The sequence below is a fragment of the Phoenix dactylifera genome, chromosome 11, assembly GCF_051530095.1.
Source record: "Phoenix dactylifera cultivar Ajwa chromosome 11, Ajwa_hap1_PhDact_Kaust_v1.1, whole genome shotgun sequence".
NCBI classification, from domain to species: Eukaryota; Viridiplantae; Streptophyta; class Magnoliopsida; order Arecales; family Arecaceae; genus Phoenix; species Phoenix dactylifera.
This window is the reverse complement of record NC_143200.1, coordinates 2628787-2848759: the sequence shown is the minus strand read 5'-3', so window position 1 is coordinate 2848759 and position 219973 is coordinate 2628787. Positions and strand designations below refer to the sequence as shown.

Sequence of the window (219973 nt, the reverse complement as noted above, 5' to 3'; positions counted from 1 at the left end):
CCCCTAATGGCTGTGAGGTGCTAGATTGGCCCTTAGTATCAGGAATCTTCTACTTAGAATGGTGCACCCATGTCAAAAACTCCTTCGAAACTCGTTCTAACTCACTTCACAAGTGTTTCTTTCTTTTTTTTATGAGAGCCACTTACTCGTACTTGCACTTTTGCACTCACATCCACACCTGCTTTTTGTACTAAAGGTTGATAACTTGCTGCATCTTGTGCCTTAGGTGTGCCTTTAATACTGTTTTGGAGGTTACCTAATAACATGGTAGAACGACTGGCCAAGTATGGCTCATTTTAGTACATTAGTTACGGCAGTTGAAAGCTTTGTTGATTGAATATGCATCTTCAAGTCACACTACCAATAGAATTGTTTCATGATAACTGGGCTATGGTTTATGAACTTGTGTTTCATAGGAGAAGCAAGCATGCACACCTAGCAATCAAGAATGAGTTTGTGCGGGCGTGCGACGCCTCCCAGAGGAGGTGGTGAGATCACTAACTCTGTATATAAGCTGTAGAACCTTTAAGATATAGGGGGCACCAATTTGCTCGCTTATACAAGACAGACCTTGACTGCCGCAAATCAAGTCTTATACGCCCTGCCCTATAGATTAGTTTGTCTTACTTGAGATAATTTTGAAATTATAGAAGTCTGCGCATGTGATATAGTATCTTTGAATCAAGTGGCTGACCTTTTCACTGCTTGGACCAGTGAAGTTCTTAAAATTATTCAAGAGACTGAAACACTTTGGTTTGGTATCTAAGTTTTTACTTGTGGTGGAATGTTGTAGGTTGAAACTGCACCCTCGTCGTCACAAGACTAGAGGGTGGCCTCTAGACCACCCTTAGACAAGTTACAAGGAGAATACAAGTGGCACTTCACTCACAAGTGTCCAAAGGACTTAACATTTTGTAAAATTAGATCAAGTTGCAGTGTTAGGTGCAATCCTATGCACATCAGTCTGAAAAATAACTTCATCCCATTCAGCATAGATTGAATTCTAAGATCAAATCATATTGAGTTAGCTTTCTAATGCATCTCGAATCACCTTAATCGGAGCTCAAACGAGAAAGTTATGGCTATTTTGTTGAAGCCTATCATGCAGGCACATTGCCAACAAAGTTCTATATAATTACAGAAATGCCGTTCCATGGTTTATTAAATTAAGGATGATTTTCTAATATTTTTAATCATTTTTTCCTGTTTCTTTCTTTTCTCAACATTTGTTAGAATCCTAGTTGATGCCCTTTAAACAAGATTTATTCTAGAAGGCTTTCTTCATAAGTTAGTCGAGTTTGAATTGAGTTTTGAAGGACCTCAACTTACACTCAATCATGTTTTGCAATCTCGACACCAGACCCTATGCCGGTGCCCAACCATTACACCACGTATCGAGTGCTAGTACGATATATACCTTGTTAATGCTCGACAAGAGAAGCATACCAAGTCTTGGTATCTTGTTGGTATGGTATGGTACGCCCATATCGGGCTGTACGATCCGAAGTTGCAAACCTTGCCTTCATGCAAGGGCTCTAGAACCTACAATATACCCCATTATGTACTCAGTTTTACTAATAAAATTTACTTTCTTTTGAGTACACATTAGTTTGTGGTTGCCGTCCATATCCTTTTGCACAATAAATTCTACACGAGCTCTAGTAGATTTGAGAATCGGCGAGCACTTCAAAGGTATAAGTCAGGGATTCTTTGGCGACGACACAGGTCTCTTGGTAGCAAGGCAGTAAAGCTACTAGTTATCCTTCCTAATTACTTAGCTTCTAGTTACCTTTGCCTTAGATTTTAAACTCATAATTACATTCAAAATTCTAGGTTTAGTTTACTTTTATTTGGATAGCTCTAAAGCTCGTGCTAGGCCTTCTAGCTTGCTTCATGGAGAGTTGATGATGAGATGGTCAGATCATTGATTGTGGTGGTTCGCTCATTTATAAAGATGCCCAAAGTTGAAAATTTGGTTATCGGGCATTATTTGGGCCCACAGTCTGACCCAAGTAAATAAGGACTTATAATTAATTAGCCACCTTCTCTCTCTCTAAAAAAAAACAGCCACCATAGGGGCCAATATGATAAATTGATGCCCAAATAGTGGTTTCCCTACTCAGTAGGAGCTGTAGAACGATGACTAGCCAGTCTTAGCAAGCTCCTCTTCACCCTCTCCCTAACCTCATTGCTCCTTCCTCCTTCCTTTTGTGTTGTGTTTTCAGACTTCGCAACAAGAAGTATTAATAGTATGTACTCCTTTTCTAAGATGTTGGAAGATTCGATTTTGAAAGCTCATGCAGGAATATTGGATCCAAGAAGCTGGCCATTGAAGTTTGGGGATTTAAGAAGGTGACAGATCTCCTTGGAAATTGACATAGACCTTTTAAAAACTAAGAGATACCACTGATGTTGCTGGCATTTTCTCTAATGCTCTGGATTCCATTGAGCTGGAGGACTACATTGCTGTGGAATAGTTGGCATGGTTGTCTTTTTTTGATTGGAAGCTTTTGTTCATTCTGAGGCATAATATCTTATTATACTTAGTAACCGATTATGTATTTTTTCTTTCCTTTTTTTCCCTATTTTCAGGGAGAAGTTTCTTCGCTTGTATAAAATATGCATCTAGATACGCCTCTTTGGATTGTTATTGCAAAGTGGTCACATACATGATGCAAAATGGAGTACGGCTGAGTTACTGTTGCTCTTTTGCAGAAGATGGCAACAGAGCAACAGTGAATACTCTGCAAATTTCCTTGTGCTGTCACAGTATCCTCCTGGAGTCAATCTAGTTGTAATTATATATGGTTGTTTAACATTATTATGACATACACAATACTGGAAATGTAGTCCCACTTTTATTTTGTTCCTCAACAAGCTTCTCCCATCAAAATAATACACTTATAGGTAGTAAATGCTGCTTTTGGAGACTCATTAGGCTGCGGCTGTTTCATGTACATTGGCTCTTTCTTCCCTACAGTGGTCCAAGAACGATTTCTATTGTGAATTCTTCTTCAGATGGCCTGGGAGGAGCACATATGGTTGCTACAGCTGTAGTTCCTGATGAAGTAGATAAAATCAGGGATGTGCTACAAAAATGGAGTGATCTTGATAAAGTTGACATCATTCTAACTTTAGGTGACGTAATACTTCTAAAGTTGAAATAAATGTCTGTCCTTATTCATGCTTTTCATTTTGCATGGTTGCCTTTTATTATATTTTTGTCTAACAGGTGGAACTGTCTTTTCACGAAGAGATGTTATGGCTGAAGCTACAAAGGCTCCAATAGAGACAGGAACATTTGGTCTTGTGCTTGTGATGCTCCAAGAGAGTCTCAAGGTATGATCATCTTTCATGATAATTTTGTCAGTGGAAGTCTCAAAAGAGCATATTCTGCAATGCATTCATGCTCCCTAAATTCCAATAATAAAATACTACTACTATTCCCAAACATTTGATTTTTCGCCCAATCAATTTCAACTTAATAAAAAAAGAGTCACAGTTGACAAATGATGATTTTTGTGATATTTTCTTTTTTTTTTCTCTCACAAATTATATTGAAACGTTTCCAATGTTGGGAATATTTAATCTGTTCCTTTTATTTGCTTGCGTAATCTAAATGGTTCCAAATTTTTGCAGAATCACATATATCTGCAAATGATGCATGACCTCTTATGCTGAATTTGTTACTCTGTTTTATATAATATTTTACATGCATACATACTTGGTGAATGCGCATGTTCTTGGTTACCATAGAAAAATATGTATGGCCGATGATGGAACACAAAACTAAATTGCAGCTTTTTGTACACATTCACTTTGGAGAAGTTTTTAGGATTCATGCTTCTCTTGTATTGTTTGCCTGCAATCACATAATTTTTTTTTTTAAATGAATGAATGTTGAGGACCATAGGTAGTTGACTATAAAAATCTTGAATTTGTTGATTAAAGTCAAAGTTTGACGTACCAAGCCATACTTGTCCATACTGGGCATAGCATATTGTACTGGTATGGTGAAAGGGCTTGATGGGGTATTTCATGAAAAAGTGGTGCCGTACCATATCGTGCCGTATTGTACCAGCAAGGTACCAATGCGAGACCCAGTGTTTGGATGTAAAACCTTGATTAGAAATATATAGAAGATGCATATTTTCATTCTTTGCATCATCCCTTTATTTTGCTAAGTTTATAATCTGATCACTGATCCAAGCGAAAATGCATTGATTTCTGTGAGAACAGGTAACACCATCTGCAATGCTCTCTCGGGCTGCAACTGGGATCAGAGGATCGACATTTGTGATGACATTTATCTGATCCTCATAATTATTCTTCCATTTGCACTTTTTTCCATTTCTATCGCTTTCTAGGCCCAGTTTTTTTTTTAACTGTTGCAACTACCATCTTAAGACTCAGTTTTCTTTGCAATAGTCAGATCATCAACATGCCTGGTAATCCAAATACTGTTGCTGAGTGCATGGAGGCCTTGATGCCGGCATGTAAACATGCTTCGAGGCAGATAAAAAGGGGATGAAGGAGAGAAGCATCCTCGCCATTTTCTGCATGCTGAAGCACAGCCAGTGGACCAATGGGAATGTAGCTTGAAGATCGCGGCTGCTCGTTCAGAATGCTCATGCTCTCAAAGACACTTACAAGCAGATGGACTGCATAGAATTTTGCCATTTCATGTTGAAGGCTGCTGTAGAAGAGGTAAATCAAGGATGATTGTTCACTTGGAGCAAAACGTTGATGGAATGGATTGCAACTACCATCTTAATTACTATTTGCACAGAGCGTTGATGTGTAGGCCCTGTAATCACTATTTGCACAGAGGCATGTACAAAGGACGTGTACTTGTGACATTTTTTGGAGGACCACTCGTTGTCGTTAATGGAATGGAAAATGATTTCTTGTTGGTTGACCCTTCCGGGGGGGCTTTCCTGTTGTTTGATCTCTTGTATGCTGGGCAATTTATTCAAATTTTTACGGTCATTTTTCATTTTTTTCTTTGTTGCCTCTCCTTTCCTGCTTGCTCTTCTGAATAATGGAATAACTAGGTCTTTTAGGGCCTGTTTTTCCATGGATATGTTGGTTTTTTTTTTTTTTTTTGGGGGGGGGGGGAGCCGGGAAGAAGCAAGTAGGAAGACAACATGGGAGAGAGGATGTTTTTCCAATCTGGGAAAATTTGGTCCGGAGAGTACCCAAAAAAATTAACATACTGGAAATCACTTTGCAGAGAATTATTTTTCAAGATTTTGTGGTCAGTGAATTTTTGACATATAGTTGCTAAAGTACAGGAAAAATATGACTCGGATGCATGTCACTCATCGGGGGCGATATTTAGTTGGAGAAGATTATGACTCTGGAATGGGAATGTGAATGTGTGACTCTCGATCCAGCCATTTGGTTGGAGGAGGTTCTATTCGCATTCTGATTCAGAGGAGAATGGAAATGTCCCAATTCCCCAAAATTCAATATCAATTCCTTTCTAGTATTCAATTTGTATTATGATTTTGGTCATGAACCAAATGTGTCGGAGGATATAACTATTCCGATTTTTATTTCAATCCATTTCGATTGCAATTATGAACCAAGCATGCCTTAAATGTTTTATTACTCGAATGTAGGATACAATTATAAGGTGTTGGCTTGGCGTTGTAACCAACCTCACCTCACAACAATCGGGTTTAACCAACTTAGATTCAGACCTGGAAAGAAAAAAGAGCATTCTAAGCTGTGAAAGGGTTCGTGGAGAAGCAAACAAGGGATTGAGAGCCATGATACTGGATCTATTGGCATCACCCATTGGTTGACATATAGCACCAAATTTGTGGGCTCTCTCTTTAATAGACGAGCAAAACCAAAATGTGAAGAAACTATTTTTTGCACTGTGTGCACTACATGGCCGTGCACGCCGCCAATCATTTCATTCTGCTCATAAGACTAATCTCCATGGCAGCCTCTTTGATGATAACTTCTAATCTAGTAATCCAACTGGGATTGTGTCTCCTAATTGGAAGCATTCCACGACTCTCCAACATAAAAGGAATGTACCAAGATGAGGCAAAATTTTTTTGATCTTGGTTCCATGTAATTTATGCCATTAAAAGAATAATCCTACCTTTTCCTGTAGTGTGCAAAAAATTGTATAATTGTTTTCATTTAACACCTCTTGATATTTCTATGACGAATATTAATTTCTTTATTTCTATGTGTCTCACATACTATTTTATAAGTATATATGAAAAAAAGGGAGAAAAGCCAAGAAGATGGATCACTTTAAGAAGATCCAGACATCTTAAGTTTCACCTCTAGAGTTAGCATCTTCCTTTTTATTGATCTCTTGACCCATAGAAATTGCTACAATATATGAATTCATAGATTCTTAAATGATTTCTAATAAAACAAGTCGCGGCATCCAACGTGGCGTCCGGCAAATCCCCATCCTGCTCTTGGAACGAAGGGAAGTGCTCCTTCAACAAATTCCCAAACAACTCATCGAAAGAGAAATCCCCATGCATAAAAACAAATCAGAAAAGAAGAAGAAGAAATGCAAAATTTGTCCATTTCACATTAAATCGAAGCAAGTGAGAAAATGTGGATCGGATTACCTTAAAATCATCGATATCCAGAATGAGAGGAGTAGCCATAACCGTGAGATTAGAACTCAGAGCAGTGTATGGAATTAAAAATGGTTTTTTGCCCCCTTCTTTTGACTCTAGATGGAAGAGATTTTTTCTCTAGGTTTTTAGGAATAGGAAGCAATGTTTTTTTGTTGTCTTTTGTTTTGTGGTTGGTTGGTTGGCGGGAGAAGCGGGGAAGTCGTTTCCGGCGAATGAGGTCCGGCTGCCGAAACTTTGGGTGAAACGTGGGTGCAAATTGCCGAGTGGCGTTATCGGGAGTCTCTTTCCGGGCCGGTTCGACCTGGACCGAAGGAGGCCCATTTCTATGTACCATAAATCCATAATCGATCAGGCCAGCCGCTGGAGATCGCATCATATAACCACGAAGGTTGCTCTATTAGTTCTTTGAGAAGGTGGCATCCAAGTTATGTGCATAAAACTTGGCTTCAGGACTATTTAATGGGGACAAGCAAAAAGAGCTTATATTATGCGCATGATGGTGGAAAAGGGAAAAAAAAAATCAAAATGAAGAGATGGCAACGGAGGCAGCAAAGGTGGCAGGTGTCATAGCCCCACATTAACTGATAAAAGATACTATATTGGTTTATTAGCTTGGGGCATTCCTCATCCTAACTGTTTAAGTTTTTGAGTTATAAGATCATGACAAGTGATATCAAAACCTAGTCCATTATATGTCACAATTTTTATGAGCCTTTACTGGTTATATAAATCCCTCACCGGAGATACAAGGGTAAGTCGAAATTGAGCCACAGGTCGATCCCCTCTCTTGAGTAGGATAGGAGAGATTGTCATAATCCCACGTTGACTAAAAAAGATGCCATATAAGTTTATTAGCCCGGACAGGTTCTCTTTCCAACATCTTGAACTTTTGAGCTATAAGTCCATAGAAATAGGGTCACAAATTACGACCTGCACTCCAATTGGACCAAATATGAATCTCACTGCATTAGATCTCCAATTTGAGTTAACAAAAACTAATTCAAAAAGGTTAATCTAGCCACATGGAGAAACCTAAATCCAACCAGTGGAAAGCTAGATTTCACTGGTTTGGGTCACGGTGGAATTCGCTTGCAGCCCACAAGCTGCTTGATCTCAGTGAGACCTGAGAGCTAGCACCCAGAAGACAAAGCAACGACTGAGAAGAATCTATTTATCATTGTAAAGAAATTGTAAATGACCATAAAGCTTCTTTGAGACAAAGTAGCTAATCCACAAAACTGAACTAGGTGCTATGTTTTCTGTTTTTGAATGAATATGACCTAGGCCACAGGCTAAAGAATATAGGTTTTTTATTTGTTGGTAAAAATATAGCCCAGTTCATTACCACAAACCTCTCCCATCCTGATAACAGAATCGAATCAAAAACCTGGATGTCAGGCACAACAATAAAGAGATTTCATCACCAGGGGAAGATGGCACCTTAAGGTGCTGATATTCACCTGCCATGAAGTTGCACTAAATGCTAGCTTCTCTCCCGGATTTGTACTGATTTTTATTTGTTTTTTTTTTGCATGTGGAAAAAAAGTCTTCCCACATATATCTACAGGTCACTCAGAGAAGTGGAAAAACAATCTCCACAAATTAAAATTCCGAAATGTGGGCAGTTATGAACAATGGCATGTCTTGCACATTTTCCTAAAAAGCAGTCATATTAACACGAACTAAATACGATAACGGAGTTACATATGTTACATATTATTACATGAAAAATTTGGGAAATACTAGTAGTTGACTTATACATTTATACAGGGACAAAAAGATGAACCCCTGAAACAATGAACAAGCTACAGATAGAAAACTAACTAAAGCTCCCAGAAACTTGATTTGGATCTCAATTAATGAATGGATTATAATCTTAGTTTAGTTCTCCACATGCATCCAACAACCTTCTTCGGAGATGGATCCTCTGGTCCCCTATCGCGCTGTCCAGATGTAAAATATAGCCATCCATCCCAGAAACCAACCAACGTGGTCTTGATGCGGAAAGGCATCCGCCCAATCACCGACCAAGTCTGCACAAATAAAGGAGCAGCATCTAAGTGGATTGGAATAAAAGTGATAATCACAGTTATTAGTGTCAGAACTCTTTACAATAAAATGGATTTTTTAACAGATATTAGAAGTTGTCATTTTGAATTGAACAACTGGCAATTACTGTAAGCTCAAAGAGAATTAGCAGAATTGCCATCATGCTGCATGTTACAGGACAAGAAGGATTATTTAACCAAATGACAATTCCTTGTTCCTGAGGTCAGAGCTTCTAAAACCAAATGACGAAATGAAGGTGTGGACGAGCTAAATATATGACCAAAATATGGCCATTCCTTACTAAGCAATTTATCAGGTGCCAACATCTGGTTGAGAGTTGACCATAAAAATTCTCAATTTTTTTGCCAGATCACACGTTCAATCCCCTATCTTGAACCTGTACACAGGATAACCTTTGCAATCGAGGCAACAGATGGGTTCAGGACACTTGAGGCCAAGGAGCACTAAAAACAGTGCTAGAAACGAGTACTTCATGTCTGTAGGTTATTGTTTAATGCTTTAAAATTCAGTTCTAAGAAACTGGTTTCCCACTGTTATCAAGTAACAACAAACATTAACACATACAATTACAATGGGACCTAATTACACCAACTTTGAGTGATATGGATCCTATTTAGCAATAGGTTCCTCTAAGAGGCTAATTGCCAGATAGAAAGTTCAGTCTCTGGTTCCTTATTATGAACACCAGTAGATTTGTAAAGAATAACTAAATGCAATTATTCTTCTTTATCCAGTGCAATATTAAACCCAAACTCCTGATTGCCCCTCTATCTACTAGTCTCCGCATTATATATAACTATAACCACTCCCATCTTGTGTAAACATACCACCACTTAGCTCAGTTCTTACTTTGAGGGAGAGAAACGAGAGAAACAAGAGAACCGCACCTCCCCAAACTGTTTACCAACTTAAATGAATAATTTTATAAAAAATATAATACTGGGATACCACAGCCATCCATACTACCACTGGGATACCACTGCATATAACACAAAAGACAAATAAAAATTTTGTGAGGCAATTCCTATGATAGAAATCGAAGTGCCTTTGAAAAAGTCTATTCACTATTTTTAGCCTGTCTTCTAGTATTTGAGCCTTTTGATTGCACTCAGAATTCTACTAAGCTTATGCACAAAACCAAAAGAATGAAACTTGTAGATCCAAAACAAAATTGACTAGGGATAAGGAAGCAATATTGGCCAACCAGACCAGAAATCATTGAAAGGGTGCTTTCCAATTGAAACCAGCTTGACCGGGCAGTTTGGATTGTATAACCAGATATAATCATGAGCACAGCTCTGCATTTCTTAAACTTGTTTCTAGTAGCATGGTGGTTAAATCTATTTTCTTCATGTAGGATAACTAGGTTTATATCCTAGATCTTTAACACAATAAATCTATCTAACTATTTATTAACATAACAATGGCTAGCATGTCACAAATTCATGCCAATTCTACCAGTTATTTTCTTGTTTTATACATTGTTTGATAGCACAACCAATAGGTTCAGATTGTTTTAATGGCAATCCAGAAAAAGTTTGGCTAAACCAGGATTTTTCCTGGATTTGATTGTAACTGGCTCAAGCCGCTCAACCATCATGTCTAGTCTACTCTTTAAAACACTAATATTAAAGCAACACAGCTATAAAAAAAATCAGTTAATTAATTAATAGCAAATAATTAAGCTATAGCAAGTAGATATAGATAAAATGATTCATACCAAGGTATCTAAATGAAATTGGAAGACTTCACCAACCAACACCATCTTTTTGGTTATAGGGTGTTTCTCTGTCGTGCCTCCAACGATAATAATGGAATTGTTAAGTATAACCCATGCAAATTCTATATGGGAATCTGGTTTAGGCATTGGAGTCAATTGCTTCCATTGTATTCCATCATCTAGCATGTAAACATCACCGTACACAACCTGGACAGAGATAAAATTGTAAATGTGAATAACAAAATCTGAGAATTCAATACACGAATGACATGTAAACCACAAAAGGTAAAAAGGAAAGGAAAACTTGACATTCCATTCGCATACAAGATCATAGTCAATATGAAACCCAAGAGACAGAAAACAGTTTCACAATTTTATTCTCTATGCATGCAAATATCCATATAGGAGTCCTATGAAGGTTGCAATGGAGAATGCTATCTTGTGGATACATGCTAAGAAACTTCTATGAAGCTCTAAATCCATCTTGTCTGCCTTGTTTAGTACCAAGAAAAGCTGACACCCAGACATGACACCATACATGGGCAAATGGGGTGTGTTTGACAAATAACATAGATGATAATTACAGAAACCATGGCAATTAACCAAGTTGGAGGTCAATCAGACCAAGGAGTGCTATAAGGGTTTGAATAATGAATGCTATCTTGTGGATACATGTATAAAAGCTTCCATGAAGCTCTAGAGCCATTTTGTCATCTTGTGTTTAGGAACTGTTTGGAGTCCCATAAGTGGCGGCCCATGCAGCTCAAGTTGCAGATGCAGGCCGGTTCACTTGTTTGGATACTTGCAACTCCAATTGCACAATAAATTGAGTTGCTCGCTTGGTTGCAACTTCGAGCTATCTTGTGGTAAGTTAGTTTGCAGTCAAAATGATTGGGGGATGAGTCGCAGTTGCTCGAGTAAGATCCTAATTAAAAGAAAAAAAAATTCTCTCCACCTCCTCTCTTCCCCAGCCCCGCTCTTAAGTTCCTCCTTGTCGCCGCCTTCAATGCCATTACTGGCACCATCACCTCTAGGAGGCCAATGGCCTCCTCCACCTCGGACTTCACCAATAATAGGCCTCTCCTCCCCTACCTTCACTTCTCTCCTCTCCTACCTTGCTCTTGCATCCCTCCTCGCTGCCACCAGCCCCCATCACCCTTGGGAGGCCAATGGCCACCACCTCCGCCTTGGGCTTTACTGCACCACCCTCCTCCATTGCACCTCCTCCTCTATCGCCAACGACCCCCTCCCACCCTCCTTCACCCACTTTGCTCTCCTTAAGGCCCACACTGCCACCCACTCCCTCCCTATGGCGCCCAAGTCCATGCCCAAGTCTTCACCATCAACAGCTTCAATGCCGACTTCTTCATCCAGAACACCCTCATCTCCATATATGTCGAGAGCTCCGATCGAGCATCCGCTAGCAAGGTGTTTGATGGAATGTTTGTTAGAGATGCCACTCTTTTCCTAATTTCTCTTCCAAACATAAAAAATGGCTTTCTTGTAAGTTAAATACTACAACTTAAGTTGTAATGCAACTTCAATTGTAGTGCAATTTCAACTATAGATCTCCAAATAGCTCCTTATCATACATGCCAACCAAACATTGGCAGATGGATGTGATTGACGGATAATACAACCGATAACTATGGAGCCAAGTAAGGAATGCCAAACCGTGTTGAACCATTTAGCTTGGGGCATACCAAACCAAACCAAATAGGGACCGCCATGGTTTGGGCTATATATTCGGTTCGCTCCCTTCTCCGACTCAGAAACATCGAGAGAGCATAAGAAAGCACCCCCCCCCCCTCTCCAAACTTAGAAAAATCAAGAGAGCACGAGCACCATGCCCCCTACTCGTGAACACCACCCCCTCTCTCCTGATGGTCTGCCCTCCCGCTGACAATCGGTTCCTCCCTTCCTCTCGCACACGCTTCGGGTTAGGGTTTGCCAAGGTGGTCACCCCCCTTCCTCCCTCTCTCTCTCTCTCTTTCATGCATGCACTCGGCTTAGGGTTAGGTTTTGCCATGGCAGTCCTTCCTCCCTCTCTCTCCCCTCTTCCTCTCTCCTTTTCTCCGTCTCCCCCTCCTCCCTCTTTCCGAGAAAGGGAACGAACAAATCCTTAGTTTTTTGTTTTATTTTCGAATTTTGAATTGAAGTTGGCAAACCATATATCGACTTCAATTCAAAATTTGGAAAAAAAAAAATCTCATACAGGCCAAAATGGTACAGTATGGACCGTGCCATACCATCTCGCCCACTCACCGGTACTAGTTCCGTGGACCTTGGTAACCAAAGGCATTCAAATAAGGTGGAGACTCGTAATGCCAAATAGTAAATAAAATAGATTTTTTTATGTGAATAATGAGATCATAGTCCATGACTGCTGGTCAAGAATGTGTTGGGCCGTTGGCCAAGTAGTACATGTGAGATATCATAAATTTGAATTAGTTATCCAACATCTGCTAGTGAGTAATGAGGAAATAAGCCATACCCATATGGCATAAAAATGTGCCTATGCAGCTACTAAGTGGACAAACAAATCTAAATCTGGGTGTAATGTGAATCAGCTCCTAAGATGACTCTCCCAGCTTTTACAAGTGAGATGTCATTGCAACTAAATATGCCATATATTTGATGTGGCCAATCAAAGCAAACTCAAGATGCCATATATTTTAATAGTTCATTTTTCAAACCTCTTTCAATATGAACACAAAAATACAAATTTTTTTTTTGCCAGAAACAGTTTTATTTCATCATAGAAATAAACTGAGGGTTTGCTTAATCCATTTCACTTCTCCATCTAGGAAGTGATCCCCTTTTCAATGCCAAGAAAAAAGGCAATGTATTTGGGCAATAAAATATTGGCAAATTATTGACCTAATGTTTAAGCGATATTCCTCTTTAATTTCACTGTCCAAGTTGAAGAGGCATTACTTTGATTGAGTAACAAGATCTTAACAAGGAAAAGATGCATTAGAAGGTTGATCTTCAACAAGGATATAATATCTTAGACTCATTGTCTGACGTCTTTTTTTTTGTGTGTGTGTGTTTTGGGGGAGAGGGGGGGGGGGGGGAGGTCCATTAGTTTAGATGCACTTAAATCACCTAGATTTTCTTGAAAGGCCATGGTTGTAATGTTTGATATACTAGAGAAACACTAGACCAAGCCATGTGAATTGAACATAACCTACTAGGTTCAAAAGGGGCAAGTATGCGAAGGATAAAACCAGCCACTAAAGAGGGAGGTATAGTTCATGCATTTATTGGTGGACATGGAGGGTTTACCCAATCTAAACTCTACAGTCTACCCCATTGCTATTCACACAAAAAATGCTAGCTTTTCTATCAAATGATACTAGCATGACAAGCAAAACTTCATTCCTTAAACTGATCCAAAACACAATGTTTGAACACCATAAGTTTTAAAAGTACTACAGTCACAATCTTCATTGATTACGGTAATTTTGATGAGAAATTCTAAATACTTTCATGCACCAGACTATTAAAACTACTATTGTAAGTTATCTTTTCTGTATTGGGCTATGTTATTTAATTATCTATAAATATTATTATCTCCAACACTTGTAATTACTTGATAGCAGAAGTTGGCAATCCAATACAGAATATAATAGAGAAAAAGAAATAATCGATGCATAAAGTTCATAATAGATAATCATGGCACAAAAAGGAATGAGATCCAAAATTAGTTTATTTAAATAGTGAAGTGAAAAAGAATTTGTGATAGACTCCAGATAAATCAATATGAAAACGAATTCATTCAATTAGCATAATGACTGCATTTAAGAACAAAAGTAGTAAGTATGAATACCTCATGTCTTCGAGAACACTTAAAAATTGGTGATCCTGGTTTAGCCATAAAATCACCCTCTTGACCACCAATAACATATAGCTTGTCATTAGCAACAACACATGCCCTGGCAGAAAAATTATATTTTGACATGAGGAACAAAACAATATTAGATGTGCACTAAAAGAAGAAATATGAGAAAATATGCTTCCTTCCACCAATGGTTCTTTAGTTGCTCTTAAACACAATTACATAATTCTACATTCCTTTGTAAATAGTAATGGTGGCATGATATAATAGGTTAAACAAATAGAGTGTAATGACCTATTAACCTCCACGATCATGGGTGTCAGAAGTTGGCAAGAATAGAGAGGGAATCAAACAAATTGTATGCAAGATCTTTTTTCTTTGTGGGCTCAGCCATGCATTTAGTTATCAATCCACGCATAATATCAAAGATGTCATCATGCTGTAGGAGATAGTATTAGAAATTGTAAATGTAGGGTAATTAAAGTCTACGTGGTCAATCATTAAAATGAGGATCGTGTGATTTCTTAAATCTAGCATAACACTTAGCTTGTGGTCCAACTTTCAAGATAAGGAGAGGATACAATGAAATTTGCATGTACTTGTTATATTACCAAAAATCACCATCTTGTCCACTTAGGACAAAAGACAAAGGGCCAATTTAATCATTCAATCGCATCATTGGTGTCAAAAGAAACATTGGTTGTTTTAGTGCTTGTGCTTGAATAATCAAGATAATCTCTAGGTCAATATTGCATCCAAGTAAGAATCTTGGTTTGCATCCATGAATAAACATATGTAGGTTTGCTTAACCTAGTTATATATGAGGTTAGACCTACAAGACGGCATTAAACAAGGAATAGAAACAGATTATATAAGTTAAAAGATTTGTTGAATTCATGACAGAGCAAATCCTACCCTCGATTCTAAAAGTTATTTTATTGGCAAAATGATGACACATCATGCATAAAAGGAAAAAGAATGAGACTTTGTTAATCTCAGCTCAATCTAGCAGAAAAACTAATTTTCTGTTTATACATGGAAACAAGTTGATATGTTTGCCAATGAACTAGCGACCATAGAAGTACATTGACACATACATACTTGCCCAGATTTGACAAACAATGAGACCCCCCAGCCCCCAGGGGGGAAGATGTGGCGGAATCTCATACTGTATCTTACCTGGGCAGTCCCTTCTACAAGACTTTCATCCTCTACACACTAATTGTGCGCCCCTTCTTCATATCAAAGATCCAAGTTTGTGTCACCCTCTACTCCATATCAAGCAATCAAGTGAACTTTTATTTGTACATGGCATTATGTTGCCCCCCATCTCCAAAAAGCAAACCTCTGATCCTAGTTCCACCATTTCACAGGCATTCCAACTACTAAACCACCTATCCATAAGAACCAAACCTCAACCAAGTAATAATACACAAACAATCACTGAAGGATTTAATGCATGTGGAACAAGGCAATCCCAGTTATTCCTGTTGAACGAGGCATGCCGCATCCCGACATGATGGATGTGCCTTCCCATCCTAATCCCTGTGCTACCCATGCCATCCTGGCACTCAGGATGGTGCCCCATCTAGACACTCGGGACAAAGGGACACCCTACTTTCCCACCAGGACTTAAATCCTTGCAATCCAAAAATAATAAAGATGTAAACAATGTAGCAATTGTAAAAGGAACACTAACCTTTAAATTTAAAAAAGATAAACTAATTCTATGCTCCATCTTATTATTAATCACATCAAATAGCTTTTGTCACAATTATCTCTACATCCACTAATATTTTATTCCTGCTGTACGATCCTATAGGTTGTCTCATGACATGTCCAAAAGACTGCAGCTTCAGAGGCTACCTTATGGTTAACCTGATAATCCTTTGATGAATCAAGATAATGGCTATATATCATATCATTGATGAAAAAATTAGTGGACAAGCGAGATATTATCAGGATTTTTGATCCTTTAGCTTCCTGAACAGTAAGACAAATAAATTATCATTTGCATGGCTCCGTTGCAAAGAATCAACCATCAACTCTTCAACTATCAATCTCTAATTAGTCATCTGTAATGAATTAAAAGGTTTTCCATTAGATCAAATGCATCTTCCAGTAGAAAATTAGTTTACCGCTTTGTCTTGCTACATGTCATCTCTCTTCAGTCCACCATAGATCTCAGTCCACCACCTTTTCTTTAATAAAAGCCAAGCAGAAGGTCAAAGTTTTGGATTGCAAGCTGAGTTCAAGAACAGAATTGAGTTGATTTAGCAAAATGACATTAAGTTGAGCTGCTCATGTCTAACTTTCAACAATCCTAACATTCCCTTTTGTACATATTGAACCTTTGAAGAAAGTCTAACAACCACAAAACCATTTTTCATTAGAGCAATCAAGGTACCAGAAATCCAGAAAGAGTGCATCACAAAACAAAGCTACAAGGGCCCATGAGTGTACATGAGAATGCAGACAAAAATAAGTATATAAAGAAAAGAAAAAAGAAAAAAAAACTATGGATAATTTTATTTATACCACTTTCATAATTCTAGTTATACCACTTTTGATGGGTCCAAATTATTGTACAACTTTCTGCTGATTTATAGGTAAACTTGACTGAAAATAACATGAAAATAAAAAGAATTGCAACCAATCTCCATTGATAAAAAATCCCATGATTTTTAAGATAACAAAAAAGAGAAAGCTGCCTTCTCCATAGTAGTACAGGCAAATGCTTGAATGGACAAGCAAACTATGCCAAAGCAGCAACCAGGGCCAAATTACTTTTGCATGCAACATTAGAACAATAAACATAATCATTTAAAAAAAAAAAAGAATGAGTAGATGCCAATACTTTGAACAAATTTGTCATCTGATAGTTTTCTTACTCGGAAAAGTTTATATACTTCACCAAAACTAAGTTGTAGGACAACATTAGAGGTGAGACTTCTCCGCCTCCTTCCTTGTTAAGCATCATGGAACTTAAAAAAATTGAGGAAAGACGAGCCAACACTGAGACTGTGCCCATTCATTACTTTCCATGAGAAATATTAATCAACATATTCTTGTTATCAATAAAACGAAAAAACACAGCATTAGTATTTATTAAAAACATATTAGTCGGACTTTGTATTTCAAACAATTAAAGAGTTACAAAAAACATGATATTACAAGGCAAAAATTAAACAGTAAGATAAATGGAAACCACATGTTCCCACATCTTAAAAAGTCTTATATTTTGGGGTCAATGATCATGTAATTATATGAAGGAAAACTAGAGGGCAAATCAATACAAATGCCATGACAAGAATCATTTTATATTATAATTCTCAAAGTATCATTTTATATTACGAGATAACAAAGGTACACAAACCTGTGAGGTCCACCACGTGGTATTGGAATCTCATTTCGCCATTCTTTCTCTAATGCTTTTCCATCTTTCACTGCAAGGCTCCAGTGCTCCAAACCAGGCTCATGGCGGTCTTCCTTGCTGCCACCCATAACATGGAGTCTGCCCCTCCAAAGTTGTGTTGCTGGAGCATACCTGAAAATAATTGCATTAATATGTTTAACTTTCCCTCTTGGAATGGGAAAGAAAAATCACAGATATTGAATTTGTGTGGAGGATGCAGAATAGAGGAAGGTCTAAAGAAATTGAGCTGGAATTTGTGGGGAAAAACTTGGTTACAATAGGGTAAAGAGGAAAATGAGCCAATGAACTAAAGAATAAATATATGTTAAATTATACATACCTAGGAACAGGTAAGGGAGGCAATTCATGCCACACTTTTGTCTCTGTATCCAGCACAAAATTGCGATTTGTAGGACCTCTACATTGTGGGCCATACTGTCCAGTGACAGCATAAATGTATCTTCCATCTGTTGCCATTCCTAAATGTGAATTCGCCATTTCTTTTGGCATATCAAACCTTCCACCCCATGTATTGTCAGAGAAATTATAGATATCCACATGAGAATGCACCTAAAACATGAAAAAAGGCACAGAACAAAGCAAATAAGATCATGAAGAATCATGATGATAAGTACCAATCCTACAGTTAGACATAAAAATGGTAAAATCTGACACTTGTTTGTCAGAAAACCGAACAACTATTACCAACATTTTTTTATCTAATTGGGGTCAAATATGTGGGTGGCTCATTGGATCTTCATCATATGTTCCTCCCAAGGACCAAACCTCGGTAACAAAACTGACATCCAAACTATACATCAAAATCGTTTCTTGGAGCAGATTAGTACTTACATTTATTGTATTGACCTCAAAATCAGCAAACTAGAGATACTTAATGGAACATATTGCTAAGCCACCAGCATACTGTTTATTAAGAAGTCGCATGAATATGAATTAATCCGAGGTTTGTGGTTGGCAGTAACATATGTGTGAGGATCCGTGCGGGCGTGTGTTTAGTCCCACATCGATTATTCGCTGGGTAGATCTTGGGTACTTATACAGGATCAATGAAGCCAAATAATACCTTCCGGCTAGCCATTTTGGGTGAGGTCCTGGGTTGTTACACATGGCATCAGAGCGAACCCAGCTCATAACCTATGTGGACTAGGGGACACTGCAGCACAGATCCATTGGGACTGACCACGGGCCAATCGTGATGTTTGTTATTAGATTTGAATAGATTTGAACCCTTAGCCTGACGAGGACGTCAGGGCTTGAACAGGGGGAGTATGTAAGGATCCGTGCGGGCGTGTATTTAGTCCCACATCAGTTATTCGCTGGATAGATCTTGGGTACTTATACAGGATCAATGAACCCAAATAATACCTTCCGGCTAGCCATTTTGGGTGAGTCCTGGGTTGTAACAATATGTATTACACATTTAATGTTTCTTTTATTATAGAGAAATGCTTAAATGTTAGGAAGTTTTACCATTAATTATCTCATTAAGTATGTTAAGATTCAGGGTTCACCAATGATAATCAGAAGCATTATACACCTTTCATCATGTATCTAAAACTTTATTCTGCAGATACATGATTTTTCAACCAACACACTCCCTGTTTATGAATCATCTCTGACATGGTTGCTCCAGTTGGTGTCAAGAGTTAGCTATCATAAATTGATTTGACCACAGGCATATAAGCGCTGGAGGCAAAAAAATCTCAGCATTTCTTTTTCTACATTGATCAAAAGAAAGTCACCAGAAAGTTAAAAAAAAAACAAAAAAAAAAACAGTAGCTAGTCGTCTTAAAGCTCAGTCAAGAACCCCATATTGTTTGTGAAATGTGAATTAAAAAAAACATTCAAATAAGAAGTCAAGGACCAATGAAGACCTGACAAGGCAATCTAATATAATCTACTAGAAGGCATAAAAAATAGTTCTTAATTTTATTAAGGCCCCTTACATAATCAATGGTGCCATATCCAGCGATCACATATAAAAGATTCTTAATCTGTATAGCAGCACCATCTAGACGAGGTACAGGTGCCGCAGCCATCTCCTCCCACTCTAATTGAGGAGCTGGTAAATCCGCGAAAGTTGCATTCAGATATTTGGAAACTTTTGCTTTGTCACCTTTCAATTTTCCTTTGGTCTGCAGAGAAAAAATGAAAGTTGATTATTATTTCATCTAACTACCGAACAAGTACCAAAACAGGGAACACTAAACATGCTTGATAAAAAAACTTTCCTGTCCAAGATGCAAAGCTTGTAGATCTAATTAAAAAAGGCACACTAATAATTATGAGAATAATTTAAAACACAAAGCCTAGCTGGTACTGTAAATGAATACTGAAGACTAGGTGCTCTGGGAAGAAATTAACCCAATACTCAGCAAGTAAAACATGAAGGTATAGCTCTTTGAGTTCATTACTAGAGAAAACTCCTCGTACACATGCTACCTATTGCTAAATAACTGAAGAATCCAAAATTCACAAAAAATGACCCAAGTAAATGTAGTGAAAACTTCAATTATTCTTTTCAGAGTTTTATACATGATGCTTTTACGTTAGTTACTAGAATCTTGCAACATATCAAAGTAACAAAATGTTCTGACCTCTCTTCTTTATATAATTGGAATGCAGCCTAGAATGTTTGATTTTATTTTCTTTTTTCATTGAAAAAAAGAAATATAACAAATGCAAATAGGCACCCCTTAAAGTTGAAGGGCAAGATAACCTAGTTGCAATCACTCCTATTCATAGTGAACAGAGAGACAAATTATATTTAATAGAGTTAAAAGTGAGGTTAGTTAAGAGGAGAAGTGCTTATGAGGCATTACCAGATCAAAGTATACCTTACATTAAATGAAGATTCCATATGATGGCACTTTGACCAAAGTGTTTAATAAAATGCTATTAAGCAATATCAATATTAGAAGCGCATGAAATTATTGTCACGGAAATAAGAATCCTGATAATATTGCCAAACATAGAGGAGTTGCAACAAAATTAAAGATAATGTGGGAGAAGACACATGACATGGTGTAGGCATGTAGAACAAAGATCTGCAAATGCCACAAAAGGAGTAATGATCAACATTTCTGTCATAAGGATGAAGGAATAGTTGAAAACCCACAATAACACAGATGGAAGCTGTGAACAAATATGTTTGCTAATTAGATACCTACAGAGGGTTTAGCATCTAATAGCAATGAACAGTAAAAAAGTACATTGAAAGCTGATACGCTGAATTACTTAGATTCTCGTTTATTATATGAAGGTAACAATTTGAAAGATAATATTTTGGACCCCTTGCAGATGCAACCATCGGAAAATCACATCCAATGTCATTATTGCATACCAATACTTAATTGAATAGGGAACATTTTTGCGTTTAGTCTCTACATAAGTAACATAACACATTAGCCTTAAAAACTATCCAGTAGTTCGTATTTTGTCTTTGATGAAGCATAACTACCATCCACATTCACAAGAAATTGACTAAAAACGCGCGCGCGCACAAAAAAACAAAAAACAAAAAAACCTTTTCATCGCATAGAAAATAAAGAAAAATAAGAGAAACGTTTGCACCAAGCAAAGAGTAATCATACAACAAGATTTCGACTCGGCAAGAAAGGTACCGCATACCAACTAACCCAATATTTCTTCCCACATTGGTACCAACAACCTAAATATGATTCAGTTCTTCAAGAATCTAATTTCCGCAGCAGATTCCAGCAAAGAAAGTGATAAAGAATCAAGATCCAACTCACCTGTTCACCCTTTGCCGAGTCCAGACCGATGACGCTATCGAGCGAGCGATCCGAGGTGGTGGACCAGTAGCGCGAAAAGGAGGACGAGGACGAGGACGAAGAGGCCCAGAGGAAGTCCGCGACAAGGACAACCCCGAGAAGGATGACGACGGAGAAGAGGAAGACGTACTTCCTCGGCGTATGCTTCCCTCCGAACCTTGCCATGGATCGCAGGAGAAACCCTACAAACGAGAAGAAGCGAGTCGAGAAGAGGGGAAGAAGAAGAAAAAGGAGGATGAGGTGAAGGGGGGAGGAAGGGGGCGCGAAGAGGCTTCGATAAGAGGAGAGGAGAAGGCATGGGGAAGCGAGAGAAATACAGCGGGCGGGGTTTGATGGTTTCACGTGCACAGGTTTTTGTTTTCGGTGACCTGCCGCCGGAGATGCGCGCGGTGGCGGTGCACGTGCGATGGGTCGGGCCGGAACGGACCAGGGGCCTACTGGAATTTAACCCACGGTCCTGGATGTCCGTCTCGCGTCCGCCCGATTAGACGCGGTCAAATCCATGTTCGAAGATTCATGGATTTGGTTGGGTTCAAAACTTAGGCCCGATCTAATTTTCACATCGGTCTCAGATTTTTTATTTTTCAACCTCATCATGTAAGTCTAAGTTGAGTTCAACAAATATCCAAATTCCATAAATTTCTTCACCTTTGCTCTAAGTATTTCTCCCAATTAATTAAATAAATTCTCATTTAAACTAATTTCTCGATTTCATCTCAACAACTATATTTCTTTTTATCTATTTTCATTTGAATTATTTTTAAATATTCACATTTATTTAAACTATTAAAAAAAGCCAGTTTTTAAATACCTTCTTTATACTATCAGGAGATGTGGAGAAAACATTTCTACAACCATAGGGTAAACTTTTTTAATTCAACCAATTGACCCATGGGCTAATGATTTTTATTTGATTTGGTAATTTTGTAATCCTATATCACGATAATTTGGTGGCAAGGTATCATACTAAGTAAATTATAGCATCATAAAGATTATGATGTCTTGCATAAATTTTTTTATGGACAAGGTCGACTCTTAGCTTTTTAATTACAACATGCAAATAAAATCCTCTCTTTTGTCCTGCAAAAACTGATACCACGATACATAATTATTTTTGCATCATACGCAGCTCATATCTAAGCTCCAAGAAGTTTTCTGCTCAAGGATATGATATCATTCTCATCTTCTACTCTTAAAACTAAGAACACTAGTTGATGATTTTCGAGTGCATAAACTAGTATATATTATGATTACATTGAAAGAGTTTCTTAAGAGAATATCTTTTCATTGAAAAAAAAGTTAAAAAGTGGTGCTGAATCACACAAAATTTTTTGATACTCCAACCTACCTACTTGGCAACTTTTAGTACAATCAGATCCTATGTTTCACACAATTTTCTTGTGATGCATGATAGCAGGAAATTTTTGCATGACCAAGTGCATGCAGTTGCTATTTCTATTAGCTACTAGTTAATTTTCACTTTGCCTTCGCTGGTTTCACCTTTGAGGACATGTTATGTCCACATTACACGTGTTAAATGCTACCTTTTATAGCCAGGATTTCATGAGAGATACAAGACAAAGAGGCAAATTATTTTTTATTGATCAAATCCACCTGTGATCTTGGATGACCTCCTTTCGCTATCCATGACCGTTGATTTGTCAGGGATCCAACGAAGAAGACACCACTACGAATCGCAGCCGTTCGATGAACCCAAAACTGGCAGAACAAGTACAGCGCTATCCGTTGGACTAACGGAAACGGACGGCCACGATCGGGGGGCAACCGGGCGAGCGGGCCGGGCCACGAGGGGCGACCACACGCCGCTTCAAGCGTTCGCCTTTGTCCGAACTCCGTGAGGGGCTGCTTCGCGTTCTCTCACTCTCGAAGCTCAGGAGGCGGAGAGAAAGCGAGAGAGAGAGAGAGGGGGGTCGGAGGAGAAGTGGGGAGAAAGAGGGGTCTCTGTTCTAGAGATTCTCTTCGGCGCAGGATTGGCTTCTCTGCTCGGTATCCAGGTTTCATATTGGATTTTGGAAGCATTTCCCGTGTTTTTTTTGGTTTTTCCGACCTTGCGGCCTTCAATTCGTTCTCCGCTTCTCTCTTTCTCGTTCTCTCGGTCTAGGGGTGGGTTTTTGGGGTTAGGGTTTTGATTTCTGTGGGATTTTACTGCTCGTAGCTTTAGGTTTGGTGCAAAGGCTTGTTAGTGGAGGAGAGCTACGTTTAGGGTTTTTTTTATGAGAATCGGGAGAAGAGGTTTGTGTTTTCCTGACGTTGATTTAGGTTTTGGGGTTTCGGGTGGAAGCTAGGTTTTTGCTGCTCAATTTTGGGTTTTCTCGGTAAAGAGCAAAACCCTGTCGTAGACTTCCGATTGAAGGTGGGCGTGTTGATTGGTCTATGCTGAAGCAGAAAGACAGAGACCAGGCAACTTATTTTGGAGGGAAATTCGAATCGAGTACCATCAAGGTCCAGAATTTGTATAAATCCACCGACAAGTTTTGGAATTTATACTGTACAGAGATAAGTTATTGTAGTTTGGAAGAAGGGATTATGTGGCATGTGGACTTGTAAAAATTTGATGTTTTAACCCTAGGAGGAAAAATGTTATTTTAGAGTGCGTGACTGTAAAGAATTGAAGAAATAGCTCTGATGATTTTTTGCACGCCATGATGGGGAAAACGCAGAAGTTCTCAAAGGGATACGCTTCAGGTTTTGTCCCAGACTACCGGCATGCAGTTGAGACAATTGATGAGTCAGAAGGGTTTGGTAGCCCAGGCCATGTTGACTCGGAGGACTCCTGTGCTCCAAAAAGGAAGTGTATAAGCTTAAACATGGAAAGACATGATAGTTTCAATGTCCCATTGCAAGTCATTTCTCGGTCAAAGTTGTCTGTTCCAGAGAGGAAGGAGTTAGAAATTAGATTGAGAGGAGAGCTTGAACAGGTTCAATTATGCCAGAAGAAAATACTCTCTAAGAGCATGGCAGGTGCTAATGGGGTTGCCTTCTCATCTTCCAGTGATGGGCGTGTGGAGAAACGGGATCTTGTGGGTCAGAATGCTTCGCAAGTGAAGTGTGGGAACTCGGGAAAGTTTGAATCTGCCAAGTGGGGTCCACCTCCTCTTATTAGCAACTCCTATGCCATGTTGATGAAACAGTGTGAGGCACTTCTGAAGCGCTTGATGGCACACCAGTATGCATGGGTGTTTAATACTCCTGTTGATGTGGTGAAGTTGAATATCCCAGATTATTTCCATGTTATTAAGCATCCAATGGATTTGGGAACAATTAAGAGTAGGATAGCTTCAGGTGCTTATTCTAGCCTGTGGGGTTTTGTCTCAGATGTGAGGCTTACTTTCACCAATGCCATGACCTATAATCCACCTGGTAATGATGTACATATCATGGCAGATATCATGAGCAAATTTTTTGAAACAAGATGGAAACCTATTGAAAAGAAACTGGCTGCAGCTGATGCAGCTGTTAAAAGAGAAACAGAAGGTGCCAAGTCGGTGTTGCAGCCAAAGAAGAGGAAAGCATCTCCTATTAATCACAATATTGTTATGCCTGAGACCGTCAAGCCAATGATGACAGAGGAGGAGAAGCAGAATCTGGGCAGGCGCTTGGAAACTTTAGGCAAGCTTCCAGTGCACATCCTTGATTTTTTGACGAGGCATACCGGCAATGCAAATGAAACTAACGAGGAGGAGATAGAGATTGATATCGATTCTCTTGGTGATGATAATCTGTTTCAATTACAGAAGCTTCTGGATGATCATTTGCTAAAGAAACAGTCAGGGCAGAAAGCAAAAGCTGAGCCTTGTGAAATGGAGGTGGAAATTGATTTTTTAGACTTTATAAATAAGGTATTTACCCCATGTATGTACCTAACTCTGCACTAACTTCTCTTGCAGATTTTAAATGAATCCGGACTTAGCAATTCCTCCAGGCATCCTTGCAAAGGTTAACTTCTTGTTCCACTCCAATGATTTTCTCAACTCCACACACAGTTGTGAGTTAGATACTTCATCTTACAATTGCATCATTCTTTCTTGTTTATGTGCAGGCAATGAGCCAGCTGATGAAGATGTGGATATTGGTGGCAATGACCCTCCTATTTCAAGCTATCCTCCAGTGGTTATAGAGAAAGATACAGCACTTAGAAGCAGCAAATGTAGTAGTTCAAACAGTTCTAGTAGTGATTCAGGATCATCTTCCAGTGGTCTGTGCCTGTTTTTAAGTCTTCTTCTTTCCTGCTTTGTATCTTACTATATTATTCTGTTGCTTAACTCATTACTGTATGGTTTGATTCAGCAGTGTCATTTTGAAATTTTATTTATTTATTTTTTTGTGGCATTCATGCAATATTGATTATTGTGCATTGATTTATATCTGCATTGTTAATGTTCTATTCTCCATATTTTAAATGGTTATTTGTATTTGATGAAGCTCTACATTATCTTCATTTTCTAGGTTGTTTTGTGCAGTTCCTTTGAATATGTCATTTAATTTCCTTCCAAATGTGTTTCTGTGGGGTTGCGAGTCACTTTGGATGGTATATTCATGCTGACAACTCATCTAATACTTCTTGGTAGTTTAGGAAATAATATCTATCATAGCACCTGTCACTTTTTATGAAAATTTTCTCCGTCCAGATGTATATGCTTTAAGCTAATGCTGATGCTTCTACTAAATTATGGCTTTGTAGTTGCTCACACTACAAATCCAAGATTTTATTTAGTTGCTTGTCCAGAGCTTGTGCTTGGGCAAACCTACATCATGAAATCTGACATGTTTAAAGAGGTTCATTAAACTCCTTATGTGAAACTGTCTTCATGACACTTTAAAGCTGAAATAGATCAATCAAACAAAGCTGAAATAAATGAGAAGATTAACTGATTTGATACTTTCATATTTTTTGGTAGTCTTAATGTCCTTACTAGCCAGCCTTCTCAAGGTACAACAATTTTGTATAGAGATGACCGATTAAATTGGTATTGGGTATGTATGACCTGAGATGGGGAAGTAAGGGGTGGAGGAGGCTGGATGGCTTTGATGATATGCACCTGATATTATATGAGATCAAGCTAGGCAGCCTTAGTGGATGATTGTTGTGCATCACATCAAAATTGTAATAGATGAGGACAATTTAACTTATATGTAAATTCACAAAGAGAACCAATAAGTTGCGCATCATGCATTTAGGTTGATGGGTGCCTTGGATTGATGAGACTTATCAAGGGATACATTGCCTGTGTAAGTTTGGATTGATTTCAGCAGCTTATGGCTGATTCTACTTTAGATTTGATCTCGAATTGCTCATGGGGATAAATTGCTGCAACAATCCTCTAGGTTAGAGTAAAAAGAAAGCAGAAGTCGGGCATTTTAATAAATTTAGTGGGAAAGTGGGAAAGGTAGCTTCCATTTTGCTATAGAGAAGAAGAAACTTGGGACATTTTTTTGGTGTTGCTTTTGCATTCTAAAGAAGATTGTTTTTGAAGCAAATCTGTGAAAGTACTCTTAAGAGAATATTTTCTTGACTTGTTTAGTGTTTGATAACACAATATGAAAGCACTTATTGAGCCTTTTTGATTCCCAATGAAGTTTGATTTGACTCTATTAATTCCAACTTTGTTGAGATTAAGGTTTAGATTATAGACTTTGAGATGATCCCACAAGCTCATGCCTTTTGGTCCGGGTTGGTCTAACTTAACTTTTCGTAATCCATTTGTGCATGTAATATGGCTACTCGCAAGAGATGCAACTTATTATTTTATGAAGAAGGTAGGTGATTTATATAAGCATAAGCCATAAACTAATTTTTCTAGTTAGCAACAAAAGCAGCTTTTAGACTTCCACCTATGTGAGAAGCATGCTTCATTGAGCTTCACCAAACGTCTTTCTCGGAATACATGCTTTTCTTAGCTTAAAAAGTTGTGAAAGTGTATTTTTAAGCCATGTTAAATGCGACGTAATTTTAGTTTCAGTCCAATTATCCTTGTAGAAATACCATAGTGATGCCCCTTGTGGACCTTCCTTTTTTATATTCCTTATCTGGAACTTATTGAATTACTTGTGTATGTAAGTTGTAGTTAGATGAGTGCTCATATATGCTTCTTAGATTTTAGAAATTTTCACCATACAATTGAAAAACACTAAAAATGAAAAATAAAAGATTGAGGAACTGGAACTAAGTTCTAACTTCTGTGAAGTAAATCTTCAATAGTTCACATGCATTAGCCACTTCAGCCACTTGTTGGCCTACCCTGAAGCTTGATGGCTTGGCTATGTTGGCTTATAACTAGTATATGGTCTGAATCTACAATCACCATTAGTCCACACCATTTTTTGTGCAGGTTCGACCACTTGGTCTAAGCTGGTGATGATTCTGTCTTCATTAGGTGCACGATTGGTCCATTGCAGTGGTAAAGGAGCATGTGTTGTTGTAGGCATCGTGTTTGACTTTATTCTTGTTAGAGTCAAGGGTGTCCAATGGGATGTGCGATCTGCACATCCCATGCACATTGCATTCCTTAGAATCTTGACATGTAAAGAAGTGGCTAGGTATTGATGCTTGACAATGACTTGCTCATAGTTCATCTAGGCTAGTTGTGCACAATGTGTTCCATAGAATCTTGATCTGTAAACATTCCACTAGGCATTGATGCTTGAGAATGACTTGCTCATAGTTCATCTAGGCTAGTATTATAGGAGGTTCTTGCTGCTCCATCTATAGGTTCAGCTTCTCATCAAGCTCAGATGGCACTACATATTGCATGTTTCCTCCATAGATGGTTGATCCACATAGTTCACCTTGGCAAGTGACACAAGCTTTGAAAGGGTTGTTCCTTATCCAATGTTTACATCTTCTCCCAATTATAGATTACACTGTGCCTAGATCTTCTATTGGGCTTTTACAATCAGCTCCACCACATATTTGTGGTGCTTTTTGATTTGGCTACAACTGTTGTACTATACATTCCCTTGCATAAAGAGTCAGTACAACTGGTAATTCTATGGAGGAAGCCTGTTAGGTTCATGATGCAATGGAATTTTGATCCTTAATTCATCCCTTTTGCCTGCTGTGATCATCTCTTATGGTTATTACGTGCAAGGAGTATCTTAAGTTGTGCCTGTTCTGGTCATGGGCTGGCATCATATATAACATGTCATGCGATGTTAATCATGTGTTCAGTCATGTGCCATGGTTCGGAACAATTAAATGAGTTTTATCAGTGGTATTTGAGTGTGTGGTGCATGCCATGCACCAGTGAAGACAAACACATAATACGAAGATACATGCCTCGTTATCATGCATGTGTTTGTTTAACACAGTTATACAATACCTTAATTCCTGATCATATGGATCGACCTCCACCAATTGTTGTCCCCTGGTGTCAGAAACTATGTGTTGATGTGATATGCCTGTAGGACTCATATTTGGTGGGGGACATGAAATATCTTTCTTGCTACCCAAGGACTTTGTAAGCAACATATAATTGATATTTGGCTAAGAAACCGCATACAACTATTTCTAATCAACATGTTTGTCATGACATTTTGTGCATTGTATTTGTGTGTTTCATCAGAGGATGATGGCAAATTTGATTTACTACATTTTGATCCTTGAAGGATGCAAGGACTTGCTTACCTCCAGTTTGCTGAGTTGCTATTTCACACTTAATTGTTTTTTTATGCTTCAGATCTGCCCACCAGCGATTGTATATGTGACTTAAATGATTTACCGAGATATTTATTAGAGGATGATGGTGAATCTTGCTATCACTTTTAGGTCCTTGAAGGCTTCAAAAACTTCTTGCTTCTCCATCATAAGCATTTCCAGTTAGCTAAGTCTCTATTCCACTCCTAGTTGTTCTTCGTGCTTTGGAGCTGCTCATCATGCATTGTCTTCATATCCTGATTGATTGATTGTTGAACAAAGTGCCTTTGCTTTAGGATTAGGTGCTTTGGTACCACCTAATAGTTCTCCTTTGTAGAATAGGACTAGAGGAATGAAAGTAGAAGAGGGGAAAGTTGGGAAGATGCAGAATGTTTATGTTGTAGAGGCAAGCAAGGGAAAGAATGTTCCTGACAAGGATTACTATGTGGGAACTAGAGCCCGACGGCACGGGTCGGTACAGCTCCGTGCTGGGCCCATACCGACACAGTAGAGGAGGCAGAGGAGAGGAGAATGAGAAAGGAAGAGGAGAGAGAGAATAGGGAGAGAGGGCGGAGGCCGACAAGCCGTGTGGAGGGGCGAAGGAGGGGCTCCGCCTCTGGTTCTCCTGTTTTATTCGAAATAGAGGTCCCAGAGGGGGTCTCTTTTTATTTTCGCGATTTTTAAGTGAAGTCGGCTCCTCCTCTGCACGGCTCTTTGGCCCTCTGTTGGCCGGCCCTCCTCCTCCGCACGGCTCTTCGACCCTCTACCAGCCCGCCTCCACCTTCCTCTCCCTCCCCCTCTCCCGCTCTCTCTCTCTTTTTCTCTCTTTTCATTCTCCTTCTTCCCCTTTGTCGCCGATTTTTCGTTTTGGTTGTCGGAACCGTCCTGGTCCGCCGCTAGTACGGCTCGGCACGCTCCGAACCGGGCGCTTCGGGACGGTTCCGCCAATCATGTTTCCTAATTTTACAAAAAAGAGGAAAAATTAAATTTGAAGTTATTGATTCTCTTCGTCTAGCATCGTAGCACATGGCTTAAGTTGTGGCTACATGATCCATCTTTCACCACATTAGCATACAATAAGAAAGCATTAAAATATTAAAAAAAGACTAAAAAACTGAAATAATAAGACAACTTAAGAGCTAGCTACATAATTGGTAGTAGGGATATTGAATGGATTATTTTGATATAATTGGTATTCCTAAGAAGTGATATTGAATTTAATTTGCTAGAATTTCTAGTGAGTGTCATGAATTAGTTGAAGTGCTAGCTACATAATAACAATTGTGTCTACCCTTCTTTTTCAAGTGAATTGCCACTTCTTGCACATCGGCTTAGATGATTGAAGTCAATCTTGTCATTGAATTTAGTTTTACGGATCTCTTATAATGTTCAACTACTTTCATGACCTTTGATTGCTTTGAGCTCAAACCATGGAAGGTTGGTTGAAATATTCAAGGGGGAGATCTGCGACAAAGTCCTTTTCTTAGCTAGAGTAGACATTCACGGTCCATTTTGGCTCCAGAAGATCTTGTTGGTGCGATAAAGATCTTCCACGTGAGAGGTCCATCTTAAAAGCATGTTGGAGGTCGGGAGGTTAAGAGAGAGTGGGCAGCCAGCAACACAACGAATCCTTGTTTTTAAGGGATAAGATGGATCACTTTGGAAAAGGGATAGGTTATCCTAGCAAAGGGAGTAGTTGTGCTACCAGCTGCCCCGATTTCTTTTCACCAATCCACTTCCAGCAAATTTTAAAGCAGAATATTTGCAGGGAATCTTATTGGACCGGCAAACAGAGCCTTAAGAGGAAAAACTAGCGAGTACTATCCCTTGCATGGATTTAACTTAGACTCAATCGTCATTAGGGTGCAAGTTGAATGGCCAGCCACAACATGACTCACATTGGCTATGCTTGACCAGAATTAGTTGGTTAGTGTCTATTTGGACCCAAAATTGACCACATGGTGAAGGTATTCAGGTTATGGTGGATCAGTTTCTGTTTATGCTTTATGTAGCTTTGGTGTTTGTGGATCAGACTCTATGTTTTGAAATATTCTTTGGTGAGTAGAGTCTACTGCGGTTGGTCCAGTTCTTAGGCGACCTTTGTAGAATGCAATTGAATAAAATCTTCAAGACGTGAAACAGACTGAGAAGTTTGGGTCATGGGCTTTGGTTGTTTAAAAATTAATTCAACTTCATGCCGGATATGGATTTTGCTGCTTGCTTGTCCCCTTAATTACAAATTGATAACCACCAAATTTAAGACCTGAAACAGACTGACAAGTTTGGCCATTGGCTTTAGTTGGCTCAAAATTGATTCATCTTCATGCTGGCTAAGGATTTTGTTGCCTACTAGATTCGGTAATGACAAATTGATAACACACCAAAATATCTTGCATTGTACCTTTCTTGGCTCGGGACTGGTGTGGTACATTTATTATGTTATACATTGCCAACAGTAAGCATTGGCATGTAAAGTCACACTAGCTTGTCACAAGATACACAAACTTCTTTATTAAATTCTTGTTTGAACCTTAGAACAATAAAGGCTTCTTTATTATGATATATAAATATGTTTTGAACAACTAAAGGTAATTTCTTAGGATCACATATTATTGTAAAACTATAAAACATCCTAAATGTTTGGGATGATTATTATGTATTACATAGTTTAAAACTTTGAAGCAATCTATCATACAGATTGACGTTAAATAACTACTATACTCCATGTTAACTGTTCTTACAAGCTTAAAGTCTATGGCTGTGGTATATTTGTTGTGGGCATAACTCTGTTTACACATTAGCTTGCATATCATTATTGTTGTGCACCTAGTGATATACTTATGATACCAGTCTTGGTGCTGGCTTGTGTAGTCGATATACCTTTTTGGTATCATCGTGGGCATAAACTATCATTATTACTGCCACAAGTACAGCAATTCCTACTGCATGTGTCTGGTCTGGAGAGAGGTAGCCATAACATGGGTAGTAGGCTACAGGATATATACCTGGCATCTGCTAGTCATGGCATGCTTTGATAATGAGATATGGAGGATGATGAACCACATGTGGAATAAATCGTGAATTTTTCCATAAGTGAAAAATACACCAATCCTTTTAACTTGCAACTGGTTGTCTTTTATGGATTTCATCCCAGACATCTAAAGGCTTCTCTTATAGGCCTTCTACCCCTAAGATGTCTCCTAGAGGATTAAAGATCCTAGCCACATGCTGTCTCTTATGGTTTCTTTGACTCCTGGTGGTATGGCTATTGGGGATTATAAAACATGCTTTTAAAATAGGAAAGTAGGATTCAGGTCTTCACCTCTGTGTCTTGGCCTATGATGTGTAAAGAATACACGTAGGCAGTGGTTGCTATGCAGCAATATGGGCTAGGGTGGATACTACAGCTGTACAGACCCATGTACCTTGGCAATAACAGCATATTTTCAGTTGGTGTGGTAGGACTGGCACTTCAAACTATAGATTTAAGTTAAACTCGTAAAACTGGGGAACACCAACTACCCTTTATGAGAATTTTGTTTCAAATATTTAGAACTTCATATTATACAGGTTAAGCTGAAAGGGCATGAGATTTGCTGGGTGAGGCTATAGGTTGTTGAGGAAATTGAAGGTTTTAACTTTTTCGAGCTATTGATTTGTTTTTTCTATCTGTTACTCCTTAGATAGAGGAAGCTTTAACTTTTTCGAGCTATTGATTTGTTTTTTCTTTTATCTATCTGTATTATTGAACCATGGTGATTGATGGGATAGCCTCTTTTTTGTTTCAAATAATTTAGAGATATATCCTTTGACAAAAGGTTCTACCCTGTCGAGTACAAATTCCCAATTTAACTACATTAAGTCTGCATCGCTGTTAAATAGCACACTCCATATCCTACTTTCTGTTGCATAACAGAGGTCTTTTTCTCATTTTATTTTGTCATAAGATTGGTGCCTTGTATGTATAGATGCTTAATGCTTGTTCTTGCAAATATACTTTGTGATTCTACTCTTTTGATCCTTCTGCAGATTCAGACTCTGGTAGTTCCTCAGGAAGTGAGTCAGACGAGAAAGTTGCTAGTTCTCCAATGGTTATCAAGGTATTTTAGCTTTTGAAATTGCTGCATGAGCTGTTGCTTGAGACTGCCAGCAATTTTCTAGCCTTGTCATTCCATTTCTATTCAATATTATTATCAATATGAATCATATCTTGTTAAATCTCTTTCTGTTTGTATACTTCAGAAATTTTATCATCCTTTAGAAATTATAGTCTGTCATGTTTGTCCATGCAGGAAAATGTACGATCTAGGGCAGCTTTGGAGCAAGAAAAAAGTGATGTTTTAAACCCGCTCGATGCAAACAGTAAGTTATTGAGCTACACCTTTAATCCATGGAAATTGGTATGCTTGTAGATTTTCTTGTTTCTGGAGATCAATACTGTCTCCTTCTTTCATCATTTTATTGTCTAAATGCTTGTATTATTAGCAACTTACAGGATCTTCTAATGGGTTAGATCAACCAGAACAGGATGCTGATCCTATACCTGCATCTGTCGAGGCAAATAGCCACCAAAAGGGTAAGCATGAATTTCCAAGAAGAATACTGTGAAACTCCAAGGATCTTAAGCACATATTATGCACGGACCCCCTCACCTTTGCATTATGAAAAATTTAGGGGGGAATACTCCATCTGAGAGGCCCGTCTCCCCCAAAAAGCTCTATCGTGCAGCTTTATTGAGAAATCGCTTTGCTGACACAATCCTCAAAGCTCGTGAGAAGACGCTTGACCAGGTTGGTTAGAAGTGTGATCACTTTTGCTGTCACTTCTGATCATGTGGTATACTGCCCAAGGATTGTACCATGTACATGATCTGTGTAATCATTTTTCTGAGACTAGGGTGAAAAGAGGGATCCAGAGAAACTTCAGCTTGAGAAGGGGGAGCTTGAGAGGAAAAAAAGGGAAGGTAAGAAGCAACGAGGCAATTGTTAATACTTTTTGATTGTTTTTTTTTTTTCATTTCATGTTGTGAATGATGTACCTATAATCATATGAACAGAGAAAGCTCGGTTGCAAGCAGAAGCCAAGGCTGCTGAAGAAGCTCGAAAGCAAGCTGAAGCAGAAGCTGCAGCAGAAGCTAAGCACAAACGTGAACTCGAGAGAGAAGCAGCACGTCAGGCCTTGCTTCAGGCATGTAAACTTTTGTTTTCAGGCACATCATAATGGCTTTCTTTTGTTATTTTGATCTTTTATTTGATGGTGGATATTCTATGCATTATGTAGATGGAGAAGACTGCGGAGATCGAGAGCAGTCAATTTTTAAAAGATCTAGAGTTGCTTAGAGCTGTTCCAGCTGAACATGCACCTAGTTCTGTTGGCGAGACAAGCCCTGCTGACTTACAGGAGGGTATTGACTGTTTTAAATTTGGGGGCAGTAACCCTTTAGAACAGCTTGGGTTGTACATGAAAGCCGATGACGAAGAGGAGGAAGATGGTGAGCCAAGCACTGTTCTTGCAAATGATGTTGAGGAAGGAGAAATTGATTGACCATCTTCAGCTCTTCCTGCTACATACACGCCCATGGGCTGTGGTCTCCACGGTGTAGTCTGTTGGGTAGCAGACTGGGCCCAAATGCGTCCCCAGTACCAAGTGTGTTTGTCTGGCCTAAGCCAACCACAGTCAAGATCGTCATGATTAATGTTGCCAAGGGTACTGCTGATGTTGTGCTATGCTGGTTTCTGTTTTGGTTTCTGGCTTGTATTCAAGTGGCCATCAGTTTTGGTGTTAGAGAAGCAGGTTGATCCCGTTGGGAAGCTTGTGTACTCTATACGAGCGTTGGACTGCAATATGGACTGGTTAAGAGGAAATTGGTGAGTCTGACACTTGTGCTGCAGACTCAAAATAGGTGATATTTATAAGCTGATTGAGGCATCAGATTGCATTCCATGTCATCTATTACAATGTGGGAGCTGTAGGAGGTTTTGGAGATTGCTGTTGATAATTTACTTTTTTTTTTTCGTATGTGCTCCCCATAACTGTACAAAGACAGCTGATAGATGAAAACAAAGTTCCTTCATTCTTAGTGCAGTTATGTTCTGCTGATGCATGCTAGGTTTGTTTGTAGATGCCTTTCTAGCTAAAATTTCTGTTCAATTGCGTTCATTGTAGTTTGGCTTCTGCTCCTGCTTTCCTCTGTTGCTCAGGTTGCTGGAAGGTGAGAACTTGCTGATATGCGGAAATGGAAAATGCTCAAATTCGAGCAATAGGAAATAATGAGTGCGAATAACTCAATTGGCAGAACTCTTTAACAAACAACTAAAGGAATCATGAGCAATTTGTGGATAAAATGATGACACCACGATGTAATTTGGTTAAACAGAGAGAGAAAGAGATGCAAACAGGCAGGAGATGCTGATCTGCTAACAGAAATCTTACGAATAGCTATCTCTGATATTCTCTCAGATTTTTTCTCTTCTTGCTCAGCAAGACGTGATGAGATGCGTGCTTGTACTTGTTTGCAACTGAGTCATGTTTTTCCTCAGCAATAACATATTTTGCCATCATTATCTTGCTCAGCATGTTCTAGCAATGACTGATGTTATGGCTTTATGGCGATGTGCCCCTCCATGAAGTTACAGGGAAGCTTGGTCCTTCTTAATCCTGGAGTAACAACTCTTCTACTACTTTTACAATCACAAAAGTTACAGTTCCATTCCTAGGCACTCTATAGTAGTTGTACGCTATACCACTGACTCGCCCTGGGAAGTCTCCGGAGATCTTTCAAGTTGGCCATCGGCCACAAAGCCATATCACGCATTGCAGGGCATCATGACACAGGTGATTTTTTTTTTGGTAACAATGTGGTATAGGACAAATAGTAGCTTCAGCAATAAAGGGGCTCATCAGCATCTTGACTCAGATATTGCCAACCGATACTACTATACAAACAAACATGTTATCATGAACTAATTCTCAAACATGCCTTCATCTGACATACTAGGCAACTCGGTACCATTGACAAGTGGCTTGTTTGTTGAATAAGAATTAGAACTGCTAAATATGCTGTAGTCAAAATCTATGTCGTCATCTTCATCTTCATCTTCACTTTCCTCTGTTTCTTCTGGGGTCGCCTTCATCTGGGCTTCACGATGCATCCTCTGTTTGATGGCCTCTTCATACGACATTTCATACCAAACGGTACCTCTTCCAACAATCGATCGATTATGGTCTTCCGTCATTCTCTCCTGTTTGCTCTTCTCTGAGTTTTTGGGCTCTCCCCAGTAATCATAACGGTATAGAGGATCCGAGGGGTCATAGCGGTCCCCTCCCCAAACTCTCTTATCATCAGTGTATCTCCCCGGCTCCTCCAGAGGAAGACCAAGAGCTTTCCGGCTGCCAAAATAAAACATATTTATCTCCAGTTTTTAATGCACTGCTGGATTGAAATATATGTCACATTGCAGAAAAAAGTTCATACATGCAAAAAAAATTCTGTTCCAGGAAAACTAAGTTTATCTTATCTTCAAGATCATGTTACTCTTGTAGCAGTTGCAAACATTGTCTTCTGCCATGCCATTTGTACCCAGTGTTGGGCATGTGCCATTCATGTGAGAGGAAGTTTAATGGCTGTGATAACAATGGACACTCCTAGAGGTGAGAGGACTGGATAAAGGAGGATGAGTTCTACATTTTCGGTTACCTCAATATCTCAATTAAAAAATAACTTTCATGATGTTCGATGCTGTGCATTGCCAGACTCAACCCTTTGCAGATAAATATAATACAGGCAAATGAAAAAGAGACAAAAATAGAAAATATTGGATTTTAATCATCGTGTGACAACACTGTTAGAGGTATTCGTTCTGCAACATTTTGATTTTTCCCTTTGGTATTTTTAGTAGAACAAAGTGAAAAATTTCAATAAATATCAATAATGGAGAAATGCTTTCAAGAAATCTGATCTGTCAAAACATTACCAAGGGAAAAAAAAGGTTAGTTGTTAAAAGGCTGCACTTGATGGGACTACTTGTGCTGTAGAAGTAACAACAATATTGATGCAGGCACTTTTGCCATCTACAGATATTAATATTGGAAAAATGCTATAAAGAAGTCCAATTTGCTCAAACAAGATAGGAAAACGTCTAGTTCACTAGGGCCCTGTTTGGGGGAGCTGTTAGTAGTAGAGCTTTTGAAAGTAGAGCTGTCTGAAGTAGAGCGTTTATAAAAAGTTGTTTGCTGTTTAGCAACTACATTTCTAAAGTGCTGTGACACTTTAACATGTGTTTGGTAAACAAACTGAGAAAATACTTGTGTGACAAAATGACCATAAAGAACATTACCAGTATTATACAACAGAGCATAATAAAATATAATATGTATTAATACATAATATACGATATAGTATAATATTAATGTAATATAATATAATATTATTATAATATACTACTATAACATTATATATTATAGAATAATAATTTAATATAATATTAAATTATTTAACATAACATATCAATGTATTAAGTTATAATGTAATATAATATTATATTTATAGTATAATACAATAATAAATATATAAAATATTATAATTATTAGTGTAAATTAATTTTCATCCTTCTAATGACCATTTATCTCTCTAACAAATTTTCTAGCTAGATGATAAAATTGGTTAAATAATTACTAATATTTTTATTTATTTATTTATTTATTTAGATCAGATTATTTGCCACTCATTCATTATTTTTCTTTTTATTTATTTTATTTAGTTATTTATTATTTTATTTCATTGAAATATAGAAGGGTCGCCGGCCATGGGTGGTGGCCGACATGGTGGCTGCCACCGTGGGCAGCCACGAGCTCCTAAAACAAAAAAAACAAGAAAAAAAAAGAAGAGGAAGAAGGAACAGAGGCGGCGGCGTTGAGAGGAAGAAGAAGATAGAGAGGGAGAGGGAGGGGATGGGTGAGAGAGGAAGAGGTGGGATGAGGATTTTGGGAGAAAAAAGTGAGATTTAAATGGGGGTATTTTGGTCCAAAAAACAGCTTCCCGACAAAGCTGAAAATAGCGTTTTCGGAAAGCTCCAAATTGGAGCTTCTCCCCAAAAGCTGTTTTCAGCTTCCCGTAAAAGCTGAAACAGCTTTCTGAAAATTTTACCAAACACCATTTTTTATCTAAAAGTACTTTTGGAGGGCCAGAAAGTGCTTTTTGGCCCTCCAAAAGCTCCCCCAAACAAGGCCTGAAATAGATGGCCTATTTCAATGACAGCATGGGATTATTTATCCAAGAGTAACAAGGTAATGACGTTGATGCAGGCATTATCGTCATCTAATAAAAAATCAATAACAACATGGACAATGGTATCATAATGGATATGTATTTTTTCCTTTCAACATACTGATTTCAATAATCTTTTAAAAAATAGGTTTCTTAGAAATTCTGTGCGACATAAACTAATGGCTTTTTAAGAAGCAAAATTGAAAGACCCAAATCTCAACTAGTATTTTTTAATCAAGTACAATTGTTTGAGGGTATAGAGAGTTCAAGCATGATTTGTAGATCTCATCAGCATAAGAGAACCTAAATATTTTTGATAAATTTTTGTGTAAAATTTAGATGCACAGGTTCCAGTTCCTATAAAGTCCATGTGTATACGAACAAATATAACGCCCCACCATCCAAAATTATGGTATGACAATTCGCATGCAGTTGTAGATGTAGCTGTTTTTAGATATGAGTAAACACAGGAGCGAGAAAAGATCCAGAATGCATGGCTAACCAAAAAGTTAAAAACGTACCAACTGATATCTCTGATTAGAGCTTCTCTTTCTTCTAAAGAACGTCGCCAATGCATCAGGTCATACTCATCCATCTCTATGTTACGTCTCAACTTTGGAATTTTATACTCCTCTCCTCTTTCTTTTGCTTCCTTCTTTAATCTGTTGTGCAGCTGCATCAGACAACACCATTCTAATAAAAATGCATGCAGATACACACATGGAAAGAGAGAGTGCAAGCACGAACGCATGTGCATGCGTGCGATAGAGAGAGAGAGAGAGAGGAGCTTAAACGATAATCAACCTGTTAAAGTAAACCTCAAATAAGATAACAATTTTTTCATCATAAAATGTTTATATTAAGGACTCTGTCTTGGGTATAGGGTTTGTACATTATTTGGAGTTTAATTAAGCTGACTTTAAGCGAGCTAAGGATAGCTCTAGATTGCTCAGTTGCTAATCTTGCAAATGGCTCACTTGTTTGACAGCCTTACAAGATGGTAGGGCATATACCATCATTTGAATCCTTGCTTCTCAAACAAACCGTTGACTCAGGTATCCAAGTCCTAACCTTTTTGCTGTCATTTTCTTAAAGGCCTAAAACCCAATACTAAAATAGTTGACAGTTGCTTTCTAGAGGTTTAGCGATTGATAATCTGAAACTATTCTATCATTGCAGATGAGATTATAAGGTTCCTATTTCTTGTGCTAAGGTTTTGTGTTTGAAGTTCAATAGCCCTTTAAGGATCTGTATAGATTCTTTAATATTAATTACAATGCCTTATTTGACTCCTGAACTACAAAATCTTTTAAAATATGTCAATATAAAGTCTTCAGAGATTCTGCAATCCAAAAGAGGACCTTTTGAAATATGTCAATAATTACACATGTTGATTGTGCCATTCATACTGCAGGCACATCTTTTCCCCCTTTTTCTGAGATTCGTCAGTGCATTATTTTCTCATATCTGGTTTTGGCTACCAGGGCTGGTATTCCCTCCATTTCATGGTATTCCCTCTATTTCAGAAATTCATGTTGGACACTTGTGATGTTTGTAAGAGGAAGTATTGATGGCTCTAATAGAAGCAGAGACCAAATGATGAGACGATGGAGTCCATGAGAAAGCTCATGGATGGGGAAATGGTAGCTAAGATGCATCCCACTCAAAGATGGCAGAATGATATTGGATTCATATACTGCTAGGATTTTTTCACTATTTTATTATGATTCACAAACCAGTATCGAAGATAGAAAGAATGAACGAAAGGACTCATGACGAAGGCTCACATTAGAGAATTGAAGGCTCAGAGCCTTTTGGATTGGGAAGTTATTTGCCCCCAGTTTTGAGGAAAGTTTTTTTTTTTTTTACTTTTCTTTATAATAAAATAAGGAAAAACTTGAAGACAGTTAAAAGTTGATGCGCATATGCAACAAATGAAACATATAGACCACCATATATCTTTTTCAGTATGCCAAATATATACTATACCTGCAAGTACAATCATATTAATGCATGAACAAGTTTTTAGCAAAACAATTTATGGATGTCTCTGTATAGATATAAATTTTGGCAAAGATATAACTGCATAGATCAAATTCTGTGCAAATGATGTCATGGCACATTAGATCACCTGACGCTCAGCACGAGCAGCATCCATGTCAAGTTCTTTAACATTTGTATTCTGACAAATATTCATTAAAGAGAATCAGTAAATTAGTTCCATGCACAATCTGCTAGAAGCAGTCTTTGAGTAAATTGTCCAGTCAAGGTAAAATTATGTATAACTACTCACCAGAATAACCTTTGGTAGCAAAGCTTTCTTATAGTAATCTTGTGTATATTCAACACTATTTTCTTCAACAAAAGTTGCATCAATAGTTGATTCATATTTCTTGTCCTTATACTTATCAGGGTTTTCCTCCTCATGATCCAGAATCATTTGCTCTGCATTATGTAGCTGCCATAACTGCACAGTGCACACCAAGCAAACAGACTCCAATTGAACAGTGTAAACAAAGAATATGAATACATAACTAGTTACAGATTTATTACATAGTTAGTACAATTATCAGGAATTATAGCCAGAGTGAACAATAAAAGAAGATAATCTGTAGACACTGTGTGAAGAGTTGAAAGAAGAAAGAAATGAGCAATAAGCAAAAGAACTGGGTAGAGAGGTTAATTCAGAAAATGCCTTATCAACATATGGGTGATCGGATAACAGTGATTGCTCTTCCATTTTGACTTCAGGCCTTTTTCTAGGAATGGGTGGTCTTCCAGTTTCCCGCTGTAAAAGAAACCATGACAAAATATGAATAATCCATATCCTAAATGCTGAAATAACTGACGAGAAAAACAGAATGACAGTACATGTGATCTAGTTAAAAAATCATAAAAGTCCAAATATGAGCAAATATGTGCACAAGACTTCTCTATTACCTACTTTTCATTACATCATTGACAATTACAGTATTAGACCCTTTAACAAATTATCATGCAGAAAGATGGAAGATGATAAAAGAAAGCAAATATCCTACCAACAAGTCCCATAGTGAGTCAACAAATGCTGAAGTTCTAAACCTCTGCGCCACTAGATTTCCAACATTAATGTAATTAAGGAATGTGATCTGCCAGTCAAAAGCTTCCACAAAGACAAATATTTCTAGCACAGAATCTACCAGCTAGTCTCATTCTGAGCCAACAATACAGATATAATTTCACTCACAATCATCTGAATGAGAAATGAATTTGGGACATACAAGAAAAGAGAAGTGGGGAATGCAAAAGATAAAAGTGAAGATGTAATTTCAAAGGAGAACTCAACCCAAAGCTTCTGTTTGGAATACCATGTTGTCATGCCAAGTAGTAATTGTACCTTTTTTATTTATATTTGGATGCTGATTGTTGATAACAAATGCTGTTTGGACATTATTAAGAGATAAGTGGATGAAAAAGGGAACACTTCAATTATTTATATAAGGAACTAGTGAAGAAAAAGAGAGGAAATGAAAAAGAAAGAAGTGGAAGCCAAGTAACTGGCAAAGTAGAATTGGTGGTGTGAAGCTTTTGTATCCGAAATACACATGAATGTAAGTTTCCTCACATAGTGGCATCCAACTATTTCCTCACAATTAGTTCTAAAGCCTTGGCTCCTATTTGAGTTTGAATCGTCTTATTGATCTAAATTTTGGCAATTTATTTTGCTGTACCAAAACTAGATTATGTTTATCCTTGTGATTAAGAAGTTTGATGTTTTATGGATTGAATTAAAACATCTGGTCAGACAGTGAACCCTGACCAACAGGTACAATCAAAGATCGCCGAACCGATACCGGTAAATGTACAGGTCGGCCACCGGACCGGTTCGAACCGGTACCGAACGGTTGCCATAACACAGCGCGCCGCTGTGGTCCCGGAGTCGGTGTGAACCAGTTCGCACCAGTTTCCAGCCATACTGGATGGAATTGTCCAGTTCCATCCGGTATGGATCTAGTACTAGTCAGTTCCAGCCCGGTACCGCTGGGTTCTAGCCCCATAGAGATTGGAACCGTTTTTTAACGTCAAATCAGACTGGTCAGAGATTGGACTAGTTCGGTACGGGCTGAATCGGCCGGTACCGGCCAGTTCAACATTCTTTGGGTATAATAGTTGGTGCACCGACGAACTTTGACTAACAAGTACAATAGTTGGTTACCTGCCCCTTGGTATCAATTTGATTCTACAAAGTGATTACAAGTGTTTTGCAGTATTTTCAAAATAAAACACCTTCGTAAATGTACCTATTCTTATTTTCATTTTTTTCGGAATGAGCCATCTGGAAAAATGTATCTACTTTAATAGCTCCCTGGAAATCTCACTTTGTAACTATCTGAGTGACATTAAGCACCAAGTTTTATTACTTTTATTGTTTTAATATGCTTGACCCTATCTTGTTCACTATGTTTGGCTACTTACTGGGCTGTAGCTCACCTATTCATTTATTATATTTCAGATTAAGTAGTCTATTGACACAAGCTACTCAAAGATTTGAAGTACTTTTGTACAAATATTGGAGCCACTACCTCAAAAGGAGAGCTATATCTGTATTGTAAGAAAATGGTAATAAGTGGATCTTGCTCCATTCGGGTGTATGAGATGTAAAGTTTAATTTGGATGATACTTTAGTTTGTTCTGTCACTTCTGTGTGATCAGATGGCTGATGTTTCATAAATAAATGATTTTGGGACAAATTTTATGACTTTTTAGCTTCCACAACCAATGATTGATCTAGGCTGTTGATTGACCAAGATTGTAGTAAGACCTAAGACTTGGTTGACCCAAGTTCTGGGTCATGACCAGTATATTACTAGAAATTCAGAAATTTTAGTCAAAAAACTAGAGAAAATAAATAGGAAAGCCAGGATCAAAGCATGTTGGATGCTGTCCTAAGAGAAATACTTGTCCCCTTGGGTGCACAGGGTTTCGGCGATCTTCTCTGAAATGAAGACCAAGCCTTGCCTATACTTTTCCTATATGAATGGCATGAAGAAGCCTTTGAACCAATCTTCTTGCTGAAAGGATGGACATAAGAAAAGAATAACATGATCAACCTATCTCTAACTTGCCTAGTAGTGGAATGAAAAAGAACTTAGGAGTGGATGGGAAGAGAACAATGGGGGAATGGGGTTTTTCAGAAAAGAGAGGTTCTTAGATGTGTCTGGGAAAAGCGGAAACTAGCAATTAAAATATGGAGGTTTTTTATAGAATGTGCACAAGGAAATGTGGGTTATTTCCCACTAACTTTAGCAATTGCAGCCATTACCCATCAAATCTTATCACATTCTCTCACTCGCTTGAGGAGAGAGAAGGACTAGGTCAAGCATTCAAAAATAAGAATCTGCTCAAAAATAATAAAATAGAGAAAATAAAGAAAACAAAAGAAAATTTCAGTAAAGTAAAACCCTTTTTTTTATGAAAGAACTGCACAAATATAAACACTATCTAACATCACCAAGTAGCCAATATGCTTTCTCAATATTCCAAGACTAACGATATTGAAGACACGTGCATCAGTTCTGACTGAAGATGAATAAGAGCAACCACTTTGGTCCTAAGTAAATTTAAGTAAATTATAGATACATACATTGATACATTCTGATAACACAAAGTAGTCAATGTGTTTTCGTATCATTTTGCTACAAACAATGATGAAGAGACGTGCATCAATTCTTCTAACCCAAGTTCTACATGTGCATCCAATGCTTTTGTCGGAGTTGTTCCAGTGCTGCCCTATTTTTTTTTATTTCAGATTTCTGTGCAAGGGTAAAGATTATTCTGTGCTAATTTTTCTGTTTTATACTTTAATTTCAATTCTATTGATTGGTTAGTACCTGCTAGAATGAGAGTTAACCCTCTACATTGCTGGTTTCTTATTTATTCTAGTCGTATCATAAATTTGGATATGGTGCTTCCTGAATTTAAAACTCTGATTTAGCTTTTGTACTTCTAAGCTAACCAGAATTAGCAATAGAACTTTTCAAAAACCTAGAGAACATCAAATTTTAGATGGCGTGTTGGATTGGAAGTTCCAAAAAGAGGTGCATCACCAAATATGTATTCTGGCCCACAAGTTGAATTACAATTTCATCTCTACTATTATATGGAAACTCGGGGTTTTTGATGCCACCCTTGAGTTCGACTCCACATATAAGCTTTTAATTTTTTTTCCTCAGACATGTGCGACTCTGACAGAGCCTACCAAGTGTGCATGACTCGACAGTGGAGCTGCACCACATCGCACAAGTATCCACGACATGGTGCATCCTCATACAGTAACCTCTTTCCTTGAGACTCCACTTTTATATGCTGATCCACTGTGAATCTCAAACACAGAACAAGTTCAGCTCCACTATTTTTTTCAAACTTTTTTATTCTTTTCCTACTGCATCACGAGTTCGGCAGTTCCATATATCTATCCCTCATGCCCCACATGCATGGCACGTACAAAATGCTAGTACCAATAATTAAACAAAGGATTTCTAGATTCTTGTTTCTAAAATCATAGTCATAAATCATAACTAATTAGCTCTAAGCCCATCTACAAGCAATTGACAAATGCACAACCATTGCAAAACATAACAGAAAGGTACTTCAAATGCAGCAGAATCATCCTGAATATAGCATAGTTGAAAGTCAATTCTCACCCACAATTGTTCTGGATTTGTATCCTCCTCACGATGAAATATTGGTGGAAAGTCAAATCTATTGAATCTGCAGATGTAAAGGCAATTTGATGGGGTTAGAACAAAATGGTAACCATCAACATATGGATTAACTTATCTAAAGTTTTACATAATAATTACTTAGTCATGAGACGTTTATTAGCAAGATGAAGTAGTATCTGAAGTGGAAAAAATCTTAAATTAATTGGTGGGATGTGTTACAAATATTAAAAGGCGGGCAAAATAAAGCAAGAATGTACACACATAAGGTGATCTATGTTAGGGTATAAGAAGCGCATTTCGATAGGAAAACGAAAACGATATGGATCTCGTTTTGCCTGCAAAACAACACAGATGAAAGCTTTAGACCAAACACAATGGAGAAGAATAAAAACATATAAATATGATACATGAGAAAATGAAAACTGCATTACAATATATATTGGCTGACAACGAGCAAACATAGACAGAAACACCCAGATTTCTGATTGTCTGTCAGTTGAAAAGGAATGCAACAATAATTCCATACATGCATAGACATAACAATATTCTACAGGCAACTAACAAGATAACTCAAATGCAAATGTAAGCACACAAGCACGTACCACATTCAGTACAAAATACTTTCAAGCTTCAGCAATGATAAAATGATTAGGTCAGAGCCAGAATAATTTGTTACTTACCAGAATTTCAACAAATACATGCATGCCAACTTTTATGTGATGACGGATCCAATACCAATCATTTCCTTTTATGGGGACCCACCTAAGAGATAATAGCAGATAAATGTGAGCAGGGGATAGAATCATGAAATTTTGATAATACACATAGTTCATATCAATTATAAGAGATGCTCAAAGTTTTTTACTTCATATGCAAGCAAGGCTTTCAATTTTCAATTTAAAGTTGTTAAAGTTGTTCAGTCATGATAACAACTTCAAATCAACCAGATTGCAAGTTGAGTGCTCGACATAGGTAGTACTGAGTGTATTAGAAATAAAACAACTTATACAAGAACTTCAGCAGTCAAAATATCTACATATATATATAAAAACAGTCACAGTAATAGAATAGTTCAATACACAAGTTGTCCAAGTTGACGAGAGTAAACCCATTATAAGCCCTTGAAATAGTGATAATCATAAACAAGTGTGTGTGAGAGAGAAGGGAAAAACCAACAACCTGGGACAGGTTTTCTCTTTTATGATATATTCAATCTTATTCACTTATAATAAAATAGCACAGCTAGATATCTGGAAGATGGCAAAGAAATAGCAGCTTCCAAAGTATAAAGGAATCACCCATCGTAGACGCATCCAATGTCGACAAAGGCTCCTTGGTGAAGGTGTAGAGTCACCACTTTCCCTCGACATATCTGTGATTCAAATAGAAGGCTTGCCGAATAGTGTAATAAAAAGAACTGGAACCTCAGTTATCGATTATCTGTTTGGACAGATTTAACACCACATATTGAAGGCATGTAACCTTTCTGAAATTAAAGGAGAAGCATACCTGTCCAGGATATATAAATGGGAGCTCGAGCTGCAAGAACAATCACTATTGATAATTAATCAACAAATGAGTCAATGTCCCAAAGATTTAGTATGGGAGTCCAAGAGCTAGTCCAAATACCATGTCATCTTTGTAGTCCTTGCCTCGTTTTCTCCTACCAGGATAGTAATCTTGGTCAAACTGCATATGCAAAGGATATGGTGGGGATTGATGAGAACCGGAAGGTGTGCACATTATATGAAATTTATGGATAAAATACAAGTGTTTGTAGGTGCAGAGGATTTAAATAATAACTGGACCAAAACATGGTACATAGAATAACACGTTAGTGTGAATAGAAATGGAGTCCAGGATGCAAATATTAAGAGGCCAGACATTCTCCAAGTACACTTCTGCTCCAGACTTCATTTCATGATACAAAGTAATGAAGTGAGAAACACGGATTTTGAAGTAAATAAGTTCTTCCAATTGTTACGTAATTAACATATGCCATTTAAATTCGAAAGTAAAATCTATAAAACAATGATACAATCAGCTTCAGAAATGGATCAGGATCTGGACATATTAATTAGACCAAAACATATTCCCCAGAGTACTACTTTAGCGAGAATATGGTGGAGTTGAGGAAACAATTAGCAAGAGGGAACAAGAGGTTCCCCAATTAGATTTTTAATCCTGATTTCTTTTTTATCATACAAAATAATTAAGTGAAAAACATTGATTTCGAGTCCATGCCATGCTTTTTCTCCGTTATTATCACAACTTCAAGCGCTCACCTTGTAAGACTCCTCCTCCAACTTCTCCCGGTTCGCGGCGACCCATTCCTTGTACTGCTTCAAGAACACCTGGTACCTCTCCAAGAACATGTTATCCACATCGGTCCTCACCTCCTCGTCGAGATCCACCCGCTCCGCCTGTAGCTTATGGGCCTCCCGGATGAACTCCAGCTCGGCGGCGTCAACTTGCCAGTCACGCGGTGGCCAGTCCCTCGGCGGAACCATCCTAACGGCGACGGGGCCGGCCCAGGAGGTCTCAAGCGGGTCGGGGATCTCGCCCTTGATGGCGAATTGTTTCGCGAGGTACTCCTCCTCGGAGAGGCCGCTCTCCTCCATCTTCTTGCGACGGTAGGAGGGGCGGAGCATCTTGAAGGCCTCGATGGCCTCGGGGGACTGGAGAGGGACCTCGACGCCCTCGTTAAGGCTCTTGCGGGCGAAGTCGGCCTCGGGGGTGAGGATCTCCTCCCAGGGGGCCCAGCCGCGCTCGATCCAGTTGCGGCGGCGGGCCTCGTCCTCGGACTCCTTCTCCCGGGGACGGAATCTCTCGAGGTATGCGGCGTCGTCATCGTCGTTGGCGGGGAGCTCGTCGGGGGCGTAGGGTGAGGAAGAGCGAGGGAGAAAGGGAAGAGGGGAGCGGCGCCATGAAGGGAGGAGGAGGAGCGAGATTCTAGGGTTCCGGGGAGGGGGAGGAATTAGGGTTTTGGGGCGGCGGAGGGGGCGGGGAGGAGGAAGGCGGACGGAAGGGAGGAGGTGGTGGCCGCGGTGGTGAAGCTGGAAGCAGTGCATTTTTTTTCCGTTAGCTTTTGGCTTGCAGGGTTTTGGGTTTAACGATTTTGAATGGATAAGGGGTGAAGTGTACGGACATTCAAGGTGTGGTTACCCACTTTGTACGGAAGTTAGGGAAGAAGGGTTAAACTAGCGGCCTTGCAACCTTGCAGCGGTTATTATATCGTGACTTCTGCTCTAATCTATTCTTGCATGACAAAAATAGCATCCCTATTTAATATTTTTATTATTTATATAATTAAAAAATAATTTTATATTCAAAATGAACAAAGAGACGGAAACAAAGAATTGTTTTTCAATTTAATTTGCCTTTTATATACCTTAATTTTATTGTTAGTTTTTTCAAAATGTATTGTTTGTTATGTCCTTAACACTTAAGATATTTGTAAAGATCGGCAGGACTGAAGTTGCAAGTTTATCTAATGTTAAAACTTTCTTTTTTGTTATATATGTAATGCAATGTATTCTGTTTTTTTAATATGCTCATCTAAATAAAAATGTTTTATTATATGATTTTTGTTTTTAATATAGAACATGATTTTATTTGGTACCTAATGCAAAATTTTAGCTCAGTCACTACTTGCAGACTTTAAGACAATAGCTTGAACTATAATCATTAGTTTGTATTAGAAATTCTATTGCAAGACATGATCTTTGATAAATTGGTTTATACAAGAAATTTAGATATACTTGGAATTTTGAAAATATTTTTTATTTTAATGGACTATTTGAGCCATTTAATATATAACATCATGATATTAGTTTTCAAATGCTAATTGCTTTTTGGACCCTCTTTGTTCATATTACAAGGGCTCTTGTCAAAAACTATATGCAAGCTATACTAAAAAATAGGCGTTACGATGATCTAATCTTTTTTGAGAAAATTACCACAACTATTCTCATTTGAAAATTAAGATGGAGTTTAAAAATTTATTTCTAAAATCCTATGAAAAACCTTAGTTTTTATATACTTCAAGAAAATGTTCTTTTATAAAGAATCTCAACAAATCATGCAAGACCAACACTTTTATGGGTCATCTAAAGGTTGACCAAGGAGTTAAGTACTCTAGGGAAAAAAATGTGAGTTGTTATTCTTTGAAGAAGGTATTCCATTCTTCTTGGGGTCCTTGGAAGCTATGAAAGTTAGAGAAAAAAAGGCAAAAGGTGGAAATAGCTATAAGAAAAGACAATAGCAATAGTTTCTTCTCCATAATAGGTGGTTGGAGCTTTGGGCTAAGCTTAGCTTATATGGGGTGTAGTAACCTTCTTTTTGTATATGGGGTGAGGCACATAGTTAAGATGCATGGTATTGTGCCTACGATTGTTTCTTTTAGTTTATAGAGATTAGTAAGTCTAGTAGGATGAGGCATGAGTGTGTTTATGGGATGTTGAAAAATAAGAGAGATAGTACACGTTATATATGATACTCCCATTTTTAACAGCAAAAAAAAAAAAGGGGGATGATCATAGCAATAAAAGGGTTTGATCTTGGCACCTTATCTATGTAATGGTATATTTGGATAGCGTTAAAACTTGCTATAGCCTCGCCTATAACAATAGTAGTGTGGTATGAATTGGGCTTACATGGAGAGTATGGTGTTGTGATCTTTTAATTCTGTAGTTAGTAGTTAGATACGGATTCAATTTGGTTTTTGTTTTTTATTTTTTTTTGTGTGTTAAGTATTCTTGTTTTTCATATAGAGATAAATTTTTCTGGTAGATAAGACAGTTACAGACTTTTTGTATTGTATTAATTTGAACTGGTAGTGGTATTTATATAGGTTGAAACTTTTGCTATCTTGTGATGCTAGTTTAGGGTGCAAAAATATGTTTGCAGTATTTTCAATGATTTCACTTATCATAAATTGTCAACAGACTAGGCAAGGTCATCTTTAGGGTTTGGTGCTCATATGCATGTGTGGGCTCGTTGAGAGAAGATTGTATTAAATACAAACAAGAAGAGAAGCATATGATACTAAATATAAACATGGAGCAATGGTGACCCTATGTGCTGTTATTAATCGTCATAGCTTAAGGACTTATAAGAATTTAATAGTCAATCATCGAGTAGAAGTAATTTTCACTTTATATACTTGTTCTATTGTATACCGACTCTTTTCATATGTCCATATATCTGTTTGTTTTTTATCCTACCTCTTTTTATCCCCAGTTTAACTATGAGCTCGGATCTTCCATTGTTGTTTATTATTTATTTATACAATTATTATTTTTGAGCATCATGCGGCATTAAAGTTCTATATAGATTGGAGTTAGTAAAGAGGAGGAATGGTTTTTGTGGACGGTGTGCAGCTAGTTACAAAGGAACTGAAAAATAAGATTTTGATAATAGGAGGTTCTATAAATAAGTTTTACTCGACGGTTATTGGAGGTCCTATAAATATGCGGGGACTATAAACTAATTTTCCCTTAGCAGGAAATCACGCCCACGTAAGCTGCCCTGCGTGGGCCATTTAATGCCACAAAGTGGCATTAAAGCATTTAACGCATCCGCGCGCAGACGTTGTTTTTTTTTTCGCGTCCACGGAGCTCTGTTGGCCAGTTCGGTAGCAGTTCCAACCGGTATTGAATTGGTACCATACCGGCATTAGTGTCCGTTGGTACAGTCGGTACAGTAAATCTTGGATTGTACCTTGCTTATATATTTAATATTTTACAAATTGAATTAACTTGAAGTTGATCTAATTGATACGATTGATTCATGCAAATTTATTCTTTTATATTTTACCGATTTAATATTTATTCATATTAAATATTTTATATATTTATTATTTTACAAATTTATTTAATGTAAATCTACATATTAGTCTGATTACTGCTTTATTCTTTTTCAATTGTCTAGTACTCCTCTCTCTCTCTCTCTCTCTCTCTCTCTCTGTGACTGTATCAACTTGGCCCATTGGCACCTTCCAAAACTAAAGTTCTCACCTTTTTGTCTTAGGTCATGATTGTCCTGATATAAATTATAGTGATCTGACTAAGTCTTCCCCCACTTATGGGTCTCATTTTAGTTGACAGACTGCTGATACAATTGATACAATTAATTCATGCACATAGATTAATACAATTGACTGCTGATTCAAACTTAAACACTTGATGCAATCTACATATGTAATATTTTACCAATTGCATTGACTTGAACCATTGATCCAAGTGATATCATTGATTCATACAAATTGAAATGGTTGTTTGATTCAACTGAGATCATTTTTATACAATTGATTGATAGAAGTTGCTACTTTGAAGCTCAATAATAGCTTGATACATTTCCAGAAATAAATTAAGTTGTGAATAGAAACATGTCAAATCTTCACCTCCTCTTTCTCTCTCTCTCTCTCTCTCTCTCTCTCTCTCTTGCAGTGTTTCTGCGTGTGAGAGAGAGATTCAGTTCCACTCATATAACCAAATAGAATCCACCATATACATACCTCACACAAACATGTAGAGATAAAATCTTGCTCGCTGAGAATTCTAAAATTAAAGGTATAACTGCATTCAGTTCACAGTTCGTTCCACCTTTGGTTCTTCACTAGAAGAATCCAACATATTTTATGCAGCTCTAGTCAAAATTATTTCCTTACCTTTGGTTTCTAATGAGATATATACCCCTTTTAAAACATTCTTTTATATGAAGATGTTAATGTAAAGCAACGCAATCCTCAGTTGCACAGGTTAAATGATGTGCATAATGCATAATATTGTTGCATGAGAGTAATAAGTACTAGGATAAAAAATTTTCTAGTTTATTTGACTCATTTACATTTCTTAACATAGAAAATAAGAGATTATTGTGCAACATTATTATTCCAAGATGAGAATGTGATATCATTTACCATTAAGAAGAGACTAATTGGTATTAATTGTTAGAAAATACCTAGTTTGCAATAGACATAAGTGACCTTTTTTAGACCAATTGGAGTTGATTATGGATAGTAGAAGCATTTTGCAATTTGCACCAAAGAGAACGAAGCCATATAAGATTCTAGTACATCTTATTTCTTCCCGAAAGAAGAGATCAAAAAGAAAAAAAAGATGGTGAAGAAAAAATTATCTGGCAACACTCTTTTCATTCCCCTTTCCATTGGAAGACAAACGACCTCATTATCAGCCCACTAGTAAGCCTTGGTGGTCTTTTGGAGAGTGGTGAGGAGCTTTGGTGACCTTCTCAGAGATATTCTTCGCAGGAGTTTGTGATGATCACTGATATGAGAGAACCATAATGCTACCGAGAGGATGGAACTACTAAGGATAAGAGAGCACTTAAGAATAAGTGGGTATTCAGGTTGAATACTGAAGAGAAGAACTCATAGCCAAGGTACAAAACACGGTTGGTTGTGGAAGGATTTGATTAGAAAAAAGGATATTGACTTTGAAGAAATTTTCTCACCTATGGTCAAGATGTCTTCAATCTGAATTATTCTTGGTTTAGCTACAAACATGAATTTGGAGATTGAATAACTTGATGTGAAAACTACCTTCCTCTATGGTGACTTAGAGGAGAAAAATTATGTGGAGCAGACAGAGGGATTTATAGTTAAAGGCAAAGAGCATCTTGTGTGCAGATTAAAAATGCTTGTATGGGCTTAAGCAGGCACCTCGGCAATGGTATAAAATGTTTAATTTCTTTATGATGGACCATGGGTATAGCAAAACCACTTCTGATCATTGTATGTTTGTAAAGAGATTCTTTGATGGAGATTTCATTATTCTCTTGCTTTATGTGGATAACGTTGATTATTGGTTATGATGCTAAGAAGACTGAAAGCTTGAAAGGAGAGTTAAGCAAGTCTTTTGCCATGAAGGACTTGGGGCTGGCTAAACAAAATCCTCGACATCAGAATTACTTGTGATAGGAAGAATGGAATGCTTTGGTTATCTCAAGAGAGATATATTGAAAAGGTGCTAGAAAGGTTCAATATAAGCAAGTCCAAACTAGTTTGTTCTCCACGTACAAGTCACTTCAAGTTAAGTTCCAAGCAATATCCTACAAGTGAGAAAAAGATGAAGAAATAAAGAAGATTCCTTATGCATCCACAGTTGGCACTTTGATATACGCCATGGTCTGCACATGACTAGATATTGCTCATGCAGTTAGTGTTGTATATTTGTTTCTCCTTAATCCTAGTAAAGAATATTGGGCAATTGTTAAATGGATCCTCAGATATCTCAGAGGCACTTCTAGAGTCTGTCTATGTTTTGGTAATGGCAAACCTATGTTGGATTGTAACTAGTGATATAGATTCTAGAAGTCCACATCGGCGTACTTGATGACTTCTTTAGGGGGAGTAGTGTCATGGTAATCTAAGTTACAAAAATATGTTGCTTTGTCCGCTTGCAAAGAACTTGTGGATGAAGAGTTTTCTATAAGAGTTAAGCCAAGAATAAGAAAAATATATATTTTATTATGACAGTCGAAGTACTATCCATCTCTCAAAGAATCCAACATTTTGAGATCCAAGCATATTGATGTGAGATATTATTGAGTTCGGGATGCTTTAGAGATGAAGTTGCCTATACTAATGACAATAGATCGGGTATGATGACTAAAACCTTGCTAGAGAAAAATTTATTGCTTGTAGAGAGAGCGGGCTTGGTGGTCGGGGGGGGGGGGGGGGAGGGGGGGAGAGGTGTGCTGTAACAAGATGGTGGAAAAAGCAGAAATAAGGAAAGGATGTTACTTGTTAATTTTATCCAGATTTTGCTGAAATTTCAATATGCTATTTTCGGTACTATAGATTAAACGGTTTGGATCTTTGAAAAGCCTTCTTATTTCAAGCATCTTGTTGATTCAATCTTGATGATGATGTTTATGCAGCCTCTAGTTGAACTAGAAAAAACCTATTGTCATTCTAAATAGTAGATCCCGTGATTTTTTTTTTGTGGGTTGCTTGTGTAGACTGTGGATTATTGTTGCTTGGTGAATTGTAGTGATATCCCATTTAATTGCAGAAGAAAGGAAAATGAGTTTGTGGTATTATTGTTTCTTGATTGCATTTTCCCAACAAGATTCTAATGGAGCCACATTGCATTATGTTCCATTGCATTTAATAGTGCGCATGAAGGACAACAAAAGATAGTAATATTTAAATAGCAGAAGGATGCATCTTTTGAGATATGGTTCTCCACCTATTTTTATTTTGACACTGATTTTTATCAAACAAATCAAACCAGCCAAATCAATCCTCAGACAAATGACTTTCGTTAACATGAAGGCACTGTTTTGGCATGCGGAACCTGTCATCATTTCCATCATCTGACTTCAACTGGTTCCATTTACTCCATTCCTTTATATTCTTGACTGGCAGCTTATGAGTAAAATTTGTAAGTCTTTGCTTCGAGTATGATTTGCCTTAATCCACCAATGGGTGCTAAAATCATCAATAGGACCCCGAGTATGATGCAGATCTGAAGACCAAGAAGACAAAATAAGCTCATCTTGATGTCCCTAAAGCAGGGGGAAATGAAACTGACTGAAGTTAGCTAGCTTACCCAATTAGCGATCCAAGATAAGCTACCCACTTTAGGCTTGTAGATGAGAAGCCATATGATGCAGGGGAGCTGTGTAAAAAGATTACAGGTCAGAATAAGCAATTCTTTTGTGATAGTGGAACTTTAAAAACTTATTGAAATTTCTGCATCTAAAACACTCCTTGTTCTACTTTACTGCTTCAATGGTTCATAAAAGAGTTATGTTCTGTTTTATGAGAAATATTCTACTACTGCACAGGGTTTTAGGGGCTTACATAGTATGAAGTTGGGGCATATGCCAATCCTCCAAAGAATGAAAGTAGTGCTCCAAAGAAAGGGAAGGTTATACCAATGAACATTGTCAACGCTGCGCATGATGTATCATAATAAAAAATCAGCAAACATCTATCACAGAAGAAAAAAAAGATGTTGCAAGTGTGAGTAACCTAAAGGAAAAAGGGTCATTACCGACATATACAGATCGAGCAATTAAGCGAAGCATAAGACCCGGAGGAAAATGAAGCTTCTTCACCAGCACAGTTTCCATCATGTCAAAGACAGGCATGGCATAAATCTGCATGATTAGTTCAAAAAATTAGTCAGCCTACAAACCATTGCAGGCGATTATAAAAAAGTAGGAGAGAATCAGCAAAATATATTTTTGGAAACCATGTTCAAGATGAATGATAAAACATCAACAACAAAGACTCAGTCGTAATCACCGATCAAAATGGCAACCATTTACAGTTGGAGGTGACATACTAATACTTCTTTTTCAAATACAGTGATTTTTATCATGTTGACATTGAAATGCGTTAGATCACTTTCCTTTTAATTCTTTCATTTTTTCCTTCTTTGTGAAATGTATGAATTGCACAATTGTTTCTCAAGTTTTAGTAAGATGTCACTCATTTGATTCTCTTATAAAGACATCTGAAATTCCTCCTTCTTGAAGTTTAATGTGAATCAAGTCTTTTGAATATCAATTGCAGGCAGTCATACCTGATAGCTCCCAATGACATGGATGACAACCATCATGTTGGCCGCGGCAATCAGCCACCTTGGCTTGTCCAGGCTAAGGAGGATGTTGTCCTGGACCCCATTGCCAAAGGCCCAGTAACCAACGAGGGCAACCGGGAAGTAGCAAAGAGCAACAACGATGTAGGCAACAATGACACCCTTCCACATAGCCTTCTTTGATGGCTTCTGAGGGGTGGAAGGAATAGTTGCCTGGATCTCCAAGACCACATTGTGACCGGCATATGCGAAAGCAACGTTTCCCAGTGCACTGAGGAAGCCGAAGACCGTTCCTGCTGTGCTTGAAGATTTGTATCCATATTCAACATTTTCTTGCTTACCTTTGTCCACAGAAGCTCCCCAAGCAATGGTGGAGTAGCTGATAAACAATTAGATGAATCAGTTATAAAGATAGTAATGCAATTGCAGATATTAATCTCTATCAAAGCTTTGCAAAAGCTAAAATTTTACTCATTCATGCTATATTCATTCTAAGTTGATGCTTTCTAAGTTAATGCTACAGAGCAGGCAGCAATATAGAGAAGAATGTGCACCTGAGAGACATGACGGCAGCGGCCAAAGAGACGCCTGAAATGGAGTTGAAGTTGGGCAGCTGGGAGAGCACGAAGTGCACCGAGGCAAAGATCATGATGAAGTAGGTTTGTTTGATGTTTTTGCAGCCAGGGCAGACAAGATCATGGAACTTCTTCAGAGATTGCCCTCCTGTGACCATGTACACGATGTCGACGCTCACCTCCACCACAAGCTGCTGAGGCACCACAATCCAAAGACCAAGCTTGTCTCCAAAGGCATGCTGCCCCAGTTCGTGGTAGCGATCGAATCGCTTCCCAGGTACCATCTCATGCATCTCCACCATTTGCCACAGAGTATATAAGGTGATGATCCATGATAGAATTAGGATTACAATGCCTGGCCCCCTGTTCAATTGCATGCAAGGTAATAGATCTTAAGCCATGAAGCTTTTGCAATAAACAAATCTGCAGTTTTGTAATTACATCGATCTACGGAGTTAAGAACATAGGCAAGGAGGAGGCAAATAATTGAAACAATCATAGAGAGGCTGCAGAGCTTTTCAGCACATCTAAAGTTAACTCTTCCCTCTATTAAAGAAAATATTAGCAAACAGATTTAGCAGATTAGGTTGCTAGCAAAATATGCAAAAATTCTAAGCCAAGAAATAGATTCTACTGAAAAATTGCTTTGTTTTATATTCTATAATATAAAGGAAAAGTTTGAACACATCTTTCAGCAAGACATGGTCCATTGGCTTGAACACTAATACTATCTCTCAACTGTAAGCCAATACAGCTGAGTTCTTCAAATCGAATAGCATGCAGACTTTTATCCTTTGTGTATGGAAGATATAAATCTCCTTTGCAAGAGATATTAGCTGTATGGTAAATCATAACAGGAAGTTACGATGCTTGAAAATTACAAGAATCACAAAATTAAGAGGAAAAAAAAAGAGACACAGGAAAAGAAGACCACAATATTGGTACTACAAGAGAGAAATAATAACATAAAGCTACTGGCGTAGAATCATAATCCTAATGTCTAAACAAAATTATTAGTTCCAGAAAATTATCAAAATATTATATAATCACCAATAGTATGACCCTGTTCAGTATCCACAACCAAAGGAAATGAACCGTTTTTTATTGCAAGAGTTGGTATTATGATCATCCATTTGGAAAATCTCTGAAACAACCAATAGGTACTGGTTTGAGGACACCAATCTATTATCCAAAATAACAGCGGAAGGACAATAATGTAACAAAATTAAAACATGAGAACTCCAGAATAACAATCAAACATCAGAACTTTAACGCTATGATTTCAATATAGAGTTCTTCTCACCATCCAAGTTCAGACATAGCATATGGCAAGCTGAGGACACCGGCTCCGACCATGGCCGTGACATTGTGGAATGCTGAGTACCACCACTTGGCATCCCGGGATGACGTGATCGGAAGCCAATCATCGACCGACTTCTCCTTCTGGGACTGAAGGTTCATCATGCCAAATTAATTCAACAACAGAATCAGAAACCAGAGGCCAGAGAATTAGAGATACTCAAATAAGAAAACACAATACGTAAACCAAGCAACCCTTCCCCTTCCTTCCTTATGTTATTATTACTGTCCTTCCTTTATGTCTGCATTCATACTTACGCATAAAAATCTTATCAAAAACTATGTTACGAAGAATAGTTTTCATTTACTTTCAGTTACTGTTATATATATATATATATATATTCAATGGTTAGCTTTTTTTTTTGGCAAAGTTTTATTAGCTTTAATGTGAAGATTTAGTAGGAGATCTATATGGAGAGAATCTTTGGTGCGGATCTAACTGAATTGGAGGAGGATATATATATAGATGATTCTATGAATCTTAGAAGATTAAGTGAATCTGCTACAGTGCCTTGCTGCATAAAGGCAGTTGCACCCAAGAGGTTAATTGCACCAGAGAACCGAAAGATTAGTTGTGGAATCCCACAATGTAATGTCAAAGGTTTCAAGTGCAAGAACCAGGTCATCTTGGCGGGTGAGGGTGACTAATACCGGGATGAATGTGATCTCATATTATCTCGGTTTATCTTGGCTCACATTGAAAATGTAAATATATTTAGAAGAAAATAATGATAATATGTCAAATATTTTTTTAATTATTTGATATGTCGTAACTTTGGTGTCAAAATAACAATCATAAAATAAAATTAAGAATAAAATGACTAATAAATTGATATTGTATCAGCTAGTATCTTATAGATTAAAGAGCTTTCAGATACATTATATGGTTATATGAGGACGTTTAGTCCCACGTTGGTTATTCCGAGGAGATTTGGATATTTATATAGCACTAAGGAATTCAAAAAATATCTTCCACTAGTCTTTTTTGGGTGATGTTCTAGATTGTTACAAAAAAATATTTCGCTTAAGGATATAAGTCTAAAACCTGGGTTAAAAACCTTAGCTATGATTACAAGTGTTATTTTTATATTTTAATAATAAATATATATTTGGTAATAGAAAAAAAAATGATAGTGCTACAATTTAAAGAATACATAAAAAAGAAAATTATGAAAAAGGAAAATAACAATCTATCTCATTAGAATGACTAATAATAACATGCTTTCTTTTTTACATACAAATTTTGACGTGTAGTCTTTGGATACTTGTCTTAGAGAGAGAAGGCCAGTAGAATTCATTCTTTGTCATTTTTAAAATTTATATGCCATTCTTTTTTTCTAAGAAATTACTTATTCTTCCATTACATAAATTCATATTTATAATTTTATTGTCCCCCTTGTGCATTTACACTATACTAGCTGCAAAATAATGATATGTTTTATAACAAGCATTTCAAGCTATTATTTGATTACAGTAGCTGTTATATAATGGAATTAACAGCTACCATTTTATCTTTTCATAACTTATTTGATGAAGGTTTTAACGATGAAGTCGATAAAGTTTCTATTTCTTACTTTCTTACTAAAAAAATCCTTAGACTGCTATCTGCAAATACAACTCTTCCATGCAAGTTAGATAACTTATCGAATTTTCCTCTCAATTCGGTAAAATTTTTAACCAGTTAATAGGAAAAAAACTTTGATCCAATTCCTGCCTTTGTCTAAATTTGAATCGTCTCTTGTCTAAATTTGAATCGCCTCCCAGTTTTATATAATATTTATTTATTTTTTCTTCGTGAAGGCCACTACGTAGACATGGAATCAATGCGGCCACGAAGTCAAGTTGTGGACCGCAGCATCCCACCGGATCTTGACTTTTCAAGTCAACAATGACGGCATCTTGCAAGATATTTATTAATTATTTATTAAAAAAAAACAATAACTCATAATCCACTTTAAAAAAAATTCAGAAAAGTCTAAATTTTCTCCTCTCATGCCAACATCAACTTGGACTAAGTTACCAAAGAGCTAGACCCAGTTTTCTTCTTTCTTCTTTCAGAAAAGAGCAAAAGAAAAAAAAGAAAAAATCACTGCTGTCAAGCATATTATATGCACATATGCCATCCATGCAAACAACTTAGGCTGAGTAAATAAAGAGTTAAAATCTTTTTTTTATAATCACAATTAAATTAATGATTATGATTCGATATTAGATTTCTCATCTATAATCGAACAAAAACTAATATATCTCTCTAATTCTTATGCCACATCTTTGAATTTCTTTACCGAACTTAATTAGTTAATATGCATATTATATGTACATCTACTATCTATGCAATGAATTATGAAACAATTTAGCAATGCAACTTAGGATCATACCGAGTTTTCGATAAAAGGCGAATAATAGGACCCATTTACTACCATTATTTACTATTATGAAAAAAATAAAAAGTACAATTTGTTAAAATATACTTGTGTTGAGAATATCTGGAAAAAAAATAATTATAAATTAATACTAGTATTATTTGCTGAAGTCACTATTTGCTAAACAAAGATAATAAAATTATTTTATCTTATTTTTTTGTTGAGATAAGCTAAAGATATTAAATAGCAGCCAGTTTAGTCAAACATGGCATCATCATGACTATTAGTTTAAATTTGGAGCCCAATTAACTACTAATTGCAAGTGCACATCTTCTACAATTAGCTAATTATTTGAATAACAAATTGCTGAAACTAAGAGCATAGATCCAACTCTCGGTTGACTGGCACGTGTCCACAGCGTAAATGGAGGACCCCAATACTTGGCTCCCTTCAATTGAAGCCCCGTCCGGTTGGTAATCTACTGTCTCTCTCCCTCTCTCTCTCTCTCTCTCTATCTCTATCTCTATCTCTATCTCTCTGTCTCGTTTTTGTGAAGATAGATAGGCCTCTTTGCAGCAGTAAAGAGAGAAACCAAATTCAGAGAAGAATAAAAAAACTGAAGCACAAGATCTCAAGACAGAGCTAAATGAGTCCTAAACTCCTACTTGTAGGAGGGTGACTTCTATTCTTCCCAAGAACCAAGAGAGAGAGAGAGAGAGAGAGAAGAGAAAAGGATTATGGGATTGTACATACCTTGCTGCTTATATCATATGATTCCGGGGGAGTAGAAGGAGCTTGTGTTCCCATGGCTGCAAACAATAATATCTATCTGCAAGTCACGGTGGCCCAAAGAACTGGGACTAAACTGGGAGGGGAAAAGGTTGGGAGGAGCAGTGAAGGAGTGTTGGGAAAAGAGGATGGAGAGGAGACTGGATATATAGAAAAGACGAGAGGGTGGAGGGGAGAATGGATATATAGAGAAAGAAGGGAAGGAAGGACGAAGTTGCCGTTCGAACGCACCGCGTTTTCCTATACGGATGCGAAGTTTTGGTTGACTCCAGGACTCCCAAACAGAAAAAAACTCCTCCTCATATTATATATAATATCACACCCTTTTCGTGAACCATAATTCCCTTGTTTCCATGTTTTTTAAGTGTCCTCATCTTTTGGGATTAGTTTGTTCAGTAGATCAAGTCAGTCGTTATGAGGATTAATCTTTTGGGATTAGTTTGTTCATTTCTAATTTATTCTTGCATCATAAAAAAAAAAATATCATCATCTTTTATCTTTATTTAGTTGATAAAGTTTATCTTTATCTAATTAATGAAGATTAACTTCATCTAATGGAGTGTATCTTTTTAGATGTTTATCGTTTAGGGCCTGCTGGATCCTGCTGTATTTCCTGAATTATATGGTTTATTCAAATAAGGCCCATATCAATACAATTCATCCAAAAAAATTTATTATTCTAAAGACTAACCTAGACCTTTATATATATAAAAAAAAAAGGTTGGGTAAATTAACAAGCCCGATTTCTATAGAAAATTCACTTCTCTTCGATTTTCCAAATACCCTTAGTTGATCTCACCACTAATAAAATAAATGCTATAAATATGGGTGATTCTCATGTGGGCCTGCATGACCAAACTTAATAAAAGTTTTCTTTTAATTTATCCTTCTCCGTTATGTATTTGTAAGTTTGCGCTTTATAGAGTTTTTTATATATGAAATTAGAAGTTAAAACAAGTTGTGAAAGCAGTGTCCACGTACATATGGAGCCAAATTTTTGGGCGATATTTTTTTTGTCTTTAGCCAATAGCAAGATATAGGAGATGCCGACTAGGATAGTATAATTGTGCTCATGTGTACTTTGGGTGGGGGAAATTTGGAGACATTAAAAAAGAAAGCATGAAAGTGATGTTGAAACTAAAGAAGTTTGGACCTTGGAATTCACGGGAGTAGCCATGGTTTGTGGCAAGAATTATAAAGCATTGGCTAAAAAAGGTGGCGAGTGCAAGGCTGGAGATTCAGGGAATCCCAATTACCGAGCTTCTCAGCTGGGATTCCCAGCCTTTATTCATGGCAGTATCACACATATAAAGGAGATCACAGAAAAGGAACTCGGGTCACGCCTGCTTATTTATACTCATATCATTAAATAAGAAAGAAGCATGTCATAAATGTTCCAACTATCAAAATTATTATCCATATTATCCTTTTATTTTAGTTAAAAAGAAAAAACTAATATGTAGGTCAAATTATTAAAAAATATTTATGTTTCTTTCTCTATCTAATTATGTTTCTCTTTCTTCAATCCTATGTATTCTCACACCAACTCAGAACACTTTGTTTCCCTTCGCATCTCTCCTCTCTACCATTCCCCATACACACTTTCATCTATAAAATTCTCATATATAATTTTACTTTTATATACCTTTTATATATATATATATATATATATATATATATATATATATATATATATATATATATATATATATATATATAATCTTTTTATTTATTTCATGTTTTATATTTTTCATATGTTTATATTTAATTTTTTTCTCATTTTGCATTTTTATATTTTATTTTAATATATATTTGGTAATAATTTTTCATTATATGTCAATTATGTTTATATCATTTCATTTCTTATATTTGTTGTTACTTTTCCATCTTATCATATTTCTATTTTATGAATTTATTTGTTTTTAAATAGATTGTTTCTTATATTCTCGCTTGATCATTATCTTTTTATTATTTCTTTTGTTCATCTATTTTATTCTTCATATTGTATTTCTTTCTTTTACTAGAAATTTTTGTTGCACATATTTTTATATAATTTTATTTATTCTATTTTGTAAGAACTTATATTTTATATCTGTTATTTTTGTCATTTTTTTTTTATAAAACAAGGTTTGCTCATGCAAAAATAAAAAAATATCAAGTTGGATTATTTATTATAGCCCATGAAACTAGTAGGCCAGCCTAGGAAATGAGGCATGTGCTCCAGGTTTGATGAAAGAATAGATTTTTCTTTTCTTTTTTTCTTCTTTTCAGAACACCTAAAACATCCAATTTCTATCCTAAGCACAATAGAACAACAGTGACCATATATAGCATGCACATTCATATAGAAATTTCTGTAGAGTTGCATGAGAGAGATAGGTAAAAAAATCATCAAGTAGGTCACTGTAGCTTTCATACAATAAAAAAAGTTGTCAAGTTGTCAACATCATAAATTGAACTAAATTTATTTTTGAATGTATACACTCCTAAATATATGAAATTATAGAAGTACCTTCATAAAATTACTATTTACATATATACCCTCAAAAATACCTGATAAGACGATCTTGCTTAAACGAAATCTCAAAAATACCGACAGAGCATCAACAGGTCTCAAGGTATCTCAAAGATGTTTTCTTAACTATTTTCTTGAGAAGAACTTTCATCTAAATATTTTAACTTATCCAAAACCACCACCATGCTTTGGGATGGAGGAAATTTTTCAATCATAGCTGAAAGACTTCTAAAAATGATCAAGATTACACTAGTCAATGTCCAAAACAAATTTGAACCTTTCATATGCTGGCCATTGAACTTTCTAATACTATATTTTCCTCCAAATCAAAGCATATGAAAGCAGCAGCATTGCAATCAGCATTGATTTTTCCTGTTCCCATGCAATACTCTTTTCTGCTCGAGATCGCCCTAATCCCTCTACCTTCTTTGAAAATTTTTCAATCTCTCTAGATCCCTTTCTTTCACTCCTCCCATCCGGAATCAAAACCATTCTCTCGACTCTTTTCTCCACCATTGACAGCCCGTCTCCCTCTCTTCTCTTCGTCGGAATTCTCGCCGCCGAAATCCGAGCCGCTTTCATTGCTGCCGGAGTTCTCCCATCATTATATTTTTTTTACATTGAAATAGTTACGTCTTGCCATTAGCTTTATAGATTATTTAAAGAAAAGCATTATGAGAGATTTGCAAAATTTATCTTTCAGTATGTGAGATTTAAAATGTTTATCATTTAGAGCTGAAAAGCTTCTTGTGTGTAAGTAGATGGTTAATTTAGAATCGTTGTGACAAGTTCCGTCCCATACACTAGTTCTTTTCTTCTTTTAAAAAATCAGAATTTCAAAAAAAGTGGCTTAAGGTACCCAACACAAAATATGGCCATCTACTATATGAGCACAGAGATTGTTAGTGAGTCTAAAGAGTTCTAAAATGGTTTTGTACGAGGATGATAGATGTTGTTCTTCTACCCATGAGCACAGCAGTAGCAAGAAAACTCGATCATTGCAACCTATCATGTATGCTTTTAAAAGTTCTAATCTCTTTATATATTCTGATCCATGCTCTCGTATATGCATCTATAACAATAGATATTACAAGTTGTTTTAATTTTGATCTCCTCCTCGTTGTAATTGTGACCTAAATTCCTTCTTTTGCCCCATAATCTCAATCTCTCAAAAATACCTGAAAAGACGACCTTGCTTAAACGAAATCGCAAAAATACCTACTAAAACATCAACAAGTCTCAAGGTATCTCAAAGATGTTTTCTTAACTATTTTCTTGAGAAGAACTTTCATCTAAATATTTTAACTTATCCAAAACCACCACCATGCTTTGGGATGGAGGAAATTTTTCAATCATAGCTGAAAGACTTCAAAAAATGATCAAAGACTACACTAGTCAATGTCCAAAACAAATTTGAACATTTCGTGTGCTGGCCATTGAACTTTCTAATATTATCTTTTCCTCCAAATCAAAGTATATGAAAGCAGCAGCATTGCTGCGTAATTGCGGCAGCAGTGTCTGAACTCTGAACCCTCCGCAAGCAGCACTTTTGGCGCATTGTTTGACCCACGATTCCCGCGTGCGCACTCACCTCGTTGCGCGTGGACCGGAACCCAAGCCTCTAAGCTAATCAAACCAGTGGGTCAACTCCCAAATCAAATACATCTATTTTCCATTCCCAAATATAATTAAACAATAATCTATTGGTGTCTTAGTAATCCCATTTACTGGGAGTGGGAGAATCATCATTATAATTGCCTGCTTTTCATCTACAACCTTCAGTTTAAGAAAATAAAAAAATAGAAAGATATTTAGATTTTTGTAAAGGGTGTATTTTTTTTGAAAATATTAAAAAAAGGCATAAAGGGCAAAAAATAAACCATATTCAGAATTTTTGCTAGAAAAGATCAAATATTCTAAGCGATCGTGCTTGTTCCGATCGTATCTCCCCTAAGTACTTAGATAAAAGGGTGAAAGATTTGAATCCAATCGGAGTCCATCATTGAAAGATGGGGTGAGGATAAGAAAGAAGATGAGAATTAGGCCCTTCTAATTATTAAAAAAATAAAATAAAATAAAATAAAGATAAAATCACTTAAAACAAGCTGCTGGTCGAAGTTGTTTTTCTAGGTTTATATCATTGTTCTCATATTCGACCCTCAGAGTCCAACTAATCCACCTACTTTCTTCGCCCAAAAGCTTTACTAGAATAGGATTCACATATTTAATTGAAAAAAATTTTATGAACATAAGAATGTTATTTTTTCATCGGTTGAAAATTGAAAGTTTTTTTTCAAAAATATTTTTAAGCCATGAAAATTCATAGATAAAATTTTTTTCATTATTAAGAATATAATAGATATTTAATACAACTTTTTCAGAAAAGTATGTGTTTAACCAAACATAAGCCGCTCTCAAATTTCCAACTTTTTTATGATCAATTAAAATTATTTTTTTAAATATTATATTTTTAAAAATTATCTTTCTAAAAAAATATTCTCGTACCAAACGGGTCTTTATTGGATCAAAGCCACGTTCCCTCCTTCGAACAGGGTAGCTTGACCTACCACCAACCCTAATTGACACCTGTGCCTTGGAATCCACATTAAACTCGTCAAACCCAACTTTTTCTATTGGCCTAGGAAGCGTGCGAGCTAATCATGAACTCGGTTTCTTCTTCGAAAACTCGTCGCAAATTCCTCCACGATATGACAAAGTCAAATCTCGATAAACAGTAATCCTGCTCTTGGAGAATAATTTTAAAATCTATATTGATTATTTTTTTATTCTGAAAGACGTATTTAGTGGGACCCAGGCTTGACTTTAGGCGAAGGTTGATGGCAACTCATTGTACTTTTCTCAATTAGTTACGCCACAATTCTACTTAAAATTTGAAGTATGAGGAGACGATTTAACATCCTTGAAAAGGACTGCAATCCAAAAAAATTAGTTTAGAAAAAAATTAATGGACGGACTAGATTCACCATAAATCTAAAATAAAATGAATGACTTAATAATTACCGTGAAATAAATTCACCTAGGATGATTTCACTCTAAATCTATGATAATAATTTCTTATAGTTTAGGTCCACGATGAAGTAAAAACTAAAGTTTGTAACTTTTTGAGTCAGCCTTCTATATCCATGGCAAACTCTAAAGGCAAGTGCAAAATGAAAACTTGCAGCCAACCTAATCTGCATCCTAATTGCCTTGTTTAAATGGAAAATAAGTAGGGATATCCCGCTAAATACGGATGTAATCTATCAAACAAAAAAAAGGGAGGGTGGGGGTTGTATAAGAGAGCTCTATTGCACCAATTTGGTGGAATGCACCAGTTAGATGGAATATAGTGGTACCATAAATAAGAAAAACTTATTCCATCCAATTACCTTTTTTTCTCTATCTATTATGTGTGTGTGTGTGTGTGTGTGTGTGTGAGAGAGAGAGAGAGAGAGAGTGAGTGAGGATAATTTCATCTTTGTGAGAAAATTTAAATTATCATAAAATTTAATGACCCCAATTATCTCCTGCATTTATTTCGCTAATCCGATGTCAAAAATCCTTTTGTTTTACTATATAAATTCTATTTCTTCAAACTTGTTCGGATAAGCCTTCAACAAGGGGAAATATATGTTTTAATGGACCATGGAGTTATCTGGGTGTCCCTATCATTAGGAGGAGGTTGCGGGTTTCTGATTACTAGGATGTGATACTTCATGTGCAACAGAGGTTGGAGGGTTGAAGGGCAGCTTCACTTTCCATGATGGATAGTGTGATCCTAGTTAGGTCGGTGCTTTTTTTTATGCTAGTTTACCTGATGTCTGACACCGTAGTTTCGAAGTCGGTGCTGAGGAGGATTGAGAAGCTAGCTCGGAGTTTCATTTGGGGGACACAGGGTGGTGGCCGTGGGGTGCATTTGGTGGACTGGGAGTCAGTGTGTCGACCGACTAGGGCAGGGGGACTGGTATCCAGTCCCTGCTGACTAGAAGGGAGGCATTGATTGCTCGGCATGCTGTCAGGGTTATTCTGGAGCCGCAGTGTTTCTGGAGTCTGATTATAACCGCCCAGTATGGTCTTGTTGGCAGTAGAGTGGATCCTATAGGGGGTCGGAGGGCATCATCGATTTGGCATGAGATTCGTAGGTATATGCCCATGGTCATGGCGAGATGCAGGTGGCTGATAGGAGATGGCCAGAGTGTGGACGTGGTGGAGGATGCCTGGGTGGATGAGCTCCCCATGGGGCGGTGGCCGACCTTTGTTAGTGTTGAGATTGGGGAGGGATTACGGGTATGTGACTTGCTTCTCCCTGGTGGTGGGATGTGGGATACCCATTTGATCAGTCAGTTGTTCAGCGAGCCACTCGCAGAGCGGATTCAGTCTGTTTCAGTTTCGGCGCATGCGAATGTCAGGATTTGGAGCACCTCCTGCAGTTCTACCATCATAGTGGCCGATGTCTACCACGTAGTGCAAGGTGCGAGTTGCGAGCAGTGGACCTTAGGTGGATCTGGTAGTTTGGGTTGCACCCTAGAGTGGCCTTATTCTTTTGGAAGGTTGCATGGGGTCACCTACCGACGAGGCTTCTACTGTTCGAGAGGGACATGGGCATCCACTCTCAATACTCGAAGTGCCAATTAGATGAGTCGTTGGATCATGCTATCTTCCAGTGCTGTCGGGCTAGGAGGATCTGGAGGCAAACATGATTCCCTGCGGAGGTTTGGTGTCATGCGGCGTCCTTTTTGCATGTTTTGGGTCATCTAGCAGGGGCCATACAGTCTAGACCGGAGGCGATGCGGGCGACCTACACCGCTTACCAGATATGGCTTGCGCGGAATGGTGGACTTTTGGAGAGTCGAGCCCACCTCCAGGGGTGGTGGTGGAGAGGGCTAGGATGCTTGCAGTGGAGGTTTCTCAGGCGGACCACTCGAATAGACCTTTGATAACTCGGAACACCTTAGGCTCTACATCTGCTCATAGAGCGCCCCATTTAGTGTATTTCACCTAGGAACCCCCACCTTCAAGTTTTCTCAAGGTCAATTTCGATGGTTGCATCCTGCAAAGCAGCGTGAGGGGAGGTGCGGACTTTATGGTGAGGGGCCCAGACTCTAAAGTGGTTGCTGTCGAGGGTTGCAAGCTATTCGACACCTCGGTGCTCGGGGCTGAGTTGAGAGCGGCTTGGGCTGGACTATGTTATGTGCGACATATTTTGCAGGCCAGGATGGTCCTCTTGGAGGGTGATTCTGTGACGGTCATTGGGTGGATACGATGGGCGACGGGGAGGGGGGGTCAGCGATTACCACCCGCTGCTGAGAGATATTCGGGCTATAACTCAGGATGGACTAGTCATTTAGGCCAAGCATGTCTTCCGGAAGGCCAAAAGGGCCACTGACTGAGTGGCTTTTTTTGTTGCCTATCACTCGGGTATACACCTTCGGGTGGGCGAAGCGAAATTGCGTAGTGCTCTCCGAGATGTATTACTTTTTAACTTTTTTGATTGTATCCGTACACGCATGGTATAATACTTTTGTTTTAGCAAAAAAAAAAATAAATAAAGCAATCCTATGACAAACATATTTTGTGAAAACCAAAACGTTCTCGTGCCGCATGGTGTAAGTAAATTGGTTTAAATTCCAAGAATTACTATACTAATTAAACAAAAGATAGTTGAATGTTAAGTTGCCAAGCCAACATAAATGGACCCAAGAAATTTTCGAAGTTCACATCAAGGGCACTCATATCATTTATTAATAATATAGCATCGCAATATATTTGGCCCTAGAAATTGATGTCTATACTGTGATTTGATTGGCTATTAGTTTGCATATATTCTCTAGCTTGATCCCTAGGCATTGGATTAGGAATACATATTTATTGGCTTCCACATTCCCAATTTATTCGTATTATTTGGATAAATTTAAGAATCGAATGCCCGATTTCAGGCACAAATGAAGCATTAGCTTTGCAAAGAAGTAGTTTATATTTGACTGCCTAACTTCATTTGCACGCACGCTTTGATTAAGAAATTGAAGTTAAGAGAGACCAAACAAATGATATTATGAGCAATACCGGTCGCACCATAGAAAATGTATATAGAATATTTGTGGTCCTACAAATTGATGCCTATAATGTGAATGGGTTGCTAAAAGTCCTTTGTGGGTTCTTAAGCATGATCTATGGACATTGGATCAAGAAATATCTCTATGGCTTTGTGTTTCGGCATATTGTCACCTTTGCTTATATTATTTGGATCAATTCAAAACAGAATTGGATGCCTATTTTCAATGGCATTAAGTAGCTCGGTTAAATAACCATTTGTGTCGATAATCTAAAGCCCTTTTTTCTCATTTAGAGTAATGGTGGAGTTTTGAATTTTTTCTAAAAAAAAACAAACAAAAATAGGGTTATGTATGCCAAACACTTGGCAATACAACTCCTCCCACAGCATAAGGGTGCAATGCTTTAGCCTTGTTATTAATGGCTTAATCCCATATAGATGCATTTGTAATAGGAATTGAAGCCAGGATAGATGAACCTAATAGCAACATTATGAGCACTAAGCAAGGGGACAACTTTTATAGGTTGACTTTACTTTTAATAATCTTGTAGGCCATAAACTGCACTAAGATCTTAAACTCTCCAACTGGACAGGATTCACAATTCCAGCTTAATGGAGATTATGACGATCGTTATCATGCAATGAGCTTATAATGTTATATCATCAAAAAGTTTATTATTTGTCACAAAAAAAAAGAATGAAGAATACGATTTAGTTGACCTAATGAATAAAAAGATAGCTAGTAGAACTTAAGTTAGATAACGTATATCAATAGATAACTGGTGGAGTTTATGTAAGCTAGATCACAAGTATCAACATAGAAGTCCTTAATTTTTTTTACATTTTTTTGTTTCCCTCAAAGTAGTGCCTGTACAAACTTAGACTTGCACTGGTGTTACAACCTCTACTTGGCAATCAGGAGTTCTAGATTCAATTCTTAGATGGTGGTGGACCTCCTTCCCTCTGGAAAAAAGAGTAGTTTTTTTTATGAGCCGATTGGTTGGTCGCCTAATTCCTCTTGTAAAAGATTATAAAATTCTCAAGCAGTGCACAACACCTTCTCACTTTTGGTTCAAATATAGATTATCTAAATTATGTTAATAATCGGTATAAGGACTAAGAACCGAGGATAGGTTTATATTTTGAAGTGGATAAGGTGTTGGAAGTAAATCTCAAAAATCGAAAAAACGAGAGAATCAGAATGACCATATCTTCCAATGCATTTGATTCATATCCAAAATCAAAATTGGAATAGGATTTGAATATTAGAAAAGAGTAGGGACTGATTTTTTGGGAATTGGTGCATTTCTATTTTCTTCTGCGGCCAGAATAGAAATTGGACTCCTCCTAACCAAACAACTAAAACGAGAGTCACTCATTCCTATTCTCATTTTAGATTCCAACTCCCACAACCAAACATATCCTTATAATGTATATAGTTTGTAACTAAAATCAAAATTGAAATAGATTGGAATGAGAATCAGAATGGCCATATTGCCCTTTCACCTGATTTGTTTGGTTTGTAATTAGAATCGGAGTCGGAATCAAAAAGAAATTTGCATATTAAGGGAGAGTCCGCATTGGATTTTGAGGAATTGGGGCATTTCCGATTTCAGCCAGAAATCAGAATAGAACTTCTCCAACCAAATAGCTAAAAGGAAAGTCACACATTTTCATTCTCATTCTAAAGCCCAATGAAATATGCCTTTAATGTACTTGGAAAAGATAATACTGAATGTGAGAAAGGATAAGATGGAATAAATGGAGAGCATTAGGAAACAGATAGAGAGACGGGGAGGAAGGGAGGAGGTCGCCGTAGGGGTGTTGGCATCAATGAAAGGGTCACATTTTGACGTGGAGACTGGCTAAAGCACCACGGCTACCTTATTTCCCATTGAAGACCCTCCAGATTTTCTTTGAATTTCCCTTCCTAATGATGTGTGAGATTCTTTGCCAAACTCGTCAGCTTCATCCCTTTTGGCATTCCTTCCATGTCATTTACATACATAAGGATACGCAAGAATGGTCATCAAACATCTGCTCTTACTTCATTGCGAGGAGATGTCACAGGTGATGCAAGATGGTATGACGCGGTTGGTGTCTTTCCTCAAGTATGAGCATGAGCTTTGAAACATGGGAGAGATGTTGTTTTAGCAGCCAACAAAATTTCGTGTTGGATGGCCCATGGTTCAAGTTTACATCTATGTACTATTATGACAAATCTTATCACAATTCAAGAAGGTATAGGTCATTTAGATCAAGCGACTGAGTCAAGATTCCTTAATGGAGGAGATAGCAACAATTATTTCATCAGACATTCATATTTTTTATTGTAGCACATTGTTCCATGGAGTCAAGGTCCATAATATAAAACAAACACGACTTTACCACCTGGCCATCCAAGAATTCTAACCATCAAGTTATTCCTTAAGCTATCGGTGGCGCCGATGGAGACGAGGGGAGACAAGGCTGGCATAGTCGTCCCAGTGAAGTGTCGGCAACCATGTGGATGAGGAGAAAAGGGCCACTAAGAAGAAGCTCAGGGTTTCGATAATAGCTGGCATGACGAAGACCAGGAGCGGCCCAATACATTTGGGAGCTTAAGACGAATCCAATGAATAAGGCTTCTTTTTTTTTAATAATAATTTTTTATACTAAGTATAAAATACTTAAAAAAATAATATGAAAATAGATAGCTATCACGTGCACTATTTCAACAAAGATAAATAAATCTAACAAAGATAGACAAGAAGCCTTTTCAATTTAATATAATTTTTGAATGGAAGCACAGAAAAGTAATTACCCTAAAAGAAGGGCCACCATCTAATTAATAAAAGTCCCATCCCACCATCTTCCCTTCAAGTGAGTACCCAAGCAACAACTGCAACATCGCAGCACAGCAGCCATTCAACCCCCTCCCTCCTTTTCTCTCTCAGCCAACCAAATCCCTCTCTCTCTCTCTCTCTCTCTCTCCACCCAAAACAAAACTACTATCCCTAACTTTCCAAATTGCCCCTCTGCAGGCCAGGAAACTCTCCACCTCCCTTCCATCAAGGGGGAAGACTCGTAGCCAGCTCCCGTTCCCGTTTTATATTGGGCCTTTGCTTCCTTTTGGTCACCGTCAGACGCAAAAAACCTCCCTATCTTTCTCTCTCTCTCAATCTCTTTGCTCCCTTCGGCCTTCGCCTTCCAGAGGCTTTCACTGGCCCGAGGCCTTAGGCGACCGAGTCTCTCTTTCTCTCTCAATCTCTTTGCTCCCTTCGCCTCCCGAAGGCCTTCCATTGGCCCGAGGCTTTGGCGACCGAGGCGGTCGCCTAAGCCTTGGGCCGGCCCTGATGAAGACCTCACTCTTCTCGCTCTTTCTTTTTATTTTGGATATCAAAGATATTTTAGAAATACTTACATATTTTAAAATTCATATGAAGGTTGCATCCGCGATAACAATTTCAAGAAGTTGGACGGGCTTACCATATCTGGTTATTTAAGATTTTAAGTAACTTGAAAGATCTGATTAAAATTTTTAAGGTGCAGAAGGTGCGTACGGACAAAATATCGAGATCAAAAAATAAAATTTTTGAGAGTTTTTGTTTTATAAACTACAGCTCGTGTTAGGAATAGTCAAGAGCAAGTTGAGTGCAGCCATCTACAACGAAAACGATGGTGTACTCTTCCATCACCCTGCTAATTGCCCAGAAATTTGGGAGGTCAAAGTCAAGTTCGGTTGCTTCTCCGGCTGTAGCATTCAAGGTTGCCGTGCTTGCTCGCCCACTCCTTTAAACGAAGGAGACACCTCTGCCGGCTTGCAACTTCTGACCTCAAACCAAATCCATACAATTCCAGCCAATGACTACCATGCGTGAACTATAATATCTTTAGCTTTGGCACAAGCGTACGTACTACCACTACAAGAAAACTGGGCATTAGCGATGCATTTTTTTGGCCTTTAGCAACGCTTTTAAGCGTCAGTAAAAATCATCCCGACGCTTGGTAAGGTGCCGCCAATGCTACAGTGGAGAAAATAATTTCCGACGCTTCGGAAAGCGTCGGAAATTGGCGAACGCTTTTATGCAACGTCGGCAATATAGAGTTGCCAAAACCCTTTATTGTTGTAGTGTACGTAAATTAACCCAGGAGAATTATGAGGAGATTGTTGAGGTATACTTAGACTATATGTATAATCCCACATCGACCGGCCATTCCATGCCACCATGATACTATTCTTCATGGATTCACACGCCTTTCTCTGACTTATATATATATATAGAGAGAGAGAGAGAGAGAGAGAGAGAGAGAGAGAGAGAGAGAGAGAGATTGACTTAGACTTTGGTAGTAGCACTTGTCTTATATATAGTGGATGGAACAAAGGATGATAGCTCCATGAAATGAATGTTATGGATGGTGGGATTCATGTTGTAGTGTGGAAATTGCACGCGGATTCCCAGGGACAAAACTCCGAGAATCTTATACAGAGTGATATTTTTAATTTTTTTTATCACTGTAAAATATTATTTTCTGCAGTAGACTCCACTAGTATCATGTTGCTGGTAGCAGTTTTTAATGCTAGATGACCTTAGATACGATAATGGAAGATAAACTCTAAATTAGTACTCTTCTCAAAAAACAAAAGGGAAAAAATAGTCATCAATGTGACATCAAGTAGGCCAAAGAAATATAGTAATGTATGTATGCACATGGATGTACAAGATGCACGCACATGTATGTGAGATATATTAGACTCTTCTGCGAGAGGAGAGGATACCTTCTCAGCTCCTAAGGTAATAATACCATCCAAATCAAAGATCCACATGGTCCATCATGATTTATGCTACTAAAAGTATTGATATATAAAAGTATGTAATAAAATATTTAAATTGAGAATTCATCTTATTAATCATAATTTATAGTTGTTCTAAATTGAAAATTAATAGATTTTAATGCTTTGATCGTAACAAAAATATGGTTCATGTCATTTTAATTATTTATTTTTGCAGCCACATGATGTGTAAATCATAGAGCGTGAAGATATATGATTTTTGGTTTTTAGGATTTTTAATAGTATAAATCATAATCAATATTGTGGGCCTTTGATTTTGATGCCTCTTTTGTTTTTGATGAAAAGGGTGGCTTAGCCACCCATTTTGTTTTTATTGTGGAGTTATCTTACAAGTTAGCCGCTAGGAAAAGAGGAAAAAGGAGTGGAAGATGGGCTTTGGGAGAAAGTCCCACCAATCAACTACACAAAATAAGCTTCATAACACTTATTGAACGTTACTATATATCAGGCTTCGTACATCTACCAAAAAGCGAATGGGGCGGCCGACTAGGTTGCCTCCTATGCAACGCACCACTCAGGAAGCCTCACTTGGGTAGACCATGGACAGGTGCCAGAGTTACTATGTAGCATTTTGCTTTCTGATTTTGTTGGCCGCATCCACATACGTTACATGAGAGTCGTCGTCGTACCAAAAAAAAAAAGAAAAACATTACTATATATCATGGTTCTCTATTTCTATGATTTCTCACGTCTGCAATAGCTGGTTTGATGTTTTTCAAAAGATCTGAAATACCTTCTTTCGGAGAGAATGGAAGTCCAACTCTCTAGAAGGAAAACACTTTGCTGGAGAACTTTGCCATGGGAGTTTGGCTTTGAATTGAAAGAACCTACCATTCCTCTCTTTGATTTGGAAACTTCAATATTGATGTCGGATCAAGAGAAAAAGATACCCTAGCTATCAATAGAAGCATAAGTATATATAGACGTGACAATAATGCTTCTATAAAGAAATAAAAACATTGCATGCATTAGGGGAAAAATAAACATTTTGGATTACATGCCAAATAACCAACTGATAAAAAAGCTAGAAGGCAAGTTATAGCTTTCAAATTAGTGGCTTCAGCTTCGAATATCTTAATTTACTCATATAACATAACACTGATAGCTTTGGAGCGAAGTATTTATAAGCTGGCATTGGTCACTCGCTTCACACTTCAATTGAACTCATCCAACACAAACTAGGGGGCTGCATCTCTCCTTCATTTGGGCGGAGGTTTTCTCTTTTTAATGAATCTAATTGTGGGTTCTCCCACACTATCATCCAAGATATTGAGTATGTCAACTCACCCAACTACTTGTTGCTATCTATTACCTTGTTTTCATTATTATTCTTTAGTTTATTATGTACAATTCTTTTTATCTTTGTTATTTTCTGGTCGTTATGTTGGAGTTTTGAGGTGTTATATTGGTGGTCTTTTGGTGTCGGAGTAGTTTATCTTTTGTGGTGAACATGGGTGGGTAGGTAGGTTACATGATGTCGAGGTCTTATGACGTATTCTATGGATGCTGATATGTTGGAAGAAAAAACATAGCAAAGTATTAACCCATTCTTGAAATTAGGAGGTTGGCTCGCTCAAAACAGCCAAGATGATGATCTTTTTCTTCCTCTCTAATTCTTCAGTCACATAACACAACCTCCCACACTGTTACTCTCCATAGCCTAGATAGCATTCCAGCACCATAAAACCAAATGCTGAGCTTACTGCACTTGTGTGGAGCCAAGAGTGGCTGGGAGGGGCGATTAGCATGCAGACTAGACCTGCTTATGGGCTGGGCTCCAGAGGTCATTTCTTAGGCTTCGAACTTTAGGCCAGAGCTCGGACTTCATACCTTATTTTGTTAAAAAAAATTTGAAGATATTGTTTAAAAATATTTTTTAATTTAAAAAAAAGGTAAATATGAATACTTAAATATTAACTTACAACATGTTTATCATCTTAATAAATTTATATATCAATAATAACCGTCAATTAAGTTGGGTCGCGCCAGGTTCAGGCCAGGCTTTAATCTCCAAGCTCAAGCCGGTCCCTTTATCAAAAGGGGCTAATTTTCTAAGTCTAGCCTGGTCCGGCAGCCTAAAAGTTTTGGGTCAAGCCCATCCAAAAAGCTCCGAGTTGGAGCAGGCCGGGCCGGCCGTTCGGCTTGTGAACAAGTCTAATGCATGCATTTATACAATTCCAGGCCACTTTAGCCGGTTAGTCAGCACTAATCTTGAAGGGGCGCCCTGCCAAGCTGCTTAGGCAACCTTATAGTATCCAGCCTAATACATTGAAGACCTAGCCAACCAATAACCAGGAACGGAATTAATATCATTTGCAAGAGATATCTTACCAAGGAAGGATAGATATTCATGCCTTGTAATTTGATGATTAGTTTGTTTCGATAGGGTTGAGAAGCTGGTTTTGGAGAAGAATTGACATTCTAAGCTTGACATGTTTATGAAATGGTTCAAAAATTGAAATGTGTACATGATCTATTTGATTAACAAGTTGCACAATCTGACGCACTTTTTTTTTATTTTAAGAAAAAAGGGATCATGTTAAATTGGTCCGTGATAATATGTTAACCTGATTTGACATGGATAAATGGGCGGTAAATGGATCATAAATGGATTCTAAACAAGTTCATCCAATTTAATCCAATTATTAAGTAAATTAAATGAATCATAACTCTGAAAAGGTGAATTTGATCCGGTTAGTTACGGGTTTGCTAAAATGATGTATTTATCATCTAAGGTTGTTTATGTGAAACCTGAATCTATTTTAATGAATTTAATTTGTTTATATTGGATTCCTACCCATCCATATTATATTAGACGTAAATTCCTTCTTACAAAAAAAAAAGAGAAAATTATAGAGACACCTTCTCAACTTAGGTCTCGTCCTAGAAGTACCTCTCGATTTTAAAAAGTTCCAAACGGGTCATTCAAGTTTCCAAATTATTCTAAGTTTGTCTTGGCCTTCATCTCTGTTAATAGAATGATGTTATGTGACAATCACATAATAGCATAAATTGTATTATGACCAACATACCCTTTATATCAATTGTTTATAGGGTGAAGTTCTAGCACTGATCTTAAAAAACTCATAGCATATGACCCATAGTTTAAGGATCACCTCCACATAGATCTCAAAGCACTCTGAACACTTTGATCCACCTACACAGATCTCAAAGCATCCTTAATATATAGTCCACAGTTAAGGTTCACCCATGCACAGATCTCGAAGTACTCCGAACATCTTCATTTATCCGTCTGCATAGATCTCAAAGCATCCTTAGTATATGACCTATAGTTAAGAATCACCTATCGTGCCGATCTCAAAACACTCCAAACCTCTTCATTTATTCTTAAAGCACTCTTAATATATGGCCTATAGTAAAAGATCATCTATCATACAGATCTCAAAGCACTCCAAACTCCTTCGTCCATCTACCTGCATATATCTCAAAGCACCCTTATCATATGGCATATAGTTAAGAAGCACCCATCGCACAAATGTCAAAGCATTTCGAACACCTTCATTCATCCGCCTGCATATATCTCAAAACATCCTTAATATATGATCCATAGTTAAAGATCGCCTACCGTGTAAATCTCAAATCACACCGAACTCCTTTATTGATCCACCTGCATATATCTCAAAAAAAACTCTTAGTATATGGTTCATAATTAAGGATTACCCATTACATAGATCTCAAAGCGCTATGAACTTATTCATCCATATGCTTGCTCAGATCTCAAAGCATCCTTAAGACATGGCCTATAATTAAAGATCACCGACGGCATAGATGCCAAAACACTCCAAATTCCTTCATTCATCTGCACTCTAAAGAGGGTGAGGGTATCTTGGTCATATGCAATTGCAAGCTAACGTCGTCCGTTGGTCGAAAAGCTAGAGGAACAATTTGGAATAGTTTAGAAACCTGAAGAATAGGTTCGGAACTTTTTAAAGTCGAGCAGGTGTCTCTGGGACAGGCTCTAAATTGAGGGGGTGCCCGATGCCCCTATAATTTTCCTTTCCTCTCTAATTTTATAGTTATCCTATACTTTTCTAGTTTCCATAATTTTTTATACTTTTTATTTTATTTATAATATATAATATTTATATTTAAATGTTTTTTTGCTAAGCATATCTCATTTTATTTTATCTGAATAACTCATCTAAGCAACCAAATGACCATTTGAGGATTTTTCATTGCAATCCATTTGAACTATCAGAAGTGGGTGCTCCCCAGCTCCCCGTTTAGGTGGCCGTCCAACTAGGGGATGGATCGCTGGTCATTTACTTCACCTAAGACATTCTTTTGGTACAAATTTTTCATATTTTTGGGGTAATACATCACCTGAGATATTCGGGTAGTAGCGTATCGGTCATCTTAACTGGCTTCTCAGCCTTCGCATCAAATACTGGAGAACTCTGTCAAGATTCACTTCTACACGAGTCATATGATTTAAGACAATTGTATGGTTTAAACAGAAAATGTAATAAATTAGAATTTGTTTTAGAACAAGAAAAAACCATAGCATATAAGTGTCTGTTAAGCAACAATATTATTGCTTGTACTTTATAGAAAAAATGATAAAATAACAAACTTGTCTCCCAGTCAGAAAGAAACGGGGGGTTCAACACCTACTAAGGCATGCATGGTTAAAGATGGGCCCAAAGAAGTAGGTAGCTGGTCCTATATGGCCATCAATGTCAGAGTTGAACCTGTCGCAAGGCTGTTTGCCAGTGTAGGAACGGTTCTGGCCCACAAACTTGCATGCAAATGAACAGTCTAAGGACTCGTTTGGTTTCCGAGCTTAGGTATCTGACCCTATAGCGACCCGTTTAGTAGCCATTTTTAACAATTAATTTTAAACCATTCAAAATATATATTTAAAAGCCGTTTTCACCAAAAAAAAAAATATATATATATTTAAAAAATTATTACAATATAAAATAATTATGGTAATCTTAATATAAAAATATATTAATAACTATTTAAAATTAATCACAATATAAAAAAAAGTTGTTTAACTATTAACTAAAAACTCAACCCAATAAATAGTTTTAATAGCTATTTTAAATATTTAAAAATATTTTTAAATATTTTTAGATTGAAAAATATTTAAACATGGCTATAAAAATATATTATGAAGTGTTGTAATTTTAATAATTAGATAAGTATCCAAATATATTATAAATTGTAATAATTTTATTAGTTAAAAATAATTAAAAATAGCTATTTAAAATATATTCTGATTTTTTTATATTGAATTTTTAAAATCTCCAAATCTTAATATTCGAAATATCCGATTCTCAAAATTATACATGTTATACTTTCTCTTTGTAGTTTCGGTAGAACATAACACATATTTTATATAATTTTTTTATAAAATAAATACTCAACCAAATATAAATTATTCTAAAAAATATATTTTATATATTATTTTTTTGTGATCAATCAAATATATATAAAAAAAAATAAGACATCAACTACCCAAACGGATACTACAAGAATCATTCACAAATTTTACTTCATGGAACTAGGCGTGCTACTCACCTACTGAGACGCCTTCCAATTCCTCAAACCAATCAACCGGAAGAAACTGGGTTCCTGAAACTAATCCTGCCTGCATGCCTAAACCAACGAACAAGATTGATAAATTGCTTAACGGAGCACGTTCCACCAGACCCAAGCTCCCAACCGTCGCGCCCATATACCTCAAGAATACCCCATTCCACCACCCTAGTACTCACAATAACCACACAAGCGGGAACGAGCGTCCGGCCGGAGCCGGCTCGGGCCTCTCCGCCGGAAAAGGATTTGATTCAGGAATTAAAATCACTTCAGACCAAAGAAGAGGCTAACACCAAACAGGCTCCTGTAGTCGGCCGGAATTCAAGATAGAGACGACAATCCAATTTCACATTAACTGCAACTCATCACCTTCCACTTAGTCGGCCACTGAATCAAGCTCATAAGCACCTTAAAGTAGCAACCATTGAGGGTGAATACACCACCATCTCGCAGTGTAAGAATATTCACGGTACTGGAACCTTCAGTCGAGAAACCACAAATAACAAAAGCTTAAGAGCAGCTTGAGCCACGCTGCAAAAGCAGAGCCGATGAGAATGCCAAAGCAAAATTTTAATAAAATTTAAACATAGTTTTCCGCTTCAAATTAAGCTGAGTTTTAACACATCTCAAGCAAAATGGGGGCACACCTGACGCCCAAGTACGGTACTAGAGAAAGACTGAAAGAGAGAAACTCTTACAACACGCCACCAAACATTTATTCTTAAGACACATCACCGAACACCTACAGACCACCAACATCAACACATCAACGCCAGGGCAAGCATTCTACTTCTTGCTGTCCATTGTCCGGATCAGGTCAACAACACGGGAGCTGGAAAGGGGGAAAAAATTGACATATGTCTCAACATATTGGAAGTGAAAGAGAAAGTTAAATGCAAAATCCAAGACAGTCACTGAGAGATCAAGGTCCTGTCATTGGTCCATTGGTCCGGTACCGCGTAATGCATAAGTATAGACGACATTACCTGTAGCCCCATTCATTGTCGTACCAAGCCACCAACTTGACGAAGTGATCATTCAGAGCGATTCCAGCCTTTGCATCGAAAATGCTTGACCTGCATCATTTGCAACAACGCAATTAAAATAACATTTTTCAAATGCTGTGATCCATTCATCAATCGGAATGCAAGCAATTAGATCAACTACACCAATTGTTTCCGAACAAGATTTGAAGAATGGTAATACCTGTTGTCGCCAATGAAGTCGGTGGACACCAAGTCCTCTTCAGTATAGCCCATGATACCCTTGAGCCTTCCCTCAGACTCTTCCCTGTGGTGCACAAAATGAAACAAATAAATACAATCGCCCTCTGCTTTGGCTTTGGTTAGAGGATGCCAACAAGAAACCCGGGTATCAGCCAGAAGAAGAAGAAGAATATAGCACAAACAGATTCCTGGCATATGGCAGCAACAGAACAAATATAGCCTCTAATGCAACGGGGCGAATTAAAGCATATACCACTTTACTTCAACATATAAATTGCATCAACCAGAATGGGCAGGACATTAGCATCAAGCAGCCAATGAACTTAGAGAGGTTGTAGATTTTCTCAAGTAGACCAACAAATAATCTTGTCAAAATTTATTGGCTATAAAGACTTACTTGATAGCAGCCTTAATGTCCGCATACGTGGCTGACTTCTCGATCCTGACAGTGAGATCCACGACAGACACATCCACGGTTGGAACACGAAAAGCCATGCCGGTCAACTTTCCATTCAAGGCAGGAAGCACTTTGCCAACAGCCTGCGGGAACAACAACGAAACAGCAATATTGGAATTGTATTTGAAAGACAATTATATTCAGATTCAACATAATTTTACTTGTGGTGTATCAGAATGATCGTGTGAGGATATAAGGCTCGCATGAGCCTCCAATTAAAAAACATGCCTAATATTCTATTGAATGTATTCTCTCCCACCAAATAAACATCACTGCTCGCTCGGTCAAGAGGTGAAGGGAAACAATAATGCATCCTTCAATTCAACATGACAAAAATTCTACAAGCCAAAGTTTTCTTCAGTTACAAAGGCTTACAGGTGATCAACCCACGATCAAACAAACAAGGCAACCTGAATGAATTCATGGTCAGCCCAAGTAAAAACATCCAATTATACAGCCAAATTAACTATAGCAAAATAAAAATACATAATCTAAGGGGGGAAAAGGAAACCAACTTAACTAATAAAAACTATGGTGATCGAGAAAATTAAGTCATACCCAGCTTTATTACTTCCAAAATATTTGCTTTAGAAACCCAAAATTTCATGATTGTAAATGAAAGAAAAGAATAGATCAACTAAATCTGAACATTGGTATGCACTGATATTCCCCACATCCCAGGTATGTCCATCATCCCTAAATGAGAAAGCTGAAATAAAAAAGCAAATCTCCTCCAGGAGAAAATACAAAATGCATGAAGCTACACGCAGTTATTGATCAAAAGAAGTGATAGAATATATCAATGTTAGTAAAAAAATACCTTGGCAGCACCAGTGCTGCTAGGAATGATGTTGAAGCTGGCAGCTCGTCCACCCCTCCAGTCCTTGCTGGATGGCCCATCAACGGTCTTCTGAGTAGCTGAAGCACAGAAGAAGAAATCTTATCAAATTACAGCCATTGAAATAATTGCAACCCAATTAAAAAATCAAGCATATATTTCAAACAATATATACCGGTGATAGAATGCACTGTGGTCATCAAACCCTCAATGATGCCAAATTTATCATGGATGACCTATCATAATTCAACATTCAACATAATCAGCCATTTGACATTGCAGAGTACAAATGGATGATAAAAACAAAAAACCATAAAGGCAAAATATTACCTTGGCCAGAGGAGCTAAACAGTTTGTGGTGCAGCTAGCATTGGAGACAATATTAATGTCGGACTTGTATTCATGCTCATTCACACCCACCACAAACATAGGAGCATCTTTGCTAGGAGCAGAGATGACGACCTTCTTGGCACCACCCTGATGTTAAACAAGATTTGTCCAACAAGAATGATCAGCTGAATCTCATGATTTTCCTTATTAAATCATTTAAAAAAATAACATAACGGCATCTAAACAATGTACTCACTTTTTTCCCTCTTAAACATGAGGCAAAAAGAATAAAAATCTAGGCACAAGAAATATTCGCATGTTGAAAAGCAAACGCTGACTGAGCTCAAAAAATGCATTTTACTTTTATGCGGTGTTTATAGGGTGTCAAAAATGCAGTTTGACAAGCCCGGTAGCACTGAGAAAAAATATTTAACAAATTTCTAGATAAAACAGTAAAATTCACAACCTAGGATCTCAATACACCAAAATCTTGCAAAGAGCTGCTCATAGACCAACGTAAAACCATAAACACCATATCAAAGACCTAGATATCATATATCTGTTTGTTGTTTGAACATGCAGAAGAAAATCAACCATCCAGGGAAGGATATTAAAATACATGAAAAATCAGACCTATTTTGATCTATTACTAGCATGGTCAAATGATATAACCCAACTAGATAAAACTGATACAAATGATAAGAGTACCTTCAGGTGAGCAGAAGCCTTCTCCTTGTCAGTAAAGACACCAGTGGACTCCACAACATACTCTGCACCAGTTTCACCCCATGGGATCTCCTCAGGGTTTCTACACAAAAGCAACAGTTATAGCTACTCCTATTACCAAACCAAATCAACAAAGAACATACAAACAGAAAGAAAAATCGTCAGAAAGGGCAGCAGAGATCAGCCTACCTAATGCCAAAGACAGCGACTTGCTTCTCGCCAAAGAGAAGGGTCTTCGAGTCCTTGACCTTGATATCGTGGTGCTTCCACTTTCCATGCACAGTATCATACTTAAACATGTACGTCTACAGTTCATGACCCAAAAAACACCCACAAAAAATAAAAAAAGCTCATTAGATACAAAATTAGATGCTGCAACACAAACAGCCAAACTTCCATGATTACAGACGATTTGAATTCTCAAAAGTAGGTCGGATTTTTTGTTAAATAAATCAGAAGCCTCCGTGAAACACTACAATCTAAATAGAGCACGATCGGATCAGTAAACAAAATCCGAGCTAAACCTCCTGCATCACGATCTCCCACCTAAAACCGTGCCGATCGACAGAATAATCACATAACTATTTCTAAACAGCTAATCAAAGCGACGACGGATTAGAAGATACCAAGAATCAGCACGAATAGTACTAACAATCTATCAAAATAATCAACGTACTACGATAAAAATTCGACACATCAGACATCAGATCCGTAGATCAGTAAAGTTACAAAAAGGATTTCGCCTAATACCATGTAGTCAGTGCTGATGAACGGATCATTGACGGCCACAAGCTCAATATCACTGCTCTGGAGCGCAACCCTGGCGACCAAACGCCCGATCCTTCCAAACCCTAACACCATCGGAGCAGATCATAAGAAATCAAGACTAAAACCACAAACCAGATCCACCCAAAAACCCTCATCATCCAGATCAAAACCCTAAATCCACATAAAAATCAGCAAAAAGGGCTAGGAACCAACCGTTGATGCCGATCTTGATCTTCTTCTCAGTTGCTGCACAAAAAAATCACAAAAATAAGAAAAATCTCCAAAAATCAGAAAACAACGATCGAAGACCAAATATCAAAGAAGAAGAATGACGAGACAAGAGATCGAAGGGTTTACCCATCGCGATCGGATATCAGAGAGAGAGGGAGAGAGACGCTGAGGAGATAGAGAGTGTGCGAGAGACAACGGGGAGCGAGATGTGGAGGAAATGGTGGGTTTAAGATGCCAATATGAAGACCAGGAAAGGAAAGGTACATATGGAAACCAAGCGTTTCTCTAGAAGCTCAACGAATACCGCCGGTATGGACCTGAGCGGTCGGGTTCTGATATACCTTAGTCCTTTATATTAAAAAGTGGTCCACTAACGTGGATCGTTTTCTTTGATTGAAATTTGAATTAATCGGCCAATAAGAGAGAGGAATACAGTAGCAGTGGAGTTGCGGCGGCGCAGGAAATGGGGAAAACCGCCAAGGGAGGCGTGAGCCGTGACGCCGCTTAACGCGAGAGGCCGCGTGACGGCAGATTAACGTGGAGACAGACCAGGTCCAGTGGACCGATCCAAATCTCTGGGCACATGTACGGTGGATAACGGGAACTTCTCATTTGATCTTGAATTGTTTAAATACAAGGGGTGATGTGGCAAGTGACTATTGGACTGGTCCACTGGACCTGGTCCATGCAATAATTATACGTTAAGCTCGGGGAAGGAAGGAGGAATGCCACTGGATTTTGTGGTTATGCCACTTGATTCGCGGGATCCAAGAGGGAATCTTCTGTTTCTGGAGGCTTCTTTCCGGGGGGAGCCGGTGGTTTTGCGTGGGGGACGCCATTGCCATCTGCGACCGGCCGCCGCCCAAGGGTTTTGGTCTGCATCTAGGTGCGCCGCTGATGACCAAAATGCCCACAGTGTGACGGGACGAACCAAAATTGGACTTAATTTGAGCCCAGCCAACATTGTTGAAGCATTACTTTGAACTCAGCCCATCCAAGCTTATATTTGACTTGATTATGTTAAAGTATTATTTTCTGCAGTTTCAATTTGTTTTGATAGTTTTAATTATAGTTGGAAAAAAAAAATCATAGAACGAGTGAATAAAAATAAAAAAGTTGACTACATCCAAAAAAAATAAAAAATAAAAAATAAAAAAGAAGTTGACTGATAGGAGAATGGGCAGTCTCATGGATCTCCCAAAAGACCCTACTCGAGTGCTAATCAATAAAGGTGGCGACCCAGTCAGCAACTCTGTTCGTCTTTTGATAGATAAGAGCGGCCCGAAATGCGCCGCATTCTTTCATCAACCTACAGATATCCTACAAAAGTGAGTGCCCATTGCCGATCCTATGTTATCCTTCAAGGTGAATGCTATCCGCTCCCAAAACAAGCCTTGCATAGATAAGACCTTCCCAAGTAGCTCTCAACTTTACTCTAGGGATGGAAGTATTAAAAATGCGTCAACTCCCAGCCGCGACAAATCTAGAATCATGACCCCTTATCACAAAATTAGCTCATCCCTTGCTATCGCCATCGGTCAAAGTTCACCATGAGAAAGCTCAGAAGGTGGGAGCTCCTAGGAGATAAAGATCATCCGAGTCACTGTAAAAGCTGAATGAGAGTTTCGGATGTCCTTTGTCATCCCAAGTGCAACATAAGAAAGAGGCTGGGTGATTTTAATAGCGTGCAGTAGAGCCCTGTTAACCACAGTTCTCAGATGCTGCCTTTTGTTTTTGAAGATTTGGACGTTTCTGTCCAACCAGATGTGGAAGGCCATGCAAGCGCACCTAACACCCCGAGCAATAGTAGTAAGGCTCCTTATGGATCCCTTCAAGTAGCCAAGAAAAGCTTCAACCGAAGATGTGGACAGCAAAAAGCTCGAGACAACCCCGACACCTCTCCAAACCTGAACCGCCCATGGACATCCAAACAAAACATGGACGATGGTGGCGAGCGATAACAATGATCACCTTTTTATGAATGACTTTATTTTTTTATTTTTTTTTTTTATACTACCATGTATCTATCTCAATATTCTCATCCGAACATGCTCATCTTATACATAATGTTAAAGACAATGCTTAAACATTATTTATGGATGCAACCAATAGATAAATTAATAGAAGATGAAGAGGCAATTGCTCTTAAATTTCAAGACACAAAGCAAATCAACCATTATACGAATTAGATTTCGGTACCGAAAAGTTGATGCATACTAATGATTTTGCATAATTTATCTTCCCTTTAAGATTCTGAATGCCCAACAATTAGGAAGTAAATTCTAGCCGTTAGCCTTTAGATGATTAATATTTTCAAGTAAGTTCCACTAGTTGAAACTTTAATTCATCATTATTTAGCTTTATTGGCAACAAAGTTAGCACTCGATAGAAAAGAACTTCGTATGGTAGTAATTAGTATAGCAACACTCAATGCAAGCGTGATGAACCACTGTGGTCTTAAAAGGACAACGGAATCAACTATTTTTGAGTGAATTTAGATCTTTTTTATGGTTGAGACATAAATATTCGAGAAGGTCTTTAGACTCTATTTAACTTTTGTACAACTATTATTGGAACTTTGATATTGTACTTATTTTTTACTTAAGTTTTGTAGACATTTTACTTGAAGTTTTTATTCATCTATGCATTGCATTCAAAGGAATGTACTTAATTAACTAAATTACATTTTTCATATTTCACATATTAGTATCTGTGCCTAATATTTTCTACTTTTGTTTTGCATGTGCTTGAAGATGGTCGCTTTTTTTTTCAAAATATATCATTTTTTTTAGAGTCAAAAGATATCTTTGACCAAGCATCTAAAGAAATATAAATATACTATACAAAGAGATGAACAATTACCCGTAGTATGGTGTCATTGACTAATAAAAAAACATGTCATTTAGTTAATTAATGATCATAAAGTGATGATAAAAATAATTGTTAATGTTAGGTAATTTGAATAATTATTATGAATTTAAATTAATGATATACAATTCTGAACTAAACTTAGTTAAAAATCTATATTATTCAATAATTAAATTTAATGATTGGTCATTATTGGGTTGACCTAGTTGAGAAGATACAATTAATATTATTGGTTAGAGGAAGTATATGTTTAGTTATTATAATACTTATACTTTCCTTAATAGTTTTTATATACTAATAATAAATTTAGGTCAGACACCCCCTCATGTCCATATATAAAATGGTTGATGGAGATGGGAGCAGGAAGGAAAAGAGACAAGGCTTTCTCTTCCCTGCATTTTGGCTGTTGTCCCCTGTCCACCATCACCTGCAACTCCAATGGCTTCTCCCACCATAAGCAGATGGTTGAAGCCTGAGATGATCCGGTCGAATAAATCTTTAACAACTCAAAATATCTAGGGTTCCTCATCTACTCGTCGAGCGTCCCGTTTGGTGTTTTTCACCTTGGAGCCCCCACCCCCGAGTTTCCTCAAAGTCAATTTCGATGGATGCGTCCTAGATGAAGATAGAAGGGGTGGGACGAGCTTTATTGTCAGAGGCTCGGACTCCAAGATGATTGCTGCTAGGGGTTACCACTTGTTTGACACCTCAGTGCCAGAGTCGAAGTTGAGAGCGGCCTGGGCAGGATTGTGCTATGTTCGGCATGCTCTGCAGAGGAGAGAGGTTCTTCTTGAGGGTGACTCTACGACGGTCATTGGATGGATCCTGCAAGGGTTCCGGAGGGAGGGGGGTCGGTGATTACCATCCGCTACTGAGAGATATCCGAACTATGGTTTGTGGTGGAATGGTGGTTTAGGCGAAGCACATGTTTAGAGAGGCTAATAGTGCTGCAGATTGGGTGGCCTCTTTTGTTGCCGACCACTTGGAGGACCACCTCTGGATAGGAGAAGCGGAATTGCCCAGTGCACTCCATGATGTACTGTTTTTTTTATTTACTTGGTTGTATCCGTACACGTTATGTATGATACTCCTACTTTCAGCACACAAAAAAAAGCCCGAGGTGATCATTGTTATCGATTGCCAACCATTTGTTCTTTTGTCTGAACCAGATTACTATCTCCTAACATCGTCGGTTGGTCGGAGAGCTAGAGGATTAATTTGGAACAAATTAGAAATACGAAGAAACGGTTCGAAACGTTTTAAAGCCGAGCGGGTGTTCGTGGAACATGCCCTAAATTAAGGGTAGTGGCCTATCGGTCTCATCTTTACTGCCTTCTCGGCCTTCGCATCAAATACTGGAGAACTCTGTGAGGATTCACTTCTCCACGAGTCATGTGATTTAAAACAATTGTATGGTTTAAACATAAAATGTAATAAATTAGAATTTGTTTTAGAACAAGAAAAAACCATAACACATAGGTGTCTGTTAAGCAACAATATTATTGTTTGTACTTTATAGAAAAATGATAAAATAACAAACATTTCTCGCAGTCGGAAAGAACGGGGGGTTCAACACCTAATTAAGCATGCATGGTTAAAGCTTGGCCCAGAGAAGTAGGTAGCAGGTCCTATATGGCCACAAATTTCAGCAACTTGAACCTGTCTCAAGGCTGTTTCCCAGGACAGGAATGGTTCTGGCCCAGTGATTTGCACGCAAATAAACAGTCCAAGGACTCGTTTGGTTCCGAGCTTAGGTAACAAGCCCAATAGCGACTCGATTAGTAGCTATTTTTAACAGTTAATTTTAAACTGTTCAAAATATATCGTTAAAAAATTACTACAATATAAAAAGGTTATGATAATTTTAATATAAAAATATATTAATAACTATTAAAATTACAATATAAAAAATAGTTGTTTAACTTTAACCAAAAACTCGGCCCAATAAATAGTTTTAATAGTTATTTTAAATATTTAAACGTATTTTTAATTATTTTAAGATTAAAAAATAATTAAACGTGTCTATAAAAATATATTATGATAATTTTAATAGTTAACAAGAATTAAAAATAGCTATTTAAAATATATTCTGATCTGTTTGATGTTGAACTTTCAAAATCTCCAAATCTTGATATTCCAAGTATCTGATTCTTTATGCATGTGATACTTTCTCGTGATAATCTCTGCAGAACACAACATATATTTTATGCATGTTCCGCCACACGGACGAGCCCCTCACCCAAGCTCCCAACTGCCGTGCCCATAAACCCCCAAGAATAACCCGTTCCACTACCCAGTACTCGAAATAACTATACAAGCAGGAACGAGCGACAGGCCGGAGCCAGAACGGGCCTCTTTGCAGGAACGGGCTTTGATTCGAGAATTATAATCTAGGCCACTTCCGACCAAAGAAGCGGCTGCTCCCAGACGGAAAACCGGGGAACCAAACAGGCTCCATCGGTCATCAGTCAGTCGACAACATTGTCACTGAAAATAAAAATAATAATTTTTGGCACTTTATGCGATCCATACCGATCAGAGTCCATAATTCTAATATTATAATTTTTATAAAAATACTTAGTAAATTTCAAAAAAAATATATGCGCCAGTTCTTTTAAAAATACTTTCAATCATTAAAATTTTAGTCAACCTAATTAGAATATTTTATTTGAGTCTTAATTAATTGTGAGCATATATTAACTTATGTCACTTTGCAACTATGATAAAAACTATTTTGATAAACTTTGATTAAATAAATTTTTAAAAATTATTATTGTCCATAGTCTTACAGATATGCGGCATCTATTTCACCCCAAATTCGGAGGTGACATAAAGAAACTGTTACAACACGTCATCAAACATTTATTCTTAAACACATCACCGAACACCTATTGACCACCAACATCAACACATCAACGCCAGGGAAGCATTCTACTTCTTGCGGTCCATTGCCCGGATCAGGTCAACAACTCGTGAGCTGGAAAGAGGGAAAAATTGTCATATATCTCATAATATTAGAAGTAAAAGAGCAAGCTAAATGCAACCCAAGACGGTCACTGTCCATCGGTCCATTGGTCCGGTACCGCATAATGCATAAGTAAAGAAGACATTACCTGTAGCCCCATTCATTGTCGTACCAAGCCACCAACTTGACGAAGTGATCATTTAGAGCGATTCCAGCCTTGGCATCGAAAATGCTTGACCTGCAACATTTGCAACAGCGCAATTAAAATAACATTTTTCAAATGCTGTGATCCATTCATCAATCGAAATGCAAGCAATTAGATCAACTACACCAATTGTTTCCGAGCAAGATTTGCAGAATGGTAATACCTGCTATCACCAATGAAGTCGGTGGACACCAAGTCCTCTTCAGTATAACCCATGATACCCTTGAGCCTTCCCTCAGACTCTTCCCTGTGGTGCACAAAATAAGACAAATAAATACAATCGTCCTCTGCTTTGGCTTTGGTTAGAGGATGCCAATAAGAAACCAGGGTATCAGCCAGAAGAAGAAGAAGAATATAGCACAGAAAGATCCCTGGCATTAGGACAGGACAAATATAGCCTCTAATGCAACAGGACGAATTAAACATTAAAACTGCATCAACCAGAATGGGCAGGACAATAGGATCAAGCAGCTAATAAACTTAGAGAGGTTGTAGATTTTCTTAAGTAGAACAACAAATAATCTTGTCAAAATTTATTTGCTATAAAGACTTTACTTGATAGCAGCCTTAATCTCCGCATACGTGGCTGACTTCTCGATCCTGACAGTGAGATCCACGACAGACACATCCACGGTTGGAACACGGAAAGACAGGCCGGTCAACTTTCCATTCAAGACAGGGAGCACTTTGCCAACAGCCTGTGGGAACAACAAAACAGCAATATTGGAATTATATTTGAAAGACAATTATATTCAGATTCGACATAGTTTTACTTGTGGTGTGTAAGGATGATCGTGTGAGGATATATGGCTCGCATGAGCCTCCAATTAAAAAACATGCCTAATATTCTATTGAATGTATTCACTCCCACCGAATAAACATCACCGCTCGCTCGGTCTAGAGGTGAAGGGGGAACAACAAAACAGCAATATTGGAATTATATTTGAAAGACAATTATATTCAGATTCGACATAGTTTTACTTGTGGTGTGTAAGGATGATCGTGTGAGGATATATGGCTCGCATGAGCCTCCAATTAAAAAACATGCCTAATATTCTATTGAATGTATTCACTCCCACCGAATAAACATCACCGCTCGCTCGGTCTAGAGGTGAAGGAAAACAATAATGCATCCTTCAATTCAACATGACAAAATTCTACAAGCCAAATTTTTCTTCAGTTAAAAAGGCTAACAGGTGATCAACCCACGATCAAACATACAAGGCAACCTCAATGAATTCATGGTCAGCCCAAGTTAAAACATCCAATTATACAGCCAAATTAACTATAGCAAAATAAAAATACATAATCTAAGGGGAAAAAAGGAAACCAACTTAACTAATAAAAACTATGGTGATCGAGAAAATTAAGTCATACCCAGCTTTATTACTTCCAAAATATTTGCTTTAGAAACCCAAAATTTCATGATTGTAAATGAAAGAAAAGAATGGATCAACTAAATCTGAACATTGGTATGCACTGATATTCCCCACATCCCAAGGTATGTCCATCATCCCTAAATGAGAGCTGAAATAAAAAAGCAAATCTCCTCCAGGAGCAAATACAAAATGCATGAAGCTACAAGCAGTAATTGATCAAAAGAAGTGATAGAATATATCAATGTTAGTGGAAATACCTTGGCAGCACCAGTGCTGCTAGGAATGATGTTAAAGCTGGCAGCTCGTCCACCCCTCCAGTCCTTGTTGGATGGCCCATCAACAGTCTTCTGACTAGCTGAAGCACAGAAGAAGAAATCTTATCAAATTACAGCCATTGAAATAATTGCAACCCAATTAAAAATCAAGCATATATTTCAAGCAATATATACCGGTGATAGAATGGACTGTGGTCATCAAACCCTCAATGATGCCAAATTTATCATGGATGACCTATCAACATTCAACATTCAACATTCAACATAATCTAATCAGCCATTTGTCATTGCATAGTACGAATGGATGATAAAAACATAAAACCATAAAGGCAAAATATTACCTTGGCCAGAGTAGCTACACAGTTTGTGGTGCAGCTAGCATTGGAGACAATATTAATGTCAGATTTGTATTCATGCGCGTTCACACCCACCACAAACATAGGAGCATCTTTGCTAGGACCAGAGATGACGACCTTCTTGGCACCACCCTGATGTTAAACAAGATTTGTCCAACAAGAATGATCAGCTGAATCTCATGAATTTCATTATTAAATCATTAAAAAAATAACATAATGCCAACTAAACAACGTACTCTGACTTTTTTCCCTCTTGAACATGAGGTAAAAAGAATAAAAAAATCTAGGCACAAGAAATATTCGCATGTTGAAAAGCAAACGCTGACTGAGCTCCAAAAATGCATTTTACTTTTATGCGGTGTTTATAGGGTGTCAAAAATGCATTTTGACAAGTCCAGTAACACTGAGAAAAAAATATTCAACAAATTTCTAGATAAAACAGTAAAATTCACAACCTAGGATCTCAATACACCGAAACCTTGCAGAGAGCCGCTCATAGACCAACATAAAACCATAAACATCATACAAAACACCTAGATGTCATATATCTGTTTATTATTTGAACATGCAGAAGAAAATCAACCATCCAGGGAAAGATATTAAAATACATGAACAATCAAACCTATTTTGATCTATTACCAGCATGGTCAAATAATATAACCCAACTAGATAAAACTGATACAAATGATAGAGTACCTTCAGGTGAGCAGACGCCTTCTCCTTGTCAGTAAAGACACCAGTGGACTCCACAACATACTCTGCACCCGTTTCACCCCATGGGATCTCCTCAGGGTTTCTACACAAAAGCAACAGTTACAACTACTCCTATTACCAGACCAAATCAACAAAGAACATACAGACAGAAAGAAAAATCATCAGAAAGGGCAGCAGAGATCAGCCTACCTAATGCCAAAGACAGCGACTTCCTTCTCGCCAAAGAGAAGGGTCTTCGAGTCCTTGACCTTGATATCGTGGTGCTTCCACTTCCCATGCACAGTATCATACTTAAACATGTACGTCTACAGTTCATGACCCAAAAAACACCCACAAAAAAAAAGTTCATTAGATACAAAATTAGATGCTGCAACACAAACAGCCAAACTTCCATGATTACAGACGATTTGAATTCTCAAAAGTCGAGGCTTTAATATCATATTGTGGAAGAAAAAGGTCGGATTTTTTTGTTAAATAAATCAGAAGCCTCTGTGAAACGCTAAAATCTAAATAGAGCACGATCGGATCGGTAAAAACAAATCCGAGCTAAACCTCATGCATCACGATCTCCCACATAAAACCGTGCGGATCGACCGAATAATCACATAACTATTTCTAAACAGCTAAGCAAAGCGACGACGGATTAGAAGATACCAAGAATCAGCACGAATAGTACTAACAATCTATCAAAATAATCAACGTACGACGATAAAAATTCGACACATCAGACATCAGATCCATAGATCAGTAAAGTTACAAAAAGGATTTCGCCTAATACCATGTAGTCAGTGCCGATGAACGGATCATTGACGGCCACAAGCTCAATATCACTGCTCTGGAGCGCAACCCTGGCGACCAAACGCCCGATCCTTCCAAACCCTAGCACCATCGGAGCACATCATAAGAAATCAAGACTAAAACCACAAACCAGATCCACCCAAAAACCCTCATCATCCAGATCAAAACCCTAAATCCACATAAAAATCAGCAAAAAGGGCCAGGAACCAACCGTTGATGCCGATCTTGATCTTCTTCTCAGTTGCTGCTCAAAAAAATACAAAAATAAGAAGAAATCGCCAAAACTCAGACAACAACGATCGAAGAGCAAAGATCAAAGAAGAAGAATGACGAGACAAGAGATCGAAGGGTTTACCCATCGCGATCGGATATCAGAAAGAGAGAGAGAGAGAGAGAGATGCTGAGGAGATAGAGAGTGCGTGAGAGACGACGGGGAGCGAGATGTGGAGGACATGGTGGCTTTAAGCTGCCAACATGAAGACCAGGAAAGGAATACAGTGGCAGCGGAGCTGCGGCAGCGCGGGAAATGGGGAAAACCGTCCCCGGTTGCCACGTCACCATCAAGGGAGACGTGATCCGTGACGCCGCTTAACGCGAGAGGCCACGTGACGGCAGGTTAAGGTGCAGACAGACCAGGTCCAGTGGACCGATCCAAATCTCTGGGCACATGTACGGTGGATAACGGGCACTTCTCATTTGATCTTGAATTGTTTAAATACGAGGGGTGATGTGGCGAGTGACTATTGGACCTGGTCCATCCAATAAGTATACGTTAAGGTGGTGGAAGGAAGGAAGAATGCCACGAGATTTTCGGTTGAATAACGGGTTATGCCACTTGACTCCCGGGATCCAAGAGGGAATCTTCTGTTTCTGGAGGCTTCTTTCCGGGGTGAGCCGGTGGTTTTGCGTGGGAGCCGCCATTCTGCCGTCTGCGACCGGCCGCCGCCTAAGGGTCTTGGTCTGCATCTGGGTGCGCCGCTGATGACCAAAATGCCCACAGTGTGACGGGAAGAAGCAAAATTTGACTTAATTTGTGCCCAGCCAACATTGTTGAAGCCTTAATTTGAACTTAGCCCATCCGAGCTTATATTTGACTTGATTACGTTAAAGTATTTATTTGCTGCTGTTTCAATTTGTTTTGATAGCTTTAATTGTAGTTGAAAAAAAAAATCATAGAACAGAGAATCATACTGCTCTAGCATGACCACATCCCCAAAAAAAAATAGAAAAAAAGAGCTGGACTGATAGGGGAATGGGCAGCCAGCCTCATGGGCCTTCCAAAAGACCCCACTCGAGTGCCAGGCAACAAAGGAAGCGATCTAGTTAGCAACTCTGTTCGAGCGGCCCAGAATACGCCGCAATCTCTCGTCAACCTACAGATGTCCTGCAAAAGCGAGTGCCCATTGCCGATCCTATGTTGTCCTTCAAGGTGGACGCTATCCACTTCCAAAACGAGCCTTGCATAGATAAAACCTTTCCAGGCAGCTCTCAACTCTACTATAGGGATGGAAGTATCAAAAATGCGTCAAACCCCAATCGCGATAAGTCTAGAATCATGACTCTTGATTACAAAACTAGCTCATTCCTTGCTGCCGCCATCGGTTAAAGTTCATCTTGAGAAAGCTCAGGGGATAGGGGCTCCTATGAGATAAGATCACTCGGGTCACTGTAAAAGCTGAATGGGAGTTTTAGATATCCTTTGTCGTCCCAAGTGCAACATAAGAAAGAGACTGGGTAATTTCAATAGCATGCAGTAGAGCCATGTGAGCTACGGTCCTCGGATGCTACTTTTTGTTGTTGAAGATTCGAACATTTCTGTCCAACCAGACGTGGAAGGCCATGTAAGCGCACTTGACACCTCGAGCAATAGTAGTAAGGCTTTTCATGGATCCCTTTAAATAGCCAAGAAAGGCTTCAACCAAGGACGTGGACTACAAAATGCTCGAGACAACCCCGACCCCTCTCCAAACTTGAATCGCTTATGGACATCCAAACAAAACACAGGCAATGGTGGTGATCGATAACAATGATCACTTTTTTTATGAATGACTTTATTTTTCTATTCTATCTTTTCTTATATCACCATGCATCCATCTCAACATTCTCATTTCCAATATGCTCATCTTATGCACAATGTTAAAGACAATGCTTAAACATTATTTATTGATGCAACCAATAGATAAATTAATAGAAGATGAAGAGAAAATTGCTCTTAAATTTCAAGACACGGAGCAAATCAACCATTACATGAATTAGATTTTGATACCGAAAAGTTGATGCATAGTAATGATTTTGCATAATCTATCTTCCCTTAGGATTTTGAATGCCAAACAATTAGGAAGTAAATTCTACCAGTCAGCCTTTAGATGATCAATATTTTCAGGTAAGTTTCCCTAATTGAAACTTTACATCATCACTATTTAGCTTTATTGGTAACAAAATTAGCAATCGATACAAAAGAACTTAGTATGGTAGCAATTAGTATAGCAACACTCAATACAAGCGTGATGAACCACTGTGGTTTTAAGAGAACAACTGGATCAACTATCTTTGAGTGAATTTAGATTTCTTTATGGTTGAGACATAAATATTCGAGAAGGTCTTGAGACTCTATTTTACTTTCATACAACTATTATTGGATCTTTGATATTGTACTTATTTTCTACTTAAGTTTTGTAGACATTTTAGTTGAAGTTTTTATTGTTTGCTTTGATCATTTTCTATATTCATCCGGGCATTACATTCAAAGGAATGTACTATTCAAGTATTACCTAAAATATGTACTTAATTAACTAAATTATATTTTTCATATTTCACATATTAGTATTTGTGCCTAATATTTTCTACTTTTGTTTTGCATGTGCTTGAAAATGGTTGTTTGTTTTTTTCAAAATGTATTCTTTTTTTTTTTTTGTAGAGTCAAAAGATATCTTTGACGAAACATATAAAGAAATATAAATGTACCATGCATTGTACAAAGGGATGAACAATTACCCGTACTCGTACAAATTTATTACTTGTAATAAAACAAAATTAGTGTTATTTACCCTTACCATTGTGATTACGTATTTTTGGTTATCACAAATTATAACTCTTAAAAATAATACTATTGTTATCTTCTAATAACATATTAAATATATAAATAAATGCTATTTTTAATTATATTTATTATTTAGAATTAATATGGTATCATTGACTAATAAAAAAACATGTTATTTAGTTAATTAATGATCATAAGGTGATGATAAAAATAATTATTAATGTTACATAATTTGAATAATTAATACAAATTATAAATTAATGATATACAATTCCTAACTAAATTTAGTTCAAATTTATATTATTCAATAATTAAATTTAATGATTGGTCATTATTGGGTTGACCTAGTTGAAAAAATACAAATAATATTATTGGTTAGAGGAAGTATATGTTTAGTCATTATAATACTTATACTTTCCTTACTAGTTTTTATATACTAATAAAAAGTTTCATATTATAAATTTGTGCCTTGCAACAGAGACTTCCAAAGTTCAAGGTAGTTGGTGGATGTTTGGCTAGGGATCCTCCCGCCATTTTCTCTCCCTTCCTTCGCATTTGAACTAAAAAAAAAAAAAATTGACGACCATCATGAAACCGTTGGGTAGTTATTCTGACCATTTCCCGAGCAACCAAATTTGGGTCAGACACCCTCTTGTGTCCATATATAAAAAGGCTGATGAAGATGAGAGGAGGAAGGAAAAGAGACAAGGTTTCTCTTCTCTGCATTTTGGCTGTTCTCCCCTGTCCACCATCACCTGCAGCTCCAATGGCTTCTTCCACCACAAGCAGATGGTTGAAGCCTGAGGTGATCATTGTTATCGATCACCAACTATTTGTTCTTTTGTCTGAACCAGATTACTTTTAGCTGCCTCCTATATTAATATTGTTTCCTTTTTTATTGCGATGTGTTACAAGATGTCAGGGATTGCGCAATCGTTAAAATTGTTCTTTCACATATGTACTACTTTGGTATTTCCTCACTTGTAGGTCATCACACATACTTTGTAGATGGTTCTTTTGGGCCATGTCATGATGAACCATTGCACTCCAACTCTTATAGTGCCCATTGTTATCTGTATTGTTGACTTGCAGCGAGTTTGAAACACGTGCCTTCAGATCACAAATCATGTTATACCTTTCTTTATGTAAATACATGTGAAGGGCCTACTTACTGCTGTTTGAGAATCCTGAAAATCTTATTTTTTGCAATTTTAATATTTAAATTAACAACTGCTTTTCCTCTATTGTCTTAGCCTAGTAGTGCACCATGAAGAAAAATGTATTAGTATGGTATTCACACCCTTAGTTTGACCAGCCACATCATCTCCATATGTTTCAGGCCATGCCATTATGACATGCTGCATTGTTAGCCAATGTTTGATCCTCTAGTTTCGCGACATTGGACTCACAAACCAAGACTTGGATTTAAGTTTCTGTGCTTGGAATTCTGTTTCAGAAGCAGTGCTGGTTGATTTGATGTTTACATTGCTCATCACCTCATGAAATACATGTGTGCATGCACATGTTTATGTGCATGTGCAGACATAAGTGCAAGTGTGCCTGTATGTGCATGCATATGTATGGGAACACACGTGCACAGAAATAGACGAATCCATTGGTGCTGGATAATACTACTGACAAGGAAACTTCAAAGGTTCTGAAATATCACCAACTTCATGTTTGTCTTCAGCAATGCTAATATAATCGAAAAAAGTGGAAAATGTTCAGCATGCCTACTATTCCATGCATGCTAACAAAAATATGAAAGTGCCATTGGACTAATCATTTTTCTACTTGGAGGATGAGGTCTCATGTTATTCTCATGTTTGAATCTGTAGGTATATCCACTCTTTGCTGCGGTTGGTGTTGCTGTTGGTATCTGTGGCATGCAGCTTGTACGCAACATCACCACCAATCCTGAAGTGAGGTATGCTTTCATTCTCCATATTTGTTTCTAGCCCCTGGATTAGTATCCATACTAATGGATGAAGCAAGAGGCCTGGATTAAGAATCCTAGTCTTGATGCCTTACCTACTTGAATAAAAATGCTCTTACTCATTTCTATTGTATTGGCTTCCTTTATGGTTAATCTGTTGCACTTCTCAAAGGCACAAATGCTTAAGTCTCAATTATTTCATTCTCTTTTTTTTAACAATGTCCTTTTCTTTCAAATTTAACTGATGTCCTTTGGCATAGGCTATGAGCTTCCAAGAATCTCTCCTGGTTAAGATTAATTTATTTTGCTCTGAGTTTCCTGATAGAAGTTTGGTCAGGTTATTGGGAAGTGGAGAAGTTCTTTGTGAGTAAAGATGTATAGATTTAAGAAGGAAAACTGCTTATGCGAGTTTGAGGGCATTCTAACACAGTAACATGATTTTGTAAGCCCAGATGAGCAATTTTCACTTTTAGACCCAGAAACATCATGTGGTTACCATGTCCACATGTAGGGAATGCTGGTTTCACCTTTGGACAGAGGAATCCAGGTATCTTGAATTGGTAACTTCCTTCCGGCCGAATTCACCTTTGCAACACGACATTGATCAAGTATATAAGTTGTTTATATGCCTATTGGAAAATTTGAGAGTGCACTGTTGGCCTGCATAACTGTACTCATGTACTTCAAATGAGAGAATCGACAGATGACTTTTCAGAACACATTCACAATCTCAACTTCTAGAAATAAGTAAAATAACTGATTCATTCCCTCGGACATTTCCAAGGCTTGATTTAACACATTTTTTTTTTTTGCTTTAAATTTAACACATTTTTTATAAACAGGTATCTGACGTTGCTAAATTAATCAGTTGCTTGGTTTTCAGATCTAGCTTGACTGTGTTAGGTTGTGCTATCACACTAGTGTACAGTAGATGGGAGCAAGGGAATAGCATCTACAGCTTGTTGAATTTTAACACTTCTGATCTTTCTAATAAAAAATCAATCACCTTCTTGTATTTTTAGAGCATAACTTGTTAAAATCACCACTTGTCCTAAATGCTTAAGCTGATAGGATAAGGTAGATTTATTTATATATTTTATATTTTCTTAGACTCCTCTTCACATGTGGGCCGGACTTTCCTTTAATGGGTGAGCTCAACATGTGAAATTTTTTAATAATAGGGTTAAAGAGTGCGGAGACAGGGTCGAACTCAGGACCTCTGCTCTTTTGGGACAAGTGGTGATTTTAACATAACTGAAGGTAAAAAAAAAAGAGCATATGATAGAATAACAATACTATATTAATTTTGTTGACAGGGTTACCAAACAGAACAGAGCTGCAGGAGTGCTTGATAATTTTGCAGAGGGAGAGAAATATGCAGAGCATGGCCTCCGAAAATTTATCCGCAACAAATCCCCTGAGATCATGCCCTCTGTTAACAAGTTCTTTTCAAATCCAAACTGAGAGAACATTTTGGAAAGCTCAGAAATAATAATGTTTTAATTTAATCATGTTGTTGCATTGGAGTAGAACTTGTTTTGTTGATAGGGCAATTATGCCTGCAACTGGAGTTCTGTATGATCTCTATAACGTTTGTCGGGTAGAGTTGTCGTTGGAGTTGTCTCTTTTCTGGATCAAGTTTTATTATGACATATAATTAACTTTGAGTATTTATATGTCCCCATTCGTTGCTTTTGGTTACTATTTGTTTGAGATTTATATCTCATTGGAAATTATATTTCTTTGGTTACATATAACGTGGAAAAGTCATGATTTCTACCACAACATAAGTGTAAGCATGGTGGGTGTTAGTTTTCATTATCTTGATTCGTATAATTTTGTTTGAATCACTAATCTTTGGACCACATTTGAGATTTCAGCAGTTATTCCATGCTGACTTGTGCTTGCAATTTGTTTGATTCGACTTGGCTTGACCCATAAGGATTTCCAGCTTGGTAGGTTGATGATTTTATGTTGATACCTTAAGTAACCATTTTACCATCAACAAAATAAGATACATGTCTAGGAGAAGAACCCTCGATAATCATGGATATAGTTTGAGTTCTCACATAGAGCAATAATCATAGACATGTAAAAGTATTGCTTAGTGTCAAACTACTTGTTCAAATCTGCCACAACCTTAAGAAATTAAGATATCTTCCTGATTTCTGTACTTTATACATTTGTTTTTAGTGTGCCTCGTTGATTGCAAGGTTTGAGACTTGATTTCAGAATCAATTAGGCTAGTGGAGTTTCAGTTTTGACAGTTTTGCTCCAAGTTTTGGTGTTTCAATCATAAAAATTCAGGAAAAATTAGGAAATGAACAAATTTAATATGCACAGATAAGAGGCCAAGAAAAGTTATGATACAGCGTTTAGAATATTTTGGCATGGGCTGAGATTACGTGAAGCGCTAAAATATTGACCAGTACCTTTCCCTTGAATCATAGTCTTTCTCTAGAAGAAATATGAAAGACTTACTGTAGTTCTTGGATCTGGCATCCGATGGTTTAATTCTGAGACTGGTCATGACATCATGCACCTCCATGCATCATAATAAAGATCCTGCTAATATGCATTATCAGAACTCGATCGTTTAGCCAAATTAATGCTGTCAGACTTGCAACTTCTATTTGCATTACTATGAATTGTATCAACAATGAATGCTCATATGAACATAAAAATTGTGTTATAAAATAGAATGTTCTTCATAAGAATTAAGTAATCCAATAAATTCTTTTTTAATCATTGTCCTGTATCACCTTTCATCTTGATCTTTGATTATCCGTTCTTGTTTTTTCTATATCTGCTGCTGTATATCCTGGTATGTATCCTATAATCTTTAGTCATTGTGGCTGCTGCTGATGTGAGTCTTTCATCACACTTTCTGCTGTCTTTCGTGCTGGAATTATGCTTCCAAAAAAACCTGAATGACTTCAGAATCTGGCATATCAGCAAGTATATATTTTCTGTGATATCCTCCACCTGTTTCAAGTGAATTCTGTGTCATGATGACACCTTGACCTGCTGAAGAACTCCATCACCAACTTTGAGAAGGCTGACGATTCATCTCTAGGAAGAACCCCAGGAGAATCAAACTTCAAAATTCTTCCTTCATTATAAGATTAGCAATTTGTTGAAATATTTGAGAAAATCATCAGTTGATTAACTTGAAAATTTCCATTATATTTATTGGTTTCCTGTGATTAACCTTCATCAAGTACCAGAAACAAATCGCTATCAGTGACTGGTATTCGGTGTGCCACTGTGATGACATTGCAGTTACCGCCTTCTTCTCTTATGGTCTTCTGGATAAAATCATCAGTTGCAGTTTCTATTGAAGCTATAGCTTCACAAGAATCTTCTCCTTCTATAGCAACACTCTCGCCGGGCAAACCAGCTGCCTCTGCCCCACACTCTAGTTTTCCCCATCTTCTGCAACTGCACCATACAATCTCATTTCTGTTATATGATAAGTAGAAGCTGAGGAGAAAAGAAGATATCATGAACATGTGCTCATTCCTTCAGAAAGTTTTTAACTACCTGGTGCTTCAAGCATCCTCTGGTTTTGCATTATTATCTCTTCGAGAGGACACTTACCAAAGCCTGCAAGTTGTATGATGTCAATTTAACTATTTTTTTGGTTGTGCACCTCTAGAATGGTTAGAAATGATATAATGGTTACATCCCAGATTTCTGAATCTGAGTGTTGTTGCAAAGGATCCAAATTTGTCCTCGCCGTTCTCTGAAAAAGTGTTGGCTCTTGAGGTATAATGCTCAATTTAGATATCAAATAATTAAACCCTAGTTGGCAGATATCTACTCCATCAATCATTATCCTTCCAGCTGATGGCTCTACCACCCTGAAAACAGCTTGGATGAGTGTAGATTTTCCACTCCTTGTCCTGCCGACAACTCCTATTTTTTTCTCTCCTAGGAAGATGTAGCTGATTCCTTTGAGAACCATAGGAAGCCCGGTGTTATGCCGAACATGGAGGTCATCTAGCTGCATTGTTTCGTAGTTCGGCCAGTCTTCTTCTGCTCTGCAGTTCTCTCTTACCAGAGGGGCCTCACTTGGTATGTTGGAAAACTGCAGTATTCTTTCTACACAGATCATCTTGTTCTCTACATTGCAGAGATTCCATATGACCCAACCCTGTGGTACATTTAAATTCTGACCATAGCTAGCAGCAAATCCTGAAAACCCCATTAAATTAGTCAGAATCTTTGACAGCATGTATCTCACCATCTGAATGCATGTTACTGGATAAAGCTTACTGGGATCAATAGCATTCCTTGGCACTGGCACTAAGATGATTGGTACAATGAAAAAGATAAGGTTGAAAAGGAAACTGATGCGAAAACACAGCCATTTCATGGTTGCAGAACTGTAAAAGGTAATGCAAATATTGTTATTGATCGAGCCAAAGTTCCCTCATAGTGATCTTCCAGGTGGATTGCCAATGTTGATCGTTCAATGTGATAGCACACCCGAGTATCAATGTTAGCTGTTGGGATGCGATCTACTATGTCTAAACTAATTATACACCAAAAGTTATACGATTTAAAGACCCCTAGCCTATACTCAAGTGGTCAAAAATTAGATAGTTTAAATAACAAGAAACAATACATGTTCTCTAACCATTTGATGCATAGGTTAGGGATCTCTAGGTCGCGTGATCTTTGATGTGTGAGTAGTTTAGAGGTAGTAGATTACACCCAACAATTTGTATTGACACTCAAGTGTCCTATCACATTGAATGATTGACATTGACAATCCACTTGAAAATCCTAAGAAGGGTTGAGGTGTGAACTAGGTGCACAACTTGCAAATAGTTTTTTGACCTGAAGGTAGAACACTGTGCTGCATTTTGAGGATCACTAAATTTGGAGCCAAATCCATGTATTGACCATGGTACCTTGGGCTATGTCCTTGATAGGAGCATATTGGTTTACTGTGTCAAATGCGCGTAAAGGTCATGTTATTAAACAAGAGAGCCATCATTTATAATCGTGTCGATACCAAGATAGAGATGTTTATACATGGAAGTCTTGGGGTCCATGCATTTTTTTTTTTGAGAATAACTAATTTGATTAGTCAAAATTATTATATTAAATAATTTAATATTTCGTAAAAAGATTTTTCGTGCTAATAATTTTACCTAGATGTGTGTGACATAATTTGGGATCCTGATAGGCCATGAGATGGCATGACTAGGGGTTTAACAGTGCTCACACTCTCAATAGTCATGCAAAAATACTAGAATGATAGGAGAACAAATTGCAATAATAAAGCTTGCGTACGAACTAAGAGGCCATTGATATCATTCTATTCATTGAGAGTTCAATAATGCCACCATTTCTTATATTGGGCCATGTTTCTATTGTGCAACATAGCATATCTGAAGAGGCAAGCTATTAGTGATGTAAGGAACCTGAGTTGACATACCCTAATAACGTGTCTAATATATGTGACCTACCTGCAATGACTGATTATAACTAAATTCTGATTAATCTTCTCTCAGTAATTAATTAGATCAAATAAATCTTATTAAAGAATTAGTTATAATTCAACTCCGGAATCACCTCATGGCTTGGTGAAATTTTTTAAACCCCATAATTATCTCTTTGTATTCAGAGAAATTACAAACAAGATTCTAGACTGCATATATTTAGGTTGGATCGCCATGTTCATCCGGGTTTCATTTGCTCATCAAATTGCCTAGTTGGCCCCAATGTTAGCAAAAGAATCAAAGGCAAATTGAAAGCCCAGCAATGCATCGTAGCCAAAGATCATTTATATATATAATATATATATATATATATATATATATATATATATATATATATATATATATATATATATATATATATATATAACATTGACATAATATTGATGATATATTGATATATCATTTTTTCTGCTAAATTAAAAGGTATTTTTGTCTTTAACTTTCAACCCATGATCACTATCCTGAGGTGATCTTGAATTTCCGACCTTAAAGACGAATATTCCATCACCGAATTGGACAGTGATTTGAGGAGTGAAGGTGATTTAGGATTACCGCCACGTAGGATCACCGTGGTGCAACCAAATACGATGATTTTATCACTTCCATCCATATCATTCTTGATTTTGGGACGATCACTCCATACCAAATGCCTCCTTACGAAGAAAACTTTGTATATAAGAATCAAAACACTAACCAAAAATATGACATGGTGAAGTTGACAGGGGAAACACGGAAGGGGTGCTCGGACAGGATGGTCTAATCTTCCCACGTGTGGAATCCCATGCCACTCGTGTTACGTCTCGCTAATTTTAGTATAAACGAATTCCGGCTCATCCCCTCTCCCCCTCTCTCTCTCTCGTCCCCCTCCATTCGGAAGAGGGGTTTGAGCCTTGGAGGCCTCTCCGAAGCGTTCCCTCTCTCGAGGTTGCGTGCCTTCGGCGGTTATCCTCGCTATTGCGCCCCAACGGCCAACCTTTTAGGTCGGATTTCTCCAACTTATCTTAGCTAGAAAGAGATCGTCGATCAGATTGGGTCCAAATTGGGGGAAAACCTAGGTTTTGGTCGTGATTTGTTAGGCGATTTCCATCATGTCTTTTATTCTTATTCGGATTTAAAGATTCTTTTAGATCATGTAGGGTTTGTTGGAGTAATTCATCCACTTCTTGTTTATTTCATTAGTTTTTTTTGGTCTCTATATCTCTTCGGATTCGAGATTCCGGAACAAGATTCTCTGTGATATTTTTGGTTGCTAAATTTTTTTTTTCTGCCATCAAAAATTGAGGGTTTCCTTGGGAGATTTAGGGTTTTCAATTTTGATCGCTCCCAATTATAGAAAAAGATCAATTTTTTTATTAGAAAGCGAGCAAAAAAATACAGGATTGGAGTGGCTTTTCCATTGGATTTCTTTTTCCTTTCTTGGTGAATTTGGGGTTTTGTGTAGGGGAGGATGGCCCTAAATTCCACACCTAAGTCCTCCTTCACCATCCCAACCCATTCCGAGAATAATATTTGGTTAGACTGGGAGATCAATGGTATTTCTGGTTATGAAGGAAATAATGGGTGGTCTGATGGTGATGATTCATATGATCCAGTCGACCTGTTGCCAGCTGATCCTTTTGGGATGGACAGCGATACCTTCACTGCTGTAATCGCAGGAATTTTTGAAAATTGTGAGCTGGGTGATGAGGAATTTTTTGTGGGCTGTGATTATGTTTGGAATTGTTCCTTGATGGATTCTTCAGGATCCCGGTTGAATTCTGATGATGAATATGATGGTTGGGAAGAGGTGAGCTTCTCAGAGTTTTATAGTTATGAATCCACTGTGGGGGAACTCATGTCCAGCTTGGACGTTGAGGAGGCTTTCAACTCTAGCAGGGCTGATGTAGCTGACTTTGGTGGAGAGGAGCACTCTCCTCATGAGGGTTTGGTTCTTGCTCTTGGGCACTTAGGGGTTCAGGATCTCCTCTCCGTTGAAATGGTGTGCAGATCTTTTCGTTTTGCTGTTCGAAATGATCCACTTCTGTGGAGATGCATCCACATTGATTCACAGTTGAGTGAGAGGATCACTGATGTTGCTCTACTGCAGTTGACGCATAGAGCTCAGGGAAATTTGCAGTGCCTGAGCCTCATGGGGTGCTCGAGGATCACAGATGATGGATTAAGGTGCGTGCTTCAAAGCAACCCAAGGCTCACTAAGGTAAGTTGCTGAATGCCATTTATTGCGGTGAAGCAAGTTCTTGCTTTAAATCATTTATGCTTGTATTTCTTTTACTATCGCTTTGTGTTATCATTGGATGGCTGTTTCCTTGAAGCGCATTGTTGGATTTGTACATGCGGCCTTGCAGTATCTTTTATGATGTTTCAGCTTCTTGTTCTTATTAATTTAGTCATGAGTTGAGTAAATTAATCCTAAGTTTCTTATTCTTTCCTAACCTAGAGAAAGTTGGAAACCAATGATATATTATTTGATTAATATATAATGTGATAAAAGAAATTTTATAATAATGCTTGTTTAATGAAAAAATGTCATTAGCTACGAGTTAAATTTTTATGTATTGTTAATATCCAATTCATATCCTTAACTGTTTAGAACAAACTTGTATACAAATCTAAGCATCCTATTGATAACCATATCCAAATTCATATCCACCAAATAAAACAGACAAAAATATGGATATACTAATATTCAATTCATTTCTTTCCCATGTCCAATTCATATCCTTAACTGTTTAGAGCAAATATGAATACAAATTTTAGCATCCTATTGATATTCATATCCACCAAATGAAACAGATAAAAATATGGATATACTGATGTTCAATTCATTTTTTCCCACTTCAATGTCTAGAGAAAAAAAATGACAGAAAAGGTATTGTGTGTAAAATGTTTCAGATCTATGGTGTTTCATGGCTAAACTTTTGCACCATATCTAAATTTACAAGCTTCTTAAACAGTTGCTAAGAAAGGTGGTTTCTTGACCCAAGCATATCAAGATATATATATACCAACTTATATTGAAACATTTTCAACTCTCAAGCACTTTGTCATTATTACAACATAACTGCACATGTATTAATTAAGCCTTGTTCATAATTAATTGAAAATTGTTTCACTTCCAATCTGTCATTCAGACATTACAATTGATGGATAATTCATGAATTTTGAAATCTTTCTTTGAAATATTATCGAATTCCTCAATTTTATCAACAGGGTCCTCAATTTTTTCTTCACAATTTTTTTGATGAGCAAAACTTTAGCTTCTGCACTATATTTTTGACATATTATAGTTTGGCCCTTTGATATGTCACTTTACTATCTAATTTTGTGGCTATGGCAATGATTCCACATATTTGATATTTAATGCATCTTAGTTTTGTGACTTTCTGTGCGTCTGTATGTGTAGGTGTAGGTGTAGGTTTTTGTGTGCATAGATATGCACATAAAGATTTATTCAATGTGCTTGTTTGCATGCATACGTGGGTTCATTCATGTGCTTTCTTGTAGTGCTTGTTTTGTGTGCTTGTGTGCATTCCTCCTTTCTTCCCTTCTTTTTATTTTCTAATTTAAGCTATTTCCAAGTAGCTGGAAAAAGGCTGGATTCTTATGGATTTTATTTTACTTATTTATATTTAATTAATGAAAATTTTCTCAATCTAATACTTTGTCAAATGAAAAAAATGTATCTAGTTGTGTGAATTTGCATGCTCATGTTTGTGTTTCAGTGGATGTGGTGGAATCACAGGTTTATGTGCAAGCACATAAATAGTTATTTGAGCATGCTGCATTTGTTGGCGTTGGTGCATATGCTCTCACATAATGTTAGTAATATGCTGAATGCCTTCAATCAAGATTTACCTTTACTGGTAGTCTGGTACCTTACCACTGTGGTATGGACCAGTACACTGCGGTACTGAACCTACAAACATATGCCTCCATGTGATGCCGCACTTGAAAATTAGGGTACTGTAGGTGCGTGCATCGATCACTATCCGATATGGCTGGTATAGACTAGTAAGCACTGATATTTAGGTGTTCTTTAGCATCACTTTCATTTTTCTTATTTTGATAAATAGAAAAATAAAATTTTTATCTCTCTCTTATTTTTAATTTTTTTAAAAAATAAACATGTTTGGTATATTCAATTATTTTTAAGAACATAAATATGATAATGGTTGTGAGGCAGTGGTAGTGGTGGGGGCACTAACCTTGTGGTGGTGGCAGCAATAATGCTGGTGGTGTCGTAGAGGCTATAGTGGCAGTGACAACAAAAGCGGTAGTAGCGGCGATGATGGAGGTAATGGTGGTAGTGTAGATGGAGGTAGTGGTGGAAACGATGGCAGTGGTAATGATAGCGGTGGCAGTGATAGTAGAGATGACAACGATGACAGTGGTCGTGATAGCGGCGACCATGGAGGTGATGCTGGTGGTGGTAAAAGACGTGAAATTTTTATTTATAAAAATAATGAAAGTAATAATTTTTTACTTTTATTTTTCTATAAATAATAAAAATAGTTTTTGAAAAATAGGAAAATAAAAATATTAGTATCAAACATGTTTTTTGTCTTGGTTTTTGTAATTTTGTTTTTAAGAAATAAAAAATAGGAAATTAAAGAGATGCCAAACAAGCCTTTAAAACTTTGCCTTCAATGTTGTCCTGTAGTCATTTATGTTACAGGCATTGCCTTTTGGGATGTTCTTTTGGCATAAGGTGTTTTTTTTTCAACACTCAAAAGCTAGAATTGTTTCCTAAATTCTTGGTGGATGCTGATGGGCAGATCAGATCATATTAAACTTCATCTTTGTATGAGAGCATCATGCTTGTCATAGTTGTAACTCATCTTTTTTGGTGTCCAAATTGGATGTTTAGATGTAGACTAATGACTTTGTATATCCTCTGGGTGATTTACTAGAGACTTAATCAATTTATTTAGTATAGCACCTGCAGGGTTTACAAATCCAACATTGTATATATGTATTTGCATATGTGTGTGTGTGTGTGTGTGTGATCTTTGTAACTTAAATTAATGAATTTTGGTGTCCAAATTGGATTTTAGATGTCAATTGATGACTCAGTAAATTCTGTGGGTGCTTTATTAGTGATTAAGCTGATCCTATACTCTGATATATTACCGCAAATGTTTCTCTTGAATCATATATTTACATAGAGGGGTCTGTTCATAATCAGTGCACACATCTTTATTACAAAACAAAAATTGCAACCAGGAGGCTTTTGAGTGTTCCAGAAATTTTGAATATGGATAAAAAACATTAGTTCTAGTACTTGTAGTAGTACTTGATCTGTCTTTACCTTTTTTATGATATCTCTATTTAATTGATCTGTCTTTTTTTTAATAAATGAAGGGATATTACCTCTTTGCGTTTTGTTAATGCAGATTAGCGTACCTGGATGTGTGATGCTCACTGTTGAGGCTCTCATCGACAACTTAAAGGCTTTGAAGTCGTCAGGTGTGTTGAGTTTAAAGCAACTAGAACTTGGTAGGCTTTTCAAAATAACAAACAAGCACTATGAAGAACTGAAGACATTATTAGGTGTAGACCAACTCCAGCATCCTGAAATTCCGAAGCCTCGGTACTACCACAATGGAGACTCTTTTTTGTCGTGTGATGATGAGCGAGCTATGGATATTGATATCTGTCCAATATGTCTGAAGCTAAAGCTTGTTTATGACTGCCCCACACAAAAGTGCCAAGAAAAAGGGCGTGAGCAATGTAGGGCTTGTGATGTTTGCATTGCTAGATGTGTACAGTGTGGACGTTGCATCAAGAACAATAAGTATATGGAGACATTTTGTTTTGAATATCTTTGTTCAGCTTGTTGGATGCAGCCAGTCCAGTGTCAAGAGATAATGAAGGGAATAGCCTGTTGAGACACATTGCATTATCAAGTCATTTGGCATGTTGGATTGTTTCTTATTGAAAGATTTCACTCATCGGGTAGTGCTAGCATGTCATTGTGGCAGCAAGAAAATTGGACTGGCGTTGCTAGATTTGAATTTGGTCATGAGCATGTGTGGCCATGGATTGGTAGCTGGTTGCTTCATTCACTGTTCTTCTTGGTCGTTTGTTGTTGTTAGAATGGGTAGGTATCTTAGTTATTGAGAACTTCACATTATCAATAAATCTTACTGTAGAAGTCTCGATTCAAATATTTGTCTATGCAAATTCTCAGTCTATCATAATATGCCAAGATAATGTGAGACTTGTTGATTTACTTTATGTTGTTTGGAGTTTATTGGTTATTTATGCTCTTTTTTTTAAAAAAAAAGCTTACTTTTCTTTAGCCTGTGGTGGGGGACAGAAACCAGGTAAAAGTGAAGATCTAGTTCAGGTCTAGTATCTTGGGTGGTTGACATACCACCCAGCAAATTAAGTGGAGCAAGGTGTGCATGTATTCCATTTATGTGAGTAATTATTGGAAAAGAGTGGATGAGGAAGAGGAGCTGCACATCCATTGTTTTTGTAACTAGGAGCTCCAAGCAGTTGAATACTGAAGCCTCCTCTTCATTTGGTTTGTGTTCTCATAACAGCTCAGCGTTCAGACATTGATCGCCTAAAGTGGGCTTGCATGAGGATTTTATGCATTGATGTATGAAAATTCAGATGTTCTGGACAGCTTTTGTGCACCAAACTACACCAGAATCAACGCACAGAATCATTCCCTTGAAGTTACATATACGCAAGGCTTTGATGCAACAGTGGTTGTGCCTGGATTTTGAAGAGCAACTGTGGATGCAACTTGGAGTTTCATGATTAGTTTTATTGAGAGTAAAGTGAGAAGCCATGCTTCTCAACCATGCTTCCTCTTGTAATCTTCATGTCTGGCCTAATGGAGAAAAAGAGGGAATTGGAGACTGGTTTAGACTGGTCTAACTGTAATTTGAAAGACCTGATCAACAATGAAATGGGAAGCATGGTATTGGTCATAAAATAGAGTTGTCATTGGATGCCACACATTCATGCATAGTTTGTTGTGCAACTATATATACAAACATGTCTTTGTGTCCATCAGTATTTTTTTGATTATAAAAGAAAAAAAAAATCGAGTGTTGAAACTGTAAACCATCTTCTTCCACCAAATCTTTATCCATTTCATTTGTGATACTCTTTTTTAAACACATTTGTTGTGATTTAATATTTATATTGACCTTGATTATTAATTGTATAATGTTTTACATTGTTCTTGATTTTTGATTGCCTGGATGTTTATGTAACAGAAGTAATAGTTGAATGGATACCTTCTTCTACATATAATATTTTATATTTATATTTTTTTTTTAATTTCACAATTCATGAGGTAGCATTTTGGATGTCTTAGATAATCCAAAAAAATCCAAAGGCATGACAAAATAACATTTTAAATATGTGATTTCCGCCCGAAATCTGACCTCATATCCTATCTTTTAAGGATCCAGCTTGTGTACTGCATAGATTTGCATTTGGATTTGAATCTCACAAATCTACTTTGGATTTGGGAATGGATATGCCCAAACCCGATCTGTTAACACCCTTAAACACAGCCTATCATCTGGGTACAAATATGCAAGCAGCCAACAAGAAATGTAAACCTTCTGTGAGCATACTGTTTATTTGTCTGTGTTCGTTCATTTACTTTCTTTTGAGAAAAGACATTCATATATGATGTGGGAAACTGTCAAGATTGTCTTGACGACTTTAACAGGTCAATTTATGATGGTTATATAGCAAGTCTTATTTTGTTGGTATGAATTCTTACATGTGAAATTCCCCTGTAATTATCAAGTGAAAGGGAGGAAATTTAGTTTATCCAAAAGGGAACTTGATAGCTTGTCCCTCCATGGACTATTATATTTATGATCATAATAAATATTATAATGATTGACTGGTATAATGTTTATAATAACTATTATACATCTTAAAATATATATTTTAAAATGTTTAATATTAAAATGTTCATAGGAATAATAAATGTTATGATGATGTTATAATGGAAAAATGGATAATAACAAAAAAAACTACAAATGTATACCCTGTTACACCTAGAATATAACTGCAGAGTGTCATGATATATAATGTTCATATGTCGGCGTTTACTCTTCTATTTCATTCCATATGTCCTCATTTATGACAATGAGATTTCACCATATACTGACTAAAATATCTCCAAGATTATCAAAGATTTCCACTTCATTATTTTCTTTTTGACTGGAGTTGTATTTAGTCGGGTTGTACATGTTATTAAGAAGGAAAACAAACAATAACAAGTGAAGGAAATAAGTGAAAAAGGGAGTCTAGCACCCTTTGCACCTAGAGTAAGACTCCACGCTGCATAAAGGTCTCATGTTCATGCTATTAGGATTTCTCTTCTAATTTTATTGGATATTTCTTATTTAAGACAACGAGATTTTCTATTTATTGATTGCAATAGTATCAGAGAAAAATTTGTAGAAGATTCTCATTTCATTGTTCTCTTTGTTAGCCAATCCTATATGAAGTCCTCCATTCTTCAAAAGAAGAAAGGGAAAGAACAAAGGAAAGAAATTTCAAAATAGAGGTATGGCCCATCACTGCTAGAAGGGAGAAAAGGCGAAACCCTAATCTTCTCCTCCATGCATCTAGTGTTATGACAAAAAAAATAACCTTAAAGATTAAGGTATCCAAGTCTGTTCCACATTGTTGGATAATTTTCCTATGTTCTAGTCTCATCAATATTTTTGTATCGCTATTCATGATCTATAGGATAAATATAGTGATGGGTGACTTTGATGAATCTATAAGGGGTTACTTGCACACATCCGCAACCATGTACACCTTGGTTAGGAGCACCTAATCTGCTTTTGGATGCATCCAAATATAAGGAGATTCAAAATATGCTGTGGTTGTGGATTAAAGGTACCAATGACTATAACATGATAAGAGAACCATTTTTAATTTCTTGCATATGGGTGTTTCCATCAAGCCGATGAGCTGCTTTTACCATTATCATACCTATTGGTTGTTTCTCATAGAGCTATGCAACTTTGTGGACATGTGTTAGCTTAAAGGTATTATTAGAATCATCTTGTAACATATGTATAGTCTACAATAGATGGAGGGCGATCTTGAAATAAGATTGTTTAAGTCGTAAGATAGCTGCTAGAAAGTCGCACTATAGTAAGGTGGAGTCACACTACCAAAGAGATACTCAAAGAAAGCTTTAAAATTCAATAATAGTCATTATATGCCAAAAGAGAGGGTTATATGTTGCTGTTTTGAAGGGGAGAGGGACACTATTTATAGTGTTCTAGGTCTCTTATAATGATTAGATATTTTTCGTGCCCCTATAATTCAAATGAGACATATTATTTTGCAATTAAGTCATCTACAAAAAGTCTTCACATCTAAGGGCATTCTAGAAGTGAAAATAGATATGATGGCTAGGTTTGTATTGTCAAATACATCGGATTGCATCCTAGCTACAATATAATTTATTCTAAGTTGACTTGGATACAAATTGAGATTGGTAACGGATTTGTACTGTCAAAATGAGTCTAACAATATACTAACAATTGTCAGATTTTATTTTAGGATCTATATTTTTGCTATCAAATTAAAAACTCGGACTGCATAGTACAAGTTGAGGTTTTCATCCATAATTTTGTCATCCGACCTTTGATTGGTATTAATGTTGTTTTAAAATTTTACTTGGCAGATATGCTGAAAGTTGTTTCACTTTGAGATGTCTATCTTAAATGCTATATTTAGTGAATTTTTGAAATTTATGGTTCCTAAACTTTTTCCACCACTGCAAAAGTTGAGCTCAATAGGTATCAAAGAATATTTACCATGTCTAATAGTCTCATGTATAGCCACCAATTTTTAGCTCTTTGAATGTTGCCTATGATGCTTTGGTATTGCTTCTTTGCCTTGGCATGATTTTTGAGGCAGAGACATTTTTGTCCAATATTATTTGACACCCTTGAAACCAAACAATATAGCAAGTGATAGCCAAAAAGAAAAATAATAAAAAAAAGGTGGTGCAGGGGATTTGTAAGGGTAAAGCATCGAGACACTACTTTTTTTTATGATTTTGTTTCAATTGAAGATCTCTGCCACTAATATGTGACAATTAAAATTCTTGTTCTATCTATATATTAAAAAAAAACTTTTTCCAACGTTTTTTAGAGCCTTTACCAATACTTTCTGCCGACGCTTTTAAAAGCATTGCAAAAGTATCAGCAAGTAGGGAGTGGAAATATTTTTTATGATGTTTTTTGAAAGCGTCGGCAAAAATCTTTGCTACCGTGGTTATTACTATATTTCCAAGGATCAACATGACCGAAACTCCTCTAAGACTTTTCTTGATCATAATGCCATTCATGGAAGAGAAAACAATGGAAAAATAAAAAACACAAACTCATAAAAATCAAATGCCTTACTCGAAGTATGGTGCCATGATCTGTGTGCCTTGGACTAATCAGCCAAATATTTTCTCAGAGGAACAATGTTTTCCTTTTTTTTTTTTTTTTTTTGCGACACGCAGCTCAAACAACAAACAACATAATTGTGTTATAATCGAATAAGAAACACAACATAATAAGACAGACAGCTCCCATCCAAAACAATCTATCTATTTCAATCGCTGCAAAACTCTTTGGAAAGATCGCGCGTTCTCTCTTCGGCGTGAAAGAATGAACTCGAAGAGCCATGAACTATGCGAACCAGTTCCGATAAGAACAGCGCATGCCGTCTGCTCCCGCGACCGGCGCCGACGCTGGCGCCGAGAAACCCGGATGCGCACATCTCGAAACCGAACCAAAATCCTCGGCTGGATCGGAGGTCGCCGCTTCACCACCACCGGCGCTCGCCGGCACGACGGCAAGCTTATTCGCCTGATCTGGAGCCTCCATCCGACGGACCGCGATCATCTTCCGCACCGCCTCGAGCCTCGACCCCAGGATCCGTCCCAGCGCTGTCAGCTTCTCCTCGTCGTCGGGGAAGGGGATGCGGAGGCGTTCGGCCGCCTCCTCCGCCTTCTTCTTCGCCGCCGCCTTCGCCTCCGCCGCTTCGCCGGCGCCTTTCTTCTTGTCGGCGCCGGGGTTGGGGTTGTCGAGGGTGATCTGGTTCTTGGGGAGCTTCTTGTTGGCGGGGGCGTCGAGGTAGTGGCGGATGACGTCTTCGACCTTGGAGCGTTCGGGCGGCCAGGTGGTGGGTTCGGCGGCGTCGGAAGGGTAGCAGACGAGGGCGAGCTCGACGTCGCAGAGGGTGGCGAGCTCGGACGCCTTCTTGCAGAGGGACTTCGTCCGATTCTTGACGGATAGCCGGAGGGCTTTCTCGCTTCGGCCGTCGCCTGTGCCACCGGTGGCACCGCCCTTGCCTCGGAAAGGAGCCATCGCCGGTCGGAAACTCTCGCTCGCCCGCTCAGGAAGAAAGGAAGAAGGCGGGGGACTCTTAACGAGGGAAGAGTGGCTCCCCTCCCGCGTATTTATAGGCGTTTGTCTAACGACGGTTGCGATTTGCGTCACCTTGTTTGTAAAGAGTCCTGCTGGAAGTACACTTACGTCTTATGTTTTCTAAATCTATTCCTACTCAATTTTATTTTTTTTCAAAATTAGATAATTCTAAATATATTTTACACCCTACATTAACATACAAAAGAAAAAAATCTTGACCACTTCTGCATGCATGCATTATAAGAATTATTCTTTTACAAAGATCTATGGTTAAAAATATCTAGTGAGCTGCCTCTTCGAGATGGGAGAGATACTAATAAATTTTACAGTAACAATAATTTTAAAAAAACAAATTCAGAATCACGGAATATAGTTATCGGCAGCTTGACAATAAAATAATATCACTAATATATTATTTTTGATACTAAGAATTATTCTTTTGGTAATATCTATTTTTGGAGTATAAAGCTGATCATGGACCAGACTTGAATTTAGAAAATATTAAATTTTATATAGAACCAACCTGAAACTCAATTAAAAATTAGTAGAGTTTAGACTTGATCGGCTTTACTGGAGTATTGTAAAGTTAGCTACGTACCTTGTATCATTCTTTAGTAGCAGCTTTTTAATGATAGTGGGTATAAATTTTGTTACTAAAATATATTGTTAGGATCGAATTATTATAGTGTCACTGAGTATCCACTATTAAAAATATATCACTTACGAATTTGATGGGATTTAGTGGCAGTCTAATATATTGCTGCTTATAGATTTTATTAAGCAGTAAATGGTGAAACCAAGATTCTCTCCTCCTATAAGCCTCCTTCCTGCTATTCATCTTCTCCTCTTCAGCTTTCTATAACTCTATCTACTTTGACCAGGACTAGCGGCCACGCCGACAGCTAAAGAGCCCCTTTGTTCACCTTTTTTTTTTTTTTTTTTTCCCTCTGTCATCATGTTGTTTAATATCAAAGGTGATCTCCAAGGCCAAATATATGAAATTTTTAAATAATAATAATAATAAATTAACTTTCAGTTAAATATTGGCACCTCGCTGAAAAAAATTGACGCATTGTTGTTAGAGAATTTGTTATTTTAATGCATTATATTTGCTGAGTGGTAATGTTATTTTAACTAAATCAACATTGAAAATGTTATAGGATAATTATGATACTTGTCATATTGTCTGCTAAAGCGAAAAGCAACTGATAATAAATATTACTTCAACGATGGTCATGAGCATGTATAATGCAAGGAACCAGTTTACTTCGTGGACTCATTTGGTTTTTGGAAAAAAAAATTCTAACTCGAATGTTTAATTTTTATGTAAAGATAATTAATTTCTAGAAATATGATGTCTAGAAAAATGTTTTTGGCATGATTGGTTCATCACAAAAAAGTGGCACATTCCACTATAGTTTATATTTAGTTAAACATCTAATTTTCTGAGGAAAAAAATATGAAATATCTATTATACCCTTAATAAAAGAAACGATCTTATCTATAAATTTTGATGGCTTAAGAATATTTTTGGAGAAAAAAAGGATCCTAATTTTCAACTGATAGAAAAATAGCTTTTTCATGTCCTTCATAGATTTTTCTTTTCCATAAAATATAGAAATCTTATTCTCGAATACTATTTTTACATCGCTCTTTTGAAAACTCCAACTAAATAAGTGATTTTTTTATTTTTTGGTTGATTTTTTTTTTTGCGAACCAAACGAGTAGCAAAATTAAAGGGTCATGGTAAGCTACGCCCTTGATATAGACTATATAGTGAATTGGGTTTTGCTTTATGGACATGCCCTTTAAATTGTTTTGTAATGAAACCACCAAAATCTTTATAGCGACAATTATTTTATATCATTTTCTAACAATGAAGTGGTGATTCTATACCTAGATATCCCCAAACATCGGAAACTCTTGAAAAAAGATCGGGTTTTGCCTCAAGGATATTTAACTATTATTATTATTTCAGAAGATAGATCTACGAGGCAGTTTTTCATTTATCCCTTACAGACTCTGTGTCCTGCTTATATCATTGCCCATTAATTAGTAATTTCATGCCAACAAGTTAGATATAAATAATGTTCCATTTATGATATGCTATAAAAAAACTTTACTTTTATGGAGCTCATTACAACTTAAGAAGAACTTTAAGTAAGTTTATATCAAAATTATCGGCCACTAGAGGCTGCCCATAATATGCCATACACTCGCATGAGCACCATTTGTAAAATAAAATTTATTTTTCCCATGTTGTATATTCGCAACAATTTAACTGATTTGTAGTCGAACAACCATGCAGTGCAAATTTTGCATCTCTTCTTCTTCCTCTTCTTCTTCTTCTTCTTTTTCTCCTCTATCTTCATATTTCTTGTTAATGATCATTCCTAATTGTTCTCTTATTGACTTAATTCTTCCTTCCTCATTATTTTACTTTGTTATAACCAATAGAACTTGCAAACCTTGATGTCTTGTAAATTCATTTGAATTGAAGGAACAACTGTGAATTACAAACTAAGACTAGGTGCATCGAGAGGATTAATAATTATTGGTCAAACCTGTAGGTAAATTTTCACTCAATCTTCTTAGACCTTTAGAAATCAAAAGAGGTCCATTGTATGTGACCATCCTCCATACTTGAGTCCTGCTCTATTGCCTTGGGCCAAGAGCTACATTAGCACGTTGGGCAAATCAAAAGATAGAACTAAGAACTTCGAAAGTTGTTCTAGACTAGCATGTATAGGCATAATAGATTTACAAAAAATTGCCAAGAAAGAAGTGCCGATTGCTTTTAAATTTTTGAAATTGGAAAATTGTTCTCTCTATACATGCATGCAAGAAGTTGCTAATTCAAAATTGGGTGAAGATTTTTTACTAATAAATTTATATTCAAAATCATTCCCTTCAGAATTTTTTGCTCTATCAACGTGTTGGATTTCTAAATTCTTATAGAGACCTTCAGGAATTTCTTCTAGAGCCTGTTGAATAGCTTTTATAGATTTCTCCATTTCACCTATCATTCAATTATAGAATGGTAATTAAAAAGTCCATGGATGTTTTATTCAATAGTTCTAGAATGTTTAACAATCATATTACTTAGGTGTTCATTATATGATTTGTTGTCAAATACGCAAGCACGAGATGGTGCACAAATAAATGCCGATAAAATTTATATTGAACTTGATTTGGATAACAAAACATATGTGGAAAAGCAGAATTGGTCATTCAATCCCAAATAATGATTCCTGTCTGAATTAGCGGATTCAAGCCAACATGTGTTGATTTAGTTGGAGGAATTAATCATGCAAGTGCAACCACTCTTTTGGCTCATGACCACATTTTCATGAACAAATTAGAGCAAAACTTAGACAAGTTTTCCCAACCATGCTCTTACTCATTTTCTAACATTTTTGAGAAGGGTTCATCTTGCTGATCATGTACTTGCCAACGTAGTGTGCTTGGAGTAATTGCCCCCACAAAGCCTGACCATGTAAAAAAAAAAAGTGTTCTACTTCAAGTTCTACTTCAACCATATTTAAAAAAAAGAGAGAAGAGAGATTCTGAAACCAATCAAAAATGGAATATCTTCTTGTTACCAAGAAACTTCAAAGTTGGATCCTTTATAAGTTAAAAACTAATGCATTTCTCAAAGAAAAGGTTAAAAACTGATTCATTATTGTTGGAAGAAGGTGCCATGTAGATTACTTGGTTGACTAACAAATAATCCATTACAACATAAATGGAGAAAGAGGGTGGGGAGGAGGGGTGGCTAAAAGGAGGAAGGAGCACAGACAACACAAGCCAAGAGGAGGATGGCAGAGGAAACAGCATCCTCCTCCTCGCTCCCACCGAAGCAGCTTCTCTTGAACTTGCATGCCTTCCCTTTGTTGCATTGAAGCCTCACCCCCTCTTGCTTTGCCTCCTTTACCCTGGCTTCATTCTTTTCCCTCTTCTTCATGGATTCCTGCCTTCCAAGCTTACTAGACTCTACTTTGTACACCATCCTTCCTTCCCCTCAGACCAAATCTTAAAGGCAAGGTTGGTTTCTTGTGCATGGGGAGCAAGCTCACATGGTGCTCCCCTTTATAGAGGTCATGGGGGTGTGAAGAAGCTTTTGGGTTTCTCCATGGGGTTACATCATTGCCCCTTTGGCTTTGGATGAATTTAAGAATCCCCCAGCCCCAAAGCTTTCTCCCATAAAACATCTCCCTATGGTGTATTAATGGTTAATCATTCAATTTTAAGGTTCTAATATACTGAGCCCAATGGCAGGGTTCTTTTGGTGAATTGCCAGCTTCTTGCACTTTTGGAGGAGCAATTCATGTGCATGGCCATGTGAGATGGTGTTCATGTGGGCCTTAGCCTCCCACTTTTCCACATTTTCAGGCACCATCTGTTTATATCCTAAGTGCTTACTAATCTAATAGCTAATCATAGTTTATATCATTTCACAGCTTGTTTTTTATTTTTCATATGGATGTCTATCCAATAATAGACATTCGGTAGGCTTCATGTCTCGAGGCCATTTCTTCTACCAATGAAAGGAACATTTTATTATGATCATGATTTCTTTATCAAACATATTTCTTGTACCAATGAAAGGAGCTCAAGCCAGACATTCAAGTCTGAGTTCTGACTCGAGTTACATATATATATATATAAGGCCAGATTAACTCAATGAGTGACATCAAAATTTTTGATCTTGGTAGGTGTAATTGTTAAGCAAATTCACTGTAGTTTCGAGTGGACTCGAGGTGCATAAAGACATTGTGATGTACTTTCAAGTGGACAAGCCCTGACCTCTTGGCCTCTTTGCTGCTTCATGAATATAAAGAAGAAGATCCTACTCAAACTAAGAGATTCTGCTTTAAGTAAACTCACATGGAGATCAACCAATAAGAAAGAAAGGCACCTTTCTTTTGAAAACCGAATGGTTGTATTGTTTATGGCAAATGATTGAGTCTGGCCTAACCTAGGTCTTTAATACCACCACCATATGTTTGTAAGTACAGTATGGGGTATTTGTCTTTACAATAGCCTTGTACCTAACAGGGATACCCTCTCCTTTCCCTAGCTTTAGCTTGCTGCTGTCTCAGTATTAATTAATATACTCAACCGGCAGATCTGATCTTGTAATGCAGGACAAGTTATTTTTCGAAATGATTGCTAAATTAGAATATGTAAAAGAGTACTAGAATCGGTAGAGTAGTCTAGACATTAATCATAAAACTGAGATCATCTACATATCTGGCACTTGGTACTGCCTTGGTTTACAATCTAGAATCTCATCTAAAAAAGATAGTTAGAAGGTATTATTTGAATTTTTTAATTATTTTACTGTGTATTATTTGATGTTATGTTGGAATATTTTGCATATTTATAAAGAGAGTTCTCTACGAGTATGCAGCAAATGCCACGATTCTAGCTCGCAATTTTGGATTGACAGCATGACAAATATAATGCACGCCCTCCTGGTACCAGTGTTACTGAGTTTTTTTTGAGCAAACCATCAGATGAAAACAAGTAATAATGATAGCCATACTAGGTACAAGAAACATTACTTTAAACCTTGTGCCCAATTACCATCCCTATTTTGTTAGGTGACCTAAACAACCATGCCCTACCCTTTAGTTATTCAGACCGGAGCTGGTAATGACTTTGGCACTTCAAGTCCGGAAGCTCTGATGATTTAGCTTATAAAGGAGATGTGGATTTTCCAGATTTTGCTTGGAAGATTCTCTTATTGATGGTCATTCTCAATTCTCATAGAGTCATGTATAATTTTTAAAATTATATTTGACAAGAAGATAGGCAGCATCCATAACTAAAGTATTATAATCATTCAATCGTCAACTTTCCAAATTTTCATTATCAACCATAAGAGAAGGCAAAGTATATATAACATTCCATTTTCCACAATTATCCTTTGCCAGTGAGAGCTAGTAGAAATGGGCCTTTGTGCATGGTGCAAGAAAAGATTGATCTTCCTAGGACCCACAAGTTAGGCTACAAACAAATTCACAAACTGGCCATGCAAGAGATTAAGAATATTTTTGCCATGGAAGGAATGGAAAGAACAAGTTTCAGTAAAGATCTATCAATCTACAACCATCAAAACTCACATAAGTTCGTTAAATTACGGCCACCAAAAGATAAAAGTAAACGTGTTAAAAAGTCTTACACCATATATAAAAACACCTCCACCGAGCATCCATCATACATCAGTCTAGATGCTTAATGGTCTCATATGATCTCAAATGCGAAAAGAAATCGAACAAACAAGATATTTTTATTTTAAAGAAAGGTTTGTAATATAAAAGCTGAGAATCCCAGTTTTAAGAAGTGACCTCTCATCCAACTTTTTCTCTCTTTTCCTTTTGACAAAAATAATTTTTAATAGGATGACAGGATCTGGGCTGTCCATTTTACATCTCACAAGCATTGCATTTCCAAGATCTAGATGCAAATAAATTACAACTGTTTTTCAGGGCTTCCTTATCCCCAGTTGCATTATCCACTGTGTTGAGATGGGGCACGTACCCATGGTCGTAATTGGACAAAAGGTTACCTGTCACAGCAAGGGTAAAAAAAAAGAGAGAGATTATGTTCCATACAAAAATTCTGCATATAAGCAATACATGCTACAGGGAAACCAAAGTTAAGAGCATATCAAGCACGAGTCACAAAAGTACCACATGGATGCATTTTTTAGCCAAGAAGACCACAAAAGTTCTAGGCTACTGTTGGGAACCAGCTTTTGGTGATAAAAGGGTAAATAGAGAATTGTTCTGTATCTTACAAAAAACTATACCTGAGCAGACTAAACAAGCTAAATCCTAGTATGGTTCCATAGGTATGCATACTTTTGGACATGAAAAACAAGGTCACAGAGCCTGGTAATGGTCACCGACAAACAAGCATGAACCATGCCATAACTCCCCTATCATATCGAACCCTCACCACACAAGTCCTAGTCCAGCAATGGCTGGGAGTGAGTTGTGAATTCTGGTGATCAGGCTTGCGATCTTCGATTTAAGATATTCAGAATAAATATCCCGATAGAATTGCTGGCTTTCTCAATCATGTTTACAATTCTGTCATCTATTTGACATGAGGGCTACAGGACTTGATTTTGGAGCAAGAAAAGTGTTAGTCCAGGCGCATTATGGTACAACTAAGACTGAGTTGGAAAGGAATTCATCAATCCTTGATTTCATGATTTCTAGCCATAATTTTATTTTCATCTTAACATGAGGCTTTTCATCTCCCTTACTTTTGCCAGCACATAGATGTCCTTCTTAGCTTCTTCTAAGAAAAAAGATATTCTGCATAGATCTAATTCTTTTTACAAAAGAAGAAGAATGCCATGAATGTTATCAGAACATGCAAGATCTTACAAAATAATTAATATGTGTACAATTCTCTTATGACATACATACGCCACATAATACCTTGAGAAAGAGATTGATGCTAGCGCGACGTATTCCAAAAGAAGAAGAAGAAGAAAGAAAAGAGAAAAGAGAAGTTCGTATTTATCAGCTTTACAAGATTCTTGAAGCCATCTTTGGAGAGAATAAAGTAATTTCAGTCCATCCCATGTGCTGATCACTAGTAAGTAAGAGTTGGAGTAGAAACCTGAATGAATGGCGGTTAAAGTTTTAACCACCTTGGCTTAGTTGACTTATTCATGACACGTTTAGGCTTGAATACGGCAGGAGAATTCACCACCACAACATGTTCTGGTTTCGAATAATTCAGATCAACATGTTCTAGAATAGGAACTGTCTTTTGCAAAGACAAGATATCATCGCGAAGATAAGGCCCTCCATTTGTCACTGCACTGGTAGACTCTGAAACAGAAACAACAAGACAGCATTAACAAATTTAATGAACAGTAACAAAAAAAATCAAACATAAAACTTCTTGAAAAACATGCATAAGATTCAAGTTTGCAGCACAAAAAATTGATAACAATGTCACCTACAAATGTGATACTAGTCTAAGTGTTGAGGTGTCTAAAAGAATCTCAGAGGGAACCTTTAAAAGCTCACTGACAAATTCATAATATACATGTATCTATGTCAGAATGCATAAAAGAAGTAACAAGGAACTTTCTAGAATTAGTGTTAGACATTCAGTGTTGACGTCGAAATATGAACCATAATAGGAGTGTCATCATATGTTCAATTAACCCCATAGTATATTACCCCCCCTACCCCACAAAAAAAAAAAAAAGAAACACCACAATATAAAGCAATGCGTGCAATCTTGTTACTGGGACTATACTAGTTAGGATCGTTACTAAGCCCAACCGTATCGACACTTGGTACACAGAAGCATACAGTTACCACTATTTTTGTCTTCTTTTATCCATCAATTTTTTGTTTTCAAGGTTACTTTCAGATTTATGGATCTTTGAACTATCATTTTAAGTGTATTTTACTATTATTTTATTTTATATTGGTCTTGGGAGACTGTATAATTGCTTAATGGATGTAACTGTAACAACTAAACATAGAGAATGCATATTTTTGAGCTTGAAAATATATATCAAATTGACTTAGGCATTCTCTCTGCCACCAGTGGCACCGCCCTTGCCTCAGAAAGGAGCCATCGCCGGTCGGAAACTCTCGCTTGCCCACTCAAGAAGAAAGGAAGAAGGCGTGGGACTCTTAACGAGGAAAGAGTGGTTCCCCTCCCCGGATATTTATAGGTTGCTTAACGTTTGTGGAACAGACGGTTGTGATTTGCGGTTCCCTTGCTTGTTGGATTCCTGCCGGAAGTACACTCCGAATAAATCTCGTACGTCCTATGTTTCCTAAAACTACTCATACTCAGTCTTATCCTTTTCTTTCCCAGGATTAGATAATTCCAAACATATTTTGCACCCTACATTAATACCCCTCCCAAAAAAAGAAAAATCTTGGCCACCTCCGCATGCATGCACGCATGCATTAAGGTGGGAAGAGTGGGACTCTTAATGAGGGAAGAGTGGTTCCCCTCCCCGGGTATTTATAAGTTGCTTAACGTTTGTGGAACGGACAGTTGTGATTTACGGTTCCCTTGCTTGTTGGATTTCTACTGGAAGTACACTCCGAATAAAACTCGTACGTCCTATGTTTCCTAAACCTACTCGTACTCAATCTTATCCTTTCCCTTCCCAGGATTAGATAATTCCAAACATATTTTGCACCCTACATTAATACCCTTCCCCCCCCCCCCCAAAAAAAAGAAAAATCTTGGCCACCTTTGCATGCATGCATTATAAGAATTATTCTTTTAGAAACGTCCATGGTAAAAAATATCCAGTGAGCTGACTCTTCGAGATGGGAGAGATACTAATAAATTTTACAGTAACAATAATTTAAAAAAAAACAAATTCGAAACCACAGGATATAGTTATCGGCAGCTAGACAAGAAAATAATATTGCCAAAAATATTATTTTTGATACTAAGAATTATTTTTTTAGTAATATTTATTGTTGGACTATAAAGCTGATCACGAACTGAATTTGGGAACAAAAAACAACAAATTTTATTTAGAACCAGCTTGAAACCTGATTTAAAATGAATAGAGTTTAGACTCGATCAGCTCTACTGGAGTATTGTAAAGTTAGTTACATACAATCGTATTATTTTTTAATGGCAACTTTTTAAATAATAGTTGGTATAAATTTTGTTACTAAAATATACTGTTAGCATCAAATTATTATATCATCGCTGAGTATCCACTATTAAAATGGATTGATTATTTATGAATTTGATGGGATTTCGTGGCAGTCCAATATGTTGCTGCTTATGGATTTTATTAAGCAGCAAATGGTGAAACCTAGATTCTCTCCTCCTATAAGTCCTCTTCAGCCCTTCTATAATTTTTGAAGAAAAGATAGGAGAATGGCATCTCGTGGCCTTCTCTCTTTTTACTCATGAGATGCACCGAACTGAGTCATACCGAGCAAAACTATGATTTGGCTAGTTTGCACCGAGTCCCGAGCCAACATGCCAAACCAACCTAGTTTTGCACTTGTTTCATTTAGTATCCGACATGGGCAATTCAGGTCTATTTGGCAAATCGTGGTATAAACTATTCATGAAACATTGTCTAGTAATTAGGAAACTAAGACATCCTTTTATCAAATAAATTTGTGGTAAAGTATCCGTCCCGTGTAGCCTGTACACATATTAAAGCACATGCTCAAGGGCACAAACTCTCTAACTACCACTGAGAAAACAAAAGTTCTTAGATTTTCCCCTCATTACCTTCTTTTTATGACGTTTCATGTGCCAGTAAACAAGCAAAACTGCACATCTCATTGCATGAGTGATAATGCACATGGCTAAGAAAAGATGTCCTAGTACATGAGGCTCCTGCAAGTATGGAGTCTACAGAAGATCGGATGTATGCAACCTTACCCCCCGTGCAGAGAGGCTATTTGCGTGTTTCGAGCCCATGACACCCAAATCATAATGGAGCAATCTTACCATTGCACCAAGCCCGACCTTTATGTAAATGCACATGGCTAAGATATAGGATAAATTTTAAAAAGATTTTGTCATGGATTAAAAGCTAATATGTCTTCCTCATGAAAAAGCCATAATGACAGAAAAATGCATCATGGTTAGCTTTTCTTATGGGCAATTATGCATGACATATTGACAATCAATTTGCGACACTAGCACAATAAAGGCTTATCTACTACTGACACATTAAAATACTATAATGACTATGTAATGAAATTATAACAACAAATTAATGGCAGAAATCATATATGAGTAAAAGAAAAACCATTCTATAAGAATTTACATACAGTCAAAATAAGCCAAGAGCAGACCTTTTGGCAAATCATAGGAAAAGTGAACGATAGCACCAGGGGCAAAGCCAGCCGAATAGAAATCCTTTGACATATCTCTAATTCGCTCTTTTGGAGGAGCTGTATCTGAAAAACCATAAAAGCTGATTAAGCAGCTGCATGAAACACAGAAATAGCATAGCTAAATGGATAGCCAAGTAAGTTTCACCAAATCATTAATTATTACTAAACATAACTTTTTAGTATTGTTAATATGGAATAAACAAATAGTCCTAGAAATAGGAACGTGATTTGAGTTCCTTCATTATCCACCAGAATGATTCTGGGTTTCAAATGAGCCCAACAGGTTGCATGATAACTTCATAAAATATTTCTTTTTGTACTTTTTAATTAGTTAAGTAAGTTAAGATAGTCATTTAGAATATTTAGCATTTTAAAAGTTTTTTATTCAATTAACAATGATAAATATAGCAAAGCAAAAGTTTAATTGGACTGTGTGCATAAGATTTTCTTTTAGTGTCTTTTGCCCAACTAACCAGTTCTTCTATAGTCTAGGATTTCTTATGTTATGACTGCAAAAAGAAGTAACCATCTAATTCCATGATTTGTGTGCTCTGTTTCTCTTTGATTTCTGAATCATAACTTTTTTGTGTAGCCTCTGAAAAGCAAGTGTTGGTACAAAGCCAATATTATCTTAATTAATATGCCCTACATAGTTCGGTTGTTACTTTGAAGACAAAATAGACAAATGCACCTATAAAAATTAGGTAAGGAGGGCCATTGCTTGGTGTAATAGCAATGGCTTGGGCTGACAAGCGCAATGCCATGGGTTTGAGTCCAGGGGCAGCCACTTTGTATTAAAAAAATGCCCACAGTTATGTCTACCCCAAGTTCACCCCGCTAGGACTCTGGAGTCTGGACTGTCAGGAACATAATCGGGTAATGACCTCTCAAAATTAGGTATGCATTTATCATATTATATAAATAATAAACTCATATTAGAGGAACATCATAGACATCCAAAATACCTTCACGTGGGTTGCACTTGCCAAACTCTAGTAGATAAAAATGAAATATGCATTGATATGTGTGGCATGTAAGAAAATAGTGTATTCTTCCCATATTATATGTAAGAATTAGATGAAACTTACACAAATAGAATGGCAACTCTGGTTGAGAAACTACTTTAATAAGAACATCAACCAAACTTTGAATTTTCTCTGATGGTTGAAAATTTGCCTCAAGAATGCAGCCATCGGGGAAGCGAACCCTGATTATTGCCTGCATAACCGTAAAAGTATTTAAAAATGAATGCTGCAAATCAAAAGTTAGGAAACTAACTCTTGACACCACTGTCCTTCCTTTGACTCAAAAAAAAGAGAGCAAAAGATAAATAAAAAAAGAGATTATGGAACAAGTCTAATCCCAAAAATTTCTAAAAGCAGCCTATTAGATACTCCATAACTACAGGAAACATGCTTGCTTAATATGACACATATTTTCCTAGGTTATATAAGGCATTGCACCAAAATGCTGAAATAACAGAACAACACTAAACACTCCCGAATGATGAAGGATGGGCACACTAGCTGAACAAATCAAGGAAGAAGTTTCCAACAATGCAATCAATTTCCAAACCTCCTCTAGTAAATGATGCTGGACTACCCATGCTATGTTGACAACATGCATGAAAGCCTTATACTCGAAGCAAAATCTCCAAACATGTGCTTTGATCTTAGGTACTCTAAATATGAATCACACTACACCAAGGGCTACCAAAAAAATGAAATAAAAAAATAATTCCTTTAAAGGATAAATGTTTTCCTTTCGATAGGGTCACAGGATACAAGTTGAATTTCTTTGTTTCTGCATTAGCATGGCTGAGCCTCTGCTCCATTGAATATTTCATTTTCAGAGTCATAAAAAACAAGAACTTTTTTATTAGCATGGTAAATAGCCCCACCAATTCCACAAACTCCAAAGTTATCCAACAAGCAACCATCAGAAGTTGGTCTCAACTAGCATCTGAAGGAAAAAAAGAAATAAAAAAAAAGCATAATATTGCTTCTGACCATCTGGATAGCACATACTTCTCAGTAATACTAGTTTCTTCAAGCAATTTATCATTCTAATCTTCTCTAACAACCTAAACCGTCAACTGGGGATTACTTCCAGAATATGCTTCCTACTTGCCACGCATAGAATGCCACCATCCAGAGTTCCAGTCAGGACACATCCCAAAGGGTAATATAAGAAATATCTATTTCACATGAACAAATCATGTGTTTGAAATGTCACACACTATCACAATAATATGATGAAATAGTAGATGAATTGTTGTTTCCTTTTGATCTCTACGCAAAGACAAATAAAGAGCTTAAGGTTTTTCTTAAATTGCAACTTCAGAAATTGTCGCAAACAAGAATTCCATTCTAGCTCCGCACCACCGCAACCCCCCCCCCCCCCCCAGGCGCTCTGACACGCCAAAAAAAGAGAGAGAGAGAGGGAAAACTAATAGATAAAATGAAAGGCCGTGAAGAACAAGTCAAGGGGCGGGTCTACTGGCTGCAGCTTGGCCCAACCCTTGGCTTGTTGGAAACGCTTGGCACGCTCCTTCGAATGGCCGGGGAATCAAGACACGGGGAGGGTCTACTTTTTAGTGCACCCTCCAACCACAAACAAACTAATGGATAAATAAGATGATCCATGCTAAGGAGACTGAAAAATGTTAACTAGTTCTTGGATTTCTGATCTTGATACCCAAAATAGTGGGTCACTTTCAAAAGGGTAAGCATTATCAAAGACCAAATCACCAACATACATCATCTTGGAAACATTCAATTGTTACCTATACCGACCTAGAGCATGCTTTCAGAGTGAATATCATGGATTCAACACCTAGATTTTTCTCAATATGTTACTAAGGAGAGGGACAATGTCAACAAGTTATTGGGTTTCTGATCTTCATGTCTAGATTATTGGGTTGCTTTCAAAAAGGTGAGTCCATGTTAAAGATCATATCACCAACCTACAGCATTTTTCAAACACTCCACTGTTTCCTGTACTGACCTGAAGCATGCATCTTCGAAAAGCTTCACAATGTGTAGCCTTTCATAATGTGAAATACTCTTTGCTCTCTAGCAAAGACATACCTTTTGTTCCACAAATTTTGCAATGATGACATGGCACCCACAGTCCCACACTATTTTAATACAAGTAGCTGTATCAATATTGAACATCATACAGGTTGAGGATTTTCCAAACTCCAAATAACAAGACTTGGAAACTTTGGAAATAGATTGAGGGATAATTATCGCAAAACAGAGCTACAAAGATTTCTCTCAAGAAATTTCTCCAGGCCCAGCCATTCTTTTATGGATACCTTTGTACATTTGCTTGTTATCCTTTTTTCCCTTCTCCTAAATAAGTTGTCTAATTTAACCAAGAATTTCTTTTATAGGTGATGCTTTTAAGAAAGTCATTTTTCTTCTAAACAATCAAATATATTGCATATGCTCGTACATTTCCTCTCTTTTACTTTAATTCTTCACCCACCCACCACCCGTTTCCTGGGGGGATGGAGCTCTGACAAGTTCTTAAAACACAATATTTTGAAACCATGCATTCTAAAGACCAAAAAAGGTGAATGCCTTCCTCGATTTCAACATCTATGGTGCTGCATGCTTATGTTTGCATGTTTTAGTGAGCTCAAATGAGTTAGTACAAGAAGACCATCCAACTTACCAATGCCTCAGCTGCAACAGGCCAAGCAGCAAGTTGAGGTGAAGCTCAAGTTTAGTGCACAGGCTAAAACATCCATCTTCAGAAAAAGCTCAAAGCATACAAGCAATGAACAGGTCCAAAATATTTGTATTTTTTTCAGGAAGAACTACCGAATCACAAGAAAGCAACCCACCAAGCAAAACACATGACTTTGCATGGTTATGGAGGAAGTTGCAACTTCAGTGAACATACTATAACTTAGGGTTTCAGAGAATTAAAAGAACACTATAATTATAGAATGGATTTTTTTTGTAAAGAGAAGAACATTTCAATTTCTTCCCCTTTTCTTTCTTTTAACTCTCTCCTTTCCTAAAACTAAGCTAGGCATCCCAAAAAAACTCAATGTCTGAATTCTAATTATGTTAATAAAGAAAAGCAAGAAATCATAATACATAAAGATGAAATGTCCAAATGGAACCTAAAATTGCCTACTTATATGCCATTAAAACACTTTCCAACCTAGAAAATAAGTGCCATCAATTCTTAAATTAAATGATCATGGAACAGAAAAAGAACAATTATGACAAGAAAAATATTAATCTATATGATTAAAGCAAGACAATCAACAATACGTGGCATAAGTAGGCAACATAAATTTCAGGAAAGAAGAAAAGACTGTTGAGTTATCAACTAGGGTCCTCAGAAATTAACAAAATGTCAAAACAACGGGCTTGTTGTGCAATAAAAAACAAGTGAATGCACTAAAGTAATTTTGGAGCACCGTGGTTATTTGTGCTCTGCGAGCGGCTGCCTCTGCTTCTTGAGTTTTCTGGGTCTTCAAAATCTGAGATTGAACTGTACATGGTTTGACTTAATTAACAAAAATATAATAGCTCAAAGTTGGAAAGAAAAAACTGCCAGTGTTGAATTTGTAATTGAAAACTAGGATGTCAATATATTGTGAGACCGGTATCATCTAATACTAGAAATCAGAAAAGGGATTAAATAAATTTCATTGTCAATACAATTACCTCTTGCTTTATCTGACATTAGTTGATAATAATCCTCTGGAGTGAGATCATAAAAGTTATCCTCCAGTTCTTCTTCTGCAAAATATATGCAATTAATATAAATAGACAACTAAGGACTTAATATAAAAAAGCATCCAAGTACTTAAAAAGCTAATATAGACATAGGCAGTCTTAAACATGTAAATCTCATTGCCTGAATTTTAAATTGGGAAACCTACACTATATCCAACATTCGCAAAATATCATCAGGTTGTTCCTAGAATCCATGTCAATAACAAAGGAGAAAGTTCATGATTAGGAATAAAAAACATACTAGAGGAGAGGGATACCAGTAGAAGTGGCAGATACCACATGTGACGCCAGAGCGTTTGCTGAGCTTTTGAAGACATGAATTTCTCGCCCAAGCTCTACTGCAATAGCTGCAAGCTTGGTCTGAAATTATTTTACATATACTTCAGTCACTAACTTGTCAAATAGAAACACATATAGCATGAGCAATTACATTAAGAAGCAAGCATATAAGCGAAGAAGCCAAAGATGCAACTGTGTGGTGAGAGAGAAGAGGGGTGGGGGGGGGAGGCGGTGGAAGAGAGGTAACCTTAAGTTTGAACGAGAAATCAGCATGAGGCGCATGACTTATCCACCATGTTTTAATTTACAATCGACCCGATAACAGTCCTGATTACAATCCAAAGCTCCAATATTCTAAATTTGCATTGTAGGAACTTAGCAATCAAAATTTTTTCTAGTGAATCGATGATTTTATTACGTAGAAACAAATCATATGCGCGTAAGAAACATAAATTATCATTGAATAATTTTTCTTTTCACATGTCATCATATAGCTCCCCTGAATTCAATCCAAAAGTTCCCAATTTCCATCGAATCTAAAACTTAGAAGCCGATATGCATCAGAATACAGATCTTGTCTATATCAGAGTCATCACCACAAACCCTAATGGGCATCCAGCGCTCCTACTCTTCTCCTTCTAAACAAAACCAAAATAAAATAGAAAACCCAAAATTTTCTCCTCCATCGAAATTCAACCAACAATCTCCATCGAATAGATTATAAGAATCCAAAAACAAGAAAAAATTAAGAGGGATAAAGGAAAGGCTTTGAGATTGCCTGAGAAACATAAGAGAATCCGTAGCAGAAGAGAAAAACCGAAATCAAACAGAGAAAAATTGGGGGAGAAATCGAAGAAGAGAAGAAAAAGGAGGGAGTTTGGAGGGATGGATTGACCTGAGCTTCGCCGGCGCCGGCGGCAGCGGAATCGGACAACTTCATCCGCTTGAATTCCATCCGGAGATACAAGGAGTCTTCTTTTTTTTGGTGAAAAGATACAAGGAGTCTTCTTGGCTCACACCTTGCTTCGCTGTTATTTTTATCGAGCTTCGAACGCTTATATACGAGTTTGAATAAAACAATCCCAATGCGAGAAGGAAAGAGGCCGACTCCGCATGGGTTTAACATCACGCCAACGGTTACCTCCGTCTTGATTTGGTAACTTCGGCGTTTTGGCGTGACGTCATCGAGGACATAGAGACAGCAAACAGGACATCCATGCCTCAGGCAGATTGGGTTGAGCTGAGGACAAACCCTAACCTAACCTAATCCCTAAATTCTTTAGTCGGAAAATCTAATGATCATATTGAGATCCTGCTATTGGCATGCACTGGTGTTCAAAGATATCAGTTTATCTAAAACTAGTAAAGATTTTGCCAACTATATCAAATGATCTATAATCAAATCTTGCCTTCGCTAGATTTGAAAAGCGAAGGATATTTACCGATGGCCCACCTCTCTCATTACGATTATAGGCTTAGGAGAAAAAAAATAGATATATATATGTTAAATCCCATATATCATAAGAGTTCCAATTAATTTGCACTAATCCCAATGACAGGAGGCATCCAAACTGCCCTTCTTACAATCCCAAGTTATAATCCTCAAACTTTCTCTTCTTATTTTGGCTAGTTTAGCAGCACATTGCCACTTCATCTGTCATACTATTCTTGATTCCACAAAACAAATCCCCGGAGAAGATTTTTTTTATTTTATTTGTGGAGGTACGGTTGTTAAATTTAAGGATAATGAAAATGGTATATAAATGAATATTATGTATAGTGATATAGGTTCATCATAGATTCATAGTACCCATTTTCAGATATTTGCATTTATTTTTATCATTAAATTTGTATTGCAATTCTTGTAGGTTTGAATTATTTTTAAGAATGAGAGATTTTTGTGGTTTTTTATCAAAATAATATTTTGGAGTCAGAGCTAAGTACATAGGAATTGGATAACTAATGTTCGTACATCGATTACTTAAATAGGGCGAGGATATATTTGGTGAAGCCGAAACCATGGCAAGCTTACCAAAACATCATTTTATATCATTTCAGTTGATATCTAAAGTGTCGATATAATAATCTAATATCTATCATATATAACTAAAATAAAGATTCAATTTGTATAGAGTTTGCCATGCGAACATCAGTTATTAATACAATTAGAGGTACAATTCTTTATTTTAGACTATTTAATAATATCATTGATATGATTCTTTATTTTGAATAATAAATAGGATTTTATTTAATACAGTTCACTCTACTGTATATCTAAAATAACTGATTATTCATCAAACTCCTTACTCCTGATTGGAACTAGTCATATACATCATTTTTTTATTTTGCTCTTAATAGATTTATAAAATTTTAATACCTTCAATCTTGATAAATAAATTTCATATGTATGACAAATGAATATCTTGTAAACACATTATTTAAGGTCATAATAGTTGGTTTCGATGTCAATGACAAGTGCTATTATCATGTAAAAGGTGATTAAAAAGTACTATAATTATTTATTATTATTATTATATAACTATAATAATAGTTATTATAATATTTAAAAATGTTATAATATAAATATATCTTTTATATAATAATAGTTGTCATTTGCTTTTAGATCTAAGCCTCCAATGACTACTTATTAATAGATCTGTTATAAATGAGTATAATCAAGTGATAGATAATAAAGTATATTATTATTATCAATATTAAATATCAATTATATACATACTAATGATATTTATATGATTAATATAAATATAATTGATGCTTGAATATATTATCTAGCTAAAATAGATAAATTTTATACTTATCTAAATCAATGTTACTATAACTTTTTGCCCCATTATTATTAAAACTAATTACTTAACAAGCAACAAAAATTTTGTGAAGTAGAGATGTCCATGGAGGCCAACAACCCGCTAACACAATCCAGAGATCGCCTAAAAATAAAAAAGAATTTGCTTATTTTAAGAGTTATATGAATTACTGTTTTTATAAAAAAATAAAGAAAAAAAAAAATTTTGGGGGAAAGAGAGGGATCGGGAGAACACGTCATTACATACTTGATTTGGCCGAACCTCTTTATTAATTAGGTTACACGCGTTACGCCTTGTAGAAGCAGTGAGCTGCAACTACATGGTGGGGCCGGAAAATCTCGACCACTCCTGGGTGGGGGTGCAGAAGATGGTGCCGTTTCTGGTGCCGTAACCGAACGCTTCCCTTCTTTGTAAAATCCGGCGGGCCGTAATAATACAACCGGAGCAGGGCTTTTCAGTCAAAAGAAAAAAAATCCAGCCGTTCACTTACAAACGAACGGTCGAATCCAATCTAAAAGTTCGCATCCGGGGGGCTTTTGAAGCCCTTCCGGGCCTTCTGTTCGCTCTCCGACCCTTCCATCTCCATTCCTTCACTCTCTCTTCTGGCTCGAAGGGTTGATCCTTACGGATGGCCAAGGGGAAGAGAGAGAGGAGGATACTCGCGTTCACGGGTGCCGCGGCGCTCGTGGCCGTCGGCCTAAATCTCCTCATCTCAGCCATCAAGGCGCAGAAATCGAGGAAGAAGATAGGTGCTCTATTCTTCCCTTTCTTGAAATCTATCCCATCATCCTTTCTCATATTTATACATCTCTTTCCGTTTGTTTCTTGGAGAATGCGTGCATTTTTTATTTTCAGTTTTGCAAGGTTTGATTGATGTTAGATTCCCTGCTTATGTATGGGATTTTGGAGTATTATAAGTTTACTTGTGGGTTTTTCTAAGAACTTCAAGATGGCATTATGTTTTTGTTTCAAGATTTCATTTTTGTGCGTTTTACAATAATTAGGGCTGCTGGTTTTGGGTTCTACGATGATGGGTTTACAGTTGGTGAGAATGCTAACGATAAGGCACAAGAATTGTATGGAGAACCTAATGTCCAAAGCAGAACAAGTCAAAAGTCTTTGCAACAAATTGCAGGTTTTGAATCATGAAAGAATTCTAAAAATGATGCTGATTTGAAGAGCTCAGAACTCAAAAAAGAAAATCCTAGGTTTGAAATAATTTCAAGATTTAAAACCTTTGAAGCAACATACAAACTTTAGACTGAATCGAAATTTGAAAGACGAAGAAATCGTAAACTTTAAAAACTGATTGGTGTTTTATATAGTTTTAAAACTGTTTCAGTCAAAAAGACAAAGTAAGGGGTTGTCTCAGGGCAGGGAGCACACACGGTATCCTTTCCGGCGCTTTCCATCAAAAAAGGGCACTCCTCTCGTACTAGCTTCCGTCTTCTTATCTCTACTTCTGTCTCTTACCCAATTCTTCCATTTACATTTCTACTTGAACCAGAGGCGGGACCTATTTCATTTTGGGGGTTATCAAATGATACATAGTGCAATATGGTCAGAACGGGGTATGTATTATGTATATAATTACAGTAAGAAAAATATATATATCCCGCAAACAAAGGAAACAGGGGAGTCCAATCAACAAATCTTTTTCCTCTCCTTTTCTATCCAATTGGTCTTCTACTTCATCAACTACTCCCATGGGAAGAGGTATGACCATTACTACCTGTAAATTTTTTTTTAAGCAAGGACATACAGCTCAACATTGTTCATTTAGATTGAATCCTGCTTTTACCGGTCCCTAATCTGCCTCTTAAAGCCAATATTAGCACGGATCGTACGGAAATGTAACTCACTATTCAAACAACTATTCAGAGTGCCTAGAGCTCCTTGTAAGGCTTGTTGAAAAACTCGGCGCAGGCAGCCCTCTACCATCCATCCCATTGCATTCCTCTCGTAGAGTACTGTACCATAAGCATTGCTTCTTGCTTTGCTATGAGAGTGAAAGCTGCTCAGAAAGGTCTGTTTAGTGAGAGGCTATGCCTGTGAGGTTCCTCATTGGCCTTGGTGCAGGTCACCTCCTTCTAAGGAACCCAGACTAGTCCTACCTCTGCTTCTAACTTAAGGAAGTAGCTAGCCGCTGTTGCTATGCCGTGTTTGACGATTGTTGCTAGAATGAATAGCCAAATCAAGGGAATGAATAAAAGTTTTTTCCGGGTATAAAAGAGTTTTCAGTTCTGATTTATACTACGTACGAGGCATAAATTTTTGTTACCACGAGATGTATTGGCTGCTGCGGATCATTTGATCGGAATGAAATTTGGAATGGGTACACTTGACGATATGAATCACTTGAAAAATAAACGTATTCGTTCTGTAGCAGACCTGTTACAGGATCAATTCAGATTGGCTCTTGTTCGTTTAGAAAATGCGGTTCGAGGAACTATATGTCGAATAGTCAATGTTCAAACACTTTCTGCTTCTGCGGAACTGAATGATAGGTAGTTTTCTTTCTTTAAAAAGTGAGTCGGCTCAGCCTAACTGAAATAACAACACGAGATCCCAATCTTCTTACCAACCACAATTCTCTCAATAGTGGAAGTATATTTTCGAGTGGAACGTGCCCAACAGCCCTTCCTATCTGATATAAAAGGATCCCATGATCCTGAACCGATCTTACCTGGGATCGCAAATCCCAAGTTTGTCTATGAAGAGCTGATCTAATTGTATTTTTTTCTGCGCTATTTGTTTACACCCATTAGTTTGTAAGGGTTTCAATGCAGACTTTGATCCTAATCCATCAGTGCCGTAGATAAATGGGTCATTAGAAGGATTTACTCGGTAAAGCAGTCTCTCAGACGGGAACGAAGGGACTAAAAAATTTGTAATAAGTAATCTTTATCTTTACTATTAGGTTTAGAATTGGCCATTCAAAAGAAAACATTCCTTCAAGAACACAAGACATAATTCAAGACATGGAAAGATTACTTTAGAGGGAAATTATAGCTTTTGTAAAAGATGATTTTGTTTAGGAAAAGAGAGGTGCTCTATCCTTTCCTTTCTTGAAATCTATACCATCATCCTTTCTATATTTATACATCTTTTTCCGTTTGTTTCTTGGAGAATGCGTGCATTTTTATTTTCAGTTTTGCAAGGTTTCATTGATGTTAGAATCCCTGCTTATGTATGGGATTTTGGAGTATCATAAGTTTACTTGTGGGTTTTTCCAAGAACTTCAAGATGGCATTATGTTTTTGTTTCAAGATTTCATTTTTGTGCGTTTTACAATAATTAGGACTGCTGATTTTGGGTTCTATGATGATGGGTTTACAGTTGGTGAGAATGTTAACGAGGTAAGGCACAAGACTTGTATGGAGAACCTAAATTCCAAAGCAGAACAAGTCAAAAGTCTTTGCAACAAATTGCAGGTTTTGAATCATGAAAGAATTTTAAAACTGATGCCGATTTGAAGAGCTCAGAACTCAAAAAAGAAAATCCTAGGTTTGAAATAATTTCAAGATTTAAAACCTTTGAAGCAACATATGAACTCTAGACCGAATCAAAATTTGAAAGACGAAGAAATCCTAAACTTTAAAAACTGATTGGTGTTTTATATAATTTTAGAACGACTATTTGGTATAGAATTGGCTATTCAAAAGAAAACATTCCTTCAAGAACACAAGACATAATTCAAGACATGGAAAGATTACTTAAGAGGGAAATCATAGCTTTTGTAAAAGATGATTTAGTTTAGGAATACAAAACAATGCACACTCATATGAAACAGAAACATCAACCAGTTTAAATCCAAAGTTACATAGAACGTTTTATTTACAATTTTGAAATTGCTGGTTTTGAAAACTATCGTGTTTTCATATTTCAGTTTATCTCAAAACCTAATTTTTAAGGTTTAAAAAACACCATGTTTTAAATTCTAAGACAAGGAGGATAGTCACTTACCTTATGAGGCCAATAGAATCCTCAAGACCCTGTCCAAGTTCCTCCTTCTCCCTCTTCTTCCTCTTCTCACTCTCCTTCCTTTTCTGTCCTCTCTCTTAGCTTGTCCCCCTGCCTCTATTTATTTTTATTACTATTTCCATTTGTTTAAGATATTACATATAAATAAGGAAGTACTACCCATTCAAGTTCAACAAAAATTCCTTCAGGAGTAGAAGTTGGTTGCTCAGTTTTAGTTCAAACTTCAAATTTTTAGCATCGGGTCAAGATTTCAACTTTAGAATACTAAGCTATTTCTTAAAATCCAAAAGTCAGGTATATAAGTCTTATAGATTAGTCCTTAAGGTATATTATAGGGCTGAAAATGGATTGGATACTAGTATGTCCATATCCATAATTGTTTTATTTGACAAATACAAATATGGATACGGATGTTAGTCGGATGCAAAAATTTATATCCATATTTATTTTAAATGGATACGGATACAGGTCGGATAGTTGTCTATCCATATCCATTTCCATTTGTCTTTGACGGTTGTGGATACGGATGCGGATATTAGTCAGATGCTCAAATTTCTATCTATATCCGGATAGTTTCGGATACGAAAACCGATTCAAACGGATATTATCCGATCTACTTTCACCCTAGTATATCACATATTTCAGTACCGTTCAGCACTTAGTACATTGATAGAAGGTTTATATTTCAATTTTACACACATCCATATATCTATATATATGTGTCTAAGTTCAAGAGGGCTATTACACTCGAGGCCTCTTGTCATGAACTTTGGTGAGTAATAGGGCTTGCACAAGGTTATGCCCATGAATCACGAGTTATGGACCACAATATTATCATATTACTGCATTATCAAATCAAATCAACTTATTTCCCTGTTAGATACTTTTAATCAAAAAAATTGGGTTAGTTAAATAAGCTTTGTAGAACTAAAGGTGGGGAGACACCATTTGCCAATTTTGCTTAAGAGAACATGATTTTCAAGGGAAGCCCTCATATGAAATATCACATCAAAAACACAAATGTGTACTATAGTCTATAAGATCCATAGTTCTATAGTCTTACTAATTCTGAGATAGATGCTGGTCAATTTTGATGCCTTTTCTCTGCAAATTTCACTTTTGAACTAGTCTGTAATAATCTGTGAAGCACACCTTCTTGCTCATCACTGTACTTCCTGTATATGAAGAAGATAAATGATTTATCAACTTATTTATTGTGCATGACAATATATTGGAATAGTGACCACCAGATGATGGATTGTTATGTCATATCTGACATTATTAATTGATTATGTGGTAAAGTGAAATGAAGAAAATTGGGTTTGCAATGGCTGAATTTTTTGTGCTGCTCTAGTTCAATATTCAGTGTTTTAACCTGCAGTGTGGGAGAGTCCAGTTTATTCTTTATAAAAGATGCTCTAAGTCAACCTATGCTATGTGATATTAATTTAATATTTTTAGTGTCAGTTTTAATACTTGTTTGACATTTGAAAATTTTGGGCTGATATGGTTCTTCTGGTTATATAAATCATAATGATTCCTTTTGTTTTGTATTATGGCAGATGTTCTGGGATCAAGGGTCCGAGTCAATCTTTCTGCATCTGAAATTCACAGATTAAGTGACCAAATCATTTCTAAATCAAAAGAAATTCATGATTTAGTTGCTTCAGTTCCCCTTGAGAAAGTATGTGCTTGGTTTAAATATTTTTTTCATGCTGGTAATCATATGCAATGTAGTGACCTTTCCAGAATTTTGAAATCCATTCTTCATAAGTCATTATTCCTTTTTGTGAGTTTGTTTTAATCATGTGGAGAAATTAATTGTTCATCTTTTTGTATTTTAAATTCCTTCCATGTTGCTGCAATATATTTTATCCTATGCCTTTACTTATGACAAGGTTTTTTTTTTCACTTGATGTACTATTTTGAACTGTAATTATCTATTAGAGTGCATTCTAGATGGCCTTTTTGTGATAAGTGGTATTCTTGAGCCATATCTGATGCGTAAGCCCAAGCTTGAAATATGAACCCTATGGAATGGGCTCTCTTCATGTGCATATTTGACAGGCTAGACTCCAGCGGGGTCAACTTAGGACTTGAAAATTATTTAAACCATGTGGTTTGGCTGTCTAAATTCTGGCTCCATTCATTCCTATGAAGGTTGATTACCAGAATCACTTTAGAGTTCTCCTTGGTGAAGTTTATGCATAATCAGCTAAAAGTTTCTTTTCCATATGTTAATAATTTCATGCCTTGATGTTGATTTGTACATGTATAATCTTTAATGATATGTATGCAAACATGATAACTTGCATCCAAACAAATCGTTGACCATCAGATTGGGGAATGAGTGGGCTGCTTGGAGACTAGTTTCCAATTCCATGCCCAGTCTACCTTTGAAAACATTGTTGATAATTATGCATGCAAAATAAGCTTCTAATGATACTTTTTATTTTCTAAACAATATCTCGTGCAGGTTACATATGCAAATGTTATCTCACCTTTGGCAGAACTAGAAACTTACCTATTTCCTTTGGTGCAATCCTGTGTGTTTCCAAGAATGGTGTCTACTTCAAGTGATGTTCGCAAAGCCAGTACTGAAGCTGAGAAGCGATTAGATTTACACTTTCTGATGTGCAGGTCCAGTATTTTACCCTCTTCTTTTTTACCTATCTGCATGAATTAATTCTTAGTATGCCTCAGCTTGTCAGTCATGCTTTAAGGGATTGGGCCCTCCTATGCTGCCTCACATGTTTCTAGACATTATACTAGAGTAGCTACATGTTTTGTCATTCATCATTTTTGTGTAGGCCAACCCGTTATGTCTTACTATTTCCCTCTGTATGCAATGTCATTTTTCCTAGAGACTGACTGCCCATTATTTTTCTACAATCTTTGTGATCTAACTTGGGCTTAGGTTGTGTCACTCTCACATGATTGCAGTAAACATTGTATGATATATGAACTTTTGCTTTATGTTTACTTATTCTGTTATGGATTTGGAATAATAAGTTCTGTATTAAAAAAATGCTAATAGTAAATTTCTTGTCATGCAATCTATATGCCTTGTTGTATTTATAACTCTTTACTGTTATTTTTGATATACATGTTTTTTTCTTAAATAAAGGTTTGGAACAATATAACAAAGAAGGCCTCTGAGTTGTCTGGATGAAACAAAATAAAAATCATAATAAATAACTCATTACATATTCATGCATCTAAAATTGTGTTCTAAATTTCTAAACTAAATATGTTGGCTTTCCTTGCCAGAAAAGTAAGAATTCTATTCTTTAGAAACTTCTGCTAGTCAGGAGCTCAGTTTTCTGAATTTGTTTTGGTTGCACCTATGGTATAGATCTTTATTGTTTCATGCAAGGTGACCAGAAAGCGTGAGGATGTATATCATGCTGTCAAGGCATTTGCTGATAGAGGGGAATGGCTAGGCTCTGAAGCAAAAAGATACATTCAATGCTTGGTATAGAATTTCTGACAAATCCTTATGATACTTTTGCTAGCTAAATACAATGCTGTATACTTACCTGTCATATTTAAAGGATGGATCACTTAATTTTATCTTTTAAGAGATGGGATATCTATCCAATTTATCTTTTTACCAAGTCATTTTATGAACTGTCAGTATTTTTTTGTTTTGATTAATTTGCCTACAATAGCTTTTGCAAGGAAAACAAGAACATATATAACAAATTCCTATGTAGATGTGACAAGTATAGTTGATTGTTGTTGTGATTGTGAATCTTCTTATGGTATCTTGTCAAAGTTCACTATCATTGCTGAGCGCAATATGAAACAACTGTTTCATTTTTTATGTATCCTCTTTTTAATTTGATTTGTAATTGTCTATGATCTTCCTGTATAATTTGAATCTTTGGATATACATTGGCAGAATAATAATAAATTTCTTTCTTTATATGAATATTAATATTATACAATTAAAGTAAGTACCCGTCATTTAAAATAAGGTTGCTTGCTCTGTAAGGGTGTTAGATGTCAAGAAGCTGTTTGTATATGAAGGGAGGAAAATGGAATTGGATATGTTTACTTAGATTTGCTTCTTTTTTCCCGGTTATATAAATGTAAACTAGTAATACTTAAGAGCGAAAATTTTTAATTGATTTACAGAAACCATAGACGAACTTGATTTTTTGGCATAATCTTTACTATAGATGTATAATTCTCTTAGGTCCCATCTGCATATGATATGTTCATACTCCAGAACATTGGTTGTTGCAGTTGTGTCCTGGTATAAAATGTTTTTGGTATGTTGATCCTCTGGAACAATGAGTTTCACTGGTGTTTCTGAGTCCAGGCTGAAGCATCTCACCTAGTTGTCTTGGAGGATACCATCATGTTTAACAAAATTAACATTGTCTCGGTGCAAAAGTTCTATAACATTTCAACATGAAACCCATTCTTTCAAAATAATTTAAAAGGTTTCACCATTGACCTTTTATTCAACTTCTGCGATTCATCTATTTATAAATGTTTTTTTTTTTTACTTCAACTAACCAAGTGTTGAAGTCTTATTTGTATCCACCTCAGACCCATTATTGCGTACTGCGCCCTGCCATGAGCTGGTAGAGCAGGGGCCTGTACACATTAGTATTGGGCGAAATTGGCCTGTATGACACCGTATCGAATAGTATCAAGACATACTGACCACATACGTTTGGTATATTTTTTTAAATTTTTTCTAGTTTGTACTGAGGTGTGCCACCAGTCGAGGATTATACCTTACAGGGCAACAACGGATTAACTATCTGTATGGTCAACAATGAATGTGCAATTCCCTATGTAGACGCTAGTGTACATATCAGGTTATATGCAAGGAGAATGTATGTTTCAATCATTCCCATAACCATACTAACTACTAATTCTAGTCAAATCCATATTATAAGTGTCTATATCTATCTGGATCCAAAATACCAATATCCAAGAATTCTTTTCTAAATTATCCTCTCAATGTTTGAGTGAAATTTATAGTACTAGTATTTGCAGATCTGACTGATTTTTGCTGTCCTCAGTCCATTGTTTCAGATGATAATTCTGTTGACCAACCTGTGTTTCCCATCTAGAAAACTACCTCCTTTCCAAGGGAATATTTTGTTGGACCTTTTGATTTAAATTTGTTCTCCAAGAAAGCTGGGGGAGAGTCAAAGCTGTTTCCTTGTTCTAGCCCCAGCTGCTGGCTTAGATGTTCAAGAACTGGCTGGAGGGGAAGACCTTACCATGGAAAGATATGTACCTATATAGGCCCTTTCCGGGACAGCAAGAAATTCACCAGGCACAGGTGGAAAATACACCCCTTATTGCTAATTGAATTATAAGCAGGAAAACCCCAAACTTGCCTACTTGACTGTCTTGCTAACCATGTCGCCTTGAGGCTTCTTTGAATTGAATAAAGTGAAAGAAGGTTTCTATATCCCGAAGGCCGATGACACTTGAGGGCTTAGACCACAGGAACTCATCTTTTTTTAGCTTAAAGATAGGCCTTCTCGCTCGAGCCTTTTTTGGTGCATCTAAGACTGATAATCAGAGTGATGGGAAAGAATGGCACAGTCATTCTGATTCTCGCTTTCTTTCCCGCACGGGGATTCGTTCGATAGATCTGACCGCTAGCCTTCCTTTTTGATTCAGAGGAATTTCTCTCTTCGTCTTGATGCCTGCTATCTTCCTAAACAGGAGAGAAAAGAAAGAAAGCCCCAACCTCTTCCTTCCTATACTCAGAGTCATCTTCAAAGGTATCCCAACACCGGCCCCATCTCTTAATCAATCCGCTACGCACCTTAAGCGCTAGAAGGAATCCGGAAGGAGGTGAATCCCTTAGAAGTTTCGATCTTCCCCCAGCCTTGCTATCGAGAGTGAAACTTTATCCAACTCTTGAATACCATTAGTGGAAAGCAGCAACGAGAGCAGCAGGTAATTGATTAAGGAAGCAAGAACTATTAGGCAACGAGGGGCGTAGCGCTTATCGTTTCAAAGGCGATTTCTCTTTCGAGATGCGAAGAAGAGTAAGGGTAAGGCAAGCAAGGAACTGATTGACCTACATATGCACATTCCTATTGGGATAACTTCATATGAATATGCCTCTACAATCTGGAAAGACTAATGCGTCAATAAGTGAGAGCGGCTCAGAAGGGGTTGAGAACGTGATGAATTCTAGTGACAACAATATTATCCACATACATGCCGAGTTTAGTTGTATTCTTTCTATTTGGATCTAAGAGTATAATCATTTTGCCATCCAGCTAGTCTTTTTAGCTTTTTAAAATGGGCCTGATTAGACTGTCTTTATACGCAAGTTGCCTATGCTGATTTATAGTCCTTTATATCATTCCTTGAAAATTGGTGAATGGCCAGATAGATGCCATCTTATGATTGCTACAATGTGGAAATGCATGTTTTTCACAAATATTTGATTAAAGCATGTGGCACATTAGTCTTTAGAGTTAACACCAAGGCATGCCAAATTGTGCCAAATCGGACCGGTCGGGGACCGGCATGATTCCGACTATATATTCAATGCGCTCCTCCCTTGGCTCATAAACATTAAGAGTAAGCGAGAGAGCACCCCTCTGGCTCGAAAAAGAGCGCGAGTGGGCGCCTCCTGCTTGCGAGCATTGCGCCCCCCTCCCGATGGTCCGCCCTCCCACCGATGGTAGGTCCCTCCCTCTTCCTACCCCCTCGCTCCCTCCCTTTTTCTTTCTCTCGCTTGTGTGTGCTTGGGTTAGGGTTGGCTGAGGCGGCCCTCTACCTTCCTCCCTCTCTTCCTCCCTCTCCCCCTTCCTTTCCCTCTCTATGAAAAAGGGAACGAACTAGTCTCTACATTTTTTTTTAATTTTTGAATTTTGAATTGAAGTTGGCAAACCATATATCAACTTCAGTTCAAAATTTGAAAATAAAAAAAAGTCCAAAACGGACCGGAACGATACAATATAGATCCGTACTGTACCGTCGGCTGACCAGTATGGGTTCCAGTACCGATTTGGCGGACCTTGGTTAATACCTAAATCTATTATCCCCTAGTTGTCTATATAGTTGCATGGAGAAATCTGTTGCTTTTAAAAGAATGAAAAGTAATGATTTGTATTATGTCATACATGCTATAACTTGGGGTGGTTGTTAGGAAATTGGTGGTTTCATGCACTACTTGCTTATGGTTGGGGTTATTAGTGGGCAGGATATGGACATAGCAAGTTGTAGAAATAAGCTCTAGTCCAGTCCTATAACAGTGTGTAAATGGGCATTGTGCCATAGAGTAGTTACTTGGGCGTATATGCATATTTTCATGTAATTGTATATGATGTGTTTATATGTGCATTTCTGTGTATATGTTTGTTTGTATGTATCTGTGCATGTGCATATATATTTAAAGTTAGTAAAAGCTACCACATCTTTGTATTTCGTCTTGAAATGTTGGTTTATTCCCGCTTCTTGAAATTATCCTAAGCTCATGCTTGATTAAATTTGATTTTCAATCTTGCATTTGGAGGTAGGAAAAATGCTCAACTTAAGGTTCAATCCATTAATTTAGATTTTTTTGGTTTTTTGACTGAAGCATAAAGAATATGGTTTTTCTTACATAGAAGTAATTATTTATGTTAAGGGAATATAGATGCATGGTTTTTCAACAAATTTATACCTTCTTGGTTCAAACAAAGCTAGATTTAGTTGATTTAGCACTTGAAATGTCAGTCTTCATATATCATGACAGCTAACTTCTTGGCCACTATGGTATACCCATGTTAGCTGCATTTTGCAACTATCTATTGCAACACCCCCAACATAGGTCGTGCTTGCCTTAATGGACATCAATTCCTATGGCTGATGCTATCATGAGGCCCGAACCGAGTTGAACCGTCCTGTGCCATCCATTTTTGACTTGTATCACCCAGTCGGTATTGTGGTTTGGAATGAGAAAAAAATGTTGATAACATGGTATGAGATGCATACTATTTCATACCAACCATACGATACCAAATCAGTATTGTACTGGTACAGTTTGCAGTACCGGTTTTCTGGAACTTGGGTACCGACATTTAAAACATTGCTTCTAGTAGCTAGTTTATCAATGCTCCTCAGCTTGTTAACTATATAACTTTTCTAGATTCTTTGCTACCTCCATTGCTCCATCACTTTGCTTCACTTATCACACTTTTCAGTAGCTGCATGCCATCATTGATGTGTAGGGGGACTATTAACTTGTCTACGCTTTTCTTATAGTGTCCAATATCTTCTAGGATAGAGAAACATTTAATATTCCAGAGCTTTTTGTCGTGATTTAAGGATTGGAGTGTGAGTCATACTTTTGGTAGCTTAAAAGTCAGGCTGTCCTTTAAGAGCATTTCGCTGGACTTCTTTATTTATTTTGTGTGCTATTGCCACTCATTACCAGCATTTGACCTAACAAAGGTTGTTCAGTTGTTGGCTATTAATATTTGTTCTTTTGCATTTTTGAGTTCATAACTAGTATATGTTCATTGATGTAACTCAACAGTGTTCTTTAGCTCTAAGAATTCATTGTAGATACAAGGACAGAAATCATTCTTGATAATCAAATGATATATGCTGGCATCTTTTTCTATTTTCGGTTATCTGATGTCAGCAATAGGCTCATATTTATAATTTTCATACTGATTCTACGTTGTCCAGTGACAGGTTAGAGAATTTGAACGGAATGGTGTTAACCTGACTATGAGCAAGAGGAAGGAAATGGAGAAATTAAGATCACAAATAGATGAACTAAGTTTGCGGTATATTCAAAACCTAAATGGTGATAATAGTTTCATTCCCTTTAGTGAGCCAGAGCTAGCTGGGATGCCTCCCCAGTTCATCGAGGTTAGCTTTCAGACATTCTATCATCTTGTGGAGTTCATTTTGCTATTCATTCCATATCTATTAGCTTCACATTTGTTTTCCTTGTGCATCATTCATAATCAGATTGTTCTGCCAAACTTTCTCTTTATACTGGTAATAGAATATGTGTTTTGGGTTACATGGATTGGATGGAAGTAATTAAAAAAACAGTTGCATGGCATAACATGCTTGTTGCTTCAAAAGCATATATCAATTGTAAGTATGTTTCTTTGAAGTGTATAATTGTATGCTTCTTTAGCAAATATGATACAGTTAATACTAGTATAGGTGTGTTGCATGATGTGGTGATTTAAGATGACCAGAAAAGTATTGTATGCATCTATGCACATTGGCTAAGTATTAATTTGTTTGTCATGTATATTTGTCTACATAGTTGTATCCTTGAAGGCTTATGCATGGATAAAATTTCAGTCCATCTAGGGGGTGTTCTTGAATTGATCCATCAACCGAAGAATTTGGATTATTTCAATCTGTTCTAACAATCCAATGTTTCAATAACATGGCAACTCAGGTTGGTTTTGTTAAGCACTAAAGATCGGTTGTCCACTCTCATAGCCTGGTTTGCTGGACCTCATGGGAGAGAATAAGGGTGAGTTTGGTGATTGGGGTTCTTGCGAGATCCCTAAGCCCAAAGATCTCAACCTCTCACGATTGTCCTGGTGGTCATTGGGTGTTGAAGAAAGGTGGGTGGAAGAGTTGGAAAATTGGGAGATGGAGTTGGAGTAAAAGGCATGCTACATCTTATTAGGTTGTGGTCATGGAAAAATGTTGAGGAACAAAGATCATGAAAACTGAATGGATGGTGTTTTCTCGTTCCAACTTTAGGGACAGTAAAGGGAGAGTATTTCAGGGGGCTCTTATCATTTGGCAATGGCAAGTTGGCCATGAGGCTGGTGGGGATGGTTGGGCGATCCATGTGGATGCTGGGAAAGGTTTGTTTAAGAGATAAGGTTAGGTTTTCCTTGTTCCAAGGATGGGGACAATGAAATATATATTGCCCCTTAGAGAGTGCTCTTATCATTTGTCCATAGTGGATTCATTGATGGGCAGTGGATTGTTGGTGGTTCAGTGGGTGTACCTTCTCACCGTTGCTAGCTGGAATTTTCCATTTAGGATGGTGCACCTGCTTCTGGATCTCATTGGACGCTCGTCCCCACACTGGCTTTCTAAGTGTTTTTTTACCAATTTTCTTAAGAGACCCGCATCCTCGTACCCGCGCCCACGCGCTTTTGGTAACTAAGAGCAGGAAGCTTTCATTTAGGGTGGTGCACCGAAACATGGACAGGACTTGCTTCCTAAGTGTTTTAATACTATTTTTTCAAGAACCCTGGTTCCACATATCAGCACCTAACTTGCCTCCTGGTTCCACATACCAGCACGTAACATGCCTCTAGTAATTAAGTTCTCACCATGAAAAAGGCTTGATCCGCCTTGATGGTTTGGGAAGAACTCATTGGAGGATTTCTTAGTAGCTAGTTCTTTCCTTTATTACATAGGATAGCACCCACCGCTTTACCTTAATCTAAAGGAGATATTTGTAATAATTTAGAATTTTAGATTATATATAAACGTATCATTATATGATGCATGTATTACTTGGACTGGGTCGTTTTTGAATTTGATTGATTCTCATTTAGAATTACAATTTACCCTATCTAAGGCACTTCACTATATGAGAGATTGTCAAACTATAACCTTACCTTTCTAGATCTATGAAGGTCTAGCAACTAATTTAAGTAGGAATTTAGAGATAGAACTAAACTAGAGACACTTTCCATGAGATTGGAAGGAAAAGGAGTGATACTCCATTATTGCTTTCCTATTAAAACCTCTAAAGGAAAAACTAGGGGGGCAAGATGCTATGCTATGAATAGAAGCTAACTGCTATGCAAAAAAGACACTAAAGACTAATAAAAACCTATCTACATAAAGAGGAGAAACTTCCTTGAGATGCCAAATCCCATGGCTGTAGTTTTCTTCGTCTTGTTGACACCTTGTTCTTTGCTAGGCATCCAAATCAAAGAACTTTTAAATTTTATTCACCTTTGTCGGGTGATCCTTCACTTCTCTTGCACTTATTGCCCTAAGCTACTACTTTGGAATGCAATTGTTTGATGTCTTGGAGTTGGGGATGAAGGAGTATTTATAAGAGGTTCTTAGGGGTTCTTTATGCTTGAATACTTGATGTTGGACTAAAGAAAGAAAATTCATGAAAAATAGAGGATTGACTTATTTAGATAAGATTTGTCTAAAAGTACGCTGGACAATAGGCCAAATGCTGTACAAATATTCGATACTAACATATTCTGGTCCCTTCCTTTTTGCGTTATGGCATTGCCATTCCCTTTGGCAGCCCTGAACTTAATTTGAAAGCCATAGTTCAACCCAGACGAAGGAGGCTCACTACTTCAATTGAGATAATAGAAAATTATTTCGTTTTTTAGTTTTAGTTGGAACCTTAAGTGGTTCTCAAAAAAAAAAAAAGTAGTGACATAGTAGTCCTCTTCATGTCGCATTATTCAATTTTTTTTTGTCTTGGGATGTAATAGAAATGTTCTAAAATATTCTAGATATCCAATACCTATTATTAATAACCAAACCGAAGTATTCTTACTTCTCCGTTGTTCTAGAATGACCCTCACAAAATGCGGATACTAATTTGTCAAGAATCAATTAGATTGAAGCTATAATATCATTATTGGCTGGAATCGAAATATCTGCGAGGTCTGGGTCACAATTTGTATTTGATTAAACAAATTGTCAGAATCTCCAAAATGGCACATTCTTGAAGAGCCGAATATTCTTCTTGCTAATCAATGATGATGAAATATGGAGATATGTATGAAATATAGATTTTATATGTATCTAGTTCTGCCATTTCTTTGGTTCTTGCTTGTGATAGGCGATGAAAACTCATCAAGTAAAGATCTTGGAGAAGTGTGAATCAATGGGTTTTAATAATTCATGAAAGATATTGCCATATTCACACATTTCAATTATATGCAAAATCTATGAACCTTTTTTTATCAATAAGATAGACCCTTGTTGTGAGTTGTTTTATGCCATAAATAAACAAGGACACTTAAAAAATCTGTTGGGCAAGCGGATTCACATCTCTTACAACCTACACGGTCCTTGGTTCTTGGTGTAGAAACAATTTGCTTAGCTTTGCATCTGTCCCAAGGTATCATTTCCAATACATTTGTGGGGCAGGTTTATACACATTGAGTGCAACTTATACTTGTATCATAAATTTGTACTAATTGTGACATTGGATCTAAAATACTTGGCCTCTAGGTCCTGAAACAAGGTTAGAATTCTAGCTCTTCGGAGGTGGTATCTCACTGATGGCTCGAGCCCTACTGGAAGGAGACCTTTGGGGTACTTGTTGATAATTTAGGTCCGGTATATACTCGCACAAGATCTCCTATTCATAAATTTGGATGCTTGGATCTCTCGAGTGAATAGAAAGTTAGATCTACATCGGACCTCACCTGAATCACCCCATCTATCTTCCCAAGGATTAGTTTGGTTTCAAAACTCACTCTTTTTTATGAAGAGTATTAAAGGATCAGAAAAAAATTGGTCCGGATCTACTGAGGGAATCGTTTGGAAGATCCAAAACTAAAAATGTTAGATACCTGTGACTCGATTGGTGAAAGTTTTCCTTTGGAAGATCCAAAACTAAAAATGTTAGATATCTATGACTCGACTCATGAAAGTTTCCCTTTGGAAGATCCAAAACTAAAAATGTTAGATATTTGTGACTCGATTAGTGAAAGTTTCCCTCTACAAAAATTATGTGCCCCCCCCCCCCCCCCCCAAAATATATATATATATATATATTTTTATTGTGAATGAACGAGATATGGAATGCTGCCAAGATATCAATATCTTTGGTTTCGTAGTTTGGAGTATGATAAGTCAACTTGTAATCTTTAACACCAGCTTTAAGTTCGATACTTTAGTCTTTGTTTGTGATTCTCATTTCATAAAATTGATTGGATTCATTCTCGATAGTTATCTCCAGGTTTCCAGTTAAAAATAACATCGATGAAGACATTTTGGGTGATAGCGACATTACTGTTTAGTATGGGGAGTCAATAATTAGGAGTTGAAAAGGGCTTTGCCCTTCATGTGCTAGAGTCCTTGGGACTCTTTCCCATACCATTTGGACGGCAAAGGTCTTTCGACCCAAATAACAAAATGCAAATTTTCCTTTTTTACCCAAAAAATACAAAATGCAACTTGACTATGGGAATACATAAATGATATGTCATTTTAAGGAGTCATACATTGGAATTAAGGTGTATGACATAAGTTGACACTTGTTAAGTCTTTAGTAGAATGTCAAAAGTCGAGGTGTCTACAACTGTCAACATGCTGATGTTTCACGCTTCTGCTAGTAACAAAATTCTTTCTGCCCTTTGTATGGATCACTGTGGCTTGTAATTAGAGCTCATGATTCTCTATCGTCATCTTTTATATTAATTATACTGGTATTAGTAGTCATGAGAGAAACAGTAATTGAGTTGGTGCTTAAGACCCTTTCTTTTTGAGGGAAAGGTAGGGAGCGTCACCTAGCAGAATTACCAAGATTCAATACTTGGAAACAAATTTCCAAGGTTAGATTGAGGTGACATACTCTATTGATTTGTGTACTGTTCTATAGCTATAAGATACTATTGTTGGTATACCTCTTGGTAACATATTATACTGAATCTACTAACTTGGTACTATATCTCACCTTTACTGTGGTGGCACCAGTAGTGTGAATAGTACCCTACTGGTCCATACTGGTATTGGTACTTAAGACTTTAAACCTTGCTCCCAAACCTCATTAGCGCTTCTGTTAGGTCCAACTAGTTTTCCTCTTTTCAGATTTTTACTTCTTATCTTAGAAACTCTAATTCTACATGTATACTTGACATTTCTATCCTTAATAGAAACAATAAGGCATCCTAAATTATTTACATGGCTTTCATTGAATAGGTTATCAAACTAACTCCTCCATCTTTCTTTGATCTTGTTCTCCTTGACCAAATCTTTTTGGTTTTCATCTTTGATGCAATCAACCTGAGTCAAGTCTTTAATTTTTCTCTCTTAGTCTCACAATCTTATAGATATCTTTTTTGCCATGCTTCATTTTGAGCTTGCGATATAACTCTTCATACTTTTTGAATCTAACCTCTCGTATCCCTTTCTTAACTTCCTTCTTTGCCATCTTATAGCTTTCATATACTTGTCTATTCCTATATTTAGTTTGTCTTCTATTGTACTCTCTTTTAGCCTTAATCCCCAACCGAGCTTTCTCATTTCATCACGAAGTTTCCTTACTGAATGACCCTTTTCCTTTTGGTTCTCCTAATATCTCTGTAGCCACTTTCTTGATATTATTAGCTCTCTCTTCCCACCTAGTATTGATTTCCTCATCTAAATCCCATTTTCTTTCCTTCAACATTCTATCGTTAGAAGCTATTTGTTTCTCTCCTTGCAAATTCCACTACCTAGTCCCAATTCCTTTTTTTTATTCATTCTCTTTCATTTCATAATACACACAACAAAAACTACCACTCTATGTTGGCTAGTTAAACTATCACTTGGTATAACTGTGCAATCTATTTGACTAATATTATACCCACTTGTAAAAGTTAGCAAATGATGAGAACCTTTCTTTTTAAAGCAAGTGTTATTTAATTCTAGGTCATTTGCTATTGCAAACTCCAATATAGTCTTTTCTTCCTTATTTCTATCCCCAAAATCATAACGTCCATGCACCCTTTCAAAACCTACATTATATTTTCTCATATACCTATTCATATGCTTTTCCTTAAATATTTCTTCTCTACTAAAAATGTCTTGAAGTCTATCTATGTCCACCCAAAAGCATTGGTTTGTAGCATCATCCGATCCTACTTAAAGGAGCATAACCACGATGATATTAATAGACTCTTGTCCCAACACTAATTTTATCAAGATTATTCTATCTCCTACTCTCTTAATATCTAAACTCTTATTTGCAAAATTTCTACTGTATTTTTATTCCTATCTTTCCTAGTATGAACCCATCTTATTAGCTTCCTTTGCATTTTCTGTGATTCACTTAGTCTCTTGGAGGCAACCTATGTAAATTCTCCTCCTAATTATTGTATTTATTAGTTCCATCAAATCCCCTGTCAACTATCCTATATTTCAAGTTACTAATCGTATCATACTTTCTTGGACTAACTTCTTTACCTACATCTATCCATTAAAGTGTTCATACTTTTGCCTACTTCCTATTACATTTGGGCGCTAAGATGGCATGTCGCTCTTGAGGAATGCCCTAGTTAATCCTTGCTCACTTTCTACTTTACCCGGCATTCAATGTAGTGTGTCGCTAGTAGGGGACGCCCCAATGGTTTTCTTAGTTGGATTCATATTCATAGGATATGACCATGGTTCACCGTACCGATATATATTGCCCCGTACCAAAAGTACCGACACTTTACCAGCATGGTACTGGTACTAAGACGGCGAATCTTTAGTATGACTGTAGTTATATGCTGGCCGTCAACCTACTATAATTCTCCTTTATCTGGTTTTGAGAATGGCTATGTACAGAACATAGGCGAAGTTTCTTAATTTTATAGCTCTTATGTTTCTTAGTTTGATATTGCTGTATCATATTTCATTGTTTGTTATAAGAAGTATAAATCAATGTCTAGAACTGCAGTCTGCAGCAGATCAGGAAATAGGCTGTTAGATATATTATATATTCATATATCTTCTGTTTTTTGAACCTTCTGCCAATTGTTGCAAATGAACATACTTATTCTTATAGTGTCAACTTAATCTTCTATTTATTCTTCATTTTCATTTTTCATGCATGTATTGTCTATCATTTGATAAAGTTATCTTTCTTTATATTTTCTATCATTTATTTATTATTTTCTTATTCAGAGTCTAGAAAAAACTGATAGCGCAAAACTGAAGGTTTTCTTGAAAAGTTATCATGTTACTCCAATACTTGAGCACTGTAAGGTAACATTTTAAGTTTAAGTGCTGTTCCTTTTGGTATCTCACAGTGTTCTCCGTTTTAGATCTGCAATTTTTGACTAGATATGTTACTTTGGATTACATAATTATAAGATCATGTGATGCCATTGATTGATCTTATTATGGCCTACAAAGTAAGTGCATTATCATTTTCCTAGATTGTTGTTCTGGTTACTTGCTGCAGTGTCCAGAAATCACATATTGACTCCTTTTCTAATAGCATACCTCCTTGGCTTTATGGTTATTTCCTGGTTAACTTTCCACGTAAGCAATCAAAACCAAAATGCCATAGTTTTGCTAGAAGCAGTCCAAAATAGGGGCCATTTTCGGAGTTTTCACCCAAACTAGCTTATAACCCAACTTAAGTGTATGTTTGAATTCTGTATGCTAATCTTTTGCAATTGCTTTGATTCTTTAAATGACACGAATAATTTTCTCTGTATTAAACTGGGCTTGTTATTTGAGCAGACTGTAAAAGCATTGCAATGTTAGATTATAGAGAGATTTAGAGGAAAGCAAGCCTTTTGACATAAAGTCTGTCTGTGCTATAACTCATATCTCATTAGTGTTTAAATTACTTTGTTAGATTGCTCTATTTGTTTGATATTTATTTTGATAATAAATTGATGATTTCAACATGATAATAAATGTTTTGGTGCCCCCCCCCCCCCCCCCCCTAAAAAAAAAAAAAAAAGAGGTTTCTTTTCTGATTTTTTTATTATTTTTAAACTCAAGCTGCTTAAATGAATGTTGAATCATTGAAGCTGCTGAGACTGAAATTCGTTTGCTGCAGTTGAAATCAAAATTGGAGCCAAGTTTTCAAAGCTTGGATTGTAGAGTGATGGCCTGGCCTATTACTGTGTGAGACTTGGCCTAGCTGTTTTTACATGACTTTTTCAAAGCTTATATATGTTTATGGTGTCCATAATAGTCAGGGAGAATCTGGTTGAGATAATTCATTCAGAAAGTAACAGAAAAAATTGCTAGATTATTCGATTTATCCCGTGAAGTTGTCCCGCTAAAATTTGTTGGTAGTCTATCTTAACCTTCTGTAGTTGGTGCATAACCTTGTATTCAAGGACTCAGGTGCTGGTCTGTATGGCTCCATTCAGTATGGATATCAGGCATGGTAGAACCATTTGTAACTTTGTATCGTGCTTATTGATTTGTACCACCAGTGCCAATTTAGAGTAACCTACTCTTTTTTTAGGTTTGGAAGAATATTTAATAACAGGTCCCTTAGCATGTGACCTACACAACATGATGAGAACTCATTAGCTGAATAAAATGTCCTGTAGAAGTGCTGTAATTTGCAAAGTATATTATCTCTTACAAATGTATTATACGTGCTCTTTTTTTATCATCAAGTATTTCTCTCTCCTTTTTTTTCTTTTTCTACTTTCCTTAATTGTGTGATTTCTCATTTTTTTAAACTAATGCAAATACTGGAATGCTTTGCTTGCTATTTAGAATACTCAGATCATGATTGATGAGGCATTTGGTACCTCATAAATTGAAAGCCTGTTGATTTTTGTTGAATACTATGTTTAACATGTATTATATACATACATACATAGCTTTTGTTTGTGCCATTTAGAATACTCAGTCATGGTTGATGAGGCATTTGGTACCTCATAAATTGAAGGCCTGCTGTTTGTTAAATACTCTGTTTAACATGTATTATATCTATACATACATACATGCATGTATGTATGTATAGATATAATACATGTTAAACAGAGTATTTAACAAGTGCTAAATATATATAAAGTCCTTCCTTCTTCAATTATTTACTCAAAGTAAATCTTACTGCTGAACTACTAGAATCTAAGTAGCAAGTGTTGGAATGAATCAACTATTCTCATTGACGAATGTAGCATCGTGTATATAATTTCTTTGAGAAGAAGATGAGCAAGGACCATTGGAATTCAGTGAGATCATGAATTGTGGTTAAGGTGGGTCACTGGTATGAGTGGTGTTATTATGAAGGTGATGAAAGTTTCAATCTGCTTCTATAGTATCCTTTCTTGGTGTTGAGATTTTGTTTTCCATTTTCTTTAAAATTTCAGAGAAAAGATAGGCGTACATTCTGGGCATAACCTCATTTTATGTTGGTCAAATTTCTGGAGATGTTTGGAATGGAGTTGGTGACAACTTTTCTTAGTGTAGATACAAAAAACTCTGTGATTTAGTTTTGTCTTAGCTTTTGATTGTGGAAATCATTATAACCATGAGAAAGTACTTAGGCTTTTTCATGATTGTTAACATGGAATATCACAAGTTTTGAGTAAGCAGCACATTTGGGCTTCTTAGTTTTTCTCCTTCCCTTAAACCTTCTATTTTCTCAACCAAAACAATAACATTTTGCTAAGAGAGGGCATAATTTCTTTTAGACCAAGCTTGAAGAGTATGGTTGTAGGGTTGCATGACTAGTATAGATTAGACAGATTGGTGGGCAGGGTGGCAGTTGCTCCCATCATGGGTATTTTAATCTTATGAGATCTTGTTGTCTTGAAATTTGTATCAATTTCTTGGTCTACTACTTGAACTTTGTGATTTAAATTAAAGCTTTTCATACTAGGTTTCTTTTCAATAGTCTATTGGATGTAGGATACAAGTGAGGAGTTCATATTTTTAAGGTGCCCAAAGATAACTGGCAAGTAGTGACCTTCTATTTGTGTACTTGGAGTTATGATGCAAGGATTTCTGAACCATTCAGGGTCTGTTTGGGTAATCTAGTAGGATTGGGCTGAATTGTCTTCTGGATTCATGGATTGAACTGCCTATTTGAGCATGGATCATATAAACCCAACACCTCCCAGCTCGAATCCTGTGGGAAGAGAAAAAGGATCTCCTTGGGTCTTTTTTTTTCTTCTTTCAGACCAACAGCCCCACAGGCTGGGATTTAGGTTGGGACGTGAACAGGCCCTTAGAAGATGCAAACTGAGCGGCCAATAGGCTTAATTCCTGCAGGATGTTGCTGCAAGAGCATCGAAACAGGCCGTCGATGATTGTGTTAACGATCTCACTGTATTAGGTGCACTAGTCTGAGGTTTGTCTTATTCACTTTTCACATAGAATCTTTTCAAATCTAGTAGAATTTTTGGGGTCACTCTCTGGTTGCATGAGGTTTAATTGTGGTTATAATTTTTTTTTTTGAGGAAATAATTTAGGTTTTAGTATTCATGGTAAGTCCTTCTCATTCCTGAAGTTGCTTTTCACAAGAATTCAGCACCTGTTAAAAAAGGGTGGATGTTAAGCTGAAAGATGGTCTTTATATGATCTCATTTCTGACTGATTATACATGATTTTTTAAATATAATGAGAGAAAACTCGTTGCACAATGTTGCAACACCTTGATGGGGTGCAAAAATTACCTTATCCAATATTAGAAACTCACTCATGTATTCCAGAACCAATCACTTCTAATCAGATGGTAGTGAACTCACACCTGATTATTATACCAGGAGCAATCCCTATCAGGTGCTTGTTCAACTTAGCATCCAGCTATCTATTGTTGATTCTTTGTGAGCCATTCCATCCATGATGAGGGTAGTGTAGATTGGTTTGGTAGTTTCTGGTGTTTATTACAATCTTTCAAGTGCTGGACATTTTAGCAGAATGGTTGCAAGGGAAACTAAGAAGGTTGATTCACAAACAAGGTTAGTATAAGGGGGAATGTTTTGTGTCTCTGTAGAACAAAATATAATTATGCTTAACAAATTCTGGAGTTGGAGAGAAAATTGCACATATCCTTTTAAAATGTTTGATGCATGAGAATTTTCTGTGGGGAAACGGTTGAAGATTGCTTAGCTGAAAGAGGAAGGATATGCAAAATGCTTCCATCTAATGTCATTGTTGAACAAATGTGATGAGGATCAAGATTTTAGAACATTTCAGTACCTTGTTTATTTAGAATGCTTATTGTAGATCTGCTATTTTTCATCAATTCATTCCGATCATTGAGTTAGATCTTGAAGGGGTGGAGTTGATATTTTGTTTGATATTGATAAGGCCTAAGATGGAGACTCTTTTTTTTCTTCACTTTTTTAAGTCAAACATTTTGGATTTGCATTATGGGTGATGCTATCAAGTCTCTGCTGAGATCTGTAATGGTGTGTTGGTTACGAGGAGGTTTAATATGAATTTGATCACTTTAATCTTTATAAAAAAATCAAGTGTTTCTCTAGGGGATTTTTGTTGAACTTATTGTCTAAACAGCACTTACAACTTGATGACCAAAATTCTTGCTTGCAGGCTCGGTACAGTCTAGATCCAGCTTGCATTTAATTGTTCTCAGAGACTCTTCTTGATGTCTTCCTCTTGGCCCACAGATGTAGGACAGTCTACAGTAGGAGTCTATAGGGTCTAGGAAAGCAAGGCCGAAACCTATAGGCTGCTGTAAAATTCAAAATCAGTCCTGAGTTTTGCTTAAAATTGAACTATGAAAGGTGGAGTTTCAACACAAAATTGGTAATGGGCGAAGTAATGAATCTAGAGAATATGAAACTGGGCTCAATGGGGGAACAAGACAGTTTGGAGGTGCTTAGCAGTAGAGTTAGTGCCTTGCTGTCTATCGGAAATCAGATCTGGTTTTCATAGCAATGAACTAGCAAAGTTTTCTATAGAAAGAAGATTGATTATATAGGATGTACCGATGTAGCCTAAGGATTTGGAAACTAGGGTTTAAGTGATGAGCTAAGATCTAAAATAAAGAAATAAAAGGTTTGAGAGGGGCTGTTAAACAATCGATCTATGCAGTAAAATTTATGACTAGTTGATGGACTGGCTATTTAGGTATCAAGAACAACAATTTGGGATCAATAGAGAATAAGAAAAAAAGGAAATAGACGTAAAGAAAAAAGAACTAAAAGAAAATACAGATTGTCATGAAAAGAACAAATGGAAAAAATGGATGATATCGGACTTACTCCAGGACCTTGGAATCACACCTAGGGTTGCAAGCCTCATGATTGTTCTGCAGCATCAGATAATAGGTGAAAAAGAAAACTCTGAAATTTCATTTCATATTCTGCATCAAAACTTGATTAACTCCCATATTTAAAGTAAAAGAAAACCGAAAGTACTTTTCAACTCACTAAAATACCCCTCATGATACGTGGTTACTGTAGCATAAACAGTAACATGTGCAGTGCCTTTCTAGTAACGTTCTGATAAATGAAATCTGAGACCTTTTGATCTCAGCTCTTGATGTAAATTAACCCACAGAAAACTAAGAATAAACAGAAATAAATTAAAAAAAATATAGGAAATTGATAAGTAAACTAATTCTAATAAAAATTCTTAAGTTGCTGCACTATGATGCATTATGGCGCAATCTTAGCGGGAAATGGAAAAAGGATGATTTGATCGATGAGAGGTTGTCTTTCAAACATCAACACGCAAATAGAAGAAAACCGGATTGAAAAATCTTTCACTTGGTGAATGAAATTCTAGCGAAAAGAGTTGTGTTAATATCTCAAAGGCTGCTCTTGCAATGTATTATGCGCATATTTATAGTACATGATACCCTAACACTAATTCGAGCACTAAACCCAATACAAAATCATACTTGAAGTAGGACTCGACAATAAGAAAACATACTATAATTATTCTGTTACAAATATGGAGACCTAGCTAAAATTTGATAATGTCTCTAATGAAAAATTTATAAGAATTTTTATAATGTACTGCAGTTTTCACCTGCGAATCCACTGCCTCCTTTGACGCTTGGCATGGTTTAGTTGGTTATAGTACTTGTTGGTTGCACCTTGTGTTGCATCACTACATCATCCACCAGAGTAGAAAAACTGAGCTTGATATGTAATTTAATTTTTAAAAGTTTTATGATCATCACATGTGGTCATCTTTGTTACACATGGCGGAAAATTGAGCTTCCATTTTTTAGGCATTCTAAGGCATATGTTTGTTTTTGAATAGTAAAATCACCTGGTTTTGTTAAAGGGATATCCTTGGCTTATTTTTGTTATCTTTTCTTGTCATTAAAATGGTTTTGTCTGGGATGTCATAAAGTGCTTAAGATTTTGGTCTTATGAAAAGATTTTGATCAATAGGAAAAGTCCAATTATTACTTGCAATACTGTAGGCAATGCTCTGGTGCTTCATTTTACTAAAATGTTTCAGTGTAAATCTCTTAGTAATCCTCACCTGGTTCTGAATTCTAATAGTCATCAGGTAATTTTTTAACTCTTCATCTGGGTTATTGTGAATTTCTAAAATTTCAATTGAAGGTTCAGATTTGGGACGATTTTTGCCTTTGTTATAATCTCCTCTTGTTCATTAAGCTTTTAGTATCAGATTACTGTTTCATCTAGAATATGGAATAGATTTGCTGTTTCGTATTCACTTGTTACTTCTACTTTTACCTTTATTTCTTGCAGATAGGGTCCACCAGAAAGTTGGTAGCTGTGACTTATGGCCAGAGATGTGGAAAAGAAAATCTTGATATCTTAGAAAATTTGGTAATGCTTTGCTAGCTGAGGAAACCTTAGACCATAGTTTTTCTAATACATGTAGAGTAAATATAACTGTACATCTATACAGCTTATAATGTATTCATTAGAGCTCGCATGAATCTTTCTTATACAATTATACTACATAATTATGATAGAGGAATACTTGCATAGCTAGAGAATTAGTCTACAAATGATTATCATCTACCATGGTAGCCTCTGTAAGGTTCTGTCTCTTTGGCATCTTCCTTAAAATGACAGTTTTATGAATGCTTGAATTTTATAATGGTGAAAAGGATTCTTGCTTCTTGCATGTGGTCAATACAGAACTTGAATGTCGAGAATCAGTAGTTACCAAAAAAAATGTCGAGAATCAGTGATATTTATGATGAACACGCCATTGGCCACTTTTTCTATATTTTTGGAGTATTCTACCTGTTGTCCTCTGTAATTGATGCAATGAAGGATATGGTTTGCTTCTACGACATACTGTTATTCATCATTATCAATGTGACAAGATACTAATGGTTACGATAAAGTTTTCTTTATGATGTGTATTTTTATTGAATGTCTAGAGCAAGGAAATATAATTGAAGCAATGAAGGATATGGTTTGCTTCGACAACATACTGTTATTCATCATTATCAATGTGAAGATAAAGTTTTCTTTATGATGTGTATTTTTATTGAATGTCTAGAGCAAGGAATCATGTTTCGATAGTACTGGAATGTCCCGCTAATATATGGGTTCCCACACAATAGTCCAAATAAAGTTGGTCCTGATTGGATGACGTAGGCCTGATATTGATTATCTGAGCCATTGGATGTGATCTACTATCTCTAAATTGCTTATCCAAAAAAATATGTGATTGAGATCCTTAACTACTGGATCCATATGCTATGCATAGGCTAGGGATCACCAAATCACTTGACAGTAAGCCGTTAAGAGATGGTAAATTACATCCAATGGCTCGGATCATCAATACCTGGCCCTCGATTGTCTGGTTAGGACCAACCTTATTTTGGCTGTTGTGTGGGTGCCTCCATATTAGCTGATATATATATATATATCGGACACTTTTCAGACAGAAGTCGTCATTTTTATGTTTAGAGGTCGTTCTGCAAGGGGAGCTCGCTCGATTCGATCGGGGAGAAAGCACACACGCCAAAAGCGAAGGCAGCTCTCTGGGTCCCTACCGACGCTGGGGTGCGAAAGCATGGGGAGCGAATAGGATTAGATACCCTGGTAGTCCATGCCGTAAACCCGGTGCTTGGATCTTACCCGGTGTAAATATACTTCTTTCTATTCCCTTGTCAGCTTATATATATATATATATATATATATATATATATATATATATATATGCGCGCATGTACGTACATATGTATTTATATGTATATGTGTATATCTGTATGTGTATGTAGGGATACATTTACTTGTTTGTGGTCTTTGAGGTGTTATAAATGATCTTTACAGGAAGTTAGCCTAACCATAGGAAGCCATAGCATGGATGGTATAAAGGAAGTCAGACCATCTTGGTGTTGCTAATATATTTCCACTAATGTTGGCAAAGGTGGCCGTGCATCATGTCTTTTGTGTAACTTAGAGTGCCATCTTGTTGGTGAAGTATTTTCCTTGAGAATTTCATTTGACAAGGTGACCCACCTGCTGTGCGCTTCATGGTGAATACTTGCTATTAATGTTTGCACGTGTTACATGCTCCATATTTGTCTTGGTTGATCATGTTATTATTATTATCATCATTATATTGCTTATTACCCATAATTTCTGTTTCTATTACTTTGTTGGTTTTTGCCTTCTCAAAAGTTGTTTCATGAGTCTCAAACAAGGTCCGTCGTACCGGTACCGGTCGGCGTACCGGTGGCGGCCCGGACCGGTACGAAACCGGTCCCGTACCGGTGGCATACCGGTCCGTACCGGTGGCGTACTGGTGGCGTACCGGTCCGAACCGGTCCGTACCGGTCCCGTACCGGTTCTTCAACAATAAATTACCGGTACCGGTCCCAGGCCGGACCGGTATGTACCGGCCCGTACCGGCCGGTACGGACCGGTACGGCAGACCATGGTCTCAAAGTTATGTGACTACCTGAAAATACTTGAAGCACGCATCATTGTGCCCTAGTTTTATTACATAGAGCTTCGTCTCTCACTGATTTAATTATTGATTTTATCCTTGTTTTGAACAGTTAGTTGGAATATTAGTGAAATTGCCATCAATTTCCAAAATTAACAAAAAAATGATAAAGATAACTCTAGAATAAAGGATATTGACATGACTTTCAAAATATAAATGCAATCACATTCATGGTACTGGTTTTATGCAGGTTGCCTTTCAGTTTTTGCATAATAGATGCATGACCACATACCAAAGAAGTAACAGTTATTCTCCTTTTTACCTAGTGAAACATTATAAAGTGGGATTGACATTACATTATTTTTCTTATGATCAGGTCCAACTGCGGCACAAATGTGCTCGGTTGCTTGGCTACTCTAACTATGCAGATTTTGCTATCGAACCTAGAATGGCAAGGACATCATCGAAGGTTTCTTCTGTATATGGTTCTCTAGCTATTTGATTGCTTTCTTCAATCAACCTCTGATTTTAAGTTAAAATAGGTTATATTAGCATGTTTTCTTTACTATAGTTTCCTAAAAAAGTTTTGTGGCTATAATTTGATGCATTTCCTGGAGTTAGTATAGCTTATAAAGTTAACTATTCAATGGAATACTGATTGAGATGGGATTGTCATTTGCAGTTAGGACATGGCAATCTTGGTAAGTAGGGAGATTCCATCTTTATAGATGTCTGAAACTAGATGCATGTATCTGTGAAAAACTTTGTTCCAATCAAAGGATATAGTCTTCTGTTAGGAAGGAAAAATGGTGGATTCATGTGGTCAACATGAAGGGGCTTTTTGGTTGACTGTAGTTCCACTTGCATGCGATGGATCTTGCAGCAAGTAGAATGCTGCAGTTTTATTTGCAGATCCCTGTTTGGTCTGTCTAAAATTGCAGTTGCAGGAACTATTGTCTCCTGTTTGGATGCCTGCAACTGCAATTGACAACAACAAGAGCAGTTGCTGTTTTTGGTTGTCAAATGCCAAAAGAGGTGCTGTAACCCCGAGAATGACCTGGTATTTACCTCCTTTGGAGGCAACAAACTTCTAATAATTTTACGTTACTGCTAAAATATGGCTATATTTTTATGATATATTTCTAATTACAATATATGGTTTATTTCTATAATATTGTGTATTAACAAAGTATTATATCATTATAACATTAATACAATCATCATATGTTAGAGTTTAGAATTGTTGCAATACTACATGTTATCTTATCAATGTAATATATAATTGGGTTATTATAACATATTTGTTACTATATAATAACTCGTAAATTGTAAATATAATAGTAAAGAAAATGTGAATATTCTCTATATTAATTACAAATATTTAATAATAGAATGATGTTGCATAACAATATTATTGATATTATTTAGCTAATTGCAGTAAAAGTAATAACATGATGATATGACATAATAATAATATTCTAGTAGTATTATATTTTCACTGTAATACTACTAGAATATTATGTATAATATTGTAGCAACATTGATAATTTTGTTATATTAGGTTATATAATATTTATTTGTTATTATATAATATTGTAGTACTTTTAATGAACATGATAATCTAGAAGTCTTATCAAATATCGATATTATATATTATATATTGCATTGTGATTTGTGAATATTATATTTATTATTATATTATATTACTATTCGACACCTAAAATTGTATAGTACCGTTATAGTTGCATATATAACTACATATTCACTGTGGTTATTATATTATATACTACATTTCAAATTAAGTTTAGCTGAATCGGTATCAGGATCCATGTCGATCGGCTACCGGTTTAGTACGGGGTGTTCACCCTAGTTCAACAAACCGTTTTCAAGCCTTTGGAGATATTGAAAGAGGGGCGGGACTTGAACCAATTCGAACTTGTTCCAATCGGTGCGAACCGCTCAGTTTGCACTGGTTCTGCTCCGTTAACACCGGTTCGGCGTGGTTCAAGCTATTTTCAAAAAAAAGTGCCGAACTGTGCCAGTTCCATGTCAGTTCAGTTCGGTACGGGTTGAATTGGGCAGTTCGGCCTGGTTCGGCAGACCATGTTATAAATATGATATTATGATGTAATATTATTATACCGTATTGCTTATTTAGTATAATATATTCTTACATATTAGTGCAATAATATAATGTTTTTGCATCTAGTAATATTGGATGGCGTACTTAAAAATAGATGAGGGGTGAGGCCATGATAGCATGGTAATGCTAGTCAGGCCCAACTCCTAAGGCAAGTTCACAATCAGTGGCTATAAGCACACTAGCGACCAAATTTAGCCATGATCGAAGGACCAAAGTACCAAACATTGCAAGTCAGTTGCTGACTTGCAGGTAACCAAACATCTGCTAGTTTCTTGCAACAAGCTGACTTGTAGACTAGCCTACCTAGTTGCAGGGCACTGAGCATCCCCTAAATGAGTGCCTGACTAACAACTATGGAACTTTATCTCATTTATAATGAGTTACTAAAGAAGACTGAATAAGTTGAACTCAAGTTTTTTTTTTTTTTTTTGGGGGGGGGGGGGGGGGGGGCAATCGGTTCTGATTAATAACCTACTTTGCCCCCAATCGAAGATGATTTGCTTGATAAGTCACTACAAGGTATCCAATTTGACTCTGTTCATATCATAGGCTTTGCTAGAGGAAGAATAGCTTTGATGTAGGAGAGGCTGATACAGGACAACTTAGGGTTGGCCTGCATTGCGTAAGATGACCGTAGGAATAGGATAGCTTAGGGTTTAAAGAACAGGATAGCTTGCTGTCCAACTCCTGAGAAGAGGGCAGCGAGGTACTGATTTTAGTTTGTCAGACAAAAAGAGGTTATATAAGTGAAAGAAGGTATGAGGGTTGAGATCTAGGGCTTCTATGACTTGAAATCAATGGTCCAGATGATGTTCAAATCAAAAATAGGTGGACAGAGATGCAAAACTAGTTAACCTAGCAGCAGGTTGCACTAAAAGCATGCAAATAACGTCAATCTAGCATATGAATAATCACATAAATGGTCTAACAGTGATCGGATCAAATAATATATGTGATCGACAATATTGTATTCTTCAATTAGAGAAAGATGAATAATCTGCTGTTGTGTAGATAATAACAACAGCAAATAAATCGTAAACAAAAGAATTCAGAGGAGAGAATTAGTAAGGATGAGAGACAGATGAACAGGAAAACACAAAACAGAATAAGAAGTAATTGAGAAAGAGATCAAACAGACAAAGAAAGAAAGAACGGGGGGTAAGGGGGAAGCCCAACCTGACTCCTAGAAGCTCTTCTTTTGTTCAAAATATTTCTAAGTACATTTTTTTTGGATGCCTAAAGCGGTCCCGTAAATATGCAACCACCCAAAATTTCATAGTCATTAGACTCAGTTACATCGGCAAATAAAATCTATCAAAATCCCTTTAACTAACCAACTAACAAAAAAATAAATGACACAATAGCGATCATTGTTTATGCTATATGTGTGAATAATACCAGCCCCTTGCTATCTTCCAAATTATTCTGAAAACACCATATTCAAAACTAGAAATCAAAAGCTAATCAATCAGTGATAAATCCAGGGCCGTTGGATGAAGTTCCAGCTGTGCTTTGCTTCAGTGAGGTTCCTTGTAGTAGGGTGAGATCCTTAAAGACGTCTGTTGCTGCCCAACTTTGTGATCTCAGCCCTTTGTTGGCTTGAACAGAGATCTGATTGCTTTCATGGCTGCCTTCTGTAGCCACTGAGCTCCCTGGGCATCAATAGCTGATCTTAAATGGTTGCTGCATCACAGTCAATGGAAGAATGGAATATAGAAGGTCTGTTTTCAATAATAATGTTTTTGTAGAAAATAGGAAATGGATGACTATTATCTAGCCTGGGGTTTTGCCATTGAACAATTAAAATCAAGAGCTTGCTGGAATATTCTGGGAAAAATCTGATGTTGTATAACATAGAAAAAATCTGTGGGAAATAAAATATGCTTTTGATCAGAATGATTAGAAGAGGGACAAGTTACAACCAGAGAAAAGAGAGATGAAAGAATAGAGAACAGTTAAGTGAAGGGAAACGATAGTATCGGACTAGGCCTGCACCTCTATTGTGGAATCGCACCAAAAGAGGAAAAGAACCATCACTCATTCATATTCTGCATAAAGATCTGATTACCGTAATTCAATTCCCATATTTAAGGTACAAGAAAACCTTACTACTTTTACACTCCCTAATATACCCCTCATAATATGCCCAGTTACTGTTAGCATGAATTTATTGCATGAACAGTACTATAACAAAAATCAGGCCAATTAAGCTCTAAAATTGTTCAATCTTAGCCCTTGATTCAATATCATGCAGTAAAAACTAAAAAACAACCAATAAATGAAAAATACAATATAGTGACAACAAAATTTGAAATTAAGAGAAATCCGTAAGCCCCATTGTCCTTATATGCATCATGACATGATAGGATCTCCATCAATCTTGGCTTGCATTTTGTTTTGTAGAATGAATTCAAGGCGTGATTACGTAATACTTAGTTGTCGATTCTTAACAAGTATCAATTTTGAGGCGTTACTTTGTAATGTTCTTTTGCTGTATAGTGGGGTGAGTCATGATTGGGAAAGGTATTAAACTGGTTTTGATCTTTGAATGAAAAATTCCTTGGTGGCAGAAGATATGCCTGGCAGGTAAGTGGATTCATGGATTGATTTAAGGTGGAATGTACGTAGCCATCATCCTATTTTAGTCCGTTTTTTTGTTAAGTCCTTTAATTTGAAATGATGTTTGAAGTCCTAGTTATTTTCTTATTTTGCCAAGTCATTTAAGGTCCCAACCAAAAGTGGGTTGAGTTGGAGCTGAAAATATTGCATAAACATTCAAATTTGTCTGGATTAGCTGTTGTTTTTTATGTTTTCTACTCTATGGGACACCCAATTGAAATTGATGTCTCTCTATCTTTTTCCCTCTTTTTCTTTCTTTCCTTTATTGTTGTTTAGTGCAAAGCAGTTCATGTTACTTTCTATATTTTGTAATCTATGACATCCAGTTGCTGCATCTTTCTATATTGCGAATGAGACTTTGCAGCCATTAAAAGATTTTCTTTAAATGAGCAAATTTTATTGAAACACCGAACACCCATCTACATGTTAGTGTAGTATTATGCTTCAGATTGGTCGTACAGTATCAACCACCAATCTGCTAATCTCCACATTTTGCCATTCCATGATGTAACATTGATTTTTTCCGTTCTTTTTATTGTTAAAAGTAACTTTTAGCACGGGATATATATGCTATTGCCATTTTCTTGAATTGATGTTGACATATGTGTATTCCATGTGACATGAATACTATATTTCTCAAAATGATATCTTATAGATTTTCTGCTTGTGACAGTGATACATTTAGATGTCAATTGTGCGTATACTCCCAGTCATGTTATATAGGTGGTATCACAATATATTTTATGTCTTGTACTGATTTTATTGCTCAAACTCTGATGTGAGAATTTGGTTGCTTTTTAGTTCTGTTAATTTAGCAAAGAATAGAAATTTAATGGAAATTTCTTGTAACATTCAGGTTTTTGAATTTTTAGAGGATGTCTCTGTCAAAGTAAGCAACCTGGCAACTAGAGAGCTTAATGTACTTAGGGATTTAAAGGTTGGCATCGACTGTTCTATACTACTGCTGTTTTCTTTTTGTTCATGGAATTATAACTACACATCTTTTGGTGGCTCAGAGAAAGGAGGAAGGGGATTCTCCCTTTGGAATGGAAGATCTGCTATATTACATGAGAAGGGTGGAAGAAGAACAACTTGATCTAGACCTTGGAGAAGTTAAACAATATTTTCCTGTCAACTTAGTTCTGTCTGGCATTTTCAAGATATTTCAAGATCTGTTTGGTATTATCGTATTTCTTAAAGCAATTTTTGAACTCAAACGATTCTTGCAGGATGAAATAGGTTGATTGTGCTCTAGAAAATAGAAAATAAATTTGTTAACATTCTTGTTCTTTACATGACTATGTTTTGTAGGTTTAAAATTTGAGGAAATTAAAGATGTTGATGTCTGGCATGAAACTGTCTGCCTGTACTCTGTTCTGGATTATAGTTCTAGCGAGCTTTTGGGGTATTTTTACCTTGATATTTTTTCCAGGTTTCTTCTCTTTCTCCTGCTGCAATCTTTGCCTTTTGTTTCAATCGGCAGAATTAATCAATTGAGAGCTGAAAATTGCTATTCTTTGCTTCTTAGAGAAGGAAAATTTGCTCATACTTGTGTTCTGCCACTTCAAAATGGCTGCTTGTCTTCTAATGACACACATCAGGTAACTAGCCTTTGACATACAACAGTAATTTAAAGTATGGTGTCTCTGTAAATATTTGTTTATCTCAATCTTTAGTTATGTTTTTCAATTTCATGGAACTCTACCTTTTGGTTGATTTAGTCATGTAGGATTTATTTGCAAAAAAATATACTTTGGCAATACGTGCAATATTTGTATTTCCTCTGTCATAAGTTGGTCCTAACAAGCAAGTATTTGAAGTTGTTTTATTGGTTTGAGACTTCATTTTGTGGTTCTTCATTGAAGTGTGTGCATCACCTTTGCTTTTTGTAGCTTCATGTTGTGTCTAATTCAATTGAAGTTAAGACAACTATTTCCTGTGCAATGAAGATGGAATACTGTAACTTGATGTATTGGACATGTTTTTAAGATTGGTCTTGATTGTCATCGTGAAAGAAAATGTATGTAGATGTAGAGTTGGCTATTGCAATATGCTGTATTTCAATAGATCTTGTGCTTCATTTTAAGTGTACAATTTTGTTCTTTCTGATCAAAATTAATTATTTAGACCATTCTTTCCAATGAAGAATTGTATCATCTTATTGAATCACATTTAATTTTTTTTGTTTCCTTTTGGCTGAGTAGATTCCAGTTGTGCTATTAATATCTCAATATCCAAAACAAATAGATGGGAAACCAGTGCTGTTGAGGTTCTCCGAAGTTGTTAGTCTTTGCCATGAGTTTAGCCATGTGGTATGTTGATCTTTGTTAACGTTGCCTTTTATCTAAATGTTAAATTTTATTTACATATTTGATATATCTGTAATCATTGTTGCTGTATTTTTCAATGCTATTCTTAATTTTTGTATGGTTTGCAGTAATGCCTTTATCAATTTATTGGCCATTTTCCAGATATGCATGCCATCATTGAGCTTTATTGTCCATCTCGAATTAATACCTAATGTGTATGCCATTTTATCTATTTCCAAAAAAGATGCTAGATGTCATCAGAAAAAGTTCATGAAGAGAAGCTGGAATAATGACGTTTCTTTGAACGTACTATTTTTGAAACTAGGATGTAATAATGAATTACTTTAAATGTGTAATCCTCATGGATTTGTATCTATTGGTCTTAGCCAGTTCCTTTTGGCTTTTGTTATTTTAATCCTTTTTGTGAAATGAATTGTGATGCATTTATGAAATTGCGTGTCTAAATCTATAACTTCTCCCTCTACCATTTTTTGAGCAGTCACTTGTTTGCTCTTTAGAGTATAGAGAAATGATTTAGACTTGTTATACTAGTCTTTGCAACAATTTAAAACTTATTGATGGAAGCAATAGTTTCTTGTGTAACTACTTAATAGCTCATTTAAAGTCTAGATGGACGTATAAGCCATTGGCATCCATATAAAAACTATAATGTTGAACTTAAAAAGAATTCCATGAAATTGAGTGTTCTTGATGGCTTGCTATACTGATCCATACTAACCAATATGGGTCCTACCATACTGTCCTGTATGGGCATATACCGTACCATATTGGTAGGGTACCGAGACTCGGTATGCTCCTGTATTTAGTATTGGTACCAAGTTATGTATAGTATTGATTCTCAGTACAAGATGTATCAGTTGGGTACCGGTAAATGTTCTGGTGTCGATACTGCAAACATTGGTTTTCTCTATATATAGCTATGCTTATCATTTTTAGTAAACAAATATTGCATGACGTGACTCACCAATACTATCGTTAAGTGGCAGGTGAACCAAACCAACAACAAATAAGTTGTCTCAAGCAAGATGGTGGTGTTTGTTTAGCATTTTGATAAGCTTTTGTGAACTTACTAGTTGATAAAAACTCGTAAGTGATAAATTTTTTTAATAATGTTGCAACTTCACTCAACATTTGTGGAGCAAGCTTTTGGCCAACTTTAACTTTTAAAGCCTTCTTGAGACTTTCCAATCACTTCGGACTTGATGGAGATCTTCCAACATCCCTAATAACATCTAAGGGGCATCTTTGACCAATTATGTGCTACTTTCCTTTGGACTTGCTCGAAAGAGAGAAATGCAAGATTTTTTCCTGAACAAGACTACTTTAGACAAGGGAATTATATGCATTAGCCTAACTCTTTTCGAGGACTGGTCAATGTTGTGTAGGGAAAAGCTGCTTCTGCGTTTCTTTAAAGTTTTGATGTATTTTCTCTTCTTTTGTATTAGACAAAATCTAATCCTCGTCTTCTTTCTTCCATATTCCATGTGTAATTCTCTCTTCCTTTGAAAAAGTATAGGTGGCTTTGCCTCCATTTTCCTTGAAAAAATAAAAGCATTGTGTGCATGGCATACTAAGGCATGGCACCTCTACTGTGTTAGTGCATTCCTGTGATTGGTGTAAATGGAAGGTTGTATACATTATTTTATTACATATTTTAGACATTTATATGCAAAATTGAGGAATTTATTTGCAATAGCTACTTTTGATAATGGAGATTTACCTCAAGAAGTTGATTTGTGGTTCCATTTTGTCAAAAAACTAGTTCAGTGCCTGGAAGATATTGATGGCTTATCAGATCAAAAATGGTGTGATGGAAGAAAAATTTGATTCTGATTTTCAGTTTCTTCCAGGGAATATTGTGAGGGACGCTCATAGGCATGTGTTCCTTGGGGAGGTCTTTGGTACTTGTTTGAACGTAAGGTATTCTCTTAATAATCTAGTCACATAGTAGTTACTTAGTATGGTGATCCTTCTTACTATTGGAGCTGGATCAAAATTTAACACCTACATAATCTTCATACTTAATAAACCGAGACAAAATTTAATTGGGTATTTATATGGAAATGAAAAATAAATTCTCGTTGGGTATTATAACCGTTGTGACCGCTAATAATTAAACTATACCTCCATCTGAATTAAGTTATGTTGGGTGTGGAGCATCAACTAACACGAGTAATGTTGATAGATTTAAACAGGTCAGATTTCATGATCATATTCTAACAAACGATATCCGAAGGGATCTAAAGACATTAGCAACAGTCAACGTTTATTTTCCCTCTATTTTTCCCTTTCATTGGACTTGAAAATGATTACCTACATGTTATCAAAATTTTGGCAGCTGCAATGTATGATCATCTTCTGTTGAGGTTGTTACATTTGTCTGAGGCACCACATTAATCCCTCATTCTTGTAATACTTATCCATGACATTTAGCTGAGTCATGGAAGAATTAAATGAATAGGTCATACTAGATGACCGGCACTGTGTAAAAATACTTAACAAAAAAGAAGTACATTCCATGCTAATTCTTAATTTATATTTCTATGATAATATTGAACTTGATCATTCTACTTTCTTTCAAGTATTCTTTTCTCTATGCTGGAACCTTATTCCTCTTGATATCCAATAGCTACAAGTAGGATGAAGCATGCATTGCATAATGAACTATACTGAAAAATTCTAGCTGAAGATGTCAGTTGGGGGAATGACCACTACTTTCGGTTTTTGAGCTAGTAATACTCCACATAAGATGGATCATTTTCATTGTTTCCCTAAGCTTATTTGTCATCTTAATGCTAGACCAGAATCAAGGGGACAGGTTGTTACAGCCACTTTGACATTATGTATGCGACAAAAGAAGGTGAGATGTCTAAGTGCTTTTGCTTTTGAATCAGCATGATTATTTGTTTAGTGCATGGTTGCTAAACACATTGCTCTTGTTGCTGAGTCGGCCTTAGTATTCTCTACAGCAGTTATGTTTTATATCAGTGGTACCTTTCTAAATTAGCTGTTGTGGATGCTTGTCTTTCGCATAAATTTAACTTCTAGAGTCTTCATCATTTGAAATGGTGTTATAGCAAAAGATCTGCAGTTAGAATTTTAAATTCTGTTGTTAATATTCATGGCTGATGTATCTGTTGTGCATCTAAGCATTTGCTTTCTATATTGACCTTCTAAACTTAGGTATTGCATGAGCCTTGAATCGAGAAGCATGTGAATATTCAGATTTCAGTGTATCACACTTTGTATATCAATTATATATTGTTTCCAATTGTTGATTTTGATTGCTGCCTTGTTTATGTTGTTTGACTTACAATTAATGGCACATATACCATGACAATTTCTCAGGTCCATCATATATGCAGTCGAGCGACTTTTTCTAGGTTTTCTGCACTACGGGTCGAAGATGACTTTGTTGAAATTCCTGCTCATGTTCTTGAGAACTGGTAATTTTTGTTGGTGCCAATATTCTTTATATTGGTTCAATTGAATGTACTTCATGCTTAAAAAAGATTTTTCTCATAGGTGTTATGAGAGCATCTCCCTGAAAATGATGTCTGGTTTCCATCAGGTGACACATTTTACCCTTTCTTTTTCTTGAAATCCATAAATTTTGGCCTTTCATTTAATGTTTCATGCTCCTATTAAATGGTTGTACAAAAACTATCATTCCTTTGTAATTTCTATTGATCTGCTACTGGCATTTACACTCTTGACAATATAATGGACACAACACTCAAAATCCTTGGAATGACTTCAAGTTGAAGCGCATATTGATTAGTCTGATGTCCATATATTTTTCCTAATCATGGAAATATCAAGTTTATCATTTTCCACTTTTTTAGTTTTTAAACGAGATCGATAGGCCAATAAGGATTCACAAGTTGACCCCAAATAACTGGAACAGGGGATTTTTTTTAATTCATGGTTTGTTGACTTCAGTTTTAGCATAGTCAATGCATTTTTTTCTTTTTCTAGGGAAATATTGGAAAGTTACAAAGAAAATCTACCAATTTTATCTAGATTTTCAAATACTGTTTTGGGCTATCTTAATTTTTCATAGGCCAATCTTTCCTACTATTTTACCATAATTTTGCCTGAAACTAGAATTTAAATCCTTTTAAGTTGATTTGATGTCGAGATTAAATTACAATGGTTTCATGTGCAGTTTCTATATTAATGTCTACCTAAAATGTTCATTGTCTTCTAATTGATGTATTATTCCTTCCATCTTCCAAGATTTTTTCTCAGAGGTAACAAACGGTTGTAGAAATCTTATAATCATGGCCATGAGAATGCGTGTGGTGGGTGAGGATGATAATGAAATCCATGGAAGGTTAGACATCTAGTTGCTTATTAAGAATGGGAGTAGGATATTGATGAAGAAGAAAAACATTTATCGGTATCTGTAGTATATAGCCTCTAATGAATATTCCTCGATCCTTTCAAAATTCAGAATTTAGCATTCAGACTTTTGTCTACCATTTTGCCCTTCTGCTTTTCCTTAAATCCTACATGAGTCCATCCAACCAGGCACAATTGGCGCGAACTTGAGATTTGGGAAAGAATAAAAAACAACCATGCGATTCACATCTGCTGCCGGGCAAATGCATGTTCCCTATCCGGACTTGTGTGCATGGTATAGCTTCAGATTCATTTGCAATGATGGCCGTGCTCAAAGTGTGTGATCTCTTACAGGTGCTTAAAGTGTAAACTAAAGAGTGTGATCTCTTACAGGTGCTTAAAGTGTAAACTAAGATTCCGATTAGAGTTGGTGTGAATGATGAAGATGCATTCACTTGTCCACTTCCTTTCGCTCCTCTTTCCCTTTCTTGTTTGTCTGCTCTCTCTCTGATTTCTGGAAGCTGACTCTGTTTTCTCTAATAGTTCTTGCATATTCATCTTTCTATAGCTGCTATTGAATATGCATAGATTTGTTTAGTCTTTTGGTTTGAGAGACGTCATGCTGGGTGTGGGTAGAGTAGGGTTGTTGCCTCTTCCTGAGAGCTGGTGGATTAGGGTTGGGGCCTGTGCCTCTCCCTCCATGGCATGGAGCTGGTGGCTATGTTTTGTGTAGGGGGCTAGGGTGTGCATGAGTGCATGCTGCCCTTGGGCAGGCACTGAGGTTGATTGGGTTGTGCACTATGGATGGTCATGGTGATGAGTTCTTCTTTTGGTCCTTTAGCCCATCTGGTCTGTCGATATTTTCGGCATTTGGGCGGGGCGGTCCATGCATTGTGGTGGAGCACGCCTGCCACTATGTTAGAATTGGTATGTGGCTTACTTGCTGCCTGTTTGATGGAATGCTTTTGTTATTTTTTGCTTTTTCCATTTTCCTTTTTTTTTTTTGCCGACAATGTCATGAGTGTTGGGCATTGCCGCTAGTCTAGCTGTGGTTGATGCTAGTTGTTTTTACCGATAGCTGAGGTATAGGAGTTGGTGTCTTGGAAGATGTGCTGTGTTCTAGGCATGTGATGGTTGAGCGGCTTCTTGGGTGCTCCCATTGCCATCCTTCTGGCCTTGGTTCTGGGATGGTGCTGAGATTTATGATGAGACTGCTATGCGTTTTCCATTTTGGGTTTTGGTTGTCCCATTGCTTGCTTGGTAAAATTCTTTTGGGGTACTGCTGGTTTTCAGTTGGTTTCTTTCTTCCTTTGGTTCCCCCACTTGTCTTTTCTCTTTTCATTTGGGGGGGTGGGGGATTTGGGGGGGGGGGGTGATAATGCTGTCATGTTGGATGCTGAGGTTTCAAGTTGTGGTGGTGAGGCCTGTTTTGGGTGGTTCACTCTGCCTGTTAGGTGTTCAATCAGATGTTTTGAATAGTTTTCTTTTTTTATTTCTTTTTTTCCTTTTTTGGCCAGTGATATTGTTACTCGGATCTACTGTTGCCCTTCGTGGTTTTTGTTGTCATTCATTTCGTTTGATGTAGGGGTTTGGAGTTTTATCCTATTTCATCTGCCTGGTTTTCTTTTTCTAGTATTACATAGATAAGCATAAATAACCTGAATCCTTGCTTTTACTGCCGGAAAAAACTTTGATACGAAAATAGTAAGTACAGCTTAGTCCTTCTATTTGTTTAGTATTAATTTCAAACTTTCTTTTTAACCATAAGCAAGCCTCTTACACCAATCTATAGTGTTAATTCTTAAGAAGATCCCATCTTTCACGAATGCGTTCAAATAGAAGTCCACACTGAGTTAAAGGGCTTGGTAAGGTAAGTTTATTCACCACAAATAGACAGACAGTGAAATTCATACAACAAAATCGGTACAATCTTGTATAGGTTTAGTCATGTATTTGTTTTTCCTTTCCGGAAGAAAATTTAGTGTAATTCTTTAGGTTACGAGTGTATGGCTAATCTCATATTATTTCATGGTAGCAGGAACCTTATTCGTTTGTTACTTAGACCATGTTTGGGGGAGCTGTTGGCAGTAGAGTTGTTGGAAGTAGAGCTGTTGGAAGTAGAGCTGTCTGAAGTAGAGCTGTTATAAAAAGTTGTTTGCTGTTTGGTAACTACATTCGTAAAGTGCTGTGGTACTTTGTTTTGTGTTTGGTAAATAAACTGAGAAAGTACTTTTATATGACAAAATTATCATAAAGGACATTGCATAGTATTATACAACATAACATAATAAAACATAACATAAATTAATACATAAATATACGATATAATATAATATTATTGTAATATAAAATAATATTATGTTAATATAGCATAATAGTAATATAATTATTAGAGTAAATTAATATTTGGTAATATAACATAATATTAAATTATTTAACATAACATATTAATGTATTATGATATAATGTAATATATATTATATTTATAGTATAATACAATAATAAAAGTATAAAATATTATAATTATTAGTATAAATTAATTTCTCATAATATAACATAATATTAAATTATTTAAAATAACATATTAATGTATTATAATGTAATGTAGTATAATACAATATTTATAGTATAATACAATAATAAAGGTATAAAATATCATAATTATTATTATAAATTAATTTTCCATAATATAACATAATATTAAATTATTTAAAATAACATATTAATGTATTATAATGTAATATAGTATGATATTTATAGTATAATATAATAATAAAGGTATAAAATATTATAATTATTAGTATAAATTAATTTTTCATAATATAACATAATATTAAATTATTTAACATAACATATTAATGTATTATGATATAATATAATATGATATTATATTTATAGTATAATACAAAAATAAAGGTATACAATATTATAATTATTAGTATAAATAGTTTTCCATAATAATTTTTCGTAATTTTTCATAAAATAATTTTCCGCGGTCCAGGGGCTCTTCTTCGTGGTCCACGCTCGAGGAGGACCTCAGCGTGGGCCGCGAGGTTGATGATAAAAAAAAAAACAATAGATTGATTTTGGAAGGTATGGAAAAGGATTAAAATTTTTTTCTTCTAAAATGTGGTTCAAGAGATGCATACAAAAATTGAAAAGAAAAATACCTTTTCTTACGGAAAGGAGTCTGACGGCTTGGGTTCTTGGCTCCAGCAGATTTTTAGGTTTATAAAGAGATAAACTATGTAATTATGTTATTTTAATATGGGCATTTTTGTCAAAAATACAGCTTTCCGAAAAAGCTGAAACAGCTTCCTCCCAAAAGCTCCAAATTGGAGCTTCCTCCCAAAAGCTGTTTTCAGCTTCCCGCAAAAGCTGAAACATCTTTTTGAAAAAATTACCAAACAGTTTTTCATCTAAAAGTACTTTTGGAGGGCCAAAAAGTGCTTTATGGCCCTCCAAAAGCTCCCCCAAACAGGGCCTTACTCCATTTCAGAATTTCTTTCTTGATCATCAACAAGTTCCTGATGCTTTAAAATTCCTATTGAATTGAAGCATTTCTAATAGAATTACTAGCCATCAAAATCAACCCAACATACAGTATTGATTAGAGTTTGTACTGTTCTCATTTCCTGTGTTTTGAGATAAACATATCTCTTGTCTTGCATGCAGTTCTGTATCATATTCTCTTTGAAAGTTGTTGCATGCTTTTCATTGTACCATAAATAGTTCTTTGATTTTGCAATTGAGGTTATATGTGAACTGAAATGTTTCGAAAGGAACTCAGGGGAAACGTTTACAAAGAGAGATAATGTTCACATTCTTTATCCGTCTAAGCATATGACATATAAATGCACAGCTCATTTATATATATAGTCAGTGCATCTTACAGACTATATGACAATGCAAGTTACTTCTTAATCAACCGATTTATGAGATTTTATTTGAACCTATGTCAACAAGATTGTGTTGCACTTGTGCTATGCAGGATATCACAAAATCTGTCACAAGTGAGATGTGTAAATCCCTCAAGAGAAGGAGAGAGATGTTTTCTGGCCTTAAACTAAAGCAAGAAATTCTTCTTTGTAAGTGTTGTAACACTTTTGCATATGATATCGAGGATATCTCAATACTGTCACAGATGGGATGGGTCAATCATTACAGAGTAGGCGAGAATTTTTTAGGCCTAGAAAGTTGATTTTCTCTGCTTCTAAAATTTAATCTTTATTGCGAGTACATAGAATTAAAATACTAATGACTGCTAGAACGTGCATTTCTTTCATCTGATTTTGTTTACCAATTCTTTCGATCCAGAGTTTATTTATAGTCTTTATCGAAGTAATTATATTTTCTAATTTTTCTTTTTGTTGCCTCTGCGAGTTTTATAATCTTGAAGCTTGTAAATCATGGCTAGTGTAATTTACCTAACATGTCGTTGAATAGTACTGGTCCAGCATATCGAGTTGACCATGTCCAAAATCATAGCATATGCACATATATTGTTTGTTAATCCTATTTTTTGTATCACTGTGTTGTTGATGCCATATTCTCTTGAACTTTCATAAGTTCCTTGAGGAGTCCACCCCCCACTTTCCATTATGCTCTCCTCAAATACTTTTTTTCTTCCAAGGAAGATGTAAAAGCCAATGCTGGATTATGAATCAACAGCCATTATTCCAATTAGGTGAAATCGTTATTTTTCTACTTTAGTATTGTGGTGATAATTTGATTTTTACTCAGGTGTTAATCTAGCTTTCCATAGCTAGACAATGCATATTGAAATAAAACACCACATGCTATGTCTTCTTAGCAATTCTCCCAGTTAGCTTATCAACTTCTTTGATGACGCACTACAATGTGCTTTTTATATCAACTGGTCACATTTTCGACCCATTTATCTGTTGTTACTGTAATGGTATTATTGCGAGATGGCCTATAAATAGTTAGATTTGCTTTCTTATAAGTACCCTTTTGTTTCAGGGTTTAAGGCCTATTGTAAACAATACTTCTAGGATTTGCTTCCCATGACAGTGGATTAGCTGTTTTATTTCAACATTCTGACATTATCTTGTTTATACCGAAGATGAAATCATGATGTAAGATATGGAAACATCAAAAGTAGCTGAAAATCTCTTCCACTGCCCTTATCAGGCCTGGTTGATCAAATTATACATTCAAGTGAGAATGTGGACATAGTAGAGTTACTCAAGCATCTCCATCCTAAGGTATAGATCGATCTGCTTCTGTGTTGGGTGTATGTCTTTTCTGTTGCACTATATTGGCTGCTTCTTTCTAGGTAATGTTAGGAATACCGTTGTTGGAAGGGACCAACCCAGCATCATGTTTCCCTCGCATTGCTATTGGTTATGAAGCTGTCTGTTATAGTTACATCTGGAGTGAGGTTTGTGTTAATTTACATCTGTATGCAATTTAATGTTTAGCCATGTTTATCTTCTATTTGAAACTGATAGGAAATGACAATGTACTGCTGATTATATAGGTTTTTGCTGCCGATATATTTGCTTCGAAATGTCAAGATGATTTGCTAAACAAGTATGCAGGATTGCAGTTCAGGAATAAGGTAATAGACTCTTCTATATTTTTTTTGTTGAATCAAATTTGGAATAACTGTGTTTTGCCACCATGTTTTTGGTGACACCATTCTACGCTTTGTTGGATCTAATAAATGAATTACTTTTGAGAGAATTAACAGATCATGTTTTGTTTGGTGAGGTCAATAATCTGATTCCACCAATTAAACGTGCATGGGTTCTTTCTTTTAATTAATACAATCTGTAATTGAAGCAGTGGACTTGAAGCATTTATTGCGTACCATCATCATATGATGCAACATGCTGAATATGTAACTCCTTGCAATCTCAAAAGAGCCTGAGATGTAGACACCATATTCTCAGCTGTTTTTTCAGGTCTCAAGTCTTAAATTTAGCATTTTGAAACTTTTTCTCTGCATTCAAAATTTGAAAAATATGGGACAATTCAGACCTAACCTTCATCAAGTATAAGGTCTTGGATAAATACGAACATAAATAACATAGTGCTAGAAATTATGCACCAAAAGTTTCTGTTAAATCCAACATGTGGGCATCCTGAAAGAGATGTACTGAGCCGTTCTTTCAAGAAGGATTCTATGATGATATCAAAGTTCGCAAGATTAGTCATACACAGAAGAATCAAGTTTGGAGGAGCATTTTAGTGTGAAGGGGTCGCTAAAATGATGCTTGCTTTTGTTTTATCGTTAACACATTAGCAAATTTATCAAATGTGTCAATTTATTCTGTGATTGGATGATGCATGATGCGGGCATGATATTAAGTCTTTCAGATACTACAATGGTTTGTACAGTCCCTAAGGCCATCCGACAGCTTGCTCGTGGTACAAACCAGTACATGCTAATGATACTGTTAGTTATCGGAAAACACACTAGGTTTGCTCACCTTGTTCTCTGTACCAGATTATTCTGTATTTCATATTCTGGTTCGAAATGTGCATGCATGTGTCTACATGCATGTGGGTTTTGAGTCCCAATTATTTTCTTGGAAACTAGTGCACTGTGGATGCTTAACTTTATTCTTGCATATTCTCCAGTCTTGCTAATATTTATGCTATGCAGGTATTAGCCCCAGGAGGAGCTAAGGAACCCCTTGAGATTCTATCAGATTATCTTGGAAGAGAACCATCAATTCAGTCATTTGTTGAATGCAAAAGCAAGAATGATTTATAAAAGGGCATCTTACTTAATTGTGGAACAAAAATCATTCTAGAACCATATGTTACATTCATATATTTGTGCTAGGATAAAAGAAGTTTTGCACAGAGTATTTTCAATTTATTGGTTTGGAGTATTATTTTGCAAATATTTGCTAATCTTTTTATTGGCATCAAGCAAAAGAACATAAACTACAAACCAAACAGAAGAACAAAAGGGGTTGACGAATTGTCTTGATGAGATAGCCCGTATCAAGGTGAAGACATGCTGCTGTTGATTCGGCAATTCTGAAAAGATTGACCAGGACCCTGGAAAAAAAATATATATGCTCTAGATTTTGTTGGTATTGGAATGGACACCACTGACTTGTTTGTGGATGAGATTGTCTCCAACTGAGCCAGGGAAAACAGTGTGGTGTGAATGCACTTGGTTGTGGTCATGTGGATCAGACATCTGCTGGTTGGAGATGTAGGAGCATGCAACATTTAAGTGGTTGCTGTGAAGACAAATATCTCTGGACCGACTAGCTGTAGAACAAGACACCTGAGCATGGCACAGGAAGAGTTCTATTCTTATCTTTTGGTTGGTTTATGTGATCATTACGTCTTTGGGTGCATGTCAATGGACATTCCAACTCTCTCTGGAAGACTTGTTGAAACATGCGAGTAGCATCAGATTCTTGAGCTTTCTATTCAAAGATGCTGACCGTTTATATGCACCTTGTTTTATGTAGTTGCTGCTTTTGGGTGCAAATATGCTTCCTGATTTTTATTCTAGATGAAGATTTATCTCCAAGCGAGGTTAATGCCTATATCTAAGAGTATCGTTGCACATTAAACTTGCTTAGTTAGCTAGCTGTGCTTAACTGTGTTTTATATGCAACTGCCTTAATTGCTAAATTAGAAGCATCTGCAAAAAAAAAAAAAAAAATTTTGCATGTCTTGATAAACTGAAAATATTTTATCATCATACTCATAATGAATCAAAATTAAAATTGATATTAAATAAATCAATAAGGAAAATGCTTAGTGGAACATCTTGTGGGATAGTTCTAATGAGACAACTGATGTGGTATGTTTTTTGGTCGGAATGAGATCATAGCTGAGCCAAACATGAAATTTTGTTAACCTAGTTTGTGTTGCTAATGCAAAAAAAACATGCCATGTTGGCTATTCTCATTCTACTTTCACCTTATTGAGAATTTGATATTGATTGAATAATAAAACTGTTGTTCTACGAACTGTCCAGCACATTTAAACAAAAAAAAAAAGAGGTAAGGAAAAGTACCCATCTGATCATAAAAAATAAAAAGGAAAAATCATTTAAGATAATTGGCTCAAGACACTTCAATCTGAAGCCACTTTATAAAGTCAAAGGTTGGCCATGATCCCTTTATTTCCTCTTCGGTCCTGGCATCCATCCTTGACCTGGTTAACAGTTTATACTGACCCAAACAAAAAAATACAGCTCGGCAGAATGTTTCCAGAATGAAGTAACATCGAAGTATAATACCCATGAATCTTGGAATGGTCAAAGTTTTAGTTGGTGGTTGATCTTTCTAACATTTTGTGAGGAAGACAAGGCTACGGTTCTTATCCCTCCAGATGCGACAGCTCTTTTATGTCGGCAAAAGGGAACGATTTGTTCCACGAGGTGCAGAGTGGCAAGCTGAAAGGCCAACGCATGGTAAGATGAAAGGCCAACGCATGCTTGCAGGCGCTTTGAAGTTGGAAGTAGGGGGATGAAAGCAATGGGTGCAATTGTAGTAGTACGTCTGGCGACTCACTCTTTTCACTCCAATATTGTGAGAAAATGATGTGTCCTGCAGACATTAATTGTCCTGAAGAATTCTATCTTCATGATGCTTTCATTCAGAGGATTTCTTTTAGTCAATTGATGGAAGACTTCCCTCAAAGGAAAAGAAAAAAAAAAAAGAAGAAGTTTTCTTGCTTCATAGAATTTCTAACTCACTCCATGGAGCTATTATTAACCATATCTCGGCTGAGAGATTTTAGTTGGACTTTGTGAGGAGGCCTGCTGCCCTGGTCAGATGTGGGAAGCCGTGTTGCAAGGACCGTTGGACTTGAATTCGAATGAGGATGATTGGTCTAGTTGTGACTTGACTCGGTGGCAAAGACCAAAGGCACCGCATCATTTGACTCCTTCCTTCCTTATCAGTTGGAAACTTCATGATCTATGGTGACCCATTTTTTTGACATACGTTGAGCTCATCTTTAATTTCTGTATAACAGTTTGGTAAATCCCAGCAGCATAGATTAAGATTTACAAGTGATACAAGAAGATGAAGGACATTAAATTAGGTCCCAAGTGAGCTTGTAATGAAGTTAGATTTATTAAATCAGCTTGCACGTACGGGCGTGAATGTAGCCAATAAAATCAAAAAAAAAATCACACAATGGCCCAGGCGCAAACCCGTAGTTGGCCCAAAAAAAATCTTTAAAATGATGAGTCGCAAAGAAGGAAATCCAGTATGCGGCATCGTTTGTCTTCCTGTAAATACGCGTGGTCTAATAAGAGCTACACTTTTCCAGTAGCATACGGATGTCGTGAAGCAGCGGTCTTTTTCAAAAAAAAATGCTATCAAATATATATATATATATTTTTTAAAATTAACTATAGATAATATATATATATATATATAATTATATATAAAACAATATAATATATCTAAATAATAGAAAAACAGAAAAGAAAGAAGACATTTTCCAAGCCATGTGTCTGACCATACATATATCAGGATGATATCTAAATAAACAAATAAAAATATGATGATGATTGTTATTGGTCGGAGTAGTTTAATTAAGCATACAAATACCAAGTGAAAGGAGAGAATCTTCCTTTGGTTCCGGGTACTTTCCCTTCCAACTGCTCGAGCCGAGGAGAGGGGGGTTGTCTTCTTCTTCTTCTTCTCCCCATCTCGAAGCAAGGAGATCCGGCAGCCTATCAACGGAGAGAGAGCGGGAGACCGCTTCGTAGGTATCGAAAGAAACCCCCTTTTCCTCCTCTTTTCCGCATCGGATTCCTCCGTCGATAGGGGAAAAAAAGCTCTTTTTTGATCATTCTTTGGCTTTTCTCCGTCTTTGACTTCGACCTATTGGGTAATTCTTTTCAATTTTCTCCTAAAAAAAATTCAATCTTGATCGTTCTAGAACGTTTTGGTTCTTCGATTTCGCCCGAAACCCGTCGATTTGGAGGCGGAAGATTTCGGCTTTAGATTCTGCTGGGCTTTAATTTGGATCGATCTTGATTTCTGGGTTGCGGGTGGGATCATTTTTGTTGGGTTATAAAGAAGAGGAGAGGAAGATAAGAAGTAAAAAGTAGCAGCCTTGGTCATTTTTGCCTTGAAATTTAAGCGAACTCTGTGGAATGGCCTGAATTTTTGTTCGTTTTTTGATCTGTGCCTTATGATGCTTCCCTGTATCTGGAAATCTCTCTTTTTTTGGGTGCTGGTTTTTCTGAAAAACTGTGTCTTTAGATGAGAACGAGCATCTTTTCTCTTGGTGTGGAAACTGATTTCAGAATGGAAGACAGGTTCCTTCAAAAAATTTGAGCTTTTGGGTGCTGGTGAAGATCTTTTGCGCTGGAATTGGTGAATATTTGGCATCATAGAAGCATTTTCCTATAAGAGGCTTCTAAGTTCTTGAAGTAGTCCTTTTTTCCCAGTTTGGTTGCCTTAGTTAAAGCATGATTAAACAAATACTAGGGCGGCTTCCTCGGAAGCCGTCAAAGTCTGCGGATAATCGGGATTCGAGTGGTGGATCAACTCCTTCACTGCCAAATGCTTCTACCAGTTCAAGAAGTGGGGATTTGTTGAATAGTAGTGTGACAGATCTGAACAGTCAGGTTCTTCCTGGCTTGAATCCGGGGTTAAATCATGGAAGCAGATACCCTCCAGCAGTTAGCTTGAGGCTAAATGGCAATTTAGTCTCCCCCCCATATGAAGCATTGCCAAGCTTTAGGGATGTCCCAAGCTCTGAAAAGCAGAACTTATTCATCAAAAAATTGAACTTGTGTTGTGTTGTGTTTGACTTCACTGACCCAACAAAGAATTTGAGAGAGAAGGATATCAAGCGACAGACATTGTTAGAGCTTGTTGACTATGTTACTTCAGCAAACGGGAAATTTCCTGAGAATGTCATCCAAGAGACTATCAGGATGGTATCAATAAACTTGTTCAGGGCCCTCACTTCCCCTTCCAGAGAGAATAAGGTTTTGGAAGCCTTTGATTTGGAAGAGGAAGAGCCTGTAATGGACCCAGCATGGCAACACTTGCAAATTGTTTATGAGTGCTTTTTAAGGTTTGTTGCATCTCCTGAGACTGATGCCAAGTTGGCTAAAAGATACATAGATCATTCCTTTATTCTTAGGCTACTTGATCTCTTCGATTCTGAAGACCCCAGAGAGAGGGAGTACTTGAAGACGATACTTCACCGTATCTATGGAAAATTTATGGTGCACCGCCCATTCATCAGGAAAGCTATTAACAACATCTTCTATCGTTTTATCTTTGAAACAGAAAAGTTCAATGGGATTGCAGAGCTTTTGGAGATTTTGGGAAGCATCATCAACGGATTTGCTCTGCCACTGAAGGAAGAGCATAAATTGTTCCTTGTTCGAGCATTAATCCCCCTTCACAAGCCAAAGTGCATAGCCATGTACCATCAACAGTTATCATACTGCATCACTCAGTTTGTTGAGAAGGACTGCAAGCTTGCGGATACTGTTATAAGGGGTCTGTTGAAATACTGGCCCATCACAAATAGTTCAAAAGAAGTAATGTTCTTGGGGGAGCTGGAGGAGGTCCTTGAGGCAACTCAGCCTGCAGAATTTCAGCGATGTATGGTTCCACTTTTCCGCCAGCTTGCCCGCTGCTTGAATAGTTCACACTTCCAGGTAACATGCATAGCAAAGTTCCAATTTGAACTGGAAATAATTTAACTGACTTATCTACTCGTTTTGCCCAGAAACATCTTTCCTGCTTCTGAATTTTCTTTCTTTATTGTGTATGCTTCTTTTGTGCTTAGTAGACATGAATTCCTTTACCTTAAAAAATAGTTTCCTTATTGTTCAAGAGGTTTGAGAGCAATGAACTATTTTAATTTGATCTGTGTTTATGCAGAACTTTTTCTTTTGTTCAACATTCAATGCCATCTGAATAGCTATAGTTGTATGGGACTTGTAATGTACCTGTGATGTCTAAATCAGGTTGGTTTTTGGGATGAATTATCTTTATCGGGGATATTTTACTCATATAGAATGTCTTAGTTTAATTATAAAGTGCATAAACAAACAAGACTGTTTCTCTAGGAAGTTGGAACATTTCGAAATAATGTTATTATGGTTCACAATGTTTTATTGGCTTAACATGTTACCATTCTCAATACTTTAAAGTTTAAATGCATGTTTTGAGTGCAAAATGCCTATTAAATCATCTTGTCCCATCTCTGATTGCATTTGCTGCCGACATGTTTTTTGTTTTAAATCTTTTCTCTGAGTTTTAAATGACTGCATGTTGGCGAGCGTGCTTTTTCACTCAGATCAAAATTTGTGCCTTAGAGATTAATTTGAAGTCCCAGTAGATCTTTTCTTTTTCCACAGCGTGTACACTCATGTTAAAGTAGAGAAATCTTAGAGAGTTGCTTTTGAGTTGCACGACCCAAATTGCATGACGAAGAAGGTAGGTCTCCTCAATTGCCAAGTGGCTTCCCAAGCTTTCACGGAAAGCCTCCACTCTATCAATGCCTTGGCCAGGAACTAAGCACTAACTCAAATTGTTGACTGTAGATTGAGAGTCGCTCTTATAGCATTTTCAAACTTTAAAAATATGTGCATATGTATATATGTGTATATGTGTACATATACATATACACATGTGTGTGTGTGTACATATACCGGATGTGTTTATGTGTCCATATACATACTTACAAATGCATGCACATACTACATAAGTACATATATATGCGTGTATGCATGCATATATGTAGACAAACTTGATACAAATTGTGTGGTGCTGCAGAAATACTCTGGGAATGATAGATTGGTAACAAATACAATCATGTTCTGATGATACGAGTATGCTAATAATGATTGTGTTGCACTGGATATGGAGAGGGGCTTAAATTTGTCTCAGGTTTGAAAAAAAGATAGAATGACCAAGACCAAAGATAGAATGACCAAAGACTACTGAAATGGATGTTACTAGATAGGATTTCATTTGGGTTGCTAGAGGTACAAGACCAAGATTTGTAACTACTCTTGTTGGCTATGGTTTATTTTATTTAAATATAATTTGACCAATCTGAAAGTCACAATTCAAAGTTCATAGTAGTATCCATTGCAGCTAAGCGATACAAAATTCTCGCTTTCAAGTTGGTTGGTTGACAGATAAAATGGTGTGGGATCCATCTTCAATTAAATAATTGATTAGAAAGATTATTTATGATTAAAATATAATGAAATGGAATCTTGTTTTCTTACATCTGATTGATATGGATAAGAAAACTTCTTTGCTTCACTGCAAATTTATTTAAGCAGCTTGGATTAATTGCAATAGTCCATTTCTTTGATCCTCGTCAATTATAAACAGATCAGGTTTATATATTCTTATTAGCCTATTCCACATATATATGAGAAATATTTTCTTGGGCGGTTCAAACTCTCAGTTGTATTCACTAAATCTCTCCATGTACAATGTTGATTCTTTCCTTTATCTGCACAATTCGCTTTACAAGAAGATACTGCTTATTATCTCTCAATCCTCTCTCCTTTCTTTGCTTTGTTCTATTGTATCGCCCAGATGACTTTATCCACTTTTATAATCTCTTGGGATTCCTTATTGGTCTATGTACTAGATCCACTTATATATTCAATCAGCTTTAGCAGTTGAATTTTTCACTTGAATCTCTTCAGTATTTCATCTCATGTATGCCTTATTAGAGCAGGCATAGTGAGGCTTACCACCATATATATCATCCAATCCATGTCATATTAAAGCACATAAGGTCAGGCTTGCCACCATAGCTATCCTTTTATCCACTTCGGGAAAAAAGTTATCCTGAGTAACCTTCTTTACTTAAGGGCAAACTTTTGGAGAAGCTGATTTTGCATCTAAACAAACTAACGCAAGGAATGGGTAAGCCATTTCCTGGTTGCTACCTCCCAGCTTGCCACAATATGCTTTTAAAAGTCATCTTTACCCACGTAAAATGTCTCGACCGGCCTGCTTGATATACCAATAGGATTAGTAATTGAGATCCAAGGTCATGTTATGATGCAATGGAAGGTTGCAACTTAGGTTTTTCTTCATATGTAATTTTAGTTATCAATTCGCTATGTATTCCTTTCATTTCTGTTTATTTATTTTTCAGAGGGTTATTTTGAATCAGGGAGTTAGATTAAAAATCTCACATTTTAATTGTTTGCTTGATGAGATACATTAATGTAGCAGTACCGTTCATGCTACAGGTAACCATGAACAGTAACCAAAAATTATGAGGATTGTTTAGGGAGTTAAAAATTCTACTTAGGATTTTATTTTCCTTTAAATATGATTTTGTGTAATCAGTTTTTCTTTATATAGGAAAATTATAGGTTCTCTTTTCTCCAGTGGTTTAGTGCTGTAGAACAAGCGTGATGCTTGCGGCCCTGGGCGTAATTCCCAAGTCTCAGAGTTAGTCCATTTCAATCTTCTTTTTCTGTCTGTTCCCTTTGTATGCTTCTCACTCTATTTTGCCTTGTTTCCTTTCTTTTGCTTTATTTCTCTCTGCAGCCACTAGCACCCGATCAAATCTGGTCAGGTCTAGTGAACTGCTATTAGATCTGGGCCCATCAGGCTCTAAAAAAGCCTTTTTGCTAGAAAGTCTGTTTGCTGCAGACTATATTCCAACAGATTGTTGGTTGATTGGCAGCAAATAAGTCCTAACTAACTTCCTATATAACTTAAGCTGGAATCACCAAATGTATAAATTATTACTGCTCTGCAGAAATGACTCCGTGCATACCATATCTGAAATATATCAGTTTTTGTTCAATTGTTGGCTTTCTAAACCAACGACTCTCATTTTTCATCAATATTATTCCAAGACTTGGCTTCCACCTTCCTTCCAAAACCCTATTTTGTCCTCTTACACAGGCTGTCCTGCATCTGTTAGTGATTTAGGGTTAGATATGCCTTTAGATTTATAATTTTGTTCTAATTTCTCCTAATTTTGGAAGTAGTTATTCGTTTGGTTTCATATCCGTAACTTAAGAATTTGAGATTCGCGATTTGGATGCTCATTTTAGGTCAAATTATATAATATTGGGGTGCAGAGAGGATGCATTGTTTGGATGGGTTAGGTGCATCGAACAAGGTCATTAGAAGCAAGTTTTCATGGTTTGAAAGGGGCAAAATGGGATCAGCAACAAGGTTTGTCATTTTGATACTGGATCCTGTACTGGTACAATGCTAGTATAGTGTTGGTACACTCGGTACGGGGTCAGTTCGGCATACCGATTCTCGATAGGCACCCCCATACCGAGTCTCGGTCCAGTACAGATACAATATGGTATGCTCAATACAGGGCGATATGGGTTGGTACAATAAACCATGATTGGTGATAAATTTTGTGTTTGTTTTCTTTAGTCATGAGTTTGGTTTAATCACTAGAATTAGTTTAGGTAATTTAATGGTTGAGACAGCATCTTGCTATTGATGGTTCAAATCATCATGAAAGGTATAGTAGGGTTTAGTTCATCCTTGAGAGCCCAGATCTGTTGAAGTTGATGGCATTTCTATTCTTTTTCGTTGTTGCCTTTTGCTCTTGAGGAATCATCCCCTGATCACGGATTTGAATCCCAGCAGATCTGTGATTTCTCGGCTGGTTGTGCTTGTAGCATGATCGTTCTGCCCAATGTGATCATGGCTGGTTGTGTTTGTGGCATGTGTCGTGAATGTCTCAGACATAGAGCCTTATTTATTATTTTAATCCAAAAAAGTATTTTTAATATGAAAAATTATATGATAAACAAAAAATTCTGATTTCTATGGGATTGGGTAAATTATCTTTAAATCTACAACATATTATGAAATCAGGCCAAAATACTCCCCTCATTTTTTTCCTTTTTTTGCCTTTTTAAAGCTTCAAAAACAAAAAAAAAGATGGGAGAGGGAAGGAAAGAGGGAGATTTACATGCTTAGAGTTAGATTTCGGGTGAAATCAACAATGATCGACCTTTCTCTGGCTTTTTCTTAATAGAAAATGGGGGAAAAAAAGGTGTGGGAGGGTTGAGAAGGCACGAGAGGTCTTCTCAGTGGCTCCCCTCAAGTATTAAGGGTGGAGCTAGCCTCAACCGGTCCGAACTATCCTGAACTGAATATAACTGGGTGGTTCTAGTCTGTTCTTGTCAGTTCAGGTTAGTTTGGGACAGAACTGCAATCCTTGGCTGGGAGGATATCAAAGGAAGCACGGAGTTGCGCGACTTTCTATAGGGTGGGGTGTTTGCCTTAGGATCTTATTTTTAAAAGATGGGCCTCATGTTTTCACTGTTTTAAGAATCTGGCTTTGAATGTTCAACTATGAAATTTTCTTTATATATAGTAGATCATACTTTGGCATAGATGTGCAATCTATCAAAATTGTACCGCAAGTTTTAAAAATAGCCTGAAAATTTAAAGTAATTATAGTTTTACACATTGTACCGATCGAAAGTAACAAATTGAGTTTGAGGAAATCCAAAATCAAAATGGAGGGATGGATGTAGTTCGAATTGCAGATTTTCCAGAAAAAGGGCTTGTTTCATATAGTCAAAGAAATTTATAATAATGAACGATCCTACTATTACAAAATAAATAATGGAAATTTCCAATTTATTTCCTTAGTCAGGTAATGTAGTTGTCTCCATGTTAGTCTTGACAGTAATGACTATGATTATTGGACAAACAATAAAAAAGTGGGAACTATTCATCGAAAATGAAATAATAAACACATCCCGGCACACCCACTATTCAGAATTTATGATTATTATAACTTGGGCGAGATGGGAGCTATGCTACCCAGGGCTATAAGGCAGAAGAAGTAATTTGCACTTTGTTGTCATATTTCTATCAGAAGTGAACTGAATCTCAATGTGTAGCAACCCTATTTGGTTCGTGACTCACAAATTAGGATTATACAAAGTTTTGAATCATTTGAACATTTAGAATGTTGCAGAGACTATTAATTATACTGTTGCAAAAGTATCATAACAAGAAAAGAATTGTCAATGTAATATGAGCATGAGGGAACTTACTGTAGGTAAAAATGTGATGAAGTTTCAACAGAAATTATTGGGCCTTTAGTAATAATAATGATACTATAGGACACTTGTGCAAGCATCCACATGCATGTTATGTTGATTGCAAGGCCGTAGGTGAATTTATTGTAGGTAAAAGAAGGGTGAAAGTTTTCAGCTGAAAGCATTAAGTCTTAAAAAACACTAGGGTTTGGGTGTGTAGAATTGGTCGACACAATGAAACGTTAGCAATTTCTATGATCAACCTCTTTTGGCTCACGAATCTCACTAGACATTGGACTCACAAATCACAAACTTTTTATCTGTTTATCCCCATGTGAATCCATCATCTGACGGAACTACCGGTGTAGGGCTCCCTCCAACTTTGCATTAAATATACGTAAATATATGATGCAGTGAACAATATAAGATCCAGTTAGACCTCATCACTAGTCAGGTTCTCTCTTTTAGAAGCCTTTTTAGGTGTTTAACAATATTTTCTTTCTTACATGTGTGTTTGCATGGTCTCAACTCCTAAAAATAGGATACTATATCATAACACTTATCTCAAAGAGTATGTGTACATGTATATCCATATTTTTGAAATTTATATTACCTACTCGGAGGAAAAATCTGATGCTGTTTTTCTCAGAGTATGATGATGGAGGACAAGAGAGAGATTGCATATGATTTATGGAAAAAAAATCATCTTATTAACCTACAAATTTAATGAGTCTTACAAGCTCAAGTGACCTGTCAAAAGGATGATGGTCCAAATGAGTACATGATCTCAAGAGCATCCTTTTGTTGTATTTTGACTAGATTCATTGTGTTCATAAGTTTGTTTTGCAACCTTTTGAGGATTTTGGTTAGCAAAAGGACTAATAGAGAACTTCAGACACCAGATACTTTTAGATTTGTTTTTAGGAGATGGAATAATTGTCCTTTTCATTGAGGGAAACCCAGAAAATTCCTACTGGTATCATTTCTAGCACCAATATCAAGATGCGTGACACTAATAAGTTAACCAGGGTAACAAATCTATCACTATCAAGTATGAGTACATATGGAATTGCACTTTCTATTTTTGATTGCCTATTGGAAGCTGATGAAGTTTCATGATTCATACTACTGCTTTGAGATAAATAAGAATGATAAAATATATTGTGAGTTTTGTTGAGAACTTGTAATTTACTAAGAAAATTAATGCTTATGGTGATAAAGGTGAACAAGCTTTTACATGGCTACTTGAAATTCGAAATGCATGGGTATTCATATATCCTATCTTTCATTTGAAAATTAAAATTTTCATGTGACATGCATTTGAACAAATTTTTGGGGACCATGATGATGTGCTTTACTTGTTTCCTTGCAAATAGCTTGTTAATAAAATTATGCAGGAAGCTTCTTGTGGTCCTTTTGCAGGTTGCAGAGAGAGCGTTATTTTTATGGAACAATGATCATATTGAAAACTTAATCAAACAAAACTGTAAGGCGATTTTACCAATTATCTTCCCTGCTTTGGAGAGAAATACAAAGTCTCACTGGAACCAAGCTGTTCAGAGCCTCACGCTAAATGTTCGCAAGATATTTTCTGATCATGATCCTGGGCTATTCACGGAGTGCTTGAAGAAGTTTGAAGAAGATGAATCTAAAGAAAAGGAGATTAAGTCAAAACGTGAAGCTGCATGGAAGCGCCTAGAAGAAATTGCCACTTCGAAAGCTGCGAGTAATGAGGCTGTTCTTGTTTCCCATATCATGCCCCATCAAGTCTCTTCTGGTTAAAACCGTCTATTTGGTAGCTCAATATATCCAGTCATCTGACAACATTATGATCATGGAAACGGGTAATATTGAATACCTATGGATTGTTGCTCACCCTTTGCTTCTGAATTCTTTGGGTTGCCAGGTCCTCAGAGATCCATGAACACTGTACAGGGTTAAACTGTATATAGGAGGTATGAAGGATGTGTAGCAACAAAAATGTCAAAAACTTGTTGGAGATTACAACTGTTCGACAGCCACAGGAGAACAGAACACCACCTGTCAGTTTCGGCATTCTGGTTGACATGTGAAACGGCGTTATATTCCAAATTTGCAGATGACTGCTTTACCTTTCTTTTCAGATTTTGGTTATGATTTGTTGGAATATTAATTAGAGCAGTCCTCATTTATTGATGGTTGTCTTTTTTTCCAAGCAATTGATCCTCGATGAATGCAACATTTCTTTAGCATGAGTCATGAATACAATTATCATCACTTCTCCTTCCTTTCTTTCTTTCTTTCTTTTTAATGAAATGAACCAAGAGCACCTTTATTCCATGGATCTAAGTTTATGCGAAATGCTGCTTAACATGAACACTGAACAAATAATACTACTGGAAGCATGGAAATTTCTTTTTCCTTGTTATGCTATTTTGGCAGTATTCAGCAACTTTTATAGGGGTTTCAGGATTGAAAATATCAATTAATTGTAGAGAAGTTGTAGTTACCACCTTCCTCTGAGGTGAGCACTTTATCTGCTTATGTTTCTTCATTATCCAGCAATTGCTAATTTCTACTCCATGGCCTGGATAAACAGTCCCTGCAAGGGATGAAGTTTATTATATTGGTCAATGCATACCAAAGATATGTCCACATACAAATGTAGCAGCGATTATGAGTGAAATCTACACCTCCCTTGTAAGCACTGCATTATCTATATTCTGTGTATTTGCTTCTGTAAGTCTTGTGCATACTTTCCCCCAATTTTTGAGGAACAGCTTGCATTTGATCATCTGCATTATTGCCAAAACTATACTCATGACTGCTTCACAATCACTAAGATGGGAATATCACTACAAAGAAATGAAGCAGCGGTGACAACTAGTCTGCATTAAAGATAGTGATAAGAAGCATGAGGTAACACCACTTGTGAGATTGGACTAGTTTGTCAGTGGGTATGCGAGGATGACCCTTAGATGTATGTGATGCATCGATCCGCCAAAGTTAACCTGGGAGCCCTAGGAGTCGTCCCTTTCTCTTCTTCAGACCATGAGATAACCTCTCAAGTATGATCTACCATACCGTCCCGTACTATTTAGTATGAGGCATATCGTTTCGTAGCAGATGTGAATTGATACAAAACTCTAAGTTCGGATTGGTACAAACTTTATACTATTATGTATTGAGATGTACCATGTTGTATCGAGATATATATTGATTCATACTGACGCATATTGAGATAAAGTTAAAAATATGGGGAATTCTAGTTCAAATAAGAAGTGATCAAAACTAGGGGGAGCAGCGACGGGTGTACTCGAGATAGAGATTTACCTTGTTGCATGGCATTAAGGTTGGAAATAGGCTCGGGTCGGGCCAACTTCGGCTCGGGTTTCAGGCTAAGTCCGAAAGAGTTCTAAGTGGATTTGGGTTTAAATATTGAACCCATTTATATTTTGGGCCGGACTCGGGTATGTCACTTGCCCAACCCGAGCCTGAGCCCGAGCAAGACCCAAAACAAAGTCTGAATTTAGGCCCGAATCAATTTGTTTTTGTATATTGTTATTTAGAGAGAATAATGAGAAGGTAAAGAATAAATTAAAATGGGTTTAGCTGAGAATAATACATCATGCATCATTTACTTTTATTATAGGAGAGAGCCTAATTTTTAACTAGCTCGTTTTCTTATGAAGTAATATTATGAAATATTAAACTTCAATTAGATTCAAGCCGAACCTATTTTTGGCCCAAATGAGTAATTCAGGCCGGGCTCGGGCCTAGACTTGGGTTGGGTTCGGGTCTAGATTATTCAAAAATTTTCGGACCTAAACCAGGCCCAAAGCCTGAAAAAAAATTTGGACCAAACTTCGATAGGGCCATGGCCCGGCCCAGCTTGGCCCATTTCCAGCCCTGGATGGCATTGGTTGCCATCTTGTTGTTCACTCTTTGAGGGGGTAGCTTGGGATTGGATCAGAGCCTTGAGCCTTTTTTTATAGGGAAGGAGACTGGGAAAGTGATTTTATAGGCAAAAGGATCACCCGGAAGATGGATGAAGGTGCACACGTGTATAACTCTTCTAGGTGATCTATGAAAGGCAAATAATTATGAAGGAGGATGGGAAGATATCGACTTTGATAACAGCTTGATCCAGATCTAGCGCTTCACAAATTTAGTGAAATAGTTTCCTTCCAATTGGTGAAGGTGAGGTGCATCTACACATCATATATTATGGAAGGTTCATAGAAAGAATAAAATAATCATATAATATGTTTTCTAGATTTTGTGAAATAAATGCCATAAAACCATGAAAAGTTATTATTATTATTATTATTATTATTGCTTAATGTCGCTTACAATTTAAAGATCATGACTTGTAACCAAAAATATTTTCGATTCATTCCTCGAATCCGATAGGGAATAGGCATTACCATGTTTAAAACAAACTACAAGTGTGGATAAAATTTACACAGGGTTAAAGTAGAATCAGGTAAAGTGTGTTTGTTAAATGGTTTTCAAAACAAGTGGATATAAAGAATATAGAGAGTTTTCCTTCAGTAGCCCGTTACTCAGCTGGTTAGCACCACTCCTGCCCTTCTTGATTGAATGTGCTTCTATGCCTCTTTAAAGGCTTGAAGCTTTCATGTATAGTCCAATTAAATCTGCATGGCTTAAATTCTAAAATTGACATATAGGCACTTATAGTTAGAATAATTTATCATTTTATGTTTTTGTTCAAAAAATTTTCATGTTAACTTTATCAAAGGTATCTGGTTGCTAATTTATTCCTTAAGGGGGGAGGGGGAAAAAAACGAGGAGAAGAGAGCATGCATATCCAGCAAAATTTATTAAAATTATATATAAGAACAGTTAACAGGTAGGTTAACTTAAACGAATTATACTTAGAATAACTAAAGCTTGTACCTACATGACATGAAGAGCATATATGCAAATTTTAGAGTTTTGGAAGGATAAGTGAATTTTTGAAAGGCATATATGCAAAAATTTCATAAACATGCATGACATGTATCTAAACCATATTCATACCGTTCACACCGAATGCATGCAAAAATTTTTATGCCCATAACTTGAATTACTTTTGAATACCCTATTTGTGGCAATTATCGATCTTCTAGAAAATTTTGTTCAAAATTTTAACATACTTTGTAAATGTTGGCCATATGGCATTTAAGCAATGGTGATAAAATCTCTGGTTCTTAGATCTTAAAAGTATTGATAGTCACATGCTTCACAAGTATTGATGGATCACAACATTTCATTTTTCAATAGAATTATAAACATCCACCAAATTCTCCCTCCCTTAGAATTAGTGGTGGCAAGCAGGTTGGGTTGGATCTGCAGGTCGGATAAGAAAATTCCAAACCAGAACCTGATTTGTTTATTAAATAGGTCAAAATTTGAAATCTGAATCTGCCATATTTAATAAACAAGTAACCTGACTCAACTCATTGAATTTGTTTAATAAATAGGTAATCTGTTTGACCTATTAACTTGTATAACTTATTAACCTGTATAACCTATATAGCATGTTAACCTATTTACTAAGCAGATGACCTACTTAACCCAACCCAATCAGATTATTAAATGGCTCTAACGGGTTGAACGGGTCAAGAGGCTAGAACCTGAATCCGACTCAATTTTTAAACACTTTAGATGGGTCAATCTGTTTATGATCCGAATCTATTTAGCCCATATTGAAATCTGCTTATTGCAGATCGAACACGGATCAGGTTGATCGGCCTCATAATATTATGGTGATCCTATCTTGATTAATTTAGTATATCCATGTGTCATGTTAAGCTAATAAGATCATATAATCCATCAAATAATACCTTTTGATCACCTATAGAAATCATGGTGGACAGCTAGAAAATCCAATCTGATTAACTTATGCACTGCACATCTCAAGTGCCACCATGTTCAATTGTGTTTATCTCAACTATAACTCTCTCCCTCCCCATCATCATTGTCACCATCAACCTCCCTATCATAATTGAAAATTTTTAATTTGATTTCAAAAACTCAACAAGGCTTGAATTCATGATGAAGCTCATGCTGTACAATTGACAAATAAGAAAAAGTCCAACATGATTTCCTTCACCGAGTCAATCTTAATGGTCACAGTGTCCAAAACGCCGAGCGAGCGTGGGAGAATAAGGAGAATGGACGCTCTAGCCGCGCTCGGGAGAAGCCCCTGCGCTCTGCCCAAAGCCCCTCTTTCTCCGACCCATGGCGCCGCCACCTCCTTCACCGGCGGAACACGAAGCCTCGCCCTCCCCTCTCACCGCTACCTCGCCGCGCTCCCGCCGTCGCCGTTCCTCTCCCTCTCTTCTGCCCCTGCCCGTGCCAAATCGCGCACCCGGAGGACCAGAACCCGTATTTTTCTTCCCCACCTCGTGGCCGCCATGGTATGTTCTTCCTCTCCTTTGTACGCCTTGGATTCAATGAAAAATAAAATGAACCGCCTGAAAGAAGGAGCAAGATCTTATCTTTTTGTTGTTTTTTATCTCAAATTCTGAAATTCCACTCGGGGATAAGCACAAGTTTTGTTTTTTATCCCTGTTCTGATGCTTTCTTCGAATTTGTTTTTGTGCAGGAAGAGGTTGAGGAGACTTATGTCATGGTAAAACCCGACGGCGTTCAACGTGGACTGGTATGAGTCTTATTCTTGTATTTTTTATGGAGATTTTGTTTTCTTGTTTCTATTTTATTTGTTATTAGTTGATCTCTGGTTTTATGTAAATATTCGGTTTGATGGATATAGGTCGGAGAAATTATTTCTCGGTTTGAGAAGAAGGGATTTTTGCTGAAAGGCTTGAAGCTTTTCCAATGCTCCAAGGAGTTAGCTGAGGTTTGCTTCCCAAAGTGCTGCTAGCTTCACTAATGCATAATGAAACATTTCTGTTTTTTCCCCTCGCATATGAAATAAAAGTATTATTATGTGCTTGAATGGAAAATAACATTTATATAAGAAATAAGAAGAGAGAGATAGTATTGCCACTTTTTCTTATTCATTTGGATGAAACAATTGTTGCTGGAAGCAATTTCACATTCAAGAAGTTATTTCTTAGAAAAGAGGATAGTCCAGAGTTCAAATTCTGGATTCTGCTGACCTGACTAAAGATAGAAGTGTTCGCATGGACAGAATGATTCGTTAAAGTTAGATGCACTAATATAGATAACACGGATCCCCTACCATAATGTGAGTCCCTTCTGTTCTATTTCTCTTCAGTGAGAAGTATTCATTTTGTCTTCTTTTTTTTTTTGTCAAGCCAAATTTGTATATTGAGAAACCACTTTTTAAAGGTTTCGTTAAAATGAAATTAGGAGCATAATATTTTCCTTTTTTACCTTTTGTCTGTGTATTTGTTTTGATGCAAGAATACATTATGATAGAATGAGATTATCCTTGTTGGATTGTTATTAATAGAATTGTAGAAGCACATCCTTTTTTTCTAGGATTGGATGCTTGTCTGACAGTTCTCAGTCTAAAATATAAATTTCACTTCCAGCAGGAAGTAAACACAAAGTGGATTTTTATGAGAGTAGTTTGGGATAGACTAGGATGGTTGTTTTGTTATAATCAAGAATTGATTAAGTCTGATGAGTAGTGCCTCCCATTCTGTTGTTTTTGTATCAATCTAGCTCTATAACTAACATAAGTGATATGATTAGAAAAATATTCATGTTGAAGACCTAAGGATAAAAGAAAGGTTCATCTTGAAAGCTGAAGGACAAAGGTAAGGGTGCAAATATGGTGAAGGAAGGCCATAGTTTTAGTGATTGGAGGTTTTATGATTTGATTTTTGATGTATATAATTCTTTCTTTGCAAGTTTTAGGTGTTGTAATGAGGTTATCACTATATTGTATACTTGGTTATGTTTATGCATGTTTTCACTTGTTTGTATGTTACCTAAGAAAAGGAACTGAAGGATTGTAGTAAGTACTGTATAGTCATTTTCTGATGTGTGTTTGATGGACAGGAGCATTACAAGGATCTCAAGGGCAAAACTTTCTTTCCTAAGCTGATAGACTACATCACTTCTGGCCCCGTTGTTTGTATGGTATATATCTTGGCATTTACCTCTAGATGCATATACATATACTATATTATATGTACTTATATATTTATTTTTGTGATGCATAGAAATAAGAATTCATAAAGGTAATGTGCATCATCTGAATTACACAAATCATATTAATATATTTGCTCTTCTCTATTTGTTTTCATGTTCCTTTGGTTACATGAAAGGCTTGGGAGGGTGTTGGTGTTGTTGCATCTGCTCGTAAGCTTATAGGAGCAACAAATCCTCTTCAAGCTGAACCGGGCACCATACGAGGTGATCTGTCAGTTCAAACGGGAAGGTTGCATTCCTTTACCCTTTTTCCATTAAAATTATTCTCTAATGCACCTAAAGTATTTCTTTTGTCATCTTGTTTGCCAAGAAAAGGGCTTTACTGTGATCTTTTGCAGGAATGTTGTTCATGGAAGTGATAGCCCTGAGAATGGCAAGCGTGAAATTGGTAATGCCATACAACTTTTTTATCAAGCCCCAAGGGTGCTATTTTTTTTTCTTATTTAGTTTTCTCATTTTATTTTTAAGGTGCCATTGATTACTTGGTTCTATATTCTAACAGAATTAAATGTAAGATTGATGGGGACATTAGAGCCCTTCATTTAGAAGATCCTGAGCCCCCGGATTGAGTCAGACTCGGATTGGGTCTATTTGAGTTCGAGTCATTTTCTTTTATTGCATTATTTGCTTTTGTCTTAGTCAAGTCAATTTGGTCAGTTGTTTTGTTATTAGACTAGTCAATTGGGTTTATGTAATTGGGTCAATATGTAAGGTCTATATAAAGACCACCCCTCTCATGTATGAGGGATTGATGATTGAATGAAAAAACTCTAGCCTTCTTCTTGTTCTTGTTCTTCTTCCTCCTCCTCTTCTCTTCTTCCTGCATCTCTATAACCTCTTCTTCCTTCTCCCTCTCTTCTTCTTTCTCCTCCTCTTTTCTTGCAGTTTCCGCCATCAAAGATTTGGTCAGTTCTTTTCAATGAACATAATTATTAACTAAGAGTCCTTGTGTTTGTAAACTCCACATACATACTTCTTAATCACATATGGAGCTCGAGTTTTTCTTTTCAATCTGTGTTCACTTCACATGTAACATGTAGTAAGTCGAGATATTCCATCACTTGTTACTAAAGTCATCATGCTCGACCATCAACCAGATCTTGAAGTTTCTATGACAGTTTTCCATTTTTGTCGGTCCTTCGAAGTTTTAAGTGTAGGCCAGAATGGATCAATTTCGGCCTTGACCAAATCAAAACTAAACTGGTAAACCCTTGGTTCAGGTTTCAGTCAGTTGCAGCAGTTTTGGCCGGAACTGATTGGTTCTGGTCAAATTTCAGTCATTTAAAAGGAGTTTCATTTATAAATTCAAAATTTGTTATGGGTTGCATGAAAACTTCATTAAACATTGCATTATGGATATTAAAATTGAATAACCTAACTAAAAAATGGTTGAAAAAATTATATGAAAAGTACGTATATTTGTACAGTTGAGCGGTAGCAAGTTAAGTTTTCATTCACAATTTAATATATGAAGCATTATGTCTGAAGCTCTGCCTTAATTGTTAGAGTTGAGCGGCTTGATTGTAAGTATGCGAACGTCCTCTTAAATAGTAAGAAATTATATGTAAACAAGAGTAAAAAGACAGAAGCGTATAAAGATAGGGGTGTTTGTGTGCATATGTGTGAGCATGCTTGGAAACTGAAATTTTAATATTTCCATGGCAATGTTGTGGTGAAATCTCATTGTAAAAGTCCCACTCATGCATAGGCTCTTTCCGTTATCTGTAATTTTTTCTATCTTGACCACAATCCTTGATAGGATAAAGCTTATAGATTTTTCCAAATATTTGCATAATGAAAAGGGGAAAAAATCACTAGTTGCATTTGAAGAATATTTAGTTTATTGCATGCACGCTGCCTTTTGTCAATCCCTCAACAAAAGGTAGCATATGTTGTTTAGATATGAGAAATAGAATACCTATGTTTTCAGTAAGTTAACTAGTCACTGAACTGTAGACTGCATCTTGAGTCAGTAAACTTAGTTGGCATTCATCATAATGCTATAGTACTGAGTTATTCATTGCGGTGGGTCATTATATGTGTGAGATTTCTTTCATTGTCAAGTCTCTAACCCTGCTTTTGCTCATTTTCTACAGCCCTATGGTTCAAAGAAGGTGAAATATGTTCATGGGTACCAGTTCAAGCACCTTGGCTCAGAGAGTAACTTTGTATCCTTTGCTTCAAGAAGCAATTTGTGGGGCTAGGTAGCTTCATTCTTTAGAATCATTTCTCCAAGGTCAGTTTATTTCTTTCAGACATTGTTTCCTGCAATTCCATCCTGCGGATTGTATAAACGGGAGCTATAACCACCTCAAGGAGAGCACGAGATAATAAATCTTTCAATTCCATGCTTCTTCTTCATCAGCCGTGTCATTGCATTAGCTCAAGCAAGACGTCAAGGTAATTGAAACCATGATTTTCCCCTTGGAGACAACTTGGTCTCGTCTTCATGCTGTGATGACACTGCTGCATGCTTGAATTATTCCTCTGTATGTTGAAGTTATGACATTCCTCAACGATTCAACTTAAACTTTCTTCTTTGCACCACCTTACTTTATCTCATTCTGATCAGCCATGAACTCTAACAAAGGCATTTGAGGTCAGATCATGTTTCGTTATGACTAGCAGTCAATTTGCTCAATATCTTCTTTTCTCCCTTCCACAAGCTAAAGTAGCAATTCAACTCAATGCCATTAAAATTTTCAACATGTCTAAACTGTTTTATAGTCAATATTAGACAGGGCACAATGGAGGAAAGGGTGATATAGGTGATGCTGAAGGCATTCTGCCTTGCTTTGTGCTGACAGGAGCTGTAATTAATGTGGTTTAGATGTACTTTGCATCACACATAATGATCTGTTATTACTATGATTTGAAGTGTACCATCTAGGCTTGCCATGCAAATCTCAAGGTATCTCTATAGTATTACTAGAGGGACCATGATGTGGACTTCTGTTTTTGTCCAAACTTCACCTTGACACCCTTGTCCACAACCTCCTAACTACCATGACAGCCTTAAAATTTTTAAGCAGCATCCAGAAAAGCAGCTAATAAGCAAAGACATTAAAATCTTAACCAAGACAAGGCCAGACATTCTTCTATTTCTTTACGACAGAAGGATTTAGAAAATAAAACAAGTGAAAACACAAAGGTACAGAAGTGTAGTGTTTGCGTACGACCTAGGCTATGCTGATGATAAAATCTTGATAAGCATGTATAGCTGATAGGCATGAACTGGGTTCTGAGTATGACCTCTCACAAGCTTCTCTATGCAAGCTACACATTAATAGATTCAGCTATAAGCCTTAATGCAGTTTTGGAGTCCTAATATGATGCATAAGATAAGGCAAGTTAAAAGGAAAAAAATTATATGTTCCTACCTAGGGTGATGGCATTAACCTCTTTCTGCTATAAAAGTAATATGAGTATACTAGAAAAACAAAAACAATGACCATAAACACCACATGAACAAGAGATCAAAAATTTTCATGAGGAAAACCAAATATCTCATAGATTAACCATCCATTATCTCAAATAATGAAATTGAAATATACTTTCATGGCCAAATTCAAAGGCACAGCAACATTAAAGAGTACCTCCTAAATGTTAAAAAATATCTGCACCTCAGAGAGTAGATTTTAACAAGCCACAACAAGGAGAACCCACCTAACTAAATTTCACCTACTAATCCACTGTCCAAAAATACTAAAGCCCTTGCATGTACTATTGAATGTAGCTTCGCAAATGTGACAAACACCATTCCTTGTCTACTCTCTTCTCTTCAAGAGATAAAGATTAGACTGTGTTGGAGCTTTTCCAAGGGGGAGTTGAGAATCGCTAAACTTAATTTTCCATAGCTTCTAGAAGGAGGTAAAGCCTATCCAACTTTGTATTTTTTTGACTTTTGATATCAGTATCTTTCTTGACATTGAATCAAGGTGAACCATTCATTTTTAAAGATAACAGGCTGGAGACTCATATCCACCTTCTTTTTAGAAAGCTTCATGGACTGCCCACATTTCTGAGAAGCAATATTATGACACTTGAGATAGCTTTTGTCCTCGCCACAACTTAAGATTCAATATTAAGTATTCTAACAATACTATTATTCCGAGAATAATGAGTCTGCCCTACAGCAATCAACAACAATCAAATAGAGGGGGTCACTATATACAGGGAGTCAATGCATAAGGAGGAAGAGAGAAAAGGACTAGGCATGAGGTAGGTAGAAATTATTGGAGCAACAACATCAAACCCACTAATCAAAATAAATAAAGGCTCAACCTAGGTCTTTTATATGTCACAAACTTTAGCAAACCCAGGATGGCCAATTATTTTGATTTCCATCTCCTTCCTTGGATTCATCGGATGCCTAACTTGTTCATATAATTGTTATTGTTGGGAGAAAAAATTGTAGTCTCAACTAAATAAAGTTACTCTATGATAGCTCTGTTTTCTTGTTTAGATGCATTTTATTTATTCAAGTTAATGGCTAAATTGATTAAGTTGTGTCTATATATTTTTTAGTTAAGATTGGGTTCAAATTCTGACTTGATTTAAGGTAAGGTTGAGTTAAAATTTGAGTAACCCATCCAACTCACCTATAAGATGCTTCATTCTCAACCCAGTTGGACCAAAATCTAATTCATTTTCCTCTTTATCCATCCCAACATGAGGATGACCTGTGCTATGAATATTATCTAATGCAACCAAACCAACCTTGTATTTAATGGATCTCAAAAGTTAAATTCTAAGTTGATTGTAACAATTATTGTATTGGATACTAAAGTTGCCCCAAACTAGACCAAGCCAACCTAACAGATCTCAAAGCACACCAAACTGTTTCATTTGTCCACCTGCATGGATCTCAAAGTGACCATTGTGTGATTCAACGGTGGATTCACACGTAGGAGGGTTATTCCTTCTTTCCTGCAAAAGATGCAATCCCTGTCCATTTATTTGTGCCTCAAGCTTGCATGACCACCACCCAAATTTGGGTCTAAGAGGTAAAGTATGCTATTTGCCAACTAAGCTGACTTTTCATGGCTCACCTTTCTTGCAAGTAAAAGGTCGTTTTGCTTTGATATTCATCATTCATTCATAGAGGGCTGGTGCTAGGTTGAAAGCTAATTATAAAACAATTAAAGCCTGCAGCAGGCTAAACCCTTCTGCTATAAGTTTAGGGGAATCCTCCATTATTCCTTCAAAAAGGTCAACAAAAAAAAAAGGTGAGCGGAGAGGCTTGTCCAAGTGGCAAGAGTTGATACCATCAAAGCATGCACTTAATTTAAATACCTAATTTTATCCAATATCTCTCCGATAGCACAACTTCATATTCTCTTGCATAGATACTGCTAATGAATAATGTTCTTAGCAACTTACGAAAAAATAATGTTCGTAACACCACCACCACCATGTATCTTCGCAGCTTGATTTAGCAAGGACCGATCTAAATTCTGTTAAGTAATTCTAGTAGCTGTTGGTGCCTATAGATTATCTCCTGTTTATCTAAAGATGGTGTCAGCTTTGCAGCAAGTCATGCATAGTGGAGTCTTTCAATTAAGTCCCATGGAGCCCCACACACCACCCCTGGGAGGTCAAGTTTTTGCTATTTGTAAAGCTGTCAATCCAGCGCCTGACAGGAGTAAGATAATTTCTCAACAGAAAACAGCAAGATAAATAGTCAAGATAGATAATAATCAGTCGCAATGCAGTGCCTTCAGGAACAATATTGCTGCTAATAATGATATCAAAAGAACCCTCCATTATGCCATGAACACATGCAACAAATTTGCAATAAACAGTAGAGCCATTGTAAGCATGCTTCCATTAGTTTTAGTTTTGATGGAGAATTTTTATCTTGATCAACTAAATATTAAATTCTACTTGTATAATAGTTCAATGTTAAATGTTGATTAATAGTATAAGATTATTATCTTAATAGAGGATGACTCTGACCATTACAAAGTCCATGACTTTGAGCTGTAGTCATTATTTTTACATTGACAACCTGTCAAATCGCAAGATATCTTTTTCTCAAAACACCCAAATATGTTTTCATCACCTTCCAACTTATATGCAAATATTCCTGTAAGCTCGACAAAAGCTCCATCGACCGCCAAATCTTTGTTCGGATAATACAACTTTCGCCACTTGTGGTAAGAGCTAGGGTTTAATTCCGAACAACACTTCGACCCCATATGTCTAAATCTCTGGTTCTGCAAGCAGCGGCTGGATCTGCCTAAGGGCTTGGCTCCGACTTAGATAGACAGAAAGTGGAATATGGTCCCTTCTAATTTAATAAAAGAAGCTCGAGGCATGATTAATGCTAAATGGCTTACACCTAGAGGCAACAATTTTTTTTTCTTTTAATGAGAACACCCAAAGGCAACATTGACATAGAAGTTTCTGAAAAATAAAATACTTGCATGAAGACACCATTAAGACTGCCGGAATATTGCTTAGTTAATTTGTTCACATGCAACCAAACAACTTGCAGGTAGCTGACAAATACTACAGAGGCCACAGCTCAGGTAAAGCTCAGGTAAGCAATCTTCTCCTTCTCTCTAGTCTATAGCCTTTCCCCTCTCAAAGTCATTGCAGTATCCCCACACTTCTACCAAGTGCTGGCTGGCTGGCTAAATGTCATACCTTAGTCCTGATCAGACTAACTCTATTCATTCTCTTCCATGCACCTCCGTCATTAGCTGAAATTAAAGTTCTCTATTATCATATTATTCTGATCAAAATATTCATGTTTAGATGTAGTTTACTCTAAAATACTAACATGTTCTATTTCAAGATCAAGAAGATAAAGCTGAGCTCTTCAATTAAGGTCTGAAGAAGGAGATTAGCTCGGATTATATTTTTGAAGCCTTCATGGACCTTATGGTCTCACCAATCACTTAAAGTAGATGTTCATGAGCAGCTCAGGTTTGGCTGAAATTGAATAAGGTATGCTCAGTCTTGGCTCAAAATTTATTCAGCTGGGATTCAAGCTCAGCTCAATTATAATTCAAGCCAAGCTTGAGCATGGCCTAGCTCACTCAGACTCTGTTTCTTTGCTTGCACACACCTCTCTGTCACCGGATTATAATTAAAAAATGACAGGCTGCATTAAGAACCATTAGGACAAATTCATCTTTATAGTTTGCTTAATCCTTGGCTTGTTGTCGTCCCTATATGCTAATAAACCACCCCTTTTAGCAACATAGAAGAATAGGACACTAAAAACAGGACAAGGCTATGGTGACGGTAAGCGATCGCATAATATTTGAGCAAGAATACATAGGCTCAACAAGCACATGCCAAACGTTATAAACTAATCAATCATGAGCATCAAAATCCACCATTATCAGTATCTTGTGACCCTTCGACGACATGAGAATAGTAAACCAACTACTAAAGTCCAAGCATTGGAAAAGCGGTTGTTGTGCTTAGTTCTGCAGTTTATTCTCAACAGAGCCTTCCTAGCTGTGGGTCCATTAAATGCTTCATGTTTTTATATGAGAATTTGACCATGAATCCTATTAGATGACTTAAAGACAGAGGCACTGAACATAAATAAAATGATGGTGAGGTTTGATGCTGATCGCATCGCACCAGATAAGTATTCTCTTAATACCGACAAGAGAAAGGTGATAAAGGTGACAAGAGAAAGGAAAAAATTATGGCTGATAAGGTTAGTTTTCTAGATGGAATATATCTTAAAGGCAAAACAATGCTCTTTACCTTTCATCTAAGAAAGATCGAGTGGTTCGTTCTTTCCTTCTTTCTTTTTTCTTGAATATTTCTAAAGTTCCAGATTCTTCAAAGACCACATCAGGGAAGGTATAACATCCTTATCTGACAGCCTTTCTTTTGGATAGAAAGGTCCTTTGAGAACAAGTTGGTAAACAAAAACAAAATAGAGGATAAGTACAACATCTTTGATCTTTATCAGGGTAGTTGATGTTTGATGACTATAAGCTAGCCAGATTAATCAAAACCTTAAAATGAGAAAAACAGAGAAAAGACATGACCATAACCAGTGAAATGGAATACAAAAACCCAAGCCTTCCTTCCATCAGTTAATCCCTTCCAAACTTTATCATTATGAGGGATTGTATTATGTCTCTATCTACAAAAGAATGATTTACCTCTCATCTATAATTGCAGAAGTGGTAAAATAACAGAAACATCAATGAAACCCAAAAAGAATCAAACAGTAATCAATCTTCAATAGTTTACCTAAGTCTTTTCTCTCTCTCATTTTCTTTTGTTCTGCATTCTCTGTATGGATGTGATGAATCAAATACAGCTAGCTCTTCTCCCAGCTACCATGGAAGAAGGCCAGTGTTGGGGTCACTGAAAACCCTCAACACCCAATCCCTAAGCCCGGCGTCGCGAACCTCGCAGAATCGGCTCGGCCAATCTGGAGGCTCGACGGCCTTCGTCCCCAGTCCGGGAGCCCGGTCCTTGGAACCAACATTCTCCTCATCCTGCCAGTCTGCAACATAGGTCGCCACCCTCCTGTAGAACTTTTCCTTGAACACCTCCCACACTTGATACTTGTAGTGGTTAATCACCATAACTCCCCTGTCCATGTTCACATACCTCATCCCATCTCTCAGATGGAAATGATGAACCACATTGATCAAAGAAGGATTCAGTGCCTCCGGCCGAACAATCGATTTGTGGCGCTCGGGGGTGTTCATCCTGCAAGTGTAGCCCACCATCACACCCTCCGACGGTATCGACTTCCTCCCTGAAGGTCCGAAGCTATGGCAAGCAGTCCGCAGCTCGCCGACCCATGGCTTGCTTGAGTAATTCCGGAGCACATCGTGCAGTCTCGTTTTGCTCGGAAGGTACAAGAATTCATCGACGTCGATGAATCCAACCCATTCGCAGTGACCGCGGGCTCGGAGGGCGCAATGTGCGAAGCCTGCCTCCTGTGTCTTGATCCAGGGCCATGAGTGGCGTGTTATGTTGTAATTTGAAGATGATGCCAGGGAATGGATCACCTGCTCGATGCCATCATCGCTGTTGTTGTCGTAGATGAACCAGCGCTGGACCCCAATCCGGGAGTGGTAAAGGATCCACTCATGGAGGAATCGAGCTTGGTTCCGCACCATGGTGCACACGCACATGGAGTGCTCCTTCTTGCTCCGGTCTCGGGGGGAAAAGATGGTCTCGGGGCGAGCAACAGAGGGGAGGGTGAAGCTGCCGCGGCCCTTGGACTTGACGGAGACCAATGGGGGGGCACGGTTGGACTGGCGGCGGCGGTGGCGGAGGAGGACGCTGCCGGGGGTCTTGCAGCGAATTATCTCCTGGGCGGCGGAGAGGACGGCGGAGGTGAGGAGGTACCGGGGCTTGAAGAAATTCCAGCCGAAGATGCACTCGTAGCGGGAGGGGTCGGAAAGGCGGGTGGGGCGGAGGTTGAGGCCTTTGGCGAAGACGATGGTGGAATTGTCGCGGGGATCGAAGACGGCGGCGTAGGCGAGGTGGTCCCAGAGGTGGGGGCGGACTGGGGGGAGGTCGAGGGAGAGGGAGGGGAAGGGGGAAAGAGAGATGGAGAAGCCGCTGGGGGCGAGGGGGCAGCGGACGAGGAGGGGGTCGGGGGAGGAGGAGGAGGAGGAGGAGATAGGGGGGAGGTGGAGGTCGGGGCGCCCGCCGCCGCCGCCGCCGCCGCCTGGGGTGATGGAGAGGGAGGAAGAGTAGTAGAGGCAGAGGAGGTCGGAAATGGGGAGGGAAGGGGGGGATTTGAGGAAGAGGAGGACTTGGTCGGGGAAGGAGATTGCTTCTTGAATCTGGAGGGAAGGGAAGGCGGCGGCGGGGTCTCGCCGGGAGATGGGGAGCTCGCCGGAAACGGCATTCATGGCCGGGGACTGCCACGTGGACATCAGCACCGGGCGGAATGACACTGCCGGATTTCAGAGCAAGATTCACCATTACAAACTTCAAAAAAAAAAAAAATAAAGCAGCCCTCAAAACTCAAGAAAAAAAAGAAGGCAAATGCCAATTTGAGAGTTTGCGAAGAAAACATGGATTTTGAAAGCAAATTGCGAGTGTCTGAACTGCGAAGATTTGAATCAAATTTCAAAATTGGTATCATCCGGAATTCAAATGGCAGGTCATTCAAAAAATTAGAAAAAAAAGAGAACTAGATCTATCTCAAATTTTATTTTTTTTCAAAAAAAAGAGAAAACAACGTAAAGCTACACGGGTTTCAACCAGTTCTCCTTGAAGAACCATTAATTCCTAAATATAATATGCATTTATGGATCTCAAGCCACGAGCTTCTTGCAGAATTATTAAAATTCGAACACAATCTAGAACACTCACCAAAAACAAAAAATCCATTTTTTTAAAATTCCTTTCGCTTAAATTTCTCGAATCTCGGGACTAACGTTATATTGGATGGAGCAGGGAGTACCTCCGAAAAGGCGGACCGTGGAGAAGGCGACGGCGGCGAAGAGGGCGAAGCAAAAGAAAACGAAAAGGGCGAACCAGAGGGAGGAGCTGGACGGCGGCGACGGCGCCCGGGGTGAGCCCCTCCACGCTGCCCCTGCTCTTCTCCTCCTGTCCTTCATGGCCTCCTCCCTCCCCCTACTTCCGGCAACTACGGCGGCGGAGCACCAGATCCGACCCTTTCCCCTCCACCCTCCAGCTCATATTCCAAATGCTCAACACCCCAATCCTCTTCCTCTTCCTATTGTGAGTGAGCAAGGGAGAGAGACAGAGTGAGAGAGAGATCGAGGTGCGTCGAGGCTGTTGGATTTGGACTGAGGGAGCAGAGAGAAAGAAAGAGAGAGAGGGAGACGAAGACAGAGTGGTGTCGTCGGGTTTATAATTAAGTGGTGGTTACGACAAGAAGAACGAGAAGAGGGAGTCGGTATGAAATCTATTACGAGATCTAACATGAATATAACTATAAATCTACAGCTTGGTAATTTACCCACGTCTTTGACTAATTTTCCGAAAATGTTACGTCGTGTTTCTCCTACTATTACACGTAATCGGTCAGCGTTGGCCTTCGCCTTTGCTTTTGGGGTTTGGTACGGAAAAGGCCTCTTTCCTTCTCGGAAATTGCATCCATTTCTTGTCGGGAGCACGCGTTTCCCATAGACTTCCGCGTTTCCCCGAATCATGACAAGGGAAACGGAGTGTTTTTCGATCCCAAAGTCAGAGATTCCTGGCATTCTGTCCGTGTGAAACAAAAGCGCGCAATTGATCAGGAATTCAGGGTAGAATTTATAATGCAGTTTGATCCAGTTGGGATTTTTCTTTTCTGTTTACCATGAAAAAAAAGAAGAGATCCAATCAGCCTATCATAGCAATTCGCATTTTATGATGACTCCTAATGTGCAAAAATCTCATGCGACACATGCAACTGCATGCTGTGCATGTAAACATGTTTAATCATGGACTGCAATACACTGCATGGATGGCCATGATTCGTTGATTGATCCTTTCGATACAAGCATAAAATAGAGAGGACCTGAACTCCTTCAATCTCATAATTTGTAGTTATTTTATTTAATTATTTGTTGATCATCGAATCGAATAATGCAACCATAGCGATAGAGGGAAGGGTTGTATCTTTAGCGCGAAAGAAGGATACGCCTTTTTTGCATAGATCTCAAAACATTTTGAACTCTATTATTTATTTATCTGCATAGATTTTAAAGTAACCTAATAATAAATTTCTAAATATCAATCTTTCTTTTCGTAAAGGATACAACTCTAATTTTTAATACCTAACTTGAATGATTGTGAAATCAAGCTCAATATTGTATAGTATTATAATGATATAAATAAATGTAGTTGAAAAGGACCCATGATTAGGACATCTTAACTTAAAGTAGACATCATAATGGATATTTGTCTAACTCTTCTTACTTAATGAAACCATTATATGGTTAATACTTCTTGTATAACATGCAATTTCGCTATTCATGTCTGAATAAAGTTATTTTTTTAATCCAAATCTCCATGTTATAATCAAAGACAGTATTTCATGAGACAATTAAATAATTTTTTTTTAATAATTACGGTACATTATTTCCTGTTTCAACGGCTAATAACTGCCATCGTTTCCCCGGCCGTTTCACGTTGGGTACCGTCCTTCTCTATTATTTATTTCTTTACCTGGAGTACCGCCGCATTCATGGTTAAAACTTTCTTTATTCACCGCCCACGGGTCCACCGTCCATCCGCGCTGTCCAATGGATGGATGGTCCTGATCAAACCACAAAAACTTGCCCCCATCGAGACAAAATAATAAAAATTCCACCGATCGACGGCGAGGAAGCTTCGGGCCGTGAGCTGTGGGCCGTCGCCAAAGAGTTTTTTATTTTTTTTGGTGAATACAGCCTCCTTTGACTGTCGCCTGACACCTAACGCTGTAGAGATCGTGCCGTTATTCTGCGGGGCCCAGCGGCCCAGGCCAGCCTTGCGATGACCGTGTGGCCGGCAAGCCGGTGGAACAGTTCACGCGGCCCACGAGCTTCAATTTAAAAGTTTTCTCCTTTTTCTTTTTTGTTTTTTTTATTATTGGTAGCTGCCACCTCACCGACGAAGTGGCCCCCACTGGAAATGGTGCCCGCAGAGCCACCGGGGCCAAGTAAAAAGTGGGTACAGTAAGTACTGTGGTGCAGGATAAATGAAAGAAAAGATTATGAAGATGTTGGGTGGTTCTATATACACCCCCCCTATTGCTCAGGACACCCCCCAAAAATTTAAAAAAAATTAAATACTCTCTACACCCCCCCATTTGCTAAGGACACTCCTAAAAAATTAAAAATTCCTAAATTACCCCCCACCCTCCCCACCCCCTCACCTAAATTGCTCTCTACACCCCCCAAACCCCCCCCACCCCGCTCTTCCCCTCCAAAACACCCGCCGGCTTCTCCCTTCCGCCTAAAAAACCTCGCCTCAAGCACCTCGCCGGCGGCCAAACCCCCTCCGTCTCCCTTTGAACTGTTCCGCCCAAAGCACCTCGCCAACGCCCAAAACCCCCCCGTTCCCCCTTCTCCCTCTCGTCGCCGGCATTCTCCCGATCTCCGACCACCTCGCCGGCTTCTCCCGGAACCACCTCCCCGGCCATCTCCCGAGCAACGAGCACCTCGCCGGCGCCTCCACGACCACCTCGAGGTAGCTCCCCCCCCCCCCGCCTCCCCAAATTGTTCGGCACTGGTTCTTTGAACCAGTGCCTTCGGTTCGGCCCCATGGGGCCGACCCGCTGCAATTGGGTCGGCCCCATGGGGCCGACCAAAATACATTGGTTCGGCCCCATGGGGCCGACCCAATGTATCTTGGTCCCCATGGGGCCGAATCCAAATTTTTTTTTTTTTTTCTGTTGCTAGACTAAGGATTATTTTTATTCCCAAATTTTAGCCTAGATCACGTCCTTAGGGTGAATTGGATACCCAACATCAAGGACAAGTTTTTCATTACTAGATTAGATAGTAATTTGAGAAGTAGGGATAATTTAGAATCATTATCATATAGCATTAACATGGTGCATCCAAATATGATGATCTTGTTACCTTCATCGATGTCATTCTTGATCTTGGAATGATTATCTCATATCAAATGCTCTATCAAATAATAAAACTACAACATTAGTTAACGAACAAAAACTAAAAACAAAAACTAAGAACTGCGGCATAGTTTTAGGTAAAGTCTATTATTGAGTTATGTCTTGAGTTTACGAGTCGTATACTTTTGAATTATCATTTATGTATGCAATTGAAGTAACATTGAATTATTTATCACAAAACCCAATCATGTAGATTCCAAGAAGTAACTTGTTTCTTTTTTGGCTTGTTTTATCATTTATCATTTATGTATGCAATTGAATTATTTTCTTTGATATAGCCTAACATTGAATTTCTATATTTTCAGACATGGATCCCGGTCCCTCCAGAGTTAGACCTACGGCGTCAGCTAGGAGACGTCGTGCTAGGATTGCTTCTCCCGAGCCTGCTCATATGCCATCGCCCTCTCCTGAGTCAGAGCATGATGATATGCCCGCTAGGGGCGAAGACGATGAGTCCGTTGGACCATGTCCAGGAGGTCCAGAGGATGAGTCCGTCCTGATCAGTTTCAGGACGCATATAGCAGCTTCCATCTGGAGGCAACAGGTATTGTTTATTCGCTTGTGTAATCCAGTACAAATTCTGATCCAATTATACTCGATTCGGTTGTAGCATAGCCCTACATATAAAATAATTTATCACCAAGAATTAATGAATCAGAGGATCTGTTCGGCACAAAATTCAGCACGGCACGCGATTTGGCACCAGAAGCCTTCTGTTCGGCTGCACAGTGCCGAACAGAAGGCTTCTGTTCGGCTGCACAGAGCCGGACAGAACCCTTCTGTTCGGCTGCACAGTGCCGGACAGAAGCCTTCTGTTCGGCACTGTGCAGTCGAACAGAAGGCTTCTGTTCGGTTGAGGGTTGCCGAACAGAAGGCTTCTGTTCGGCACTGTTCAGCCGAACAGAAGCCTTTTGTTCGGCGATCCAGTGCCGAACGGAGCACGAACCGTGAAAAAAAAAAAATTCGAAACAAGGTGGAACACGTACCTTTGCGGCCGATTCTTCGTCCCAAATCACTAGTTGCTTGTCCATGCTTCGAATGGGGCTTAAATCTCCTTCAAAGATCGCCTAAACGATGTAAATGGATCGAGGGGTTTAAGGGGGGTTTGAGGGGTGTTTTTTTTTTTTCTTTTCAAAACGAAACGGAGGAGGAGGAAGGGGGGGTGTACTGAAAAAATTTCAAGGGCAATATGGTAATTACACTAAAGGTTAGTTTGGGTATTTTTTTTTGGTTTTTGGGGGGTGTCCTTAGCAATAGGGGGGGTGTATATAGAACCACCCGAAGATGTTCCTTCAAATTTGAATGGTTTTTACTTAAATGTCCCTTCAAAATGTTCCATCCCCAATCATCTATTTTTTTTTTTTTTTGCTAAAGACCCCAATCATCTATTCGCATGCACAAATTTCAAAGAGCTTCGCCCTTTGTTATCCATCTGCCTGCATAGATCTCAAAGCGCTTTATTTGTGATCCATTTGCCTGCACAGATCTCAAACAACTTCATCCATGATTTATTCTTCTGTATAAATTTCAAAGTGCTCCATCCTTTTTAAGATCCGTTCGTCCATACAAATTTCAAAATACTCCATCTTCTATCATCCATCCACTTGCACATATCTTTAAGCTCGATATCCTATATCATTCATCGGCCTGCATAGATCTTAAAGTGCTCCACCATCTATAATCTACCTACTTGCGCAAATCTCAAAGCGCTCCATTTTCTATCATCCATTCGTCTACATAGATCTCAAATCACTTTATTATCTATTATTCATCTATCTACACAAATATCAAAGTACTTCATTCTCTATCATTCCTCCGTCTGCACGATTTTCAAAGTGCTCTATCCTTTATCATTCATCTGCCTGCACAAAATCTCAAAGCACTCAATCCTTTATCATCCGCCCATTTGCATATATTTCATAGCACTCTATTCTCTATTATCCATTCGCATGCACATATCTCAAAGCACTCTATCTACTGTCATTTATCTGCCTGCAAAGATCTAAGAGCACTCCATCATTTGTTATTATCTACCTGCACAGATTTCAAAGCACTCTATTCTTTATTATTCATCTATTTGCATGGATCTTAAAAGGCTCCATTCTTTATCAACCACCCATATGCACACATCTCAAAGCGCAGGTAGGGCAGTTTTAATATTTTATAAAACATTAGTTATCATACGATCATTGTATGATAATATTTTGTAATGGAAGTAAATGGCCAGACCATATTACAACGAATTTAAAGTTTTGATGGCTAATTAATAGTTTTTAAAATATTTGAGATCTAAATGTAGATGGTCCGAGGAATATCTCTATATTTTTCCTCAAATGAAAATGATGAATGGATTGAAATTAGATCGGCCTGGGACTCGGCTGGGAAACGGTCCCCTTCACCAACTAGCAAATCTTGGGTTGGGTTGTGTTTACCCTGCATTTTAATCTATAGCCATGAGCTCTTTGTACCTTAGTTTTCTAGCATAATATTATACTCTTGGAGAACCTTGTAGGTCCAAAATGACCATTTCCATTGTAATCAATTTCGTCGAAGATTTTTCTTAACTATGAGTTATTATTCTCTTTATTATTTTTATTATTTGCGTAATTCTCGTTCTATTAGAAATTGGGAAGTTATCATACTGAGACGAGATCAACCTCCCTTAATTTAACCAAACTTCTTGATCAATCTGCTCTATTTGGCATGCCAGCGATCCGATTGGCCATAATTTAGCTTCTCACAAATATATTTTAGTTTAGTTTAGAAATATATATAGATAATTTAGTCTTAACTAAATATTTCTAGTGAAACTTTTTGAAGGATTTTTTTCCCATCTTGGCATCCTATGAACTTCTTCAGTACTCTCAGTTTCCAAAGAAGTTTAGTTTTTCTTGACTATTTTAACTACATGCTGATGCAACAGGCTTTTATCTCCTTTCCACATACCCATCATTCACAAGGCAAGTAAATCTTATTCTTTATTGATGGCCAAGCTCACAAGGACAAAACATTTTCAAAATCTTGATCTCCAATTTCAAGCCATTCTAAGGCGTTAAATTCCATTAATTTACTTCCAGGGGCATCTTCCATTATTTTACTTCCAATGGTATCTAGGATCTAGAGAGAGAGATCTAGATGAAATGGGAGGAGCAATAGTCAGTGAATTCATACTCAATTTCAAGAAAGCCTGCAACCTGGATGCTAGTGTAATTGATAGAGTGATCTAATTCAAGCCATACAAAGCTCATGAGATGCTTGCTTAATATGCTGGTAATGCTTGCTTACTTAAAGATGCCAACATCAATAAAAATATTAGATACAACTTATACATTTCCAACCACTTTTTCTTTAACGATATCATATGGTTTATCATTAATTATTGTCAAAAAATGATAAAAATTACTAACCTGTTATTCCAAAAAAAATAAAAAACCTTCACAGAAATTATTTTATATCACATTAGTGTTTGATACTAAACAAATAAAGAATTAATTTGGTGTAATTCTCCCACATCACCATGAGAGGACTCCATATCTACTTACAGAGTCTGGTTACAAATGATAAGCAAAATCATGTAGCCACAACCATGGGATCACGTTGTTATGGCAACTATTTGAATTACAACTTTAGTTTTTATCTCTTTATCTTTAGCACACCTGCGTGTTCAAGGATTTATTGCAGGTAGCATGGATTTTCTCTTGAAATTATGGCGATTCACTTTGATACAACATGAATGAACATCAGATGCTAAGCATTAGAAATGAATGCAACAGATTCAAAACACCCTCAATTTCCAAGTTTTCCAATATCAATATACTCATAAATTGGACAGGATGTTGGAGAGAGAAGGCCTTGATTTGGAGAGCATAGATTCTATCAGGTGCAAATCATGCAAAAAGAGAGGGGCAAAGTAACATTGTTTTATGTCAGTCTATAGGAAAAAGGAACGAGGTAGAATGGGTTCTTCAAAGCAAACAAATAAATAAATCATTAACACATAAGATAGTGAGCAAAGTTAAAGATTGGACCTCCATCACAACTATGAGATTGGACTTCAAACTCACAAAAATGAGCAGCATAAAGATCAGATCCAGAACAGGAGTACACACCGCACAGTCTCCTACCGAAAAATAGGGAGGTGTGGCTCCAATTCAATAGGGAAGTTCTCCTTCAGGAAGTTCCCAATTGTCTTCTTCCTCTTCATTCTTTTTCATTGGTGCCTCTTGCTCATCTTTGGGGGCATATTTTGGCTGAAAACGTCTACCAATATGCAAGAGAAAAACAATAAGAGGGTGAGATCAGCAATCAAAAAGACGATCACTAAATCTTGTTATAAACCACAAAATTCATTGCAAGTATTTTTTTAAAGTAATTTTATCCTTTTAAATATCCAAGCAACTGCCAGTCAAATGACCTAACAGAATGAATAGATTGTTTACAAAGGCAAGCATATTAATAGAACCTTATTTAAAATCATCTTGGAAGATTGATATGATTCAACTATTTAGCTATAAAATCCAACTATCCATCTGAAAGGAATGGATCAACAAATAACTAAATCCACTTACCTACATGACAGGGAGAAATTCCATGACAACTGCAACTCCCTAAATTCCACCAAATAAAAGAAGAGCTCATAGAAAAACTTTCTTTTTGGAGGCAGAATGAAAAATTTTAAGCATTCATTTTTTAGTTCATCATGGCCATGTCATAATGATAACCTTTTCATTAAAAGAAATTGGACCAAGAAGTGAAATCCATACATCCATCAGAAAGAGATGGCTCACAAAGAACATACTCACAACAGTCAATGAGAATAACCCAAAAAATCTGAAACCCCAAGACCCCCAGAGAAGAAATACATGGCTGGGGAAAATATCGTAAACCAATTTTAAGTTTCTCTCTGGATAGAGATAAAAAAAATGGTAAAAGACTCTCTTCGAATGAAGACCAAGAACTCAGATAAACTTCGTTTTAATTGTTAATGAGCTATTTACATGTTTGGTAATAAGATCCACCTAAGGAAGAAAAAAAATCTACCTTCCCACCAGAAAAGAATTGAAGAATAAAGGAACCACTCAAAAATCCCAAAACCACCAACATCCAAAGAAAAATAACAAAGAACTAAGAAAATTATCATCTAAGAATCCTATGTTCAGTCTCTGGAATACTGATAACAGAAGGTGTCAAAATCTCTCTTTGATAAAAAAGAAAGAACTTAAAGAAACCAACTTTAGATTACTTTGGAGCAATTCATATTGATGACCTGTTTAGTAATAGAAATCCACGAAAGCTAAAAGATAATTCACATAAAAAACCTGAAAATCTTAGGGAAAGTAAAAAGGGAAAACCTAGAAAACCCCACAAATCCTAAAACCTCATGAGCATTACAGAAGACCGGATAACCAACACAAATACAATCACCAAAGTTACCTATTCCTAATTTCAGTCTGGAATAAATAAAATCTACCATGGGCAGTCCATAAATGTTTAGCAATAAAATCCAATTAGACAAAATAATCCACTTAAAGTGGACTAAATCTCTTAGCAAAAGAAAAAGGGGGAAAGCCCAGAAATTTCCCAAACCCTAAAACGTCACAAGACATTCATAGCAGAACAGATAACCAAGAACGATATGATAATTTGGAATGATAAATCTACCATAAAATACAGTAAAGATTTTATTTTGAATGCAGAAGCGTCGAACACAAACAATCTCAGAATCAAATGAAAAAAAAAAATCAGAAGAAATGGAGCAAACCTCTTTGGAGCCTCCCGGGCCTTGCGCTTCTTCTCCTCCCGGGTGTTCTCGAACCATCTGCGCCGCTTGCACTCCTGGACGACCCCAGCCTTGATCACCTCTCGCCGGAACCGTTGTAAAAGCACCTCCTCCGGCTCGTCCTCCCCCACCACCAGCTGGACGTTATAGTATCCCCCTTTGGCGAACATCACGTTGGCCCAAGCCAAAGAAGGGAAGCAGCTCCTCAAAACTCCTCCACACCCCGGCGCTGCCTCCGTGCGAGAATGGAGAGCCGGGAGGAATCCACTCTCTCTGTTCCTCGAGAGCCTCCGCCATGGGAGATTGGTAGTAGCAGGAGGAGAGAAAGATGGTTCTTTTTTTGCGAGGAGGGGAAGGGAGGGTAAGAAGGAGAGGAGGTTGCAGAGAGAAGCAGGCATGGCGACGGTGGTCAGGCTAAGAGTTGCAGCATGGCTTCAGCCGCCGCTCTGGTCGTCTTCTTTCTCTAATTTCGGACATGAGAATTGAGAGGAGACTTTGGGGAGATCTTCCGGGGCAAAATGGGGTGGGACTGGGGCAGTCCTGATGAAATATACAGTGCTTGGGTGAATCCAACATCTCAAATTTTGAATAATAAAATTAAAAAATATAAAATTTTTGTTTAAAATCACTATTAAATTTAAAAAGTTAATTTTATAAAACGAGTTAGATTTATTTAGATATTTTATATATTTTTTTAATATGGTGCTCCGATTTTTTTTTATTTTATTGAGCAATTTTTCAATGCCGTTTAGCTCTATCAAATAGTGCAAAATCATCCTCGGTAACAATTTGATATAAGTTCAAGATGAACTTTGTCAAACTACGTTTAAGTTGTTTTTAACTTTTTCATAATTATTTTAAAAATTACTTATTACTTTAAAAAAATTCTAAAAACTTTTAACTAGTAGAGGAGTTAGATCCAGACTTGTGGGCCTGAATCTTAGTGATAGAAATAGACATGTTGTACCCCATATTAGAATTCTACTTTTGAAATTGAGATGGACTAGATTATACTTCATGTA

At 37.0% G+C, this 219973-nt stretch overlaps 16 protein-coding genes across 34 annotated transcripts in view; 7 read left to right on the top strand and 9 right to left on the bottom strand.

Moving 5' to 3' along the window:
• LOC103715188 (molybdopterin biosynthesis protein CNX1-like) overlaps positions 1-4912 on the top strand; it is a 7001-nt gene extending 2089 nt beyond the window's left edge. The window contains exons 2-4 of one of the 10 annotated variants that reach the window (XR_015970992.1): positions 2981-3138; positions 3255-3339; positions 4240-4912. Coding sequence is in view for 4 of the 10 variants with exons in the window: in XM_039128353.3 (XP_038984281.2) it covers positions 3039-3138; positions 3233-3339; positions 4433-4531 (306 nt within the window). In the remaining 6 variants the exon portion in view is untranslated. Of the gene's footprint in view, positions 1-2592; positions 3139-3232 lie in introns of all 10 variants that reach the window. The other 9 variants (XM_088706397.2, XM_039128354.2, XM_039128353.3 and 6 more) reach the window with 9 other exon arrangements.
• Positions 4913-8271: 3359 nt separating this feature from the next.
• On the bottom strand, positions 8272-21801 carry LOC103715189 (kelch repeat-containing protein At3g27220-like). The gene is made up of 7 exons (XM_008802739.4): positions 21443-21801; positions 19634-19822; positions 18007-18236; positions 17628-17798; positions 14243-14348; positions 10411-10617; positions 8272-8653 (listed from the first exon to the last, which is right to left on the bottom strand). Exons 1-7 carry the CDS (start codon positions 21644-21646, stop codon positions 8489-8491), a joined length of 1272 nt encoding a protein of 423 aa, XP_008800961.2. The 5' UTR covers positions 21647-21801; the 3' UTR covers positions 8272-8488.
• Positions 21802-23237: 1436 nt separating this feature from the next.
• Positions 23238-35208, top strand: LOC103715185 (transcription factor GTE9-like). Of its 2 annotated transcripts, none has more exons than XM_008802730.5 (10): positions 23238-25308; positions 25390-25438; positions 25542-25697; positions 33165-33235; positions 33428-33497; positions 33631-33711; positions 33810-33925; positions 34032-34098; positions 34192-34322; positions 34416-35208. In XM_008802730.5, exons 1-10 carry the CDS (start codon positions 24145-24147, stop codon positions 34677-34679), a joined length of 2169 nt encoding a protein of 722 aa, XP_008800952.3. In that variant the 5' UTR covers positions 23238-24144; the 3' UTR covers positions 34680-35208. The 2 variants fall into 2 exon arrangements, with proteins under 2 accessions (XP_008800952.3, XP_088562521.1); XM_088706395.1 differs by having other exon boundaries at positions 23332-25308; positions 33428-33535; positions 33621-33711.
• A 792-nt stretch (positions 35209-36000) lies between these two features.
• On the bottom strand, positions 36001-48202 carry PDE312 (Nucleic acid-binding, OB-fold-like protein). Its single transcript, XM_008802727.5, has 12 exons — positions 47390-48202; positions 46734-46793; positions 46614-46643; positions 46403-46476; positions 45785-45866; positions 45366-45439; positions 45084-45150; positions 41096-41188; positions 40694-40867; positions 40532-40582; positions 38922-39073; positions 36001-36524 (listed from the first exon to the last, which is right to left on the bottom strand). Exons 1-12 carry the CDS (start codon positions 48173-48175, stop codon positions 36098-36100), a joined length of 2070 nt encoding a protein of 689 aa, XP_008800949.1. The 5' UTR covers positions 48176-48202; the 3' UTR covers positions 36001-36097.
• Positions 48203-54255: 6053 nt separating this feature from the next.
• Positions 54256-61047, bottom strand: LOC103715183 (lysine histidine transporter 1-like). The gene is made up of 8 exons (XM_008802726.5): positions 60729-61047; positions 57557-57702; positions 56233-56616; positions 55664-56057; positions 55130-55235; positions 54937-55028; positions 54683-54751; positions 54256-54598 (listed from the first exon to the last, which is right to left on the bottom strand). The coding sequence occupies exons 1-8, from the start codon at positions 60780-60782 to the stop codon at positions 54500-54502; spliced, it is 1344 nt and encodes a 447-aa protein (XP_008800948.3). The 5' UTR covers positions 60783-61047; the 3' UTR covers positions 54256-54499.
• Positions 61048-80279: 19232 nt separating this feature from the next.
• LOC103715181 (glyceraldehyde-3-phosphate dehydrogenase 3, cytosolic-like) lies at positions 80280-84633 on the bottom strand. The gene is made up of 12 exons (XM_008802722.5): positions 84433-84633; positions 84289-84321; positions 84058-84158; positions 83497-83612; positions 83290-83389; positions 82582-82728; positions 82427-82487; positions 82234-82331; positions 81354-81496; positions 80937-81020; positions 80717-80806; positions 80280-80562 (listed from the first exon to the last, which is right to left on the bottom strand). The coding sequence occupies exons 1-12, from the start codon at positions 84434-84436 to the stop codon at positions 80517-80519; spliced, it is 1023 nt and encodes a 340-aa protein (XP_008800944.1). The 5' UTR covers positions 84437-84633; the 3' UTR covers positions 80280-80516.
• A 5273-nt stretch (positions 84634-89906) lies between these two features.
• Positions 89907-94428, bottom strand: LOC103715182 (glyceraldehyde-3-phosphate dehydrogenase 3, cytosolic-like). The gene is made up of 12 exons (XM_008802725.5): positions 94222-94428; positions 94078-94110; positions 93847-93947; positions 93258-93373; positions 93051-93150; positions 92340-92486; positions 92173-92233; positions 91981-92078; positions 90900-91042; positions 90508-90591; positions 90288-90377; positions 89907-90151 (listed from the first exon to the last, which is right to left on the bottom strand). The coding sequence occupies exons 1-12, from the start codon at positions 94223-94225 to the stop codon at positions 90106-90108; spliced, it is 1023 nt and encodes a 340-aa protein (XP_008800947.1). The 5' UTR covers positions 94226-94428; the 3' UTR covers positions 89907-90105.
• Positions 94429-97367: 2939 nt separating this feature from the next.
• Positions 97368-100543, top strand: LOC103715180 (uncharacterized). Of its 2 annotated transcripts, none has more exons than XM_088706393.1 (3): positions 97368-97615; positions 98745-98833; positions 100159-100543. In XM_088706393.1, the coding sequence occupies exons 1-3, from the start codon at positions 97583-97585 to the stop codon at positions 100304-100306; spliced, it is 270 nt and encodes an 89-aa protein (XP_088562519.1). In that variant the 5' UTR covers positions 97368-97582; the 3' UTR covers positions 100307-100543. The 2 variants fall into 2 exon arrangements, with proteins under 2 accessions (XP_088562519.1, XP_008800943.1); XM_008802721.5 differs by having other exon boundaries at positions 97368-97711; positions 100159-100516.
• A 4607-nt stretch (positions 100544-105150) lies between these two features.
• Positions 105151-111435, top strand: LOC103715179 (F-box protein SKIP14-like). 2 transcript variants are annotated; one of them, XR_015970991.2, is made up of 3 exons: positions 105182-106552; positions 109749-110455; positions 110658-111435. XR_015970991.2 is itself a non-coding variant. In XM_008802720.4 (2 exons), exons 1-2 carry the CDS (start codon positions 105803-105805, stop codon positions 110241-110243), a joined length of 1245 nt encoding a protein of 414 aa, XP_008800942.3. In that variant the 5' UTR covers positions 105151-105802; the 3' UTR covers positions 110244-110592. The 2 variants fall into 2 exon arrangements, 1 of the variants encoding a protein (XP_008800942.3); XM_008802720.4 differs by lacking the exon at positions 110658-111435 and having other exon boundaries at positions 105151-106552; positions 109749-110592.
• Positions 111436-114639: 3204 nt separating this feature from the next.
• On the bottom strand, positions 114640-115724 carry LOC103715216 (uncharacterized). The gene has a single exon (XM_008802779.3). It carries the CDS (start codon positions 115722-115724, stop codon positions 115044-115046), a length of 681 nt encoding a protein of 226 aa, XP_008801001.3. The 3' UTR covers positions 114640-115043.
• Positions 115725-122060: 6336 nt separating this feature from the next.
• Positions 122061-132812, bottom strand: LOC103711082 (plant UBX domain-containing protein 1-like). Its single transcript, XM_039128350.3, has 8 exons — positions 132602-132812; positions 131685-131787; positions 131356-131430; positions 131106-131179; positions 127753-127882; positions 126623-126727; positions 123426-123640; positions 122061-122358 (listed from the first exon to the last, which is right to left on the bottom strand). The coding sequence occupies exons 1-7, from the start codon at positions 132659-132661 to the stop codon at positions 123441-123443; spliced, it is 747 nt and encodes a 248-aa protein (XP_038984278.2). The 5' UTR covers positions 132662-132812; the 3' UTR covers positions 122061-122358; positions 123426-123440.
• A 2236-nt stretch (positions 132813-135048) lies between these two features.
• LOC103713620 (Zincin-like metalloproteases family protein) lies at positions 135049-181330 on the top strand. Of its 3 annotated transcripts, none has more exons than XM_039128349.2 (20): positions 135049-135280; positions 140078-140199; positions 140992-141155; positions 141900-141990; positions 147192-147371; positions 154353-154433; positions 160850-160930; positions 163393-163485; positions 168635-168715; positions 168795-168957; positions 169090-169210; positions 169307-169379; positions 169983-170090; positions 173457-173554; positions 173634-173679; positions 178444-178540; positions 179607-179680; positions 179752-179856; positions 179956-180036; positions 181087-181330. In XM_039128349.2, exons 1-20 carry the CDS (start codon positions 135160-135162, stop codon positions 181195-181197), a joined length of 2091 nt encoding a protein of 696 aa, XP_038984277.2. In that variant the 5' UTR covers positions 135049-135159; the 3' UTR covers positions 181198-181330. The 3 variants fall into 3 exon arrangements, 2 of the variants coding, with proteins under 2 accessions (XP_038984277.2, XP_088562516.1); XR_005512587.3 differs by having other exon boundaries at positions 135074-135280; positions 179539-179680; XM_088706390.2 differs by lacking the exon at positions 163393-163485 and having other exon boundaries at positions 135073-135280.
• A 2685-nt stretch (positions 181331-184015) lies between these two features.
• Positions 184016-193723, top strand: LOC103712535 (serine/threonine protein phosphatase 2A 57 kDa regulatory subunit B' theta isoform-like). Of its 5 annotated transcripts, none has more exons than XR_005512586.3 (4): positions 184018-184179; positions 184735-186096; positions 192880-193301; positions 193393-193723. XR_005512586.3 is itself a non-coding variant. In XM_088706392.2 (4 exons), the coding sequence occupies exons 2-4, from the start codon at positions 184888-184890 to the stop codon at positions 193396-193398; spliced, it is 1548 nt and encodes a 515-aa protein (XP_088562518.1). In that variant the 5' UTR covers positions 184018-184179; positions 184735-184887; the 3' UTR covers positions 193399-193723. The 5 variants fall into 5 exon arrangements, 4 of the variants coding, with proteins under 4 accessions (XP_026662747.1, XP_088562518.1, XP_008797311.1 ...); XM_088706392.2 differs by having other exon boundaries at positions 192880-193183; positions 193364-193723; XM_026806946.3 differs by lacking the exon at positions 193393-193723 and having other exon boundaries at positions 184016-184179; positions 192855-193059.
• Positions 193724-197502: 3779 nt separating this feature from the next.
• On the top strand, positions 197503-204452 carry LOC103712527 (nucleoside diphosphate kinase 2, chloroplastic-like). Its single transcript, XM_008799077.5, has 7 exons — positions 197503-197861; positions 198050-198106; positions 198218-198304; positions 199438-199518; positions 199707-199819; positions 199929-199978; positions 201687-204452. Exons 1-7 carry the CDS (start codon positions 197541-197543, stop codon positions 201752-201754), a joined length of 777 nt encoding a protein of 258 aa, XP_008797299.4. The 5' UTR covers positions 197503-197540; the 3' UTR covers positions 201755-204452.
• A 3134-nt stretch (positions 204453-207586) lies between these two features.
• Positions 207587-210161, bottom strand: LOC103713611 (glycosyltransferase family 92 protein Os08g0121900-like). The gene is made up of 2 exons (XM_017844078.4): positions 210005-210161; positions 207587-209491 (listed from the first exon to the last, which is right to left on the bottom strand). The coding sequence occupies exons 1-2, from the start codon at positions 210159-210161 to the stop codon at positions 207906-207908; spliced, it is 1743 nt and encodes a 580-aa protein (XP_017699567.3). The 3' UTR covers positions 207587-207905.
• A 6847-nt stretch (positions 210162-217008) lies between these two features.
• On the bottom strand, positions 217009-219478 carry LOC103712519 (small ribosomal subunit protein bS21c-like). Its single transcript, XM_008799064.5, has 2 exons — positions 218934-219478; positions 217009-217432 (listed from the first exon to the last, which is right to left on the bottom strand). The coding sequence occupies exons 1-2, from the start codon at positions 219347-219349 to the stop codon at positions 217324-217326; spliced, it is 525 nt and encodes a 174-aa protein (XP_008797286.3). The 5' UTR covers positions 219350-219478; the 3' UTR covers positions 217009-217323.
• Between the last annotated feature and the right edge of the window lie 495 nt (positions 219479-219973).

Excerpts from the sequence above, each read along its gene's own strand:
- LOC103713611 (XM_017844078.4), bottom strand. The coding sequence starts at position 210,161 with ATGAAGGACAGGAGGAGAAGAGCAGGGGCAGCGTGGAGGGGCTCACCC. Across the intron at positions 209,492-210,004 it reads CACGGTCCGCCTTTTCGGAG|TGTCATTCCGCCCGGTGCTG; the intron begins GTACTCCCTGCT and ends GAAATCCGGCAG.
- LOC103711082 (XM_039128350.3), bottom strand. The coding sequence starts at position 132,661 with ATGGAATTCAAGCGGATGAAGTTGTCCGATTCCGCTGCCGCCGGCGCC. Across the intron at positions 131,180-131,355 it reads AATGTCAGATAAAGCAAGAG|TTCAATCTCAGATTTTGAAG; the intron begins GTAATTGTATTG and ends AACCATGTACAG. Across the intron at positions 127,883-131,105 it reads GCAGAGCACAAATAACCACG|GCAATAATCAGGGTTCGCTT; the intron begins GTGCTCCAAAAT and ends ACGGTTATGCAG.
- LOC103715185 (XM_088706395.1), top strand. The coding sequence starts at position 24,145 with ATGATGGGGAAAACGCAGAAGTTCTCAAAGGGATACGCTTCAGGTTTT. Across the intron at positions 25,698-33,164 it reads TTCAGGATCATCTTCCAGTG|ATTCAGACTCTGGTAGTTCC; the intron begins GTCTGTGCCTGT and ends ATCCTTCTGCAG. Across the intron at positions 34,099-34,191 it reads TGAGAGGAAAAAAAGGGAAG|AGAAAGCTCGGTTGCAAGCA; the intron begins GTAAGAAGCAAC and ends TCATATGAACAG.
- LOC103715181 (XM_008802722.5), bottom strand. Across the intron at positions 83,390-83,496 it reads GTCGCTGTCTTTGGCATTAG|AAACCCTGAGGAGATCCCAT; the intron begins GTAGGCTGATCT and ends GCTTTTGTGTAG. Across the intron at positions 80,807-80,936 it reads GACTTCATTGGCGACAACAG|GTCAAGCATTTTCGATGCAA; the intron begins GTATTACCATTC and ends CAAATGATGCAG.
- PDE312 (XM_008802727.5), bottom strand. The coding sequence starts at position 48,175 with ATGCACTGCTTCCAGCTTCACCACCGCGGCCACCACCTCCTCCCTTCC. Across the intron at positions 40,583-40,693 it reads TGCTACCAAAGGTTATTCTG|AATACAAATGTTAAAGAACT; the intron begins GTGAGTAGTTAT and ends AATATTTGTCAG. Across the intron at positions 39,074-40,531 it reads CTGCTCGTGCTGAGCGTCAG|CTGCACAACAGATTAAAGAA; the intron begins GTGATCTAATGT and ends TGTCTGATGCAG.
- LOC103715216 (XM_008802779.3), bottom strand. The coding sequence starts at position 115,724 with ATGGCTCCTTTCCGAGGCAAGGGCGGTGCCACCGGTGGCACAGGCGAC.
- LOC103713620 (XM_039128349.2), top strand. The coding sequence starts at position 135,160 with ATGGCCAAGGGGAAGAGAGAGAGGAGGATACTCGCGTTCACGGGTGCC. Across the intron at positions 141,991-147,191 it reads AAAGATACATTCAATGCTTG|GTTAGAGAATTTGAACGGAA; the intron begins GTATAGAATTTC and ends GTCCAGTGACAG. Across the intron at positions 163,486-168,634 it reads TGGCAAGGACATCATCGAAG|GTTTTTGAATTTTTAGAGGA; the intron begins GTTTCTTCTGTA and ends TGTAACATTCAG.
- LOC103712527 (XM_008799077.5), top strand. The coding sequence starts at position 197,541 with ATGATTTCCTTCACCGAGTCAATCTTAATGGTCACAGTGTCCAAAACG. Across the intron at positions 197,862-198,049 it reads CCCACCTCGTGGCCGCCATG|GAAGAGGTTGAGGAGACTTA; the intron begins GTATGTTCTTCC and ends GTTTTTGTGCAG. Across the intron at positions 199,820-199,928 it reads CTGTCAGTTCAAACGGGAAG|GAATGTTGTTCATGGAAGTG; the intron begins GTTGCATTCCTT and ends GATCTTTTGCAG.
- LOC103715179 (XM_008802720.4), top strand. The coding sequence starts at position 105,803 with ATGGCCCTAAATTCCACACCTAAGTCCTCCTTCACCATCCCAACCCAT. Across the intron at positions 106,553-109,748 it reads GCAACCCAAGGCTCACTAAG|ATTAGCGTACCTGGATGTGT; the intron begins GTAAGTTGCTGA and ends TTGTTAATGCAG.
- LOC103712535 (XM_008799089.6), top strand. The coding sequence starts at position 184,888 with ATGATTAAACAAATACTAGGGCGGCTTCCTCGGAAGCCGTCAAAGTCT. Across the intron at positions 186,097-192,879 it reads TGAATAGTTCACACTTCCAG|GTTGCAGAGAGAGCGTTATT; the intron begins GTAACATGCATA and ends GTCCTTTTGCAG.
- LOC103715183 (XM_008802726.5), bottom strand. The coding sequence starts at position 60,782 with ATGGGAACACAAGCTCCTTCTACTCCCCCGGAATCATATGATATAAGC. Across the intron at positions 56,617-57,556 it reads GCTATGTCTGAACTTGGATG|GGGGCCAGGCATTGTAATCC; the intron begins GTGAGAAGAACT and ends GCAATTGAACAG. Across the intron at positions 55,029-55,129 it reads TGCTCGATCTGTATATGTCG|CGTTGACAATGTTCATTGGT; the intron begins GTAATGACCCTT and ends CATCATGCGCAG.
- LOC103715189 (XM_008802739.4), bottom strand. The coding sequence starts at position 21,646 with ATGGCAAGGTTCGGAGGGAAGCATACGCCGAGGAAGTACGTCTTCCTC. Across the intron at positions 19,823-21,442 it reads ACTCGGCAAAGGGTGAACAG|ACCAAAGGAAAATTGAAAGG; the intron begins GTGAGTTGGATC and ends TTTTCTCTGCAG. Across the intron at positions 14,349-17,627 it reads CCACGTGGTGGACCTCACAG|GGCATGTGTTGTTGCTAATG; the intron begins GTTTGTGTACCT and ends TTTTTCTGCCAG.
- LOC103715180 (XM_008802721.5), top strand. The coding sequence starts at position 97,583 with ATGAAGATGAGAGGAGGAAGGAAAAGAGACAAGGTTTCTCTTCTCTGC. Across the intron at positions 97,712-98,744 it reads GCAGATGGTTGAAGCCTGAG|GTATATCCACTCTTTGCTGC; the intron begins GTGATCATTGTT and ends TTGAATCTGTAG. Across the intron at positions 98,834-100,158 it reads ACCACCAATCCTGAAGTGAG|GGTTACCAAACAGAACAGAG; the intron begins GTATGCTTTCAT and ends TTTTGTTGACAG.
- LOC103712519 (XM_008799064.5), bottom strand. The coding sequence starts at position 219,349 with ATGCCTGCTTCTCTCTGCAACCTCCTCTCCTTCTTACCCTCCCTTCCC. Across the intron at positions 217,433-218,933 it reads GCCCGGGAGGCTCCAAAGAG|ACGTTTTCAGCCAAAATATG; the intron begins GTTTGCTCCATT and ends GCATATTGGTAG.
- LOC103715182 (XM_008802725.5), bottom strand. Across the intron at positions 92,234-92,339 it reads GTGTAGCTACTCTGGCCAAG|GTCATCCATGATAAATTTGG; the intron begins GTAATATTTTGC and ends GAATGTTGATAG. Across the intron at positions 91,043-91,980 it reads GCAGCACTGGTGCTGCCAAG|GCTGTTGGCAAAGTGCTCCC; the intron begins GTATTTCCACTA and ends TTGTTCCCACAG.